The following is a 288,358-nucleotide window of genomic DNA, read 5'->3' as shown; positions in this document are numbered from 1 at the left end:
TTTTAGATTTGTGATGTTTTCCCGATGAGCGACGTTCAAGAACTATCAAGGGAGTTGAACCGGCATAAATTGCCATCTATTGGTCCGAAACGCAATCCGCACTGGCATAGAGCGATTGGACAAATCAACACCGCTGGACCTCATTCTGGTGGCGGATTTTGTTATGGATATTGGTCGGCCATTCTTTTTTGAACGTAACTGTTGAATGCAAATACGTACCTCGGATTTTGCTCACAGACCAATTGGCCTCATTTTGCTTGGAAAAACGTAGACTTGGAAACCAGGGCGGAAGGATGTTCTTCCAAACAGGGATGGTGCACCACGCAAAACTTTGCACGTAAGTAGTCAGGAGGTTTTTAGATGAAAGGTCCGAACCGATGGATTGGTCGAGAGGGTCCGAATTGCATGGCCTCCCTCGTTCTCCTGATTTGACGTCACTCGAAATTTTTATCTCTGGGCTATTTGAAAAGAAGTTGTTTTAAAGAAGTAACCAACAACAAGAGAAGATATGGACAATCGCATAAGACGGCTTGTGAAGCGATTCCACGACAATGTCTTGCTCAGCACAGTGGCCCCATTTCCAAAGAAGGCTCAATTATTGCATAAATGCGAACGGTGCAACTTTCGAAAACCTTTTGAATAGCTAAGATTAACAATAGCAAAGTATGCATAGTGGAGAGGCAAGTGGGACTCACTCGTAAACAAGCACCCCGAAGAGGCAGAATTCTACAAAGTCCACGTCGTTGTCTCTGAGTAATGCTAAGTGTAGAAAGATCAATTATGAAATCCCCGTATACAGATACGATTTTCGCAATGAATACAACGTACAGATTTACTTTGGTTCTTTGAACTTTGAAATGACCTCAAAACATGAACATTTGATCTTACTCGTCATACAATAATCCTATTCTCAATCTTCCGTCTTTCCAAATCCGGGGTCGAAAATAGGTTCAATTCCATTAAATAAATGTTATTTGACCTTCAAATAACCCCTAAGTCAAAAGTTCAGTCAAATTCAGAATATCGGGTCATACGTCCCCCTCCTTGTCCAACAACTTTTGATATGAAATTTTTTCATTATTTGCCTCACCGTCGAGTTTATTCTCCATTAAAGGTTAAAATGGCCACCCTGTATATATATATATATATAATTAAATTATAAAAAAGTTGATAAATTCATGATTTCTTTAATAAAAATTTATGTGTATACTTTTACAAGCAAAGTAATGAATATATTTATATATACAAAAACAATTTAAATCATAACAAAATACAAAGACAATTTAGAGAAAAATAATTTAAAGATCATAAAGTAACTGTAGTACGATATAACACGATTCTACTTAGTACTATTAGGTATCTAGTACAAAAATACATTTCCCTTTTATGTATCTAGTTTGTGTATTTAAGTATATTTATTGAACAATGTAAATTTCATTATGTGGTACAAAGAAATGCCCTAAGAAAGTTTTGTCGGTGGTAACGTGTTAGCATTGATTTTGTTTTTAAATACTTGTTGCTAAGCATAAATGTTTTTCAATTTAAATTTTGTTTGACGAATTATATAAAATTAGTTATTTTTGTTTGAATTTTTAAAATACATTTTAACAAGCAAAAACACAACCTTAAATAATATACAGGCACTTTTTGGCTACAAATTTGGTGTTACCAATACTGATACAATAAAAAGTGTCTCAATCGAATATTCGACCTTTTCACCATACACTCTTCTGAAAATGTAAGTTTTATATAAATATGTTATATATTAGTACGTAATTGGTGGCAACTCCGAGTTATTATGACAGTATAAATTCTATTATTACAGTAAAATGAATATATGTTTCAGGAAAACAGTTGCTTTTAATAAAGCAGTCTTAAAGAAACGTAATAAAAGAAAATAAAGAAAAATTCGACATCAAGGAAAGGTGAATTAAGGTTACGTGTTATAATGTAATGACTTTAATCATCATGTACTGCTAAGAAATTATTGTTAATACGTAAACCAATTTATTTTCAGTTGTATCTGATGGAAGAAGAGATTATTTTTGGATTTTATATGCACATCAGAATACTCAACTGAGAAAGTCAATGATCAGAAGCGTATCCAAAGTTAACATGTGACCTCCTGAGTTTTGTTTACGAACAAACAGAGTTAAGGAAACTCTAGTTGACTGGAACCGTAAGTCTAATGTCAAAAGTCTTTAAATCTAATCAAAGATCGACCGAGAAATTAGATCCTGTTCGACTGAAAGTCCTGTTGAAGTAAAGTCAATTATTATAATTATTTGTTTATTATAATATAATTTGTGAATATTGAAATACATTATATTGTATTGGGCTGAGTGCAAAAGTTCGTGGGAGTTTGTGAGTAAAAGGTCACACAGTGATTAGGCAACAAAATCTTTATTCCATCAATGATAGTATTCTCCATCCGTTTCTATAATTTTTCCCAACGTTCTGGCAGCAATACAGGATGCCTCGATCATAAAATACTGCGCGGTTAAATTCCGAAGAATCGAAGAGACGCTCTGTTTTTAAGGCCTCCAAAGAGGTCAAAGTTTTTTCACAATTTAAATAATTTTGCAATGACGGAACAAGTGATAAATCAGATGGTGTGAATATCAAGAGAATACGGTGTGATTGCGTTTAAACATCCCATTTCAGGCTCTTCAGTTTGCGCAGCGTCCTTTTTTCGAAACGTGTGGTCCTGGCGTTGTCGTGATCGAAAGACGATCCTTGCGAATTTGACAAAAAATTCGGACGTTTCTCTTTTATTCTTCGATTCGATTTGGTTAACTTTGGCGACAGTCCTTTCCGAAATCAATTCGTTTCGCCAGCGGGAGAAGCTCGAAATAGATTATGCCTTGCAATCCCACCAAACAGAGAGCCATCAACTTCAATCGGGTGCAAACTGACCTTTGGCCATTGCGTCACCATGCTCACCTGATTGTTTCCATGTCGCGTTTGCTGCTGAACATTGTTGTAGAGGACCCATTATCTCATCGCCCGTCCTAGTCCGATTCCAAAAACGACTCGTTATTGAGCCGCCCGATAAAAGAAACGGCTGCAGAAAATCGCTTTGAATTTTGTTCTTCTCGTCAGCAATGGGGGCACCCATATATGAGCTTCAAATCGAAATCCCATCTTTTTTAAACGCGAAAAGCGGTTGATCGGTCACGTTTTTCGTGCTGTTATGCAAACTTCTGTTGAAATTCGCGGATTATTGAGCACTTAAAGTATCGGCAAAACATCGTCATCAATCGTCAAAAGGTCGACCATAAAGGAGCGTGGCTGTGTCTTCAGTTAAATCTCCCGCGCGAATTTAGCAAACTATTTTCCACAGTCGTTTAGCTGTGCTATCTCCTGATTAAACATCCTGATTGTTTTTACGGCTGCGGCCAACGTTTATTCCCTTCCGAAACTCGTAAAGCATAACATGCCGTAAAATGCACCTTATCGATTACTCAGTTTTTAAAAGTGATATTTCTCGAAGCAGTTTGTAATGAAAAATCAAATGATTTTTTTTTTAATAACAGCTGAAGACGTCCCTTTCCAACTTATATTAATATGTAGATTGGAAGTTATTAATGAACACAACCATTTATCGACGGTTATAACTCAATCTTATTGAAACTCCGCCACGAACTTTTTGGCCTCACCCAATTTTAAATCAAGCATTAACATTGAATTATAAATGCTATTTAAAATATATGTAAATATTGAGATCTTCTAGGTACAAATTGTTTATAGAAAGAGAATTTTTTAGGACACTCAATATGTGAATGAAAATTTTGGAGAACAATTTTTTGTTTTTGTTTTTTCTTTTTCTTGTCAGATCATCAATGAGGACTATAAAATAACCGCAAAGAAATGAAGAGACATGCAGTTATCGTCGCAATATGCGCGAAAACACACCGCATTTAGAAATCTCCAACTTTTCTCCATTGCCCCGATCATTTCCGTAATAGGTTCGTCCGTGAGAATTGGAAGCTCAGGTTGGCGATGTAGAACTATTTGCAAAAACGCAAAAACATGAGAGGAACGTTCCGGACACTACTAAAGCAATACACATTTGTCAGCAAAGTGCAAGAGATCGTTTGGACCGAAAGCCCTTCAAAGTCCATGAAAGCCATTGCCGAGGGAATTGATGTCTTCTGAGAGCCTAATCCGTCGAGGTTGCCCACTAGACTTCCGCTATACATCCCTACGTTATGCGCCAGAGGACAGTTTAGTCGCACAAAACTCGTTTTGGAACAGAGACTTATCCGAGGATAAAACGTCTTTTGAACAATGCTTAACACTCCTGAAAATTCCTAACATGTTATAGTTTTTTTCTTGCTGACGAAAAAAATTTCAACCCAAGACCAAAGAATTCAATCGGAGAAATAACGAGGTTGGGTTTATGCTCACATTCCTACAGAGTTTCCCCGGTTATTATCGCGCCACACGAAATTCAAACTGTCATGGTTTTAGGAAGTTGTGAGCACGAAAGGACCATGTTATGCCACCCATTTCTTTCATCAGGGGCTTCGGGTGAATACTGCGCCTACATCGAGGTTTTTAGAAACAGTTTGTGAAACCCTGGATTTGATAGTGTAAATGTGGCGACAGACCATACATATTCCGCAAGTCTGCTCCTTCACACAAAGCTATGACGACACCAAGATTGAATGACCGAAAATTTTTATGACCACATTACCCCAAACTATGGCCACCTAGTTCCCCAGACCTTAATTCCGCCTTGGATTATTACGTATGGGGCGTAGTTGGCGGGAACCAATAAACATCTCACTAATAATATTCATCAGACCACCATGGAACAGAAGGAGGGCGTACTAGGTGGCGACGGGACGCCGTGCGTTCGGGATCTGCAAATCTCATTTTTGTTCCGAGGAGAGAAAAATATCGAGAGTGCGGTAGTCACTAGAGGAGAATCGAACCCGGGTCTTTCGCTTGCGGAACGACTGGTTTTCTAGGACCACTGAGCTATTGAGCTCCACGCCTCAAACGACGACTCCTCCCTCCCCAGAATAACGTTGAGAGATGTCGTTCGGAAGCGACATCTCTAGTGCTATCCCGAGCGCACGGCAACTAACAGAGAGAGGCATTGTTACTTGTACCTGGTGGTACAAGCTGACAGTCCCTCTCAAAGTCAAAGGTTGCTATCCTTTTAAGACGCTGCTCCATGTAATGCCGGCCTCCACCGTTGCCCCTCCTTATCCGGTGCAAATATAGAAATAAGCCCCGGGGTCGACGCATATTTTGGCTGCCCCGGGCGCTTGGACACTCTTTTTTTTGCAACGCGCCTGAATGGGGAATCCACCATGAAAGAAGGAGGGCGGTTACTAGGTGGCGACGGGGATGAAGGATGCTATAACAACAACAATGATCAGAATGACAAAGAGATTTTGATCGGGCATGTGTAACAGTGACGATCAGAAATTTGACCACGAGGGCACGTACTGGGCAAATGACACGTCAACGTCGTCATCACGAATATGACGAGAATGACGTTCGAGTGCTGACTATTTTGGCATCGGTCTATCTCGATCCTCATATTTCGAGCCGTAGACTGGAGGTATCCACAGGAATACCGAAGTCCACATTCTTGCGGATTTTGAAGGCTCGGAAGTACCATGCTTATCATATCACTTTGACCCAAACATTATTACCTGCCGATTTTGATCGACGCCTCGAGTTCTGCCGGTGGGCCTTACAGCAGATCGATCGGGACCCTAATTTTTTTAGATTTGTGATGTTTTTCCGATGAAGCGACGTTCAAGAACACAAGGGAGTTGAACCGGCATAATTGCCATTATTGGTCCGATACCAATCCGCACTGGCATAGAGCGATTGACAATCAACACCGCTGGAGCCTCAATGTCTGGTGCGGGATTGTTAATGGATACTTGGTCGGTCCATTCTTTTTCGAACGTACTGTGAATGCAAATACGTACCTCGATTTGCTCACAGACCAATTGCCTCATTTGTTGGAAAACGTAGACTTGGAAACCAGGCGAAGGATGTTCTTCCAACAGGATGGTGCACCACCGCACTTTGCACGTATAGTCAGGAGGTTTTTAGATGAAAGGTACCCGAACCGATGGATTGGTCGAGAGGGTCCGATTGCATGGCCTCCTCGTTCTCCTGATTTGACGTCACTCGATTTTTATCTCTGGGGCTATTTGAAAGAAGTTGTTTTCAAAGAAGAACCAACAACAAGAGAAGATATGGAAAATCGCATAAGACGAGCTTGTGAAGCGATTCCACGAAATGTCTTGCTCAGCACAGTGGCCCATTTCCAAAGAAGGCTCAATTATTGCATAAATGCGAACGGTGCAAGTTTCGAAAACCTTTTGAATAGCTAGATTAACAATAGCAAAGTATGCATAGTGAGAGGCAAGGGGACTCACTCTAAACAAGCACCCCGAAAGAGGCAGAATTCTACCACGTCCACGTCGTTGTCTCTGAGTAATGCTAAGTGTAGAAGATAATTTAGAAATCCCCGTATACAGATACGATTTTCGCATGAATACACGTACAAGTTCCTTTTGACTTTGAAATGACCTCAAAACATGACATTTGATCTTATCGATCATACCATATCCTATTCTAAAATTTCCCGCTCTTTCCAAATCCGGGGTCGAAAATAAGCAATTCCATTTAAAAAATGTTATTTGACCTTCAAATAACCCCTAAGGTCAAAGTCAAGGTCAAATTCAAGGATATGGTCATACGTCCCCCTCCTTGTCCAACAACTTTTGTATGAAACTTTTTTCATTATTTCGCTCACCGGTCGAGTTATTCTCCATTAAAGGTTAAAATGGTCCACCCTGTATATATATATTAAAATTATAAAAAAGTTGATAAAATTCATATTTCTTATGAGATAAAAATTTATGTGTAATACTTTTAACAAGCAAAGTAATGAATATATTTATATATACAAAAACAATTTAAATATAAACAAAATACAAAGACAATTTAGAGAAAAATAAATTTAAAAGATCTAAAGTAACTTGTAGTACGATATAACGATCTAATTAGTACTAATTAGTATCTAGTACAAAAATACATTTCCCTTTTATGTATCTAAGTTTGTGTATTTAAGTATATTATTGACAAGTGTAATATTTCATTATGTGTACAAAGAAATGATAAGAAAGTTGTCGTGTAACGTGTTAGCATTGATTTTGTTTTTAATACTTGTTCTGGCATAAATGTTTCAATTTAAATTTTTGTTTGAGATTATAAAAATTAGTTATTTTTGTTTGAATTTTTTAAAATAACATTTTACAAGCAAAACAAACCTGTAAATAATATACAGGAACTTTTGGCTACAAATTCTGGTGTTACCAATACTGATACAATAAAAAGTGTCTCAATCGAATATCGACCTTCACATACATCTTCTGAAAATGTAAGTTTTATATAAATATGTTAATATTAGTACGTAATTGTGCAACTCGAGTATTATGACAGTATAAAATTCTATTATTACATAAAATGAATAATATTTTTCAGGAAAACATTGCTTTTAATAAAAGCAGTCTTAAAGAAAGTAATAAAGAAAATAAAGAAAATTCGACATCAGGAAAGGTGAATTAATTAAACGTGATTATAATGTAATGACTTTATATCTATGTACTGCTAAGAAATTATTGTTATACGTAAACATTTATTTTCAGGTTGTATCTGATGGAGAGAGATATTTTGGATTTAAGCACATCACGAATACTCAACTGAGCAAAGTCAATGACAGAAGCGTATCCAAAGTAACATGTGACCTCCTGAGTTTGGTTTACGAACAAACAGAGTTAAGGAACTCTAGTTTGACTGGAACCGTAGCTAATGTCAACAAGTCTTTAAATCTAAATCAAAGATCGACCGAGAAATTAGATCCTGTTCGACTGAAAGCTGTTGAAAGTAAAGTCAATTATTATAATTATTTGTTTATTATATATAATTTAGTATATGAATATTATATATGTATTGGTGTGCAAAGTTCGTGCGGAGTTTGAGTAAAAGTCACACAGTGATTAGCAACAAATCTTTTTCAATATATATTCTCCATCGTTTTCTATATTTTCCCAATTCTGCAGATACATGCTCGATCATAAAACTGGCGTTAGATTCGAAGAACAAGAACCTGTTTTTTAAGCTCCAAAGAGTCAAAGTTTTTCCATTTAAATAATTTGCAATGACCGAACAGTGATAATCAGATGTTGATATCAAGAGAATACGGTGATGCGTTAAGACATCCATTTCGGCTTTCAGTTGCGCAGCGTCTTTTTCGAAACGTGTGGTCTGGCGTTGTCGTGATGAAGACGACTCCCTTGCGATTTGACAAATCGGACTTTCTCTTTTATTTTCGATTCAGATTGGTTAATTGGCGACAGTACTTGTCCGAATCAATCGTTTCGCCAGCGGGGAGAAGCTCGAAATAGATTATGCCCTTGCAATCCCACCAAACAGAGAGCATCACCTTCATCGGGTGCAAACTGACCTTTGGCATTGCGTCACCATGCTCACCTGATTGTTTCCATGTCCGTTTGCGCTGAACATTGTTGTAGAGGACCCATTTCTCATCGCCCGTCACTAGTCGATCCAAAAACGACTCGTTATTGAGCCGCCCGAGTAAAGAAACGGCTGCAGAAATTCGCTTGATTTTGTTCTTCTCGGTCAGCAAATGGGGCACCCATATATCGAGCTTCAAATCGAATCCCATCTTTTTTAAACGCCGAAAAGCGGTTGATCGGTCAACGTTTAGTGCTGTAGCAACTTCTGTTGAAATTCGCGGATTATTGAGCACTAAAGTACGCAAAACATCGTCATCAATGTCAGAAGGTCGACCAGAGCGTGGCTTGTCTTCAAGGTTAAATTCTCCGCGCCGAAATTTAGCAAACTATTTTTCCACAGTTCGTTTAGCTGGTGCTTCATCCTGATAAACATCCTGATTGTTTTTACGGCTGCGCAACGTTATTCCCTTCCGAAACTCGTAAAGCATAACATGCCGTAAATGCACTTATCGATACTCATTTTTAAAGTGATATTTCTCGAAGCATTTGTATGAAACAAATGATTTTTTTTTAATAACAGCTGAAGACGTCACCTTTCCAAGTTATATAATATGTAGATGGAAGTATTAATGACAACACTTTACGACGGTTATAACTCCATCTATTGAAACTCCGCACGAACTTTTGCACTCACCCAATATTTAAAATCAAGCATAACATTGAATTATAAATGCTATTTAAAATATATGTAAATAATTGAATTTCTGGTAAATTGTTATAGAAAGAGAATTTTTTAGGACACTCATATATGTGAATGAAATTTCTGGAGAACAATTTTTTTTGTTTTTTTTCTTGTCAGATCATCAATGGAGGACTATAAAATAACGCAAGAAATGAAGAGACATGCAGTTATCGTCGCAATATGCGCGAAACACACCGATTTAGAAATCTCCAACTTTCTCAATTGCGCCCGATCATTCGTACATAAGGTTCGTCGTGAATTGGAAGCATCAGGTGGCGATGTAGAAACTATTGCAAAACGCAAAAAACATGAGGAACGTTCGGACACTACTAGAAATACACAATTTGTCCAGCAAGTGCAAGAGATCGTTGACGAAAGCCCTTCAAAGTCCATGAAAGCCATTGCGAGGGACCTGAATGTCTCTGAGAGCCTAATCCGTCGAGTTGCCCACTAAGACTTCCGCTATACATCCTACGTTATGCGCAGAGGACAGTTTATGTCGGCACAAACTCGGGAACAGAGACTTATCCGAGGAAAACGTCTTTTGAACAAGCTTAAACACCCTGAAATTCCTAACATGTTATAGTTTTTTTCTGACGAAAAAAATTTCAACCAAGACCAAAAATTCAATCGGAGAAATAACAGGTGGTTATGCTCACATCCTACAGAGGTTCCCCGTATTATGCACACGAAATTTTCAACTGTCATGGTTTTAGGAGTTGTGAGCAACGAAGGACATGTTATGCCACCCCATTTCTTTCATCAGGGGCTTCGGGTGAATACTGCCGCCTACATCGAGGTTTTAGAAACAGTTGTGAAACCCTGGATTGATAGTGTATGTGGGGACAGACCATACATATTCCAGCAAGACTCTGCTCCTTCACACAAAGCTATGACGACACAAGATTGAATGACCGAAAATTTTATGACCACATTACCCCAAACTTATGGCCACCTAGCTCCCCAGACCTTAATCCCCTGGATTATTACGTATGGGGCGTAGTTGAGCGGGAGACCAATAAACATCCTCATAATAATATTTCATCAAACCACCATGAAAGAAGGAGGGCGTACTAGGTGGCGACGGGACGCCGTGCGTTCGGGATCTGCATCTCATTTTTCGTTCCGAGGAGAGAAAAATATCGAGAGTGCGGTAGTCACTAGACCGGGAATCGAACCCGGGTCTTTCGCTTGCCGGACGACTGTTCTAGACCACTGAGCTATCTGACGCTCCACGCTCACGACACTCTCCCCTCCCCAGATAACGTTGAGAGATGTCGTTCGGAAGCGACATCTCTAGTGCTATCCCGAGCGCACGGCAACTACAGAGAGAGGCATTGTTACTTGTACCTGGTGGTACAAGCTGACAGTCTCTCAAAGTCAAAGGTTGCTATCCTTTTAAGACCTGCTGTCCATGTATGCCGGCCTCCACCGTTGCCCCTCCTTATCCGGTGCAAATAATAGAAATAAGCCCCGGGGTCGACGCCATATTTTGGCTGCCCCCGGGCGCTTGGACACGTTTTTTTTGCAACGCGCTGAAGGGGGATCCACCATGAAAGAAGGAGGGCGTACTAGGTGGCGACGGGATGAAGGATGCTATAACAACAACAATGATCAAAATGAACAAAGAGCATTTGATTCGGGCATGCAATCATTTTCGACCCCGGATTGAGTCCGTTATTGCTGCTAATGGGGATTTTATTGAATAATTGTATAGTCTGAGTCAATTAACGTCGTGTAAAAATTTCATGAAATTATAATAAATTTTGCAAAAAATATGAACAAATTAGTTTTAATGTCAATTTGTCCTCAAATACTGTACGCACCCTGTATTATAAATTTTTGACGACCGGATTGCAGAATCCGCCTTTGTACCTGGAGAATAGTACGAAGAAAATGCTGCAACAATTTGGTAATAATATGTATCATCAAAGAGACGAAATATTGCATCACGTAAAATAATATTTCGAGTGACTCGCAGCGACGCTTGGTACAGCGGACGCTTTATTAATGTATGATAAATTTTTGACGGGCGGATTGCAAAATCTGGCTCTGTAGGGTTCTCGAGAATAGTTCAAGGAAGATACCATAATAATTTGGCGGTTATATATATTGTCAACGAGGCAATATATTTGTTCTTGTAAAATTGTATTCCGCCTAACTCGCTGCGACATTTGGTACAGCTAACGCTTTATTTGTATATAATAAATTGTTGACGACCTGTTTGTAAAATCTAATCTATAGAGATCTCGGCAATAGTTGTAGGAAGATGCTATAACAAGTTCATGGTCATATATTACGTCAATAAGGTAAAATATTGCTTCTTGTAAAATGGTAATCCACCTGACTCGCTGCAACTCCTGGTACGGCTGATACTTTATATATATATATATATATATTATAAATTTTTGACGGCCGGATTGTAAAATCTGGCTGTGTAAGCGCTTCAGGGATAGTCCAAGGAAGATGCTGTAACAGTTTAGCAATTATACGTATCGTCAATGAGGCGAAATTTTGCATCTATTATAATTTTTGGAGTGATTCGCTGCGATGCTTGATATGGCGGACGCTTCATTTATTTTTCATAAATTTTGCATGGCCAGATTGCTGGCCAGATATCTGGCTTTATGAGGATCTCGGGAATAATATAAGGAACATGCTATAATAATTTGGCGGTGATGTATAACATCAGCTAGACAAACTAGATCAATTTGTAAAATGGTATTGCACGTAAGTCGCTGCGACACTTGGCTCACTCGCCCAAAAGCCTGGAAAGCATTTTCTCGCCATGTATCGGCCGGCGAAATGCCTCAGTGAGTAAGATAAGAATTTCATTATGTGTACAAAGAAATGATAAGAAAGTTGTCGTGTAACGTGTTAGCATTGATTTTGTTTTTAATACTTGTTCTGGCATAAATGTTTCAATTTAAATTTTTGTTTGAGATTATAAAAATTAGTTATTTTTGTTTGAAATTTTTAAAATAACATTTTACAAGCAAAACAAACCTGTAAATAATATACAGGAACTTTTGGCTACAAATTCTGGTGTTACCAATACTGATACAATAAAAAGTGTCACAATCGAATATCGACCTTCACATACATCTTCTGAAAATGTAAGTTTTATATAAATATGTTAAGCGCGATCGATTGTTCGTTCTTGTCAAACTGACTTGATCCAACTTTCCTGCTCTAAATCCCAAAACACAATGCTAGGCGATAGCGATAGCGTCAAAGCCCATCTACCAGTAGTATAAAGGTCATTCTACAATACGTGTCGTAAGTTGTAAGAATTGACCAATTATAGCCGATTATTTTTGTAATAATCGACTGTGATTCACCAATTCTTACGGCTTACAACTTACGACACGTATTGTAGAATGACCTTAATGGCTGCAAGAATAAGGTTCTAAGCATAAACAGTAAGAAATAGACCAATCACAATCGATTATTATAAAAATAATCGATTATGGTTGGTCCATTTCTTACTGCTTACGCTTACAATCTTATTCTTGCAGCCATTGTAGATGGGCCCTTAGGCAACAACGACAGCGGTAGCATATCAATAGAAACAAAAATTCCGACACCAGGGAATGCATATGCCAATGCAGAATGGAACACGGAACATTTTTTTTCTTTTTTTTTTGACGAGGCGGAAATCCATCATGGATACCCTGACCCTCGGGGAAGGGTCAGGGTTATGCCGGACTCCTACCGGCTAAAACCTCCCCGGGTGGCGCTGCGAAGGGACTTGGATCGGGGCCCCGGTGCCTACGTAACTGCAATCGGGGCCCCGAGTCCAGATGTTCGCATCACCTGTCCCCGAGGGGTGAAGTGGGGAGGGGGGAGGCGAGCCTGAGCTCTCCTCAACCGCCGCTCCCCAGGGAGGAAGGGGGAGGCGAGCCGAAGCTCATCTCGACCAGCGTTCCTCCCCTCCTCCACCCCTCACACCCCGCCTGTACGACCGGGAGGGGGGAGAAGCCGGCAAACCCCTGCGCTTCACCCCCGTTCCCAGCCAGGCGGGGCGCCGCCAATAAACCGTTGTGTGGCTGACCGACCCACCGAATCGGCCAGCCACCCTACTTTGGGAGGGCTGGTTGGGGCACCGGGTCCCCGCCCGGCGGTTGCGGGGGGAAAAAGTCCCCTAGCCGCCGGGCACTCCCACCTCCGCAGAGGAATAGGGAAGGGTCCTAATGACCTCTTCCTGCATGTCCGTCAGTTGGTTGGCGGACCTTGCGGACGGGGGAGAGGGGTGTTTGACCCAATAATGACCTCACCACTGACACCCTCTCCCCCCTTAATGTCATCCGACTCCCGTTGGGGGAGTCGGGTAACCGCGGTTAGGAGGTTGGGGCTGAAGTCCCGGCCTTCTAACGGTCCTTCCAACCGCTTGTATCACCGCAGGAGTGGCGGGTAGCGGTGGCGTAATAGTCGCCGTAACATTCCCGCCTCCCGCAATTCTTCTCCTTCTTATGTTCGCCCTAGAAGGGGCATCGTGCCTCCTCGGGGCCCTTCCCGCAACCTGTATCGGAGGGGGGGCAGGAGGGGGAGGGGGGAGGTGGTGGTGGACCCACCATCCTCCGAAGCTCCTCTTCCTCTTAAGAATCGATGTCCCCCTCCCTGCTCCTGCTCCTCCCCGTTCTCCATTGGCGGTGGCGCTCTCTCCGCCTCCGCCTTCTTCCCAGTCCCTCCGCCTCTCTGCGGATTTCCTCCGCAGCCTCCTTCTGCGAGAGGACCGCCTCGCAGAAGGAGGCAAATACCTCCCACTTCTTCTCACTCCCCACAATCGCCCCGACTATCATGGGGAGTGAGAGATCGCGTCCCAATTCCCGGATCACGACTCCGCGCTCCAGGCGGGGCAGTCCTGGAGCGTATGCTGCGCGGAGTCGTGATCATGGTCGCAGTGGTGGCACTGCGTCGTACGCTCCTTTCCTATTCGGCACAGGTACTCACCGAAACATCAATGCCCGGTGAGCACCTGCGCCATCCTAAAAGTCAGGGTCCCATGCGCACTGCCCACCCAGTCGGGCAGGCAGGGCTGAACGGCCTCGACGATCCTCCTCCCGTACCTGGCATTAGCCAGTATCCTCTGCCATCTCTGGAGGAGGACCTGTCGAGCCTGGTGCTTCATCTCCCGCACTGCTCTGGCGAGCGCTATGTCTGCCCCCCCCCCTGTTCGATGAGCTCCCGCTTCCTGACGTACATTCCTCTGTACCTCAGGGCCAGGAGCTCAATGGGGGGCATGCTCGCCAGAGCTGTCGCCGCCACGTGGGATACAGTCCTGTAACATCGAGCCACCCTGACCGCCAACGCCCTATGCACCCTGCGCAAGGTTGCTTGCATTGGGCGACTGACGGCCAGGGCTTCCGCCCAAATCGGTGCCCCGTACAGGGCCACCGAATTCAATATCCCCGCGTGGAGGCGACGTGCCTTCCCGTCTGCTCCCCCTATTCTGGGCATAAGCTTGCCTACATTGGCTGAGACCGCTCTCAGCCGGGGGACCAAACGGTTAAAGCGCTCTCTGAAGCACCAGATGCCATCCAAAGTGAGGCCCAAATATCGCATCTGGGCCTCTAATGGGACCCTGACTTTTCCTACCCGGATCTGGGCCTGGGGTGGCTTCATTCCCCTTCTGTAGAGGAACGTAGCCTCTGTCTTTCTTTCCGCCACCACCAGACCCAGACTGCGAATGGAGCGCACGACGCATGCCACCACGAAATTGGCCATTCTCACGGCCTCACCCCAGTCTGTCCTCCCGGCTAGGATGAGTGTGTCATCCGCGTAGCATATAATGCTACAGCCGGGGGGAGAGCAGTTTGGAGGACTGAGTTATAGCCGAGGTTCCACAGGAGGAGGCTCAGGACGGACCCCTGTGGAACCCCGCAACTCATTCCCCTCTCCATACCTTGCCGTCGGCGTCCCTCCAGGTTAGACGTCAACCCCGGAAGTAATCCTCGATGACGGCCGTGAGGTAGCGTGGGAAGCCAAGATAGCCACGCATGGCCTCCACCACCCTACCCCAGGGCAGGGTGTTAAATGCGTTCGCGATGTCAAGAGACACCGCCACCTGCCCTCCTGCACGATGGCCTCCGAGAGGTACCGCAGATGCTGTATCGCATCCACGGTTGAACGTCCCTCTCGGAAGCAGTATTGGCCGTCATCGAGGTCAGGACCTTCCCGGGACATACCAGGTGTGTCGGTAATTCCTTTCCGGTTTTTTCGCTAAAGAAAACACGTTATTTATAATGGATAGTTAAAATATATTTATTCAAAGTATTGGCCATTTGATTCTATACATTTTGCCCATCTCTCAGGCAATTTATGGATGCCATTCCAAAAGAACTCCTTTGAGCTAAACCATTCATCGAGCCATTTTTTAACTTCTTCGAAATCGGCGAAGTACTGCTCTGCAAGCGCGTGCTCCATCGATGCGAAAAGGTGGTAGTCGGATGGAGCCAGGTCTGGAGAGTACGGCGGGTGCGATAAAACTTCCCATCCAAGTGATTTCAATACTTCTTTGACTGGTTTCGCTGTATGAAACGGCGCGTTGTCATGCTGCAAAATCACCTTATCATGTCTTTGAGCATATTGTGGACGTTTTTCGATCAATGCACAGTTCAAATTGATCATTTGTTGTTGGTAGCGATCAGTATTAACTGTTTCTCCAGGTTTGAACAGTTCATAATATATGACACCAACCTGGTCCCACCAGACACAGAGCATGGTCTTGCGACCAAAGCGATTTGGCCTTGCAGTCGATAGGCCGCCTTCGCCAGGTGATAACCATGATTTTTTTCGCTTGGGATTTTCGAAATAAATCCATTTTTCATCACCCGTTACTATTCGATGCAGAAATGACTTCCTTTCATACCTTTGAAGCAGCATTTCACTGACGATTTTTCGATTTTCCAATTGCCTGTCATTCAATTCATGTGGCACCCATCTTCCCATCTTTTGGATTTTTCCCATCGCTTGTAATCGTTCACAAATTGCTACTCGGCTCACATTCAACTTTTCTGCCAATTGTTTTTGAGTTTGTGTTGGGTCTTCATCCAATAACTCCTGCAATTCCGCATCTTCAAACGTTTTCGGCCTACCAGGACGTTTTTGTCTTGAACGTTGAAATCATCACATTTGAATTGTCGAAACCACGTTTCACATGTTCTTATGGTTGGAGCATGCTCACCGTAAGTCTCTACCAGCAAACGATGACTTTCAGCGGCTTTTTTCTTTTGATTAAACAAGAAAAGTAACGCGTGCCGCAAACGCACGTTTTCAGGCACAAAACTCGACATTTTCACAAAATTATTAATCTATAACGCTGTTACTTTGGCGGAACGTAACTTGTGTAGTTTTGAGGTTAATGTCAGTAGAACAAAATGACATATGTATCAAATCATAACATTGCATACTTATGGCTAGTGACATCTGTTACAAAAACCGGAAAGTAATTACCGACATACCTGGTATGCTCCACGAGGCGGGCAGCTATAACGCGCTTAAAGAGCTTGCCCGCCTCGTCCAGGAGGCATATGGGCCGGTATACGGAGGAGGTGTCCTTCGGTTTGCCCTCTTTGCGGAGGAGGACCACGTTGGCCCTTCCCCAGACTGGGGGGAACCTGCCTTCTTTTAGGGCTCGCGAGAAGGTTCTCGCGAGCCTGCCGTTCATGTATCCCGAGGCCAGGGTAAGGACGCGGCCGGGGATTCCATCGGGTCCGGGCGCCTTGCGGCTTTTGACCCGTTTAATGGCCCCGGCCACCTTCTCCTCTGTGACCCCCGGTACCACCCCTTGTTGTTCTAGGGTGGGAGTGATGTACGGGCCTATGGGGTCCTCCTCCCTGACTGGGAAGAGAGTCCCCATGACCCGCTCGAGAAACCGGGGGTCAAGCGTCTCCGTTAGTGGGAGCGTCCATGGCTTCAGCTTCTGCATCACCATCTTGTATGGACGCCCCCGCGGATCCGCATCCAACGAGAGGAGGAGGGTGTCCCACCCTTTTCCTCTGGCCGCCCCAATCGCGTCCCTGAGGGATGTTGCCGCGAGGCAGAATTCCCTGCGGGCGGCCAGAACGGCCTCGGAGTCCGAGTCGGAGTCGTTTCTGACCCTTCTAAAAGCCCACCTGAGGTGGACCGACTTTCGCCTAAGATCGGCTACGATGTCGGTCCACCACCAGGCGGACCTTTTTGGGTAGGACCTGACTCTGGGCATGGCTTCATCGCACGCATGTGCGATCATTTCCATTATTTCCATAATCTCAGAGTCGAAGTCTTGCCCTTCCATCTGCCGTGGCCAGGTGGCAGCCTCCAGGGAGAGTTCAAGGGCCTCCTTATCCAGCTGGTTCAGAGCCCATCTCCCTGGTCGGGGTTCTATTTTAGGACGTTGGGGCCGCAGGCCTTCAGGGGTGGCGGACAGTACCATCTCAATGATGAAATGGTCCGAAAGAGCTTCGAGCTCGTCCGCCACCCTCCAACTCCGCACCCGCTTCAGGGTCGCGGGGGAAGCCCACGTGAGATCAATAATCGATTCCCCCCGCGACCCCATGAACGTTGATTTGCGTCCGTCGTTCAGCAGGTGCAGATCAAGGCCCGCAGCCCAGTCCTCCACCTCCTCCCCCTGCCTGTCACCTCGCCGGGATCCCCACAATTCCGACTTCGCATTGAAGTCCCCGGCGATAATGACAGACTTAGGGAGATACCGTTTGACGGCCCTCCCTATTTCTCGGAGTCTGGACTTGAAGCTCGGCAAGTCCAGGCTCTTGGTTGGGGGGAGGTATACCCCGACTACAATTAGGACCCCCCACCTGGCCACGACAAAACCTGTCCCGCTATTCAGATGGGTAGCGGGAGGTGAGCTACCGCTCGCCTTCCATATTATTGCAACGGAGCCCTGATTGTCTCCGAACCATCTTGGATGGTTTCTGGGGATTTTATAGGGCTCCGCCGCGATTCCTAACCCTGCACCACGCTCGGTCATGGTGTGCTCAAAGAGCGGCAACGCCTGCCGAGCGCGGTACAGGTTTGACTGGAGGAGCCTTGTGTCCATTATACTTGGATCAGGAATTTCTCCGCGAGCTCCTTATCTTCGCTCCCATTTCTTTCCGTGGGACGATGACGCTTCTCCCCCCTCCTCTTCACATCCATCTCCTGCGTCCCCTCCTGCTCCACAATTACAGGAGGGATTGGGTTCGCTAGGTCTGCTAGTGGGGGAATATAGATTCCTCAACTCCATTTCCGTCCTTCGTTTCTTCCGGGAGAGGGAGGGTGCGGTTGGCGTCGGTGCGGATGCCTTCGCTTCCTGCCCTTTATCCCTTCTCCTCCTTCTCTTTTTGGTGGGGGGATGACATGCATGTCCCCCCATTCGGTGGCCCGCTGGTTTGTCCGCTTCTGCACAAATTACGCATCTTGCCGATGCAGCACAGTTGCGGGCCAAATGGCCCGTTTCACCACATCTATAGCAGCTTCGTCTTCTATCGGCCTCGTTGTTGCAGTTTTGCTGTACATGCCCTCTTTCGAGACATCTGAAACATTGTAATGGTCTCGCTTCTAGCCATTCCACCCTTACCTGCGTCCATCCTATGGACATTGCCCCCTTTTCGGTGACTTTCCTTGCTGCCATTAGGGGACACCTGATCCATAAGGACCTGGATCCTGATGGCATAGTCCTTATCAATCCTGTTTGGACCTCATTTATCCCGCATCCACCAGCTTGTGCCACCTGTTCCGCGGCCTCCTTTTCCGAGGTGGAGATTTCCAAACCTCGGAGTCAGATCTCCCCCATCTTCTGCGGACCGGTGACTCTGGCTTTGTCCGCCAGTACTTCCCTCAGCTTATTCGCAAGGGTGTCAGCTTGCGTGTTCCTGTTCTCCCCCGGGATCTCCAAGATCAGGGCTCCTATGACTCCCTGTCTCGTCCTGATCTTGAAGATTCCTAGCCCATCTATGTCTATCTTGCATTTTGCTTCCGTAAGGATCTCCTTGTACTTGTCTTTTTCCGCAGAGATCGAAACTGCCGCAGTATTGGGGACTTTTCTTTTTATCTTTTTTCCCGAATTCCTTTCTTTAACAACTATCTTCGGAAATTGTTGTTTCTCCCTTTCCTCCTTTTTTGTCTTTTTCCTTTTCTCTCTCCGCCCCACCACCTTCGCCCAATTCTCCTCAGGTTTCGAGTTTAACCTTGGAGGCCTCTGCGGCAATGGTGGGTCTTCTTCTCTTGGGGGGGGGGCGGAGCTTTAGGCTGATGTTGTGACCCCTATTTTTCCTGAACTGGTTGGCTGTCAGATATCTTCTTCCCCTCATTCTTCTTTCCCTTATTTCCCTTTCCTACTGATCCTTGTGCTTGGATCTTGTCCGTTCCCTGTTCCCTCCAGCGACCCTGGTCTTTTCCTTTTTTCCGTTTTTCCCATAGCTCCATAGCATTGAAAACAATGGAGGTTATTTTTTCCTCCATCGTTCTTCCTTCTTCTGCTGGCAGATCACCTTTCTCGATCCTTACCCTTGTGTTTAAGGGTATGTCTTCCCTTACCTTGGGTCCTATATCTTTCCCATCAGACCCTTCGGTCTTTTTCTCCCTGTCAATGGGGTGTACCTTACCAAGTTTTATAAGCCCCGTTTGGATTTCAATAGCCCCCACCACAAAGGGCTCTTCCTCGTCTGTATCGGCAGATGGAGGTAAAATTTTCCTCTCTTTTGTTCCTTTCCTCCTTTCCTCCTCCCTTACGTACTCCGTGGGCGAGAGGCGGCCACTGGCGGCAGTGTCCCCTTCAAACCACGGGGCACGTTTCCTTCGCGTGATTAAGGCGAGGGGTACACCGCCATCGACGACGGTGTCTCCTCTATACTCTGTCGTGTGTCCCTTTTGCTCTCCAAGGGCGAGGGGGATACCACCCTTGACGGTGGTGCCCCCTTATACCTTGTAGCGCTTCACTCATTTCCTCTAATTCCTTTTTCATTTGTTCTTGCGAAGCTTGGAGTTGCTGGTTTTCCTCCCTCAGTTCTTCCAGGAGCTCCATAGCTTCCCCATTTTCTCCCATGGCCATTCTATTGGTTAGCGTTGTCGTTCCAGCCGCTATGGCTGCCGACGCATCTCGCAGGACTTTCACGTAAGACCCTTTTAAATTTTTGGATCGGGCGGAGAATCTTAGGATTTTCATGGATGCCTCTAGAATTCAGGCAGCCACATCTCTGCCCCTACATCTCTGTAGGGGGCGTCCTCAAGGTGCTCAGTTAACCTGCGTACCTCCGCTTTGTATTTTCTGTTCGATGAACAGTCTCTAAATACTTTTGTAGGGTTCTCTAATCCTTTCATTAGGTTTTCCTCCTTTTCCTTTGCCAGAAAGCTCGTTTTCCTGGCCATAAATTCTTTCTTTTTTCTGTAATCGCCCGTGGTTTCGGGCCTTCCTCTCTGTTGGGTTGCTTTTTCTGCAAACCTTTTCTCGTCCGTCTCCCCATTGGGTTCCTTGGGGATGTCCCACTTTCCTTCGTCGGGGTTCCCTCCATCCGAGGATACATTTTCAGACGAGGATTCATCCACGTTGATGGGCGATCTCGACCTGGATCGGGGGTTCGCAGTTTGACTGGTGGTGGTTGCACTGCGAAGTCCCTCTCTCCTTGGCGGCCGACTAGTGCTCGGCTGGTCTTCCGGAGCTCTATCCCCCTCCTTCCTACTGGAGCTGCGGGTTTGCTCCAGATCATTCATATCCGTGTATCTAGCCAGGGTCGTCTTATTTGGTTCCAGATCCGAGATATCAGAAATATTAGAGTCAGTCATTTTGGTACAAAACCCATAACTCCGTACGGCTCCGCTGCCTGGGCGTGCCCGCATCCCCCCCGGATAGGGGAAGCCTCCGAGTTCCCCCAGAGGAGCAGGTTCGGACCGACGGTTCGGGCCGGCGGAATAATCATCACCGGCACTGGCCTCCCGCCCGCTACACGCGCCCTGACCACCATTTCTGATGGCCAGACCGCTTTCGGGGGTCCCGTGCCTCCGACAACACGGGCACCGTACGGAGCGCCGCCACGCGGGGCCCCATTGAAGGAGGTAGCTCACCGGTGTCGCACCCCACCGGGAGCGCCTCTCCCATGACAACCAGCGTACTCGCGCCGCCCAAGGCTCCGCTTTAGGGTGATGCGATCGCATTCCCTCTGGCACAGCACATAGGGGCTCCGGCCATGCCTCGGAATACGTCCGAGATGCCCGGAGCACCCCTCCACCCCCCGGGTACCGTAAGGGGTTCCAAACCCTCACGGTGTGCAGACCCGGATGTGAGTACCTCCCTCCGCCCGGCCGTGACCGGGACGGATGAGGGAGAGGATCATCCCCTTTGGCTGCCGGAGCACCGGCGTGCAATGCCTCCGGGGATGAGTCCTCTAGATGGCGCTTGAGAAATTGAGGGTGCCTCAACCCCGACCTCGGAATACGTCCGAGCGGCCCGAGACACCCCTCCACCCCCCGGGTACCATGGGGTAGCCCCCATGGTATGCAGACCCGGATGTGGGTTCCTGTATCCGTCTGGCCGAAGCCGAACGGGTGAGGGAAGTCGGGAAGATCCACCTTCTACGAAGGTGGAGCCTTCTCCCCTCATCACCCTAGGGTGCCCCGACCCCGACCTCGGAATAAGTCCGAACGGCCCGGGACACCCCTCCACCCTTGGGTACCATGGGAATAATCCCATGGTGTGCAGACCCGGGTATGGGATTCTCCCTCCGCACGGCCGTGACTGTGGCGGATGAGGGAAGGAGGTCTTCTCTCTCCTCGGCTGCCGGAGCACCGGCGTGCAATGCCTCGGAGAGGTCCTCCTAGGACGTATAGAGGGCACCCTGACCCCGACCTCGGAAACATCCGAGCGGCCCGGAGTGTCCCTCCGCTACTCAGGCCCATGGGGGGAGGATCCCCATGGGGTGGAATCCTGGGTGCGGGTACGTCCCTTCACCCCGATCTAACCGTAACGGTCCGATCGAGGCAGGAGGAAAGGGTTCTCTCTCTTCGGCTGCCGGAGCATCGGCGTGCAATGCCTTGGAGAGAGAGGTCCCCTTCCTAGAGCAAGTGCTGAGGAGGTCATCCCTGTCAGCTGCCGGAACACCGGCGTGCAATGCCTTCAAGGATAGTGATCTCCTCCCACCTGCTCTGTGACCATACTGGTCAAGGACCAGGCTGGTCACTCAGCCCGGTCGGGTGCTCTTGGTCCAGTCCCTCTGTAAAGACCACTCCGGCATGGTAAAACCTGCCAGGGGTCGAAACACCCGCCGGCACAGCTCTGTACGTCATTGGGACCTTCAAGCCTCACCACCACGTCAAGGTGGCACCCACGGGGAAGAAAGGTATAGTGGGGGCCCAAAGGGCCCCCCTTTACCCCCCCCCGTCGGTGAGGAACCGACGGGGAGTACCTGCTTTGTCGACCCCTTAAGGGGATCAACCATCACGCCCCAAGGGGGAATCTCACGACGATATCACGGTCGCCGCAGTCATCCCTCTGATTTGGGGCTATCCCTAACTAATGCGGTGGGAGGTGTTCCCCTCAATTGGGGTCGGCCCACCTCCCATCGCTCCATTTGGGGCCGCGTACGTTTCACTGCGGTGAGTGTCCCAGCAGGAGGCCAACACCTAGCCTCGACTGCCAGGCACATCCCACCGCGACAAGCCGCTGTGCCCATATATCTCTGGGTGTCCCGGAAGGGAGCCATTTTGGCTCCGACTGCCAAGCACATCCAAAGGGCAGAGGGTGGGAAGGATGTGGGGTGAGCTTGATTACTGCTCTTCCCCCCATTCGTCCCACCCCGCCTCCTGCATGAAGGAGCATGTCGCTTCGACCTCACTCTCCACGTCCTCTTGGACCTCCATTGATTGTGTCAATGGAGGTTCTGGTTCGGGGGGAGTAGCCGGTGCTACCACCCTCTCCAGTACTACCTTTGGCACCTTTTTAATGCCATTGAAGGTAGTGGAGGAGGGGGCATTTTCCCTCCTCCGCCTCCTGCTACCTCGATTATACCTTTTCCGGTCCTCTCGTCAGAGGGAGGAGGCCGCTCGCTTTCGACGCGGGCAGCCTCCTCTCTCCTGCGGGAGGCTCAAGAACCCGGCTTTCGTCGCTGTCGCCGTCGTGGCCGTGGTTTACTGCCTTTGGCAGCCCGTGGGACTGCCGTGCAAGCCCTGCCCCCCATACGGTAGTTAGGGCTTTTACCTAATGAGTCGCACAGGGGGTACTGCGGTTCTGCGGTGCACCCCTGTGCAACATGATTGACCCCCCCAACAACTGAAACATCGGCTACCCAGACTGCGTTCTGCATTACAGTCCACAGCCAGGTGACCGAAGTCCAGGCATCGGTAACATTGGGGGGCTTCTCTCCTAATAGACGGACAGCGGCCCTCGTCCAGCCGATTTGCAGCATATGGGCTGCCACTAAACTATGCGCTGCCTCAAGAAGGCAGCGTACCCAAATTGCCCCGAGTCCTTCGAAGGACTGCCTAACCTCACCGGTCTGGATGTCCTCCGGAGGACACTTGGCTACCGCGCATATCGCCTGACGCACCGCTCCCTTAGTCACGCTGTCGTCCAGACCGACAATTCGGACCTCAGCCTTCCTCGTCGGCCTGGCAACGACAACGTCTCCAGCTAGAGTGTCCTCGAGTTCACGGGCGAAACGATCGGCTTTCGCCTTTCTGTTTGCACCCGTGACCTCGAGGATAATCCCGCCATTGCGGGCTCTCTTATATTTAAAGTCCCCGGAGGCTAGGCCGAACTCCCCGAGGTCTACCTTAGCCTTGGCCATGGTCAAAACTTGTGCCGATGTCTTCCCCGGCAACGCAGTGATCATGACCACTGGGTTGCGCAGGGGAGGCCTCAGCTTACCCGTCGGGGCAGGAGGTGGCCCCACAATTGGGGTCACCTTTTGCCCCTTTTTCTGCGTTGGGGGTGCTTTGGCCGCACCCGCATATGTAGTCTCGGCCGTTTTCTTCCCCGTTGGTCCCCGGATCTTTGTGGGTTTCACGGTTGCGGTACCCGTTCAAGCGGTCGCGGCCGCCTCCCACCCTTCTTCTGCGGTAGCGGCTTATTGGGCCCCGCGGTGGGCCCTTCCCCCTTCTTCCTACCTTTTTTCTTCTTGCGACTGGACACGGTAGTCCAGTCGCCCCCTACGCCTCCCTGCTGAGCCCGCTGGAGGTTCAGAGGGTTGAGCCCTAAGCCCACTGTAGCCGATCCTGGGGGGAAACGTCCCTCCAGTATCCGCTCCAGGCGGGCGATCTCTGCCTTGAGGCCGCGGATTTGAATTTCCACGGCCGCAAGGCGGGCATCCGCTCCCCCCTCTGAGGCCATCTCGATCAGCTCGTCGACGGTCTCCTCGATGTCGTCGAGGGCACGACCAGCTTCGCCGAGCTGGTCGATAGCCACACCATTATAATATGCGTCAGCGCCCCTCCCTACGCGCTTACCCGGGAGTACTCGGAGAACCCTGAGATTCTCGAGACCCCGGTAAGCATATTCCGCAGCGTGCTTAGCAATGCGGGGTATTTCCACCAGCGGAATCCCCCACTGCCGCCAGCCGTCCTTACCTCGCGGATCACGTCTCGGACCTTCGTCGTTACCGCGAACAGAGTCATCCCCCTCCCCCAAGAGGGCTTGTCCACCCTCTGGGAGAGGAGGGTAACTCTCTTCCCCCCTCGCGAATGAGTGGAGACCAGCATCTCCACTTTTCTTTTTTTTCTCGCGTCCGCCGAGGGGATGCGCAACGAGTTATTACGACTCACACCCGGCCCCACACCGGACACGACCCTACGGGCGGTAGCCATGTTGGACGACGTGCCCGCCTGGCACACGTCGCCCAGCCCGTCGCATGCTGACAACGAGGATGTGCCAGGACTATACGCCCTCACTCGCCGTTTTCCGGGTCCGAAGTCCGAAAAGGTTTTATCTCCTTTTGACATTCTACCATATTTTGCAGGGGTTTTACGTGCCCCTGCAACACGGGTGTGATTTCAAGGTCTTCCTTCCCCTAGACCGGTTGCCTTGACCAGGCTAACGGGCCCGCTCTTCCCGCGCTGTAGGGTCCTTCGAGTGAGACCCACGAATGAGACTCTCCAGACCCTGGTTAAAACCTGGAGGCAGCTGCCCATCCAGGAGTATTATGGACGCTCTTAGTCTGGCCCCTCAGTATAGACCACTCCGGCATGGTAGAACCTGCCAGGGGTCGAAACCTCCGCCGGCACAGCTCTGTACATCATCGGGACACGCAAGCTCCCCCACCATGGCAAGGTGGCGTCTACGGGGGAGATGGAACACGGAACAGGCAACAGCGACAAAATTTCCGACGAGTTGGAATTCCGTATTTATTGTCTTGTAGCATACCAATCATAGCGTTCAGATTTTTGCCGCGTTTCCAATCAACATGTTTCGAGTCTACCATATTTTTAGGTTATTTGACAGACTGTGATCAACCGAAGACACCGAAAACGGCTCGAAAATGCCTGAAACAAATATTTGCTAAAATGTAACATACAAATCAATGGTCCGTATTTCGAACCCTCTTTTATCGATAAAAATGCTTTAAATGTGGCTTCTCAGTCAATTAGGTGGTTCGTGATTTTCTTTTAGAGGCACTTTTATCGATAAAAGATGATTCAGAATATGAGCCAATATAGATATTCTTGAATACGTTTCAGAAATACTTACCAAATAATATTTAACTTAAAACAAAGTATATGTTCCTAAATCTGACTAAAAATCGCACAGTCGAAGATGAATTAATAGGGCAAGAACACAGGCTTTCGCATAACACATAATACATAACACATAAGAGAATGAACCAATTAGTTTTTTTCATTTCCCTCCTCAGGATAGAAATGAGGAACTTTGATTGGTTGATTCTCTTATGCGTTGTGTATTATGCGTTATGCAGAAATCTGTGCTCTGGCCTATACGCTTTGACAATTACAGGTTATGCGCTATGTATCATAAACATGGAAGAGTAGACTACAAGATTTCTGATTGGTTGGCTTTTATTCCTGTCGCCCCATTGTGCAATGGGTAGCGATAATTTTTATCACTATTTCTATTCTATCACTATTCCTTTGTTCCTATCGCTATCGCCTAGCATTATGTTTAGGGCTTTACGCTCGCGCGCACAGTGTTGGTTCGCGATCTCGCCGCACGAGGCCTCCAAAATCAACGCTGGATTTATCTCTGGTTCCTGCAGACCCTTAAGGGGATCCTGGAGTGGCAACCGAACTCCAACGTGATTGCACCCTCATCTGAGCGGAACTAATAATGTCGATAATACCGACACTTACAGTTCCGTTATCGACATTTATCGATATGTACATAAAGACACGTTCCGATGTATATTGCGAAAATATACATTAGGTGCGTTCACAACACTCAACAGTTGCGCAAATGTTGAGTAATTCGTCAACGTTATTGGTCTGAGTGTAAGGAACAGTAAGGACCAATAGTCACTAACCGCTCACTGAGCAGTTTTCTCCACTGAATGCACCCATTATGAAAACATATAGTATACATAATATATATTATAGATCTTCAATATTCGCAATGCATATCGAAATATAGTCTATATATAAAGTAATCATTTAGAACATACATAAAAATCGCAGTGAAAAGTAGAAAGCCTTTTACATTGTATTCTATGTGTTGAGACATGATATCTTGAAGTTTTAGTGTTTTATCGTCCTGTACAAGTATACAAACGATTTAACAGCACATAGATATCTATTTTTGTCGCATACATATTTAGAATACAATTCCATAATATGGTTCATACTGTTTTCGCTGTGTTTCTTTCGGTGAATGTATTCTCAGAGGAATTTGTATGTATTCAACATGCAAATAATATATTTACAAAAGTTGTTTTATGTAAACTATACGTATAATTTATACGTATTCGTTCTTCGGTACGATTCGTTTTTCGAATCGATATAAGTAAAAGGCTAATAAAAAGTATATCATGCAAACTCTTAGCCATATTACATAATCATTTATATATTTGTATAATATAATATAATACATATAAATTTACAAATATTAATAAAATATATCACGACAATATTATATAAAAGAGAATATAGAATGGGCTTCTCCATCGCCCATTCCCGTGAGAACGCAACCAATATATTTTTTTTCGTCTCCCCGACTTTTGTAAACATTGCATCAAGGCATCTTTTCTCTCGAAGATATTTATTCGAGGTTTTTTTTAAGAATAATTTTTTCTCGCCTTGGAAAAGGCAACAGTCTATTGCCTTCTATAATTTTGTAAAAGTGTTGTCTCATGCATAATACATCCTTGGAGTATTTTTCATCGCAAGGATTTCCGTCTAATGTTATAGTTGTAGCGAAAGCTGCAACATAAATTCCACAAGACGTGGAATCCGGTGTGTATCAACATTTTCAAAAATGATGTTACTTTCGCTTATTTGCGGATAACGGCGATGAATATAATTTTTCTCTTTAGCTACCAACTTATCGTACATACAGTTAGGTAAACTGTCGTACACGCAAAGTTTGGTGCTATTGAGGAAAATGTATCGCCAATGATCACTGCAATTACCTTCAATGATCTGTAAGCTCTTATTGCTCTGACTAGCTACGATTATATGAGGTAATTCTAAATATAACACACTTTATGTTTCAAATGCAGAAATTTCTCTTACGACGCGTAAAAATCGATCCAACGATTCGTCGTTTATCTTGCTGCATCTAAGCAAGACATTTTCTTTCACGAAAGAAATAGGAGCAATCATGTCACCCAGAATTTTTTTATGTCTCACTACATCATCTGTTGTTAAATCTCATTTGTCATTTGAGTAACTAACAATGACACAATCGTCATCTTGCTCCAAATCTAGAGAAGCAGTAGTTTGTAAAACATTTGATTTTAATCGTTTGCTCTTTTGGATGCTTTCTCTTTCTATATGTCGTCGGTTAGTTTTTCGACTAATAAATTTTTTGCATGCTTGTTCTTTAGCTTCCATTATATATCTTGGATCTCTAATTGGCATATGCCTATTATGGCGGTTGTCCAAGATTTTCGGAAGCATGCATTCATTATAGAAGCGTGTCAAATAGGGCAGCATTTTATTCTTCCAACAAACAACGTCTTTGTTAATACGTAACGTTTTAAAATCTTTTGGCGTCCATATAACAAAAATGCAGTAATCCCGCTGCGTTATATTTAATGCCCTTGAACCTGATAAAAATATCGGTGATTCCGATTCATTTCATCAGGATTTTTTCTATCAAAAATGCCTCTCAATTGAGGCAATGTCTTTATAGCCTCGTCTGCTGTTAAATGCTCAGCTGACAAAGGACATTTGATTTTGACGAGACCATCTTTTTCAATGAGTCCGTCAGGAAAAGCACCTAAGCATGGATTTTCATCATCAATGAATAATCCGCAAATTTTTATTTCTTTATTCAGCTTTGCGCTCAATTATTTCCTTGCGTTCTCTTCGTTTTCACGACCATATTTCATGGCTACGGTGTCGATAAACGGAGGAAACAAAATATTTTTTACAGTCCCTGCGCAAGACGTTGTTGCTCTCATGCGGCACACGGTTCCAAAATTGGATACCGTCAACATTTCGCGTCTCAATGAATGCCATAATTCGGATTCATTTTGACCTCTCATATTGCATTCAACTTTCTCTCTGCCTCTACTATTTTCGAATAACTTTTCCAAATGATTTTTTCGAAATTGCTCATATACTTCAAATGGAAGATCTGGTTTTTGCGATTACGGGCCGTAATAACGATCTGCTCCCGACACGCGTTTTAATTTTTTATCTTCCATCTACTAGTCGAGATTCTCTGTTTTTCACAACTTTTATCTGTCATCCTTTTTCCAATTTCTCGACAACGGGAGGAACATTTGCACATGTCTTTATGCATTTGCGTTAGAACTTGTTGCGTATATACTGCTCTTGCAATTATGACATTGTAAGAGCCTCGTTCATCAAAATGAATGCGCTTCCCACCGATGTCTTCGCAGATTATCGAATTGAACGATTCTGCACGATTATTTGTTACATTGCATAACAAGCTATCGGAATGAGCGCTTACAAATCTGAAAGCATCTTCTATTTTCGCTTACAGACCATGCAATTTTAAAAATGGTACATCATTTTTCTCCATTTCGTCGCGGTCATCTGTGCATGTACGACCGCGTTCTTTACATCGTTTATGTACCATAAATATGGCTCATTTTATTATTCATTATTTATGGTACTCACCATAAATATGGCTAGGAATATTTAAAATATCTTTTTGTAATTCCATAACCTTGTAATAATGAGGTCGCCCTTCTTCATCTCGTATAGTGACTGCTTTTCTCAATTCTCTTCGCATATTTACAATGTTGTTTTCTACAACATTTCGTATTTGCGCAAAGCCACGTTTTCTTTGCATTTTCGGCTGAGTTGTTTGTGATACGATTTTCAGCTTCCTGCACAGATTACGAAGCAAAGATTACGAAGGTGATTTATCCACTTCCTTTACCACCACCTTTTGCTCGCGATATAGATTATTATTTATATTTGTTAGCTGATTATTCACGTTATCATGCGTAACGTCGTAACGCTTTCGTCGGACGTTTTTTTCGAGCTGCTTATATGTTGCGGCACGCACGAAGTCAACGCGCAATACCGATTTTTCACTGTTTCCCAAATGCATATACGTATATATCATTGTGTCAGTGACATTACGCGACACATTGTACTACTGGAGCAGTAGTATATATCACCGAATATACCAACTCGCACAATATGCATTTGTGTATAGACAGTGGAGAATCGCTGTCATGAGTTCGTTTCGTAAGTGTCACTAACACTTTTATCTAACAGTTGTAGCAGTAATAAACATTTACTTCACACCTTATCGGTGGGAAAGTTGTAGCTATGGCTAAGAGAGATGCTTTACCATTAAAATGACACTAAACATGACACAAATCGCATATTTTTTAACTGACTATATATTCAATATTAGTATTATATATTTATTCAATAATTGCCCGATTTCTGTTTCGTGTTTGATGTTATTTTAATGATAAAACATCTCATTAAGCCATTGCAATTATTTTAAAACAGGTAAACTGCGAAACGTAAAAGTTGTAATTTTCATGTTAGAAAATATTTAAATGCCTGAGTTCCTTACTACGGACAGATTCCCGACGTTGCAGAAGCGAGAGCGAGAACGAGTAAAGAGGAAGCGAGATGACACTTCCTCGAAAAGTGCCGAAGCTCGCGGCGATCTGTTTACGTATCGCTTTCCATAGTGACATCTCGCTTGCTCTTTACTCGTTCTCGCTCTCGCTTTCGCGATATCGGGAACTTAGTGCGGAAGCAAAAGCTTTTGCATGGATAAACTGCAGAACTTTTATAATTAATAAGTAAAGTTACGAGCTGATGCAGAATATGATAACGAAAACTGTAATTTTTTAATTTTTCATTAAATTTTATATAAAACTCTGCTTTCCGCACTTCGTTATTATAAGTATTTTCGCTGTACAAAAGGATTTTTCAATCTGTATAGCTAATAAAAAGAATAGTGTTTAAGAAAATTGAGTCAATTTGTCGGTAAAACAGACGACTCCAGGATCCCCTTAAGGGGATCCTGGAGTCGTCTGTTTTACTGACACAATGATTCAATCTTCTCAAACACTATTCTTTTTATTAGCTGGATAGATTGGGAAATCCTTTTGTACAACGAAAGTACTTATAATAACGAAGTCCGGAAGACAAAGTTATGTAAAATTCAATGAAAAATTATAAAATTACAGTTTCGTTATCATGTTTTGTGTCAGCTCGTAATTTTACTTATTAATTATAAAATTTCTGCAGTTTATCCATGCAAAAGCTTTTGCTTCTGGACTAGCTATAATATGAAAGAATAATACTGAAGTAACAGAAATGAGCTTAGAAGTCAGTGTAAAAAGAATAGTGTTTGAGAAAAATATAATGCATATGGAATTGTGTTTGCTACATTTTTGGAGAAAACAGAACAGTAGATTAGTTCCGCATAATCATGATCGATGGTGTTGCAGGCAGACACAATCGTACTATCCTTGTCTGTTTCATGAGTGGAGTAATGTTATGACAAGGAAACTATAATTGTTAAATTTTTCATTGAATTTTACATAAAACTTTGTCTTCCGATCTTCGTTATTATAAGTATTTTCGTTGTGCAAAAGCCCACACGGAACAAAACATCTAATGGATGTCCATTGAACATCCATCATGGAGATTCATAACCTCCAATGGACGTCCATGTATCATCCAATGGATCTCCATTGAACACCCAAATGTCCGTGTTGAGAAATGAAAGAAAACATTTTAATTTTAAGTTGGCCTGCATGTCAGTGTAGTTGACTCTAGGAATCTTTGTTTTTTGAGATTGGACACACTGCCTCCTCCAGGGCTCTGCGCTGCGCTGCGAGATATACAGCGGCTGCTGCGCGAGTAACTAAAAAGCACATTTTTGTTTTATTCCTTTTTAGAAAGATATTTAAAGACGACACCTATAGAACTTTCGGAATGTAATTCTCTGTATTCCCAGACAGCACATATGTCCAAAACTGGGACATAAGACGTCCTTAAGACATCTTTAAGTCGTCTTTAAGATGCCTGAAAATAAGACTTCTTTAAGTCGTCTTGAAGACGTCTTAAAGACATCTTATGTCCCAGTTTTGGACATTGTGCTGTCTGTTATAACGATGTACCAGGAATAAAAACCGTTACTGTGTACCAAAGTTTAACATGGTAGCAGAGCGTGGTTCGCTGTGAAAGTGATTATTAAGAATGTCGTCATTTTGAGGTTAGCTACTGAAAAAGTAATGTAAGAGGATGCTTTCGTGAAATCGTGTATGGGTCGTATACACGGACGAGAAAAAACACCAAGGAGTGTATATGTATTCGACGCTGTTTTTTATCCGTTGAGAAAACTATAGGAACATGGAATACCTGGGAATTGAGAAGTTGCGAGGTGCGAAATATTGGAATGTCTGGAAGTTTGCCGTGCGTAACATATTGCGTGGAACAGAAAACGTGTATGAGGTGTACATCGGTGAAATTTAGAAACCAAATCCACTGTCGGCAGAAGCAACGATTCAACAACAAGCTCAATATCAAGAGGATCTCAAAGTGTGGGACAAAGCCGATCGTGCGGCAAGTCAAATCATAATTAAGACGCTGGATACCAAAGTAATGGCATTTTTTGTTTCATGTGAGACGGCACGGAATATGTGACTGAAGTTACATACGGTTTTTGAACAGACGAAGCAAGCCTCACATATCTTCCAATCGGAATTTTTTAGTTTCAGCATGGATCCGATGAGCGACATGGTGACTTACATTGCAAAATTCGAGGAACTGGTTCTACGGTGAAACCCGATGAGTTGTCATTGACGGTTAAATTGCTGGATACATTGCCGGAGGAATATGAAAGTCTTCGCCAAGCATGGTGGGCAAGGGAGGAGAATAAGCAAACTTTGAAATCTAATTGAAGTACTGATATCTAATGATGTTCGTTGAAAGATTCGAGAAACAGGTACGAATGAATGCGTTAATGGCGAGTAAATTTAAAAGACATGATCGTGGGAAATTTAAAAAAGCACTGTCACAACATGCAAACGAGTCAAGGCTTAGTGAAAAAGGAAAGGACAAGACGAACTATAAGTGTTACAATTGCGGAGAAAAGGGACATTTTCGTCAGAACTGTCCCAGGAAACAGAAGAATACACGAGAAAGTAGTTTGAAAGAAGAAGCCTTTGTTTGCGAAGTAACAATTGCTGAGCTCGGCAATGAATCGTGGATAGTGGATTCCGGTGTAACGGATCACGTGACAAACCGAAGTGACTGGTTTACGATACTTGAGTATTTCAAAACGCCGGCGAAAATTTATATCGGAAATAAAACAACAATGGACGCTCTAGGAAAAGGAACAATCAAGATAGAAACTCTGGTTGATGGAAAGTGGTCGCCGGGACGGATGGAAAATGTGTTATTTGTACCAACTGCTCGTCGAAACTTGTTTTCAGTAATTTCAGTTCTAGATAAGGGCATGAAATTCAACTCCTCGAAGGCCGGCTGCGAGTTTGTAAAAGATAATGTTGTCAAAGCTCGCGGAATACGTGTTGATCAGCTGTTTAAGATGATGATTCGTGTGTCGTCTGAAGGAGCATGCTTGCGAGAAGCTAATTTGTCGTCGAAAGATTCTTTACACTTATGGCACGAATGCCTCGGCCATCAGAACAAAAATCATGTAAAAAGGTTTCTTAAGTCAAACCAGATTGATTTCGTTGATGATGAACTGTTTTGTGGTTCCTGTATTGAGGGAAAGCAGCATCGCAATAGCTTTCAACTACGTCAACAACGCGCTGAGTCACCTGGGGAAGTTATTCATGCTGACTTGTGTGGTGCAATGGAAATAGAGTCACTTGGCGACTCGAAGTACTTTGTGTGCTTCACGTGCAATTATTCAAAGCTGCGCATCGTTTATTTCTTAAAAAAGAAGTCTGAAACCGTTGAAAAAACTGATGAAATGCTGAAATTTGTGAGAAACCAATGCAGAAGATCTGTGAAAGTCCTGCAGTACGACGGAGGATTAGAATTCGACAATGAATCAACTCGGAAACTACTACACTCAAATGGTATCACACTGGCAATCACAAATCCCTATACTCCTGAGCAAAATGGGTGTGCTGAGCGTACTAATCGAACAGTAGTCGAACTCGCTCGTACGATGCTATTATCCAAGGATTTGCCTAAGCTCTTGTGGGCGGAAGCTGTCAATGCTGCTGTGCATGTTCTCAATCGAACTGGACCGAGTAGTGTTCAGGACAAAATTCTTTACGAACTGTTCATAGGAAAGAGGATACATGTGAAAAATCTTCGCGTTTTTGGTGTGCCACGTTATGTTGATGTACCAAAGGAATGGCGAAAAAATGGGATTCTAAAGCTATGGTTGGCATTTTTGTTGGATACTCGGAAAATATTGAAGGATACAGAATTTGGTTAAATTCCATCAATTAAATTATTCGTAGTAGAGATGTATTCGAACCGGAACGCCCAAGAAAAACACTCGCTTGGATCCCTCAACGAGATTCTACAGTTGAAGAAGAGATGAAAGAAAATGGAAGCACGTTGCCGGATTCTTCAGTTAAAAATTCGTCATCTGAGGATCTCCATGAAGAGAATCAATCAATGGAGACTCCAAAATTATCTAAACGTAAACTGCGTGATAGAGCTATGTTAAATTTACCTCGTTGACTGATTGAGTTAATGCTTGCAGAAGTTGACGAACCAAAAAGCTTTGTGCAGGCAGTTAATTCCCCGGATAAATTACACTTGAAAAAGGCTATGGAAGAGGAATTAACCTCGCTGAAAGAAAACTCAACTTGGTCGTTAGTAGAATTGCCGGCAGATCGTAAAGCCATCTCCAATATTTGGATTTACCGTGTTAAGCGGAATGCTGAAGGTAAGATTAGTCGATACAAAACTAGACTCGTTATTAGGGAATTCAGTCAACGGGAGGGAATTGATTATAACGAAACGTTTAGTTCTGTTGCCCGTTTCGACACGATTCGCACAGTGCTAAGTATAGCTGCTAATGAAGAATTGGAAATAGTACAATTCGATGTGAAGACTGCTTTCTTGAACGGGGTAATTTGTGAAGACATTTACCAGATGTGTCGGTAATTCCTTTCCGGTTTTTTCTCTAAAGAAAACACGTTATTTACAATGGACAGTTAAAACATATTTATTCAAAGTATTGGCCATTTGATTCTATACATTTTGCCCATCTCTCAGGCAATTTATGGATGCCATTCCAAAAGAACTGTTTCTCCTTTGAGCTAAACCATTCATCGAGCCATTTTTTAACTTCTTCGAAATCGGCGAAGTACTGCTCTGCAAGCGCGTGCCCCATCGATGCGAAAAGGTGGTAGTCGGATGGAGCCGGGTCTGGAGAGTACAGCGGGTGCGATAAAACTTCCCATCCAAGTGATTTCAATACTTCTTTGACTGGTTTTGCTGTATGAGACGGCGCGTTGTCATGCTGCAAAATCACCTTACCATGTCTTTCAGCGTATTGTGGACGTTTTTCGATCAATGCACAGTTCAAATTGTCATTTGTTGTTGGTAGCGATCAGTATTAATTGTTTCTCCAGGTTTCAACAGTTCATAATATACGACACCAACCTGGTCCCACCAGACACAGAGCATGGTCTTGCGACCAAAGCGATTTGGCCTTGCAATCGATGAGCCGCCTTCGCCAGGTGATAACCATGATCTTTTCGCTTGGGATTTTCGAAATAAATCCATTTTTCATCACCCGTTACTATTCGATGCAGAAATGACTTCCTTTCATACCTTTGAAGCAGCATTTCACTGACGATTTTTCGATTTTCCAATTGCCTGTCATTCAATTCATGTAGCACCCATCTTCCCATCTTTTGGATCTTTCCTATCGCTTATAATCGCTCACAAATTGCTACTCGGCTCACATTCAACTTTTCTGCCAATTGTTTTTGAGTTTGTGTTGGGTCTTCATCCAATAACTCCTGCAATTCCGCATCTTCAAACGTTTTCGGCCTACCAGGACGTTTTTTGTCTTGAACGTTGAAATCACCACATTTGAATTGTCGAAACCACATTTCACATGTTCTTATGGTTGGAGCATGCTCACCGTAAGTCTCTACCAGCAAACGATGACTTTCAGCGGCTTTTTTCTTTTGATTAAACAAGAAAAGTAATGCGTGCCGCAAACGCACGTTTTCAGGCACAAAACTCGACATTTTCACAAAATTATTAATCTATAACGCTGTTATTTTGGCGGAACGTAACTTGTGTAGTTTTGAGGTTAATGTCAGTAGAATAAAATGACATATGTATCAAATCATAACATTGCATACTTATGGCTAGTGACATCTGTTACAAAAACCGGAAAGTAATTACCGACATACCTGGTATATGGATCAACCGGAAGGTTACAGAGACGGTACTAATCGTGTGTGCAAGCTTCATAAAAGCTTGTATGGACTAAAGCAATCGCCTAAATGTTGGAACGATCAATTTAAGGAAATCATGAATAGCTTTGAATTTAAACAAAGTGTAGCAGACCGTGCATGTTTTATAAACGACATAGTAATGAGAAGATAATTGTTGTCTTGTATGTAGACGGACTGGTGGCTACAACTGATAAAACTCTCATCAGCGAGCTCTTAAGCAACCTAGAAAATATATTTAGGATAACTGTAGAACCTCTTGGTTCATTTTTAAACGTGATGATAAATCATCAGGAAAATGGCTCGATTTTTATCAGTCAAAAGAGGTATGCTGAATCAATAGTTAGAAGATTTAATATGGAAGACGCAAACCCCGTTTCCATACCGATGGAAAAGTGTCATCTGGCAGAGGACACTAGTGATGAACTGACAGATATTCCTTATGGAAAAGCTGTGGGATGCCTCATGTACCTGGCTGTTGCAACCCGACCTGATATTGTCTACACTGTGAATTATGTATCGCAGTTTGTGGAAAAACCAAAACAGAAACATTAGGAAATGGTAAAACGCATCCTTAAGTACATCAAACTGTAGATCAGTACTGTAGATCTTGGAATCAGTTACATTGCTACCTGGAAGACTGGTGAGCTTGAAGCTTACAGTGACGCCGACTTTGCCAGTGATATAACAACTCGAAGATCTGTCAGCGGAGTTGTTCTCAAATATGGTGGAGGAGCTATAGTTTGGTCAAGCAGACGATAAAACTGTGTATCTCTGTCAACAACTGAAGCGGAATATATTGCCTCAAGTGAGGCAGCTAAAGACATTGTATGGTTAACTCGGTTGTTTAATGAAATTCCACCATTGAAACGTGAACCAGTATTTTTCGTTGATAACGCCAGTGCTATAAAACTTGTTAAAAATCCCGTGTTTTATAGGCGGTCTAAACAAATAGAAGTACGATTTCATTTTGTACGCGAGTATTATGAAAACAAAAAATTAAGTATTGAACATGTAGCTGGTTGTGATCAAATAGCTGATATTTTGACCAAGCCAATTCCGCGTGTGCATTATGAACGGTTACGTGAAATGTTAGGCGTTGTAAAGATTATATGTTAAATACAAGGAATGAATTTAAGTTTAGGATTGTATAATGGTCAATGTACTGTTATTGCATTACTTGAAAATTTAATGTTTTAGGGGAAGTGTTGAGAAATGAAAGAAAACATTTTAATTTTAAGTTGGCCTGCATGTCAGTGTAATTGACTCTAGGAGTCTTTGTTTTTTGAGGTTGGACACACTGCCTCTTCCAGGGCTCTGCGCTGCACGAACAGATATACAGCGGCTGCTGCGCGAGTAACTAAAAAGCACATTTTTGTTTTGTTCTTTTTTAGAAAGACACTTAAAGACGATACCTGTAGAACTTTCGGAATGTAATTCTCTGTATTGTAATGATGTACCAGGAATAAAAACCGTTACTATGTACCAAAGTTTAACAGTCCGCTCATAGCACCTCCACTGGATGTATTTTAGACGTAATGAGCGAGATTTTATAGAGGTTCTGTGGAGATTATATGGAGCTACTGGAGCTCTTATGGATACGTAATGGAGATCTAGTGGATTTTTGGACGTTTTGTGGACTTCCATGGACGTTATAAAGCTCTCGCAGATGTATGATATAAACTAATTAAGGTTGGAAGCACACAGAATTTTGTGAAATGATTTTATTTAATATGTAAAAGGAGTTAGTACATAGATGTGCACAAACATAATTATAAATATAAATACAAAAAAGTGCATACAAATTAAAGTGTGAATGTAAATATAAATATTGGCTGGCGTCTTCGAAGAACACTCTTTTTGGAGCTCACAGCTTGCTGCTGTTAGACAAACCTATGCATCACCTGGATCTGAACACTGTGATATGATTGGACAATTACCTGCAAAAGTTGGAAAAAACATTTAAAAAGTATGACGGTTTACAAGTATGCTATTTGATTAATCGTAAAGATCTAAAAAGCGAGGAGAATCTAGGTGGTTAGTGCGAACATAAAATATATTGAAATAATTTGAACAGATATTTCTAAACGTTTCATTAAAACAGAGGAAAGAGCGAGAGAGAAAGTACAATTCAAAGTCAATATAATAAGCAGTGATCATATTGAACACTTGGAAATATCTGTTCGAATTATTTCAATATATTTTATGTTCGTACTAACCATCTGCGTCTTAGGTTCTTTTCGCTTTTTTTCAAAGTCAGTATAATAAATAGTAGTTATAAATAGTGGTGAATTGTACTTTCTCTCTCTCTCTCTCTCTCTAGTTTTTTTATATTATTTTAATGTTTTCTTTGTAGCCTCAGAATTACATACAAATGTACGCGATACATGTAAGTTATTAAAAACTTCCTACTATCATTCATCATTGGCTACTTGCGCAGATCCTGAAAATAATATTAATTAATCTATTCATATATTATTATATAAATTAAATTATATATGTGCATAATAATAATAAAAGTAGTAAATGTCTCCCATACCTGGATGATGGATATCTCTATCTCAACATTTCATACCTGAAGAATTTTCTCAAATGGAGTAATTTACAGCCACGGAAATATACTTATATTAAGATCTGTCTACTTATTCTCCATGGATTCTTGAATTGCGCTTTTCCTCGTTTTCAGATCTTGTCTTGGAGTGCCGGAACCATTCCATAACCCTTCGTTGAATCTTTCCTTGATCAGAATCTGACATATTGCGGAGAACGGATCCTAGAAAAATAATTTTTATGGTATGTAATAAAATTCGATTCATTTATTTCGTTATTTTAATATATTTCATATATTTGTGATGATTGCATTAATACTCACTGAAAATAACTTTCATTAATTCCAGATTGTGTAATGCTGCTTTCCCACGTCGACCTTCCCAGTTGTACTGTTCCGCCAATCCGTTTGACATTAATTTATAGAGGCTTCTTTTCACCGCATCATCCACGTTAGTTCCTCCAATAGATTTCACATACGCACGCTGCAAAGTTGAAATATCTATTATATCATACGAGTGAAGCACAATAAAGTACATTTCAGGTAGTTTACTATTGTCAACTTACTATTGCATCGCCGCGTTGGGATTTAGGGTCTTTTAGAATATCCTCAATCTCCGTTAATTGGAATTTTGTTTTTAGTGGAAATAAATCTTCAATATTCTCGAAAGGATATGTCGGGATATGTTCCGTGATTCTTTTTCTTCGTCTGATTTCTTCACTAAAATATGCAAATTTTTGCACCGGATAAGGAGGGGCAACGGTGGAGGCCGGCATACATGGACAGCAGGTCTTAAAGGATAGCAACCTTTGACTTTGAGAGACCATCAGCTTATACCATTAGGTACAAGTAACAATGCTTCTCTCTGTAGTCGCCGTGCGCTCGAGATAGCACTAGAGATGTCGCTTCCGAACGACATCTCTTAACACGTTGACCGCCGCGTCACCCGTATTCGGGTGACAGCAAAAGTTCTCATCGGGCCGCGTCACCCGAATACGGGTGACAGCAAAAGTTCTCATCGGGCCGCGTCTCCCGTATTCGGGTGACGCTTATTTGACTACTTATTGGGTGAGTGCAAAAGTTCGTGCGGAGTTTGTGAGTAAAAGTCACACAGTGATTAGGCAAACAAAAATCTTTATTCAATGATATATTCTCCATCGTTTTCTATAATCTTTTCCCAACGTTCTGGCAGCATACGGATGCCTCGATCATAAAAACTGCGCGGTTTAGATTCGAAGAACGAAGAGACGCCGTTTTTTAAGGCCTCCAAAGAGTCAAAGTTTTTTCCATTTAAATAATTTTGCAATGACCGGAACAAGTGATAATCAGATGGTGCGATATCAGGAAAATACGGTGGATGCGTAAGACATCCCATTTCAGGCTCTTCAGTTTGCGCAGCGTCTTTTTCGAAACGTGTGGTCTGGCGATGTCGTGATGAAAGATGACTCCCTTGCGATTTGACAAAATCGGACGTTTCTCTTTTATTTCTCGATTCAGATTGGTTAATTGGCGACAGTACTTGTCCGAATCAATCGTTTCGCCAGCGGGGAGAAACTCGAAATAGATTATGCCCTTGCAATCCCACCAAACAGAGAGCATCACCTTCATCGGGTGCAAACTGGCCTTTGGCATTGCGTCACCATGCTCACCTGATTGTTTCCATGTCCGTTTGCGCTGAACATTGTTGTAGAGGACCCATTTCTCATCGCCCGTCACTAGTCGATCCAAAAACGACTCGTTACTGAGCCGCCCGAGTAAAGAAACGGCTGCAGAAATTCGCTTGATTTTGTTCTTCTCGGTCAGCAAATGGGGCACCCATATATCGAGCTTCAAATCGAATCCCATCTTTTTTAAACGCCGAAAAGCGGTTGATCGGTCAACGTTTAGTGCTGTAGCAACTTCTTCTGTTGAAATTCGCGGATTATTGAGCACTAAAGTACGCAAAACATCGTCATCAATGTCAGAAGGTCGACCAGAGCGTGGCTCGTCTTCAAGGTTAAATTCTCCGCGCCGAAATTTAGCAAACCATTTTTCCACAGTTCGTTTAGCTGGTGCTTCATCCTGATAAACATCCTGAATGTTTTTTACGGCTGCGGCAACGTTTATTCCCTTCCGAAACTCGTAAAGCATAACATGCCGTAAATGCACCTTATCGATACTCATTTTTAAAGTGATATTTCTCGAAGCAGTTTGTATGAAAACAAATGATTTTTTTTTTAATAACAGCTGAAGACGTCACCTTTCCAACGTTATATAATATGTAGATGGAAGTATTAATGACAACACTTTACGACGCTTATAACTCCATCTATTGAAACTCCGCACGAACTTTTGCACTCACCCAATATAAAGGATCTTTGTTCGGAACAAGACCGAACATACGATAGCTCCGGAGAGCTGGCTGGTAAGAATGGATCGCAGAGCGACGTCCGCCTGCGTCCAGGCTGTTCGAGTCCGCTCGACGACAGACCGGTCATCCTGATTGAAGTCTGGGGCCCCGTAAGGCGGCCACAGACCCTGCGGAACGCGCAACACCGCGCGCCGACGTACCGCTCTCAGGGACGGCGGCGAAGCGAGAGAGAGAGAGAGAGAGAGAGAGAGGAAACGCACGCAACGATTCAGAGACGCCGCGATATAAAACGCAACGAACGCAGTAGACGCAATAGAGTGTCGCGGAAGTAACGCAGTATAAACGCAAGTGGAATAACCCAGGAGAACGACGCAACTATGTACAAGGCGAACAACGTTCGCTAACGCAAAGTCCCGCAGGACACACGTCCGTGACGTCAACGGTGCGCGGCACCCGGAGCACGTCAAGGACGTGTAACGAAACGACCTCCGTCGTTTCGGATGGCCTGCCCTTCCAGACATGGCTGGCCAATAAGCCAGCCACGGTCCCGAGGACGCGTGGGAAATGAATTCTGAGAGCTCTGGCTCGCAGGACGACCGAGTTGCTCCTGCGAGAAAGCCAAGTTCCCAACGGACACTTGGAAGAAAGAGCGCGAAAGCTCTAGAACGACGACCGAGCCGTTCCTAAATCGCCAAGGCCCCCTACGGACACGCTTAAGGGAACAAGGGAGCTTGAAGCTCCGAGGAGATGGTCGAGTCACTCCTAAAGATCACGGCAACGCCGTGAGCCCGAGATCACAAGACGAGATTCGAACCATTAGCCTCAACCCAGCAGGGTGTATTGGCGCCACCTTCAACTCAACAGAGTGTCTAAGAGCAGCGGTTCGAATCTGAGACGGAAGGACCGATCGCCCTAGGAGGAAAAAAGCGCGTCGGTGATCACCAGTACAACGATGCACGAACACGTAGCACAACATGTTACCCAAAATTGGCCAGGCAGAAGACAAGGCAATGCAAGGCACGGCGAGCCCGGTTATATAGCTGGGCGGCCGAATCTTGCCTGCGGGCAGCGAAATCGCGGGCCGTGCCGCGTCGCGACCACGGTCGGAACTGTCCGTCAGGCGCGGGGCACCGGCGAGAGCTCCACGCGCTCGTCCGCGAGAGACCGGCTTCCTCGCCGCTCGCGAGAATACCCCGGGGGGGCTAGGCCGCCCGCCCTGCAGCGTCGATCCGTACCAACTTTCCGTACGGCATCACGTGCCGTATGGAGCAATCTTCGAAAATATTTGGACAGATATTCCACAGGATGTAATAAAACTATTGAATTATAAAAATGGTTTATTAAAAAAATTATTTGGAATGTAAAACATTAAAACATTCTATGCAAAGCTGAGGTTGGTCAGGACATTTTGGACAAAAAGTTATTGTTTTCTTTCATTGAGTTGAATTGTACTTTCCTCGGTATCATTAATATTTCTTTCTTCTTCCAAGACTACGGAGGTTTTCGAACACCACGATGTAATTCGCGTTAAGAGAAATATCTCGTTGCCCTCGTCCTTGATGAAATAGATTTTGCGAAATGAGTATAACACTGAGGTTTTTGTGATGACTTCCCTTGGTGAATAGATTGATAATTACTTCGCACGATAACGGTTCCCTCATGAGATCGTCTATTATCACCAATTTCGCGACAAGTGGGTCGTTTGAATAATCACCCGTGTGCGGCAAGCCTTCTCGAAATTCTATCATGCATCGGCCTGATTTCGCCACTTCATGCTGTAGTTGCCGGTAAGCCTCTTGCCACTCGGCATAATAAAATAGGATCCTGTCGAAACGTGTATCCGCCATTGCAGGTAAATAACGAAGAAAAGTCTTTACGAAAACCGTTTTCCCATAACCCGTAGGACCGTAAACGATAGATGTCCAAGGATGTTTCCAGCGCACGTCCAATCTGCTAAATGACTGATTCTGTTACCTAATGAAGCTACATAAATACTGGAGAAAAGAAGAAACGGCGATGAGCTTATAACCCGCGCCGGGGGTGCCTTCCGCGGCGGGCCCGCTAGCTCATATCCGCGGAAGCGTCACGTTGAATAAGCTTCTTCACGTGGCGCTCACGGCGGGAATAGCTTATTTTAGCGCAGCTAGCGATATTAGTTTATCAGCGCAAAGCTGTGAGCTAATAATCGTTCAATGAGTTCGTACGAGCGAACGCTTGAAAGAGACAGCTTCTAGCGATATAATTCGCTAAGATTTTATTGTGATTCGTGGGAGTGTATTCAAGGATAGAAATACATATATATTTACTAGGTAAATATGAAACCGGAATTTGTCCATAGATGGCCCTAGCTGTCAATGTATTGTTACCTTCAATAGTTACTGTCAAATCGTGTCATTGGCGCCATTTCCATTTGTTGACATCTGACAAAGATTTTCAACTCACAGCAATACAAGTTTCATACAACAGCATAGTTTGTAATAGCGTTGAACATGTCGAATTTTGTGCCTGGAAGCTACGATTTGCGGACAGCATTGATTTTCTGTTACCATTTGAAGAAAACTGCTGCAGAATCGCATCGAATGCTTGTCGAAGCTTACGGTGAGCATGCTTTTGGTAAATCACAGTGCTTTGAGTGGTTTAAAAAATTCATACGTGGCGATTTTTACGTGAGAAACGAAGAACGTGGAAGACCATCGAAAAAGTTTGAAGACAGCGAATTGCAAGCATTGTTGGATGAGGATGACGCTCAAACGCAACAACTCGCGGATCAATTAAATGTGACACGAGAAGCCGTCTCCATACGTTTGAAAGCCATGGGAAAGATCCAGAAGATGGGAAAATGACTTCCACATGAACTGAATGAAAGACAGCAGGAAAACCGAAAAACCACTTGCGAAATGCTGCTCGCCAGGTACAAAAGAAAGTCATTTCTCCATCGAATTGTGACTGGCGATGAAAAGTGGATATATTTTGAGAATCCTAAGCGTAAAAGATCATGGGTAACTCCAGGCGAACCATCGACATCGACTGCAAGGCCAAATCGCTATGGACGGAAGACAATGCTCTGTGTTTAGTGGGATCAGAAGGGTGTAATCTATTATGAGCTGCTAAAACCTGGCGAAACCGTTAATACTGACAACAAATGATCGATTTGAATCAAGCTTTGCGAAAAATGACCATAATATCAAAAAAGGTAACATAAAGTGATTTTGCTTCATGATAATGCACCATTACTCACAGCAAAACTGATCAAGGAAACGATTGAGGCGTTTAGTTGGGAAATACTTTCGTATGCGGCTTACTCACCAGACTTGGTTCCGATTACTACTTATTTGCATTGATGGGACACGCACTTGCTGAGTAGCGCTTCACTTCTTACGAAAATGGCTTGATGACTAATTTACCTCAAAAGAGCAACAGTTTTTTTGGCGTGGCGTCCACAAATTGTCAGCCAGATAGGAAAAATGTATAGCTAGCGATGGGCCGTACTTCGAATAAAATATTTTTTATCATTTTTATACAATAAACGTGTACTTTCTATACAAAAATTCTGGTTTCATATTTATTAGGTTGTTGCAGATGAAATGACCATTTTTTAATTTTTAATTTAAATTTTTATTCGACACACTTTATGGTATATACATCTCGTCAATCGAAATAGTCTCCCTCCACCTCGATATACTTCCCCCAACGTGATACAAGCGCATCAATGCCTTTCACGTAGAAATTAGAAGAGCGAAATGCAAGAAATTCGTTGAACGCATTTTTCACGTCGCTTTCTGTTTGGAATACCTTTTCACTTAAAAAGTTATCCAGATGCTTAAACAAATGGTAATCAGTCGGAGAAAGATCAGAAGAATAAGGAGGGTGAGGGAGAACTTAGCATTTGTATTCTGTTAATGTTTTACAGTTTTTTTCGCATTATGCGGTCCAGCATTATCATAGAGCAATAAGGTACTGCGTCTATTTAATAACGCCGGCTGTTGAATACGCAGTTTTTCCATCACAATGTCAATTTCTTGGTAATATTTGTCAGCATTTATAGTTTCACCCTTTTTCAAAAACGAAAAATGCATAATACCCTTGGCAGACCATACAGATACAGATACGATAACTTTACGTAGATGAAGGCTCGGTTTCGGCATGTGTTTCGGAGCTTGATCAGCATCTAACCACTGGGCAGGACGTCGACGATTGTCATAAAGAACCCACTTTTCATCACACGTTACTATTCAATTCAATATTCCTTCATTATTCTGTCGGGAAAACAAAAATGAGCTGATTTCCATACGGCAAAGCTTATCTCTCTCAGTCAGTTCATGTGGTACCCATTTGTCAAGCTTTTTCGCTTTCCCCATGACCTTTAGATGTCGGGAAATAGTGGAATAGTGAACATTGATGCTGTGTGCAATATCTCGAACTGATAAACGCAAGTCTGCTTCAACCATGCCTTTCAAAACATTGTCATCAATCACTGATGGTGCATGGCCGCGAGATTTGTATCACCAGACCGAAACTTTTCAAACCAACGTCTAATGGTTCGATCACTTACAGAACCTTCCCCAAAAGCAGTGTTTCGCGTTGCCTCGGCCGCACTATGACCAAGTTTGTATTCGTACAAGAATATTATCCGCATTTCCTTATTTTCCATGTCGAAGAGACAGCGATTTTCAATGATATAAACAATGTGATAAAAATAAGATTATGTGTGCGAATTTACGTGTGGGGCATATACTTTTCAAATATCACGCATGCAACGACAGCTACATGAAAAGAGCTGAACTACTCGGCCGGGAAATTTGAATTTTGAAAAACGGCCATTTCATCTGCAACAACCTAATACATACCTAGCATAAGTGAATTTGTTTCTTTATTTTTGCAAAAGAATTATTTTAATATTATATACATACGGTTTGTACAAAAGTTTTCTTGCTAAACTACTGTGTACGCAAGATACAGATAAGTCATTATTGAGAGAAAACAGTCGTATATTTTTACACAGAATACTTAACTCTATATTTACATTTATACATTTTTCTTATTCTCTAGAAATAAATGTTCAGATTCGAAACAGGAGAAGGATCAACTGACTACTCTCTTACGACGTCACGTAGCCATATGGCAGAGAGTATCCCGTGTCGTTGTCGAATCTACGTTTTAGTAGCACAGACTTACATGACATGCTCTCGTCTCTCGTTACGACGTCGTGAAATGCGGTCCGCCGAATCGCTCTAAAACGTAAATTTATCGACGTTTCCCGTGTATCCTCCTCCTTCTCATCGTCTTTCTCGTTTTCGGTTATTTTTCCTGCTATTAATAAATTTTTTGCTAAAGTTAATATATCTCAAATTTTCAAAGTTTAGGGTTATCCCCTTTACTTTACAAATTTCGTGAGTTCTACCTTGCGAGGTACGCACAACGTAGGAGTAAAATTTTGGGCCTCCGGATATAAATTCTCTATGTAACTGCCTTGACCGTAGTTTTCAAGCTCATATCCCCCAAAAAATTACCTGTACGCGGTTCGTACTCATTGGGGTCACCGGTGCTCACATATATACAGGAATTGATGTCATAATATAATACACGGCGGTCTAATTTTTCTAAATATTCGTACAATTTTAATCGTGCCTGCGCCGTCGTGTAAGCCGTTATTACTACATTTGTCATCGAAGAAGGTACGAGCGTCTCTTGTCGCAACCGCCACGTGACGTAGACACGTCATCGTTTACAGGCAAAATATTTATTATTTCATGCTCAGGACTCGTGAGCAAAAATAATAAATGTTCTCGCGTTCTAACAATCTCTGTATTCGGCAGATTAGAACGTTGACCGAATTCTCCCCAGAAGGAATTCAGACACAACTTTGCAACCGAACGTAGACCGGGATTCCGCGCGATATTACGCCTATCGAGAACAACCCCCTCAATTTCTTTGTACTCCCTTAAATAACTTTCTTTTGCGTTCTCGTCGTTATCCTCGCATTCGTTCAGCCAGCCTCCTCCGCTGGCCTCCTGCTTAAGCTGTAGGAAATAATTAATATATTCGGCAAACAATCCTCCCTGCCGAGTATTAGGATCGTATCGTGAGATTTTATAATTTCATATCTCGCTCACAGATGTCACACGATAGCCTTTCTCAATGGCTTTTCGTAGCTCACAAGAGACCCATGTGCCTTCGAATTCACGATCAGCTGGATTCTCATGTGTACACGCCATTTGGGAGAATGTTTCGCAGCAGCTGCGACAGAGTGCGAACAATAATTTACCTTGCGTACGAAACGGTAGTACGGAGTGAAAGAGTTCGCGTGGTGCGAGTACTTTGCATTGTACGAGTCCTTCCACCGTAGTAAAGTTAAAATCAGGAGCCACACCGATTAAGTTGGAGCACTCTTCGCCCACGTAAACTTCCGGATGCTCGATCGGAAAAGCACCCATCTTCAGTACGTAGGGGTATAGAGAGCATACGTCAACGTAACGTATCTTCTCCTTCCCCGAAACTTCGTACCGCATGACGATATTCCCCGTGCGGCCACCGAAGAATGCGTCGCGAGGATCGAGGGGCATGGTTCGCAGCATTGAGTGATTTTCTACAAAATCGCGCATTTCCTGATTCTCACTCAGCTCTCGATTGAAGACACATTCCTATTTTTCCGTAAGGAAATATCTCTGTTCTTGAAGATGACTTGACGTTGCGAGTGTGCGTTCGTAGCGTGTGTCGATCGTATCCACGTGTACACAGGTCGAGAGTGGTCTATCGTGGTTCATTCGAAAACATGCAGGACATCCGTGCCAAAAACATCCATGAAATTGTAGAACATGTCTTTGCGATGGATTTTCCGACTCGTAATAACCGTCAACTAATCTGCCATCTGATAAACGTTGTTCCTGTCCTCTACCGACATGAATTATAACGCGTCCGAGTTCGCGTTCCTTCCACAACAACCATTGAAGAGCTTTGTGCGATTGATTATTGGCGTGTCTGTAACCTCCCGTCCGAATGATACCTATCTCCTTCTCACACAAAAAGTTTTTCCGGAAAACTCGCATACAAGTGGAAGAGATGGTTGTACATTTTTCGAAGGGGCATACTGTTCCCCGCTCTAAAAAAATTTTACGAAAGGCGAGATATGCTCGACGAAGAATATCCACGTCATTGCGACAATAGTCCACTATCTCTCGTTGGAAATTGAACTCGACGTTTTTACTAACCATCTCCGCGTGCCAGGCTAAAAACTCTTCACGTTCATCCGATTTCATCGTATCAGGTGAGAAATGCCGAATATCAGGTAATGGACCGGTGTAATATTGGTTTTCGACGGTATTAAACAAATGAGGGAATAACCTTTTGCCTGAAATATCCTTCAATCCGAAAGCTTTTGGCAACATTGACAATCGCATCGGCATATAATTAATGCTATCTATGAATTTAGTTTGCCCAACGGTTAATAGTACAATTTTCGTACCGTTTAAAATAAGTTTTTGGTTCAACGTGGCTGCTACTTTCGACCATGTAACGGAGAATAAGTTGCGAGTCGAACACACTTGCGTTATGCGCGATGCAAATGATCTGTTTGAAGTTCTTTGTCGGTCTCGTGGCAAAATTGAGAAATTGTTTCATCGGGTCGTTGTGAAATATTAATTCACGCACACCACACCAATGACAATGCACCGTCATGTCGTCTATCTCCATACACGAATCACATATTTGCTGCGCGACACAAAGTGTAACCACGAGTGTTTTAACATTCTCGCTGCCTTCGATCGCATTATCCTGTCGTGTCTCAAAATCATAAAACACAAATGCGACGCGATCTTTCTTCCGTTTGCATGTTTCTACGTTCTTATTATTTTCATCCTCCATTTCAGTTTCACTAGTGTTTTTCGCTTGCGTTGGATTTTTCGATAATCTATCAGTGTGATGAAGCGAGCGCATGAAACAGAGATGGTTCAGTGGTTTTGACGACGCACAAATACGACAATAAACCATACCGCATTTGTGTTTTTTTCTTGAGTTTTGTAAACGACCGCATTTGTTGCAAATCCTGAGAATGCTACAGACGCTCGATATTGTCTCGACATTGTATGACTTTGGGGCGCGATGACGCTCGAAGCAGGCGGTACCGTAAAACGCACGCTGGCACATGTTACAATGGATTAGTTGAACTGTTTCTTCACACGCTGGAACGGCGAAACACCGGAGGCACTTAAACACCGATGCCCCCTTTCAGGCTTATATCTGCGGTTGCAACGAACACAATAACCCCCGCTTCCATTAGCAGCTCTTAAATTCAATATTGGATTAAAGTAGCGACTGCGCTCGTAATACATAATACTTAGTTTATGTCTAACCGCGCGACCTAGAGAGACGAGCACCCCGCTGCCATCGTATAACGGAAGCGCACCACGAACAAAAGAGCTAAAATTATAAACAGTGATCACCTCATCGTACTTGGCGACATGGAGTTGGAAACGCTCGAACTCTGGAATGTTACACCCTTCATCGGGTATAGAAACACTAGCTTTCCGCGTGAGTTCGAGTGCTACCTCTCTCTGCATCACAGAATTCTGTTTTCTCACAGCATTCCATTTTGCGCGAAGCTCCCCAGTGCGTACATTCTCGTGTTCACTACAAATCATTGCAACTACAAGCGAGCGCGGGAAACATAGATTATCTGTATTGTTTATAATAAGGATCGAACGTTTCACAACCCCTTCATGCGTTAATTTGTTCGCTTTTGCGCTTTGTCCCGAAAGTAACGCGACATTGAAAACATTAACAGTAAAATGCTCCAGTATATCGTGACCTCCAGCACTTTGAACTAGCGAGCTCACGAGATTCCAAACATCTTCATGGCTCAAGTCACGTGCTGGGCGAAACGATAAACCTGCAGGTCCCTGAGTTAAGTCTGCTGAAGTAAACGATAACCCGACGTAGTCGTTTAGGCCGGCCGAGTTAACCGCGTAGACATAGATTTCGTGGAAAGAATTTTCGAGGTAATGCACGATATCGTTATCGTCGGGGGAGGCCTAATTTTGATACACACTTCCCTACAGAAAATATTAAATTTTTTAAATTTACGCATCTTTTCCCTATAAATTTGAATAAATTTATAGTTGGTCTCACTAATAAAAATAAATGTATCACTGAATTAGCTCTAATTACGGAAGTTTCCGGTACCTTCGATTGTTCCCCTCCTTCTCCTAAGACGTCCCCCTCTTCTTTTTCGGCGTGTTTGTCTACCCCATGGAAATCTGGCTGTTCGTACCCGCCACCCTGTTGCACTGTAAAAATTTAATTTTTAATTTTCTTAAATTTTATGCATGACGCGTAGAAATGAATTACGAGTTCAATATCACCCTACCTACGTGATAGCTTTCGAGCAAAAAACGAATGTTGGAGGGCTTGGCATGGAAACGGCTGTGTTGTACCTCTTCAGCCGATGCTTTCTCAATATCATGCATCTCCTCACAGGTTGTGTAATTAGAGGCTGCTTATGAATTGTGGGCTGCGTCATTCCTCAACGTTTCTTCTACTTCTTCGCTGTTGGAATGTTGTAATGCGGGCGGTGCGACTGTCTGCTCAGGGAAAAGCTCTTCCGACGCTCTTTGCTTTCGAGAGAAACATTGAGAAAGACTGAACGAGAGAAAAGGTAAAGGTTAATGAGGAAACCCACGGCATTATAAAATTATTTTTTATGTTACTTTAGGAATGAATAATAAAAGACTTACGTTGAAGTAAGGAACATGTCACAGGCGTGGTTACCGATGTCCGGTTCATTTTCTCCGAATAATCTTCGGGCTTCCACAATATCTACAGCAATTTCACAAAGTCACTGATCACTTATAAAATGCCCACATGCAAATAGCATTCCCAACAGAGTACTACTGCATGAGGCCGCGAAACTATAAAACGTTAAATAATTACACTCATCGTTATTAGCCACGGGTTCGCGCAAATACCTCTCGCGTTCGATAAGAGAATTTATAGTCGACGCCACGATAATACAGGCGTGCATAGTTTCAATTAGCGACATCTTCTCAACACTTTCTTCGATATTACTTAAACACCGACCATAATACGCGACTGCTGTTGCGGAGGAAGTGAACGAAAAGGCGAAAGACTGTGCCCTCGTCAGCTTTTCCTCTACTCTATTTTCTACGCTTTTAAAATTTTCTCCAAACTGTATCCTCGAAAAGTAAAGTGGAAAAATTCGGTAATAATCTCCTTTTAGTAAAGCCCTAACGTTTCTTTTAGTATAAATTTAACGGAAAATTTTCCCACGCGTATATCTAATCTAACATAATAATAAGCTAATATAACAAGGTATATCTAATCGCCTCAGAGAAGCGTTTTCAGAAACTGTGTGCTATCGTTAGAGGTTTATCTCTCTATCCTAAGAAAATATAAAAACGACACAATTTTTGTATATATATATAATATATATATATATTTTTTTTTTAAACAAGATAAACAGCTATAGGTCTTTTTCGAAAAATAATCCTCACATACGTAAAAGGAACCAAGCACATTCAATTCCCAGAAAAATGCTTTCAGAAACAGGATGATATTGATGTAGTAACCTATCTCTCCATTCTAAGTAAATATAAAAGCTATATCTTTTGTACATACCATGGTATTATTTGAACGTGATAAGTATCTATAGACCTTTTTCGAAAAATTGTTCTCACGCTCATAAAAGTAAACGAAGTAAATATAATCCCTAGAGAAACGCTTTCAGAAACTCTATGTTATTGATGCAGAAACTTATTTCCCATCCTATGTAAACATGAATAATACATCTTTTGTATATATCATTTTGAAAAAGATAAGTAGTTGTAGACCTTTTATGCCTGCGCATCGCCATCCTCACTAGTTTTTCTATTCTCTACGGGGGAAAGACATACAGAGCTGAGACTGGTGAAGCATTCGAGCTTCGTTGCTTCTACTCGCTGCATAGCTAGTTCTCGTGTAAGTTATTTACAAGTTCTTGCAAGAAATATGTCTGTCGCTAACGTGAACGCTGATTTTAAGAAGATGTCTAACAGCCTCTCTACAGAAGTGAGAAACGAGCGCAATATGCTTCTATGCACGACTTACGCTCTTAACAATTCGGACACTAAGAGGATGCAAGTTGGGTTACGCACCATGTACGACGTGGGAACATTCGAGCCAGCGATCAGATTAATGGGAAACACGTCTTCAGGAATTCTCCTTGATTTAAATATGTGGAAGAAATTTAAAGATATTATACCCTCTGCAAATTCTTACTTGTGCGGAGAAAATAAGAATAAGCCAACCCCTATCATCATTAACAACATCGCCATCAGCTTTACTTCTGCGTACGGTGCACGGGCTATAATGGTGAGCCAGCGAGGGAAGATGGAGGACAAAAGCGGGTCTGTGAAGAAGGCATCGGAGGACTCTACATATTTGAAGCAACCGCCATTGAAGAAGCGTAAACTGTACACGGAAAATATTGTAATGCAGAAGACTTCTTTCAATGGTCTGGAAACTATCGCGAAATGTATCGACGTTAGATATGAACACTTGCAATCGGTTGCAGCTCTTGTAAATAATTGTAAGTGTATTTTAATATCCGAGATAGAGCTTAATCTCACAAAGAAAGATATAAACGAAGATTTCGTGAAACAGACGCTCACTGCTAAATATCGAGAAATCGAGGAAAATGTACGACGCCAAATAAAAAATTTACCATTTTTAGACTCGTACTTTAATATTGTATTCTATGAATTAATCTCGATTCATTTAAATGAAATTATACGCGAAATTGTAACGAATGTAGAATGCTACGAATGTTTGCAAAACTACGAATGTAACTTCAAAAATAAAATGTGAATTTATTCTATAAAAATTTTGTATATTCCTTTCTGTCCACCTCTTTTCTCTTCCCTGCGATCTCCAATTCGTTGCAACAAAACCCATTGTAAACTTTTCAAGTTCGAAAGCGAGGGGACATACAGGTAAAAATATTCAGGTAGATATAGACTGGAGGCATCGTCTTCCAGTAATACTTTTTATCTTCAAAATTATCTATATTTGCTCGAACATGTGCACACACGCTCGCGCGACTCAAGAGCAGGGGCCTCAGAGATTCGAGTCCATAGGGTCTAGAATTTTCGAAATTTTCCACGCGTGACGTCAATACTCTCCGTATGTGTACAATATAGCTAGTTTTCATCAGAGTATAGCAATAGCATAGCGTATAAGATGCTTGACTCAAGAGCAACGGACCCTGGTTCGAATCCGAGGCGGCCTTACAGGATTTTTCTAGAGAACACGCATGTGGGAATGATCACCACACACACGCACACACCTCACCTTGTTGTACGACTACTATGTCGTAAAGCCTAATTTCTACCAGAGAGCAGCAGTAGTACGGTGGTAAGACGGGGGTGTTTAACTCAAGAGCCAGAGGACTCCAGTTCGAATCCGAGCAGGACCACCAGAGTTTTTCCAAAACTTGTGACGTTGATACTTTCCGTATGTAGGTAATATAACTAGTTTCCATCAGGGTATAGCAGTAACGCAGTGGTAAGTCAGTTTGACTTAAGAGTCAGAGGTCCCAGGTTTGAATCCAACAGAGGGCCTACAGAGTTTTTTCAAAACTTGTGACGTCGATACTTTCCATATGTAGACGATATAGCTAGTTTCCATCAGGGTATAGCGGTAGCGCGGTGGTAAGAAGGTTTGACTCGAGAGCCAGAGGTCCCCGGTTCGAATCCAGCAGAACCCACTACAGGGTTTTTCCAAAACTTGTGACGTCGATACTTTCCATATGTAGGCTATATATAACTAGTTTCCATCAGGGTATAGTAGTAGCATAGTGGTAAGACGCGTGACTCTAGAGCCAGAGGTCCCAGGTTCGAATCCAGCAGGGGCCTTTTTACACAGAGTTTTTCCAAAACCTGTGACGTCGATACTTTCCGTATGTAGACTATATAACTAGTTTCCATCAGGGTTATTAGCAGTAGCACGTAGTGGTAAGACGGGCGTGACTCTCAAGAGCCCAAAGATTCCAGGTTCGAATCCAGCAGAGTTTTTCCGCAAATGCAATATGTAAATTAAATAAGCCGGTCAAAGAGCCAGAATCGCCAATTCCCTAATAATGTCGGCCATAATTTGCTTATTTCAAAAGTCGATTTTTTTCTGTTTGTGTCTGTGGGGAGGTATGGCCCGTCAAAACATTCCCCCTCCACTCGACCCGCCGGCGCCAGTGGGCGTGGTTTAGTGGCGTCGACGGGTCGAGTGGAGGAGGAATGTTTTGACGGGCCATACCTTCCCACATACTACTTTTGACACATTTTTGAAGGACTTTCATCGCCACAAGTTGTCTGTACAAATACTCATTTCAGTATAGCGATTGCTAATTTGCTCTAATGGTTTCTCAGACTTCCTTAACGTAGATTTCAATTCTTTCAGGAAATTTTCAAAGGGAAAGCCACTAAATGTATCTAACGGTCCAAGTTCTTTTACGTTGTCACTTATATGCAGAAGACCGTGAATGTTATGGGATGTAAATTCTGGCCCGTAAATTTTAATGAAACATGTAACAAAATGCTTCAATAAATTTCCAGCATATTTAATATACCGAGTATCTTTTTCATTTAATATGCGTACAGCAACGTGTAGACACAGATAATGGGAATAAATGTCGCAAGGTAATTATTTATATTATATTACAGGCCCAGTATACAAGAGCAGTTGACGGAACTCGGTTGCTTTTCCGTTTCCACTGAGCAAAATCTTCTAATGCTCGTGGTCTTCTTGCAAAATCTTTCGGAATAAAATGTCTGATGTCTAGAAGGCTTTTGGAGAGATATTTTTTTTTAGACGTTAAACACCTTGTTTCTAAAGGACCACTTATCCATAATTTTACTAGCTTCTTTACAACACCTATACATATCATATGCATGTAATCTAATGGTATCCCGGATATAATATTGAAATTCTTTATATCTAATAGCACAGACCAACCGAGATGGTGCTCTTCTTGTTCTTGGTTACGAAAACTATTATCAGTTCTTTTTTGGTAATTAACATGCAGGAAACAAATTCTATTTGCAATAAATTCGCCTTCCATTGTGCATTTTGGACAACTGAAATATCCGTTATGACTTTTCGTAAAAGTGATGAAAGATTTTGCAGGTGCGTCACATACGATTGAATGTATTGAGACTGAAAATGTTTTTCCATTATATGTTACGCCGTTATCTATCAAAATATTGATATCATTTACGAATTGCTGTAAAAATTCATTTGTATCCGCTGGTTTACTTTTGCCGAAATAACAACCGATAAGAAATACTTTTTCGTGAAACATAATTCGACCTAGAATTGGCCATAATTGATTAGAATTAGAATATGATATTGACAAGCCATCAATATCTATTTGAATTTGAATAGAAGTCGAAACAGTATTTTTATTCGTAGATAAAAATTGAATACCCCATTCAATACCAAGATGATAATATTGACCAGGAAACATATTACTGATAACTGATGATCGTGGTGTACATAACAATGTTTTCGCACATTTGGGTAAAGTAGAAAAAATGTCATATGTTTCTCTCAGACCTGATAATAAAAATGATAATGCTACATGAGAAATACGATGTGTAACAGCCCACTGTACTAAAAAATTATCTTAAAAGATTCAAGATTATTTTCTTTTTGCTCTGCGCTATTATTTTCATTTGTACAAGCTGCTAATGAATATGCATTATCTAATGAAATATCTGACCTCGAGATATTCGCCTCATTTAAAGATGCTAAATTTACCTCGTTTTCTATAACATTACAAGATGCATTATTGAAATCTATAGATAAAATTCCGTTATAATCGCTATATGAAGAGGAATTGTTTAAAGCTGATTCTGCAGACATCAGTCTGAAAGTTCTCATCATATACTGATGGAAATATTTCACTTTCTTCTCGGATTAATTTACAACGATGCCTTGTTGATATATACATATAAAGGTAATTTACGTTTTTGAGAAAGAGACATAGCGCTACATATATATACTCACATGTGTATTTATATCTCGATAATTAATACTCTTGTATATCACTGTCTTATCCGTCACCATCTCTATCGAGCTTCGTCTCTATGCAACTAATAGAAGATATGCACACAATCCGCTCTAGCGTTTTGCACATAATGATGTGCACGCAACCTTGTATCGCGGGACAAACAAATGAAATGAGAATCAGTTACATGCAGCCTTCGTTTTTATCGAAATGAGAATCTATACAGGCAGCCTTCATTTTTATCTTGTATATGATAAGACAAATAAAATGCTGTAGCAACTGATTCTCACTATATTTGTTTCGTTGCTCGCCCGCGCTATAAACAAGGCTGCATGCTCATAATTATGTGCTGGAGCGGAACGTGTGCATATCTTTTATTAGTTGCATAGAGACGAAACTTGATAGAGACGGTGACTGATAAGACAGTGATATACAAGAGTATTAATTATCGAGATATAAATATACACATATGCAAGTATATGTAGTGGTATGTCTTTTTCTCAAAAATGTTAGTTTATATATGTCTGCAAGACATCTCTTAGATTAATCTTAGAAGAAAGTGAAATATTTACACCAAAATATGATAAAGACTATCAGACTATAATATTATATAAAGAATTACCTTGCAACATTTATTCCCATTATCTGTATCTACATGTTGGCCAGAATTTACATCCCATAACATTCACGGTCTTCTGCATATAAGTGACAGCGTAAAAGAACTTGGACCGTTAGATACATTTAGTGCCTTTCCCTTTGAAAATTTCCTGAAAGAATTGAAATCTACGTTAAGGAAGTCTGAGAAACCATTAGAGCAAATTAGAAATTGCTATGCTGAAATGAATATTTGTAAGACAACTTGTGGCGATGAAAGTCCTTCAAAAATATGTGTCAAAGATCCACATGATAATAGTCCATTGGTATCAGATTGCTGTAGTCCCCAATATTCAAAAATAGAATTTTCAGATTTTTACCCTTTCGATTAAATCTCCAAACAATTGTTGCTTTATAGGAAACGATGTAGTGTGCTTAGAAAATATCGCTATTACAACTGAAGGTACTAATGTTGCAATAGGTCGCAAATTCTTGGTTGTCGAGGAATTATATAGTACTCCATGTAATTCTGTTTGTTCGGGTATTTTCAAAGTAAGAGAACTATCTGCTCTTCAAGTTTGGTCCCAGCGCAAAATCAATCATAAATTCTTAAAACTGCCATATAAAGATACCGATTACTTTGCAGTGATACCGCTAATAAATACTACAAATTGATAATGGAGATTCTTATGACACACACACACACACACACACACACACACACACACACATATATATATATGTACTGTCCAGATTTAATAAAATTATTTGTCTTTTATACATACCTTAATTCTTTATATTTTAAAAACTGTCTCTGTAAATATATGTACATGCAGATGTATGACGGACAAATTGCTCGTAGAATGATTTTTCTTTTGGCAGGGAAAGACTGCTCAGTCGAAGTGTTACGTCCTAGAGGAGGAACGCAACCCTTTCGTTCGCGAGTAAGGCGAACCTCGTTCGTACACGCGTATCAGTGAACGGGTCAGGGACCCGACGGGTCCCTTTACTCGGGCACCGACGTACGACGAGCGGTCCGTTTTTCGGTCAGGGACGCGAATCCCTTTACCGGGGATAGGACCATGAGTTGACTGTTGGAAGGGTATATGTGATTTTGAAATTAATTGGAAAAAGAATGAAATATAAACAGATTTATTAAAATGACTATAATAACAAAATGAATTACGGCGCGGTTTAATACAGTTGAGGAATGACTGTGTATGTGTATGTGTGTATGTATGAGAAGTGAAAGAAGGAGGAAATAATAAAAAAAAGGTAGGAATATGAGTAAAGAGTTAGTCGGGTGAGGGGGAGCGTGAGTGGTCGGGTGAATTTAAGGGAGTGGATAGTTCGGAGAAGGAAACTGGTGAATAAGATATCGAAGGGGTTGAAGGCGGGGACGCGTGTGTAGGAGAAGAAGGCGGAGTACCAAGGGAAAAACGAGGAAGAAGGTAAGGGGATAGGAGTGTAGGATCCGGGTGATAATCAGTTCCTAACGCTATATTAACTATGGCTCGGAGGTAGTGGATCTGAGACGTAAGTTGGTCTGGATCGCTAATATCAAAAACTGCCTCGAACGTTCGGAAAACGTAGTGGAGGGTTATTCCTATGTTGTAATAATGACCCACTAAAAACGGATTTCAATAATATGGGGAATTAATAAGATGGTGGTAGAAAAGGTAGAAGCAAAAAAAACAGAACTTACTGCTGACTCCTGTTATCCCGAAGGTGAGCAAAAAATAAAATTGTCGTTTGGTAGCTCCTGCTCGGTAGGTTAAGTTGTGCTCGTCCACTCCCTTCCGGTTGTTCAATTATAACACAAACACTAATGCCTTTTGCTGATTTCTTTGAATGTTTGCACAAACTCGGATATATGAATCGTAGATATATTATCTGAATGTCTGACTTGAAATCTAAATTCTGAATGCTCAAAACAGAATATCCGAGTGAGAGTATGACTGCCTTTTTCAGAGTAGAATTAGAAGTAGAAGTAGAAGTAGTGTGTCGCGGAGGCGGATTACCGCGGTTTTTATAGTGATAATCGGAGGCAGAAACTATCAGGGTGGATAGAGAGATGGCCTTTGAGGAAGGGGTGAATTGGTCTTAGTGGGAAAAAGTCTCAGCCATTAGCAAAGTTAAAAGACATCGTGGGAGGAGACAGTTAGTTTTTGGAGATATGAATATGGAAGGGCTAAAGGGTGGAGCGTGGGTGTCTCATAGTTTTAGGTGGATATATGATTGGCTGAATGAATTAGGCGCGACAAGCGTGGAGGTGGTGGATTCTTGAGATAGAGAAATGTATACAAGTGGCCGGCTGGAAAAATCAAAATGCCGTAAATCAAAGGCTGAGATCAGATTTTACGACTATCAGTGAAGTAAGCTTTGTTGGTTGACTGATAGGGCACATATGGTTTTGGATTGGGAAGATATAAGTTTCAAGTTTTAGAGCAGGAATGCTCTGTGTTGCTTTGTTTTACTGAAGGTTTGTTAGCGCGGAGTTTCAAATTTTTATAGCTAGGACGACGGACATACTTGGCGAACACTACCCAGATATAAACTTTAAACGAAGACGTAGATTTTTACAACAGGGCACTGTTTCCTGTTATAGAATTTTCCCGAATCGCCTTTCATTTGGCGCGACGGCTGTTCGCCAGATGGGTCTGTTTCCTAATTTATATTTATATATGTATATATTCCTATTATAGTTATATTAGGAGAATATAAATCTGCGAGAGGAAAGAATTTTTACTAATTAAATCTACAGGACGTAACAGAAGATTTGTGGTCGCAGAGTTTAAAGATGGTATTCAGGTTATACCAAAACTGTGGCTACAAAGTGGAGACCTGTGCAAATATCCTTCACATTACAAAACAGATCAAAGAATTAGAAAAACGATAGAAAAAAAAGAAGTTCCGAGCACCAATTGGACATTCCACACAGTTATTCGGACATTTGGCGAATATTGTAAGTAATATTTTAATCAAACAAGATTAGAATTTAACATAATACATTTAATAACATGAATATTATTAATGATATGTCGATAATATTTTCAGCATCTTTGGAAACAGCTAATGAGAAGGCAAATAGGGCTATTTACACATCAGATATGGATACCGAAAAAGAGGGAAAGAAATATAGGAAACATAGAGCAAAAAAGAGAGTGTTTACTTCATCGGAAAGTGAGGAAGAGCCATATACAACTATTTACTTACCATCTCCTCCTCTGAAAGGTAATTAGAAATATATGTAAAACACTGGGTGTTTAGAAGTCATCTATTTGTATACATAAGACACAGTAAAAACATTTGTTTTGAATCAAGATTATTTGTCCTTATATGTAAGCAAAATGATTGTGTTTATTTGAATATATTCGTCTTCAACCAAGGAAATCAATCATCCAATTAAAGATCAATTTTTTGTTTGAAGACACGAATATATTCAAATTAATCACACAATCATTTTGCTCACATATAAGAACAAATAATCTTGATTCAAAAGTAATATTCTTATCGTATATTTCTGTCAAAAAAACAGAGATAAGACACACACGCGCGCGCGCGCGCACACACACACATACGCACACGCACACGCACACGCACACGCACGCACACACACACACACACACACACACACACACACACACACACACACACACACACACACACACACACACACACACACGTACGTACACACACGCACTCAAAATATTAAAGCTTTTTAGCAAAAAGCAATAATGTAACAATTATCGAATACGTCTTAAATGTTGGAGAAAATTTATTGTTAATTGGTATTACATTAATATTGTATTAATATTTTAATGTCTTTCAATATTTATAGTTCAACGACGCAGAAACGACGCTGATGGAAATATTTGTAGTAAACGTTCGGAGAATGTCACTTTCCAGAGTTTCACCAGCATAACGATTATGAATCACCGACGATGTCATATAAAGGCACACGCTCATTTTGTAAAGGTAAGTAAACACTGTGATATAAAGTACTTATGCACGGTAAAATTAACGTTTTAACATTTGCAACTCTGCACATTCTTATTATTTTGGCCTTTAAGTACGAATATTTGAAGTATATAGAACAGTAGTTCGGAATTACTCGTGCACTTTAGATGATTTTTGAGAACTATGCCTATTTCTCTTCTCTTGCTTATACGCTCCGACGACAATTTCTACAAGTGTCACGCCGGACACGTGGATCACGTCAGATTTATGGTCTGCTCTTTGCAACTGCACTGCTACACTGGCACAATAAGTTAAAGTAAGACGAATATAGGTTTTCTCACTGTAGCTTATTGCACTAGTTCAGCGGTGCAGTTAATAAGAACAGACCATACTATTGGTCTGTCCTTTGTAGCTGCACTGTTGAACTGGTGCAAGAAGTTAAAGTGAGACAAATATAGGTTTTCTCATTCTAACTTATTGCACCAGTTCAGCAGTGCAGCTACAAAGAACAGATCATACACCAGAGTGTAGGATCTCCATTTCCCCTCTCGCGGAACAATTTATTGCAACTCACTGTACACATGGAAAAAATGCATTGTGCAGACAAGAAAAGCTAATTATTTGGTTTTTTAAAAATTTCTTTTAAGTAACAGTTCTTTTTAACGAAAAATATTTTCTTTAATTTGAGTTTTATAACAGCTTAATATATAATAGTAATTATTTTAAGTACATGTGATTCTTACGATGACTATATAATATACTTGCGGGTTTTTTTGCAAGTATTACTTAAAAGAAATAAAAAGATCCGAGTAATTTGCTTTTCTTGGTTGTGCAATGAATATTTTTCTGCGTGTAGAACTATCATATATTATTTATAGGGATTACCGTGAGAGCGGAAAGATAAGGAAAGAGAAATAGTCGTAACTCTCGAAACACGCCTGAAAGTAATTCCGACCACTGGTGTAGAATATATAAACATATATTACATATCAGGTGTAGTAAAAAGAAATCCATTATTTTTGCATGAAATTAAAGGCTTTAATTACCATAGTTAGAATGATCCGATTTAGGTCAAATATGCGCCGTTTTGTTCGATAACTTGTTGCCATTTTGAAGGTAATTTCATTATGCCTCTCTCATAGAAGCCCTCGTCCCTATTGGCAAAAAATTGAGACAGTCGATTTTCACAAGCCTCTCTTGAAGCGAATTTTTCACCAGCAAAATTGTTCGCCATGGACAGGAACAGATGGTAATCACTTGGTGCCAGGTCCGGACTATAAGGTGGATGCATAAGAACCTCCCAACCAAGCTCCCGGAGCTTCTGGCGAGTCACTATCGATGTGTGTGGCCTGGCATTGTCCTGATGGAACACAATTCCTCTCCTATTGGCCAAAGCTGGCCGCTTCTGGGCGATTGCTTCCTTCAGACGGTCCAGTTGTTGACAGTACAGTTCCGAGTTAAGAGTTTTGCCGTAGGGGAGCAGCTCATAGTAGATAATTCCCTGCCAATCCCACCAAACACACAGCAAAACCTTTCTGGCCGTCAATCCTGGCTTGGCCACCGTTTCTGCCGGCTCACCGCGATTCGACCACGACCGTTTTCGCTTGACGTTGTCGTAAGTGATCCACTTTTCATCACCAGTGACCAACCGCTTCAGAAATGGGTTGATTTTGTTGCGATTCAGCAGCAATTCGCAGATGGAAATTCGGTCCATAAAGTTTTTTTTCGTTAACTCGTGTGGCACCCATACATCGAGCTTCTTTTTATATCCAGCCTTATTCAAATGGTTCCAAACGGTTTTTTGTGCAATCTTTAGCTCTTGGGCAATCGAAACAGTACTTACATGATGGTCGGACTCGATAATGTCCATGATTTTATCGATATTTTCGAAAATTGGCCTTCCAGTGCGTGGTACATCTTTGACATCGAAATTACCGGAACGGAATCGACGAAACCAAAATTGCGCGTGATTGGCTGTTACAGTATCAGGACCATAAACATTATTCACATTTTCAGCCGCCTGGCTTGCGTTTTCGCCTTTATCGAAGAAAAACTGTAAAATATAGCGTATTTTTTCTTTGCTAGTGTCCATCTTTGACGCGCGCTCAAACAAAACTGAGTCAACTAATCACAAAACTGTCAGAAAAGTTTTTTTAGTACGAAATCTCATCCTTCTAACGCCATCTAGTGGAACCCGATCGGACTTATACAACGCGAGATATAGATAACTAAAACCATCTATTGGAAAAATAATGGATTTCTTTTTACTACACCTGATATATACAGGGTCATCGAAAAGTATCGGACCCCCCTAATATCTTCAGTTAGAATGCATGTTGGAGAAAATGTCCAGTAGAAAGTTGTATGGTTTCAAGCGGGGAGTAAGATGATGACCTTGACTTTGACCTTGACCATGTCCTTCAAGGTCATTTCAAGATCAACCATATTTTTTTAAATGGAACCCCCAACATTTTATTGCATATTCTTATAGCTTATCTCGAAAGCTTTCCAAAACACTATAATGAAACATTTTTTCATTAAGTACTTTTTGAATTATAAAGGTTTGAAGTTAACAACTTTTGACACAAAATGTAAAATATCTTGTAAAATATTATTTAGTTTTCAGTAATCATAACCTTAATACTTTTGTGCGCGAAATAATGAGACCAATTAATTGGTTTAAAGAAAATACATTAATCGAAAAGTATCGGCTCCCCCTAAGATTTTCAGTAAGAACACATTTTGGAAAAATGTCCAATAGCAAAGTTGTACGGCTTCAAGCGGTTATGTTAGTAGGCTATGGCGGCAAACTGCCCGAAGGTGATCGCGAGAAATTGCTCAAATGCGTGATGTCCGAAGGCGTTAGTGGGAATCTGCCCGAAAGCGTTGGCGGGGCCGATCTTTATTGTCTCACTCTCGCAGGCACCAATAGTAATACAAGCTCTTGAGCAAACAATGCGGATCACTGATTTGAATCTTTGATGCAGTGCTGTTTTTTTCTTAGCGAGCAGCAGTTACCTCGTGGACGAAAACGAACAGCCCCAAAAATTGTTTCTGTAACAAAAGAAGCCATTGCGCTTCAATTGATTGCCCCAAACATCTTCATTTTGTTTCCAATAGCCCAGAATTTTTTCATAAATATTATTAATTGATCTATTAGATTTTGAGTTGCTCAACGAGCTTTTTGCTAGTGCTGGTTGAAATAAACAAATCGATAGTTGGACCAACACTTAATAATTAGTATTTTTCTCTACTTAATTATTTAGATCAATTTCCTATCACTTACCTGATTAATTCTTCTTTGCTCTAATTAAGAATGGCGGAGCTTTCTGAAAGAGATCTAATAACACTGTTAATGATGCGAGGATGGGGAGATCGACAAAGAGGGTATAAAACAGTAACGCGATTATTTAATGAAAATTTTCGGAATGAAAATAATAGGATCTCCAAAAGTACTGTAATCCGTACTATTCAACGTTTCGAGAACATTGGTAGCGTTAAAAGCCGCCCAAGATCTGGTAGACGTAAAACAGCAACAAATACTGATAAGGCATTAGATATTTTACAGTCTTTCGTTGAAAGTCCCCCCCACATTTCGATCAATCGCGTTGCACAAGAACACGAAATCGGTCATGCATCTGTCAGTAAAATTCTGAAATTGAATAAATGGCATCCACACAAACTCCATTTGGTCCAAGAGTTGTTCGAAGACGATTTTGATAGACGCATCGAATTTTGTAATCTTATGATGGAGATGATTGTCGACGATCCTCTATTATTTAATAATATTGTTTTCTCTGATGAGGCAACATTTTAACTGACTGAAAATGTAAATAGACACAATTGTAGACACTGGAGTGACGTTAATCCTCACTGGAGAAGAGGCAATCATACCTAATATCCACAAAAAGTTAACGTATGGGCTGGTAATCTTAATGGTAGACCAGTTGGCCCTTTCTTCATTGAAGGCAATTTGACAGCACAAGTATACACAGTCATGCTTCGCGAACAAATTGTTCCAGCTATTCGAGACATAGCTGGTGGAAATATGGATGAAATTTATTTCCAACAGGATGGAGCTCCACCTCATTATGGTGTCATTGTCCGTCAATATTTGGATGAGGTCTTTCAGGACAGGTGGATAGGGCGAAGGGGTCACATTGAGTGGCCACCTCGGTCTCCGGACTTGACCCCACTTGACTTTTTTTTGTGAGGTTATTTGAAAAGTAAAGTTTATGCCACCAAGCTTCAAGATTTAGATGATTTAAGAGGGAGAATAACTCGAGAGATAGAAATAATACCGCCGGAAATGTTCCGGAATGCGGTTTCAGCTGTTTATAACAGATTGGCACATTGCCAGGCTGTTGAAGGGCAACAATTTGAACATTTGTTGTGAATTGTTTGGTACAATTGAATATTTTGCCTAAGCTGACTAATTGGAATGAAATTCGCCTTAACTGGTCGGAATCACACACCACTCTTGCCTTAACTGGCCGGAATCACACACCACTCTTGCCTTAACTGGTCGAAATCACACACCACTCTTGCCTTAACTGGTCGGAATCATACACCACTTAAATTGTTAACTTCAAACCTTTATAACTCAAAAAGTACTTAATGAAAAAATGTTTCATTATAGTGTTTTGGAAAGTTCTCGGGATAAGCTATAAGAATACGCAATAAAATATTGGGGATTCTATTTAGAAAAATAAGATTGACCTTGAAATGACCTTGAAGGACATGGTCAAGGTCAAAGTCAAGGTCATCGTCTTACTCCCGCTTGAAACCATACAACTTTGTTATTGGACATTTTCTCTAAAATGCATTCTAACTGAAGATATTGGGTGAAGTAGAAAGTTCTGAGCGTTTTTTCTCTTTATTTCGACGATGAAATTAACAAAGTTAGGATTATCGGATTTAGATCAAGTATGTGCCGTTTTGTTCGATAACTTTTGTCCATTTTGAAGACAATTTCATAATTCCGCGATTGAAGAAGTCCTCGTCCCTATTGGTAAAAAACTTGATCAGCTCATTTTCACAAGCCTCTCTTGAGGCCAGTTTTGTACCATCAAGAAAATTTTGCAAATGCTTGAAAAGGTGATAATCGCTTGGAGCCAGGTCTGGGCTATACGGTGGGTGCGATATAACCTCCCATCGCACGATTAAGCTCTCGGAGCTTCTGGTGCGTCGTCAAAGATGTGTGCGGCCTGGCATTGTCTTGATGGAACACAACACCCTTCCTATTAGCCAATTCTGGCCGCTTCTTGTCGATCACCTGCTTCAATATGGTCAGTTGTTGACAGTGTAAGTCCGAATTGAGTGATTGGCCCGATGGGAGCAGCTTATAGTGGATGATTCCCTTCCAATCTCACCAAACACACAGTAAAATCTTCTTGGCCATTAATCCGGGCTTGGCGATCGTTTGGACCGGCTCACCGCGCTTGGACCACGATCTTTTTCGCCTGTTGTTCTCGTATGTGACCCATTTTTCATCGCCAGTCACCATCCACTTCAAAAATGGGTCGATTTCGTTACGCTTCAGCAAAGAATGAATTCGGTCCAAAAGGTTCTTTTGCGTCAATTCGTGTGGCACCCATACATCGAGCTTCTTCTTGAGACCAGCTTTATGCAAATGGTTTCAAACGGTTTTCTGGCTAATCTTCAGTTCCTGGGCAATGAAATAAGTGCTCGCATGCCGGTCCGACTCGACGATTTCCATGATTTTATCGACATTTTCGACGATCGGCCTACCAGAGCGTGTCTCATCTTCGACGTCCATATTACCAGAACGGAATCATTGGAATCACCGCTTTGCTGTTGCATTCGATACTGTATTGGGTCCATAAACAGTATAAATTTTTTTGGTCGCCTGCTCCTCTTTTTCCCTTTGGTCGTAGTGGTACTGAAAAATGTATCGAATTTTCTCCTTTTTTACCCCCATTTTGGAACGCTCTAACACACAACTAGCTTCACCAAACACAAAACTGTCAAAGAACTTTTTTTAAAGCGTTATGTCACCTTTAAGTCGCAGTATAGAATGACCAGATGCGACATATACATCGTGAGATATGACCTCACTAATGCCATCTAGCGGAAAACACTCAAAACTTTTTACTTAATCCAATATTAGGGGGGTCCGATACTTTTCGATGACCCTGTATATATATATATATATATATATATGTATACTGTAGTAAAAATAAAATAATCGTACACTGAGAGAAAAGATATCTTAAAAATAACTAATAATTCTTAGAGAGGTATTGATAGCATAATTATTTAAATTTAAATTCTTTTTATTTGAATCAAATGTTATTAACTTAAACAGTTGAGTATTTGCTTTTAGTAAAAAAAATTTTAATTGAAGTAAATATGCTATTAGCGTTTCTGAAAGAAATATTTATTATTTTTAAGATATTTTTTTCTTAGTGTATTTAAAGACAAAAAACGATAAAAGTTAGGTACATGTGCAGACATACGTACCTTTACCTTATATATATTTTCCTTTTCTTGTGTTTAGACGTGGGTAACGAAAGTAGCTCATCATATGGGAGGATGAAAGAAGTTAACGAGATCGCTAAAGGACGCATAAAGAATTGACACACTGAGACATCGCAGGACCCAGTTTCTGCACACAAAATTCAGGAGAAAGAGTTCGAGCTCGATACTGATAATTTAAATTATCAATCATCGCAAGGAGCGATTGGTAAGTTGAAATTTTTAACAAGCCTAAAAAGAAACGAACTGCCCAATAAACAGCAATAAAGATTAATATCGCAGCAATGTTATATTTTTGCATTCAACAATGTATGTAACAACTTACATAGTTGGATGCAAAAGTATAACATTGATGCGATATTAATCTTTATTGCTGTTTTTGGCTAGATAAACAAGTCTACTTCCTTTGCAAATCTCTTACCTTAAGTAGCATAGTATTAATCGTGTATAATAATAAATAATACACTTTATATTTGCAGTGGACTATTTAAAAAGACTGACCCGAGAAATAGCCGTCGTAAAATATGATGTAAGACAGTCATTGGACGTGTTGCCATGAAAGAAGGAGGGCGTACTAGGTAGCGACGGGACGCCGTGCGTTCGGGACCTGCATCTTATTTTCGTTCCGAAGAGAGAAAATTATCGAGAGCGCGGTAGTCGCTAGACCGGGAATCAAACCCCGGTCTTTCGCTTGCCGGGCGACTGCTCTAAACCAATGAGCTACCTGACGCTCCATGCTCACGACACTTTCCCCTCCCTAGATAACGTTAACACGTTGACTGCCGCGCGTGTTTGCAACGAAATCTCTGTCAGGCCACGCGCGCCGCTGTACGAAGCGTGCGCTGCTGTCTCATGTTTGTTCATTTGTTTCTATCGATACATTCCTAAAGTCCTCTTGTCACCTCGCTACTCTGCATGAACAGTTTGAATCTTTATTAAGTACCAAGTGGTATAACTTAAAATCTCTGCCCTAATTCGTTTTAATATTGTGAAGAAAAATAGAAAAGTTTGTTCTTAGTGAGTCATATAGCAGTCATATAGCAAGAAGAAACCTGTTACGATATTCACACAAATTCGGATAGCAGCGATAAGGAAGAGATCAGATTGCCCAGAAAGAGAAATATAAATAAAATTACATCGTCAGATTCTGATTCGGATATTGATAAATGCAATCTTTGTAATAATGAATGTAATGAAGATACTATTGACGAGATTTTACGAGAATTGGTTCCAAGACCCCCGCGATCGTGCTCAGATTCGCCACTTGGCCAGGCAGGTATGTCCGGAAGATTCAAAGTTTTTAAAAGAAGCTTACTATGACGCTACATCGTTTCCACATGGATATCTGTTGCTCGATCTGAAACAATCTACCCCGGATGAGTATCGGTTTCGTACATGTATCCTCCCCACCGATACTATACACTATGTTTACGTTCGACGGGGATCCACCAGAAGTTGCGTATAAAACCTGTGCATATGCTTATCCCGCGACAGTCTTGAGGTCGTAATGGCAATGGGTGGTGGAAGCAGAACGGATGCGAAAAAGAACGATAAAACAGTAAGCGTGACAAAACGATCTATCGGTGAGAAAAACATCTCTCTTCTGAAGGCGTTGTGCTACTTAACGGAGAAACAACGCGCTGCCTTTCTGCGAGAAGCTAACCGTGATTTCATCAAATATATTTGCGAATGCGCCTTCAACACGCTCAAAGGTACCACTCAGCAGAAGGGGAAAAAATCGTCTATCACGTTACAAATAAACGCTACGTCATATCGCTAATAATCGTGCCGATTGGAGAGGCAAACGGAGAGTGATAGTGCAGCGTGAAGGATTTCTACCTCATCTGATTGGCCCTATATTCGGGGTTATATTATCTAAAATTATCGATAATTAAGACTGTTCGCACTTGAACCATGGAAAGAGCCAAGAAGATGGTACTGATTTCTACGGATAATCTTGAGAGTTTGCAGTAGCAGGCTCATACATCACCGACCTCGGTGTCGTCGTCGTTGGCGTCTTCCTCGACTGCGATTCCCTCTGTTTTGACAAATAATTCCGCAACTGGGTTGAACATAGCATCAGTAGAGAATGAAAATACAGTGCGTACTCCGGGTTCCGTCCTATCGCGTCTCGACGCAGAGATGCATAGAATTCTCAACTCTCCGGTCCTCGGAGGAGCACGGAAAAAATGGAGATTGTATAGAGTGGTGCTTCAGCGATATCTATACTTTTTTCGAGAGCGGGAAAAACGCCGATTACGCGGAAAAAGAGAAGAGAAATCCGTTGTTGGTGGTGAAGTCGACGATGATGAAAACGCTGGGGAAGGGGAAATACCTCTCGCGAAGATGACAAATACTCTGACGGAAACGCGGTAGAAGAAAACGCAGGTATAGATGCAAATAAAGATATTCCCAATATAGAGACAGGCGTACATCGAACGTTGAACGTCTCTCAGCACGCACGAGCCGCTACACGTAGTCGTCACCACCGCACCAATGAACAGAAAAATATCGGAAGAATATTGAATAAAGTGCCAAAGAATTACCTAGCTCAAGCGCGCAAGCTGCTGGCACATTTGTATGATGCGGCGGTACCCGGACAATTAAGCTGGGACAGACAAGGATTCGTGACAATAGATGATAGAATTCTGAGAGGATCGAATATCATCGACCTTTTGAACCACGGCTCGTGAACGAAAAACCATCAGAGCAGTAGCGAGAGTACAGTTTGTACGCCTTTTGCGTGAAGTGGGTGGGTACTCCTCCGGAATTTGTAGGAAATCGAGAATTATTGGAAGAAGTCACGGAAGAAAATGATCTTTTCGCGAGATTGAGAGAAACTCTTCCGAGAGTTAGCAGCACTCCACTCCCATCACCTAACGAGCAGCTTTGGTCTATACATAAGATTGCCCAGACGTCGCTTGAGGAAAAAGATCACGAGGATGGACGGGCTCTGTTTGTAACAACCAATGAGAATAGAAATAAAACGCGAATGAGCGGTGACACTTCTAAACCAACGAGTAAAAGACGCGTGATAGATTGAAGCCCGTTAGAATTGAGTATAGCTTCTTCGCCGGCTAACAGCCATGCACATCGACTTTCACCAGCGAAAGGACGAACATGCAAACGTACTATCGGAGGCACGTCTCTCGCTGAAGAACGCGACGCAGAGCATGTACACGCGACATTTATAACTTCCGATCAATATAGGCGTAAAACGCGAGTGAACAACAACACTTCTAAATCAGCGAGTAAAAGACGTTTGATCAATTGGAACACACTGGAATGACCGTCTTCGCAAAATTCTACTACGATCCTGCACACTATGCGGGATACTCTGCGATAAAAAATCTTTCGCGAGCAGCAGGACCTGGCTCCACGCATGAAGAGATTATTCGTTGGCTTCAGGCGCAGGATGCATACACACTTCATCGACTGACACGGCATAAATTTCCACGTTTGCATTTGTTACGTCCTGCAGATTTAACTAACAAAATTGTCTTTTCCTCTCGCGGATTTATATTCTCCTAATATAACTGTAATAGGAATATATACATATATAAATATAAATTAGGAAACAGACCCATCTGGCGAACAGCCGTCGCGCCAAATGAAAGGCGATTCGGGAAAATTCCATAACAGGAAACAGTGCCCTGTTGTAAAAATCTACGTCTTCGTTTAAAGTTTATATCTGGGTAGTGTTCGCCAAGTATGTCCGTCGTCCTAGCTATAAAAATTTGAAACTCCGCGCTAACAAACCTTCAGTAAAACAAAGCAACACAGAGCATTCCTGCTCTAAAACTTGAAACTTATATCTTCCCAATCCAAAACCATATGTGCCCTATCAGTCAACCAACAAAGCCTACTTCACTGATAGTCGTAAAATCTGATCTCAGCCTTTGATTTACGGCATTTTGATTTTTCCAGCCGGCCACTTGTATACATTTCTCTATCTCAAGAATCCACCACCTTCACGCTTGTCGCGCCTAATTCATTCAGCCAATCATATCATATCCACCTAAAACTATGAGACACCCACGCTTCACCCTTTAGCTCTTCCATATTCATATCTCCAAAAACTAACTGTCTCCTCCCACGATGTCTTTTAACTTCGCTAATGGCTGAGACCTTTTCCCACTAAGACCAATTCACCCCTTCCTCAAAGGCCATCTCTCTATCCACCCTGATAGCTTCTGCCTCCGATTATCAATATAAAAACCGCGGTAATCCGCCTCCGCGACATTACTACTCTGAGAGACAGAAGAACACGAAAACGAAAAAGCTCAGACTCGCACTCTCACGCAGATATTCAAAACTCAGATATTCAGAACTCGGATATTCAGATCTTGAGCATTAGGACTCAGATTCAAATCTTCATAATTCCAGTTCATTCAAATATTTAGTATTCAAATATTCAAGCATTCGGATTTTGGAAAAAGTGCCGGCTTCCTCTTTATATAAGTGAACGACTATTTGGTGCCTCAATCGGAATACGAATATTGGAAACGAGAACACCTACGCAGATCTGCGCTATTCTCACTTCTGCTTGTGTCAACTCATCCTGAATCAGTAGTAAGTTTCATTTTCTTTACTTTATCTTCCTACTTCTATTTTATTTATTCCACCCTTGAACTTCCTATTCATATTCGTTCCCTTTCCCTTTCCCCTTTCTTTTTCCATTTCATACACTCATACACACACACATACACTCATTCATCTAACAAGGGACATTCGGCAACGCGGAAATTCAAAAAAATCTGAAACTCTGCATAATTGTAGAGCAGATATACCTAATAACAAAACAATTTTTCGTTGGTGCCCAAAAACGGTTTTAAGGGTGGAAACAACCCCTTGAACAAAGTTGATTTTTGTCTTTCTAAGCGAATATTATCGAAACTAAAGATATGAAAGATACTTAAAGATATGAAAAAATGTTTTAGACAAAAGTTTTATGGTTTTAAAAGTACTTTATTATGCTATATTTAGATTTTTTAAAAATGTAAAATTGTGTATAAAATACCCCCCCTCCTTCTCTTTTTTCAAATTGTTAAAATCAATTGTCCAACCAAAATAAAGCTTATTTTATGACAAATTCAACCATATATAATAACATTATGTTTGGAAAAGGCAATATTGAAAAAAAAATTAAACATGCTCTTATATGTATGCTACGCGTACCAAACTTAAGGATTCGCTACTTGACGATGGCATTTCTTTCTTCCTCAAATCTTCCTCATAATTGCAAACTGTAAAAGATAAGGAAGGAAGAAAATAGAAAATCGCTATTGTTACTTGTTAACAGTCATCGATGTGTTTAGCAAATTTGTCTGGGTAGAACCAATACGAAGTAAGACTTCAGCCAGCGTGACGGAAGCTTTTTGTCACATGCTCTCAAGAAGCAGAGGGCGAGTACCGGTGTGTGCAGAGTGACAAGGGTAAAGAATTCACCGGTCAAGCATTTCAAAATTTTCTGAAGGAAAAGAACATAAGCTTTCACACGGTGCGAAATCCTGATGTCAAAGCAGCGGTGATCGAGCGTTTCAACAGAACGCTCAAAGAACGTTTATGACGCTATTTTGCGCACAAAAATACGCATCGCTACATACAGGGTGAAGAATAAACCTTGGGACCCCTGAAAATTTCGAAAAATATTCACTTTATAAAAAAATGTTTCAGACAAAAGTTATAGCGTTGAAAAAAATCTATTTACTGATCTTAATAACTTGACCTTGAGTGGCGTCACCAAGGTCAAGACAAGGTCACCTCGGATTTTTTAAACAGAACTCCCACTTTTTTATTGCATATTCTTATAGCCCTTCTTCAGACCTTTTCAAAGCACTATAGTTTTATCAAATTTGAATAAGCTGTTCTGAAGTTATCGAGTTTTTTAAAGTAAGACATCTAGCCGACTAAGACAAGATCGGAGGATGATCCAGCCAACTAAGGCAAGATCGGAGGATGATCCAGCCAACTAAGGCAAGATCGTAGGATGATCCGGCCAACTAAGGCAAGATCGTAGGATGATCCGGCCAACTAAAACAAGATCGTAGGATGATCCGGCCAACTAAGGTAAGGTCGGGAGTTGTCCGGCCAACTAAGGCAATACTGGAAAGCTTTAAAGTAATTGTTCAAAATGTCCGCCATCAACAGTTTGATAATAAGCTAATCTATCGTAAAGAGATGAAACGGCTTTTTGAATGTAATCAGCAGGGATGAGAGCAGCTTCATCAAGAATTCGATTTCGTAAGTCATCCAAATTTTGTGGTTTCGTTTTGTAACCTTTTAAATATCTCTATCTTTTAAATGGCCCCACAGGAAGTAATCGTTAGGTGATAAATCGGGTGATCGAGGAGGCCATTCTATAGGTCCTCTTCTACCTATCCATCGATGAGGAAACACTGTGTCCAGATAATTACGGACGTCAATGTAGTCGTCCCTTCCGTAATGTGGGGGGGGGCACCATCTTGTTGGAACCATGCATGCTCGAAGTTGTCATCCATGATTGCTTGTATCGCTGGAACTATTTCGTTTCTTAACATATTCTCATATTTTATCGCTGTTAGATTTTCGTCAATAAAGAGTGGACCTATGAGAACATTATTCAAAATGCCTATCCAAACATTCAGTTTTTGTGGATACTGCGTATGTGTTCCTTCAATCCAGTGAGGATTTGTATCTGACCAAAATCTACAATTGTGTCGATTAACGTAGCCATTTAACTGAAATGTTGCCTCATTTGAAAACACTACATTTGATAGATAGTTAGGATCTTCGGCTATTTTTTCCATCATCAAATCACAAAATTCAATGCGCCTATCAAAATCATCTTCATTTAGCTCTTGTACAAGATAGACCTTATAAGGATGAATTTTATTCATTTTCAATATTTTAAGCACAGACATTTGATCTATTTCATGTTACTGTCCTACTTTGCGGGTCGAATCATGCGGATTTTCGATAAAGGATTGTAGAACATCTAATGATTTTCCTGTTGCTAATACTGGCCTACCTGGTATTGCACGATTTTTCACACTTCCAGTTTCCTCAAACGCCTTATCGTTTTTTCAACAGTAGATTTTGAAATGGCATTACCCTGATTACGAAAAGTTTCATTAAAAAGCCGCCTCACATCATTGTACGACCTCAGTCGATCATCCCATCCTCTCATCATCAAAAGAGATATGCGTTCTCGTTCTGAAAGACTTGCCATATTGACAAGCAGAAGTGGTAAGATTTAGTCTAATCGACTAAATTAATATTTGGATCAATTCAAAGTTATTCTAAAGACAGTGCTGAAGAATAATAATGAGCACGGAATGAAGTGCAATTAAGTCAGCTTACAACTAGCTTCAAACTGTTTCTTAATAATTTTCAAAAAAATAGAAGAATTTCAGTCGAGTTTGCGATTCACTAAACTGTAATGACTATTAAACGAGTAAATGGAAGAAATAAACATCGACCAGTAGAATAGTTCAAATAAATAAATAACTGAAATAAATCAATCAACGACATTAAGACAAGCCAATAGGAGCCAACGCCTGGAAGTTAGTCGCGCAATTATTTTTATGAGTTGGCTGGATCATCCTCCGATTTTGCGTTAGTTGGCTGGATCATCCTCCGATCTTGCCTTTAAAAAACTCGATAACTTTAAAAAACTCGATAACTTCGGAACAGCTTATTCAAATTGGATAAAATCATAGTGCTTTGAAAAAGTCTGAAGAAGCGCTATAAGAATATGCAATAAGAAATTGGGGGTTCCATTTAAAAAACCCGAGGTGACCTTATCCTGACCTTGATGACGCCACCCAAGATCAAATTGTTAAGATCGGTAAATAGATCTTTTTCAACGCCACAACTTTTGTCTGAAACATTTTTTTATAAAGTGTATATTTTTCTAAATTTTCAGGGGTCCCGGGGTTTTTTCTTCACCCTGTAGATGTTTTGCAAGGCATCGTGCACACTTACAATCACACTCGACATTCCATCATTAAAATGGAACCGGCAAGCGTCACGTTGGAAAACGCACGCATCGCTCTTGAACATATGCAACAGCGATACCATCATCTCGATAAGCTCGATCGAAGAAATCGTAGTCGAGGAGCTAAATACAAAGTGGGTACACTAGTACGTGTAGAGCGAAAGAAGTCTTTGAGAAAGGATATGAGGTGAACTGGACGGAAGAAATATTTCATATTCACCGTATTCTCGAATGGCGAAATCCCCGTGTGTACAAATTGAGAGATCTGTCAAGTGAAGTGATCGATGGGATATTTTACGAGCAAGAACTAGCCGGGGTAAACAAAAACTTACAAGAAGAAGAATTTATCGTGGATAAGGTGATACAACGCCGAGGACGAGGAGGGAATACAGAATTTTTCGTCAGCTGGCGGGGCACCCTTCTAAATTCAATTCCTGGATAGCTGCTTCCAATATAAAGCTGTTTCCAAACCATGATGGGGGAAAACCAGTTTCTCATGACACTACCGAGCAATAGTAGCATGCGACACTATCCAGAAAATACAACTACTTCACTTATTACGGAATTGCCTCAAGAAGTGAAGCTGACTGGCTTATGGGAAGTTGCGCTTACCGAAATTTAATTCCCCTTTAGTTTTTTACACGTGCGTCCCGAGGAAGAGACAGTACTCGTATTCATTTCATTGCCGCATAGAAATATTAATACCAAAAACGCCAAATCAGTCATCATAAAAGGTGACGACCATCTACTCAAATTCGGGGTTAACTTCCGGTGTTTACACCACGGTGAGCGAACTGTTACAGGCTTTAAACAACGCTAGCTCATTACTCAAAAGACGCATTGCCTGGCACTAGAATCCTCATCACGGTGGTAAAGTAACGGTGTACTACACATGTGATATTAAAGAATGCAATAGTCTTCATCTCGAGAAGTTTTTCGACAAAATGGCTCGTATGCTCGGCTTCGATATGTATAGACCGAACGAGGAATTCTTTCATCTCAACTTGCCGAAAATTATGCAGGGACGTATAGCGTACCATCCCAATACTGATCGTAATGAGTCCTCAGAAAGTTGGAGAAGGAAGGTTTTACTCTTTCATCACATCGAAACGTGAACTTATGTCCGACGAACCAACTAGTGCGGTGCGGGGTGTACCCGATAAACTCTTTGTTTATTGCGACATTTGTGAATCCTATATAACGGGAGACGTGTATTTTCCTCTTCTCCCTGTAGTCCCTGTCGAATACAACGATAGTAAATATGCCTACAGCCGTAACATGATGAAGCATTTTTCACCTCCGAATTATATTCCATTGCGGTTAACATGTTTCCGTACGATCGAAATAGATATAAGAGATCAGGTTTGCGAAAGAATACCATTTAAATTTGGGACGTTTACAGTTACATTACAATTTAGACGTCGTGATTAGCACGATATGGCACATTATTTAGAGTATTACGAAGCATAATCTGGGGAAAGTTGCGGCAGTGGAATTTCGCGAATTTTTGTAGGATCGCAGTATCAGCGTGGTCATGGTATCGGCAGTTTTCTCGGTGGTCTGTTCAGGCGTGTGTTACCTTATCTGGCCAGTGGTGCACGTGTCGTTGGAAAAGAAGCTCTATGCGCAAGGATTAATATACTCGATGATATGGAGAATAACACGCCGTTGAAAGCAGCTGTTAAAACGCGCCTCAAGGAATCAGGCTCATATCTCAAAAGAAGAACGGAAAAACACATTAACAAACTGATGAAGGGATCTGGATATAAAACTCCTGCGAATATCGGAAAAGCTCAATTTCCTTTCGTCACGCTAAGTGGATACAGCGGCAAATCATCTGCACCCAGACGTCGAGTCAACGCTTCTAAATCAAGTAAGAGGAAAGTGACTCGAAGAAACGTACAGGGGAAAAAACGGGGTAAGAAGCTATCGAAGAAGCCGGAGAAGAAGCGTTCAGTGAAGAAAAGAGGGAGAGGACTTGCTAAACGTCGGGGGTTATCAAGAAGCGTACAGTGTCAGACATTTTTTCCTAAACAACAACAAACGCGTGTTTTCGAAGCATGTCCTTTCTTCATACGCATTCCAGTGAATGTTTAAAGAGTGAACTCGATCTCTTCATCCTGCCGCCTACACAAACCAGCATTGAGAGTTCACAATGGATTCATTACAAACCCGTGTCTTCTCTCACGGACGACGCGCCCATCGAATTCGTCGCACCCGGGCATGGAGAAGAATACATAGATCTTGCTCACACCATGCTGTCGTTACGCATACGAGTAGAAACGGAAACTGCAGCAGGAGCCGCCGCCGCAAAAGTAGGCTCAGTAAACCATATACTGCATTCGATGTTCAATCAAATCGACATATATTTCAATCAAAAGCTCGTGTCTCCTCCAAACAATGCTTACGCTTACCGCGCTTACATAGAGGCGTTATTAAATTATGCTTCACCAGTAAAAACCTCCCACCTGGCTTCGTGCCTGTGGTACAACGATACGGCAGGGAACATGGACGTTCTACCTGGAGCGACACCATGCAATCACGGACTCGACAAGCGAGCCGCTTTTATACAAGGAGGGCGAATGCTGGGTCTCGTAGGTCATCTTCACTGCGACGCCTTCAATCAAGATAAATTTTTTATCAATGGTGTCGAAGTGACGCATGAGGCTTGTTTGTTCAAAAGATTCCTTCTGTCTTATGGAGGGAAATAGTATGTCACGGATACACGTTTTAGATGCTACACTACTCATTAGAAGAGCTAGAATAAACTCAGGCATATTACTCGCTCATACGAAAATGTTGACCAGGACTACTGCTAAATGCCCCCTCACGAAAGTCGAGGTTAAATCATTCACGATTCATAGCGGCGTCGTAGGAGAGACACTGGACAACGTCATTCTTGGACAAATATCAAAGCGCATAATTGACGGCTTTGTTGATAACAAAGCACCGATAACGGTGCCCGACATTTAAATCCGTTCAATTTCCAGCATTATGGAACAAATTTCTTTTCAATGTATGTCGATGAAACTCAAATCCCTGGCAGGCCGTTACAGCCAAAATTCTTTGGTAACGAGATGCTCTACGCCGAGGCGTATCACATCCTTTTCTCGGGAACGGGTATTCATTTTTTGAAACTATTTCTATATTCAGAGGAGATTATCCTGCTAGTTATACTCTTTTCGTCTTCAATCTCACTCCTGATCTGTCAGCTAATTGCGCGGGCCAATGGAACCTTGTGAAACACGGTAGTTTGCGAATGGAAGTACGATTCGAAAGAGCCCTCACGACAACGGTCAATTGCTTAGTTTACGCTGAATTTGAAAGTGTGCTGGAAATAGATTCTTCTCGTCAAGTCATTGTAGATTATAGCGGTTAAAAAGTGACCTCCACTTTTCTTTTCGACGTCATTCCCCTTCCAATGTAAAGATTTTCAACATCATAACCCTCCTGAGTAAAAGCTTTGAGAAAAGTGTCCAGTCGATTTCGAGGTGTGAAAAGTATAGTTTCGGGGGAAACAGAATTGCGTATACAGAGGGAACATGGATGTCATTATCGAAGTACAACGTTTCCGCGATAGCAGCGATGTCTACGTGCTCAAGGAGGTGGCTATTATCGGTATTAATAAAGCATTCGTCGGTCATTGGATCTTAGTTCCAGAGTATTCATTTGCGGAATTGAATGAAAAATCAAGGCGTATAAATAACTGGCTTTCACAGAATTATCATGGTATCGAGTGGTACGAAGGGGAGAGCAGTCCGAAATATTTCTATCCGCGGTTGCGTGAAATTATGAGTCATATTCGTGACTTCATGACAAAGGGTGAAGAAAAAGCGAGCTACTTGCAAAATTTACTAGCCCGAAACGTATATAATCTGGAGAATATCTCGCCGATGTCCAGTGATCTTTCATCCAGCGAGCGTGTAGAAGCTTGCTCATTCCACGCATTTAGAAAACACGGTCGTTATCACTGTGCATTACAAATGCAACGCATACAAATTGAAACACTGGTACATCGAACAAAGCCAAATCAACATCGGGAAACGTGATAACGTCTGTGCGACTCAGTGCTTGTCCTCCAAAATTGACGAGGAAGAGAGCAAAAATAGCTATTCCTACAAATCGGGAAGTGAAGAGTCATCGACTGAAGAAGAGGAAAACGAAACAAATACCGAGTTGGAACATTCAGTCGAACCGTCGAGGACTATAACAATCACGTTACCAGAGGTAAAACGAAATTATATAAAATGAATTCGCTCGAAATTCAACATGCTCTGCAACATCTCAACGCCAGATACACAGGCGTCTATCCAGCCGACAGACTACCGAGGGTGTGGACGAGATCGACGGCAATAGTCGCTAATACGGACAATCACAACCGTCCAGGACAGCACTGGGTCGCATTCTACATCGATCAGAATGGAGCAGCCACGTACTTTGACAGCTACGGAATGCCGCCCTGGGACTCACAATTTCTCCTGCGTCTTAGAAGAAATTCCGCCACTTACCGATGGAATACCTCTCAGTTACAGGGTCTCTTATCGACGATTTGTGGCCATTATTGTTGTGTTTTTCTTTATTTTATGTGCAGGGGTTATAACCTCAATGCCTTTAAAAATTTTTTACCAATGATTGCGAACGAAACGATCAACTAATTGTACGAATGTATAAGAAAATCTTTTGTCAATGTAACCGTAAATCACTAGATCATCATCATATCCCTATATACCAGGTTCAATCCTGTATTAGAAAAATGTATAAGAATAAAATGTGAATTTATTGTATAAAAATTTTGTATATTCTTTTCTTTCCGCCTTTTCTCTTTTCCCTGTGATCTCCAATTCGCGGTAACAAGACCCGTTGTAAACTTTTCGAATTCGAAAGCGAGGGGACATACAAGTAAAAATATTGAGGTAGACATAAACCGGAGGTATCATCTTCTAACAATCGCTGAGTAGTTTTTATCTTCGAAATTATCCATATCGAACATGTGCACACACGCTCGCGCGACTCAAGAGCAGGGGCCTCAGAGATTCGAGTCCATAGGGCCTAGAATTTTCGAAATTTTCCACGCGTGACGTCAATATTTTCCGTATGTATACAATAGCTAGTTTTATAGCTAGTGTTACGTCCTAGAAGAGGAGCGCAACCTTTTCGTTCGCGAGTAAGGCGAACCTCGTTCGTAACCGCGTGCCAGTGAACGGGTCAGGGACCAGACAGGTCCCTTTACTCGGGCACTGACGTACGATGAGCGGTCCGTTTTTCGGTCAGGGACGCGAATCCCTTTACTGGGGATAGGACCATGAGTTGACTGTTGGAAGGTGAGGTGATTTTGAAATTAATTGGTGATAATAACTATTAACAGATTTATTAAAATAAGAGTGACAACAGAAAGTTATGCGGCGCGGTTTATTACAATTTACTTGAATGATGTTGTGTGTATGTGTGTGTGTGTGTGTGGGATAGAAGAAGAAGGAAAGGAAAAGGGGAAGAATATGAATAGAAAGTTAGTCGGGTGAGGGGGAACGAGAGCGGTCAGGAGAATTTAAGGGGATGGATAATTCGGAAAAAGAGACGGGAGAATACGATATTGAAGGGGTAGAAGGAGTAGAAGCGCGTGTAGGAGAAGAGGGAAGACTAAGGGGTAAGCGTCGGAGTAAGAAAGGGGGTAGGAGTGTCGGGTCTGGGTGATAATCAATTTCAAATGAGATATTTATAGTAGATCGGAGATATTGTAGTTGATGTTCAAATTCATAAGAATCTCTAATCCCGTACACTGTCTCGAAAAAATCAAGGACTCGTTGAATGGATACCACCGAATGATAATAATGGCCCACTAAAAATGTATTTCAATAAACGGGTGGAACCAATAAATAAGGGTATAAAGAAAAACAGAACTTACTGCTAACTCCTGTTATCCGGGAGGTGAACAAAAAATAAAATTGTCGTTTGGTAGCTCCTGCTCGGTAGGTTAGGTTGTGCTCGTCCACTCCCTTCCGGTTGTCCAATTATGACACAAACACTAATGCCTTTTGCTGATTTCTTTGAATGTTTGCACAAACTCGGATATATGAATCGTAGAAATATTATCTGAATATCTGAATGCACGGATCTTATTTGAAATCTGACTTCTAAATTCTGAATGCTCAAAACAGAATATCCGAGTGAGAGTGTGACTGCCCTTTTTCCTGTATCTCAGAGTAGAAGTAGTGTCGCGGAGGCGGATTACCGCGGTTTTTATATCAATGATCGGAGGCGGAAGCTATCAGGGTGGGTAGAGAGATGGCCTTTGAGGAAGGGGTGAATTGGTCTTAGTGGGAAAAAAGTCTCAGCCATTAGCGAAGTTAAAAGACATCGTGGGAGGAGACAGTTAGTTTTTGGAGATATGAACATGGAAGGGCTAAAGGGTGGAGCGTGGGTGTCTCATAGTTTTAGGTGGATATGATATGATTGGCTGAATGAATTAGGCGCGACAAGCGTGGAGGTGGTGGATTCTTGAGATAGAGAAATATATACAAGTGGCCGACTGGAAAAATCAAAATGCCGTAAATCAAAGGCTGAGATCAGATTTTACGACTATCAGTGAAGTAGGCTTTGTTGGTTAACTGATAGGGCACATATGGTTTTGGATTGGGAAGATGTAAGTTTCAAGTTTTAGAGCAGGAATGCTCTGAGTTGCTTTGTTTCACTGGAGGTTTGTTAGCGCGGAGTTTCAAATTTTTATAGCTAGGACTACGGACACACTTGGCGAACACTATCCAGATATAAACTTTAAACGAAGACGTAGATTTTTACAACAGGGCACTGTTTCCTGTTATGGAATTTTCCCGAATCGCCTTTCATTTGGCACGACGGCTGTTCGCCAGATGGGTCTGTTCCCTAATTTATATTTATATATGTATATATTCCTATTATAGTTATATTAGGAGAATATAAATCCGCGAGAGGAAAAGACAATTTTGTTAGTTAAATCTGCAGGACGTAACACTAGTTTTCATCAGAGTATAGCAATAGCGTAGCGTATAAGACGCTTGACTCAAGAGCCAACGGACTCTGGTTCGAATCCGAGGAGGACCTACAGGATTTTTCCAGAAAACACGCATGTGGAGGTGACCACACACACACACACGCGCGTGCGCGCACACCTCACCCCGTTATACGACTACGTCGTAAAGCCAGTTTCTTCCAGAGAGCAGCAGTAGTACGGTGGTAAGACGGTTTAAATCAAGAGCCAGAGGACCCCGGTTCGAATCCGAGCAGAAGACCACAGAGTTTTTCCAAAACCTGTGACGTCGATACTTTCCGTATGTAAGCTATATAAACTAGTTTCCATCAGGGTATAGCAGTAGCATAGTAGTGGTAAGACGCGTGACTCAAGAACCAGAGGTTCGAATCCAGCAGAGCTTACAGAGTTTTTCCGCAAATGCAATATGCAAATTAAGTAGCTGATCAAGAGCCAGAATCGCCAACTCCCTAATAATGTCGGCCATAATTTGCTTATTTCAAAAGTCGATTAGTTTTTGTCTGTGGGGAGGTATGGCCCGTCAAAACATTCCTCCCCCACTCGACCCGCCGGCGCCGGTGGACGTGGTTTTGTGGCGCCGGCGGGTCGAGTAGAGGGGGAATGTTTTGACGGGCCATACCTTCCCACATACTATTTGCTCTGTATTTGGTGGGATCAGCTGGGTATGGTATATTATGAGCTCCTCAAAGCCAACGAAACCATCACGGGAGATCGCTATCGACTACAATTGATGCGTTTGAGCCAAGCATTGAAGGATAAACGGCCGCAATACGAGGAGAGACACGACAAAGTAATTTCACAGCATAACAACGCTACGCTACATGTTGCAAAACCGGTCAAAACCTACTTGGAAACGTCCAAATGGGAAGTCTTACCCCATCCGCCGTATTCACCGGACATTGCGCCTCCCGATTACCACTTGTTCCGATCGATGACTCATGGTCTGGCTGAGTAGCACTTCCATTCTTATGAAGATGCCAAAAAATGGGTCGATTCGTGGATAACCTCAAAAGATTAGTCGTTCTTTCGACATGATATCCGTATGCTGCCAGAAAGATGGGGAAAAGTAGTAGCTAGCAATGTACAATACTTTCAATGACATGTTCTTTACTAATTTTTTAAAATAAAGCATTCATTTTCACGAAAAAACAGCGAGAACTTATTCAAGTCCCGATTAATAATTGATATCTTACTTTATTTTTTTTTGTTTCAGACAAAATTATGCTCGCTATTAGCGGCGCAAACAGACCGTGATTTCTGCAGCGATAGAAATACTTGCAATCTAACGTCTAAAAAATGCTTCTTTTTACTATTAAAAATTTTTTTTCATCTTTCAAATGTTAATAAAAATGCTGTAAAAGGTTCATGAATAGATATCAACTTTAATTTTAAGTTAAAAAAGTTCATGAAAAACGTTTTTCTGGCCTTCTAAACCAGGCTCCCTCTTTAAAGCTCGGTTCAAACGCATTAACAATCAGTAACGATCCCCAGTGATGGTTTCGGTCGATTTTAGAAACTCATAATAAATAACGCCCTTCTGATCCCATCAGATGCATAACATAACTTTCGAACCGTGGATATGCCGTTTTGGAGTTGATGGACCTAATTTATTTGGCATCACCCATGACTTCAGTCGTTTGGGGTTGTCGTAGTAGATCCATTTTCCATCGCCAGTGACAATTTGATGTAGAAAACCCTTTCTTTTTTGTCTTTGAAGCAGCATCTCGCACGTCACCAGACGTCTTCCAATGTCTCTCTCCTTCAATTGATGTGGCACCCAATTCCCTGATTTTTGGACCATTCCCAACGTATGTTAACGTTTCCCGACGGTAGATCTATCAACATTTAACTCGTTTGGAAAATTTTCGAGCGTTCGACTTGGATCTTTTTCGAGTAAATCTTGCAGTGGATAAAGTTCCGAAAAACACTCACCCCCAATTTTTTTTAAATTCAGTATTCTTATATATTTTGATGCGCTGATTGCGAATAATGAAAATTGGAATAATGAAATTGATAATGATAATTGGCGACAAGATCATATTCAATGTAAAAATGAAGAAAACTTTTCCGCATATTTTTTTCATTATCTTAATAAATATTGATTTAGCAGAAAAAGTTATAAATAAAAGTTGTGCTTCTCTTAAAAACGCAACTTTTATGTTGTATATATTATTACTGTAAAAGCAGTATTTTACGAGAAAAACGCAATTTAACATTTTGGGTGTTCTTCCGAATAGGGCACTCATGTTTTTATAATTCAACATGGGTTTGCAACTTTTCACGCAAAGCAAGGTTTACTTCACATCTCACCTGTAAGTTGAAAGTGCGTTTACCACTGCGCGCTACGCGTGCCCCACCCCATCTCACCTGCCCGTGAGTAGTATAGGGGTAGGTATGGCCAGTCAAACATTTCCCCTCCACTCGACCCTCCGGCGCCACTAGACCACGCCCATCTGCGCCGGAGGGTCGAGTTGAGGGGGAATGTTTTAAGTGGCCATATCTACCCTTAAGGCTGAAAATGGCGGAAATTTGAATCACCGGAATAAAAGTTAGCTCAATCTAAATATTAAATTCTTATTATTCATATTAACGCTGTTGTGATTCTAGCTCTTGGTCAGCTGGTTAATTTGCATATTACTTTTAGAAAAATCTCCTAGGCACTCTGCTGCAGCAAGGCTCGAACCCGGGACCTCAGGCTCTTGAGTCAAACGTTTTACCACTACTCTACTGTGCTACTCTTTGGTAGAAACTGGTTTCGCGGCATACACGTAAAACGGAGAGGTGTGTGTGTGTGTGTGTGTGTATGATTAGTGCGAAGTCTCTGGAAAAATCCTGTATAGGCCCTGGCCGGATTCGAACCTGGGTCAGTTGGCTTTCGAGTCAAGCGTCTTATGCACTACGCTACTGCTATACCCTGATGGAAACTATTGTACATACGAACAGTATACATACGAAGAGTATTGACGTCACGCGTGAAAAATTTGGCAAATTCTAGAACCTACGGGACTCGGGCCCCCACCATGAGACCCCGGCTCTCGACTCTCGTGAGCGTGTGCGAGCATATTCGAGCAGGTAGTGTTCCCGACGGGTTCCGCCGACGGCGATCGCGCGGTATCACACAGCGCTGTGCGCGGGAGGCGCAAGTATCGCGACTTTGTATCGCTATAAGAATAGGAGTACAGAGAAGCCGAGCGAGTACGATTATACATAAAATAAGTTTATTTTAATGTACAATGAAATAGCCATACACGGCAGCGAACAATCGGACGATCGAGCGGAAATCTTGAAGCGCCTTGTTCGGCTTGTAAGACGCGGACTTACAAAGATATTTTGCGAAGCGTCTGACTTGACGCCCGAGCGTGGTCTTCGCTTTAGACCGGCGGACGTACGGTATCTCGCGACAAGCGGCGCTCGCGGACGCGACGTTCGGAAAATGGATATAATTGCAAATCTTAAAATACAAGACACAAAAGTAATGCACGTTAAAAGCGGGGAGTGCTCGATGTACCAGTGGGTATGCGATCGAGCGTCGGAGAGTGGCGTGCGACTCAGGCGCGAAGAACAGAGAGCAACTTCCCGCAATCGCAACCGAGTGCAACGATGCGGCCACGACGAAGTAATAGCACCGATCGTGCGAACAGAAAACTTATTGAAGATCGCGCTCGCTCGTTGAAATCGAAAGTAAAAGACCGCTCGGTAGAAAGAACAAATAAGCAGAGAGAGAAGAGAATCTTCGGTCTCAATTATACCCTTTTTCAGCTCTAACTGGCAGATAATGATTGGCTGTAACTCGTTGGCTGTAACACGCCGTGATCGCATATTTGGGGTCTGCCCGGTATACACGGCTAACTAGGGAATAAACATTGTTTTGATGAGCGGTCCTCGCCGGGGATCTCGCGGTCCAATGTTCGGCGACGAGATCTCCGCTAGCGCTGAGCACACATCGATCACGCACGAGCTTCGTGATATCGAAGCTAGAAGAATCTTTGGATTCTTCCAGAAACTATCATGTACGCTATGACCCCGAACTGGTAGAGATCATTTCGAAGACAAAACCTAGCGATTGTTGGAAGACGATACCTCTGGTCTATGTCTATCCAAATATTTTTATCTGTGCGGGTCCTCTCGCTTTCGAACTCGAAAAGTTTACAACAGGATTTGTTACTTCGAACTGGAAATCACAGAGAAGAGAGAAGAGGTGAAGAGAAAGGAATGGACAATATTTTTCATAGAATTAATTAACATTTTACTTTTCATGATTAAGATGAGACATTTATTAAAATTGCTCGTACAATTTTATTTAAATAAATCGAAGTAATTTCTTGAAATATGATGTGGAAATAAGTATCTAGAAATGTTGAATCTTTTAATTGCTGACGTACATTTTGTTCGATTTCCTGATAGTTTGCGAAGAGCGTCTGTTTCATGATGTCCTCACCTAAATTTTTCTTGGGAAGCCTGAGTTCTATCTCCGTTACGAGAAACCGAGCGCAATCGTTTACAAGTTTTGCAAACGTTTGCAGTTGTTCACATCGAGCGTCAATACATTTTGTTATAAATTCTAGCCCGTCAAAAAATGTTGCCTGCATCACGATGTTTACCGTGTAGACTTTTCGTTTCTTCGTCGGCGGCTGCTGTCCCTGGAATGAATCGGTAGGCATCCTCTTCGATGCGGTGTCCACCTCGGTCGTTTTCGTATTTTCAGTTACCATGATTGCCCTTGCCCCATACGCCGTGGTAAAGGTGATGGTCACATCGTTGATATGGACGGGCTCCGGCACGGTCATGGTTATCGAGTGCAAGTAATCGCCTATGTGTTTCATATACTCTTTAAACTTTTCCCATGTGGCGAAGTCGAACTGGATCCCTGTAGAGGTATTGCCGGATAGTTTTATTGTAGGCTCGAACGTTGTCCCGTCATTTGATGCCCGCAATCCGATTTGCATCCTCTTGATATCCGAAGTGTTGAGGGGATAAGTAATGGAGAGAAGTATATAGCTCTCATAGCGAGCCTTCCCGGAGTCACCATACGCGATCTTCTTAAATTCTGCGTTTGCGTTAATATTCGCCATTATGTTTCTCACAAGAACTTATTATCCCACAGGTGAAAACACGAGAACTAATACGAGGGCGGTCCGATAAGTACTTAGCCTCACCGCCCGATGGCGCCACTATCGCAAGAGAAATTTACTATCGTGTAGTACATTCTCGTAGACGGCTACTGTCGAAATTTCAGCCGAATCGGACTCGTAGTTTTGTTTTGACCACGTGTGGAAGCGGGCGTGTCCGCGGATTTTAGAAAAATGGAAAAAGAGCAATATCGGTCGGATTCGATTCTTGTTTTTGGAAGGGAAATCGCGCAGCGAAATCAAAGAGCGCTTGGATGCTGTGTACGGTGACTCTTCTCCTTCGATGGCGACCGTCAAAAATTGGTTTAACGAGTTTCAACGTGGTCGCACGTCGGTTTTTGATGAGCCACGCCCAGGTGCCCCGAAAACGGCTACCACGGAGGATAACATGACAAAAATCTACGATCTCGTATTGGCAGACCGCCGATTGAAGGTGCGCGAGATAGCTGAGACAGTAGGCATCTCAAAAGACCGCGTGAGTCATATCCTGCATGAAATTTTGGGCATGAGAAAGCTGTCGGCGCGATGATTGCCGCGTTTGCTCACTCCGGATAACAAGCGCAACCGTGAGACCACTTCAGAGCAATGTTTGACGCTGTTTAAGCGCAATCCGAAGGAGTTTCTGCGTCGTTTCGTGACCGTCGACGAAACATGGATCCACTGGTACACACCAGAGACCAAGGAACAGTCGAAACAGTGGACTTCACCCGGCGAACGTGCTCCGAAGAAGGCGAAGACTGTCCTATCGGCCGGAAAGGTGATGGCCACCGTTTTCTGGGATTCACAAGGTGTGATCTACATCGACTACCTGGAGAAGGGCAAAACGGTCACAGGGCTGTACTATGCCGAATTATTGGGCCGATTCGACGCCGAATTGCAGAAAAAACGGCCCCATTTGGCGAAGAAAAAAGTGCTCTTCCACCATGACAACGCACCGGCTCACACCTCCGCCCTCGCCACGGTCAAATTGGTCGAATTGGGCTACGAACTGCTGCCCCATCCACCGCATTCTCCAGATTTGGCCCCGTGCGACTTCTTTTTGTTTCCAAACTTGAAAAAGTCACTCGCCGGGCAGAAATTTGAGTCGAATGAGGAGGTCATCGCCGCCACGGAGGCCTACTTTGCAGACCTCGAGAAAACGTATTTTTCAGACGGGTTAAAGAAGTTGGAGCATCGCTGGGTCAAGTGTATCGAGCTAAAAGGAGACTATGTTGAGAAATAAATCGCCACTTTTCCAAAATTTTCCTTTTTCTTTTGTAGGCTAAGTACTTATCGGACCACCCTCGTATACTTCGTCGCACGAAACGAGTATTAAGACTGAAGAAGCTCAAATGGTTTGGGCCCAGCCCAATGGGCTTCTTATAGAAAAAAGAAAAGTGGAGGGGTAGTTATGTGTGCATACAACAAATAAATTTATTTCTTAATATTTGTTAAATGATTCATCCTAGAACGTTCTAAAATTTCTCAGAACGAAGTATACGTGTTCCTACAGATTTCATGATGTCGTGAAAGCAGGCGTTATTTGTCGAAGCAGCGAATAGGAAAATACGTTTTATAGTCTTTTGCGAAAGTTTCCAATCGGACTCTATTGTAGTCAAAACCGATTATATTGTTGCGCTCACTGTCACACTCGCGCTTTCACACAGGTAAATAAGAACACTCGCGTAAGAACAACAAGCTTTAATATTTACAGCACAACTCGCTCACGCTTTAAACAAGAATAACTCTCTATTTTATAATTCTCAATATTCGCGTCTGTCAATGAAGACAGCTGGTCAGAGACCCTCTGTTAGCTGTTGTTATTATTCTCTTATCGATTTTCCCGTTGTCCAGACAATCTTCGCTCAGTTGTCAAAATCAGATGCCTAAGGCTCACGGACAACGGACGTCGCCACAAATCTTGTGGCTTGGACACAACACTGCTCCCCCTCTTCGAAAAATTGTCGTCCCGACAATTCTCTTTGGCAAGGTCATCCTCTTCCTTGACTCCAGAGATCTTCATGACTCTGGTCCTACCCTGAGCTGCTGCTACAGGTTACCGGACTCCATGAATTCCTGATCTCAATCAAGGATTCTGAGGATCTTGATTTTTCGCCTTCAGAACATCATCTCTATCCCCATCCTCTAGGAGATAATAAGTCTCCAAGGCCTTTGTAAAACAATCCGCTTGTTATTCCACTTCTTCGTCCGTTTCCTCTTTGGCTTCTCTTCGGACAAGGGGGGGGGGGGAACTATCGTGGACCCAACGTTCTTTTATAGAACACCGAGTCCCTGCCTCGGCATTCGCTCAATTCGCCCCACGGAAAAACCACGGTCAAAAACCGTGGGGGAGGCAGTCTTCATTTATTATTCACGTCCCTCTTAGACTTGAACGTCATGTTGCTTCCTATAACATATTATTTTCCTTAGCTCTTATTTTCATTGTTTGAAAATCTAAATCTGTCTTTTATAAAATGGGGCTAGTCTATCTGCGTGAACTATTTTACTCCTATGTCTACTTGATTTTTGTATCCTAAAAACAACGTCACTAAGTTTTTTTACTATTTTATAAGGACCTTCACAATTATTTTGCAATTTGGGAGCTTTTCCTTTTATTCTTCGAGGATTGTAAAACCAAATATCTTGTCCTTCATCTAATTTAATCTGTCGGGTTTTACGATCATACCGTGTTTTTGATCGTATTGATTGAAGATACAAATGCAATCGAGCATTTTTATGAATTTCTTCTAACTTCTTCCCTAAGCACTGCACATAATTGTCAATCGAACTTTCCTTTGTTACCTATGGAGGACGTCCTCGCAATAAATCTAAAGGTAATCGTAAATCTCGAGCAAAGTATAACTCCGCTGGCAAAAAACCGGTTGCCTCATGTTTTGATGAATGATACGCTAATAAATACATCGGAATCCAATTTTCCCAATCCCTTTGATTTTCTGAAATGAATTTGCTTAAGTAATGTAGAATTGTCTGATGATGATGTTCTACCTGACCGTCTGATTGAGGATGCAGAGCTGTAGTTCTAGTTTTTTTTATTCCTAATAATTCTATTACTTCCTGGAAAACTTTTGATTCGAAATTTTTTCCTTGATCAGTATGGACCTCCAACGGAATATCATGACGGGAAACAATTTGATTCACAAATGCTTTTGCCGCAGTTCCGGCCTTTATATTTTTTAATGGAAGAACTTCAACCCATTTTGAAAAACAGTCTAATACTATTAATAAATAGCGATTTCCTTTTGAGGTAACAGGAAGAGGACCAAGGATATCCATTTGAACTCTATCGAATGGAGCTCCTACATTATAAATTTGTAAAGATGATTTTCCTTTTTCAGAAAGACCTTTTTTTGCTACACAAACATTACACGACCGACACCAATCTTCTGCATCATGTTTACATGTTGCCCAATAAAACCGTTTTCGGATTTTTTCTAGTGTTTTGTTAATTCCAAAATGTCCACCCGATGCAGAATCATGAACTATTTCTAGCATTTCTTTGATATTTCTCCTAGGAACAATTATTTGAAATACTATGGATTTTAAATTTGGAGCCTCCCATTTTTTATAAAGAATTCCTTTTTTTAAGACTAGAGTATCCCAATAGGATAAATAAATTTTGGCTGAAATATCTTGTTTTGCAATCTCCTCCCGAAATGGACGTTTATCTAACTCTTTTCCTTGTATTAAAATTGCAATTACAGGATCCTGTAATTGTCTCCTTCGCCACTCTTTTAAATTTTCTTCTCCAAAAGTCATTCGAGCAACCGAAATCTCTTTTACTTCCACCTTATTACGATAAGCACATTCCGTTTCTTTACAAAAACGTCTTGATAAACCATCAGCATTTTGATGGAGTCGCCCTTTACGATGAATAATCTCAAATTCGTACTGTTGGAGTCTTTCTAACCACCGAGCCAATTGACCTTCTAATTCTTTAAAAGACAATAACCAACGAAGAGAACTATGGTCTGTTCGAATTACAAATTTTCTTCCATATAAGTAATGATGGAAAGATTTCGTCGACTCTACTATAGCTAATAATTCCCGTCGGGTTACACAATAATTTCGCTCTGGTTTGCTCAAAACTCGACTGAAATATGCAATTACCTTCTCTGTTCCATTCTGAATTTGAGACAATACCGCTCCTATCCCATGATTTGAAGCATCTGTATCAAGGATGAATTCTCCTTTTTCTTTAGGAAAAGAGAGGATCGAAGAAGTTACTAGCTTTTCTTTAAGTCTATCAAAAGCCTCCTGACAAACCTGAGACCACTTGAATTTAACTTGACTCTCAGTCAGTGCAAACAGAGGTTTTGCTATTAAATAAAATCCTCTTACAAATTTTCTATAGTATGAACAAAATCCTAAAAAACTTCGAACCTGTTTCTTAGTACAAGGAACGGGCCAGTTTTTTACCGCAAAAATTTTTTCGGGATCCGTAGTAATTCCTAATTCTGAAATCACATGACCGAGATACTTTATTTTTTTTCCTAAGAGAACATTTTTTTGGATTAATCTTCAGACCCTGTGAGCGAAATCGAAGAAAAACTGCCCTTAAGTTAGCCATCATGTCTTCAAATGTTTTACTAAAAACAATGACGTCGTCTAAATATACCAAACAAATTTTTGATAAAACATCTTGAAGAACCTGCTCCATTAATCGTTCAAAAGTAGCTGGTGCATTGCACAATCCAAATGGCATAACTATGAATTGCCACAAGCCATTTCCTATCGAAAATGCCGTCTTTTCCCTATCCTCAGAACGAACCTTTATTTGCCAATATCCACTCTTTAAATCTAAAGTGGAGAACCATGAGTTTCCTGACAAACAATCTAAAATATCCTCAATACGTGGCAGAGGATAAGAATCTTTAACTGTAATAGCATTTAGTTTTCTATAATCTACACAGAATCTTAATGAACCATCTTTTTTTTTAATTAATACAACAGGAGAAACCCACGGACTATGAGATTCCTCGATTACACAAGCACATTCTGCCGATTACCTTGCCGATTACCTTGCCGTTTCATTTCTTGTATAATTTGAGTCACCTTTTTTCTAAGGTGCAAAGGAACTCTCCGCGGGGCTTGTTTAATTGGTTCTAAATCTTTTGTCTTTATACAATGTTCCACGACCTCACAGTTTCCTGTAACTATATTTTCCGAAAAAACATCCTGAAATTCATTCAAGAATGTAGCGAAAATACTCTTTTGCGCTGAATTTAAATTCTCCGAATTTTCCTTAAAAAATTCTTTTAAAGATTCAGGAACTTCATCTATAGTATTTGTTCGTGAACAAGAAAATTCCTTACGTTTCCGTTCGACATTCTCGAAAATTGGCTCAAAAATTTTTCCAAATTGACCTTTTCAAGAAAATCTGTTCCCAAAATACATTCGTCCGCAATTCTAGCTACTAACATAGGGATATTCAATGAATACTTTCCCAATTCTACTTTTGCATTAACTTTATAATGAATATCTACTATCTCCCCCGTCGGATATCTCACCGAGCAATTCTCCTGTTTAATACACTGACTAGCCCCTTTTACCAGTTTTTCATTCAGAATTGATACATCAGAACCTGTATCAATTCTGAACAGACAAGATCTTCCATCCAATGTTCCTTTATAACTAAATAAACTTTTCTTAATTTTACTTAACTGTAAACAATTAAAAAATTTCCTCGGGGCATTGACCGCATTAGCCAAACTTGCCCCGCGTAGCTCGACTAATCCTTGTTTCCCTCTTTAGCAAGGGCCGGGCATTCCGATCGATAATGCCCCTGTGCACCGCACTGCCAGCACTCTCTATTTCTAAATCTATTTTGTTGTGGCTTATCAACGAATCTATTTCTCCTAAAATTTTTTTCTGTATTACCCTCCTCTTTTTCCGTTCCTTTTCCTTCCTTTATAAATTCAGATTTATTCCCTTTATTTCCAAATTTAAAACTACCACGTTCATCTTTTCTTCCCGAAAAACTATTTTCCTGTATTACCTTTATAGTCATGGCCTTTTCTATTGCTGACCTCAAAGAAGTAACCCCCTTCAATTGCAACATTCGTTTAACGAACCTACCCGAAATCGCAGCAATAAACTGTGCACTTTATCTCGCAATTTTATCTCTTACCCCGTGCAAACACTCGGGATAAGCTAATCGCGACAGACGCTCCAAATCCGCACCAAGAGTTACAAAATCCTTCGAAAATTTCTGTCTCCTATTGGTAAACTGTGTATAATACGTTTGGGCCAAATGCCCTTCTCCGAATCGCAATTCTAATCTTGACTTTAACTCCTCAAACTTTAAATTCTCTAACTCAAACGATCCATCTAAAATAGTACGCGCTTGACCTCTCAAACACGCCGCCAATGCTACCGTTTTAACCGAATCAGGCCACGCATTTGCCTGAGCTATTAAATTGAATTGGGCGAAGAATTCGCGCAGAGGAACGCTCCCATCAAAATTGTCGGGTTTTAATTTATAACCTATTTCATTATTAAACAATCCGTGTACCCTTTGCTCAACTAAATTTCCATTATTAGAAGGACTTAGCTCGTTAGAAATCCGCCGCAGACTCTCTTGCTGCCGTTGAAGATCTTCCCCCAAACGGCGAATCTCTTCGTCCTGCTGACGAATGAGCATGTCAAAAGTAGCCTGTTGCTGCTGTTTTTCCTCTTGTAACTGCCGAATTTCCCTCAGCGCAACTTGTATCGTAGACTCTGCCGTCGGCTCAGAGATCGACTCTTACACAGAAGCCGCCAAAGTTTGAGAACGTGTCCTTGGAAAGTGCACCAACGTCATCGTTCTTTTGAGTTAAATAGCACTTTTCACGTCCCTATTTAATCACGATCTTCGCCCGATCCCAGAACTTCCGAGATTCTGGACGAGCCCCCAAAATGTTGCGCTCACTCTCACACTCGCGCTTCACACAGGTAAATAAGAACACTCGCGTAAGAACAACAAGCTTTAATATTTACAGCGCAACTCGCTCACGCTTTAAACAAGAATAACTCTCTATTTTATAATTCTCAATATTCGCGTCTGTCAATGAAGACAGCTGGTCAGAGACCCTCTGTCAGCTGTTGTTATTATTCTCTTATCGATTTTCCCGTTGTCCAGACAATCTTTACTCAGTTGTCAAAATCAGATGCCTAAGGCTCACGGACAACGGACGTCGCCACAAATCTTGTGGCTCGGACACAACAATATCATCCATCCTTACATCTAAATTTATGTTTAGATAAACACATTTCTACAAATCGTTTGTGTAGACCGCAAAAGAATGGCGCACATTTTTTCACATCTGATAATTTATAAAAACGAGAGGAAAGAAGGTTTATTCGTTGCGGTCGCGATAAAGTTTATTCTTTTGTGACTGAACGGAATGCGCAAACCCTGCAGATTCCGACGGGTTTTATGTTATCGCGAGAATAGGCATTATATTTGCCGAATCAATGGATGAGAAAATGCCCTTTACATCTCTTTTGTGAACCGGAGTCCTATCCTAGTCAAAACTTATATCATTTCCTTCCACGCATCTAAATTTAGATAAACAGACAATTCTACAAAACGTTTTTCGTGTAGGACCTAAGGGAACCGCACGGAACTCGCATTTTTCACGTCTGAGAATGCGAGATATAGATATGAGAAGAAAAAGGTTTATTCTTTTATAGCAGGAATAATGTGATCCTTTAACAGATACCAAATTCTGCGATAAAACTAGACGAGTATATTGCCGAAAAACGTTGGTATAGTTAGTCCCGCCTATTTACACAGGCATTTGTGGAGGTTTCCCAAAATTTTGGAAGATCCATGTTATATAAAAGTGTTCGAAGCTGCTGCGACGTATTTTACTTCCATCGCTTCGAGTAACATTCCTATTCCGTGATATTCGTGAAAGTATAAGAAGATGTCGCAGCTTTTCAAAATTGTACGTGACTGTATAATCGCAGTGTCGGTAGCAAATCCAATAATCAAACGTGGGAAATATCTGTGCGAATTCGTAAGTGATAATGATGAGAAGACATATGAAGTGTTTTATAAATTCGCGGCCATGTGCAGTAGTGGCCTACTGGCGATGTTATTCGTTTGCGGGCAATTTAAAAATAATTTTCGCTTGCATGGGATCGCAGCCGAGATTGTAGAAGCGAGAAGATTACTCGGAGAGAATGAAGAAAATATCGGTGACCGTGTTCAGGACATGCTCCTTTCCGCATTGTAAGTAATTTCCTTTCGCTGTGATGTGACATAAAAGAATAAATCTAATAAATGCTGGTCTAATAAATGTTTACGAATACGTTCTTGTGTTCTTCATTTTCTCAGTTCTCACCAATACTGTACGAAGCGGAAACCCAAAGAGCACTCCCGCTCGAGTATAAAGCTTCCTCGTCAACGAAATCTGCCCGTGAGTATAAGGAAAAATAAGAATAAGATTATTCTCTTGTAGAGCCTCGTGTTTAATATCGAGTTAAATTTTAGCAAGTCGTAATAAATAGCGAGAATTGACAAAGATATCGCCTACAATATAAATGAAAACGACATTGATATTAGTCATGACGACGCTGTTCACGTCACGGGTAACATCATCGAGTATGATGACAATGGAGTCGATGAAACGACGCAAGACGCAAGTGAAGCTGATGAAACCTAGGGCTTCCGAATCTCGCAGGCTACACTAGTCGAAGGTAAGACAAGGTAAGAGAAAATATCTTATACTCTTAGTTGTATTTTTATTCTAATTGTGTGTAAAATTTATACCTGTATAACATTTTCAATTCATATTTACAGTACAACAGGGTAGTGGATACGAACAGTCGAAAAACAACGAAGGGACAAAAGCGAAGACCAAAGAGTGTGCGAAGCGACAGCAAAAGCCGACACGGTCAACAATCGTGAGTCCTTATATAAATGTATTGAAATACTCAGGGAAAAGTCGCGTAATTATAGAAAATTTAATATTTTCGGGAGGGAGTCGAATATTCGAGTTCTCCCACCTCCAGAAGGAGCCAACATTACTAAATATTTAAAAAATGCTTTTCAGGAAATCTACGATTACGCGGTAAATTCGGATGGCGCGAACAACTACGTGGAATTGACACTTGCTTCTTCGGACTTAACTGCGGGTTTATCGCTTCGTCCCGCTCGGTACTTGACTTACAACCAGATTTGGCATCTCGTGAATTCGTTAGCGCAAAGTGCCGGAGGTCATGATATTTTAGAACATTTCAAAAATAATATTTTCAATGTCGCGGCACCTTCTGGTCGTGGCAAGAAATCATGTAAACTAACTCACGAAGATATAGCGAAACGCTCGATCCTTACTATAAACAACTTTGACAATTTGTGCTTTCCCCGTTCGCTCGTCGCTGCGATAGTGTACAACGAACGCGGCAATGTGCGCACAGGAGAAATACATGATAAATGGAATTCCGTGAGGAAGCAATATTCTATATTACAACGAGACCTAGCGGTCGAACTGACACGGAAAATCGGTGTCTGTATACCTGAAGAAGGGTGCGATATTGCCGAGATCGAGCGTTTCCAGTATTATCTTGCCAGCAACGATATCGTAATCGTTGTTTATTACTTTAGTTCCTTCGTACGTCGTGTGCCTCCCATGTACGATGGTAGCAGCGTACTCACCTCCCACGGGCGCGAAGCTAAAATGACTCTGAATATTATGTACTACGAAAAATCCCGGCATTACAATCCAATATTAAATTTAAGAGCTGCATCAGGCAGCCAAGGTTATTGTGTACCTTGTAATAGCGGATATAAGCCGGAAAGAGGGCATTGGTGCTCAAACGCATGTCCACGGTGTCACGGCGTTCTAGCGTGCGAGGTATCAGGCGTAGAACTAATATGATATGCCGCGTATCAACATGAATTTTACGGGTCAGTGTGTTTCGAACGTCATCGTGCGCAAAAATTGCTCCAAGACACTTCATCTTTGAGCATCTGTAATATCCTGAGAGTTTGCAGCGACTGTGGCCGTTTGCGAAACTTGAGGAACAAACACAATTACAGTGAGACCTTTTGTCATGTTTGCAACGAGTTGCAACCAATGAATCATCTATGTTATATGAAACCATTTCGATGCGACACTGGTTCATCCGATACGATGAATCCGCAGCGAGTAGAAAACGAAAACGTAGTTGATGACATTGACGAAGCAACAGAAATAAGTGAGCGCGTAATAGGTCGCATCGCGTTTGTATTCTATGATTTTGAGACGCGTTAAGACGATACGATCGAAAGCATAGAAAACGTTAAAACTCACGTTATGACGCTCTATGTTGCGAAGCAGATATGTGAAAGCTGCATGAATATAGATATGGCGTTGCGATGTCATTGGTGCGGAATACGTGAATTTATATTTCGAGACAATCCGGTGAAATAATTCGTCGATTTTGTCACGAGACCGAGAAAGAGTTTCAAACAGATCATATGCATCGTACACAACGCAAGCGCATTCGATGCGCAATTTATCCTACGGTCGAGAGCGGTAATCGGGTGGAACCTAAGCTTATTTTAAACGGTACGAAGATTATATTGTTAACCGTTGTGCAAACAAAATTTATCGACCGTGTTAATTATATGCCTATGCGTTTGTCAGCATTACTAAAAGCCTTCGGGTTAACGGATATTGCAGGCAAAGGCCTGTTTCCGCATTTATTTAACACTGTTGAAAATCAACATTACATCGGACCGATACCAGATGCAAGATACTATTTTCCTGAAACAATGAGACTGCCCGAGCGTGAGCGGTTTTTAGAATGACACGAGCACATGGTGCGCAAAAACATATTAGGTGCGCAACTAAGTTCTCGCTGTTTTTTTAATGAAAATGCAACTTTATTGTGAAAAAATGGTTACAAATGAATCATTCAAAATATTGCCCATCACTAGCGACAACTTTTTCCCATCTTTCTGGCAGAGCTCGAATACCGTCACGGTAGAAGTGTTCGTCTTTTGAGGCTATCCACGAATCAAGCCATTTTGAGATGTCTTCATATGAGCGGAACTGCTGATTAGCCAGACCATGTGCCATCGAACGGAACAAGTAATAATCGGACGGCGCAATATCTGGGGAATATGGCGGGTGGGGTAGGACTTCCCATTTGAGCTTTTCTAAGTAGGTTTTAACGGGTTTGGCAACGTGAGGCCGAGCGTTGTCATGCTGTAGAATCACTTTTTCGTGCCTCTGCTCGTATTGTGGCCGCTTTTCGCGCAGTGCTCGGCTAAATCGCATCAATTGAGTTTGATACCGTTCCCCAGTGATGATTTCGTTCGGTTTCAACAGCTCATAATAAATAACACCGCCCTGGTCCCACCAAATACACAGCAAAACCTTCGCAGCGTGAATATTCGGCCGAGCCGACGACGTAGAAGCATAACCGGGCAGTCCCCATGATTTTGTTCTCTTTGGGTTGCTGTAATGAATCCATTTTTCATCACCCGTAACGATGCGATGAAGAAAACCCTTCCTTTTTTGCCGTTGGAGCAGTTGTTCACAGGCGAAAAAACGACGCTCAACGTCTCTTGGCTTCAAATCATAAGGAACCCAAGTTCCTTGTTTTTGAATCATTCCCAACGCATGCAATCGCTTGGAAATGGCTTGGCGGGTAACTCCTAATGCTGAAGCAAGCTCTTTTTGCGTTTGGCACGGATCCTCATCGAGCAATGCCTCCAATTCAGCGTCTTCGAAGGTTTTTGGCCTTCCTTCACGCGAACGGTCGTCAACATCGAAATCACCGTCTTTGAAGCGACGGAACCAATCACGGCACGTTGTTTCACTTAGAGCAGCATCTCCGTAAACTTTTTGGAGTTCTCGATGCGCTTCAGTCGCCGTTTTCTTCGAATGAAAGAAGAAAAGCAACACTTCCCGCAAATGACGATTATTTGGCACAAAACCAAACATTTTCACACAACCAAAAGTATATGACGCAAAAACAAAATCACTAATGTGTCAAAGCGATTTGTTTACCATATGTCTAAGCTTGGTTCATGACGTTTTGGTTATATCACAATCGACCAGTACTTACTACTGGAGCCATCTCTTGAAAAACAGCGGGAACTTAGTTGCGCACCTAATAGAATTTGATTTCCAACGAGAAATTGTGACCTATTGCCGAAACGATGTCGATATTCTTCAACGGGCTTGTCTTGCGTTCCGCAAGATTTTCCTGAATCGTGGAAAAATATGTCCGTGAAGAATGCACAACCATCGCCTCTACGTGCATGAAAGTTTTTCGTAAAAACTTTCTGCGTGAAAAGGAGATAGGTATTATTCCTTCGGGTGGGTATCGGCATGTCAACAATCAATCCCGCAAAGCGTTAAAATGGTTGTTGTGGATAGAACGCGAGCTCGGTCATACTATGACACATGCAGGTAGATCTCGCAAACATCGCATACCGGAAAGGCTGCTCGTTGATGGGTATTACGATACAACGAATCCTGCGCAAAGACACGTGTTGCAATTTCACGGGTGTTTTTGGCATGTATGTCCCGCGTGTTTCAGGGTGAATCGTGATAGCGCGCTCTCGACCACCGTGAAGGGGGATACTATTGATTCGCGATACACGCGTGACAACATCTCGTCTACAGAAGCTAGGTTACATCGTAACGGAGAAGCGGGAGTGCGTCTTCGATCGGGAGTTGCAGAACAATCAACCGATGCGTGATTTCCTTGCGAATCACTCGATGTTAGAAACTGAGCCTCTCGATCTTCGCGAAGCGTTTTTCGGTCGTCGCACAGGGAACATCGTCACTCGATGCGATGTTACGGGTACGGAGAAGATACGTTACGTAGACGTATGCTCCTTACCCGTTTGTGCTAAAGACGGGTTCTTTTCTGCTCGGTCACCCGGACGTGTACGTGGGCGAAAAATGTTTCGCCTTGATTGGTATAGCTCCCGATTTTTACTTTAGCAGAGTGGAGGGGATCGTGCGGTGCAAGGTGTTCGCTCCGCGTGATCTCTTTCACCCTGTACTCCCATTTCGCGTTCGCGGAAAGTTATTGTTCGCCCTATGCCGTAGTTGCTGCGAGATATTTTCTCAATCTCCGTGCACACATGATAATCCGGCCGATCGAGAATTCGAGGGTACCTGGGTATCCGGTGAATTACGGAAGGCTATAGAGAAGGGCTATAGTGTCAGGTCCGTGAGCGAGATATGGAAATATAAGATTTCGCAATACGACTCAAGTACTCGATTGAGAGGTATGTTCGCGGGATATATCAAGTGCTTTCTGCAACTTAAGCAGGAGGCTAGCGGATGGCCTGCTGAATGCACTGACGATGAAGAGGCCAAAGAGCGATACCTACGGGAATACGAAAAAACAGAGGGTATTGTTCTCGATAGAAACAACATCGCGGTAAATTCGGGGTTGCGTTCGGTTGCAAAGCTTTGCCTCAATTCGTTCTGGGGTAAATTCGGTCAGCGATCTAATCTGCCGAATACCAAGGTCGTTAAGACACACGAACATTTCATGTCGCTGCTCACGAGTCCCGAGCATGAAATCATGAACATATTGCCCGTGAACGATGAGGTTCTCTACGTCTCATGGCGATTACGACAAGAGGCGCTTGTTCCCTCTGCAACTACAAACCATCGCCAAAATATGGCGTCGATCCCGGGGCTTATTTCTATTATTTGCACCGGATAAGGAGGGGCAACGGTGGAGGCCGGCATACATGGACAGCAGGTCTTAAAAGGATAGCAACCTTTGACTTTGAGAGACTGTCAGCTTGTACCACCAGGTACAAGTAACAATGCCTCTCTCTGTAGTCGCCGTGCGCTCGGGATAGCACTAGAGATGTCGCTTCCGAACGACATCTCTCAACGTTATCTGGGGAGGGGAGAGTGTCGTGAGCGTGGAGCGTCAGATAGCTCAGACGGGCAGGCGCCCGTCGCACACGCACGGCGTTCGGGACCTGCATCTCATCGCCCGTCGCCACCTAGTACGCCCTCCTTCTTTCACCATGAAAGAAGGAGGGCGTACTAGGTGGCGACGGGACACCGTGCGTTCGGGACCTGCATCTCATTTTTCGTTCCGAGGAGAGAAAAATATCGAGAGCGCGGTAGTCGTAATAGCAGCCTACACGACGGCACAGGCACGCTTGAAATTGTACGTTTATTTAGAAATATTAGATCGTAGGGTGTTATATTATGATACTGATTTATGTATATATTTGAGCATCGGTGACTCCAATGAGTATGAGCCGTGTACGGGTAATTTTTTGGGCGATATGACGGATGAACTCGAAAGTTATGGTCAAGGTAGCTACATAGAATTCTTAGTATCCGGAGGCCCAAAATTTTATGCCTATGTCGTTCGCACTCCACAAGGTAAAATCCATGAAGTTTGCAAAGTAAAGGGGATAATTTTGAACTTTGAGACTTCGAAATATATTAATTTTAGTAATATAAAAAACTTATTAGTCACCAATACCTACCGATGAGAACGAGGAAGAGAAGAAGGAGGATGCGAGGAAAACTTCGATAAATCTACGTTTTAGAGCGATTCGTCGTACAGCGTTTCACGACATTGTAACGAGAGATAAGAGCAAGTCATGCGTGCTGGTGCTCCTAAAACGTAGATTCGACGACACCTCTGTGCCATACGGTTACGTGGTGGCGTAAGAATAATAGTAGAGCGTGATCTTTCTCCTCCAAATCTAAACCCTTATTTGTAGAGTAAGAAAAATATAAATATAGACGTTTCCCCAAAAGCGACCAACCTGTATATCGTGTATACACTAGCTCTATAAGAAACTTTTGTGCAAACTATATGTATATATGTATATTGTATATACATATATACTACCGGTCAAAAGTATTTTACCACCTATATATTACGTAATCTTATGTTAAAATCTACATAAACATTAGTTACCTTTATTTGTATTTTATTTTATATAACAGAGACATTGTAGTAATGTTCGATTTTACTGATAAACTTAAATATTGAATATATAGAAGCTGATCGCAGAAACGTGAAATATTTAAATCGTTCATTATTTGTTGACAGCGCGCACTGTGTGTTAGTGACCTTCAGTTTTGTACACGAAGTACATATGTATGTAAACAGCAACATTATATACCAACTATTTTAGACTTCTGCATCATTGTTTGATACTTGATATTCGTTAGTAAGCCACGGTTTTCGAGACATACCACATATCAAGCTAATTCTGTTTAGTGCGTATTATAGTTAAAAATATGACGAAGAAGCGTGAAATTACTAATGAAGAACGTGCTGTGATAGTGGCATTACGTCAGGAAGGATATTCGATACGAGCAATAGCAAAAAAGACTGGTGTAACACATCCCACTGTCCTGTACACTTTGCGGAGAAAAATGGAAACGGCTCCAACTCTTCACGACCACGATCGGGAAGACCTCGAACGACGACAAAAAGTGAAGATAAGTTTATCTGCGTCGCAAGTAAACGCGAGAGGACTAAAACAGCACCGGACCTTCGTGAAGAATTGAATGGAATACGTGATATTCCAGTGTCAACTTCAACTGCGCAACGTCGTTTACGAGAGTATGGCCTAATGGGCCGCATAGCAGTTAAAAAACCTTTGTTGAGAAAGCAAAATAAGATTAAAAGACTCGATTGGGCTCGCAAACATTCAAAATGGACTGTTGAGCAATGGTCAAAGGTGCTTTTTACGGATGAGTCAAAATTTGAAATGTTTGGAGGAAAAAGAAGAGTGTATGTCCGTCGAATGCGTGGCGAACGTTGCATAAATCAATATATTACATCTATGGTGAAGCACGGTGGTGGATCTGTGATAGTATGGGGTTGTTTTGGCAACAATAAAGTTGGTGATCTCATTCACATAAAAGATACTTTGACGAAAGAACGTTACCATCGCATTTTGCAGTATCCGCTCTCCCATCGGGGAAGAAATTAATCGGACGAGGATTCGTTTTGCAGCAGGATAACGATTCGAAGTACGCTTCTAAATTATGCAAAAGGTACGTGAAGTCTAAAGAGAAACAAGGAGAGTTGGTGAATATGGTATGGTCTGCTCAATCGCCCGATCTCAATCTCATTGAGCTTTTGTGGGATGAACTTGACAGAAAAGTCAGGGCAATGAGACCAACCAATCTTAATCAGCTTTGGGAGTATTTGCAGACATGTTGGAGTGAAATTGCACCAACTTTTTAAATAAACTTATAATAAGAATGTCAGAAGTGTGTGAAGCTGTTCGTAAAGCAAAAGGCGGATATTTCGATGAGTCTAAAATATAATCTTTATTAATGTTTGTTACGTCCTGCGGACTCCGCGTACTTTGAATTTGTTGTCAAGTAGGGCGGATTGCATTTTATATTATACTACCAAATATTCACATTCCGCGACCCTCCGAGAACTCCGAGAAGTGACGTCACACACACAGATTTCTCTTTCTTTTCTCTCTGCGTTAATCACCAGAGTTTCCTCTATTTCCATTGGAAAAGATCCGTTGAGTCATTTTGGCTATATACCTCCTCTCCAAATAACCTTAAATAACTTCCCGTTCGGAGCAATAATTTTCTTTGAAGACGGACCGACCAGACAATCTTTCATGCTGTTATATGATGTTGCCAGCCTTTGATCTTCGGAAACTCACGCGTTTCCCACGTTATTCATAAATTCCTATCGCGCACAACCTCTGACTAACCCTATCGAAACCTTGAAATCTTTTACTGCCATAGATACCCGATCCTTTATCATATTTATCTAAGAACCCTACTTCTAAAACTACTACTAAAACCCCACTTCCGAAAAGTATGCAACAAAATCCTATACCCATATTTGGACATAAACTTTGGAGCCTGACGCAACTTCTCAAACCCCACCTCTCGACCGAGGTGACGTTTTTGGTAAAGTAAAAAAGCTACGCCACTTCTATTTTTTCTCCCGACCGACCCGCAGCCAGGACAGAGCCTTCTCTCCAACACCCCTTCAGGATTTCTTGATAACCAACCCTACTAGTGAGTCAGATCAGTGTTCTTCAGTCATCTATTCTTCTGTGCAACGATCTTATGCACCCTTGAGACATTGCGAGAGATCCTGCTGAGACCAGTTTCTAGTCCTTGGCGCAACTTGGGTCCATCTTCACAGAGACGCAGCAACCACACCTTTCATTGTCTACTAAGATCAGAGAAGTCCAGCAGTAAGTTACTTATATTTTCTTTTACCTGAGTGACCTCTTTCGTTTCATTTTTTTTTATCTTTTCTTCTCTCTCTTTTCTTTTCCTTTCGTTTTACTTCCGTTTTCTATCCTCCTTGGCATTCCTCCTTAATTATTAAATCAGACGTCAGTGGCCCAATCCTTTCGATCACAGTCGGACATAACGAACACGGAATATTGTTCTGAGTAATCGAGAATCATTGTTCTGAGCGCGATTGTTAACCACATATGTATACAGACACATTATAAAATCTTACAAATTTTATTTCATTGTGAACTTCCGTCTAATCACTAATAAAACAATAAATATATAGATATATAGATAGATAAATAGATAGATAGATAGATAGATATAGAGATAGATATAGATGGATAAATAGATAGACAGATAGATAGATAGATAAATAGATAAATGGATAGATAGATATAGAGAAATAGATAGATGGATAGTTAGATAGTATAGAAAAAAAGATAAATAGAAATATAATTATCATTATTATTATTATTAATGTTTTCAGTTTCAAGAAAACATTCGCTTAAACGTAAGTCTTACTTAGGTCCAGTGTTACCACTTGTTAATTGAACAATTCCTTTCACAAGTCAAAGATTAACATGCTGATTTGAAACATAATGCAGAAAGCTCGAAAATAAATGCGAAGCAGAGAAGAGATTAACAATGAATGATTATTATTTAATATGCAACTTACATTAACATGGAATATCTAATTGACTTAATGTCTCGAAGCTACTGAATATGAATTTCTGCTCAAATTTCTTCCTTTCTGTAGGAGGAACGAGTGTTAACACTTGTAAAGTCAGCCGAATTTTAAACATCTCGTAGAAACAAGTGCCTCAACTCATCAATATAAATGTAGAGGAAAGTAACCGAAACAGCCAAAAACCTCCTACAGAAAGGAAGAGATTTGAGCAGAAATTCATATTCAGTAGCTTCGAGACATTAAGTCAATTAGACATTCCATGTTAATGTAAGTTGCATATTAAATAATAATCATTCATTGTTAATCTCTTCTCTGCTTCGCATTTATTTTCGAGCTTTCTACATTATGTTTCAAATCAGCATGTTAATCTTTGACTTGTGAAAGGAATTGTTCAATTAACAATTGAAACTTAGAGAATGTAATGAAAGGCCATATATCATTGATAATTGATATGAGCAATTTCAATCGGTTCAATCGAAGAGCGTTCCATTGTGTAGGTTACAATTGGTTATATAGATGATATTTATAATCGTAACATCATGAAAGATGCCGATGATTGAAAAACGCTAAGATTTAGTTTCATAATTTATTTTAACCGGAGTTTAAGACTTATTGAGACAAACTTGCATAGTCATATTGTTCATATAAATAACTGAAGTAGAACAAATAATTATATAAAAGTGAAGATGATGTCAAAATTAAGTTAAAATAATTTTGACGTTATCTTGACCTTTGATGATTATTTGTTCTAGAGAAGGAAACAGATTAATTAAATGTAAAATATGTCTAATATAAAAGGCACGCTTGTACGGATTATGATTGGTTGATTTCCTTGTGCATATCAATGATGCAATTATGTAATTTTGTTGAGATAGGCTTTTAAAGAGTTGTCTTATTGAACCCGACAAAAAATACGTATATTTCGTTAATTTTTTTTGCGGAAGCGAAAAAGATCACATGATTAAAAGATTACGGGTTTTGAGAGTTTGCTTAATGATGTTTGAAGAATATATATACATTTTTCTACAAGTATGTAAGGTTAAAAATATATAAAATATTGCAGTAAAAGCAAAGAGGTTGCAAATAGACGATTCCAAGGAATTTCTAAATATGTGTGATTTAATTTTACACAATTATTTAAAGTAGCTTTTTATTTTCTATAAGTATAGCTATCGTCTGAACTACAATCGGAACACAAATAATAAAATGGTAGCATTTAGAACAAAAAACGTCTATTTCTGGCCTCTCGGTAAAGTTTAATAAAAAATATTAATTATTAATGAATTTGGTTAATTATAGTTAAAACGGTAAAGAGAGGTAAAGAGAAGTCTATTTTATAATGTTGCCAAGTTGCAAGTCGATTGGTCAAATAGTTATTGAGATATCGTGCGCACCGTGGAATCTCCTTGCTTTCACTGCAATATTTTTCATATTTTTAATCTTATATGTAAAAATTTATATACATTCTTTACAAACATCACATTAAACAAACCCTCAAAACAAAAATCCTGTAATCTTAAAGAAACAGGATATTAATCTAAAAAATAGAAACGATCAGAAATAACCGCTCGGAACTTCTAATATTAACGAATTATATTCCGGTTAAAATAATATAAATCGTATAATATATTCCGGTTAATATAATATAAGTCGTATAATATATTCCGGTTAATATAATATAAGTCGTGAAACTGGACCTAAGTAAGACTTACGTTTAGGCAAATGTTCTCTTGAAACTGAAAACATTAATAATAATAATAATGATAATTATATTTCTATTTATCTTTTTTTCTATACTATCTAACTATCTATCTATCTATTTCTCTATATCTATCTATCCATCTATCTATTTATCTATCTATCTATCTATCTGTCTATCTATTTATCCATCTATATCTATCTCTATATCTATCTATCTATCTATCTATCTATTTATCCATCTATCTTTTTTCTTCCTATGTATCATTGCAACTTATCCTGTTCTATCCATATTTCTTGCAAATGCAAACAATTAATATTACATTAATTTTTATATTAAAACATATTTTTTATACTATAACATGCTGAATTAATAATTAATAAAATTCAACAGGTTATACTATAAAAACAAACACTTACGTAAAAAAATTATTATATTATTAAAAAGTTTGCATTTATTTTTTGACGAAGAACACCATTTTCTCGCGGTTTCCGTTGAGCAACAACATGCACGTTATCTATTCGTAAAATTGAATAATAAAGTCGTAATTGAAATATGATAATAAAACTAATTTCTTCTTTTACTAGACTAAATTTATTTTTGCTACGAAAAGAAAAATGTAACAATGAAATATCTTTTACAAAACAAATAACATTTCATTTAATTTTTAATTTAAATTTATTAGCATAAATAAATTATTCTGTCATATACTTTAATAACAAATCATTTTTAAAAGATGTATATATTGGCTAAGAGTGGATTTCTATTAACTTTTCGTCTCTCATTATAATTCTCTCTTCTTTATTTGTGCATTAATACTAAATATTCTTTATATACATATACACTATATATGTGTCATTTATTTATATATATATATTGTCATGTAATTATTAGGTGCGCAACTAAGTTCCCGCTGTTTTTCAAGAGATGGCTCCAGTAGTAAGTGCTGGTCGATTGTGACATAACCAAAACGTCATGAACCAAGCTTAGACATATGGTAAACAAACCGCTTTGACACATTAGTTAGTGATTTTGTTTTTGCGTCATATACTTTTGGTTGTGTGAAAATGTTTGGTTTTGTGCCAAATAATCGTCATTTGCGGGAAGTATTGCTTTTCTTCTTTCATTCGAAGAAAACGGCGACTGAAGTGCATCGAGAACTCCAAAAAGTTTACGGAGATGCTGCTCTAAGTGAAACAACGTGCCGTGATTGGTTCCGTCGCTTCAAAGACGGTGATTTCGATGTTGACGACCGTTCGCGTGAAGGAAGGCCAAAAACCTTCGAAGACGCTGAATTGGAGGCATTGCTCGATGAGGATCCGTGCCAAACGCAAAAAGAGCTTGCTTCAGCATTAGGAGTTACCCGCCAAGCCATTTCCAAGCGATTGCATGCGTTGGGAATGATTCAAAAACAAGGAACTTGGGTTCCTTATGATTTGAAGCCAAGAGACGTTGAGCGTCGTTTTTTCGCCTGTGAACAACTGCTCCAGCGGCAAAAAAGGAAGGGTTTTCTTCATCGCATCGTTACGGGTGATGAAAAATGGATTCATTACAGCAACCCAAAGAGAACAAAATCATGGGGACTGCTCGGTCATGCTTCTACGTCGTCGGCTCGGCCGAATATTCACGCTGCGAAGGTTTTGCTGTGTATTTGGTGGGATCAGGGCGGTGTTATTTATTATGAGCTGTTGAAACCGAACGAAATCATCACTGGGGAACAGTATCGAACTCAATTGATGCGATTTAGCCGAGCACTGCGCGAAAAGCGGCCACAATACGAGCAGAGGCACGAAAAAGTGATTCTACAGCATGACAACGCTCGGCCTCACGTTGCCAAACCCGTTAAAACCTACTTAGAAAAGCTCAAATGGGAAGTCCTACCCCACCCGCCATATTCCCCAGATATTGCGCCTTCCGATTATTACTTGTTCCGTTCGATGGCACATGGTCTGGCTAATCAGCAGTTCCGCTCATATGAAGACATCTCAAAATGGCTTGATTCGTGGATAGCCTCAAAAGACGAACACTTCTACCGTGACGGTATTCGAGCTCTGCCAGAAAGATGGGAAAAAGTTGTCGCTAGCGATGGGCAATATTTTGAATGATTCATTTGTAACCATTTTTTCACAATAAAGTTGCATTTTCATTAAAAAAACAGCGAGAACTTAGTTGCGCACCTAATAATATATTTAATCAAGCCGTAAGAACACGAGAAGAGAGGAAGAGCGAGCAAGTGCGCGAGAGAGAGAAAGAACGAGCGAGAGAGAAAGAGAAAGAGCGAGGTATAGGAGTAGCGAGAAAAATCTCGCGGCTCACGCAGTTAATAAGCTAGACGAACGGTAAAGAAACAGATAATATGTCGACGCTCGTCTAGTCTCCCATGTGCTACCTCGCGTGCGTGAAAAATAATTCCTCGCTTCGCACGTTCCCTTGACACGAGACGCTACCTTGATGTCTCTGGAGCGTGAAAGATGAAAGAAAAGCGGAGAGATGTTCGCTTAGCGATAAGATCGCCGCTACTTCGCCTCGTATTTACTGCCGCACGCCGCTCAGTAGTGAGACAAAGACGGAACGATTGTCTGTCGTCTGTCTTTTTCTAATCTACTATCCATTGCATGGAAATAGTACGGACACGAACCTAGGCACATTTTACTTTTATCACCGCGAAAGTGCGCCTAGCGGACGTAGTTGAGGCGCATTTTGGTCAGATGGCGTATCTAAAATGCGCCTAGCCGTATCCCCCGAAATACGGCCGGTGGCCGCTCTCATTCTTCTCTCTGATTGCGATACTTTATATATCTAGTGACTTTAGGCACGGCTAAAAGCGGCCCGTGATACCTCTCCTTCTTCTCTCTGGTACTGGCAATGAATATCAAAATGTACACTCGTGAACTAAAAGGTATGTGCACTGATTTTTTGTTGACTTCGGAACGCGCTCCAACTTGAGGAGAAAGACAACTGCTTCATACGTCAGCGCTGTCACTTATTACGAGAGCAGAAGGATGGCATATACGAGTGTCAAATAAGTAGTGATTGTGGCGTAGACACAAATGTCTTGGAGACTTTGAGTTATAATTGAAGAAATGAAGAAAACAAATAGTGATTGTGAAGAAAAGTGGCAAAAGGCTTCATAAAATTTGTAAATCAGCATATTAAAGGAGAGTATTAATTGTCTAATAATATTTTAAGTGAAAAATATTTTTAAATTTGAGTGTAAGTTAAAAAAGTATTAAACCCTAATTTCTTTAATGTTAATAATTTTATAGCTATAAATTTGCCATCGACGTTAAATGAAATATGTATGTAATGCTATCACGCAATAAGCACAAGTATGTCTTATGTACGTACGACGAACGTACATGCTGGACATAGTGTACGTCCATCGGATGTCCATATCGAATACAGTAGATGTCTATAGGACGTCCATTGTATGTCCATTTACAACTCCAAAGGACATTCATAAGACGTCTTTTACTAGACGTTATTAGACGTTTACTAGACGTAATGGACAAACTATGGACCTGAAATGGACGAACTATGGATCTAATGAACAAATGTTGGATCTTAAATGGACGAATTATGGACCAAATGGATGAATTTTGGATCATTTATGGACGAAATTCGAATCTTTATTGGACATACTTCGGGCAATTATTACGCGTATATAATTCATAAATAATTAAATAATTGGTAATAATTAATAACAATTGTATAGAAAACTGAAAGAATATTTATTTTTGATTTATATTGTTATTCTGTATGTACACTGACAAACACTGATCTGTTTCCTGAGATAAAAAGGTGAAAATTATTATTACATTATTATATGCAATAATTTATTCCCCCTTTTACCTCAAAAAACGAATCAGTATCCGCCAGTAAACATTATTACACTTTATATGTTTTACACTATCACATGTATTAATTCATATATGTTTTGCATATCAACATTTTATCACAATAGTACTTATATATACTTTCAACTTTACAAGTATTATATCACATTGTTTTACATATTACATATCACAATATTTTATTACGAAAACATCTATAAACTAAAAATCATAAACTAAACAAATTTATAAATTGAATGCATAAACTAATATATATACGTGTGTGTGTATGTAAACTATAAAGTGTATAAACTAAAAAAAAGAAATATTAAATTGGAAAGAATAGCAATATATAATAATTGAAAAAAATAACAATATATTAAATTAAAAAATTAATTGTTATTGTTATTTTCTCCTTAGTTTTTATTGTTATTATTGCTGCGTTCCTTTGCTCTTTGTAACCACTTTTTAATTGCTTCTTCGCAATCTTTATTGGTGGAGTTTGGAATACTCTTTTTAATAGAACCTGTAATATGTTAAAAACAAATTAACAATTAGAAAATTTTATATAGATAATATATTTATTTAAATTATTTATGTTTTATTTGTTATATATTTTTATTTATATTTATTTATTATATATTTTTTAATATTTATTTTTTTATTTTAATTGATATATAATTATCTTGACGTTTTGATCAGTCTAGTTCCTCATCAGTATGATTTTTATTCCTTGATATTATTATAATTAATGCAAATTTAGTTTTTAAATAAGTTATTAGTAAGGAACGTGATATTTCTAACAGTGGAATTTAAAGATTAAACAAAATCTTTTTCTTTTAATGATACATAGAAACTCTTTAATTTCTTACCAACTGATGAAATTTCGTTTTGGTCATTTGACATTGATGAGCAGCAGGTCAAAAAAAGAAGTAACTGATGAAATTATTCAGTAACGAATCATCGAAATCACACGATTCACTACGGACTTATATAATAATTTAAATTGAAATATAATATTAGGTGCGCAACTAAGTTCTCGCTGTTTTTTTAATGAAAATGCAACTTTATTGTGAAAAAATGGTTACAAATGAATCATTCAAAATAATGCCCATCGCTAGCGACAACTTTTTCCCATCTTTCTGGCAGAGCTCGAATACCGTCACGGTAGAACTTCGTCTTTTGAGGCTATCCACGAATCAAGCCATTTTGAAATGTCTTCATATGAGCGGAACTGCTGATTAGCCAGACCATGTGCCATCGAACGGAACAAGTAATAATCGGACGGCGCAATATCTGGGGAATATGGCGGGTGGGGTAGGACTTCCCATTTGAACTTTTCTAAGTAGGTTTTAACGGGTTTGGCAACGTGAGGCCGAGCGTTGTCATGCTGTAGAATCACTTTTTCGTGCCTCTGCTCGTATTGTGGCCGCTTTTCGCGCAGTGCTCGGCTAAATCGCATCAATTGAGTTCGATACCGTTCCCCAGTGATGATTTCGTTCGGTTTCAACAGCTCATAATAAATAACACCGCCCTGGTCCCACCAAATACACAGCAAAACCTTCGCAGCGTGAATATTCGGCCGAGCCGACGACGTAGAAGCATGACCGGGCAGTCCCCATGATTTTGTTCTCTTTGGGTTGCTGTAATGAATCCATTTTTCATCACCCGTAACGATGCGATGAAGAAAACCTTTCCTTTTTTGCCGCTGGAGCAGTTGTTCACAGGCGAAAAAACGATGCTCAACGTCTCTTGGCTTCAAATCATAAGGAACCCAAGTTCCTTATTTTTGAATCATTTCCAACGCATGCAATCGCTTGGAAATGGCTTGGCGGGTAACTCCTAATGCTGAAGCAAGCTCTTTTTGCGTTTGGCACGGATCCTCATCGAGCAATGCCTCCAATTCAGCGTCTTCGAAGGTTTTTGGCCTTCCTTCACGCGAACGGTCGTCAACATCGAAATCACCGTCTTTGAAGCGACGGAACCAATCACGGCACGTTGTTTCACTTAGAGCAGCATCTCCGTAAACTTTCTGGAGTTCTCGATGCGCTTCAGCCGCCGTTTTCTTCGAATGAAAGAAGGAAAGCAACACTTCCCGCAAATGACGATTATTTGGCACAAAATCAGACATTTTCACACAACCAAAAGTATATGACGCAAAAACAAAATCACTAATGTGTCAAAGCGGTTTGTTTATCATATGTCTAAGCTTGGTTCATGACATTTTGGTTATGTCACAATCGACCAGCACTTACTACTGGAGCCATCTCTTGAAAAACAGCGGGAACTTAGTTGCGCACCTAATAATTTTAATTGAAAATATTTAATAATTATAAAGCGCAGGAAATTTTGCATTAAGTTCAAAATATATCTAAATATACAAAGTATAATTTGATATATACACTATAGCATATATATCAAATAATACATAATATATTTAGTTATAATACCAAAAATCAAAATAACTAACAAAAAAGTCAGTTACAATTGATTCAACAATAATATTCAATAAAACAGTGATTTTAAATAAGTTAAGTTAAAGATAATCTAATAAACTACTTACCAATTATTAAATCAGCTACTTTTAGTTTATTGAATGTTTTCTTTGCCCGCCTCCCTAACCAACTATAAGTTGCTGCAAGGTCGTTTGTTAGCAACTGTAAGGTTCTTTGTATAAAATTATATATGGAATTTCCACCAATCTTTGAAAGTTCATTCATCTGCAAAATTCAAAATAAGAATATATTAATTAAAATTTTTAACTAATAATATTGTAATATAATGTAAAAAAATGTAGCATGTATTTGAAAATAATATTGTTAATTGTTTATAATATCTATTGTTAATTGTTAAGTAATTGTTTATAATATCTATTGATAATATTAATAGATATTATAAAAAATTACCGCAACGTTAAAATTTGTTTCTAAATTTAGGTATTCCTCAACACGAGCTAAATCTTCTTCAGTTTGTGCAGGAAAATCAAACTTTTGCAAAAATAAGATTTCTTCTTGTACTTGATTCGCATTATTATTTGCAACGAGATTATTAATAGAAGTAGTTAATTCCTGGAGTGCATCTGTGTATTGCCACATATTTGCTTTCAGTATATTTTGTTGACGAATAATCTCTTTGAAATATTTCTCTAGAAAAATGGAATTTATTAATAAATTGTCGAACATATGCGCGCGCGTAGTACGTAAGTTCGATAAGTTTAACAAAAAATATATATAAACTGTAGATTAAATATACAGGCGGGTGTTATTTAATTTGCGCCCACTATTTACACAATGATATTCCTCATGGAAAACCTTGTCAAAAAGTTCTGAACCATTTTTTTCTATAACATATAATAAAGGAATAATTATTGAGTAAAATATAGCCAAACAGCGCCGAGCTTTAGCCTGGTGTTAGTGAGCTGGGCGCCTAGTAATGTATGCTCACGCAAACACTATTAGACCCGCGGTTCATTGACGCGCGCCAAGCTAAAGCTTGGCGCTGTTTGGCTATATTTTACTCAATAATTATTCCTTTATTATATGTTATAGAAAAAAATTATTCAGAACTTTTTGACAAGGTTTTCCATGAGGAATATCATTGTGCAAATAGTGGGTACAAATTAAGTGCCATCCTCTATACATACCGCAATTGTATTGTAAATGTAGTGGACAACATTTGCATTCATTCATAAATGGCCGGTCATTGCTATTCAAATCTTCGTTATTATCAAAATCTACAAAAAAAACATTATAATTTTACATTTGAGACACAGTTAATTATTATAAAACTATATTATAAAAAATAATTTGAAAACCATTAGATTTTGAAGTTTCGCCCTTTCGAAATTTCTCTGCATTTGATAATGTACTAATATTATTAGTAGCTTCATCATTGTTCTTTTTTTTCGGCTTGATTTTTATAAATGTATTGACTTCTGAAGAAAAAACAATTGAGGATCAAATTTTAAATGTAAATTTTTGAATTCATAAATAAATTGCTACTGTTTTATTTTATTTATAAAATTTTTATAAAATTTCTGTAATGTATCAGATAGATAAATGTATACAAACCGTTTGTTGGTTTCATACGTGGGGGAGTCGGTAATTTAGTGGCGAACTGGTTATCATTGTTATTATCGTCTGACGACGATAAATTACTCTCCTCAAATGAGGAGCCATACGTTTTTTTCGTGATTTTCCTTTTAGACACGGCTGATCTACCGCTGACATCAGAATTTATATCAGAAGAATATTCTGCTTTACAACATTTCTGTTTTGCTATTGAATAATTGTCTGAAACAAAATAATAAGTTGCATATAACGTAACAAGGTACAATAAATAATTTTTTAATTAAAACATAATATAAGTAGTATATATACTACTACTATATATATATTTACTGAAAGTTCCATGTCTTAGAATCCGAACAGGATACGAGGGCCAACAAGTATTTGGTTCTTCGTGATTTCTAATTGCTGCAGTTAATTTATCTAATGGAAGCGATGGCCAATAACACTTATTGTTAATTAACCAACTAGATGGAACCGCTTCCACAGTATCTTCATCCGTGAAAGTGACGATTGTCCACGTTTTTGCCATATTTTTCTACATATTCTCAACAATTAGTACATAATTGGATGCATCCAGAAGCACAACCTTGAAGTGAGCGGTCATGTTTCTGGATGCACCCAATAATTCTAGATCACAATAATTCCGAATATTATAATTGTAGAGTCATACCGTTAATAAAATTTAGTTCACAAAAGAATAATTAATATATTTTTATTATTTTATATTCATAATTTTTAATATTAACATTTTTATTAATAATTTGTTAATTTTTATTATAAAATATAATAAATAGAATTGACATCACTTAAATATAAAATATAAAATTCAATCGACATTACTTAAATAATATTGAATTAAAATTTTTTAATATGTAAAAATAAAATCATAATCCGATCATAGAGAGTGAAGTAAAGGAAAAACAACAAATTTATCTTTAAATTGTAATCTGACACATTTATGCAATATTTCATTAATATTCCACCTTTGAAGATTGTTACTAATATTTTCCATTAAATGTATACCTAAATTAGAAGATTTACATGGTTCATTATAAAAATCTGTTATTAATTCATATTTATTTCCTATTATTACTGCATTTTCACTGTCTATACTGGCAATATTTTTAATTAAAATGATGTCACCATTGTTTAACCTACAACAATTATCTGGTTCTTTTATTTTCAAAGTAAAATTAGGAAACACTATTTCTTCCCACTGACTTCTATATAAATTTCGATGTAAAGGGCCGTTATTATGTTTATTTAATAATTCGGGTTCGGTGTTCAATTTATTTTCTTTGTTTAATTCCGCGAAGTTTTCTTCATGTATACGATTTATTATTTGTTGTAACGGTTTATCTTTTTTACGAATATATCTTTTTATTTTTTGTATATGATTTTCGAAGGGATAGGCACTGTAATTTTGTAAAAGACCAAATTTTTTTACATCATCACATACATGTAACAAATTATGTATATTAATTGTGCAATTGTCTTTACCATACAAAATGATAAAAGATTTTACAAAATAATTAAAAAGAGAATTAGCATAATCTAAATGTTGAATATGAGGAGATGATAAAATAGTTACAGCAACATTCAAACACATGAAATTTAGATAATTGTCATGACTGAGAACAGATTTTAAAACAACAGGCCCTGTGTATAGTAAAAATTGCCTAAATTCTGTTGCCTTCCACCTTCTACTTTCTTGTAATGATCTCGGTTTACGATTGAATTCTAATGGAATATTTTTAATTTGATTTATTAATAAATCAGAAATTTGTGAAATATGTGTATGAGAAAATTTTGTTGGTGGTTTACCAAAACACCACAAATGTACTAAAGTTCTTGTAACGCCCAGATCAATGAAATGCATTGGCTCTACAGGAAAATCACTATAATCATATTTAAATCTTTAATTAATTCAAGATCTGAAATTTTTGAATTTACATGATGTTCTTCTTCAATTTTTGATCTAAATTCAAAATCGGTTCTATCACGAAATTTTCTTAAACTCGAAAAACAAACTCTACCATTAATATAATCCCCCTCAATATGACATTTTCTACACGAATAATAACGTCAGTATGACCTTTAGTAAACTTAATAAATGCCTTAGCAGGCGTATCACATATAAAACCTTTAATTTTAAAGGGATAGTTAGATTCATTTATTGTAATACCATGCGTTGATAAATCGATAGCTTCATTGATAAAATCTTTTAGAAATATATTTGCATCATTTAGTTTTGTTTCTCCGTGATATATGCCTACAATACCTACTTTACTACGATTTTCAACTAAACTGCATAATATTGGCCACAACTGTTGATTTGAACTTTCAAAAAGAGATAAACCATCAATATTTATATAAACTTCTACTTGTTGTAAATTTCTTAAAGTTATAAATGAAAAAAGTTTCTGAACGCAACTATTTAAACCGAAGTGAAAATAATGTCCTGGTTCAACAATTTTTAAAGCTTTTTTTCTAGGAGTTTTCATTAATACGCGAGCATCCGAAGGCAAATCATTATGTTTTGACTTTAAAATACCTAATAATTCATTCAGAGCAATATGAGTAATCATATTTTTCAGAGCCCAAGTAGCAAGTTGAGATGCTAACGAAGATTCATTAGCTGTATTATTGAAATTTTCATAATTACTAATTAATTCATCGTTATTCAAAGTATTTTCATTACTCGAATCATTGCTGTTATCAGACTCATCATTATCTAAGTGAAAATTTACTATATCATCTATATTATCTATATTGTTATCTATATTACCTATATTGTTATCTATATTATTATCTATGTTATCAATCTCAATATTGAAATCATTATCCAATTCAATGTGGCCATCAATGCATGGTGTTGTAATAAATTCTTTATTCATATCATTATTTTTATTTAAATATTGAGCAAAATCATCAGATTTTATTAAATTTATTGAAATATCTGTACAGGCTTTTGCGCGCCTATAATATTTAGTAGAAATTTTAGGCATACTTATTTTTTATTTTCTGTATAACAGCCTCTAGTGCAATCTCCCAAAATCTGGTGGTCTTGCGCTCCAGAATTAAAACTCTACAAAATAAAAAATGTCTTAATTTATATTTAAAGGTAAACTTATTCTAAAGAATATAGAAAATAAGAATGTGTTCATGATGCATTTGTATTTCAGACTTTCATACTTTGAGTCTATGTACTAACAATAAACTAAATTAATATTTTATTTATATGACAATACATATTTTTTATCAAGCAAGAATAGAATTTAAGGAGCCTATTCTGTAACTTTTAACAATGTTGTTATGCATTACTGCACAGATTTTATGTATCATGTAATAGCTGCGCAATGATACACAACAACATATCATTAAAGGGTACAGAATAGATTCCTAAGTGTACAGTATTTATTTATTTGCTTATCGTGATTATAATTTCTTTTAAAAATATTAAAAATATGTTCTGAAATAGTTCTGCTTTGATATTGAATCTATTCAAAAATCACCGTTGGCTGAGATGTATTCACATAAGCTAAACACTACCATATTTTTTAAATTAATTTATATTTTTAAATATTTTTTGTTAATAGTAATAATTATAAGTTAACAAAATCAATAATATCCTAGATATACAGGGTGCACGATTTATCTGAAGACATTGAAATATCTCGAGAACTATGCATTGGATAAAAAAAAGTGGTTGATGAAAGTTGTTAGTCTCGAAGGGGGACATCCAATGATACCAAACTCGACCTCCCACCCTACCCCCTGGGGTGGGGGTTGGGGGCAACTTTGAAATCTTAAATGGAAACCCCCATTTTTTATTACAGATACGGATTCTACGCAACAAAGTACGTAAATTTTGTCCGAAACTTTTTTTTTTATTCGTGATAGATGGTGCTGTAATCGCAAAAAATTATATTTTCCGCAATTCTCCAGAATCATTGGATTGAGAAATAAAAATACCTGTTCAATATTTTTAAAGAACATAATAAAAGTTATTCCCCCCCCATCCTCTCGGGTAGGTGGGTGATAACGTTCAAATCTCAAATGGGACCCACATTTTCATCGCAGAATTAGATTGTACGTGAAATTTTTATTGAAATAATTTTTTTCATTCGTGATAGATAGCATTGCACTGCCTTTTATAATAAGCCGTAGTTCGCCATATACCCACAGTGGCGCGTCGAGCAGTTCCCTCTTCGATTCGGGTTTACCGCGCCATCTATCACGAATAAAAAAAAAAGTTTCGGACAAAATTTACGTATTTTGTGGCGTAGAATCCGTATCTGCAGTAAAAAATGGGGGTTTCCATTTAAGATTTCAAAGTTGCCCTCAACCCCCACCCCTAGAGGGTGAGGTGGGAGGTCGAGTTTGGTATCATTGGATGTCCCCCTTCGAGACTAACAACTTTCATTAACCAATTCATTTTTTTATCCAATGCATAGTTCTCGAGATATTTCAATGTCTTCAGATAAATCGTGCACCCTGTATATCAAGCATATTTCAGACTTTTACATATATTGTATCAAAATCACATAAATCGTGCACCCTGTATATCAAGCATATTTCAGACTTTTACATATATTGTATAAAAATCACATATTCCCAGTAAAAATACAATCTAACAGCAACATATAATATTAATGTTATAATTTCGTACTCAATAATGTAACTGCAATGTAATGTATCTTGTTTATTACAATTACATTTGTTGAGTAGAAAATTATAACATTAATATATTATGTTGTTAGATTGTGATTTTATTAATGAGAATATATACATGATTTTAATACGGCACAGAAATCTGAAATATGCATTATGCATGCATATATTATTCATTTTGTTAGCTTATCATAATTACAATTTCAAACAGAATAAATATTATCGAAGCAGAATTACATATTTGTTTTAAAATAAATTATAATCACGATAAGCAAATGAATAAATAGTACTGTACACTTAATTATATTCTATTCTTGTTTGATAACAAAAAATATATGTATCAATAAAATACCAAATTTTTAAGTTATAAAATTGCCCAAATAATTTATACAAATGCGTGTAAAACATATGTACTACACAATTATACATATACACAACTTACAGTTTTAATTCTCGTATCCGTATAGTCGTATTATCTCTATTTTGTAGCCGTTAAAACGGCTGATTGATTGATTATTTCACTGAAATCTTACGATTGGAATCCAAACGTTCACTTTCAGGGTACCTATTATGGAACTCGTCGATTCGATCGATTCCGATCGGAATAATTCCGTTTCCCTTAAGTGTCGTCTACAATGAAACTTTAAGACTTAAGCTTTAAGAAATTGACCAATCACAATCGACTATTACAAGAATGATCCAATAGAATTAGTCAATTTCTTAAAGCTTAAGTCTTAAATCTTCATTGTAGACGATGCTTTAGAAAAGACAATAGAAATGTAGGAAATAATTGAACGTTTCCGATCGGAATCGATTCCGACGAGTTCCATAATAGGTACCCAGGAAATGGCGGTAATCGAGCATCGATCATGTGTCGCGCGCTGACGATCGATATTATTGGCTCTGCCATTTGTAATATTCTTTTCTTTTTTACCATTGGTTATGCAAACTCGCGAACTAAATATGAATCGTGCATTTATTATACACAAATTGTTAGGCCGGTATTCATAGTCAGATACTTGAGATAGTCTTATATTTAAGACTATCTCAAGTTCATCTTCAGATATTCAGTAGCCAATGAAATGATCCATACATATTCTCAAGATAAACTTAAGACGTTCTTAAATATAAGATCCGACTATGAATACCGGCCTTAGTTAACTTAGTTAACTTTTGATCACAAATGCAAACAGTGAATTTTATGTAATACTCATTACCATGTAATATTTATTATTTATTATAATATTACAGATGAATTACGATAAAGAATTTGTAAATTTCCATCCTTTTTGGAACAAAAAATGAATAGTCCAAAACATGTCCATGTACGATCATCCATTGGACGTACAGTATATATCCATACATTAATTATATAAAGTGGATTTCAAATGGTGTCCACTGGATGTACGTTTATTATTAGTCAATGTACGTACTTATATGGACGTATAATGGACAACTATTTTATGTCCATGGATATATGAACGTAAAATGGACGTAAAATGAACGTCCATAAGACGTACTGCGCTATTTGGGCATTTACATAGGTGGAAAATTATGTTATTACGCTCATAAAAAATAAGCAGCAGACCAAGTCGAGTGATATTTTTTTAACAAGATACTCATATCATTCAACTTGGTCTGCTGCTTACTTCTACTGAACACAATAATATAATTCCTCACCTATGGAAATAATAGCATTATATATATATTCATTCAACGTTGATGACAAATTTATTAACATTAAAGAAATTATGGTTTATAACTTTTTTAACTTACACTCAAATTTAAAAATATTTTTCGCTTAAAATATTATTAGACAATTAATACTCTCCTTTAATATGCTGTTTTTAAAATTTTATGAAGCCTTTTGCCACTTTTCTTCACAATCACTATTTGTTTTCTTCATTTCTTCAATTATAACTCAAAGTCTCCAAGACATTTGTGTCTACGCCACAATCACTACTTATTTGACACTCGAATATGCCATCCTGCTCTCGTAATAAGTGACAGCTGAGGAGTTCGGTTCTGGACACGGAACGAGAACGATCTGTTGCTCCTTGTCAGTATAACCTATTCCTTTCATTTTATATCTTAGACCTGGCATTCTCACAAAGTTTTATCGCTAATCTCACTGTTGATTACATGCATTCGAGTCGGAAGATTTTTCGTCACGTACTGCAAGGCTCACTTCGGAATTTTATACCATGGACATAGACAAAGGAAACCTCGATTCGGATAAGGACACGTCATCTCCTCTAAATACCCTTGATGACAGATCGCAGTATTCTTTGTATGCGGAATCGGTGAAAGATCAACGCAATAATTCTTCTATACATTCTCTACATTTTCATATTCGAATGGGACCTCTGATCCCTCGCCGGGGGCGAGGGAAAAGTCTAGTAATGCATTGACCGAAACACATAGGAGACTCATGCAAAATAGATCTTCGTCCAAAGGTCCTTTCGAAATATATATATCCAAAGTTGTAGATAACCGCATCGATAAAAACATTATCATGAGTGAAATAAAAATTGGCAAAATAATGGCTAGACTTTTTCCGACATTGTGGAGATCCGCGATCAATCTGAAATCTGTCGGAACATATAAATTCTCAGTCTCCTTCCCAGACGGGGTAGCGGCCAATAAAATGGTGGAAAACGTCTCAGTCATGGGGGAAAAGGTAATTAGGGGTACCATTTGGATAGCTTACGTACCGGATTATCGTATCACTTCCAGGGTTGTTACCAGAGATATTGATTATTCTGAAACAACGGAGAAAATCCAACAATTTTTACAGGCACCTCCTCATTATATAACCCAGCTACCGGAAATACTAGAAGTCAAGCATATTCAAAGAAGGATAGTGGATCTTGCCGATAAATCTAAGTTCGTGTATATTCCATCCAATATGATAATGATAACATTTGCAGGTCTATCCGCTCCCAAAGCAGCTATCTATTTAGGGAAAAAGATCAGATTTGCACCATATATACAGAAAGTAAAGAGATGCAACAATTGCCAACGTTTCGGTCATATTGAGGCTCAATGCAGAGGTGGCTCGAAAGCTATGGTATGTGCAACCTGTGCGAGCAAGGGACGTCATTCGAAGAGTTGCTCATCATCTAATCTGGCTTGTATTAACTGCCTACGGAGGAAACTTCCTTTCCCTAATCATAGGGCCAGGTCGGGCATATGCCCGACTTTTATTGAAAACCGAAGAGCGAAGATTGTCATGGCGAAGTTGGGTCTGAATCCAGCGGATGCCATGGCGTTCTATAAACCCACCGGGCATCGTCTACCAGATAAATGGTTCGAAATTAATAGTGCTGAAGAATCTGCTACGTTTGCGGACTTTATCCCCTGGTTTAAGGAGAGCGACTACTTTTCGGACTTGGACCCCGGACTGCCGACTAGCGGAGAGAACAACCTGAAAAACCATCCGGAAGACAAATTATCTAAGAACAAGATAAGTCCACATAAATCTAATATATCTCGCAGAACCTCACTACCACGCAAGAGAAAAAGATCAATAAGCTTCAACCTTCCTTCGGATCAGATGACACCTTCCCCATCTGAGGATATTCCCGTAATTGATAATCCAATCCCTCCGGATCTGGGAGCCCCTCCTACAACTTTACCCCTGGCCGGGCGGGGGGATTGTAAAACTCTTTTCCTTACAACAAGTTTGCCTTGCCTTCCCTCACCTCAGGGTGGATTGGGAGAGGTGGTGGAGGTAGAGGGAGATTATCCCTCCTCCTCGCCAAATATGGAGGTGGTTCCTTCTATTATTCAAGATCCTAATACAGAACAGATTTTGCTGACGGAATTTAACAACTTCATCACAGATTATGGTGAAAAAATAGACCCTACCTCTGAAGATACGGCGCCGCAATTAATTATTTCTGGTCCCCATAACGTGATATCGGGTTTATGCTCTTTATTGTCGTCTTTAATAGTCAAACATCAGGAAGAATATCTCAGAACAAATCAAGAAGCGAATTAATCTGTATTGCAACTCCAAAATAACAAATAAAAAAACAAATATTATCATAACACGGTCTACTTTTGTTGGAATAGTTATAAAAAGGGAAGATGGCTCAGAATAATCGGGACAGTTTTCTTTCCATAGTGCAATGGAATTGTAGATCTTTGAAAGCTAGATTTAACGATCTTATTGCTCTTCTTGATAAATACCCAGGGTTACCAGCTTTTATTTGTCTTTCGGAGACCTGGCTGAAAGACACTGATAGGATGAATCTTAACAATTACATTCTTATTACCAGCAACAAAGAAGATCCGGAAGGGGGTGCAGCCATAGCAGTTAGATCGGACTTCAATTTTGTGGTCACACACGCTGCGCTTGGTGAGGAGCTTCTTTCCACTTACAACATAAATTTCTGCTGCGTTGAATTTAATATTAACCAAATTCCGCACCAGTTGATCTCTGTATACAATCCACCTAACAATACATTAGTTGATGACGATCCGACCTTCTGGGATAACTTTTTTGCTAAGTTTAAGAGTACTAATAACTTGATCATTACCAGAGATTTTAATTATAGACACCCTCTCTGGTGTGATAACATTTTTAATCCGGCTAATGCTAGCAAAAAATTTGCTGATGCTATCTCCAATTCTAATTTAGTAATTTTAAATAATGGTAACCCTACATGGTCTTCCAAAGACTTACTCCATTACAGTGCCATTGATATCACGATTACCTCAAATTCCATATCAGCCTGTGCAAAATGGCAAACGCTCACTTATCTTTACGGAAGCGATCATTACCCAATTATCATTGAGTTTCTTGACCTCACTCCTGACAAATTTGGTTGCAGACCCCACTATAATGTTTCCAAAATTGATTGGGATCATTTTTCCAATAGTTTTGGGTCACAACTGTCACTTCTTTATGACAAAAAGGATAGTACATCTAAACTTTCGGCAAACCCTGTTTTTACTTACAACAACATTTTAGATAAGATACACTTCTCGCTGATTAATGCAGGAGCTTCCATCATGAGGGACAGACCATCTTTGCGTAGACCTCCTTCTCCTTGGTGGGATGAAGAATGTAGGAGCATCTTAAAAGCTAAAAAAAAGGCTTTTCTTTTATTCAAAGATGCTCCTACTTTGGAGAACTTGGAGCATTATAACAGGGCCTGTAAGGAGACTAATAAGAAACTTAAGAACATTAAAAAGTTTAAATATAGATCATTTTGCGAATCACTGAATAGAAACTCGGATATTAGTGACACTTGGAGAACTTTGGCCGCTTTTAAAAATAAAAAAAATCTTAGCATTATTAATGAATTTTCACAAGGCAGGCTTGAAGATGCTAAAGAATCCTTTCGTGACGCAGTTAAGCAACCTTATAATGAAAACCTTCGGATTGCCTCCTCTTCTGTAGTGAATAAAACTGAAGTTCCACCTTCAAACATGCCTAAGGCATACATTTCCGCTTGCAACTCTCCCCTTGAGGAGGAGTTCACGGTAGAGGAGTTTGACCTTGCAGTTGATAAAGCAAAGAAAAAGAAAACCGCGCCGAGCCCTGATTTGATTACTCGGAATATCCTTGTTCATCTTCCAGATAAGTTCTTTCAGAGCCTTAGAGCTTTATTTAATCAATTCATTGAACAAAGTACGTTTCCTAACTCCTGGAGAGATTATTTCATGTGTTTGATTCCTAAGCCTAACTCTAATAAATTCAGACCAATCTCTCTTGCCAATATCTTGGCAAAAATATTCGAAAAGATAATTAAAATTAGGTTGGAATGGTGGGCAGAATCCTTAGGCATAATACCTCACTACCAAAATGGTTTCAGAAAGGGCAGGTCATGCGCTAATAGTGTCATTGCGCTCAAAACTTTCATTAAAGACTCGTTCTTTAATAAAGAATACGTTGGTGCTATTTTTATTGACATTGAAGGTGCTTTTGATAATGTCAACGTTGACAAATTATTGAATATTCTGAATGAACTAGGTATCCCTGGGTACTTTGCTAAATTTCTCGTTTTTATGCTTAAGGACAGGAGGGTGAAGGGATATTTTGGTGGTGATCACTTGGGCACTAGGATGGGTAATCGAGGTGTTCCTCAGGGTTCGGTACTGAGCCCCCTCCTCTTCAATATCTATATATCTAGAATTCACCTAAACCTGAATAAGAAGACACATATTCTTTCATATGCGAACGATGTCGTGATTTTCTCTGCGGACTCCTGCGTGGGGGAGATATATAATACATTACAGAAAGACCTCTTAATTCTGAATAAAAACTTTGAGGCTTTAGACCTTAAAATCTCTCTCAACAAAACTAAATGGTGCATATTTCACGAATCACATAGATTCAGCACAATCCAAAATCATATTAATAGAACAGACTCACTCCTAAAGTTACATGACGAAATAATCCTGATCTCTCCAGGAGCCACGTTTTTGGGGTTTTCGTTTGATACAAACCTAAGCTGGAGGACTCACATAACCAAAATTGGAATTTCTTGCCTGAAACGTGTTAATCTTCTCAAGTCATTTGCTGGCATTAAATGGAGGTGTCATCCCGCCACCCTTCTCATAGTTTACAGAGGTCTCATCAGATCAGTGTTAGACTGGGGGGGCTTGGTCCTCACGGAGACTACTCCACATCGGCTATTATCTTTGAGCAGAATTCAATTCAGATGCACTCGCATTATTCTAGGACTTATGTCTACGACTCCGTCGAACATATTGCTTGACCAAATCGCGGAATGGCCTCTATGGCATAGATGGAGATTCCTGGAAAAGAAAATTTACATCAAAAGCCTCAACTTGGGCAATAACCCTTTAGTTTATTTTATAAAAAATAGTCACATGTGGTCTGGGGAGCAGACTCTGAAACCAAATCAATACATTCCGTCAAATTCCTTATACAGCTTTATTAATGACAAACAAGTAGCTTTGACAGATTTTGGCAAGCTTAACAAACTCCCTTCTTTCTATCACAGATTCTCGCTGAGACTTTTCAAAATCAATATTTATCTTAATACTTTTGATAATATTAAAAATTTTAAAAGGAGGATAGGTAAATTTTGGTACAACAACAAAAGAATATCCTCGGAAGGGATTTTGAGGCTTGCCGCCGCGGACATTCGCAATCTTAACCTGGACAGAGAAATATACACGGATGGTTCTGTGCTCCCTGATGGTGGGGCTGGGTACGGGGTGTATTCTCCTTTCCCTGAAGCCAGAGAGGCAATCCGTGTACACGACTCCCATATCATTTTCCTGGTTGAAAGCATGGCCATTCTGCGCGCTATTGACATCTCACTACAGGAGAATATAAGAAGAGTTGGAATTTTTACGGACTCGATGAGCGTATTAACCCAGCTAAATAATCTCGACTTGGAAGGAACTGGATCGGACCTGTCATTTAACATCAGATACAAACTACAGATGGCGGTATACAAAGGCATGGAAATACTGTTAGTCTGGATCCCGGGTCATAGGGATATCCCTGGCAACGAAATGGCTGACCTGCTTGCTAAACTTGGGTCTCTGAGTTCTGAAAGCCCGGATGGGAAATATTGTTCTGTCTTACCGGAGGATGTAATTTATGATCAACTTTTAAAGGATAAAGCTCATGCTGTACATGAATTTACGCAAGAATTCGGATTCAAGGGGAAAAGATATTTCGAACACTCATCTGCCTTATTATCCTCTCCTTGGTTCAGAGATTTGGGCAACTATAGGAGGAGTACGATCACCTTGATGGCTAGAATAAGATCGCATCATATTGCGACAGGGATTCATCTGAAAGATAAAGATATATGCATTGATGAGAGTTGTGTATGCGGATGGAGGCAGCGCAATATAGAGCACATTCTCTTTAAGTGCCCTTTACATTCAGCGGAATCGGATTGCCTCCTTTTGAGATTGTTTTACAAAGACGCTAATTTCTCAATAGAGGACTTACACAAAGCTGCATTCGACTTGGGGAACATACACGTCTTTGAGAAAATAGACAAATTCCTTCTGAACACCCATCAAACCCTATAAAACCTCACCTTTCAGTACTATCTGGAAAATGGCGTGTGGACACTGTTGCAATACATTCCGGAGCCAGATATAGAACCAACCAACCAACCAACCAATAAGTGACAGCGCTGACGTATGAAGCAGTGGTTGTCTTTCTCCTCAAGTTGGAGCGCGTTCCGAAGTCAACAAAAAATCGGTGCACATACCTTTTAGTTCACGAGTGTAGCCTTTATGTGGTAGACCTGATAACGGCTTGTTGTAGAAAGCCCTTGAAGGCCTTCACACACAAACGAACGGAAGCAGTAAAGAAACTGACTAATCACAATCAATTATTCTCGTAAGTTTTAAAATGGCGTCCTTAAATTTTGATTGTGATTGGAGGATTTCTTTACGATTTACGTATTACGTGTAAAGGCTCGTCTACATTAGCTGTAAGAGTAAGGCTGTAAGGTTGCAAGACACGAAATGAAATATTTTCATTCGCTGGCAGCTTACGTTGCAGCCTTACAGCCTTAAGCTAAGACTCCATGCATGCGGTGAGCTCCGACAAACGGCTGCGGTGACCAATCAGAAGACAGACGCATGCCGGAGCTTGCCGCAACCGGACTTGCGCCTCCCTCCTGATTGGTCATCGCAGCATTTGCCGCAGCTCACCGCATGCATGGAGTCTTAGCTTTACTCTTACAGCTATTGTAGACGAGCCTTAAGTAGATTCGTGTGTGAAGGCCTTTAATACCAACGATATATTAACCAATAATAATCTGAATATGTATAAATAAAATATAGTGATTGAATATACTATCTATATACATTGTCGATATTAAAATAATTTAATGAAAGATTACAAATTGATACTCATACTAAAAGATGAATATAAACTAGGTCATAGGTTGTAACGAAAAAGATGTAATCAGAATAAATGAAGCTTCGCGTGGCTGCATACGTTTGTGAATAATTTGTTCTTAGGTGAGAGGAACACTAGTCAGAAGAATCGTGTGTATTACGCGTTTCGTTTGTGGTTATAAGAATTGGCTGATCGTGTATCGAATTGAATAGCGAATAAACACAACAGGCCCGACACGTTAATTTCAAGCACGTGTAGACTTTGCAGACGTGAAATTGAACAATATATGCGTAAGTCAGCTTTTATTCAGAATATAAGTATGCATCAGAATATGTTATATAAAATATATGGATGAACTTCTGAAAATGTGTGTGTGTGTGTCGTAAGTTCAACTATATTATATATGCTGTGTTTAAACTATAAAATATTTTAGAAATGACAGGATTTCTAACCTTAAAAATGACATGTAATTATCAGTATTATACTTAAAGTTTGTGTCAATACGTTTGTATACATAAATAAATTTAGAGTCATTAAATTATTTTTATCAAATTTCATAAAAATTTGAGATGGAATCTTCACGAATTCAGTTCTTGTTTTTAACAAATTTAGTTAAAATTGATGAATGTATCAAACAAGACCAAAAACTTGTTTTTTTTATAATTTTGGATATTTCAATATTTGATTACTTATAATTGTATGTATAAGGATGCAGTCAGTATGATAAAAGAAATAGCGAACAAACATAAATATGCATTATACACAGAGAACAACCAATTGAATAATTGCAATGGACATAAATGATTGTTACATAAATAGTGAATATTTTATCAATTAAGGATAAATGATATTTTAACATTTCCAGAACTTGTATTTTTGAACAAATATAAGGACAAAATATAATATAAAAAATTTAAATAACATTGCTATTAATATTATATAATGTCTTAAAAAAATCTATATTCTAATTGAATATTTTTTAATTTAAAAATCTAAATAATGCTATGTATGCTACTGTAGATTGACAATTACACAAATATTACAATTATTATTAAAGTATATGAAAATATATAACATTGTTTTTGCTATCCTCACAAAAATACCTAATACTGGATGTAAAAATATCCTTAAACAAACTCTCAACAGTTAGGTATAAATTCGGATCTTCATTGGTGATCAACATGCAAATATGGATTAACCACAGAAAGAACTATGAATGAGGATACGCTCAAATGAGTGTACTTCCAAATCAGAGTATCCTCAAATAGTGATATATCCTGAAATAGGGTTACTTCCAAATAAAGGAAATCTGTAAATAAGGACTGATCCTGAAATATTTCTATGAAGTTAATAACTGTTTATAAAACTATTACCTTTGAATTTAGAAAAGTTACTATTGTGTTTGTAGTTTGATGGATTTAAAAAATAAAAGAAATGTGAAATAATGGTTCACAGTGAAATAATGGTTTGAGTTTGAGTAAAAAAATTAACTGATATTTCTCAATATAGAGTCGTTAGTAGTTATTTGTAGTGATGTTTGTTTTATTTACAATTTTCACTGTCAAATCATCCAAGAAGTTAAACAATTGGGAAAATAGTCACAAAGTAACTTTGCTATTTATTGAGATGTATGTTCATAAATCTCAACATGTGGCAAAATTAGCTTTCGGCTATTTCTTGAAATTATAACTTTTGAATGGTTTGACTATAACCGAACAGAAAGCGGTACAAATTAGGAATGATTATGCATAGAGATACATCAGTGAATTCTGAATGTAAATCATTAATTTTCTAAATATAAATCATTATCAATATATATGAATAATTGTTGACAGCTTTTACATATATACTTTCGTATTTGTGTATGTGTGTGTATGTGTGTGTGTGTATGTAGGAATCTATATACATAAAGACTGTTAAAAATTTGTCTGTAATGATGATTATTATTTTAAACTTTATATAAAAATTATTATATAAAGTACATATTTATTTTATGAATAACATTAGGATAAAAACAAAAATAACACTCAGATTAGCAATTATACGTTTACACTTTTCTAATACTCTATTATTTGACAGCAACATCGAAAATAACACCCAAAATCAAAATCACACTTACTTGACAATAACACAAAAACTCATACCATAAGTTGACAGTCATACTCAATAGATACTGAACTACTTGACAATAACACCAAACATTACATGTAAAATAAAGGTCACACCCAGTTATTTGAAGGTAACACCAAAAGTTACACTCATCTTTAAAGTCACACTCAATCGATGCTTATATACTTGATGGTAACACCGAAAATGATATCTTAAATGAAGGTAATATCAAGCTATTTCAGGATAATACTCAAAATAACATCAATCTTGATAGTAAACTTTCAACTGACACTCAAGTTGACGGTAAACACAAAAAATTTCGATGTTTTTCCCGTGAAGATAGATTCTAAGTTACAGATTCTAAGTAAGTTAAAAGACTATATTGCATTATGTGAGAGGACATAAAATAATTTTGAATTCATGATTTTATAAAATTTGGACACCTAATGATTTTGAATGAATTATGTAGCATATGAGAAAGCTTGATGTCTTAAATGTAAAAAATATGACCATATTATGATTGTAGATAATATACGTTTTGAAAGTTGCTTATTTTAATAGGAAAATATTGAAAAATAACATTGTTGTGCTGCAAGTGAACTTTTCTTTTAAACATGCTATTTGTGAAAATAAATTATTTAGCAATAAGATGTCTTCTAAAATATTAGATAGACATACTACTGTGATAAAAAATAAGGTGAATTTTTCATTTAAACTTCGCGGGTACTATAAAATCATGAAATTATTTTTTGGTAGGTTGGTAGCACTGTCTTTGACATTTATGCAGAGTTTCATGTCAATATATTCAATTGCTGCAGAGCTATACGTGTTTTTGTAAACATATAAAAATGAGTTTTTCGATTTTTACTATGTCTGATTTTGTTGAGCACAGAATTTGCATTAAATTTTGTTTGCGGAATGAATATTTTCTGCGGAAACATTGAGGATGTTGCAGAAGGCCTTTGGTGATAAGGCTATGTCGCAAAAAAATGTTTACAAGTGGTACAAAGATTTCAAAGAAGGCCGAGAACGAGTTCAAGTCAAACAGCGCCCCGGACGACCATCAACATCTACCGATGAAAGCCACGTCAAGGAAATCAAAGATTTGCTGTTCGAAAATCGTCGATTGACAATTAGAGACCTTGCTGATGCTACGGGCATTTCATTTGGATCAACCCAAACCATTTTAAAAGATGTTTTGTGCCTCAAACGCGTCAAATCTCGATTGGTTCCAAAAACACTCAATTTTTTGGAAAAAAGCGTCGCGTTGACATCTGTGAAACAATGATTTCTGACTACCAGGACGTCATGAAACGCATCATTACGGGAGATGAGATTTGGAGATGGATCTATGCATACGACCCGGAAACAACCGACCAATCGAGTAAATATCGTGCAAAAGGTGAACCAAGACCGAAAAAACCGCGCCAAAGTCGCTCAAAAATCAAGGTCATGTTGACAGTTTTCTTTGATTATCGGTATTGTGCATTATGAATTTCTTCCGCCAGGCCAAACTGTTAACAAGGAATATTATTTGAGTGTTATGCGTCGTTTGCGTGAAGCTATTCGCCTCAAGAGGCCAGAATTATGGGCAGACAATTCTTGGGTTTTACACCACGATGCAGCGTCCCACACTGCATTGGTTCTTCGAGAACATTTCGCTAAAAATTTGACCCATATCGTTCCACAACCACCGTATTCGCCTGATTTAGCACCGTGCGACTTCTGGCTGTTCAATAAACTCAAAAGACCACTCCGGGGACACTGTTTCGACTTGATTGAGGAGATAAAAGCCGAATCGAAGAAAGTATTGAAAGCCATCCCGGAAAAAGACTTCTCTGACTGTTTCGAAGATTGGACAAAACGTTAGCATAAGTGTATTGTGTCGGACGGGGAGTACTTTGAAGGCGATGAAATTTATTTGGAAGAATAAATAAAGATTTTTCATTTTATAAACAAATTCACCTTATTTTTTGATCGCAGTAGTATGTTTTGTTATGAAGTTTGTGCGATATTTTTAGACAAATAATATAATGATCTTAAAATGGTGTTGAAGGGAATAATTTTATTGTGAAAATTGACGACTTATATAACTAGACAGAATGCTTGAAAGTTATTGTAAAACTGATTGGTAGGAAAAGTTTGACAAAAGTAGTTTTTCAGTATACAGGTTGCGTGAAAAGTTCGCGGAGCGAAACTGAAATAAAGAATACCAAATTCTAAAAATGATTTTATTCTTCAATATAGTCTCCATTAACTTCAATACACTTGGCCCAATGGCTTTCCAATCATTTTATTCCATTGCGGAAGTGTTTCTAGAAGGTCTGCGAAATATGCCTCTACAGCTGCTATAGCTTCTTCATTCGACAAAAAATGCTTTCCACGGGGAAGCTGTTTCAGGTTTCGGAACAGATAGAAGTCGCTGGGTGCCAAATCTGGCAAATACGATGGATGATCAAGCAATTTGTACTTCAATTCATTGAATGTAGACATTGACAAAACACTTTTGAGCAGGTGCTTTTGCTTGGTGAAAAATGATTTGTTTATGCTGCAAACCAGGTTTTTTCTAACGAATTTTTGCGTCCAATTGATCCAAAAGGTTACAATAATATTCAGAGTTAATTGTTTTACCTTTTTCCAGATAGTCAATTAACAAAATCCCTTTAGCATCCCAAAAAAACTGATGTCAAACGGTTTTTTGCCGATTTTTCATGCTTTGATTGCTTTGGAGCTAAACATCCAACTTCAGTCCATCCAAGTCCATAGTTATAAAACAACGCACAAAATCGGTTTTATTCTTAAAACGATCCAAATGACGCTGAGAATTTGTTTTTTTGAGCGAGTTTTTGTTGAATTGTTAATGTATGTGACACCACTTTTCCAAACACCTTTTTCATTTGTAATTCTTTATGCAAAATATGCCGTACCTGTTCATCTGAAATACCTATGGTATGAGCAATTTCACGTGTAGTCACACTTGAATCTTCAGAAACAATAACATGTATTTGCTCAATGATTTCTGATGTTGATGCGCTTTTTGGACGTCCACTGCGTGGATCATCTTCAATGCTTGTATGACCACGTTGAAACTCAAGTGCCCATTTACAAACCATTGTTATTGAAGGAACAGATTCCCCTAACACATTTACCATCTCGGAATGAATTTCCATTGCTTTTAAACCTTTTTTAACAAAGAACTCAATCACTGCATGCTGTTTCAAATTTTCCATTGCAAACAAATATACTGACACGTCAACTTCAATTGGCTTGTAAACACAGAAAGAATTGACAGATGAAAATGAAACCTAACCTAGGTTCATGTGAAGAGTGATTCTATATAACCGACTATAATTTATAATTCTACCGTTTACTTATAGATGCTACTCTGCGAACTTTTCACGCAACCTATATTTGTTTTTTTTTACCTAACACTACAGTATTCAACTGGTTTTTAATATATATGATATTTGAAAACAGTGATTGTCAAACTTATACATATATAACATGACGTTAAAAAAATTAATTGTAATATGTAGTTTATTATATTTTATAAAAAGAAATGTTTGTTTTATCTTAAATAAATATGAAAATAATATAAAATAAATTATATATGTTAAGAACATTAATTTAGTATCAATTTTTAAAGAAATAGAGTTAAAAATAAGTTAACATGGGAAAAAAGATAATTATTTAGATTAGGTAATATCTTATCCATGATTTTGATTTTCATATATTGTTAACCCAGGTAGCAGACTGACGTCAAATGACGTATTAATGACGTCTTAATGACATTAGCTAACGTCATTAAGACGTCATTAGTACGTCATTTGACGTCAGTCTGCTACCAGGGAAGGATCTCTCATCCTGAATAACATTCAGAAAGTTTCAACCAATAGTTTATCAAAATTATCTATAAAAATGTCACTAATAATCAAAAATTATAAATTTCTAAAAAGAAACAGGATTTTAAATAATATATAATATAAATAAAAATCTGAAACTCACGAGATTTTTATCTTTCTAATATATTGCGCAGCTAAAATGTTTTAAAATAATCTCCTAATACTTTTTTAACATAATAATATATATTTAGTCAAATAATTAAAGATTAAAGAAAAATTGTCGAGAAAATGAGCAAATTTCAAACAACTGTAATTTTATTTAAAAAATTGGAAATTCAAATCTGAAAAATGGATTTTGGAGCTGGAAATTTCTACTTTGGAAAGTTTACAAATGTTTCTTGCTTTTTTTAATTATGGTAATTTTAACATATAGTAAATAGTTAGATCGATGAAATGAGAAATTTTGTTGTTGTTTTGTGAGCATGTTTTATGTATAAGAACAATTTAAAAAAATTTTCTGCCTATTAGTTTGGCAACTAAGTAATTGCGAACTTTTTTAAGAAAATAAAAGACAATTTTTTCATGGAAGGAAGTAACTTTATGTAATAATGTATTGTTCATTTTTATCAATGACCTTTTGTCATTTTTCAGGCAGCATCATAATTCCACGTTCATAAAAGTTTTGGTTCTTATTGGCAAAACACTGAACAAAGTGCGATTTGACATCATCATCATTATTGAAATTTTTACCATTCAAGAAATTTTACAAAGAACGTAATAAATAATAATGATGGTATAAGGGACTATATGGTGGATATGGCAACACATCCAAACCAAGCTCTAATATTTTTTATCGACTAACCAAAAATGTGTGTGGCCTTGCATTGTCATGATGGATATTTTTTCAATTTGCCAATTCTGGTCGCTTTTCTTGAATTGCATTGTTCAGTTTGGTTAGTTATTGAATGTATACATCTAAATTGATCGTTTGGTTGTGTGGTAAAATTTTAAAGTAGACAATTCCTTTGTAATTCTACCAAACTGATAATACAACTTTCTTTTGATAAATATCAGCTTTGAATGTTGTTTACGCTGGTTCATCTTGCTTGCTCCACAATCTTTTTGGATTGACATTGTTGTAAATAACCCATTTTTCATCTCCAGTTATCAATCGTTTAAAAAATGGATCATTTTCGTTACGTTTCATAAGCAAATCGCAGATGGCAATGTGTTGCATTAAGTGAATTTCTTTAAGTTCATGTGGAACCCATAAATCGAGTTTTTTACGTTGCCAAGTTGTTTTAAACTCTTTTTAATGCATACATGTAATACATCGAGCTTCTCTGCAATCTCACGTGTTGTGCTATGACGATCCGCATCGATTATTACTTTGATTTGGTCGTCATCAATTTCACCTGGACGACCAGAGTGTTGTTCATCTTTGAGTGAAAAATCACCAGAACGAAATTTAGTAAACCAATGTTGACACTGCCGTTCTTTTAAGGCTTCGTTACTATACACAGCACATAACTTCTTGTGAGCTTGCGATGCGTTTTTTCCTTTGCGGAAGTAAAAAAGCAAAATATGACGAAAATGCTCGTTTTGCTTTTCCATTTTTCAACCGACGTCAAATAAAAATTACACAATTGATATTGTTTTTACTGAATGCTAATTGAAGTATTACTATACTTATTATTATACTATAGTATTACAATACTAACTATCAAACAACAATATGAATTTAACATTTCAAATACGAAATATATCTAAAAATTCAACTAACGCCATCTGTCAGTGAAATCCGCAATTACTGACAAGGAGATGGCAAGACATGTAAAATCGATAATTGAAAGAATCATATATCATTCGAATGGAGGGGGGGGGGGGTACATAAAAATCCTAAAAGGGTTTGCGTGCATGGGCCTTTGTTTGCGAGAAATTTTCAATTAAAAAAACAGCTACATATTAAGTGTAGTAATTTGAAATCAATAAGCATGAAGTGCGATAGTTGCGGAGGCTAAGGCGCGTGCTAGTATCTTGTCGTCTACGTCCTCGCAGTGCTAACTTTTTTTTTTATAATATATATTATATTTTATAATATTTCTATTGGGTGAGTGCAAAAGTTCGTGCGGAGTTTGTGAGTAAAAGTCACACAGTGATTAGGCAAACAAAAATCTTTATTCAATGATATATTCTCCATCGTTTTCTATAATCTTTTCCCAACGTTCTGGCAGCATACGGATGCCTCGATCATAAAAACTGCGCGGTTTAGATTCGAAGAACGAAGAGACGCCGTTTTTTAAGGCCTCCAAAGAGTCAAAGTTTTTTCCATTTAAATAATTTTGCAATGACCGGAACAAGTGATAATCAGATGGTGCGATATCAGGAAAATACGGCGGATGCGTTAAGACATCCCATTTCAGGCTCTTCAGTTTGCGCAGCGTCTTTTTCGAAACGTGTGGTCTGGCGTTGTCGTGATGAAAGACGACTCCCTTGCGATTTGACAAAATCGGACGTTTCTCTTTTATTTCTCAATTCAGATTGGTTAATTGGCGACAGTACTTGTCCGAATCAATCGTTTCGCCAGCGGGGAGAAGCTCGAAATAGATTATGCCCTTGCAATCCCACCAAACAGAGAGCATCACTTTCATCGGGTGCAAACTGGCCTTTGGCATTGCGTCACCATGCTCACCTGATTGTTTCCATGTCCGTTTGCGCTGAACATTGTTGTAGAGGACCCATTTCTCATCGCCCGTCACTAGTCGATCCAAAAACGACTCGTTATTGAGCCGCCCGAGTAAAGAAACGGCTGCAGAAATTCGCTTGATTTTGTTCTTTTCGGTCAGCAAATGGGGCACTCATATATCGAGCTTCAAATCGAATCCCATGTTTTTTAAACGCCGAAAAGCGGTTGATCGGTCAACGTTTAGTGCTGTAGCAACTTCTTCTGTTGAAATTCGCGGATTATTGAGCACTAAAGTACGCAAAACATCGTCATCAATGTCAGAAGGTCGACCAGAGCGTGGCTCGTCTTCAAGGTTAAATTCTCCGCGCCGAAATTTAGCAAACCATTTTTCCACAGTTCGTTTAGCTGGTGCTTCATCCTGATAAACATCCTGAATGTTTTTTACGGCTGCGGCAACGTTTATTCCCTTCCGAAACTCGTAAAGCATAACATGCCGTAAATGCACCTTATCGATACTCATTTTTAAAATGATATTTCTCGAAGCAGTTTGTATGAAAACAAATGATTTTTTTTTTAATAACAGCTGAAGACGTCACCTTTCCAACGTTATATAATATGTAGATGGAAGTATTAATGACAACACTTTACGACGCTTATAACTCCATCTATTGAAACTCCGCACGAACTTTTGCACTCACCCAATATAATATTTTTAATATTTTTTATATTTTTTATAGGACAAAATTATAATGCACACATATACAATAATATCTGTCTTATTATATAAAAAATAATAAGATATAATAAGAATAATAAGAAGATAAAAAAAATAATAAATGTTTTAATTACTTATTATAAAATGAATTTTATTCATTCATTTTAAGCATCAGACGAAGGCCCATGTATGCAAACCCTTTTAGGGTTTTTATATTTAGGGTTTTTATATTTAGGATACTAAATCCCCCCATTCGAATGAAATATGACTCATTCAATTATCGATTTTACATGTCTTGCTATCTCCTTGTGAATGGTAGGGACATCAGTTTGACTTGAGTATAGAATTTGAATCTCATAACTTCCATTAGCTGAGACTGTTGCATCAACATTTAAGATGTTCATTGTACCCGCTAGTGATCTGATATGTGATATTAAAAATTTGTTTACACGTACGTTTCTTCTATCGCCAAAAATCAAGTTCTTTACTTAATTGAAATATTATTTATTTCTGGCTGAAGATGCAGCTTTCATTTCATTAGGATCCATTAGGATCCAGTTGTCCGTAATGAAAACTTTTTACAAATTCTAAGTAAATTCGCACCAAAAGCATGAGAATAATACGGATTTAGTCTATCTCCATCATTTGTTAATTTTTTGCTATTCTTCTCAATGTTGTGGAGAATATTATTAACATTAAATCGACTTAAAATTATTGGGTTGGCAAATAAATTTGTTCGTATTTTGTTTCAGTGTAAGTTTCATGCAGATTCGCTTTTCTTTTCTCAGCGCTATCGTGCAAATCGAATACACATTTGAAAGATTATGTTTCACTGTTTATATTGTGCTGTGTTTGGTTTGGCTAACATCAGTATTGTGTGTGCTGCGTAGCTGTGAACATAGAAATAAATAACGTGCATTATCATCACATTTTGCTCTATTATTAAAAAAAAAGCAAACGAGCTGCGGATGCTCATAAAAAGATATGCTGTGTATATGGAGATGCTGCCTTAACAGAACGCGTATGCCAAAAGTGGTATACCAATTGCCGTTCTGGAGATTTCGACGTCAATGATGCGCCCCGCTCCGATCGCCCGACCGAGATTAATTCAAGTGACATTAAGGCTATAATCGAAGTAAATTCATCCCAGTCTGGTACGAGAGATTGCTACGACATTGAATATATCCCACACAAGCGTAAAAAAGCATTTACGCCAGCTGGGATATGTTTCTCGGCTTAATGTTTGGGTGCCACATCAATTAACCGAGGCTAACTTGACCACACGCATGTCCATCTGCGATTCGCTACGGAAACGCCAAGAAAACAACCCATTTTTGAAACGAATAGTAATGGGTGACGAAAAATGAGTCGTCTACGATAATGTAACGCTTAAAAGATCATGGAGGCATAGCAGCGAGCCACCGCAAACAACCTCGAAGGCGGGATTGCATCCGGAGAAAATAATGCTCTCCGTATGGTGGGATTTCAAGGGTGTCATCTATTACGAACTGTTACCGTCAGGCAAAACGATTGATTCAACTGTATACTGTTCGCAATTGACAAAATTGAACCAAGCAATCCGCACAAAACGTCCAGAATTGGCAAATCGCAAGGGTGTCGTCATCCACCACGACAACGCCAGACCTCATACGTCATTGACCACTCGGAACAAATTGCTTCAGCTTGGCTGGGATGTTTTGCCTCATCCTCCGTATTCACCGGATCTTGTCCCTTCCGATAATCATTTATTCCGGTCGCTGTAGAACTCTATGAACGGGAAAACCTTCAAGGATGAAGAGGCCGTTAAAAACCACCTGGATTGATTTTTCGCCGATAAGTCCCAGACGTTTTACGAACGCGGCATAATGAAGTTGGTGGAAATATGGATAGAGGTCATCGATAAAGATGGCCAATATATTAGGTGTACGAATGAATAATCCAAATTATTTTAAGCAGTTATGAAATCAATTTCAAATTGAATAGATTTTCCCGCTCTTTTGTGATTATGCAATGTTGACATATAGCTATTAAAAAGAACATATAGTTTGGCGAAAGGCCCAACATAACCTTCAAAAGTATTCAGTTCAGTATAGTCGAAAATGGCAACAGATAAGGTGTATATCCGACACTGCATTCTTTACGAATTCCAAGGAAAAAATGCTGCAAGAGCGTGCGAATCGATTTGTTCCTTTCTCGGCGAAGGTGTTGTATCGTACGATGTGCGCGCATTTTGGTTTAAGCGGTTTAAAAGCGGTAATTTCAGTCTAATCGACAAACAACGCCCTGGAGGCCCTCCGAAGTGCGATAATGATGATTTGGAACAACTGCTCGCTGAGAATTCGGCACAAACACAAAAAGAGCTTGCAGAACAGTTGGGAGTAACGCAGCAAACGATTTCCAAACGCCTACATGAGATGGGAAAGATTCAGAAAGAAGGAAAATGGGTTCCGCATGAATTCACTGAAACCAACAAAAATCAACGAGTGGCAGCGTGTCTTTCTCTTCTCAATAAGCAGCGTCGAAAGTCTTTCTTGTGGAAAATCGTTACGGGCGATGAGAAATGGATACTCTATGACAATCCGAAACGCAGAAAGTCATGGGTAAATCCCGGCGAATCATCAAAATCGGTTGTAAAACCTAATCGCTTCGGAAAGAAGGTTCTTCTCTGCATTTAGTGAGATATCAAGGGTGTGCTTTATTATGAGTTGTTGGAACCGGGTGAAACAGTTACTGGGGACTGCTATCAACGTCAATTAATCTGCTTGAGTCAAGAACTGGAACGAAAACACCCATATACTGGCAAAGGAGAACGTCCAGTGAAATTGTTGCATGACAACGCCAGACCACACATTGCTTCCAATACAAAAGACACCATAATGAGTTTTGGCTGGGACGTCTTGCAGCACCTGGCGTATTCACCAGACATTGCTCCATCCGATTATCACTTGTTCCGGTCGATGTAACACGCCTTGTCCGATATGCACTTCCAATCAGTGGATGAGATCCGAAAATGACTTGACGACTTTATCGTGTCCAAAGACGTAACATTTTTCCGAGATGGAATTCATCAGCTGCCTGAAAAATGGCTTAAAGTTATAGAAAGCAACGGCAAATACTTTGATTGAACAATTTAATTTACTTTCTTTTAAAATAAACCTTGAATGTAGCTGAAAAAATTGGATTATTAATTTGTACACCTAATATAATTGATTAAAATTTATCTTGTATATCAAGATATTGTATTTTATTCTACTCTAAAAAACCGAACGAACTTATTTGCCAATCCAATAAATTAAAAATTTTAAATCAAATCGACTACCAGATTCGTTATCGGGAAATTCATTCTGATACTCATCTGCAATTTCTTCATAATATTGAATATTTTGAGTTTTGATCATGTATAATATTATTGCTGAGCATTAAAACATGTAAACGCGCATTATCCGTGCAAAAGTTTTCGAAAAGGGAATTGTTAAAATATATACGCAAATCTAGTTAAAACTGTCAAGAGTCGTGATTGTGCTTAGAGCGCCAATGCATCACAAAATATCCTTAATTCGCAGGTTTGTTTTTAAAACATTTTCAATAATAAATTATTTTGATTAAATGAACAATGTCGATTCTAATAAGACATTTTGTCTTATTAACATACTCGTACGATCGTTATCTTCTAGTATCATGCAGTTCTCAACATATGTGCTGAAATTGCAATCGTTGAATTCAAAAGGTGCCTCATTTAAAAGTGCAAAAGAATAGTCGATTGCAATCTCTTTTAGACAAGGCGCTCCAGATTTCAGCCATTCTCACAACTAATAAGTTAAAATATTCATATTGTATTTCTCAGAATATTTGCAACACAGGTGAAAGGAGGAGTGTCAATAAGGCCGTTTTTTAGCTCACGTCAGAATCGCTTCAAATTGTGATATTTTCTTCCTACCGATGTAGCTCATAATCTCCTAGAACCGTTTGCTATCCGAATAATTAGAGGCTGAGAACGGGCAACATGAAAACTCAAAAATCAATCAGGTTTTTCACATGGTGATAGTGCCAATCACATGTCAGCATATCATTGTTGAGCTTTCATCACCATATTTTCTCAAAAATTACTAGAGTATATACTGCTTTGAATACGAAAAGGAACTCATCTGACTTTCATGCATTCAAGATAGAATCAAGCTTGGTATTTTGAACATATTGCCACATTACTGAACTATCATGCAATAGCATCTCTTGCGATAAATCGGACGATATTACTATAAGCCCAAATTTGATTTTGAGAGATAAGATCATTTTATCAGTGCAATATACACTTAAGAAATCTGCTATTTACTGCTCAGTGGGCACAAACCCTGTTTTGTCTTTTGGACATTCTCAAGATGTCTGATATGTGTCTCGAAGATGTTTCAAGGATGTTGTATGTTGCAGACCTTTTTATGACGTTTTTTTGGTATAACAGACGTCTGTAAGTCATCTCGAAGATGAAAATAAGATATCTTGGGAACATTTCTAGGATTTCTCGTAGATGAATCTATCTCAATATCCATGAAATATCTTGGGAACGTCTACAAGATGTTTATATGCTTTTCTACCCGTCAGGTAATATAGCATGGACTGTAACGCATATAGCGATGGACTGTAACTCCATTATCATGAACATAGATATTCTCGCATTTCAATTGCAATATTGGAAATAGAATTCAGATTACAACATCCAGGAAGTGACGGAAAAGTCGACTCAGTGTGTGACAAATTTGCTAAGACCGATGTCGAATATCAGGAGTCAGAAAAGAGATTGTGGCTGAGCATTTTTGCATTTTTTTTTAGTTAACTTCTATGTCATAAAGAAGTTTTTGCAATATAGAATGTCCTTGAAACGTCTTTGAGACACATATCAAACATCTTGAGAATGTCCAAAAGACAAAACAGGGTTTGTGCCCACTGAGCAGTAAATAATAAGCAGTAAATAGCAGATTTTTTCAGTGTATATTGCACTGGTAAAATGATCTCATCCTTCAAAATTAAGTTCAGGCTTATAGTAGTATCGTCCGATTCATCGCAAAGAATGCTATTGCATGATAGTTCAGTAATATGGTAATCCGTTCAAAATACCAAGCTTGATTCTAAAATGCATGAAGATGAAGGTCAGATAAGCTCCTTTTCGTATTTAACCCTTTGAGGCATAGTAGCAAGTATACTTACCACCTATTTATTCTCACATTTTCATGAAATATTTCATATTTGAGGGATTCTTGTCGGGTTTATGCGTTATTTAGCTTATATGATATGGGAACATACATGTTGGAACATACATGAAAGGTTGAAAAGTATTTTGCATAAGTTGTCTATTTATTATAAATAAAAAAAAGTGTAGTAAATACACATTTTTACAGAAAAAAATCATTTTCCACGAACTATGAGTGAATCTTTTGCTCAAAATCAAGATTTGGGAGTTTTTTGGGTCGCTGATTACGAATCTGATGTCCAAATTCCAAAATTAATTTTCCAAAATGGCGGATTCAAGATGGCGGATCGTAGAATTTTTAGTAAATTAGCTAAAATTATACTCTAGTTAGTTTTTGAGACCGCTGATTACGAATCTGAAGTCCACATTTTAAAATTTATTTTCCAAGATGGCGGATCCCAGATGGCGGATCATAGAATATATTAGGTTGTTGCAGATGAAATGGCCGTTTTTAAAATTCAAATTTCCTAGCCGAGTAGTTCAGCTCTTTTCATGCAGCTGTCGTTGCATGCGTGATATTTGAAAAGTATATGCCCCACACGTAAATTCGCACGCATAACCTTATTTTTATCACATTGTTTATATCATTGAAAATCGCTGTCTCTTCGACATGGAAAGTAAGGAAATGCGGATAATATTCTTGTACGAATACAAACTTGGTCATAGTGCGGCCGAGGCAACGCGAAACACTGCTTTTGGGGAAGGTTCTGTAAGTGATCGAACCATTAGACGTTGGTTTGAAAAGTTTCGGTCTGGTGATACAAATCTCGCGGCCATGCACCATCAGTGATTGATGACAATGTTTTGAAAGGCATGGTTGAAGCAGACTTGCGTTTATCAGTTCGAGATATTGCACACAGCATCAACGTTTCAACAGCATCACTATTCCACTGTTTCCCGACACCTAAAGGCCATAGGGAAAGTGAAAAAGCTTGACAAATGGGTACCACATGAACTGACTGAGAGAGACAAGCTTCGCCGTATGGACATCAGCTCATCTTTGCTTTCCCGACACAATAATAAAGGAATATTGAATCGAATAGTAACGTGTGATGAAAAGTAGGTTCTTTATGACAATCGTCGACTAGTAGTTAGATGCTGATCAAGCTCCGAAACACATGCTGAAACCGAGCCTTCATCCACATAAAGTTATCATATCTGTATCTATATGGTCTGCCAAGGGTATTGTGCATTTTTCGTTTTTGAAAAAGGGTGAAACTATAAATGCTGACAAATATTGCCAAGAAATTGACATTGTGATGGAAAAACTGCGTATTGAACAGCCGGCGTTATTAAATAGACGCGGTATGTTATTGTTCCATGATAATGCTAGACCGCATATTGCAAAAAAAACTGTAAAAACATTAACAGAATACAAATGCGAAGTTCTCCCTTACCCTCCTTATTCTCCTGACTTTTCTCTAACTGATTACCATTTGTTTAAGCATCTGGATAACTTTTTAAGTGAAAAGGTACTCCAACCAGAAAGCGACGTGAAAAATATGTTCAACGAATTTCTTGCATCTCGCTCTTCTAATTTCCACGTGAAAGGTATTGGTGCGCTTGTATCACGTTGAGGGAAGTGTATTGAGGTGGAGGGAGACTATTTCGATTGACGAGATGTATATAAAGTGTGTCGAATAAAAATTTAAATTAAAAATTAAAAAAATGGCCATTTCATCTGCAACAACCTAATACATAAAATTAGCTAAAATTGTACTCTGGTTAGTTTTTGAGCTCGCTGATTACAAATCTGAGGTCCAAAACTCATTGTCACCGAAATTATTGCTCTTTTTCATATTTGTGGCCGCCATCTTGAATTTTGAAAATCTTATAACGGATTCGTAATTAGTGACTCCAAAAACCTCACAAAACCCATTATCACCGAAATTATCGCGATTTGTCATTTTTGCGTCCGCTATCTTGAATTTCGAAAATCTGATAACAGATTTGTCATCAGCAATCCCAGAAACCTCTGTATATAAATTTTCATGTGATTCAGATTTTCTGAAAAATACGTGCCTCAAATGGTTAAAGTAGCATATACTCTAGTACTTTTTGAGAAAATATGGTGAAAGAAACCCAACAATGACATGCTGAAATAAGACTGGTACTATCGCCATGTGAAAAATTTCATTGATTTTTGAATTTTCATGTTGCCCGTTGTCAGCCTCTAATTACTCGGATAGCAAACGGTTCTAGAAGATTATAAGCTACATCGGTAGGAAGAAAATACCACAATTTGAAGTGATTCTGACGTGAGCCAAAAATGACCTTATTGATACCCCTCCTTTTCGTTTTAACTGAAATGACTGCTTGATATAAAAATAAATAATGTGCAAATTTATCAAGTTTTTAATATTTTTTTTATCAGAGATCCTGTTGCATCTATGCTCAACATACCCGTTATTTCTGTTTCTTTATTATACATATACTTTCTATATTTATTAGGTGTACAATTTAATTCTCGGCCTTTTTTGCTCAACTTCAATGCGCAGTTTTAAAAACAAGAATATTTACTTAATTCCGAAAGTAATCTCCCTCATTTTCTACACATTTCTGCTATCTTTCAGGCAATTTTCGAATTCCGCTTCAAAAAAACGATGGTGGTTTGGACTCAATGAAGTCATCGATGCTTTTTCTGATTTCAGAAGTTCGGAAGTGCGAATCAGCTAGGTGATGCTGTAGCGATCGGAATAGGTGATAATTTGATAGGGCGAGGTCTGGAGAATACGCCGCGTGAGGAAAGATTTCCCAGCCTAAGTTGGAGATGATTTTCAGGGTCGCTTTTGCCGTGTGTGACCGTGCGTTATCATGCAGCAGTAGTACCTGCCTCGTTCTACTACCAGTAAATGGTATTTTTTACTCGAATGCGTCATTCACTTTGATCAGTTGTTGCTTGTAGCGTTCAGCATTGACCGTTTGACCGAGTTCAAGCAATTCGTAGTACACAACAACCTTTCTTGGCTGACCCGGTCGTTGTTCGTCTTCAAGATCGAAATTTCCTTTCCGAAACCTCTGAAACCACTTCTCGCAAGTGCTGTAGGAAACAGCATTTTCGCCCAAAGCCGAACAAACCATTTCCTGCGCTTCAGCTGCATTTTTTTTTAAGTTGGAAAGCGAAAAGGAGGTAGTGCCTCAAATGCTGCTTTTCGAACGACATTGCATTCACTACTGTTTTTTTGAGATTATATCAGCAGGGCTGCCATCTGTTATACTGCATTCTAAAGCTGAGACTTAGTACTTTCAGATCACCATAGGACGGAAATAAATTTCAATTTGAATAGAAGCTGTCATTTATTGAATTTTGGGGCCGAAAATTAAGTTGTATACCTAATATATATAGGGTATCCAAAAGATCTTAGACCAATAAAACATCTCGAAAACAAGATATTTCAGAAAAAAATATTTCATAATATTTCATAATATTTCAAATATTTCATACAAGAGTTGTATGTTTTTAAAGGGAATGTAAAACAACTATATCAGTTTGTTTACAGATGGCGACGCTTTCGAGATATTCACTGATCATTACTTTTCTTAAATAGAAATCCTAATTTTTTATATCATTTTCTACAAATTAATTTGAATAACTTTTGCCTCAAATATGTTTTATCTCCCTAATATTTTGTGAGATTTTGAGAAAAACTTGGTAATATTTTCAACATTTACATTTAACTTACAATATCTTTCTATTTGTCGGAAGAAAAAGGTATTAAACTTTTTTACTCTATTTAGTCTGAAGAATATATTGTTACAATAGCACCCTGACTTTTGTTAACTTATCGATTTTTAGAAATTTCCAAGTCATTAGATTAACTAAAGTCAGGGCATTATTGTAGCAATTTATTTTTGAGTTTGAATAGAGTAAAAAGTCTAGTACCACTTTTTCTTTCGACAAGTAGTTCGTGAGATATCGTAAGTTAAATATTGAAAAAGTTATCAAATTTTCTTTAAATGTCTTAAAAAATATTAGGCAAATAAAAAAAAATGTTTCAGACGAAAGTTGTTCAAATTAGTCAGTAGAAAAAAATGATATAATAAAAAATTGGGGTTTCCATTAAAAAAAATAATGATCAGAGAGCGAGCGTGGCATAGTGGACAGCGCACTAATCTACAAAGTCGATGATAACGGGTTCAATTCCCGGCAGAACTGAAAAATTGTATACGATCACTTTCCTCTCGGAAGGCAATGGCAAACCACCGAGAATATTCTGTCTAGTAAAATCTTTCTAATACTGTCGTTCGGAATCGGCGTTAGACTGTAGGTTCTGTATACATATGGATAATTTAGGTGCGCAACGCATGTGTATGAAAGGGAGATCGCCAGTGTTCGAGGTCGAATATGGCGCATCAAGAAGAGAGTGATCAGTGAGTATCTCGAAAGTGTTGCCATCTGTAAATAAAACGATGTAATTGTGTAATGTCCTCTTTGAAACCATACAACTTTTGTCCGAAACATTTTTTCCTAAAATGCTTGGTTTTCGATATATTTTGCCAGTCCGAGACTTTTTGGATACCCTGTATACTTTTAGTATAAACATAACTGTTCGGAACTGAAGTAAATAATAAAAAATTGATTTATATAATAAAAATATAATTCCAAAAAACTCTGGTTTATATTTTAATTGTAAAACTGATGTAATTAGATTGGATATACATCTTCTATCCCAAAAGTAACCGGAATGGCTCTATTTTAACGAAATTAGTGGCACCTTCTGTTAGTGGGAGATTGAGTTAGGAAATATCAACCTTCCTTAATAATCTGTAAAAATTTTATGACATTTCGTTCACTAGAAGCTAAGGTACGACACATTTAAGTGACAGTAGTTTGATATCTTGGTCGAAAAATGAATAAAGAACAAAGAATCAACACTAAGTTCTGTGTTAAAAAGTGCTACGGTAAAAGTGTTACGGAAACATTCCAAATGTTTAAAATCACTTATGGAGATAATTGTTTATCACAAACACAAGTTTTTAAATAGCATCGACGATTCAGAGAAGGCAGAGAGGATATAGATGATGATAAACGTTCAGGCCGATCAATTGAAGAATGATGACCGAAGAAAATTTTGAAAAAGTGCATGATTTCGTATATTGAAGCGTTTGATAGGCTGTATTTGTCATGTTCGCCCTATAATATCGGTCTATTACCAAGAACTAACTTTTTATCAGTCTAATATTTTCTAATTGTTTCGCTTCGCGCAACATAGATTCACTACGGCTGCGTTCCGTTTCACGCATCGAGCGGATCGATCGCAACCAATGCGTTGCGCGCATTGATATCGTTCCGTTTTCGTTAATGCGTCTATGCGCTTTTGGAAACGGAACGACTTTTGATGCGTTTGATGTGAAAGGAAAAATGGATGCTACTATGGTTACAATGGACATCGAAACATTTACAATAGCCTTATTTTCATTAGTGAATGATGACAGAATTAGCAGCAGTAGTAGCAGTAGTAGTAGTGAGTCTATATTTTATCAAGAAATCTTGATCTGTAGAAAAATATTCACATACATGCATTAATTTAAAAATACAATTGAATTGCTTTTAAAACTTTAAAATTTCAATTCTACCTTTCGATGCTCTTAACGCGATCTCTTTTTCGAGAAACATAATGATCATTTCGTTATCCACTAAGGCCCAGTTCCACAACTTGCTTTAAACGGAGTTTAAAGCAAATTGTGGAGCTTGCTTTAAACGGAATTTAAAGCAAATTGTGGAACTGGACCTAATACAGGGAATTCAACTTTGTCCATTGTACGTATCTGTGATTATCTGTATGTTTAAAATCAAAAAATATCGGTACGTTAAATATATCAGTCATCACGTCACGTTGTCAGTATTTAAATAGAGTTATATAAAAGATTATAAATACTAATCTGCGCATGCCCGCATCAACTGCTTCTAGTCCGAGCTGTAGTAGCTGATGCGCGCTTAATGCGATAGAGGTGGGGGGATTCTAGGGAATTCTATACGCCACCAATGCACGCATTAGCTGAAACGGAACGGTTCTGGATGCAGTTAATGCGCTCGATGCGTGAAACGGAATGGACCCTACAAGTGCGTTGGCTGTACATCACTAAACGTCATTATTTTGTTGGCCCTCTCTCTCTCCTCCAGCCATATGCTGACAACGTATGTAAATCTTTTACTACACGATTTTTTTCAACATCACGTAATTGTTGCTTTTTATGATGAGCAATTTTTGCATCATATATAGAGATATGAATCTACGTATGTATATTTATCTTCTGTACCATGCATAATATATGTATTAAAATGTGCCGCACATTTTGCTCCTAGGAGGTTGCATTGAAAGTCGCATGTAGATGACTCTAGCTGCATATGCTATGGGCAGTGATAAATGTCTCTTATGTCATTTTGAAGTGCGAACATTTCCCACTACAATTTAGTCATCAGACGCAATCCTTTGCTTACATAAATGCTTTTCTATGATTGAATTAAAATGGAACGCGATAAATTGTTTTTCTGATGTGTACATCTACTACTACTATTTTGATTTGAAAAAAAGTGCAGCTGAAGTTCATCGATTGCTTGCGAAAACTTATGGTGAATCTGCTCCATCGGAAACAATATGTAGAGATTGGTTTCGACTATTCAAAAGTGATGATTGTGACGTTTACGACAAATAACGGCCAAGTCAATCGAAAAAGTTCGAAGATGAACAATTGCAAGCTTTGAATTCGAAGAAAATCCTACTCAAACACTCAAAGAATTGGCTCAAAGTTGATAAATCAACCATTTCACGACGTTTACAAACTATGGGAAAGATCCAAAAAGAAGGGAGATGGCTGCTACATGAATTGACCGAAAATGCCATTGCTAGTCGTTTAAGCATCATGATTTCTTTGCTTGCAAGGCATAAAAAGAAGAATCTTGTGGCATATCATGACCGGCGATGAAAAATGGATCTATTTCGATAACCCGAAACGCAAGAAATCATGGGTTGATCTCGGTCAACCATCAACATCGACATCAAAGCGAAACATCTACGATCACCACAAATCAATGCTCTCTATTTGGTGGTATATGAAAGGCGTCGTGTATTATGAGCTGTTGAAACCGAACAAAATAGTCATCACCGTATGTTATCGACAATTGGAACGTTTGAATGATAATTTGATGCAAAAGCGACCACCAAATGCATCAAATCGCCGAAAAGTGATTTTTCTCCATGTTAACGCTTGGCCCATGTTGCTGTAACCATGAAACAAACACTGATGGAGTTCGAATAGGAGATAATCCCGCATTCAGTGTATTCTTCGAACCTGGTCCCAAGCAATTACCATTTGTTCCATTCGATGCAACACGTTTTGGAAGGTACACATTTCCATAATTACGGAAAAGTCGAAAATTGGGTTGCTGAATTGATTGGCTCAAAAGATACTGTTTCTTCGTTGCAGAATTCAACTTCTTCCAGAAAAGTAGAAAAAACTCATAGCTTCCGAGAACAAATACTTTGATTGATGTATTTATATACTTTGTTATTGAAATAAATGCTCAAAAAACATAAAAAAACAGCGGCTTTTAATGCAACCTCTTAATACATGTATACATATAATTATACAACATTTTTAAGAAAAATTTCTTTATGCATTTATTTCCTATATTTATTTTTATTTACTATTATTCGTTATATACAGGGTGAGGAAAAGAGATGGAAACTCTTAAAAATCTCTAACGATATAATATCAGGTGTAGTAAAAAGAAATCCATTATTTTTGCATGAAATTGAAGGCTTTAATTACCATAGTTAGAATGATCCGATTTAGGTCAAATATGCGCCGTTTTGTTCGATAACTTGTTGCCATTTTGAAGGTAATTTCATTATGCCTCTCTCATAGAAGCCCTCGTCCCTATTGGCAAAAAATTGAGACAGTCGATTTTTACAAGCCTCTCTTGAAGCGAATTTTTCACCAATAAAATTGTTCGCCATGGACAGGAACAGATGGTAATCACTTGGTGCCAGGTCCGGACTATAAGGTGGATGCATAAGAACCTCCCAACCAAGCTCCTGGAGCTTCTGGCGAGTTATTATTGATGTGTGTGGCCTGGCGTTGTCCTGATGGAACACAATTCCTTTCCTACTGGCCAAAGCTGGCCGCTTCTGGGCGATTGCTTCCTTCAGACGGTCCAATTGTTGACAGTACAGTTCCGAGTTAAGAGTTTTGCCGTAGGGGAGCAGCTCATAGTAGATAATTCCCTGCCAATCCCACCAAACACACAGCAAAACCTTCCTGGCCGTCAATCCTGGCTTGGCCACCGTTTCCGCCGGCTCACCGCGATTCGACCGTTTTCGCTTAACGTTGTCGTAAGTGATCCACTTTTCATCACCAGTGACCAACCGCTTCAGAAATGGGTCGATTTTGTTGCGATTCAGCAGCGATTCGCAGATGGAAATTCGGTCCATGAGGTTTTTTTGCGTTAACTCGTGTGGCACCCATACATCGAGCTTCTTTTTGTATCCAGCCTTATTCAAATGGTTCCAAACGGTGTTTTGTGCAATCTTTAGCTCTTGGGCAATCGAAACAGTGCTTACATGACGGTCGGACTCGACAATGTCCATGATTTTATCGATTTTTTCGACAATTGGCCTTCCAGTGCGTGGTGCATCTTTGACATCGAAATTACCGGAACGGAATCGACGAAACCAAAATTGCGCGTGATTGGCTGTTACAGTATCAGGACCATAAACACTATTCACATTTTCAGCCGCCTGGCTTGCGTTTTCGCCTTTATCGAAGAAAAACTGTAAAATATAGCGTATTTTCTCTTTGCTAGTGTCCATCTTTGACGCGCGCTCAAACAAAACTGAGTCAACTAATCACAAAACTGTCAGAAAAGTTTTTTTAGTACGAAATTCATCTTTCTAACGCCATCTAGTGAAACCCGATCGGACTTATACGCGAGATACAGATAACTAAAGCCATCTATTGGAAAAATAATGGATTTCTTTTTACTACATCTGATATTTATGGAAAAGTATTTCGGACGAAAGTTTGTCACTCACCGATTCCAATGAAATTTGGTATGCACGTAGAAAAATATTGAACACGTGTTTTTTTATATCGGCTGACAACGCATTTTAAGGATGAAAATCACCCCTTGATCCCTGAACATGAAAGCATTATTTCAACGCTTTGTACATATTACATGTTATTTCCGTCAAACTTGTCTTCCATTGAATTAGTCAGTAAGGGGTTTTTAGAATCGCTGATTACGAATCTGGAGATAAAATTACAAAATTCAAGATGGCAGACCCAATATGGTGGACCGAAATTATAAAAAGATGGCTGATTCAAACCAATTTTGGTATCTGGAGATTTTTGGAGCCTCTAATTACGAATCTGAAGTTGGAAGTCAAAATATTCGTTTGTCGCACTTTATTATTATTATTATTAGGAGCGCAAAAAAGTTCTGAGCCTTTTTTTGCAAAATTCAAAATTTATTTAAAAACAAACAAAACTATATTAATCAACGAAATATTTCCCGTTTGCATCGATGACCTTTTGCCATCTTTCGGGCAGCTGAATTCCCTGATGGTAGAAGCTCACCGGCTTCGAGGCGATAAAGTCATCAATTCATTTTCGTATCTCTTCAAGTGTCACAAAATGTGTATCAGCCAAGAAATGCTGCAGAGACCGGAGTAGGTAGTAATCGGAAGGCGCCATGTCTGGGCTATACGCCGCGTGCGGGAGAAGTTCCCAGCCTAACGCAAAGATATGGTCCTGAGTCACTTTCGCAACATGTGGTCGGGCATTGTCATGAAGCAGTATCACTTTACGACGTCCTTTGCCAGTAAATGGCCTCTTTTCTTCAAACGCATCGCTCAAATTGCTCAATTGTTGCTGATAGCGAACTGCCGTTACTGTTTCACCCGGCTATAACAACTCGTAATACAATACACCTTTCCAATCCCACCATATGCAAAGCAAAACCTTCTTGGCGTAGATATTGGTCTTTGGCGTCGATGTCGAAGGTTGACCAGGGTCAACCCATGATTTTTTACGCTTCGGATTATCATAAAATATCCACTTTTCATCACCTGTAATGATTTGGTGCAGAAAATCCTTTTTCCGGAACCTTGAAAGCAAAGTGAGTGCCGTGTCACGCCGTCGATTTTTGTTGTCTTCGGACAGTGCATGCGGAACCCATCTGCCTTCCTTTTGAACTTTTCCCAATGCACGTGTAAACGTTTGGAAATGGCTTGTCGCGTAACGCCAAGTTGCTCTGCAAGCTCCTTTTCAGTTTGTGCAGAGTTTATATCCAACAATGCTTGCAGTTCGTCCGTTTCAATCTTTTGAGGGCGTCCAGCACGCGGTTCATCTTCAAGACTGAAATCTCCTTGGCGAAATTTTTGATACCACCTTTTACACGTAGCATAACTTACAGCGTTCTCTCCATATGCAACACAGATCATTTCAGTGGCTTCAGCAGCATTTTTCTTCAGATGAAATGCGAAGTGAATGGAAAATCGAATATGCTCTTTTGTTATTGCCATCGTGAACATTGCTGATTTTAAGGTTATGTGCATCTAACGCCAAATCGCACGATGTTTTGAAAGACCATATGTCACTGCTTTAAAACCGCAAGAGGGCGGGAAAATTAATGCAATTTAAATTGTGGTTTCAGTATGAAATTTAGGGCTCAGAACTTTTTTGCATTCCTAATATTATTATTGTAATGTGTTTTAGTTGTAAGATTTTTAAGAAGGTTTATTGTAAACTTTCAAGGATATTAATTATATAAATTTTCTGGACGTTAAAATTAACGTTTTGAACATTAATATATTTTTTGCTGTTCAAGTCCAGAATTTAAATAAATAATATGAATGAATATGAATAAACATATAAATAAATAGAATATAAATAAATGAATAAATATAAGACATAAGAGATCGATATCTATATCTATATCTTACCAAGATATGTCAGAATATCATTACATATTCCGCTCGGATACTGACGGATAATAATCTTTTGGAAGACCAACTTCCTAATCTGAAAAAACTGACACGACAGGTCAATTTTGAATACCGATTCATTGTTATATTCAGTAAATGTAATTGCCTGAGGCAATATCCTTCTTCACTGATACAATTTCGATCTGTCATATTGCGTCATATTCCGCCATCTGTCATATTCCGCCATCTTGAATTTTATAATTTTATCTGCAGATTTGTAATCAGCGATTCTAAGAACCCCTTACTGACTAGTTCAATGGAAGACAAGTTTGATGGAAATCACACGTAATATACTGGGTGATCCGAAATTCCCGAATTCGGAGTACAGGACATGATACTTTATGCTAAAACAAACAACTTTTTCCTTTAGCAAAATTTCGTCCGACAAGTAGTTTTTGCAGGAGAGCATGTTAAATTTAACGAATAAGCGCTCTTGTTTATGTAGCGCTCAGGGCCGGCGCGCGCGTCTCACTCGCGTGTACCTAATCCGTGATTAGTAATCATAAGTGGTGTCTTTTAAAACGCTCATACGGTTCTGTTGTGATTAGTTTACATTTTAAGACCGTGCTTAAAATAATTTTAAATAATAAGAATCAATTATGAACAATACCGGAATTTGACCTGCTTTCGTATTTGTATTGCTTAAATAATGAAAAGTTAATAAAATAAGTACTGCCTTTATTTCTTAAGTAATAAATGAATAAAATATTGTCTGGTTGTACAATATTATCTGAAAATAAAGACAAATGTAAATAGTAATATGTTTTGCGAGCTGTGAGCGTTCTATTATTTCAAATATTGCACAATTACGTGATAATTAAACCTAACCTCGGTCGGTGTCATTGCATTCGCTAGATTACATCCTTCTATAAAATGTTCTACCGGAATATTTTGTCCGTCGAAGAAAGGAACGGCACCAACGGCGTAATGCAACGTATTATTACTCATTTTAATTAATTTCGATTTAATTTTTTCTGAAGCTTCAAAGTTTTTTATAAGAGAAGTCTCGCTTCCTGCCGCCGGTTCTTTATCGGTTAACGCCTCTGTTGTGCTTATCGATTCTATTTCTTTGCTCTTTGAAATTTCCAGTCTTTCCGTCGGTGGTTTATCGCTTGACTCTACTGCGGATTCAGTAACAGCTAAGTGGAAAGAGTACAGAGATTCTCCAAGAGAACGATGTAAGGTAGGTTGTGCTTTGTTACAGTGCTCTATCAGTGATCAGTAGTCTGTTCTAAACTTTCATTTGGAATAGGACTAAGAGGGTTATCAAAAGCTCGCGGTTTTAACCCAAATGCAGTCTCCGAAAGCGGACTGTCACCAAAATTCTCCGAATTTCAGGAGTAGTGGGCTCAATTATAGGTAAGAGAGTAGATGTAGGGGGAGCACTTGAAGACTCAGAGGGTGCAGAAGGAGCGTAAGGTGTCGATGCGTATTGCGACTCAATCGTTTTAGAAGGTTTAGGCGTTGCCCGTATGGGCCTGTTGGTATGCCTTTTCAACCTCGAATTTATCTGAATTCGATCGCGTATTCATACTCTTTTTCAACTATCGCTCATATCATCCCGGACGAGCCCCCAATTTTATATTTTACGTTTTGGAGGAGGAACGCAACTTGACGCTTGCTTTCACAAGTTCCGACGTACTTGCAAGTACGATCTGCGGTGCAGATCAAGAATCGGAATGACCCCTTTATCTGGTGCGGACGTACGTTGGTGGTCCTTTATTTAAGTCAAAGAACTGAGTCCTTTTACCTAGGATAGGACCGTGAGCGACAGTTGAGGGAAGGGAGAATTTTTTGTTGAAAATAATTAGTTGGAAAACGTGATTGGCTTACAATTACAAATAACTTGTTTTATTGATGATTAGACGGAAGTTCACAATGAAATAAAATTTCTAAGATTTTATAATGTATACGTATATATGTATAACAATCGCGGTCTGAGCAAAATTCCGTGTTCGTTATGTCCGATTGAGATCGACAAGATTGGGCCACTGACATCGAATTTCACAATTAAGGAGGAATGCCAAGGGGGATAGAGAAAAGGAAGAAAAAGGAAAGGAAAAGAAAAGAGAGAGAAGAAAAGAAGAAAAATGAAAAGAAGGGGTCACTCAGGCAAAAGAAAGTATAAATAACTTACTGCTGGTTCTATGCTATTTGTCGAAAATGAAGAGTGAAATTGCTGCGTGTCGGTGAGGGCGGATAACCCGTTCTGCGCCAAGAATAGGAAGCTGGTTTCAGCTAGATTGCTCACAATGGTCCAAAAATGTGCACGAGATCGTTGCACAGAATAATTAACAACTGGAGAAACACTGATTTGTCTAAGCCACTAGTAGGCTAGATTGTTAGGAGACCCTGAAGGGGTGCTGAAGAGAAGCTTCTGTTCTGGCTGCGGGTCGATCGAGAAGTCTCTTGGCCTTTTGGCTTTTCTCAAAACGACAACTCGGTTGAGAGAGTGGGGTTTTAGGGAAATGTTTCGGAAATCTAATTTTGTGCCCAAATATGATCATAGGACTGTGCTTCGAATGTTTTTTTAAAGGTGGGGGTCAAGAGTTGCGTTGCAGTATCTCTAACAAGGGGAGGACGCATCGACCGAGAAACGGTTTGGAACGAAACTTACGAAGTTAATAGTACTTGACTACTAATAACTCATGGTAATAGCATACGACGCAATACCTCTTCGTTTTCGAGAAAAAACGGTCTAAAGAAAAGAGTCAACAAAATATACCAGTTAGTAAGAAGGATATTCAACGAAGCAGCGTAGCGCAGCAGCGAAGGTAACGGATTGTCGAGGTGACGGCTGAGGTTCGATCCCTGCTGTATGGTTTTTTTCTATTCTGTAAGCATAAAAATGAAACAGAAAACATTAATAAGTAATAAAACTGCGTTTCTTAAATATATTAGTGTTTGTTAAATATACTATTAATGATTTAAATTGCAAAAAAACCCTAAATCTTATCAATAAAATATATAGTGTATGAGAAAATTTTTATATAATAATTGCAATGGAAATAGGAGTAAAAATATATATTTTCGCTGGAGGATTTTTCGATAATAATTCATTATTCTCGTAAATAGAATTCGCATATACGAGAGCATTAGTGAATTCACCTTTAAAATCTTCATTTTCAAAAGATCTTTCTTCTAACAATTCTACACCAACTATTTTGCTTGTTGAAGGATTCTCTGACATTGTTATGATATATGTAATTTAAATATGATCACCGAATTGCTCTGTATCACTAGTAAACGCACACTGCTGCTTGCTTTACTGACGACTGTTCCGATGCTCGAATCATTTCATCATTCTTAACGATCGTTTAGAATGACACAAAGGAAGTTTTTGGAAGGGGATTGCCAGAACAGATAAAGACACAATATAACTTCAACACTACACGACTTCAGTACAACATAGAGAATTGTAACAGAAATAAATATTTTATATATACGATATAAGATTACGAAAAATTATCTCATACTAGTTTTACTCTTTGCGATCGGCTGATTTCGAAGAGATCGATAAACATGGATATCTGTAAGTTGATATAAACATTTGAATCTAGCATCGGGAGGATAGTTTTCTTTCATTATCGCTAGCCTCATTTGCCGTGCCGCACGCCAGGCGATCATGAATGCCAGCTTGGCGGCATCGACTTCTACAACGACTTACGAATGCTGCCACTGTGGCGGCATCGACCGCAAAGGGTTAGTAGCATTCCTATATATTTCATAACAATATTTTTATTCCTATTTCCATTGCAATTATATAAAAATTTTCTCATACACTATATATTTTATAGATAAGATTTACGGTCTTTTTGCAATTTAAATCATTAATAATATATTTAACAAACACTAATATATTTAAGAAACGCAGTTTTATTATTTATTAATGTTTTCTGTTTCATTTTTTTGCTTACAGAATAAAAAAACCATACAGAAGGGACCGCGAACCTCAGCCGTCACCTCGACAGTCCGTTATCTTCGCTGCTGCGCTATGCTACTTCGTTGAATATCCTTCTTACTAACTCGTACACTTTGTTGACTCTTTTCTTTAGACCGTTTTTTCTCGAAAACGAAGAGGTATTGCGTCGTATGCTATTACCATGAGTTATTAGTAGTCAAGTACTATTAACTCCGTAAGTTTCGTTCCAAATCGTTTCCCGGTCGATGCGTCCTCCCCTTGTAAGATAATTATTGTAAAGGATGAGGTATCTATGGCGATAAGGGATTTCATCATTTCGTTAAGTTTAGTGAGAATTATTGGGTAACATACCTTATGAAGGGACGTAGAAAAGCTGTGAGTTCTTGAGGATTAACAAAATCAGATATCGACTGGTCAGTTCGGGAAGTGACTCAGCGGATCTTTCTGACAAACAACTAGAGGACCTTGGTCTAGGGGGAGATAGAAAAAAGAGAAATCGGTATGTGGCGTCATCGTGCTCGAAGGGTCACGGAACATGTTCGTTGAGTATAACATTTGAACTATAGCGAGCAACATAAAATTAATTCGCTCTATTTGTAAAAGAATCTAGAAAACGCGGAGTCCGCAGGACGTAACAAAATATATAAATAGAAATAAATAAATAGAATATAAATAAGTGAATAAATATAAGGCATAAGAGAAAGTATAAATCTGAGTTAACAAAATTAAAACCGCATATAAATGTTTCTACGAAACAAATGAGAGACGACGTCCGATTTTCTTTTTTCTTACGATAGAGACATTTACTTGAGACATTATCAACTTGTTCTCATTTTTTGTATTCATTGTTCGTTGGCGATTGGCTATAATAAACATTCCTTGTGAATTTCGTTCCGCTATTATATTAACAATTCATTATATGATTATTATTGATTTGGAAGGAGTGATTTCGCATTGTCGATGAATCCAAAAAATATTGTTACAGCATTGAAATATTGATTGGACAGAAGACGAATAGCGAGCGGCGGCACGGTCAGCTGTTGTTAGGAAGTTGTTTATTCTGAGAGAATTGAGAGTCGGGAGAGGACCTCCGTGTTGTAAAGACGTAGCGAGTTCAATTAAACCATTCTTTTCTAAATTGCCTTCTTGTTATTTCCCCGAGCGTGCACGAAGCATAACAATATATTAAATTTATTACGCCTCTATTTCGAAGATCCTGTGTACGATATACAATCAAATATGACTGAAGAGGAAAAATCGTTCGTGTCTCATCTCGCGGATTTAATGAAAAATTTCATGTAATCAATAGTCAAGTGTTTATTGAGAGTTATGATTGTTTAAGCTTTCATGATCTCAGAATAACTGATGCCGTTTTAGTTGAAAAAGAGTCAGAATATGATTCGCAAGGGAATGTGCAAGACGTTACGAAGTTTGACGAAATGATAGACTTGAATTACAAGAGGAAGGTAGTTGAATATTGGCGATCAGGGAAAAAGAAAAGATTGAGCTTTGAAATAGTAAAAGACCGATTCAAGAAAGTCTTAAATCAACGACAATTATGTAAATGGGAAACACATGTTGCTGAAGGTGGATCGAGAAGTGATAAATTATTATTTATTTCACAATATGTTATGGAACAATTTAACTCTTCTTCTGACAAAGGTGTTCCCATCCACGATTTAGATTTGAAAAGATGGGCCATCACGGCGAGAGAAGATGTTAATTTATCTCGTCAATCATTTTCGGCTTCAACGAAATGAATGTATAATTTCAAAATTCAGCATGGAATTGTTTCAAGGAAAATATCTTATCTTATCAAGATATGTCAGAATATCATTACATATTCGGCTCGGATACTGACGGATAATAATTTTTTGGAAGATCAACTTCCTAATCTGAAAAAACTGATACGACAGGTCAATTTTGAATATCGATTCCTTGTTAAATTCAGTAAATGTAATTGCCTGAAGCAATATCCTTCTTCACTGGTACAATTTCGATCTGTCATATTGCGTCATATTCCGCCATCTGTCATATTTCGCCATCTTGAATTTTGTAATTTTATCTCCAGATTCATAATTAGAGGCCCCAAAAACCTGCAGATATCAAAGTTGGTTTAAATCAATTGTTTTATAATTTCGGCGCCATATTGGGTCCGCCATCTTGAATTTTGTAATTTTATTTCCAGATTCGTAATCAGCGACTCTAAAAACTCCTTACTGACTAGTTCAATGGAAGACAAGTTTGGCGGAAATCACATGTAATATGTACAAAAGGTTGAAATAGTGCTTTTATATTCAGGGATCAAGGGGTGATTTAATCACTCTTAAAATGCGTTATCAGTCAATATAAAAAAAAACACGTGTTTAATATTTTGCAATGTTCTACGTGCATGCCAAATTTCATTGGAATCAGTGAGTGACAGGTGAGTGGTGTTACTTGTAAGTAACACCGGTACATAAGTAACACCGAAAACTTTAAACTCATTTTTCTCATGAATGTTTAAGCGTTGTGTCCAGTGGCTTTACCTTTCATTATTGTGGAGATAGTACTATAACATATGGCAAGTTCGTCGAAATGGGAGGAAATCACTTCTGATCTTCCTTTTATAAGTTCTCAAAATATTGTATGCTTTGGTGGATGCATTCATGTAACATAATTTTACGAAACAGCAGTGAATATGACGGCTGTCGATAAGACATTTGAGGCACTGCATTCTTTCCATATTTCAGTTTAAGAAGGATGCTGCTCAAGCTACGAAGATGATTTGTGTCGCTCTGGGTGAAGACATTAACATACAGAGTGCTAAAGTTCAAACGTAACAGGTAACAAATCTTGAAAACTAAATGATATTGAGGTCCGCCTTTTTTTTATACTGTATTGTTTCGAAGGGGACACATTTTGATTAAAACAAAATTTAATTTTGGGTAGAGGCGTCAAGGTAAAAAGAAGGTCAAACTTTTTTTTAAATGGAACTCTAATTTTTTGAATGCCTACGTTTGTAGCCCTTGTCATGACAAATTCAACAACCACATACTCAAGGTGATTAAAAGTCAAATAATGGAAAAATAGATTCATTAACTTTATTAATACACCATAATAAAATCAAAGTTTATCTTGTTTATATTGGCAAAATTCTATCATGATATTCCTGCGTTAAAGCTTAGTAGAAGTGGATATGGAATGGATGTTGGCGTTGACGATGCAAAAAACATTTTTCAGAAAATAAACATATAACAGATAGATTAGGCGTACGTACGTTTGGGAATGGGTACTATTTCAACCAAGTCAGTTATTGATATTGAACACGAGTGTGAGTAGTGTAATCATTAGAATAAGTTGTATCTTCACTTTGTTTTCTTTCATCATTTGCGTTATGGTGCATTATACTAATGAAGAATATCGTGGTTTTAATTTATGGTGAATGCCAATAAAATGCTAGAGAAGCTGCTAGAATTTATCGTCATAGATATCCTAATAGACTCCATTATCCATCTCCTATGGTCTTCATTCGTTTATATCATCATTTGGGAGAACATGGAACTTTTGCAGTTCATCGCAATATAAATCGGTCTCGTCCAGTTTGTAATCAGGACACAACTATAAAGGTTTTAGTAGCAATTATTGTAAATCCTCATTACAGTACACGACAATTGTCACGGGAACTTGGAATATTCCATGTAAATATTTGGAATATCTTGCATCGTGAGCGCTAACATCCGTTTCATATTAATTTACACCAAGCTTTAACGCAGGAGGTTCATGATAGGAGAATGGAATTTTGTCGATGGGCTTTACAACTTTGAAGATGAAATGTTATTTTTTAGAGTATTATGGAGCGATGAAGCTACGTTTCGTAGTAATGGACATGTAAATTGTCATAATTTTCATTATTGGAGCGACCAAAATCCTAGATAGTTAAGACAAATTGAGATAGTTAAGACAAATCAGCATGTATGGTCGTTGAATGTGTGGTGTGCCATTATTGATGTCACAATTATCGGTCCATTTTTCTTCGATGTTGTAAGTAGACGAGTTTTTTTGAATTTCTTACTTTAGAAATTACTTATTCTTCTAGAAGATTTGCCTCTAAACCTTCGCCAAAACATGTGGATGCAACTTGACGGAGCACCTCCTCACTTTAGTTTGGCACAACACATGAATGTTATTTTTCCTAATCGATAGATAGGTCGAGGAGGTACAGTGTCTTGGCACCCAGATCACCTGATTTGATCTCCCTAGATTATTATTTTTTGAGTAGAATCCAGGAAATTGTTTATGTTAATCCTCCAACTACAAGAGAAAATATGCGACGAATATGCGAAGCGAGTCAAATAATTTCGAGGAGCGAATTACAAAGAGTGCTTAATGATTTTCAACGAAGGTTGCAGGCTTACATAGATGCAAGGGGACATTTCGAACACTTATTAATGAAATTTTCCATTTCGAAGAAAAAAATTTCTTTTTTTAAGATATTTTGTTCTCATTGAAAATTTATTAATAAAGTTTATTTCTTTGCTTTATTCAAGCATATTATTTTTTTTTTCCTGAATCTTTTTTCCATTATTTGACTTCTAATCACCTTGAGTGGTTGTTGAATTCGTCATGACAAGAGCTACAAACGTCATGACAGGAGCTACAAACATGTTCAAAAAGTTAGAGTTTCATTTAAAAAAAAACCTTTGACCTTCTTTTTACCTTGGCGCCTCCCATCAAAATTAAATTTTGTTTTAATCAAAATGTGTCCCTTCCAAACAATACAATATAAAAAAAAGGCGGACCTCAATATCATTTAGTTTTAGAGATTTTTTACCTGTTACGTTTGAAATTTAGCACCCTGTATAAAAGTGGTTTCGGAATGGAAATTTTGATCGACATTCGGATCGACAAAATTAATTCGGGTAAAATACAAAAATTCGATAACGAGGAACTTGAGTAACTGTTGACTAAACATTTCATTCAAACTCGGCAGGAATTTGCATTACAATTTGGAGTTATTCAACAATGCATATTTCATCGTCTACATCAATTCAATAAAATTCAGGAGAATAGATGGGTTCCTCACAACCTGCTTAGAAGACAAGGATCGGTGATTTAACACGGCAATATATTTGCTGACTCGATTTAAGAGATAAGATTTTCTCTTAAATCGATTTCAAATCATTATGGGTGATGAAAAATAGGTATGATAACCCTAAATATAGAAAATCGTGGGTAGATTTCGGTTAACTATCGACTCCGAAGTTCAATATTCATGCAAAAAAGTTTTGGTGAGTATCTAGTGGGATATGAAGAGTGTATATCACGAGTTGCTGAATTCTGGCAACTGTTTTTGTGGAGTATTATCAACAACAACTTATCCGTTTGAGCGATGCATTGAAACGAAAGAGGTCTTATACTGACAACAGAAGTAGACAAATTATTTTGCAGTACAACGCTAGATCACATACCGCAGAAGAAACTAAGGACGTTATCTATATAATATAAACTCAAATTATTTTTTTTTAAGATATATATGTAACATATAAGTTTTTACAAGTAAAATTTATCTAACTACAAAAAAGATGTGAGATATAAAAAACATAAAACTTACCTTTTAAAATAAAAAGGTAAAAAAAGGCGCCAAGTATACGCGCAACACGTATTGTATTTTAGAAATCTCAAACACAAATTATTTTTTTCAAGATATATATGTATGTAATATAAATTTTTACAAGTAAAATTTATAACTAAGGTTGGGTAAGTTAACTTTTTTTTTAACTAAGTTAAATTAAAGTTAATGCCTTGAAAATTTAACTTAGTTAAGTTATTAGTTAATTTATAATGAAATTAATTGAATTAAAAGTCAAATTAATAAAAAAAAGTAATTGAAAAGTTAAAAGTTAAATTTGTTTCACTTCATAATCTTAAGGTTTCAGTTTTACGAATAACGGGAAAAAATAAATTATTTAGAACCTTTTTTTATATATTTATAGATACTTATTAAATTTAAGTAATAAAGCCATTTCAAAATTTTTATCAGATATTTTTCCTCGAAGATTGTCGAAAACGAGCCCTCCTGTACTGAACAGCTGTTCGACATGAGCTGAAGATGGTATTGACGTGTTATATTTTATAAAAGTTGAGCACATTAGGAAAATCTTTTTTTGTCGCAAATATATCAGTCGATAAGTAGGTTTGAATAGTACGATCAGTTATAATTGCGTTTTCGTTTCGATTTTTGTCTAGCGTCTTGTTAAATATAAAAAAATCGTCGGTTTTACGTAAGATCTGTTCTATGGATATATTTATATACACTGCATAGTTTTCGGTGTTAAACCTCTGAACATAAATTTTAAAAGTTCGATAACCTCTTTTTTTTCATTTTCATCTTGTATCCAGCATAATTTAAAATCCAGTATCAAACAGGCAGCAATTCTCAATTCGTTGTGTTTATAGAGATGGTGAAATCTAAAGAAATACATGATATATTATTCTTCTATATTATAATACATGATATATGATTCTTCTATATTATGTAATGTAAAGAGGAAAGTAACAATAAAACTATTCAATGACAATTTTATAATTTTTTATCTCTTGTATATGAATATCATATTATAATCGTTACAACAAACCTTTTGCGAATACCTTTCAGGAGGGCATTTATTAATGGTTTTACATATAGCGTCTGAGTTAGTTTTTGATTTAAATGTTCTTCGATTGATAATAACGTAGGCAATAAATATTCCATAAAAACATATTTGTCTCCTTGTAAAATATCTAGACCTTTGGCAACAGGTTTCATTACCTAGAATGTGAAACAAAATTAGCATATTGTTTGTATAATATAAAAAAATAAATATTAGGATATAATCACGTAATCAATAAATCATTTATATATTATTACTATAATTTTACAAAAGCAAGAGCAAAACCATTACCATGTAATATTCTTTAAGGAAATCAATTTCGGTAGGAGTTAAAGTGGGAACTTTTGAGGAAGAAGTTAGAGTGTTCACTTGCTTAATATTGTCTCCATTATAGCATCGTAGAACGAATTCCATCTAAATGACGTGCAAGTAAAAAGTAAAAACCGAAACCATTCACAACAAATTAAAAAACTTTCATAAATAGTTTATACATATGTTAGGATAACTGAAAAAAACTTGAGAAAAAAACGAAAAATGCTCCTATAAAAACAATATTAAATTCCAAGGCATGTGTTAATATTAATCGATTGGGCTTATCTTTTGAATACTTCATTAAAAGATAATTGGAATGTGGGAGCATAAATATATTTAAAAAGTATTAACTTCCTTAATGTACACATAAAATATCGATATAATTATTTCCCATTAATATTAATTCTTAATTGTTATCTTGTAGCGTTTGGAACTTTTAAGTATTTCCCAAGACTTTTTTTAACCATGTCTGGTGCGATTGATTTTACTTGTTGAAGATAGCTTGACATTTTGCGAATGTTCTACTAATTCCTTTGTACTTAGCGCGTGTAAGGTCCGGTGATCGAGATGGAAAATCGATTGGACCATAGTTGCCTATCCACTTATTGGGAAACATATTTATTATATTATTATATTATTATATTACATATTATTACCTTGATCACCAGACCTCATTGTCCTGGATTATTATTTATGGGGAAGGGTAAAAGACATAGCATACCGTAATCGCCCAACTACAAGGAATGACATTACCAGAATACAAGAATAACAGAAGCCATTCAATCTTTAAGTAGCGATGAAATTCTTCGAGCAACCAATTCTTTTCAAAACAGAGTAGACGTTTGCATTGAAAAGAATGGTGCTCACTTTGAACACTATCTTACTTGAATAGACACACACGCACACACACGCACACACACACACGCACGCACGCACGCACACACGCACGCGCGCGAGAGAGGCAAGGGGATTACTCACATTAAACTTACACCCCAAAGGGAACAGATTTCTACTACGTCCACGTCGTTGTTCCCGGATAGCGCTAAAAGTAGGATGATCCGAATTTTTTGAAACATGCATAACTATAGATTTGAGTAGAAAGGTAATTTGATCTTAAAATAATACTTAAGGATTGACATGACCCCATAACAATACAATAACATATAACATATTTGTACTTTATGTCAAAGTACTGCAAAGTATTACTTTGGAGCCTCACAACTCGTAAAGTATTCAATGAAAAAATATTTTGTTATAGTGTTTTGGAAAGCTCTCGAGATAAGCTACAAGAATATGTAATAAGAAATAGTAGGTTCTATTTAAAAAATTGAAGATGACCTTCATGTGACCATCAAGTAACTCTTCAAGGTCAAACCAATGATACCATCTTATGTCACTCTTGAAGTCATACAACTTTTGTCTAAAACATTTTTCTTTAAAATATTCTATTTCCGAAATAAAAAGGCCGTACAGGTTGTCTGAATCATCCTGTATATACAGGGTGTCCCATTTTAATGTCCCATCCCAAATAACTCTTCAGTATTGAAGTTTCAAGAAAAATGACCTGAATAAAAGTTGTAGGGAGTTAAATGAGCTACCTTATGATAACCTTGACTTTGATCTTGACTATGTCTATTTTCAAGATCATTTGAATGTCAACTTGCGTTTTTTAAATGGGAACCCTTATTTTTTATTACACTGTGCTTTTCTACTAGTTAATTTGAATAACTTTTGTCTAAAATATTTTTTTATTTGTCTAATATTTTTTTAGATATTTGAGGAAAACTTGAGAACTTTTTCAATATTTAACTTACGATATCTCGCTATTTGTCAGAAGAAAAAGTGGTACTAGACTTTTTGCTCTGTGTAGTCTCAAGAATATATTGTTCCAATAGCGCCTTGACTTTTGTTAACTTTTTGATTTGTGGAAATTTCAAAATCATCAAATTAACAAAAATCAGGGCGCTATTGTAACAATATATTCTTGAGACTAAATAAAGCAAGAAAGTCTAGTACCACTTTTTCTTCCGACAAATAATTAGCGAGATATCGTAAGTTAAATATTGAAAAAGTTCTCAAGTTTTCCTCAAATATCTCAAAAAATATTAGATAAATAAAAAAATATTTTAGACAAAAGTTGTTCAAATTAACTAGTAGAAAAAGACAGTGTAATAAAAAATAAAGTTCCTATTTAAAAAACGCAAGTTGACCTTCAAATGACCTTGAAAATAGAGGTCAAAGTCAAAGTCGAGGTCATCATAAGGTAGCTCACTTAAATCCCTACAACTTTTATTCAGATCATTTTCCTTGAAACTGCAATACTGAAGTGAACACTGAAATTATTTGAGTTGGGACATTAAAATGGGATACCCTCTATATAGGTAAATTCTAGGATATAAAACTGAAATGCGAAGAATTCGTGGAGATATAGTATTTTATTATTTGCAAATAAGGTGATAGTTTGTAATACTTATACATGGTTTTTATATAACAGATTCCTCTGTATTGAACAACTTTCAGGATGATATTTATCATAAATACAGGAAAAACATACATTCGCAAAGCACCAAGCGCATAGAATAAAAGTATTTTCCTTACAGGCACACGGTTGTTTTAAAAATAAGACGGGAAAACATAAATCATTAATATTCGAAAATATATTTCTTTCTGCATTGTGGTAAATAATAACATATTCGTAATTAATAAGAACAGTGATATTACTCATAATTCACTTATAAATCCCATTTTATAATATCGCAGCCCATTTTTAATGTTATTTGTTTTGTATCCAATGTGTTTAGCATTGCTTTACACTCCAATATTTTGGTGGAAATAGTATAGCAAAAGTTTTAACGTGTTTGAATTTTGCCGTTGGTTTCTCGTTCGCATTCGAGCCGAAGTCTAACAAAGAATCCTTTGTTAAAAGACCGTGGTACCGGATTTAAAAAAGAGTGGGGACGTCGGCTCCTCCATTAGTAAGAAACAGCTGCCTCGTTTACTTTCACTTGTGCAGTGTTCCCGAGAGAGTACAATCGAAGCGATATTGTGTACAACGACAAAATAGAATTAGACGATAAATTAAAAGGAGAAATGGCAAACGCGTTTAAATATTGTGAAACCTTAATGCAAAACATTTCTGAAAACTGTTGTGCTGCCGTACGTAAAAAAAAAATAACTTTATTTTAATTATTGAATTGTGGGGAGGGCAAACCGATGCAACTCTTCACGATATTTAGTTTGAAGCTGACAACGGAGCAACCACGTGCACCCTGAAAATAATTCCACCAAAGTACTATGCCAACCATGCAATGTGTATTTTTATCGGCAGGTGAAAATTTTTATTAAAAAGCTCCAAACTGCTCCCGCCTTGCTAAAGAACAAACGTAAAATAGCTTCAAGGGAAGATACGATCAAAATATACTCGCTCATTTTGCATCAATTAAGCCCTCTTGCATTTGTACCTATGATACAATATGCGTGGCTTGCCTCCAAATTGACAGAGGAAAGAAATATATTTTCAAATGTTAATGATTTATGTTTTCCCGTCTCATTTTTAAAACAACCGTGTTCCTGTAAGAAAAATATTTTTATTCGACGCGTTTGGTGCTCTGCGAATATATGTTTTTCCTGTTTTTATGATAAATATCATCCTGAAAGTTGTTTAAGTAATACAGAGAAATCTGTTATGTAAAAACCATGTATAAATATTACGAACTATCACCTTATTTGCATATAATAAAATACCATGTCTCTATGAATTCTTCGTATTTCAGTTTTATATCCTAAAATTTGTCTATATATTAAATCAAAACACTATTTTTATTTATTACGAATATCACGACATATGCTGTTAACATTTATTACTAATTGAAAAAAGAAAGATAGCAAGACCCGAACCTGGGTTCGGAAGCGTACTAACCCCAATCACTGCGCCACGATCGCTAACTCCAAAGTTGCTGCTACGTACCGAGTATTCTACGGTACATTAAACTTTAAAATCTTTTTCATGAAAACTAAGGTCCATTGAGACAAATCCTTTTATCCTCGTGCACAGGAAATGTCTTTCTACAATATATTTCAGAGCCATCCAAATCCATTATTAACAGGTCTTAGCTTCCCCTTGTTAGCACGAGACAGATCGCATTAAAAATGCAAAATGTTTCTTCCTTTTTTTTTTTGGTGACGCAGGGGAAATCCATCATGGATACCCCCGACCCTTTGGAGGGGTCGGGGGTTATGTCGGACTCTTATCGACTAAAACCCCTGCGGGATGCCTACCTGTCGGACCGGAAATGTGGGGTCAGGGGAACTACTCCTATATTCCCTCCCCGACACTCCGGCCCCAGGGCTCGTTTATCGAGCCCCCCGCCATCTATTACCGCACCCTGTTCCGCAAAGGGAATCCAGGGCGCGGTCCCGGTCGGTCTAAAACCGACCGGTTGGCCTTCTAGTATCACCTATGGGGTGAGGGGACATCCGCCCTCACCCCTTACCCTCCCTTCCCGTTAAGCAGGGAAGGAAGGTTTCTGGGGGAGTGGGCCTGTCCCCAAAACGGGCACCACTTCCCCCTATCCTACTATGTCCATGGCCAGGAGGGGATCCATCTTCCTCCTTTAAGAGGAGGAAGAGCCGGGTCCTCCCTGCCTACGGAGGCGGGCCCGAGGCGGCCGAGGAGGGCTTGGACCCCCGCTACTCAGGGGTCCTTCCACCTCCTCGACCGGTGTCACCTCAGGCCCGCTGCCTAATTCGGCCCCCCCTCCCCATGGGCCGCCGACCACCCCGTCGTCGCCGGCGACGACGGGTTGAGCGTGGTCGGCGCTCCCTCTCGGCGGCCTCCTTCTTGGACATTACGTCCTTACTGAAGGAGGCCGCCGCTTGCCAACCCTCCTCGCTCCCGCACATGGATTGAATCATGCGCGGGGGATTTCCCCAATGTGACACCCCATTGCCCCGGCCAGGACACGGCGTTCCTCTTCCCAGGCTGGACAGTCAGCCAGGGTGTGGTGCGCCGTGTCCATAAGCACGGGGCAGTAATGGCACCTGGTGGTGAGCTCCTTCCCGATCTGGTGCAGATACTTGCCAAAACACCCATGGCCTGTCAGTATCTACACCAGATGGAAGGACAATTCGCATCCCCTCCTGCCTGCCCACTCGGGCAGGCAAGGGCGGACAGCCTCCGCCATCTCGCGCCCGTACCCCGTGGGTCGGACAGTTTGTCCGCCCACATCTCGTGGGTACCGGCCACGGCTTGGGATTGTAGGGCCCGCATGTCCCTGGCCCTTAGGCCTCCCTCCTCGCGGAGCTCCTTGATCCTCCAGTAGAGGACTCTTCGCTCTTCGGCGAGGAGCTCCACGGGAGGGAAGCCGGCCAGGGTGGTTGCCGCCATATACGAGACCGTGCTGTACCCTCTGATCGTCCTAAAGTACATTGGTCTCAGCGCCTGCCTCATGCGGCTTAGGCCATCGCAGCAGGCACTGAGCTGGGGCGCCCATATCGGCGCCCCGTACAGGGCGATTGACAGCACGGCCATCGCGTATAGGCGGCGAGCCCTCCATCCTGGACCCCCAAGGTTGCACAGGAGACTGGCTACAGCCAGTCCAGCCCCGCACACCCTGGGGGCCAGATCCCTAAAATGCGGGCCGAAATCCCATCGGCTGTCCAACGTCAGGCCGAGATATTTTATCGTCGGCCCGACGCAGATGCGAACGTTATCGACCAGGACCCGGGTCTCAGGCGGCGTCCCTCGACTGCCGTCGTGAAAGAACACGGCTTCAGTCTTACGGGGCGCCACCTTCAGACCCAGGTCCTCGATGGTTCTCACCACCGATGCCACAGCAGCCTCCGCGCAGAGGCGAGCTTCCCCCCAGCTCTTCCCCCCGGCCGCCACTAAATTGTCGTCTGCATAGCAGACGACGTGGCAGCTCTGGGGGAGGGGGGTTACGCAACACCTGGTCGAACGCGATGTTCCATAGCAGGGGGCCGAGAACCGACCCCTGTGGAACACCATGTGGAACGCGCATTCCATAGCGCGCCGGCCTTGAACCCCGCCTTCTTTAGGGAAGGCGAGGTCTCTGTCCTCGAAGTAGGTCGCCAAAATGCGCCGGAGATAGGCGGGCACCCCGTGGTATTCGAGGGCCCGTCGTATCTCCGGCCAGGGCAGGGTGTTGAAGGCATTTTTGATGTCCAAAGACACCGCCAACAACACCCCGCCCTCCCTCTCCGCGACCGTCGCGGTCAGGTCCCGGAGGTGCTGGACTGCATCCAGCGTCGACCTCCCGGACCTGAACCCATACTGACGGTCGTGGAGATCCGGCCCCTCCGAGGACATATGCTGGACGAGGCGGTCAGCAATAATGCGTTCTAGCACCTTGCCCGCCTCGTCCAGCAGGCAAATCGGCCTGTAGGCCGACGCACTCCCGGGTGTCTTGCCCTCCTTGGGGAGGAGGACCAATTTGGCCTTCCTCCAAGCTGGGGGGAACACTCCCTCCTTGAGGCACCCGCTCAAAATCCCGCGTAAGGCCGCGGACAGGTTTTCGTCGCCGAGGGCGAGAGCCCAGGCTCGGCCAGGGATCCCATCGGGACCGGGGGCTTTTCCTTTGGCCCCGAGTTTTCCCCTGGCCTTGACGAGCTTCTCTAGTCCCACAGCCAGGTCCTCCTCCCAGTCCCCCTCCCCAATTTCGGGGGCGGGGATCCTGAGGCGCCCCCCTCCACCCTCGGAAAGAGGGTGTCAAGAAGCCCCTCGAGGGCCTGGCTGTCCAACGACTCCCGTCGGCGGGGGCGCCCAAGGGCGGGTCTTACCCATCACCCTTTTGTACGGGCGCCCCCACGGGTCGTCGTCCAGGGAGCTCGTCATCTGCTCCCAGGCTGCTCGCTTAGCCTCGGTGATAAAACGTTTCTTCCTCAACTATATAGAGGATAATAAACTAAGCTTTTTTGTCCTATCACAACGAGTACAAACTCTCTTACCAGCAGATTATCCATCACCAATAATTTTTGCTCAGTGGTACTTGCAACAATGCATTTTTCCAAATTTTGAAGCGTCGATACTTTTCATAGACGAAACAAATTTTTCGTAAGATGCTATAATAAATTATATTAATAATTATTTATTGTCATACAAAAATCCGCATGGTATTGTCGAATCTCAGCATCAGCACAAATTTTCATGCAATGTATGGGCTGGTATTATTGGAGATTTTCTTCTTGGACCGATTTTTCTCCTACCTATCCGTGTAGAAATCTCCCTATCTTTTTCCTATTTATTGTCGGATTCCGTTGAGATTTCCTCAAAAAAGGAAAGCTAAAATTCTGACCTGTTTTCTTAACGTAGAATCTGGTTTTAGTTAATGTCTAGAAAAATGTAAGATTCCCAATTCCCAGTTAGAAATCCGTACGTTTACGCACGATAGTAAATGTCTGCGCATACAGCTCGGATTCTAATTAGTAATTCCGAAGTAATCCCTTGGTCCGTGCTGCCACTACTATGGTTTAAGAAATGTAGAAAAATTAAGAGATACTTATTGGATTCTGATCGGTAATTCCTAGGTCCGTGCTGCTGTCGTTTATAAAAGCTGAAAAAAAGTGTGTTAGGTTAGTTTCACAGCATTGCTTGAAAGCTACGAGCCGAAAGTCAGAAATGTTAAAAATAGATAATGAAGAAAGAAAGAGAAAAGTTCGAGAACAATAAAAAATATACAGAGAAGTGCAAAAAGAAATATATCAAGAAATTCAAGAAGCATATGCGAACTCTAAGTAAATTTATATATACTAGGTGCGCAACTAAGTTTCCGGGTTTCACACATGAATGACGCTAACGACACATGTAGTCGACATACATGTCTGAAGTTGTGTCCTTTTAGCATGCACATAGCTTGGACATCTGTTAACAATAACCAATCGTAATATCAACACATATCGCAACGCAAAAATCTTTTTTCTAATAACGAAGATGTCGAGTTTTGTGGCAAATAAACAGCATTTGCGGGAAGCTTTGCTTTTCTGCTTTAACTTGAAAGAAAGTGCAGCTGAAGCACGTCGTTTGCTTGAAGAGGCCTACGGCGAACATGCACCATTGAAAACTACCTGTGAAGATTGGTTTAAACGCTTCAGAAGTGGCGATTTTGACACTGAGGACAAGAAACGCTCCGGAAGACCAAAAACAATTGAAGACGCCGATCTGCAAGCGTTATCGGATGAAGATGATACGCAAACACAAGATCAACTTGCGGAGGCATTAAACATGACTCGCCAAGGTATTTCCAAACGTTTACATCCCATGGGAAAAATGCAAAAGGAAGGAAAATGGATGCCGCATGAGTTGACTGAGAGACAGATGGAAAATCGAAGAACCACTTCCGAAATTTTGTTTTTGCGGCATGAGAGAAAGAGTTTCCTGCATTGAATTGTTACTGGCGATGAGAAGTGGATATATTTCGAGAATTTTAAACGCAAAGAATTGTGGCTTTTACCTGGCGAAGCATCAACATCGACGGCACGGCCAAATCGCTTCGGAAAGAAGACAATGCTCTGCGTTTGGTGGGACCAGAAAGGAATCGTGTACTATGAGCTGCTGAATGAGCGGGCGAAACTGTTAATGGGCATTGCTACCGACAACAATTGATCAATTTGAATCATGCATTGCTCGAAAAACGGCCAGAATCGGACATGGGACACAAACGAATGATATTGCAGCACGACAACGCTCCGTGCCATCGCACTTTCATCGTCCAGGACACCATCAAAACGCTGAAATGGGATCTGCTACCGCACCCGCCGTATTCGCCAGACCTGGCCCCTTCCGATTATCACCTGTTCCGGTTGATGGCGCATGGCTTGGCTGGGCAACACTTGACCAATTTCGAAGAAGTGCCAAATTGGTTGGATGAATGGTTTCGGTCCAAAGACGCATCGTTTTATCATCGCGGTATTCATGTATTGCCATAGAGATAGCAAAAATGTGTAGCTAGCGAGGGACAATACTTTAAATAAACCATTTTTTGTATTTCTCTTGAAATTTTCCATTTTTCTATGATCAAAAAACCCGGAAACTTAGTTACGCACCTAGTAAATATATCCCAATGAGCACTAACAAGAGAACCTTCAGTTTTGTAGAAGGAAAATTATGTACAATATATAATAATATGTAGACAAATTTATGTAATCATATTTTTTATCTTAAGTATAAAAAAAATAATCAATGCTAATATAATTGTAAACACATTTGCGAAGAATTTTTATTAATTGCAATTGTGCGCAAAGACAAATAAGAAGCACAAGGTGAAGAACAAGGAAGAAGAACAAGGTTAGTTGTTTATCAGCTGATAAAAAGAGCACTAATAAGAACAATGTTTTTAAGGATCAAAAAGCATATTCCTTCATTAAAAGTAACAATTTATTATTAAATGAATTTTTTCGTTCCTAAAATTTATATTCTTTTTGTAATTTTATAGAAGTTATTATAAATTGCCATTGTAATTCTAATGGGAAAAACATCACTGAGCATGTCTTCCATCTTTCGTTATCTGCTGCCTTTAGGAACGTGAAAGACTGGGATGGACGTTTAAAATATTAAGTATTTACTTCAATGATTATAAGACATTGAATATCAAATATTCTAGAATATTTTTTGGTAAAGAAAGATTTTCTAAAGTTTACGTTTCAAAAATGATTTCATTTAATGATATTACAGTTTATTTCAATTTAATTTATTTACTTCAGTTTATTTCAGTTCAATTCATTTTTACTATAATGTTTATTGTAATGTTATAATATTTCCTAAAGAAAAAATATGCGCTCAATACTAGGTGCGCAACTAAGTTTCCGGGTTTTTTTGATCAATGAAAAATGGAAAATTTCAAGAGAAATACAAAAAATGGTTTATTTAAAGTATTGTCCCTCGCTAGCTACACATTTTTGCCATCTCTGTGGCAATACATGAATACCGCGATGATAAAACGATGCGTCTTTGGATTGAAACCATTCATCCAACCAATTTTGCACTTCGAAATTGGCCAAATGTTGCCTAGCCAAGCCATGCGCCATCAACCGGAACAGGTGATAATCGGAAGGGGCCAGGTCTGGCGAATACGGCGGGTGCGGTAGCAGATCCCATTTCAGCGTTTTGATGGTGTCCTGGACGATGAAAGTGCGATGGCACGGAGCGTTGTCGTGCTGCAATATCATTCGTTTGTGTCTCGTGTCCGATTCTGGCCGTTTTTCGAGCAATGCATGATTCAAATTGATCAATTGTTGTCGGTAGCAATGCCCATTAACAGTTTCGCCCGCTCATTCAGTAGCTCATAGTACACGATTCCTTTCTGGTCCCACCAAACGCAGAGCATTGTCTTCTTTCCGAAGCGATTTGGCCGTGCCGTCGATGTTGATGCTTCGCCAGGTAAAAGCCACAATTCTTTGCGTTTAAAATTCTCGAAATATATCCACTTCTCATCGCCAGTAACAATTCAATGCAGGAAACTCTTTCTCTCATGCCGCAAAAACAAAATTTCGGAAGTGGTTCTTCGATTTTCCATCTGTCTCTCAGTCAACTCATGCGGCATCCATTTTCCTTCCTTTTGCATTTTTCCCATGGGATGTAAACGTTTGGAAATACCTTGGCGAGTCATGTTTAATGCCTCCGCAAGTTGATCTTGTGTTTGCGTATCATCTTCATCCGATAACGCTTGCAGATCGGCGTCTTCAATTGTTTTTGGTCTTCCGGAGCGTTTCTTGTCCTCAGTGTCAAAATCGCCACTTCTGAAGCGTTTAAACCAATCTTCACAGGTAGTTTTCAATGGTGCATGTTCGCCGTAGGCCTCTTCAAGCAAACGACGTGCTTCAGCTGCACTTTCTTTCAAGTTAAAGCAGAAAAGCAAAGCTTCCCGCAAATGCTGTTTATTTGCCACAAAACTCGACATCTTCGTTATTAGAAAAAAGATTTTTGCGTTGCGATATGTGTTGATATTACGATTGGTTATTGTTAACAGATGTCCAAGCTATGTGCATGCTAAAAGGACACAACTTCAGACATGTATGTCGACTACATGTGTTGTTAGCGCCATCCATGTGTGAAACCCGGAATCTTAGTTGCGCACTTAGTTATATTATATTGTGAAAACATTTTTTGTTAATTATTTCAAATAAATGAATATAAACAACATCTGTGTTCATAATTTTACAAGATTGGAATTCTAAATTGAAATGTTTTGCATCTAATTATTCATTCTGTTTTTTAATGCTGTATTGCTAGTGCAGTAAATTAAAGTGAGAAATATTACACATGTTTTACTCTAACTTATTGCACTAGTTTAGCAGTGCAGCAATAGAAAACAGACCCCAAATATCTACGAGGAATCTAGTTCGTAAGTCCGATTGGATCCTTGTCAGTTTTTCTGGTTGGAATCTTTATTAAAAATCGGACATTTCCCAACCGGATTCAGACGGGGTTTTCCGATCTGATTCCAGCGATAACTGGGGAAAACCGACCGGATCCCTGCCAAAATTTCTACGCGGGTACACTTAATGGTAACAACTACAGACAATTTTTGGAAACGCAACTCCGTATATTATTAGAAGATGTTCCATTACAGATACACATTACGCAATCAAATGTGGTTCATGTATGATGGAACTCGAGCACATTTCAGCCGTACTGCTCGAGAGTTCCCGAATAATAATTACATCAATAGATGGATTGTAAGAGGAGGACGCATCGCTTGGCCGGCACGTTTTTCCGATTTGAACCCTTTTTTATTTATGGGGACATCTTAAGACTCGCTTATAATACTCCTGTTGCTACTGTGGTACTCCGAAATCGTATTATCGCTTTATGTGACAAAATACGATATACTCCGGGAATTTTTGAACGTTTTTGACAATCCATGCGACGTCAATGCGGAAGGAAATCATTTCCAGCAATTTATATAATGAAATATTTTTCCAGTTCAAATGTTATTAAAGTCTGTAAGTAAAATAAATAAGAAATTTAAAACTTGGAAAGGAAACGTTTCCGAACCCATATTTATATGACTTTTTTCATCCCTAATGAATGGAATATGCTCTAAAGTTTGGCCAATTATTTCTGAAGTACCTTGTATACAAAATAAATTATTTTTATTATGTTTCTAATAATAAAAATATATAATATTACGTTTTACTATAGATTGAAAAAATTGAATAAAGCAAAATTCGAACCTGCAATGCAGAGTTCCCGCATATCTACCAATCGCCTTATAATCTCGATTATTGCCAATCATTGAAGATCTGTCTTTACAACTTAGTACAACTTAGTACAGAATACTTTAAACTCATTTGTCTTGTGAATGTTTGAGAATTACGCCGTGTTACTTTACTGTGTAGTAAATTAGTGGGAGAGTATGTAAGTAAGTATATTATGTAAGTATGTATATATGCATGTACTATGTATGTATATATATATGTGTGTACTATGGAATAAATTAGTGGGTAGTATTAAAATATATATCAAATTCGGCAAAATCAGAGAAGAGGCAATTTCTGGTATACTCCCTTTATAAGTGCGTTCGTTTTTAGATATTATAGTAATTCTAATGATTAATCGTTGATTAATTTAATTGGAATTTAATAAAAGTTACTACTAATGTTTAGTAGCATGTAGTCTCATATTTTTAATTTTTGCATTTATACTGATACTATATAGCTTTTTTGTATTTAATATAATTAAACTGATGTATGTATGTTGCTCATTATATTTGATTAGATATTAAATAAATATATGAAAAATATAATATATTATTTGATTATTCTTAATATATGTAAGAAAATATTGTTTATAAAGAATAAATATTTTTAATAGTTAATTATTTAGAAGCTATTATATTTTTTTTCTCAATGTTGTTTATCTTTAGATTAAATCATCCGAGCTCGATTCGCAAATATGTTTGCATGTGGGAGTTCGTCGGCGATCATCGGTGATCATCGGCTGGTTTCGGTAACATTCGGAATCGCTTGTCGACTGTAGTGGCTGTTATGTTCGTTCAGTACTGTTTAGTACACTGGTTGATGTTCGTTTGTGTTTGCTATCTGTTATAACCCTCTTTAGCGTGTGCGTTACTATGTATAGACGTAAAACGACGATGCAATAGTTCTGGAGAAAAGGTACGTTTTTAAATACATGATAGAGAGAGGGAGGGAGAGAGAGGTTTGTGCAGTGCGCCAATTTCGATCATGACTCGGAAACGTTTACCATCAGACCGCGTAATCTAAAAATTGTATAATTTTTCAATATTTATTAATTTGACGTGATGTTACAATACGTGTGTGATTATTTTTTATTTCTAATTTATTAATTTTGTTATCGATATCACGAATTCATATTGTATAACGTTTTTCATGCTATTGACGATTGTGACATGACCGGCAAAGAGCTACTATCCTCGTCATAGCTCGGCGATAAGAATAATCGCAGTCCGCCTTAAGCTATATGGATGATGATCTATATGTTAGTATCGTTAGTCTCGTTCATTATCGACTATAATTGAACATGATTTAATTTCGTACATAAGTCACAATGGGAAATGGTATGTGATTTTCCAATATATTTTTATTAATATTGACACGGTATTAATATTATCAATATCAATATTATCAATATTAATACCGGGAATCATATTTTTAATGAACCAATATTTAAATTATTTATATAAGAAAATATTTGTTCATATCAGTCTTTGCACTAGCCATAAATTTATTGAGATTCATCTTGTTTCTATGTTTGATATCTGCAACCAATTTATCGCTAAGATAGTTATAACATGAAATATATTTTATGAGGATTTAATGAAACTTGCTCTACATATATATTCAGATCTAACTGCTTATCTAACCTTCTGCAAGGAAAAATTGATCATTGGAGAGTTTAATGTATTGGCAAGTTGATTTTTCATACATTTTCCTTGAGGTTATCATATTCTTTTTAACTCTTTGAGTACTGATAACAAAGATTTATATCATTTTGGACTTTATTATCGCAAAAATGCTGTTTTACATTATAAAATATTATATTATATTAGAACTGTTCAGTGATTTTATTACTAAAGCAAAGTGTAACTAGTGATTTTTAATTGCATTGGAAACAACTTGTTAGTTTATAAATTTATAAATTTTACAAAATATTGCCTCAGAAAAAATATGACTATCAGAAGAATGAAAATTTTTCAAATTTTTGATTATTTATGTCATGATATATCTTAATTATATTATTTATATTATATTATATTACTTATATTATATTATTTATTTATATTATATCTTAATTATAGTTATATTAAAGTTTTACAATTAATTAATGATTAAAATAAGATATATTTAGAGTTGGGTTTTTTGAATATGAAGTCAGTTCTGAAACTTGCGTCGAAAAAATATGCTAGTAAGAAATATTAAAAATTTCTGTATTTCTGTGAACATGAAATATTTCAACTTATTAAACTTTCAAATTATATTTATGGATTATAAAATATTACAAATTTTTAACTTTTTTTGAGTGGATATAGTTTTGAAATTTATAGCAGCAAGTGGCAAATATAGAAGTAAAAATTATCAAAATTTGCAATAATTTATTGAATAATCTTTAATTTGTGTTTTATCCAAAGCACTAAAATATTTTTATTCTTGACAGTAGATGGTACATTTTTATAATAAAATATAAAATTCAAAAATATACACATTAGAGAACAGATTACCATCAATAGGATTTCATATCTAATATTTTACATTTTTACTTTTTTGTTTTATGTTTTTTTTTGTTTAATATTATATATCTGTCCTCATCTTTTCTTTTTATTGTATCTTATTTTTTTAGTTTTATGTATTTATTTAATATAATTTTCTTTATTTCTCTAATTTTTCGTCTTTATTGTTTTCAAATTTGATGTAAGGTAAATAAAAATGATTAGAGAAACAATGAATAAGAAATTAAATACAAAATTATTTTTAAAGTTATTTATACTTTTTCTATTTAAAACTTAATTATATAGGGTGTCCTATTTTAAGTGTCCACCCCAAATATCTCTCTTATTTTTGATTTTAGAGAAAAATGGTTCAGACATGTTTGTATGGTTTCGAGGGAGCCATAAGATGGTACCATTGATTTGACCTTGAAGAGTCATTTGAAGGTCACATGAAGGTTACCTCTATTTTTTTAGATGGCACCCCCTATTTTTATTACATATTCTTGTAGCTGACCTCGAGAGCTTCCCAAAACATTATGATCAAATGTTTTTTGGTGAAGTACTTTTCGAGTTATAAAGCTCCAAGTTTACAAACTTTTGATAAAAATACAAAATATTTCGTAAAACATTCACTTTCCGATAGTCTTATCTTACATGATCCAACCAATCAAGGCAAGATCCGAGCATGATCCAACCAGTCAAGGCAAGATCCGAGCATAATCCAGCTAGTCAAGGCAAGATCCAAGTATGGTCCAGCCAGTCAAGGCAAGATCCGAGCATGATCCAGCCAGTCAAGGCAAGATCCGAGCATGATCCAGCCAGTCAAGGCAAGATCCGAACATGATCCAGCCAGTCAAGGCAAGATCCGAACATGATCCAGCCAGTCAAGGCAATCCGAGCATCCAGTCAAGGCAAGATCCGAGCTTGATCCAACCAGTCAAGGCAAGATCTTCTTTTGTGTACAATTACTTAAAGTGTTCAAAAACTTGGCCATTTACTTGTATGCATAGCTCTAGTCTATGTTGAAAGTCGTCCCTAACTTTTTCAAGAACACCTACATTAATATTTCTGCAAGCCTGTCTGATCCGGTTTTTCATATTTTCAACGGTTGTAGGCTTTTGTGAATAAACTATATCTCTAATGTAGCCCCAGAAATAAAAATCTAGGGGTGTCAGGTCGGGTGATCTTGGGGGCCATTCTTGAACTCGGCTGCCCATACCAATCCACCTGTTCAGCAATCTATTGTTTAAATATTGTGTAGCAGCTCGAGATCTATAAGCCGGTGTTCCATCTTGTTGGAACCACATTCGTCTGAGTAAATCATTGTCGACATGTCTCAAGAGGTTGGGCAGGTCATCTTGAAGAAATCTTAGATAGATTGCCGCATTGAGATTTTCTTCAAAAAAATATGGACCAACAATAACATCTCCCAGGATGCCTGCCCAAACGTTAATGGACCACTGCCATTGGAACTCTTGGCTTCTCTGCCAATGTGGATTAGCATCTGAATAATAATGGCAGTTATGTCTATTAACGCCTCCTCTATTATAAAACATGGCTTCATCAGAAAAAAGCGTATCAGCAATGAACCGGGGATTTTGTTGGATTTGATCTCGAGCCTAGTTACAAATACGTACATGGCGTTGGTAGTCCCTCTCTTCCAATTGCTGAGTTAGATGAATGTGATATGGGTGAAACTTGTTGAGCTTGAGCACACGATTGGCTGTTGATTTAGATATACCGTATTGCCTCTCAATTTGTCTCGTAGAGATTTGAGGATTCAAAGCAACGGTACCTATAACAGTCAATGATGTAACTTCATCAGGGCCCGATTTTCGCCGGTTTCTTCTAAGAATACCCTGTTCAGCTCTGTCGCAGAGTCTTTTTATTACTTTCCTATCAGGATGGCGTCTGTCTGGAAATCTTTCAGCATAAAGCCTTTCTGCTGCTGAGTAATTATTCCTGGCCTCACCCAAAATGCGAATCATGTCCACAATTTCATTTGGTGGATAAGCAGCCATAATTATAAAGAAAAAAAGCGCCAAAAAAACAAAAAATTCCTGTCTTATCAAAAAAAAGTCAATGGATAATAATATGCGTCTGTCTGAGACTTCGCCAAAATACCGACAGTTGCCCAAATAAGAAATTTGAAACAAGCCTCTTGATATTTGTTTCATTAAAAGAATTGATAATTGCACTTTCACAATTGTTACAGTTCATTGATTATCAGGCAATACAGGATTTCGTCTTGACTGGTTGGATCATGCTCGGATCTTGCCTTGACTGGTTGGATCATGTAAGATAAGACTATTGGAAAGTGAATGTTTTACGAAATATTTTGTATTTTTATCAAAAGTTTGTAAACTTGGAGCTTTATAACTCGAAAAGTACTTCATCAAAAAACATTTGATTATAATGTTTTGGGAAGCTCTCGAGGTCAGCTACAAGAATATGTAATAAAAATAGGGGGTGCCATCTAAAAAAATTGAGGTAACCTTCACGTGACCTTCAAATGACTCTTCAAGGTCAAATCAATGGTACCATCTTATGGCCCCCTCGAAACCATACAAAACGTGTCTGAACCATTTTTCTCTAAAATCAAAAATAAGAGAGATATTTGGGGTGGACACTTAAAATGGGACACCCTGTGTATATACGAGGGCGGTCCGATAAGTACTTAGCCTCACCGCCCGATGGCGCCACTATCGCAAGAGAAATTTACTATCGTGTAGTACATTCTCGTAGACGGCTACTGTCGAAATTTCAGCCGAATCGGACTCGTAGTTTTGTTTTGACCGCGTGTGGAAGCGGGCGTGTCCGCGGATTTTAAAAAAATGGAAAAAGAGCAATATCGGTCGGTGATTCGATTCTTGTTTTTGGAAGGGAAATCGCGCAGCGAAATCAAAGAGCGCTTGGATGCTGTGTACGGTGACTCTTCTCCTTCGATGGCGACCGTCAAAAATTGGTTTAATGAGTTTCAACGTGGTCGCACGTCGGTTTTTGATGAGCCACACCTAGGTGCCCCGAAAACGGCTACCACGGAGGATAACATGACAAAAATCCACGATCTCGTATTGGCAGACCGCCGATTGAAGGTGCGCGAGATAGCTGAGACAGTAGGCATCTCAAAAGACCGCGTGGGTCATATCCTGCATGAAATTTTGGGTATGAGAAAGCTGTCGGCGCGATGGGTGCCGCGTTTGCTCACTCCGGACAACAGGCGCAACCGTGAGACCACTTCAGAGCAGTGTTTGACGCTGTTTAAGCGCAATCCGAAGGAGTTTCTGCGTCGTTTCGTGACCGTCGACGAAACATGGATCCACTGGTACACACCAGAGACCAAGGAACAGTCGAAACAGTGGACTTCACCCGGCGAACGTGCTCCGAAGAAGGCGAAGACTGTCCTATCGGCCGGAAAGGTGATGGCCACCGTTTTCTGGGATTCACAAGGTGTGATCTACATCGACTACCTGGAGAAGGGCAAAACGGTCACAAGGTTGTACTATGCCGAATTATTGGGCCGATTCGACGCCGAATTGCAGAAAAAACGGCCCCATTTGGCGAAGAAAAAAGTGCTCTTCCACCATGACAACGCACCGGCTCACACCTCGCCCTCGCCACGGTCAAATTGGTCGAATTGGGCTACGAACTGCTGCCCCATCCACCGTATTCTCCAGATTTGGCCCCGTGCGACTTCTTTTTGTTTCCAAACTTGAAAAAGTCACTCGCCGGGCAGAAATTTGAATCGAATGAGGAGGTCATCGCCGCCACGGAGGCCTACTTTGCAGACCTCGAGAAAACGTATTTTTCAGACGGGTTAAAGAAGTTGGAGCATCGCTGAGTCAAGTGTATCGAGCTAAAAGGAGACTATGTTGAGAAATAAATCGCCACTTTTCCAAAATTTTCGTTTTTCTTTTGTAGGCTAAGTACTTATTATCGGACCACCCTCGTATATATATATATTCCTGTTTTTCTACTTTGTTCTTTATTTTTCTACTTTGTTCTTTATATTTTTATTGCGTTTTATATTTTATTTTTTTATAATTTTCATTTTTATGTTTTTATTTTTTGCTTTTATATATTTTTTATTTTACATAAAATTTTTTATTTCTGATTGTATGTTTCCTGATTTTAAATTATTTTTTATTTTAAATTCTGATTTTATTGTTGTGAAATTTAATGTAAAATAAATTAAATTATTAGAATCATACACTCACACATAATCATCACACATACACACATATACATACACAATGAATAAGAAAAAATGACATACACAATGAATAAGAAAAAATGAATAAGAACGAACAAAATATGAAATTATATTTAAAATTACGTAAAAAAATATGCACTATATTTTATGATAATCATTCAAAGAATCTTTTACATAATGAATTACTCAATTTACTCAATGAGTCTTTTACATAATGAAATTTTGTAATTTTTACATAAATGTTATGCTTGTACATTTTTTATAACATTCTATATATTGCTTTATAAAATACTTTTTATTAGTAATACAAGAATTAATAGTTATGTATTTGAAGTGAAGGAGTGTTTTGAATGATTGTCTTTTTTATTTTTCTTGTTGAGTATTATATTTTTTAATTAATATTCTTTAATTAATATTATTCTAATATTATCCAAAAAACTTCATTGTTTATTTATAATCAGGATGGGGCATGTGATAAATAATAAGAATATTGCTAATAGCATCAAATGTATATTAGTGTATTTTGCAAGTAGGAGCTGCGTTTGGTTATTTGTAAATTTTATAAGAAGTTGAATAGATTACCATTCTGAAGTTAACAGGACTAAATCGGCAGATCAAACCTATTGGATTATTTAGTACTAATTCGTACCATTAATAAAAATTTTGTACCTTGTACGGTTTGAAAAAAAAACCGTAGTGCTTTATATGAAGTTAGCAAGACCACAATACAAAAGGAATGAAAGAATAAAAACAAATAAATTTAAACAGTAGACTTATACTAATTTGTATCATTAAAAAAAAATAATATTTGCATTCAATTATGTGGAAACGAGCTCCTACTGCATTTAACTATATTAAGCTCAAGAGTAAAGTACCATTTCTTACATTCAACAGAATGCGGCTTTTGCAGCAAATGTGAAATAATCTGTACTACTAAAATCTATCATTACAGATTTTGTACCCACTGCGTTCCCCTTGTCCATCATTATGCTGAAAAGCAAAGTACTATTCTTTATCAGCAGAATTAAATGCTGTTTTTGCAATAAATGTAATTTATCACTAAGATCTGTAATTATAGGTGATCGAGTACAGTTTTCTTGGGATATAGTGGGAACAAAATCTATAATTATAGATTTTATTAGTATAAATTAGCTCGCATCTATTGTAAAAGCTATCTTTATCTGCTGATAAAAAATGGTACTTTGATATTGAGCATGATGAACGAAAGTAGTTTCCCGAGGAACGTAGTAGATACAAAATCTGTAACTACGGATTTTAGTAATACAAATTATTTCGTATTTGCTGCAAAAGCCGTGTTCTGTTGATAAAAAATGGTATTTTCCTTTTGAGTTTTATATAGCTGAATACAATAGTTCATTTCCACATAATCGAATGAGTATTATTTTTTTTCAATAATACAATGTTATGTCCTAGAGGAGGAACGCAACCTTTTCGTTCGCGAGTAAGGCGAACCTTGTTCGTACACGCGTGTCAGTGAACGGGTCAGGGACCCGACGGGTCCCTTTACTCGGACACCGACGTACGACGAGCGGTCCGTTTTTCGGTCAAGGACGCGAGTCCCTTTACCGGGGATAGGACCATGAGTTGACTGTTGGAAGGTGGGGTGATTTTGAAATTAATTGGTGATAATAACTATTAACAGATTTATTAAAATAAAGATGTCAAAATTATATAACGGCACGGTTTGAATTAACAAATTTATTAATAATAGGATATAACGGTGCGGATTGAATTTTTACAGGTTTATTAAGATGAATAGCGACCCAAAATGATGTAATTGAATGGTTTAAACATGACAATTATACTTAGATGAATGAGTGTATGTGTGTGTGTATGAGTGTGTGTATGAAATGGAAAAAGAAAGGGATAGGAAAGGGAACGAATATGAATAGGAAGTTCAAGGGTGGAATAAATAAAATAGAAGTAGGAAGATAAAGTAAAGAAAATGAAACTTACTACTGATTCAGGATGAGTTGACACAAGCAGAAGTGAGAATGGCGCAGATCTGCGTAGGTATTCTTGTTTCCAATATTCGTATTCCGATTGAGGCACCAAATAGTCGTTCACTTATATAAAGAAGAAGCCCGCACTTTTTCCAAAATCCGAATGCTTGAATATTTGAATACTAAATATTTGAATGAACTGGAATTATGAAGATTTGAATCTGAGTCCTAATGCTCAAGATCTGAATATCCGAGTTCTGAATATCTGAGTTTTGAATATCTGCGTGAGAGTGCGAGTCTGAGCTTTTTCGTTTCCGTGTTATTCTGTCTCTCAGAGTAGTGGTGTCGCGGAGGCGGATTACCGCGGTTTTTATATCAATGATCGGAGGCAGAAGCTATCAGGGTGAGTAGAGAGATGGCCCTTGAGGAAGGGGTGAATTGGTCTTAGTGGGAAAAAGTCTCAGCCATTAGCGAAGTTAAAAGATATGGGAGGAGACGGTTAGTTTTTGGAGATATGAATATGGAAGGGCTAAAGGGTGGAGCGTGGGTGTCTCATAGTTTTAGGTGGATATGATATGATTGGCTGAATGAATTAGGCGCGACAAGCGTGGAGGTGGTGGATTCTTGAGATAGAGAAATGTATACAAGTGGCCGGCTGGAAAAATCAAAATGCCGTAAATCAAAGGCTGAGATTAGATTTTACGACTATCAGTGAAGTAAGCTTTGTTGGTTGACTGATAGGGCACATATGGTTTTGGATTGGGAAGATGTAAGTTTCAAGTTTTAGAGCAGGAATGCTCTGTGTTGCTTTGTTTTACTGAAGATTTGTTAGCGCGGAATTTCAAATTTTTATAGCTAGGACGACGGACACACTTGGCGAACACTACCCAGATATAAACTTTAAACGAAGACGTAGATTTTTACAACAGGGCACTATTTCCTGTTATGGAATTTTCCCGAATCGCCTTTCATTTGGCGTGACGGCTGTTCGCCAGATGGGTCTGTTTCCTAATTTATATTTATATATGTATATATTCCTATTATAGTTATATTAAGAGAATATAAATCCGCGAGAAGAAAGAATTTTTGCTAATTAAATCTACAGGATGTAACAACAAATTCTACTTTATAATTCCTGTTTTCTTTTATTTTTATTCTTTTATTTTTTTATTATGTTTCTATTAACTTCATATGAAGTTAACTGCGCTATGATTTTTTTCAAATAGCACAGGGTACAAAATTTTTATTAAAATTTAATGATACAAATTAGTAGATTATCATCAAAAAACAAAGTAGGTACCAAATAATCTACCAAGGTGCGGTTTAATTCTACTGACTTGGTCCTACTAGTTTTAGACAAGTAAATAGGTTTGAGTCATTTGTTCTGACAGATCAATGTCACATCTACCGGGTGTTTCAGACCACCCGGGTCATCCGATTTTTTCGTTAACGCGACATTTTAGAGAAAAATATTTCAGACAAAAGTTGTAGGGCTTCAAAGGATCTATTTACTGACGCTATGAATTTGACCCTGGGATAACCTTGAAAAGTCCAGTCAAGATCAACATAAAAATCTTAAATGGATATCCTAATTTTTTATTACATTATCTTTTTCTAGCAATTAATTTGAACTTTTGTCTGAAACATTTTTTTATTTAATATTTAATATTTTTATTTAATATTTAATATTATTTACTATTTTTTGAGATATTTAAGGAAAACTTGATAACTTGATAACTTTTTCAATATTTAACTCACGATATCTCGCTAACTATTTGTCAGAAGAAAAAGTGATACTAGACTTTTTTGTTCTATTCAGTCTCAAGAATATATTTTTACAATAGCGCCCTAACTTTTGTTAACTTGCTGATTTTTGGAAATTTCAAAATCAAATTAACCAAATTCAGGGCACTATTGGAACAATATATTCTTGAGACTAAACAGAGCAAAAAAGTCTAGTACCACTTTTTCTTCTGACAAATAGTGAAATATCGTGAGTTTGAATATATTTAAAATATATAAATATTGAAAATAAATATTGAAAATATTGAAAAAATTATTAAGTTTTCCTTAAATATCTAAAAAAATATTAGATAAATAAAAAAATGTTCAGACAAAAGTTGTTCAAATTAATTGCTGGAAAAAAGATGATGTAATAAAAAATTGGGGTATCCACTTAAGATTTTTATGTTGACCTTGACTGGGTCTTTTCATGGTTATCCCAAAGTCAAATTCATAGCGTCAGTAAATAGATTCTTTGAAGCCCTATTACTTTTGTCTGAAATATTTTTCTTTAAAATGTCGCGTTAACGAAAAAATCGGGTGATCCGGGTGGTCTAAAACACCAGGTATATACTTATTGTTGTCTTTCACGATATTAAGTACTTTCTGAAATTTATTTGTAATATTGTATATTTTTTCAGTTAAAAAAACTCTGTGCATTGTTAATAACTGATAACTTTTTTTTATTTCCCAGACTATAAAATATCATTTTAAAGTATAGCAAAATTCTATATCACCTTTTCTCATTTTTCAAATTTTGAAGTCAGATAGGGGAGAGTTACCTAAGATGGGACGGTCGCCAAGATGGGACACACTTATTTTTACGAATTACATGAGGGGTGGCGCCATCTGCTTCTAACACGTAAAAGCTCTCATAGCTGTAATTGCTTGTAGGGAGTCGCTAATGTTTAGTATAATCATTGCAGCGTCCAGAGCACGTGGTATTTGTTTACTTGATTTTCTTAAAATATTTGGTGGTTAGAAAATAGTGAATGTCCTGTTTACGGTAAGTGACTGTATAAGTTTATTGCAGTAGAGTGAAATACTAGTTCAAGTCAATGAATATTTACTCAAAGTTTTTGCCATTAAAATTTCCTGTGAATATAGGTTAGGTTTTTTACAAAAATTGTGCATGTTACCCAAGATGGGACACAATAAAGACTCTTAAGTTGGGACGTCCTATCTTGGGATACTGTTCATACAAAATATAAAGCCTAATTTTTTCTTTTTGTTTCGTTGCAGATGTCTCAAACAGATCGCAATTACAAAAGGAAAACAGATCGTGGAAAATGGTCCGTACAAGACATGCTAGAAGCAATACAAAAAGTCCGAGATGAGTTATCTGTAAGACAGGCGGCAGAACAGTATAATGTACCAAAAAGTACACTGCAAAGAAGAGTGAAGAACCGCAATAAAATTGTGACAGAAAATGAAAAATATCTTGGACGATTCCGGAAAGTATTCTCTGATGAACAGGAAAACGAGATTATAGAATATATTTTTGGAATGGAAAAGCGTTTTTTTGGGATCACTTATAAAGAGCTTCGACATCTGGCATTTGATTTTGCCCATGCTAATAATATTCCTACTACTACTTTTAATAAAAATACTAGAATGGCATCTAAGAAATGGATGTATGGATTTTTGAGTAGACATAGGAATGTTTCCTTAAGAAAACCAGAAGCAACATCCTATGCTAGAGCTACAGGCTTCAACCAACATGCAGTTCAAGTCTTTTTTAAAAACCTCGAAGCTGTTTATGAAAACTATAAACTCACTGCCGATCGAGTTTGAAATGTCGATGAAACCGGTGTAACAACTGTTCAAAAATTACCGAAAATTCTTGCTGAAAGAGGCAAAAAGCAAGTCGGTGGATTGACAAGTGTCGAAAGAGGAGTTAATGTGACGGTTGTTGCATCAATGAGTGCTAGCGGTAATTTTTTGGCACCAGCTTTTATATTCCCCAGAAAGCGAATAAAACCTGAATTAATGAACAATGCACCTAGTGATAGTCCCGCTTTTCCACAAGACAAGGGTTGGATGGGTCGTGATGTGTTTTTACAGTTTATTAAATATTTTGTCAACCAAACCAGACCGTCTAAGGAGCAGTCAGTTTTAATTGTTTTAGATGGCCATAGTTCGCATATCAAAAGTTTAAACGTTATTGACTATTGTCGCGAAAGTGGTGTCATTTTATTATCTTTACCGCCTCACTGTACGCATAAAATGCAGCCGTTTCGTATTTTAAATCGTTTATGCCCTGTTACGATATGTATCTTACTCGTTGGTTAAAAAATCATTGCGGTCGTACGTTTGGACTGTATTAAATCGCAGGTGCCGTTGCAGAAGCGTTCTCAAAACCATCAAGTGTACAGATTGCAGTAAACGGATTTCGTAAAACCGGGATATGGCCCTTTAACAACAATATATTCGAAGAGTGGGAGTTTGCTGCTTCAAAAACCACAGAAGATCCAGAGTTTGAGAACCGGAATTTAGAAAGTAAAACGAAAGGTCTCCTAACTTAAAAGTGAACCCATATGAGAATCCAACCTCTTCAGCGTCAGGACAACAAAATTTACAGATGCACAGAAATGATCATGATTTACCGTTATCAACTTTGGTAGCTAATCAAAGCCCCTCTAAGCCAAAAAAGGTAAAAATAGTTGATATCAGTCCCCTTCCGATATCAAGAAAACAAGAAAAAAAGGTTTTTTCTAAAAGATCATTAAAATCCACCATTTTAACAGAATCGCCTTATAAAAATAAATTGGAGGCCTCACACACTACGAAATCCCTGCAAAACGCCAAGAAAGCTAAGAGAGCAATTGTTGTTGAAAACGATAAATAATACGTCCGAAAGTCAGGAAGCAATCAGATTAAGACCATTAACATTAGTGGAGATAGCGCGAATGTTGATGATACAAGATGTATTGTTTGTAATGAAAAATACAGTGAGAGTGGTGAAGATTGGTACAGCTGTCACGAGTGTTCAATGTGGGCACACGAGTTTTGTGGTGTGATGGATGAACTCTATTTTACCTGTGCAACATATGAAGGGTAGTGTACCTTCTTAGGTTACGCCTTGTCCCATCTTAAGAGACTGGTTTCTTAAGATGGGACATATGCAATTGTTTTCTAAAATGGAAAAATTAACCTTTTTTGTTTATTTGTGATCCAGTATCTAACTTAAATTTGGTGTTACCATTAATAAAGTTTAAATGCCTTATAATTTTTTTTTATTATTATTACTTTTCAAAATATATATCAAAATAAAAAACCGTCCTATCTTAGGTAACTCTCCCCTATATGTTTATAATTAATTCTGTACCATAAGCGTTGGTCTGCAATTTAGATACAAGTTTTATAAAAAGATTAGAAGCAATGTATCAATTACATTGTTTGCAATGAAATATCAGACTAATCATTTTCTCTAGTTTTTTTGGACGCTGAATACAAAGAATGACGCCAAAAATCACCTGTTTCGCCTTGAAATCCGACTTGAATTAAGTGTTAAACGATAATTATATACAGTACCCGTCAAAAGTTTCGGGTCACCTAAATATATTAAAAAAAAATATCTTTTTAAAAGTTATTATTATTCAAGAAAAACCTAACGACAAAAAATGTACGTAACATAAGTTTTTATATGTAAAATTTATTATAAAACTTACCTTTTTAAATAAAAAGGTAAAAAAAGGTGTCAAGTATAAGCGCAACATGTATTGTGTTATTTTTAGAAATTTCAAATTCAAACTTTTTTTTAAAGGTATATATGTGTACATAACAAGTTTTTACAAGTAAAACTTATAACTATAATAAAACTCTGCAACACTTTTCTACTGTACAAAAGAAGTGATATATTAAAACAGTAGCGCCAACTGAGAAACCTAACATATACAATATATAATATATGATTATTGTATACTTAATATTTTTAGAAATCTCAAATTCAAATTATTTTCTTTTTTAAGATATATATTATGGATATAACATAAGTTTTTATAATATGTACATAAACTTTTAAAAATAAAAATTATATCGTGTTATAAAAATTTAATGTTTGTTAATAGTGTCTAATATTAAAAAAAATATATCTTTTTAAATATTATGTACATAACATAAGTTTTTATAAGTAAAACTTATCAAATTTTTTTTTTTTGTAAGATATATATGTACGTCAACTTTTAAAAGCAAAAAACGGTTTTTTGATTGCCCCCCATTTTTTGAAAAGTCCAAATTTTTTTGTTCTTAATTGTTCTTGTTATTCTAAACATTGTTTCTAAGTATTAATTCTCCAAAACAACCAGGAACAATCGTCAATTTCGCTGTCATGTTCTCGATCTAGGTTCTATTGTTCTGCAGTTTGGTGCGGCTGGCTCAACGTTATCGGTCGAAAAAACGAAAAAGTTTCTCTCTCTCCAAGAGTAAAGTGCCATTTATACGTTTGTTCCGGCGAAATTGACGGTTGTTCCTGATTGTTCTCTCTGCTTTTACCTTGAATATGTAATCTCATGGTCAGTAAGTAATATTGATAGCTATAAACATAGAAATATTGAATTTGATGTTACTTTTTATGTTACTTTTGCTATATCTTTGTAAATACAGCTTTTGGAGAATTAATACTTAGGAACAATGTTTAGAACAACAAGAACAATCGAGAACAACAAAATTTTCAAAAAATGGGGGGCAACCGAAAAAAACCGTTTTTTGCTTTTCCCGTCATGTTTTTCGGTTTTCGTTCTTGTAACTCAAGAACAATATAGAACAAACAGAGAACAACTGGGAACAACTAAAAAAATATTTAAAATAAAAAAAAGGGGAGCTAACTTCATCTTGGTTCATCAGCTCTACAATATTTTACGACTCCAGACCTTCCTTACCGCGAAAAATGCAGCCGCACCCATAAAGTTCCTAACATTGATATATGTATGAAAGAAAAAACACTAATTATTTTATTAAATTTTCGAATAGGTGTTATTCGATAACTTGGTAGTGGCCTAAATGAACGTAAAACGTATCCATAACGTTAATTATAAGATCTGGTATGATTGAATTCGAAACATTCACTATTTTTTCTCGCAGCTCTTTTAAGTTTGCGGACCTAGTTTCATAGACTTGGGTTAGTAGACTTAGGTTATAGCTATTTGGTTGTGCTATAGAATATGGAATCAAGAGGCACAGTAGTGCCTCGCGCCAAGTTCAAGCGCAACGAAGTTGCGCCCGAACGGCGCAAGGCACACCGTGCCTATTATACGCGAAACTCCGAGTTGAAACGAAGTGAGATTTTCATATCTCAGCAATGGCCGAACCGATCGAGGTTTTTTTATACCCAATCGATTCGGCCTTCAAAAATAGGAAGAAAAGTGTTCTTGTGCTTTTTGTGTACGTTGTCTCTAAGTGGAGATATTTTAAGATAAAGTCTGAATCACGGAAAATTTCGATTCAGTAAGAAATGTCGGACGCAAAGGAGTGGGGTAAAACGTGCACATTGCTGTCTCGACACCAGGGGCGCTACGAGAGCGCTGAAGAAGCAAAGAACAGCGAGTGCAAGTGAGCAAGTGATAGAGAGTAAGAGAGAGAAGAATATTGCTAGAATACAGGAGGTGAAAATGTGTGACAGAGAGAAAGAGAGCAAGAGCGAGAGCGAGAAAGAGAGAGAGAGGGGGGATAAGGGGGAGAGAGAGGGAGAACGGGAGAGGGAGAGAGAACGGGAGAGGGAGAGAGAACGGGAGAGAGAGAGAGAACGGGAGAGAGAGAGAGAACGGGAGAGAGAGCGAGAGCGAGAGAGCGAGAGAGAAAGAAAGAGAGAGAGAGAGAGAGAGGGAGGGAGGGAGGGTGGGAACAGGCGAGAAAGAGAACGGGCGAGAGGGATGAAAGAGATAGGCATAAAAAGGTGAGAATGTTGGTATGCGTTGGTATGTTATGACGCACGTCATTTGATTGCCGATCAGCTGATGCTGAGCAGACGATGTGATGAGCTATGCCATCGAAAAATCAATACCGGTGTTTATTGACTCGTCATCCAGAGTGATCGCCTTTCAATTACTGTGAATTATGGTGAAGATAATAAAAAAAGGCGCCAAGTACAAGCGCAACACGTATTGTGTTATTTAAAAAAATTTCAAATTCAAATTATTTTTTAAGGTATATATGTGTACATAACATAAGTTTCTACAAGTAAAACTTATACTATGTACATACGTATCTACATAGATATATACGTATGTACATACGTATCTACATAGATATATACGTATGTACATACGTATCTACATAGATATATACGTATGTACATACGTACATACATACGTACATATTATATACATACATAGGTATATACGTACATACATACATACATACGTACATACATACATACATACATACATACATACATACATACATACGTACATACAAATGTTCATACTGACGTAAATACTTATTCAGATGTACGTAAATACTTACGTATATACATACAAACATATGTATATATATTTACGTACAAACGTACATAAACATATTTTAGGTATTGAAGGTCCGTGTCCACGTCTACATGTACGACAATATTTTCGAATTGCTTAGCTTTTCCCAGCATTTGTGCCTCTTGGTATATATGTTTATATATTCGTAATAACATATATATACACGTATATTATTATTACGAGTAAAACTTATAACTATAATAAAACTCTGCAACACTTTTTTATTGTACAAAAAAAGTGATATATTAGAACAGTAGCGCCAACTGAGAAACCTAACATATATATATATATATATATGATTATTGTATACTTAACTTAATATTTTTAGAAATCTCAAATTCAAATTATTTTCTTTTTTAAGATATATATTATGTACATAACATAAGTTTTTATAATATATGTATATAAACTTTAAAAGTAAAAATTATATCGTTATAAAAATTATAATGCAAGTAGTGCAGGTAATACGCGAATTAGGTGAAGACAATTTACAAGTATAAATTAATGACATTTACATATTAATGGTGTATATACGTGACGTATATACAATTTTTACAAGTAAAATTTATATAAAACTTACCTTTTTAAACAAAAAGATAAAAGAAAGGCGCCAAGTACAAGCGCAACACATATTGTGTTATTTTTAGAAATTTTAAACTCAAATTATTTTTTTAAGGCATATATGTGTACATAACATAAGTTTTTACAAGTGAAACTTATAACGATAATAAAACTCTACAACACTATTCTACTGTACAACAGAAGTGATATATTAGAACAGTAGCGCCAATTGAGAAACCTAACATATATATGATTATTGTATACTTAATATTTTTAGAAATCTCAAATTCTAATTATTTCCTTTTTTAAGATATATATTATATACATAACATAAGTTTTTACAAATAAAACTTATCAAATTATTTTTCTTTCAAGATATATATGTACATAAGCATTTGAAAGTAAAAATTATATAATATTATAAAAATTTAACACCTTTATTAATAGTGTCCAATATTTAAAAAAGAATATCTTTTTAAAGGTTATTGTTATTCAAGAAAAACCTAGCTACAAAAAATGTCTATGGCATAAATTTTTACAAGTAAAATTTATCATTATTTATTAGAACACTGAGTTATATGGTTATTTTACTTGTTATTATAACAAATTAATTATTATAACAATGCAATAAAAATATTTAATACAAATAATCTTGGGGCGGCTGCACCAAAAACTATATCGAAGATGTATGTACATAAAAGTCAAAATAGATATTGACATTTCGTCGATTATAATAAGAATAACATCTTTGAATAAAAAAATATCAAAATTTGTAGAATATATTCACATTCGATATCTATATTCTATAGTGAAGGTTTATAATTTAATATAATACTATATAAACTTAAATAGAACATTACACCGTATATGCATAGAGAGAATTTATAAGTATATTTTATTATAATAAAAATGCCATCATGTATGTATTAAACAAGTTTTAGTTCGATATAGTTTTTGGTGCAGCCGCGCCAAGATTATTTGTATTAAATATTTTTTATTGCATTGTTATAATAATTAATTTGTTACAATAACAAGTAAAATAACCATATAACTCAGTGTTCTAATAAATAATGATAAATTTTACTTGTAAAAATTTATGCCATAGACATTTTTTGTAACTAGGTTTTTCTTGAATAACCTTTAAAAAGATATTCTTTTTTAAATATTGGACACTATTAATAAACGTGTTAAATTTTTATAATACTATATAATTTTTACTTTTAAATGCTTATGTACATATATATCTTGAAAGAAAAATAATTTGATAAGTTTTATTTGTAAAAACTTATGTTATGTACATAATATATATCTTAAAAAAGGAAATAATTAAAATTTGAGATTTCTAAAAATATTAAGTATACAATAATCATATACAGGGTGCACGATTTATCTGAAGACATTGAAATATCTCGAGAACTATGCATTGGATAAAAAAAAGTGGTTAATGAAAGTTGTTAGTCTCGAAGGGGGACATCCAATGATACCAAACTCGACCTCCCACCCCACCCCCTGGGGGTGGGGGTTGGGGGCAACTTTGAAATCTTAAATGGAAACTCCCATTTCTTATTGCAGATACCGATTCTACGCCACAAAATACGTAAATTTTGTCCGAAACTTTTTTTTTGATTCGTGATAGATGGCACTGTAATCGCAAAAAATTACATTTTCCGCAATTCTCCAGAAATGATCATTGGATTGAGAAATAAAAAATACCTGTTCAATATTTTTAAAGAACATAATAAAAGTTATTCCCCCCCCCATCCTTTCGGGGTAGGGTGGGTGGTAACGTTCAAATCTCAAATGGGAACCCGAATCGAAGAGGGAACTGCTCGACGCGCCACTGTGGGTCCCCATTTGAGATTTGAACGTTATCACCCACCCTACCCCGAGAGGATGGGGGGGAATAACTTTTATTATGTTCTTTAAAAATATTGAACAGGTATTTTTTATTTCTCAATCCAATGATCATTTCTGGAGAATTGCGGAAAATATAATTTTTTGCGATTACAGCGCCATCTATCACGAATAAAAAAAAAGTTTCGGACAAAATTTACGTATTTTGTGGCATAGAATCCGTATCTGCAATAAAAAATGGGGGTTTCCATTTAAGATTTCAAAGTTGCCCCCAACCCCCACCCCCAGGGGGTGGGGTGGGAGGTCGAGTTTGGTATCATTGGATGTCCCCCTTCGAGACTAACAACTTTCATTAACCACTTTTTTTTATCCAATGCATAGTTCTCGAGATATTTCAATGTCTTCAGATAAATCGTGCACCCTGTATACAGGGTGTTTGATAGCTGATGATGCAGACGAAAGTTGGAGATAGATTGGGTGTAGCCGAGAAGAAAAGTCATGTACCATAATGTCAAATTGCCAATAGTTATCGAGTTATTAATTAAAACATGTGAGCCAACGAGCGCGTAGAGAGCGGAGGGCGACCGCAGTAAGCACGTAGACATTTGATATAGGCGGAGTCAGCGAGTGACGGTAGGCGCGCGCGGCGAGAGGCAACGTAAACAACAAGAGGCGAACGCGCGCGACGAGGAGTGAGCGAGTGCGAATGACGAAGAGCGAGCGAGAGCAAGCGACAAGAGGCGAGCGAGCGCGACGAAGAGCGAGCGAGTGAGCTATAAGGAAAAAGCTCTCGCTCGCTCCTCGTCGCGTGCGATCGCCTCTTGTCGCTTATGTTGCCCCTCGCCGCGCGCGCTTGCCTACCGTCACTCGCTGACTCCGCCTATATCAAATGTCTACGTGCTTACTGCGGCCACCCTCCGCTCTCTACGCGCTCGTTGGCTCACATGTTTTAATTAATAACTCGGTAACTATTGTCAATTTGACATTATGGTACATGACTTTTCTTCTCGGCTACACCCAATCTATCTCCATCTTTCGTCTGCATGATCAGCTGTCAAACACCCTGTATATGTTAGGTTTCTCAATTGGCGCTACTGTTCTAATATATCACTTCTTTTGTACAGTAGAATAGTGTTGTAGAGTTTTATTATTGTTATAAGTTTTACTTGTAAAAACTTATGTTATGTACACATATATACCTTAAAAAAATAATTTGAGTTTAAAATTTCTAAAAATAACACAATATGTGTTGCGCTTGTACTTGGCGCCTTTTTTTTACCTTTTTGTTTAAAAAGGTAAGTTTTATATATAATACACGCGTTCAGCCATATGTGTTCACGTGATTTGTGAGCTACAACCAAATGAACTATAAGCTCCAACTATTAGCTAATATATTACAAATTCATATACAGTTACTTTAGAATTTTGGAGAGCGATGGTCCAATTCCTTATTTGCTTTAATAATTTTCATTTTAGTATATTTCTTTTGTCAGAAAATACATTTAACTGATACGAAAAGGATTACTATATTGATGATGAGAGGGTATGGCGACAGAATAAGATTTTATCGAGAAGTAGCGGATTTATTCAATGCCATTTATCCTGACCGTGACCCAATTTTAAAAACAATCTTACTTAGAAACACGCATGAAGCCTTATCTTACTCGCCATGGCTTATTTATCGCAAAATCTCAATAGAAATGTTTAAATTATCATAACTCTGCGAAAAAAAATCGTAGATACCTCAATGACCCCGCGTTGTTCTCGTTATGGAAAATCCTTTCAAATGAGCCCTCACTCAACACTACACATGTTATTTAAGATTTTCCGACTTCTCTTTCCCCCTGCCCCTTTGTAATGTGGTGGTGGGTATTTTTATAGTTAAATAATAGACTTTGTAATCCCATTGTATCCCTATAAATCCAATATCTTAAACTTTACAATATTTAGAAGTTATTTAGGTTAGGTTTTAGAAGTTATTTAGTTATTGGCCTGGAACTTTTGACAGGCACTGTATGAGACATTGATCCTTTGAAAGTTTCAAATTGAGCCCTTCTTTATCTTCAAGATATGAGGGGTCAAAGTTCGCATTGTGCATTAACCTCCTTATCAATTGTTCTAACTCATTGCAGATGGTGCTTGATTAGCGTGAGTCCCCATGCTTCTCACGATTTGGGGTGCTTAATTAGCGTGAGTCCCCGTGCCTCTCACGATTTAGGGTGCTTGATTAGTGTGAGTCTCCGTACCTCACGTTGCATGAGCCATGTATACGTTTTGATATATTCCTTTAATTTCGCTGTTTAGGAATGGTTATTGACACATTACATATATCAGGGTTAGTTATATCTATCCCATTGTACTGTCCATAGCCGAGATACCATATAATTGTCATTATATGACTGCAATATCCAACAGTATGTGAACCGCTCTCGCAAATACAATAATATTCGACAATTGCGTTTCTATCAGATTTATCTTTGTCTGCTAACATAAAGATGTGTGATTTTTCCCGTTGCAATACCGAGATTTCATATAAGTTTTCACAAGCAGCGTATCTGTAATGGTAATGCCCGATAGCTCTACAAGGAATCGTTCACAGTAGGCACTGAAAAAGACTGGCACGCGATCAATCTTACAAGAATTAAGACGCTATCATATTCGACTAAAAATCAATTTTACAATAAATTGTTTAAGCAATTATATTAGAAGAAATTTTCACAATTTTTTTTTTACCAATAATCATTACTTTTGGTCAGATCCTACATCCAGTAGTCAGTTTTGAGCCATTGTAGTTTGCTTAGGCATAGACAGAGCCGGGATAAAACTTTGAGCTGTTCATTGATTATTTTTTATTGCATTTTTATAACGCGTGCAATCTTCGGCCTGTATGAAACATTATTAACATGTGATTTCTTCTTTGAATGAGATGGTGTCATTATTTCCTGCCGTAAATCATGTTTGCAATAAATTGTTTGGACAATTCAGTTATGGACAAATTATTTTGACAATATTTTGTAGCCAATAATTATCATTCTCGGTTACATCGTACATCTTGTAGTCATTTTCATGCAATCCACTATGGACTACTTATGAGAATTAACGATTAGAGAGAGCATGACCCACACGCGCATGCGCGCGCACACACACACGCACATGCACACGTATATACGTATGTATGTAAGATCTTATTTTTTATGACATATATTATGACCTTATTTTCTGCATGTAAATCTTATTGAAGCAGTGGATAAGGCACTTGATGCACAATGCGAACTTTGACCCATCATATTTTATAAGATAAAGAGTAAGCTCAAGTAGTATGTGGGTAGGTATGGGCCATCAAAACATTCCCCCTCCACTCGACCCTCTGGCGCCACTAGACCACGCCCGCCGGCGCCGGAGGGTCGAGTGAAGGGGGAATGTTTTGACGGGCCATACCTATCCACGGGGGAGAAAAATTGACTGATTTTTGACATACGCAAATTATGGACGGAACTATTGGGTGTGTGAATATGACTCCGCCCTTTCCCAACAGATGTTGCTTTTAGTATTGTTAACGTGTACTAATAACTGGCAACACTTGTATTCGATAGTACTTCATGTCAACTTTCAAACGCACTACGTGAAATTTGGTTTAAGTGTAAGCAACAAGTGTTTTACCCTACTTGAAAATGTCGGTTTTCGTTTCAAACAAACATCATTTGCGGGAAGTATTATTACACTATTTTATTGCAAAGAAAAGTGCAGCGGAAACTTATCGTTTGCTTGTGGAGATTTACGGTGATCATGCTCCATCTAATACAACTTGTAAGGAATGGTTTCGACGATTTCAAAATAATGATTTTGGAACTGAGGACAAAGAACATGGGAAACCATCAAAAAAATTTGAAGATGCTGAATTGGAAGCATTATTAACAGAGGATTGTTGCCAAACTATTAAAGGAAAAGTTTACCGACGACAACTAATGCGTTTGAAGCGAGCCATAGAAGAAAAACGGCCAGAATGGGTGAATAGGCACAGCAAATTAATTCTTCAGCATGATAATGCCAAACCGTATACCGCAGAAGTCGTGAAAAGATATTTAGATGGACAGGACTGGGAAGTGCTACTCCACCCGCCATATTCGCCAGACATAGCTCCTTCAGATTACTACTTATTCCGGACGATGCAATCAGATCTTACGGGAGAACGGTTTACTTCATACGAAAGTATCAAAATTTGGCTTGATAATTGGATCAGCTCAAAAGACCAGGACTTCTTCAGGCAAGGAATACATAAATTATCTGAAAGATGGGCGAAGGTTGTAGCTGCAGATGGAGCATACTTTCAATAAACTTTTCTTTAATTTTCTAAACAAGCAAATATGTTTTATTTTAACAAAAAAGGGCGGAGTCATGTTCACACACCCAATAGTACAATAGCGGAAATTTGAATCAGCTGACTAAAATTAGCATAATCTAAATTAGCATAATCTAAGTATCAAATTTTTATTATTCACATTGGGCGTTGGCGATTCTGACTCTTGGTCAGGTGGTTAATTTGCATATAACATTTTTGGAAAAATCTAGATACTAGACACTGGTGAGACTCGAACTTGGGTCTTCAGGCTCTTGAGTTAAGCGTCTTACCTACTACGCCACTGCTACTCTTTGGTAGAAACTGGTTTTACAGTACACATACACGAAGACAGAGAGAGAGAGGGGGAGAGGGAGATTAATTCCTTTATTAGCTTTCTCAGCTATTTTGATTACATATGTTTACATTATTCCTTATTTATGCTACACTACTCATAATGAACTCTCTTAACATACGCTTAAATATATCCAATCTTTCGCATCGTTTAACTTAGTCCGGCAGGGCATTGTACATTATTACTCCCTCAAAGAATAAACTTTTTTGCGCTCTTTTTGTTCTACGAAAGCCCACCGCAATGTCTCTGGCTTGCCTTGTTTGCCTCCTGGTTCTATGACCTACCATACCAAGTCTTTCACTTAGCTGCTGTGGCATCATATTATTTAAGATCTTGTAAATAAATATACTCATATTATAGTATAATATCTGCCTTATGGACATAAACTGCAATGCCTGCAGCATACGCTCGATTTTTACATATCTGTCACACTGCAATATGACTCTCATAGCCCGGTTTTGCGCTTTTTGCAACCTGCTTTGCTGTGACTCACCCAGATCAACTAACAATGTCGCACAATACTCGAAGTGCAGTGCTATAATTGTCTTATATATCAGGTGTAGTAAAAAGAAATCCATTATTTTTGCATGAAATAGAAGGCTTTAATTACCATAGTTAGAATGATCCGATTTAGGTCAAATATGCGCCGTTTTGTTCGATAACTTGTTGCCATTTTGAAGGTAATTTCATTATGCCTCTCTCATAGAAGCCCTCGTCTCTATTGGCAAAAAATTGAGACAGTCGATTTTCACAAGCCTCTCTTGAAGCGAATTTTTCACCAGCAAAATTGTTCGCCATGGACAGGAACAGATGGTAATCACTTGGTGCCAGGTCCAGACTATAAGGTGGATGCATAAGAACTTCCCAACCAAGCTCCCGGAGCTTCTGGCGAGTCACTATCGATGTGTGTGGCCTGGCGTTGTCCTGATGGAATACAATTCCTCTCCTATTGGCCAAAGCTGGCCGCTTCTGGGCGATTGCTTCCTTCAGACGGTCCAATTGTTGACAGTACAGTTCCGAGTTAAGAGTTTTGCCGTAGGGGAGCAGCTCATAGTAGATAATTCCCTGCCAATCCCACTAAACACACAGCAAAACCTTCTTGGCCGTCAATCCTGGCATGACCACCGTTTCTGCCGGCTCACCGCGATTCGACCATGAACGTTTTCGCTTGACGTTGTCGTAAGTGATCCACTTTTCATCACCAGTGACCAATCGCTTCAGAAATGGGTCGATTTTGTTGCGATTCAGCAGCGATTCGCAGATGGAAATTCGGTCCATGAGATTTTTTTGCGCTAACTCGTGTGGCACCCATACATCGAGCTTCTTTTTGTATCCAACCTTATTCAAATGGTTCCAAACGGTGTTTTGTGCAATCTTTAGCTCTTGGGCAATCGAAACAGTGCTTACATGACGGTCGGACTCGACAATGTCCATGATTTTATCGATTTTTTCGACAATTGGCCTTCCAGTGCGTGGTGCATCTTTGACATCGAAATTACCGGAACGGAATCGACGAAACCAAAATTGCGCGTGATTGGCTGTTATAGTATCAGGACCATAAACACTATTCACATTTTCAGCCGCCTGGCTTGCGTTTTCGCCTTTATCGAAGAAAAACTGTAAAATATAGCGTATTTTCTCTTTGCTAGTGTCCATCTTTGACGCGCACTCAAACAAAACTGAGTCAACTAATCACAAAACTGTCAGAAAAGTTTTTTTAGTACGAAATCTCATCTTTCTAACGCCATCTAGTGGAACCCGATCGGACTTATACAACGCGAGATACAGATAACTAAAGCCATCTATTGGAAAAATAATGGATTTCTTTTTACTACACCTGATATAATACATCTAGTATATATAATATTCTATAAATAATATTCGATATATAATTTTCTATTCTATTTAAGAAACTTATTTTTTTCCCTATTTTCTTTAACACGTAATCACAGTGATCGTTAAACCTGAGTCTGTCATCAATCATTACGCCTAAGTACTTTATTACTTCTACCCTCTCTATCACAGTATCATCCAAACATTTCACAGTAATATTACCTTTCAATTCTTTTCGTATATTTCTATCATATACTTTGTCTTCTCTGCATTCATCTTTAATTTATTGTTATTCATCCATTTTTCTATTACATTTAACGCTGCATTCATCTTTCTTTCTATCTCCATACTACTCTCGTCTATTACATATATTAAAGTATCATCTGCAAACATTTTTATTCTACACTCCCCCAGGCAAGCTTTAACAATATCATTTATATATATTATAAATAACAATGGACTTAATACCGATCCCTGAGGCACCCCATATTCCGTGTTCAATAATTTGGACCATACATCCTTATACCGTACTTGCTGCTTTCTATTTTGTAAGTATGATCTGAACCATTCTAGAACCGCACCTCTAATATCATACTGATACATTTTTCTTAATAACCTTTTTCTATCAATTGTCTCGAATGCACGCTTAAGATCCATAAATATAACTCCTACCATTTTTCTTTCACTAATTATTAATTTCCATTCATCTATGACTACTTGAATTGCTGTTTCACATGAGTAATTTTTCCTAAAGCCCGATTGATGCTCCGTTATGATATTATTATTCTCTAGGTACCCTTCAATTTGTTTTTTAACTACTAGCTCTAGTACCTTCTCATATATTGGTAGCATATTAATAGGCCTATATTCGCTTGCTTTCCTTGCCTTTCATATTTTTGGAATCGGAATTATCGTGGATGTTTTCCACTCTTCCAGAAAGCACCCTTCACTTAACGACTTATTTATTATATCACTAAATTCTTCCTTTATTACATAAAACACCGCTTTTAATATATCGCTATTTATTCCTTCCTCTGTGCCTTTCTTTTTTGGTAATTCCTTAACAATTCCTTCTAACTGTTTTATCGTAATCATTTCAAATTTTTCCATCTCTCCCTTTATTTCAATAACATGAATAGTTTTCCCACTTGTATTTGGTGTGTTACTTCCATCTATAGATTTCACTATATCATTAATACTCTGTATGTAATACAAGTTAAATCTATCAGCTATATTACACTCTGTAATCTTATCTAATACTTCAAAGTCTATATTTTCTATTGCTTTTGCACCTACCGTCTTGCCTCTAATAATTTCTTTTAAGGTTTTCTACATACTCGTCGGATTATCTCTATTCTGATCTATTTTGCTTTCATAGTACTCCTTTTTCCTTTTTTTAATTAATTTAACTGTTGCATTTCTTTTATTTTTAAATTGCTGCCAATTCTGTTCTGTATCTTCATGCAATGCTTTTCTATACGCCTTATCTCTTTCTGTCGCCAACTTTCCTATTTCATTCGTATACCATTTTTTCCCCTCCCATATTTTTAGAATTCTAAAAATTTTCTTGGGTGCCAGGGTATCCAGTGCATTCACTATATTATTGATAAGTGTTCTTGCTCTTACATTAATATCTATATTTTGTTTCTTTCCTAAATTTCTTTCCACTATCTTAGCAAATTCATCTCTATTGAATCTACTATAATCCCTGCCCCTAAATTCCTTATATTTATTTTCACTCTTGCTTACATTTAGCACCACTTTTAGCCATGCATGGTCCGTTATTTTAGGTTCATAATCTACTTGTTTTCTACATTTATTTCTTTATTAGCAAAAATGAGATCTATAATTGTTCTACTATTATTTGTAATTCTCGTTGGTTTATCAACATACTGCTTCATACCTAAATTCTGCATAGTCGTTACCAACTTCTTTGTATAAAAAGAATCCATCATAAAATCTATGTTAAAGTCTCCTACTATCATACATTCTTCTTTTATCGTTACTCCTTCTATTATCTCCTCTAAAAATCTTATAAACTCACCATGTGGCGCACTCGGTGAATGGTATACTACCATTAATACTCCTTTATACAGTTTCAGTTTTATTTCTAACGCAACACACCAGCAGTTTGCTTCAATCTTTTTTGATAAGATTACTTCGTATCTGATATCATCTCTCACATACAACGCGACCCCCCCCCTGTATTCCTATTTTCAGCATCACACCTAATCATGCTGTAACCCGCTATATTCGCTTCCCAATCTTCGATTTCATCGATCAGCCTAGTTTCCGATAGTGCTATGATTGCAGGATTTATTTTCTTCATAATTTGATGCTGTATCTCATCCTTATGTGCTATTAAGCTTTGCGCGTTTGTATACATTATTTGTTCCTCTTCCTTCTGTGATTGCTATTTCTTACTGACATCCCATCCAGTTCTTCTTTTCTCCTCCTCAATAGCCCTCTTATATGTAGGACACTCCGGACTAAGAGCATCGTGTTCATCATTTATTTTCAGATTGTACGTTTTTATTTTAAACACACAATTTACGCATTTGTTTTTCGTCGCTGTGCATTCCTTCGCCTTATGTTTCCCTGCGCATTTATGGCACGTTTCGTCTCGCGTACAGTTTTTCGCAATGTGATAGAATCCCCAGCACTTGCAACATCTTCTAACGCTGTAGTAATTGAACATAGGACATTTTTTCCAGCCTATATTTAATTTTTCTTTCTTTAACATCAAGTTATGTGTTCCTTCGTCTACTTCAATTATTACAAATCCACCTTCTTTTCCTTTACTTCCAGATTGGCTATTCTCTTTATTCCTCTTTCTCAATATTCTTTTTACTATTCTTATATGCGACCCATCCATACTATTTTGCTTCTTGCCTGTATATATTAGTTCGTCATCATCTAATTCCATTTCTTCTTCATTGATATTGCTAATTTTTATCTTTGGTTTCATTTGCATTGACTCTGTAACACTATAGTTTTCACCTAGTTTGGTCTGCACTGTATCTTTTAATTTCATTATTTCTTCTCCAGTTTCACAGCCTAGAATCACCGATCCTCCTCTTCCTTTTCTTAGCATTGTTATCCCCATTGACATCTTCTTAATATCCACCTTTTCTTTTATCACTTTTTAGTGGTCTCACTTTCCTGCTGAGTCTCTGGCTTGATGATTATGATATTTTCCTTCTTTTTCTTCGCAGCTTCACTATAGCTGCTGTAGGCACTTTCTACTGATCCATTCATGTCTCCCTGCATCATTCTCCGCAAATCTAGTTCCCGTTTAATAGTTTTCACTTCCTCTTGCACTGCCTCCTTAATCATCATTTTTATTTCTCTTTTACATGCCACTTTATCTCTCATCTCTCTCACGGTTCTCACGAGCCAGTCCATCTTTGCATCCATGGACCCGCTCGCATCCGCTACTCTGCTTTCTATCCCTCCCATGTGTCCTATGGATTCTATGGATCCTATGGATCCTGTAGATCCCAGTCTATCTCTGCTATTTCCCGTTTTCAAATCCATTCTTTTTTCATTCTCCATTGCGAACTTCTCAAATGGACCAGGACATAACACATATTCTCGGTTTCGATCATAGCTCTTGTGTTTACTTGCACATCCCGGGTGAAAAAACAATGCAACGCACGATTTGCACGTCACGACTTGACTCTTTATTTCCTTCTTACACGCCGAGCATCGATACTCGGCATATTCTTCGTTCATGCCGGCAATTTTCGGCTGACGCCGATACTATCAACAAGAGTGTCAGTTTACACGTTACTATTATTAAGAGATACGTCACCTCTAATGTCTACCTATCGCGTGGTATATATGTCTCACATGAGAAACACATCTATATCGTTCACAGATTTACGCATTCTCTACAGAAAGCCTTTCCATATATTCCCTGCATGTATTTTCATAACCACATCTACTTTTTATAATTTACACTCATACTTTAACCATTTAAAATGCGCCGCATTCACGGAGCGATCCTTATTATAACACGTCCCTTAACACCAGAGAGAGTGAGAGAGAGTGAGAGAGAGAGGGGGGGAGCGGGAGAGGGAGGGAGAAAGAGAGAAGATTTGTATGTGTGTGTTTTTGTGTGTGGTTAGTGTCGTATGCGAGAAGTTTTGGAAAAACCCTGCCGGATTCGAACCTGGGACCGCTGGCTCTTGAGTCATGCGTCTTTATACACTATGATACTGCTATACCCTGATGGAAACTAGTTATATTGCTTACATACGGAAAGTATCGACGTCACAAGTTCTGGAAAAAACTCTGTAAGGCCCTGCCGGATTCGAACCTGGGATTGCTGGCTTTTGAGTCATGCATCTTACATACTACGCTACTGCTATACCCTGATGGAAACTAGTTATATTGCTTGCATACGGAAAGTATCACGTCACACGTGAAAAATTTTGGAAAATTTTAGGTCCTATGGGACTCGAACCTCCGAGACCCCTGCTCTTAAGTCGCGTGAGCGTGTGTGTGCATGTTCGAGCAGACGGCGATAATTTCAAAGACAAAAGAACCCAGCGATTGTTGGAAGACGATACCTCCGGTTTATGTCTACCTAAATATTTTTACCTATGAGAGTCTCCCGCTTTCGAATTCGAAAAGTTTACGAATGGGTTTGTTACCTCGAACTGGAAAATTACAGGGAAAAGAGAAAAGGTGAAAAGAAAGGAGGGCACACAATTTTTTTATAGAATAAATTCACATTTTATTTTTGAAGTCACGATGCAGTATTCGCTAGAATTTCTCGTATAATTTCATTTAAATGAATCGAGGTTAATTCATAGAATACAATATTAAAGTGAGTCTAAAAATTGCAAATTTTTAATTTGTCTCCGCACGTTTAGCTCGATTTCTCGATACTTAGCAGCGAACGTCTGTTGTACTATTAGGTGTACAACTTTGCTTCCGCCGTTTTTTTTTTCCGAAATTCGAGGCTTTATTGTAAAAAACTGGTTATACATTCATGATTCAAAGTATTGTCCATCGCTGGCCACTACTTTTTCCCATCTTTCGGGTAGGGTACGAATCCCGCGTTGAAAAAACTGGTCATCTTTTGAAGCGATCCACGAATCGATCCAATTTCTTACTTCTTCATAAGACCGGAAGTGCTGGTCAACCAGGCCATGTGCCATTGATCGAAACAAGTGATAGTCAGAGGGAGCAACGTCTGGAGAATACGGTGGGTGGGGTAGGACTTCCCATATCAACGTTTCCAAGTATGTCTTGACCACTTTCGCAACACCGGGTCGAGCATTGTCATGCTGCAAAATCACTTTATCGTGTCTCTCGTATTGCGGCCGTTTGTCTTTCAATGCTCGGCTCAAACGCATTAATTGCGTTCGATACCGATCGCCTGTGATTCTTTCAGTCGGTTTTAACAGCTCATAATACACTACACCGAGCTGGTCCCACCAAATACAGAGCATGACCTTGGAGCCGTGAATATTCGGTTTGGCCGTCGACGTGGAAACATGGCCGGGATATGCCCATGATTTTCTGCGCTTGGGGTTATCGTAATGAACCCATTTTTCGTCTCCAGTCACAATGCGATGCAGAAATCCCTTCCGTCTTTACCTTTCAAGCAACTGTTCACAAACAAACAAACGCCGTTCAACATCTCTCGGTTTCATCTCGTACGGCACTCAATTTCCTTGATTCTGAATCATTCCCATGTCTTTGAGGCGTTTTGAAATTGCTTGTTGAGTCACTCCCAATGATCGTGCCAATTCTTCTTGACTTTGACACGAGTTTTCATTAAGTAATGCCTCCAATTCTGCATCTTCGAAAACCTTCTCTCTTCAACCGCTATGCCGGTCTTCGACGTGAAAATCACCGTTCTTGAAGCGTTAAAACCGCTCACGACACGTTCTTTCACTAATAGCGGCCTCACCATAAGTATTTGAGAGCATTCGATGAGCCTCAGCCGCAGATTTCTTCATATTGAAGCAGAAAATTAAAACCTCCCGCAAATCACGAGAATTTGGCTCGTAAACTGACATTTTCAATCGAGAATAACTTTATGATGCAGACACAAATCGACTAATGTTTCTATGGGGTTATGTTGACAGATGCCCAAGTTTATTGCATGACGTCTATGATCTTTTTATTTCGACCACTACTTACCGCTAAAGCCATCTATAGGAAAACGGCAAACGGAAGCAAAGTTGTATACCTAATAGATACCACTTTTGTATACTTCTGCTAGTATGCTTATGTCTGAAAAGATCTAGTCGTGGAAAACGGTTAACGTGAGTGAAATAATTAGTTTCATGTACTGAGGAAATTTTAGGAGGGTAAAGGGAGGTAGTATAATAAATGTACAATATTTTCAGTTAATAAAAGCACATTTTATTTTTGAAGTTACGGCGTAGCTTTTGTTACAATTTCATGTATAATTTCATTTAAATGAATCGAGGTTAATTCATAGAATACAATATTAAAGTATAAGTTTAAAAATGGTAAATTTTAACCGGCAACTACAACATGAAGTGGTGAGATCAGGATGTATGATAGAATTTCGAGTAGGCGTACGGATTATTCAAAGATCGTAAGGGACCATATTCAAGGATAGAAACGCATATATATTTCTAAGTGGATTTATTTCTTCTTTATTTTGCAAGTTTTATTTTAACATTATATACATACAGTTTGTACAAAAGTTTTCCTATAAAACTAGTGTGTACGCAATATACAGATAAGACATTTCTTGGGGAAACGTGCGTATATTTTTACACCGAATACTTAACTTTATATTTACATTTATACATTTTCTAACTCTCTAGAAATAAATGTTTAGATTCGAAGAAGGAGAAGGATCAACCGACTACTCTCTCTCCCTCTCCCCCCTCCCCCTCCTCTCTTTCTGTGTATGCGCGTGCATGTGCGTGCGCGCGTGCGTATATGTGTGTGTGTGCGTCTCTCTCTTTCTCTCTCTCTCTCTCTCTCTCTCTCCCCCCCCTCCCTCTCCCTCTCCCTCTCCCTCTCCCCCTCTCTCTCTCCATACTACGGAGCCACATGGTAGAGAATACCCTGTATCGTTGTCGAATCTACGTTTTAGTAGCACAGACTTACACGACTTGCTCTCGTCTCTCGTTACGACGTCACGAAATGCGGTAGACCGAATCGCTCTAAAATGTAAATTTATTTACGTTTTCCGTGTATCCACTTCCTTCTCATCGTCTTTATTTTCGGCTATTTTTTCGGCGATTAATAAATTTTTTATGCTGCTAAAGTTAATATGCCTCGAATTTTCAAAGTTTAGTGTTTTCCTCTTTACTTTATAAACTCCGTCAATTCTACCTTGCGAGGTACGTACGACGTAGGAGTACAATTTTGGGCCTCCTGATATAAAGGATTCTATGTAACTACTTTGCCCGTAGTTATCGAGCTCATTCGTCATATCCCACAAAAACATTTCCAATGCGCGACTCGTACTCATTAGGTTCACCGGTGCTCACATATACAGGGTGTCACATTTTATTGTCCCATCCCAAATAACTCTTCAGTATTGAAGTTTCAAGGAAAATGATTTAAATAAAAGTTTAGGGATTTTAAGTGCCTTATGTTAACCTTGACTTTGACCTTGACCTCTATTTTCAAGGTCATTTGAAGGTCAACTCGCGTTTTTAAAAATGGGAACCCTTATTTTTTATTACACTGTTTTTATCTACTAGTTAATTTGAACAACTTTTGTATAAAACATTTTTTTATGTCTTTGTCTAATATTTTTTGAAATATTTGAGGAAAACTTGATAACTTTTTCAATATTTAACTTACGATATCTCGCTAATTATTTGTCGGAAGAACAAGTTGTACTAGACTTTCGTGCTTTATTTAGTCTCAAGAATATATTGTTACAATAACGCCCTGATTTTTGTTAATTTGATGATTATGAAATTTCTAATAATGAATAAGTTAAAAGTCAAGGCGCTATTGTAACAATATATTTTTGAGACTAAATAAAGCAAGAAAGTCTAGTACCACTTTTTCTTCCGACAAATAGTTAGCGAGATATCGTAAATTAAATACACAGTCTGTCCCAGATACGATGAGACTGGTTCCATCAAAGTTCTTAGCGCAGCGACATCTATGAGTGAATGATGGTAGATGAATGTTCTACCCTTCATTTACTTAACCTCAAAATTTGAGCGAATTCGGTTGATATTTCACTGTGGTTTGACATTTTATGTAAAGTCACTTTGTGTACGTCGGTCGAAAAACCAACATGGAACAAAAAGCGAATATTAAATTCTGTTTTAAATTGGGTAAAAGTGGTGCAGAAACGTACGAAACGCTAAAAAATGTGTACGGGGATGAATGCATGTCCCGTGCACAGGTTTTCCGTTGGTTTGGCCGATTCCGTGACGGTCGTGAGGACCTTGCAGATGATGACCGAGCACCGCCGCCAAAAACCACTCGCAATGAAGAAAACATCGAGAAAGTCAAAGAAATTCTTCGAAGCGACCGCTGTGTGTCTGCGAGACTCATCGAAGAGGAAACTGGGATACCGAAAAGCACAGTCTATCGAATTTTGACTTAAGATTTGGGCAAACGGAAGGTCTGTGCGCGCTTCGTGCCACACACTCTGACAGACGACCAAAAAGATTGGAGAGCTTAGCATTGCAAAGACATGTTAAAAATGTCCCGAAGGAATCCGGCAAGCATGTCAGCCATTGTAACTGGTGATGTAACGTGGTGTTTTCAATACGAGCCAAAAACAAAACGTCAGAGTGCGGCATGGAAGTCACCAGAAGAGCCAAAAGAGAAAAAATTACGCTTTTAGAAGAGCAAAATCAAGACAATGCTGACCGTTTTCTTCGATTCAAAGGGAATTGTTCACAGTGAATTCGTCCCAAAAAGTCAGACGGTGACGCAGAATATTATCTGGGAGTTCTACAACGATTGTGGGCCAGAATTCGACGAGTTCGACCGGAATATCGAGAGCCAGTTGGTTTTTGTTGCACGATAATGCACCATCGCACAAAGTCATCATGGTACATGAATTCTTGACCAAAAAAAGCATCATTGTTATCGATCATCCACCGTATTCACCTGATTTGGCTCCGTGCGACTTCTGGCTATTTCCCAAACTGAAATTGGCGATGAAAGGAAATCGTTTCGATACCATCCGGGTCATCCAAAAGACTTCGACCGCCATACTAAAGGTCATTCCAGCCGATGAGTATAAAAAATGTTTCGAAAAATTTGTTGAACGTTTCCAGCACTGTATTGACTCAGAAGGAGACTATTTTGAATAAACAAGAATAAAAAATCAAAATAATAAACGCTTTGTATTTTTTTTAGACCAGTCTCATTGGATCTGGGACAGATTGTATTGAAGAAGGTATCAAGTTTTCCTTAAATATATAAAAAAATATTAGACAAATAAAAAATTGTTTTAGACAAAAGTTGTTCAAATTAACTTGTAGAAAAAAATAGTGTAATAAAAAGTAAGAGTTCCTATTTAAAAAACGCAAGTTGACCTTCGAATGACCTTGAAAATAGAGGTCAAGGTCAAAGTCAAGGTCATGATAAGGTAGCTCACTTAAATCCCTACAACTTTTATTCAGATCATTTTTCTTGAAACTTCAATACTGAAGAGTTATTTGGGATGGGACTTCAAAATGGGACACCTTGTATACATGAATCGGTGTCATAAATATTAGGTGTGTGAATTAATTCGGTCCATTTTTTTTCCAAAAAAGACTAATATAAGAATACATGAAATTGTACATTAATCAAAGTATTTGCCATCACTTGCTATTATTTTTTCCCATCTGTCTGGCAGTTGTTACATTCCATGACGGAAAAACGACTCGTTCTTCGAAGCGATCCATTCATTGAGCCATTTCTCTATTTCTTCATAATTGTTGAAGTGCTGCTCCGAAAGCCCGTGTGCCATCGATCTGAACAAGTGATAATCGGATGGAGCAATGTGTAGTGAATAGGGCAGGTGAGGTAAAACGTCCCTTGAAAGTGCTTCCAAGGTGGCCTTCACAATCTTTCCAACATGTGGCCAAGCGTTATCGTGTTGGGAGATCACTTTGTCGTATCTCTTTGCATATTCCGGCCGCTTATTCTTCAATGCGTTGTTTAAACGGATCAATTGTTGTTGGTAGTGTTCGGCGGTGATGGTTTGGCTCTGTTTCAATAGTTCATGATACATTACACCCTTGTAGTCCCACCATATACAGAGCATTACTTTCTTGCCGTGAATATTCCGCTTTGGTATCGATGCGGATGGTTTTCCTGGGTCGCTAATGGATTTCCTTCGTTTGGGATTATCGAAATATATCCACTTTTCGTCTCCAGTCACAATATGGTGCAAAAACATTTTCTTTTTTGCCTGGCAAGCAATATTTCAGACATGGCTTTTCGCCTTTCGATGTTTCTTTCTTTCAGTTCGTATGGCACTCATCTTCTTTTTATGTAAATCTTTCCCATGGCTGCCAAACGCACAGAAATTGTTGATCGATCAACATTCAACAATTGCGTGAGCTCATGTTGCGATTGACATGGATCTTCATCGATTAGCGCCTGCAATTCCTCGTCTTCGAACTTCTTCGGCTGACCTGGACGAGATTTGTCATCGACACTGAAATCATCACTTTTGAAACGTCGAAACCATTCTCTGCATGATTTATCGGTGGGAACACTTTTACCATAAACTTCTACGAGCATTCGATGAACTTTAGCGGCTGTTCTCTTCAAATGAAAACAGAAAATGAGAATTTCCCGGAAATTATGCTTTTTTGGCTCGAATTTCGACATTTTCGAATCAGATAAACACGATGTTATTGTTACAAACCCAAACGTTTATCAACTGAATATTATTGCCAGATATCAAAACTAAAAAATAAAGCCTTTTGCAGATATTAGAGGTTAGAAAATTACATAGTGCACCAACTGTTCGCCAGTTGGCGATGGACCGAATTAATTCACACACCTAATATATGCGCACTTATTATACAGGGTGTTATAAAAGTCCGGGAAGAGCAGAATAACTCGAAAAATATGAGTCCTAGAAAAAATGCGAAGTACTGGGTTTTTATGATTTTTTCCTGGCTATCTGACGGTGACCTTATATTTGACCTTGACGATGACCTTGAAGATAATTTCAAGGTCAGGTCAATTTTTTAAATGGGACCCCACACTTTTGACTCCAGAAATGAAAAGAGCGGAAAATTTTACATTCGGATATGACCTTGAACACTGCCAAATTTGACCTCTGAAGGTCACATAAAGGTTTAAGCTTGTTTTAGGCTGAAAACGTGAATATCTTCGAAAATGCACCTGCTAGGGAGCAATGTTACGCATAAGAATAAGAATGTAGAGGTCAACGAGGTACATTCAGCCGTGACCTTGCCCTTATTCTCAAGGTCATGAGTTAAGATTATTATTAAGGTCAGACCGGACTTTTTTAGGACTGAAAATCCATACTTTTGACCTAAAAGTGTCAAGATTGAAAAATTTTACGTTCGGATATGACGTTTTCAACCTTGACCTTGTTCTAAAAATTATGCGTTTTACGTTACTTCACTGATTGTGAAATCTACTGAAAGTAAAGCGTCTCGGAACCCGACCACTGAAAGCAAGGTGTCTCAAACCCGACCACTGAGGGCAAGGTGTCTCAAATCCGACCACTGAAGGCAAGGTGTCTCAAACCCGACCACTGAAGGCAAGGTGTCTCAAACTCGGCCACTTAAGGCAAGGTGTCTCAAACCCGACCACTGAAGGCAAGGTGTCTCAAACCCGGCCACTTAAGGCAAGGTGTCTCAAACTCGACCACTGAAGACAAGGTTCAGTTAGTCTCGGCTACCGAAGGCAAAGCATCTTGTAACTCGGCCTGAGATTATAAGAGATGTTCAAAATGTTCCCCATTGACTGTTTGACAGTGTGCTAAGACGTACAAATTGTCAGTCGCACTCCTTATCATTTCTGGAGGTATTGCAGCACATTCGTCTATGATCCGTTGTTGAAGCTCATCCAGGTTACGAGGTTTAGTGAAATAAACTTTATTTTTTATGTAACCCCAAAGAAAGAAATCAAGTGGTGCAATGTCGGGCAATCTCGGTGGCCATTCGATTGTTCCTCTTCTACCCTATCCATCGATTAGGGAAAGTATTGTTTAAATAGTTCCGAACAATGCGTTCATAATGTGGCGGTGCCCCATCTTGCTGGAACCAAACATTATCAAAATTATCACCAACAATCTCCTGTATTGGTGGAACAATTTAGTCTGTTAGAAGCTGCAGATAGGTTTCTGAGTTCAAATTACTATTTATAAAAAAAGGCCCAACCACTTGATTATCATAAAGATCTGCCTAAACATTCAATTTTTGAGGTCGCTGCGTATGTGCTTCAAGCATGCAATGAGGATTTTCGTTGTCCCAATATCTAAAATTATGACGGTTTACCTTACCAGTAATTTCAAAAGACGCTTCGTCTGAAAAAACGATATTATGCAAAAAGTTCGGTTGCTGATCAATTCTTTGCATCATAACTTCTGAAAATCGCACCCTGCGGTCAAATCATCATTCAACTCATGGTGGAGATGAATTTTATAGGGGTGGAACTTAATGGTCTTTAGACAGACTGTTTAATTCGAGAGAAACTTTTATAATATAATGCTCTGTAGAGAAATACGTAGTTGCATCAGAACAACGTCGGGTGAGTATAGTCAATTTCATTCATAATATTTTAATGGCAACATGAATGAGCCTTTATTTTCCAACATTAATCCATACTATAATTTTGATTCTGACATGAAATTTATACTACTTTGGATTTATCCTAGTCACATTCAACGGAACAGCTACAACCTCCCTTTTGATTTATTAAAATTGGACTAGGTAACACTAGCACCAGAAGCCCATAGGAAAAGTGGTAGAATCAGCTGCTCAGTTGATAACACGATCTAAAAGCTTGAATATTTTTTGCGGGGCTATCTGAACTGTACAGTCTATGAGACAAGTCCGAATAATTCTGATGAATTTAGAAATTATATTAAAAACGATTTTTTTCGACGATGTTCTAATTTCGGAAGCTACTTAGACCTTGGATCATTACGATATTGCCTTCAGTGGTTGAATCACATGGGGTCTGAAAATCCAGCCTGCTACACATGGTTACCTAATATTTTATTCAATCAAGTGAATATTCGCAACGTATTCTGTTACTGCACGGTGCTCTCAAGGTCAAATCATTATTTGTCCTTTGAATGACCCTCAACGTATGCCTTGACTCCTACAACAACCTGATGCTCAACAACCTGAACGCGCTTTTCAATGACCTATTTAAAAAACACGAGTTGACCTTTCAATGACCTTGAAAATGGAGGTCAAGGACAAAGTCAAGGTCACCAGCTTATGGCCCTCTTTGATCTCAACAACTTTTATTCGGGTTATATTTCATAAAAACCACGATCTACCAGGTATTTCGTACCAATAACATATTTGACCTTCAAATGACAGTTCAAATGATAGAAATCTACAGTTCATTTCGACCCCTCATAAAGATACATATCTGAATGTAGAGTTTTGTGCTGTTTCAGAATCCGAGGTCAAAAATAGGGTTTCCATTTAAAAAACACAAGTTGACCTTCAAATGACCTTGAAATTAGAGGTCAAGGTCAAAGTCAAGCTCATCATGAGATAGCTTACTTAAATCCCTACAACTTTTATTGAGATAATTTTCCTTGAAACTTCTCTTCAATACGAAGAGTTATTACGGTGGTCCGTTACTTCTGGGACATTCTCTATATGAACATACTACGGTGCTACTCCTCCTCTTCCGCCCCCTGACATATATAAGTAGATAAGTGTAGTAAAATCGACGAAACTAGTGAAAATGCATCATTTAGGGAGTCTTTAGTAAGAATGACGATTTGTTTAGGGTTTTTGGGGAAGATATATGTACTTTCTCTGACAAAACGGTTATATTTGGAATCACAATGGCGTATATATATAAAGATGATATTTAGAAATGTTTCTTAAGGAGCTCCGTGATTGAAATCATATTATTTGTTCTTGTTGATTCTCCACATGTGAACAGTAAGATCATAAACGTAATCTTCCCTTAGGAATCCACATAGAATGGAGGGCTGGATTTACGTGAATCCCCTTGCCTCCTACTTTTTGAGATTCTTGATTAGAGTGAGTCTCTTTGCCTCCCACTTTTTGGGGGTTCTGGATTTATTGCTCTTCTTCTTTGTCTTCTTCTTCTTCTCCTTCTGATTCGTTGGTCTCCGACCAAGTGGCTACGTCTGATGAATAACCCGGGTACGTATCACTATGATATCGGCATTTATTTGATGCCTGTCATATCCTAGGTACTACAATATAGATGCAATATATGCACAACATCCTACCATCCGTGCACGATTTTTTTACATTGGCAGTACCAGACTCTTATAGGGTCAAAACTGTCTTTCGCACCGAATCCAAAGTTGGTATTGCTTTGAGGATGTATGCCGTGATTATATATAAAGTTTTATATTTAAAATGTATGTACAAAGTATATAAAAAATACCTGGACAAACTTTGGGGGCGGGTTCCTCATCAAAACAAGGTTTTGGTGAGGAACACCAAAAATGTCATGTAAACATATGTCCGGAAATACTTCGTTTTTGAGATATTATTAATACCAGATATATGATTTTTATATATGATCACGCGAATAGTAATGAACACGAGGCTGCACGGCTATATCAAATGGCGTTTCCAGATCGAAGACAGCCAAGTCATTAAACCTTTGCTGTTGTTTATCGTCGAGTTGCTGAGACAGGATCCGTATCACAAACTGTGGATCGAGGAAGACTGAGAGTTGCTCGTATACCTGATCAGCAAGAGCACAATATCTAACATCAATAATAACTAAAAAATGAAGCATTTCCGGACATATGTTTACATGACATTTTTTCTTGTTTTGGTGTGAGGAACCCCAAAGTATGTCCAAATATTTTTTATACACCCTGTATATACGCCATTGGGATTTAAAATACATTCGCTTTATCATGGAAAATACGAGATGTGTCCCAAAAGTATCCGACCTCTGCGTATATCTTTGTCCTTGGGCATCCTATTGTGGAAAACAGGTATTAAATATTTAGGGTGGACCTTTAGGAGTATCTCCACCAAGCGGCACGACCCAACAGCTGTTCAGTCGGCAACGGTACGCAGTTGTGTGAGCGTCGAAAACTCCGAACGTCGCATTGCACAATGGTCAACACGATAACGCACTTGCTCATTCATCTCACCTGATTCAGGAGTTTTTGACTAAACACGGCATTGTCCAACTTATCTGGACTGCACGGAAGTTGACGAAGTACCTGGATTATTCATTATACGCAGCCATTTGGAGACCGACGAATGAGAAGAAGAAGAGCAATAAGTCCAGAACACCTAAAAAGTGAGAGACAAGGAGACTCACTCTAATCAAGAATCCGATAAAATAGGAGGCGAGGAGATTCATGTAAATCCAGTACCCCATTCTATGCAGGTTCCTGAGGGAAGATTACGTTTATGATTTTACTGTTCTCATGTGAAGAATCAACAAGAATAAATAATATGATTTTAATCACGGATCTCTTTAAGAAACATTTCTAAATATCATCTTTATATATATATAAATATCATCTTTATATATATATATATATACACTCAAACGCAAAAAACCCGGTACACTAAAAATTTGAGGAAAAATTACAAAATTTCAAATGATCATAACTTGGTAAATAATGAAGATACAAATATGCGCAGAAATGCAGAATGAAGCTTGGAACGTCCTCTTTAAGAATATCTGAATGGCAATTATGCTCGGCCATTTTTTTCAAAATGGCGGATGATAAAGTGAGAGGATGCAAAATTGATAATCATAGGTCCGTGTTTGCGATGATGCATGGTGTGCATCAGGTATCGCAGCGTAATGGGACCAAATGCACATGAAAGTATAGAGTGTTATCTTTAAAATGCTACTTTACCGAGCTCGATGTGATCATTTTTCATTGAGTTCCAAATTTGGCTAAAAATGCGGTTTTCTTGTTAAATTTGCATAATTCAGTGAATAAGTATTGCATCAAGCTCTATAACGAAGTATTTTAAAGAAAACATTCTATACTTTTAGGTACTTTTCGTCCCATTGAGCTGCGACACTTACTTTGCTCCATGCGCCGTCGCACGTTCGAACCTTTTTTTAGCAACTTTTCATGTTCTCCTTTTTATCACCCGCCATTTTAAAAAAATATCGTTGCCCACAATTTCGAAAGATCTTTCGAAAAGTACGGTTTCAAAGCTTTCAAACCGTTTTTGAAATTTGCTGCTAGGATATTTAGGTGTCGAGATATTCAACTTCGAATTTGCAATAAATGTCGATTCAGCGAGGCTTAAGGGGCTAAGAGGCTCTGCGGTTCATTTGGCTCTTTCATAATTTCAATAGCTGTGTTCATGTTTCTCTATATAATAATTTACATAACCTGCACAATATATTCAATGCAATAATTCAATTTGCATTTATTATTTTGAAAGCTAGGGAAATGAAAGTAAAATTCAATTTAGGTTCTTCATTTTGCGTAATCGATATTACGTAATAAAGATGAATTGCGTTTTAAGATACCGTTGTCATTGGCTCAAATTATGGTTGTAAGTTTTCCCAATATAAACCGCATGGAGTTTTACTGGTAGGAAAAGTCCCATTGTATGTAGTGTGTGTGTGTGTGCGTATGTGCGTGTTTGTGTGTTTGTGTTTGTGTTTGTGTTTGTATACCACAAGGATAAGGACCCCGTGGTTCGTCAGCTCCACAGTATTTCAAGATTTCACACCCTCCTTGTGGTGTGTGTGTGTGTGTGGTGTTACAGCAGAGATAAGGACCCCGCAGTTCGTCACTCCTGCAGTAATTAATGACTCCAAACCCTCTCTGTTGTGTGTGTGGTGTGTGTGTACTAATAGTGGGTCTGACTGCCTCGTGCGCGTATTACCTCATTCATACGATCAGGCATACTCCTTATTAGTCTTTTAATTTCATCCTGCGTAATTGTATTCCATTCGTTTTCGAGAATTATTCGCAGTTCTCGCAGTGACTGAGAAGCAGGTACGTGATTTCGTACTTTCCTGCCGAGGTTGTCCCATAAGTGTTCGATTGGATTTAAATCTGGACTATTTGGTGGCCAATCGAGTCGATTTATGCCAACTTCATCGAAGAAATCAAACACTCTTCTCGCAGTGTGTGGTCGAGCATTGTCTTGCATAAACAAGAAGTTCTCTCCGATGAAGGGTGCGTACGGAACAACATACGGAATGAGTATGTCTTCCACATATACATCTGCGTTCATATTCTTGTCAAAAAAGTGCAGATCTGTATGAGCATTAGCTGAAATTCCTGCCCAAATCATTACAGAGCCTCCATTGTAGCTATGCCTCTCACTTACCGTACAGTCTGCAAATCGTTCTCCACCGCGACGATAAACTCGTTCTCGTCCATCTGGAGAATAGACACAAAAACGAGATTCATCGCTAAAGAGTACTTTGCTCCAGTCTGCGTAAGTCCAGTCTCTATGCTCAACTGCAAAATTGAGTCGAGCTACGCGATGGTGACATTTAAGCAAAAGTATAGCTGCTGGCCTGCGCGAAAGCAGATTTTGTTCCTTTATTCTTCTCCGAACGGTGTTAACGGATACATTAATGTTGCGGACATCCCTTAAATTGTTTCTAATTTGAACAGATGTTCGATGTCTGTCTCTTAACGAATTTGAAACAATAAATCGGTCATCATTGTGATTGGTACATCGAGGACGTCCCGAACCAGGCCTTCTATAGAAAGAATTGGTTTGTAAGTACCTGGCATAAGCACGTTGCACAGTTGACACTGACAAATCAAGTGCCTGAGCAACGTACCTTCGACTTCTGCCATCTTCAATTAAAGCAATAACTTGAGGAGCCTTTTCAGGATTTATCGTCGCCATAATCGACGCAATAATCTCGATGCGAAACAATCAATTATGGTTTAAATTGATGAAGTTGCACGAAGCAACGCACCTCGAAAGGAAAAGATCACGGAAAAAGAAAAGTCGCACGAGGCAGCGCTTATCGGAGTGAACATGTTCGGAAAAGGAAAATTGTTTGTCTTTGTTTATTGTCTTGGCACATACATTTAAGAAAAATCCAGTCAAGCCAGGCGTTAAAGCCCGGCGCACCGACAGCATCTCAGTCAAGCCAGAACGTAAGCCCGGCGTACTGACAAACTCGCGAAGTCCAGCGTACAAGAGAGTGCCACTATCGGCGGTGGACCATACGAAGGCCAAAAGCTGTACGAAGGCAATCTCTGATCGTCTCCGCGGGCACTCTTATATGCCCTGGGCAGCTCGAACTCGCGTGCGAGCCGAGGGGCTCGCGCGCGCGACAACCCAGATCGCCGCGTCGCGGCGGCTCCGTGGACTAGGAGCGCCAGGGAATTTCGACGTTCAGGTGGCGTCCAGCGACTCGGCATCCCGCGCGCCGGGTCACCGCGAACTCAGGCGCGATCCTGAACAGCATATTCAAGCTGTGTACCATAATGGCTAATCGTACGGAGAAAGAGAGCTAGGGACAGCTTCGCGAACTAAAGTGTATACCACAGTGATCATGCGTAACTGAAGGGTAAAGAATGATAATTTTTGATAAAAATTAAATTTCCAATTCGCAAAATTGTGTAAATTATTGTATAGAGAATAATGAACGCGGCTATTGAAATTATGAAAGAGCCAAACGAACCGCAGAGCCTCTTAGCCCCTTAAGCCTCGCTGAATCGACATTTGTTGCAAATTCGAAATTGAATATCTCGACACCTAAATATCCTAGCAGCAAATTTCAAAAACGGTTTGAAAGCTTTGAAACCGTACTTTTCGAAAGATCTTTCGAAATTGTGCGCAACGATATTTTTTTAAAATGGCGGGTGATAAAAAGGAGAACATGAAAAGTTGCTAAAAAAAGGTTCGAGCGTGCGACGGCGCATGGAGCAAAGTAAGTGTCGCAGCTCAATGGGACGAAAAGTACCTAAAAGTATAAAATGTTTTCTTTAAAATACTTCGTTATAGAGCTTGATGCAATACTTATTCACTGAATTATGCAAATTTAACAAGAAAACCGCATTTTTAGCAAAATTTGGAACAACTCAATGAAAAATGATCACATCGAGCTCGGTAAAGTAGCATTTTAAAGATAACACTCTATACTTTCATGTGCATTTGGTCCCATTACGCTGCGATACCTGATGCACACCATGCACCATCGCAAACACGGACCTTTGATTATCAATTTTGCATCCTCTCACTTTATCATCCGCCATTTTGAAAAAAATGGCCGAGCATAATTGCCATTCAGATATTCTTAAAGAGGACGTTCCAAGCTTCATTCTGCATTTCTGCGCATATTTGTATCTTCATTATTTACCAAGTTATGAACATTTAAAATTTTGTAATTTTTTCCCAAATTTTTAGTGTACCGGATTTTTTGCGTTTGAGTGTATATATATATATACAGGGTGTTATAAAAATCCGGGAAGAACAGAATAATTCGAAAAATATGAGTCCTAGAAAAAATGCGAAGTACTGGGTTTTTATGATTTTTTCCTGGCTATCTGACGGTGACCTTGGATTTGACTTTGACGATGACCTTGAAGATCATTTCAAGGTCAGGTCAATTTTTTTAAATGGGACCCCACACTTTCGACCCCAGAAATGAAAAGAGCGGAAAATTTTACATTCGGATATGACCTTGAACACTGCCAAATTTGACCTCTGAAGGTCACATAAAGGTCTAAGCTTGTTTTAGGCTGAAAACGCGAAAATGCACCTGCTAGGGAGCAATATTACGCATAAAAATAAGAATGAAGAGGTCAACGAGGGACACTCAGCCGTGACCTTGCCCTTATTCTCAAGGTTATGAGTTAAGATTATTATTAAGGACAAACCGGACTTTTTTTTAGGACTGAAAATCCATACTTTTGACCTAAAAGTGTCAAGATCGAAAAATTTTACGTTCAGATATGACGTTTTCAACCTTGACCTTGATACTACCACTTGATCTACCACAACGCGCTATCTGTGAAGAGGTATTTGGCGAAAAACAACATTCCAATGATGGAACATCCGCCGTACTTGCCGGACCTAGCACCGTGCGACTTTTTTCTCTTCCCGAAAGTCAAGTCTGCGCTCAAAGGAACCAGGTTCGAGTCCGTGGATGCAGTGAAAGCAAAAACGACGCAACTCTTGAACAGCATAACACAAGATGACCTGCAGCACTGCTTCCAACAGTGGAAAATTCGCATGGAGTGGTGTAGGGGTCGGGGAGAGGACTACATTGAAGGGGATAACTTTTCGATTGTCTGATTTGTTTTCAATAAAGGGTTAGAGCATGCATCTGGTTTCTTGATTGCCACATCTCATATTCAGTTATACACGTGTCCCCTTTTTAATGTCCCATCCCAAATAGCTCTTCAGTATTGAAGTTTCAAGGAAAATGATCTAAATAAAAGTTATAGGGATTTAAGTGAGCTACCTTATGTTAACCTTGACTTTGACCTTGACCTCTATTTTCAAGGTCGTTTGAAGGTCAACTCGCATTTTTAAAAATGGGAACCCTTATTTTTTATTACATTGTTTTTTTCTACTAGTTAATTTGAACAACTTTTGTATAAAACATTTTTTTATTTGTCTAATATTTTTTGAGATATTTGAGAAAAACTTGATAACCTTTTCAATATTTAACTTACGATATCTCGCTAATTATTTGCCGGAAGAAAAAGTGGTACTAGACTTTCTTGCATTATTAGTGTCAAGAATACATTGTTACAATAGCGCCGATTTTTGTTAATTTGATGATTTTGAAATTTCCAAAAATCAGTAAATTAACAAAACTCACATACAAGGTTTTGTTTTAAGTGATATAATCGATTATCTCGCGGACCGATGATTTTATTGAAAAATTTTTCGAACGAAAGTTACATGGCTTAAAGAGAGACACATGATTGAAATATGGACTTAACCTTGAGTGACCTTGTCAAAGTCACGTCAAGGTCATTAATGTTTTTGTAAATAAAGAAACATCTTATTTTTCAGTTTTTGTAAATAAAGAAACATCTTATATTTCATTACATTCTTGTGGTTTACCTCGAGAGCTTTTCAAAACACTATAATAAAGTTATTTTTTGTTGAGTACTTTTCGAGTTATGGAGTTTGAAAGTTATAGTACCGCCGGCAATAGCGTTATTCAAGATGTATGTATGAATGTATGTGCGGGAGTCTCACACGCGCGCGTTTGCGCGATTTAGTTGCACTGCTTAACATACGCTCACGCGCATTGAGTTCAATCTTGTCCAAATGAACGAGCTTTTCTCTTTTTTTATATATATAGCTTTTTCTATTAATTTTTCATACATAAAAAAGTTATTTCAAAGCTTTTTTTCAAAATGGTCGATTACAGTTCAAATGAAATCGTTATTTTTGTGATAGTTTGATAAAACTGGACGAAATTATTGTAGAGAAAAAAGATTGTATCGTAATAGATATCCGTTTAGACGACATCCAAATGCAATGCAGATAAGAAGAATTTTATTACGAGAGCTTAGAAGAATCCGCAAAAGAAACCGCAAGTAAATAAATGAAGATGACGTTAGTGAAACGCGTATATTAGCAGTGCTAGCAATGGTAAACTTGAATCCTTATATTTCGACTAGAGAACTGCAACGTAATTTAGGAATTCTTTATATCACCGTGTGGAGGATTTTACAAAAACATAAATTCCATTCCTACCATATTACTTTAACTCAAGATGTAAATGAAAATCATATGAGGTTAAGAAGATAATTTTATCGTTGGACATTACGAATGGTAAGAGAAGATCTAACTTTTTTCCAATACGTTCTCTTCAGTGACGAAGCTTCATTTCATAAGAACGGACTACTCAGCAGGCATAACTGTCATTATTGGTCCACATACAATTCTTACAGGACTCAACATGTTGTTAATCAACACCGTTGGAGTTTAAATACTTAGTGCGGAATTGTAAATGGATATTTGATTGGTCCATACTTTTTTGATAACCGCTTAAATGGGGAAACTTACCTTTATTTCTTGCATAATAAGTTATCTGAGCTTTTAAAAGAGGTTGATCTTGCTACGACAAAAATGTGGTGGCAGCAAGATGGTACGCCACCCCATTCTCATCATATTGTGATGGAATATATTAGTGGTCCGACAACGTTTCCGCCTCCTCCTCCACCACCCACTCCCGAAACAATCGAGCGGCCGAGGGGATCGCCCACGTCAGATCGATTATCGACTCCCCTTCGGCCGCACGCAGATGCTGGCCAGCCTTCTGTTTACCAACAAGAGGCCGAGTCCTGCTGCCCAATCGACCAGGGCCTTACCGCGGGGATCCGTCTACCGGGGATTACACTCCCATTCAGGGGCGTGGGTGTTGAAATCCCCGGGTCAACTATGATGGGTCGGGGGTGGCAATTACGTATCACTCCCATAACCTTGTTCAGGACCCCCTGTATGCGGGCAGGGCCTTCTAGGTTTCGATTCTTGCCCCATACCTCCTCCCCAAAAAATCCTAACCCAACTTATTGTATATTTACATATTGTTGGGCGTTGTTGAAAAGATCTTAAAACCTACAACACCTAATTATATGCAAATATAATAAATTAAGTTGGGCTAGGTGATAGATCTTAAGAGAACTTTTTCAACAATGTCCAAAAATATATAAAAATGCAATAAGTTAAGTTAGGTTAGGATTTGTTTGGAGTGGGGGTGCGGGGGAGGGGCGAAGCCTCTCTCCCGCTTATATGTACTATTTAACATTGTTTAAAGTACATTGTGTCTGAAGAAAATGGGCTTTATCTATAAAATTTCATTTATTTATAACTTTTTAATAAACAATGAACGACGGCTGAAACCTTTTGATTGTTATTCAGAAAGGTTAGTCCTATAATATATGTCAATATGTTCTATAATATATGTCAATATATGTCAATGACGATCATGGAAGGGTAGTCCGTTATTGTAAATATGTACTAAATTTTTTTCCTGTAGACAATTTTTTTCTATGAACAAATATTTTAAATTATTTGTCCATTTAAAGAAACATATAGATAACCGTTATTGCCATTTTTTTGGTATTGTAGCTCTGAAGAAAGCCGTGTAAGAATCAAGCCTGATGTCTATATGGTCAACCAGTACTGGGCGCAATTCAGTGTTGGGCGGGGAAAACAGCGGCAGAGCAGTGCTTCCCTTCCTCCCTTCTCACTTGCCAATCAACATACACGTGGCGCACGCGCATCTACGCAACTCTGACGATCATTGTTTTCATAAACGATATCACATTTATCAGGTTAGTAGACTATATACAGAGTATCCTGGATATTTTGGAAAAGAAAAATTGTAAAGATTAATCAAATTAAACTGAGAAGAAAAGTCATGTACCATTTTGCCGAAATCGCAGTTATTAAGTTATTAATTGAAACGTCTGGGCCAATGAGTGTACGGGAAACGGTAGGCGGGACAGAAGTATGATGACTAGAGGCATGCAATTTGCTGTTCTACTCACGCTGGCGACTCCCGTCGCTGTTGCTGCCCCACGATAAGTGGAGGGGATAGAAGCGACGGGAGCTTATCGGGAATGAGCTCGATCTGTCTCGGTCGAGACTGCCGAATCTCGAAACTCCCGACTACTCCTGACTCCCGACTATTCCCGAAACCAACGAAACGTAGAGGTATGAAAACCGCGCTTCTGGCCGATTCCGATACTTTTATAAACCAGTATAAACCAGTATCCTCTTACAGATTTTGGATTGCATAAAACCAACGGATACATTAGTTTGACTGCTAACTAATATCAACGTGTCAACGTACACAGGGTGTCCCATAATTGTAACACACCAACTCCATAGCGGCGTAGAGCTAAACGAGAGGAACGAAAATGCCCTCTTCCATTTAGCGATATCTCGTATAGGTTTTTAATAACTGCGTAAAGTTTGGCGTTTGTCACGCCCATCACGACCTATAGACACTCCGCGGCGAGCTGTATGCGTCGAAACTGAGCGATAACGCGTCTCGAGCTGACCGTCGCGATGGCGTCTCGGCGTTTTAACGCCGTGTGACCAGCGCGGCCAGCGCAAGCCACGTTACCGCTCAGCCTAGACGCACACAGCTCGCCGCGGAGCGTCTATAGGCTGCGATGACAAACGCCAAACTTTACGCGGTTATTACTAAAAAACTATACGATATATTGCTAAATGGAACAGGATTTTTCCGTTCCTTTCGTCTAGCTTTACGCCCCTATGGAGTTGGTGTGCTTATGGGACACTCTGTATACAACGTATATCTGTAGTAATATACGCGTACAGGGAAAACAGGAGAGCAGAAAAGAATGTTTTAAAGTGAATTTGTCGTATTTCTATACACTCTATGATATTTTTCGAAGGGTGAATTTCTTTAGAGTACGTACCATAAAGTTATTCCAATAATCACTACGTTTATCTGTGCCAGGCTTTTCTATTAATCAAATATGTCCATTTTGTGTCTTTTTCGCTCGTTTATCTTTTGTAAAAGAAGACTTTTTTTTATATGTTATGTTATATACAGAGTGAGGAAAAAGTATCGGGACCTCGAAATATATCGAAAAATATAATTTTTATAAAAAAATGTTTTAAACAAAAGTTATAAGGTTTCAAGTAATGCATTACATAGCAATACAATTATATAGCAATCAGTATGACCTTGAATAGCGTTGTCAAGGTCACGTGAAGGTGATCTTACATTTCTTAAATGGAACCCTCTATTTTTCATTACATATTCTTGTACAGGGTATTTACTGCCTGGAAAAACCTGGAAAATCAAGGAAAACTCAGGGAATTTTTTTGAATTTGCTCTTTTTAAAATTTTTTTATATTATAATAACAGAACAATAAAGGTTTCTGAAAAGAAAAAAGAATTTAGAAGCAATGGAGTTAGAAATGAAATATATATAAATTTTGAAAGTGCGCAAAAAGAAGCAGAAGCGCTTCAAGAACAAATTGCAACTTTAAAAAAATAATCGAAAATTTCTTTAATATTAAAGTGCAATAAAATTTTTATTATATTTTCGCTGGGTAATGTAATTTACGTTGTTATGAATCAACAAATTTTTATTTTATTATAACAAATTTTATGTTTTATTTGAACTTTTATAAATCGAAAATACCAGGTATGTAAATATAAAACCGGAATTTTTGTATAGAAAATACACGTTTATTGTATGAAAATGATAAAAAATATTTTATTCGAAGTATTGCCCATCGCTAGCTATACATTTTTCCCACCTGTCTGACAATTTGTGGATGCCACGGCAAAAAAACTGTTGCTTTTTGAGGCAAACCAATCATCGAGCCATTTTCATACATTTTCGTAAGAAGTGAAGCGCTGCTCAGCAAGTGCGTGTCCCATTGATGCAAATAAATAGTAATAGGACGGAGCCAAGTCTGTTGAGTAAGCCGCATGCGAAAGTATTTCCCAACTAAACGCCTCAATCGTTTCCTTCACCAGTTTTGCTGTGTGTGATGGTACATTAACATGAAGCAAAATCACTTTGTGTTGCCTTTTTTGATATTCTGATCGTTTTTCACGCAAAGCTTGATTCAAATCGATCATTTGTTGTCGGTAGCGTTCAGTATGAACGGTTTCGTCAGGTTTTAGCAGCTCATAATATATCACACCAAACCTTCTGATCCCACCAAACACAGAGCATTGTCTTCCGTCCATAGCGATTTGGCCTTGCAGTCGATGTCGATGGTTCGCCTGGAGTTACCCATGATCTTTTACGCTTAGGATTCTCAAAATATATCCACTTTTCATCGCCAGTCACAATTCGATGGAGAAATTACTTTCTTTTGTATCTGGCGAGCAGCATTTCGCAAGTGGTTTTTCGGTTTTCCTGCTGTCTTTCATTCAGTCCATGTGAAATTCATTTTCCCATCTTCTGAATCTTTCCCATGGCTTTCAAACGTATGGAGACGGCTTCTCGTGTCACATTTAATTGATCCGCGAGTTGTTGTTGCGTTTGAACGTCATCCTCATTCAACAATGGTTGCAATTCGCTGTCTTCAAACTTTTTCGGTGGTTTTCCACGTTCTTCGTTTCTCACGTAAAAATCGCCACGTTTGAATTTTTTAAACCACTCAAAGCACTGTGATTTACTAAGAGCATGCTCACCATAAGCTTCGACAAGCATTCGATGCGATTCTGTAACAGTTTTCTTCAAATGGTAACAGAAAATCAATGCTGTCCGCAAATCGTAGCTTCCATGCACAAAATTCGACATGTTCAACGCTATTACAAACTATGCTGTTGTATGAAACTTGTATTGTTGTGAGTTGAAAATCTTTGTCAGATGTCAACAAATGGAAATGGTGTCAATGACGCGATTTGACGGTAACTACCTTGACAGTTAGGGCCATCTATGGGCAAATTCCGGTTTCATATTTACTGACCTGGTATAAGAACAAGTTGCACAATAAATATATATATTCATTTATAAGACACTTAACCCTCTGCTTGATTCGTAGATTTTTGGGAAACAGTAATAATTAGAATTTACTGTAAACTTTGATTGATTTAGAGAGGTGAGGACTATAAATTTCATTTAAGGAAATCCTAAAAACATTTCCTCAAATGAAAGTTACAGGCATCACCTCTGATTTAATCAAATTTTACTGTTCCCTGAAAGATCTACGAATCATGCGGAGGGTTAAAAAAACACTTTTATTTGACCTGGAATTTTTAACAAATTGCCTGGAAAATCAGGGAAAGTCAGGGAATTTTTTTTCCAGATTTGAGTAAACATCCTGTTGTAGGTTATCTCGAGGGCTTTCCAAAACACTATAACTGAATGCTTTTTCGTTAAGTATTTTGCGAGATACAAGATTTAAAAGTTACAATACTGCCGGTATTAGCATTATCCAAGATGTACCGTATGGAGATTGCATGCTTGTGCGATTTCGACTTTCCCTTAAAACACAAAGTGAAAGGAACATTAAATATTTCAATTTTCGAATTCGAGCAACGAATTCTTAAGCAACTTAAGAAACAGCATTAGCTGTCGTCACTTGCATTTCATTCAGTTATTATTCTTCAGCATTATCTTTAGAAAAACTTTGAATTGATCCAAGTATTATGAGGGTAGTCCCAGAAGTACCTGACCTAACAAAGAAAACACAAAAAATTTAGGAAAAAATATCTTTATTTCTCTACATAGTCTCCTTTTAGTTTAATACACTTTTCCCAGCGATGTTCAATAGCTTCGATACCCAGTTTATAGTGGGAATCGTCGAGTTCCTCAAAATAGCCATCAAGCCACCTTGGTCCATTGTTTTCACAGTTCCTTCGTCTCAGATGTGAAGTGATGGACCTATGTTTCATCCATAGTTATGAATCGACGCAAAAACTCGGCTTTATTACTGCGACACTTCGCCAAACACTTGATTGAAATATCCTCACGACGCTGTTTTTGTTCCAATCGCGGCATCCATCTTGCGCACAGCTTTCTCATGTCCAAATTTTCAGTCAATATGCGATGTACAGCACTTTTTAAAATACTTACCATGTCTACTAACTCGCGCACTTTCAGTCGACGGTCATCCAATACCATTTTGTGGATTTTCTTCACCATTTCTGGCGTGGTCACTTCATTTGGTCGACCACTGCGATGTTCGTCTTGGCAGCTCGTACGGCTTCGTTTAAACTCTGCCACCCAATAATTTACTGTTGTAAACGAAGGAGTAGACTCCCCCAGAGTAGAATCTAGCTCCGCTTTGATTGGTTGGACTGAAACCTTTCAAATGAAAATATTGTATCACATAACGATGACCAATTTTTTCCATGTTTACAAATTCACTGAGAACGTTCACTATTGATGGCTGCCAAACAAATACTAAACAACGTAGCGTTGTCAAACTTCAAACTTAAGCTTTATGAGGTTGGTACTTTCTACCATAGTCATTCTTTTCAAACAACAACCGCTATCTATATATCAGGTCAGGAACTTCTGGGACTACCCTCGTAATTTATTCGGTTTGATTAATTCTTTCGCTTGTCAATATGCTACGTCTTTAAGAGCAAGAACGCATATCTCTTCTGATGATGAGAGGATGGGGTGATCGATTAAGGTCGTATACTAGGTCTGTAAATATGAAACCGGAATTTGCTCATAGATGGCCCTAGCTGTCAATGTAGTTACCGTCAAATCGCGTCATTGGCGCCATTTCCATTTGTTGACACCTGACAAAGATTTTCAACTCACAACAATACAAGTTTCATACAACAGCATAGTTTGTAATAGCGTTGAACATGTTGAATTTTATGCCTGGAAGCTACGATTTGCGGACAGCATTGATTTTCTGTTACCATTTGGAGAAAACTGCTGCAGAATCGCATCGAATGCTTGTCGAAGCTTACGGTGAGCATGCTCTTGGTAAATCACAGTGCTTTGAGTGATTTAAAAAATTCACACGTGACGATTTTTACGTGAGAAACGAAGAACGTGAAAGACCACCGAAAAAGTTTGAAGACAGCGAATTGCAAGCATTGTTGGATGGAGATGACGCTCAAACGCAACAACATCGCGGTTGGCGAGTTGGCAACAACTCGCGGATTAATTAAATGTGACACGAGAAGCCGTCTCCATACGTTTGAAAGCCATGGGAAAGATTCAGAAGATGGGAAAATGAATTTCACATGGACTGAATGAAAGACAGCAGGAAAACCGAAAAACCACTTGCGAAATGCTGCTCACCAGATACAAAAGAAAGTAATTTCTCCATCGAATTGTGACTGGCGATGAAAAGTGGATATATTTTGAGAATCCTAAGCGTAAAAGATCATGGGTAACTCCAGGCGAACCATCGACATCGACTGCAAGGCCAAATCGCTATGGACGGAAGACAATGCTCTGTGTTTGGTGGGATCAGAAGATTTGGTGTGATATATTATGAGCTGCTAAAACCTGACGAAACCGTTCATACTGAACGCTATCGATAACAAATGATCGATTTGTATCAAGCTTTGCGTGAAAAACGACCAGAATATCAAAAGAAGCAACACAAAGTGATTTTGCTTCATGATAATGCACCATCTCACACAGTAAAACTGGTCAAGGAAACGATTGAGGCGTTTAGTTGGGAAATACTTTCGCATGCGGCTTACTCACCAGACTTGGCTTCGTCCGATTACTACTTATTTGTATCGATGGGACACGCACTTGCTGAGCAGCGTTTCACTTCTTACGAAAATGTACGAAATTGGCTCGATGACTGGTTTGCCTCAAATGAGCAACAGTTTTTTTGGCGTGGCATCCACAAATTGTCAAACAAGTGGGAAAAATGTATAGCTAGCGATGGGCAATACTTCGAATAAAATATTTTTTATCATTTTCATATAATAAACGTGTATTTTCTATACAAAAATTCCGGTTTCATATTTACATACCTGGTAATAATGTAAAACAGCTTTTTAATGAAACATTTCGTGATCAAGATACTGCCATTTCAAAATCCACTGTTGAGAGAACAATAAAGCGTTTTGAGGAAACTGGTAGTGTGAAATATCGGGCAATATCAGGTAGACCTGTATCAGCAACAGATCCAGAAAAATCATTACATGTTTTACGATCCTTCATCGAGAATCCGCATGATTCTACCTGCAAAGTAGGACAGCAAAATGATCTAGTTAAAAAATCTGCTTAAAATATTAAAATTTAATAAATTTCATCCTTATAAAATCTATCTCGTACAAGAGCTATGTAATGATGATTTTGATGGACGCATTGAATTTTGTGAGTTGATGGAAAGAATAGATGAAGATCCTAATTATTTGTCAAATGTACAGTCTGTAAAGTAAGAGCGTGCACGGGTTAATGTGTAGAAAAATTTATTTTTAATGATTTTTAAGTACATGCATTTGTTGTACTCCATGAGAACAAAACCATTAATAATGAGTCCAGTCACAACCGGCATTGATAATTGCCTTGCATCTCCGAGACATACTTTCTACTAAGTTGACTGCGTTCGGTAAAAACCTCCAAATGAGAGGAATTTGTCGTGTCAGCTGCTTCAAAGTGCACACTCTTTTTCTTCGAAGCTTGTGCTTGAAATATTCCCACACAGTTTCAATGGGATTTGCATCTGGCGACTGCGATGGCCAATCAAGTGTGACGAAGCCAGACTGCTCTTTCCACTCGGTACAAAGCTTGCTCCAATGTTTTGGGTCGTTGTCTTCCTGTAAGATCCAGTCCTCGTTCTTTTTATGAAGCATCGTTCAGAGCAGTCGGCAACAAACACTTCTCATAAATTTTAAGCATTAAAGTCGGGTTCCGCTTGAACAAATTCACAATTTTTTTTTCCATATTCGGCGTCACTTTGCCTATCGAGCCACGTTCTGGCAAGTCATCGACATTTTTTATCTTCTTATATTGCTGAACCCACTTAGCGACGAACGATTTTGACTTTCCCGTGTATTTAGCAGCCACTGTATATGACATTTTTGGTCCTTTGGGGTGGGAACAAAGGAACACAGCCTCGTAGCGCGATGCGTATGCGGCACTCATAGCGGTTAACGTGTTTCTCAGGTTAGAGTTCGACGCCAACTGAATCTTTTGTGACAAAGCATTCACGACAAAGATTTCATCTATCGGCTCACGAAAAAACTAGGATGATATTTGAAGCCAACTGCCATTTATGCCGTGCACGCTCTTACTTTACAGACTGTATATATTATAGGATGTCCCATTTTTATGTCCTACCCTAAATAATTTTATTATTTTTGATTGTAGAAAACAATGTTTTAGACAAAAGTTGTATGGTTTTGAGGAGGGCATAAGATGATGCCATTAGTTTGACATTGAATAGTTTCTTGAAGATCACATGAAGGTCATCTTTAATTTCTTAAATAGAACTACCTACTTTTCATTAGATATTCTTCTAGCTTACATCGAGAGCTTTCCAAAACTCTATTATTAAATATCTTTTCGTTAAATACTTTTTAAATTATAAGGCAAGATCGAAAGCATGATCCGGCCGGTCAAGGCAAGATCGAAAACACGTGTCATTTTCAGTCTAAAATTCAAAAAATCAATTTCTTGGGTTTTTGAACTTTCGGCCCAATTTTGACTATGAAAACCACATTTCGACCCGAAGTATACGCTATTATCCAAGTATACCCATTACTCAAGTATACCCCATACACACGTTAAAGAGCATCGATATTTTCTTGCCGAATGTAATATTTTGAGCATTGTTACGAAACTTTTTAGTAGTCCTGTGATTATGGCTAATTATCTTCCAAACGAAATAGTCGACATGATTCGTATTTTGGGTGAAGCTGGAAATAATTACAGTGCAGCGGAAAGGTTGTATGCTGAAAGGTATCCTAACAGACGTCATCCGTGTAGAAAGACAATTAGAAAACTCACTGAGAGGGCACAGCAGGGCAGTTTAAAAAGGATACGACAAAAATCTGAGTCAAGTAAGGCTTGACTCATTGGTTGTCTTGAGTGCCGCTCTATTGAATCCCCAAATTTCAACCAGATAAATCGAAAGACAACACGGCATATCGAAATCGACAGTAAATCGTATACTTAAAATAAATAGATTCCACTCCTACCATATCCATCTAACTCAGAAATTAGAACAGAGGGATTTCGAGCGACGCTTGCAACTGGGCCTTAAATTAAATTCAAAGAAACCCACATTTTATCGCAGAGATGCTCTTTTCTGAAGAAGCCACGTTCGGTAACAAAGGGGGCGTTAATAGACATAATTATCATTATTACTCTGATCAAAATCCTCATTAGCAAAGGAGCCAAGAATATCAAAGACAATGGTCTATTAACGTTTGAGCAGGTATTTTTGGAAATAACATCATAGGCCTACTTTTTTGAGCAGAATCTAAATGCGCAATACTATTTAGCATTTCTTCAGAATGATCTGCCCGAACTTTTGCGACATGTCAATAATGACTTGCTTAACCGAAGGTGGTTTCAGCAGAATGAAGTACCAGCTCACAGGTCCCGAAATGTTAAAAATTATTTAAATAATAGATTTAATAATAGATGGATTAGAATGGGTAGTCGGACTCACGAATGGCCTCCAAGATCACGTGACTTAACCCCTCTCGATTTTTACTTTTGGGGATACATAAAAGAAAAAGTTTATGCGGAAGAGCCTACAACAGCGGAAAACATGAAGGAAACGTATTCGAGAGACATGTACGAACATAAACGCAAATGTCCTTCAAAAAGTGCGGGATTATTTTTGCCGTAAGTAGGATATTTGTATCCAAGTAAATGGCGGTATTTTCGAATACCTACAATAATTGTACCCCGATCTTGCCTTGACCGGCCGGATCGTGCTTTCGATCTTGCTTTATAATTTAAAAAGTATTTAACGAAAAGGTACTTAATTATAGAGTTTTGGAAAGCTCTCGATGTAAGCTAGAAGAATATCTTATGAAAAGTAGGTAGTTCCATTTAAGAAATTAAAGATGACCTTCATGTGACCTTCAAGAAGCTATTCAAACTAATGGCATCATCTTATGCCCTCCTCAAAACCATACAATTTTATCTGAAACATTGTTTTCTACAATAAAAAATAAAAATGTTATTTGGAGTGGGACATAAAAATGGGACATCCTGTATAATATCAGGTGTAGTAAAAAGAAATCCATTATTTTTCCAATAGATGGCTTTAGTTATCTGTATCTCACGTTGTATAAATCGGATCGGGTTCCATTAGATGGCGTTAGAAAGATGAGATTTCGTACTAAAAAAACTTTTCTGACAGTTTTGTGATTAGTTGACTCAGTTTTGTTTGAGCGCGCGTCAAAGATGGACACTAGCAAAGAGAAAATACGCTATATTTTACAGTTTTTCTTCGATAAAGGCGAAAACGCAAGCCAGGCGGCTGAAAATGTGAATAGTGTTTATGGTCCTGATATTGTAACAGCCAATCACGCGCAATTTTGGTTTCGTCGATTCCGTTCCGGTAATTTCGATGTCAAAGATGCACCACGCACTGGAAGGCCAATTGTCGAAAAAATCGATAAAATCATGGACATTGTCGAGTCCGACCGTCATGTAAGCACTGTTTCGATTGCCCAAGAGCTAAAGATTGTACAAAACACCGTTTGGAACCATTTGAATAAGGCTGGATACAAAAAGAAGCTCGATGTATAGGTGCCACACGAGTTAACGTAAAAAAACCTCATGGACCGAATTTCCATCTGCGAATCGCTGCTGAATCGCAACAAAATCGACCCATTTCTGAAGCGGTTGGTCACTGGTGATGAAAAGTGGATCACTTACGACAACATTAAGCGAAAACAGTCGTGGTCGAATCGCGATGAGCCGGCGGAAACGGTGGCCAAGCCAGGATTGACGGCCAGGAAGGTTTTGCTGTGTGTTTGGTGGGATTGGCAGGGAATTATCTACTATGAGCTGCTCCCCTACGGCAAAACTCTTAACTCGGAACTGTACTGTCAACAATTGGACCGTCTGAAGGAAGCAATCGCCCAGAAGCGGCCAGCTTTGGCCAGTAGGAAAGGAATTGTGTTCCATCAGGACAACGCCAGGCCACACACATCAATAATGACTCGCCAGAAGCTCCGGGAGCTTGGTTGGGAGGTTCTTATGCATCCACCTTATAGTCCGGACCTGGCACCAAGTGATTACCATTTGTTCCTGTCCATGGCGAACAATTTTACTGATAAAAAATTCGCTTCAAGAGAGGCTTGTAAAAATCGACTGTCTCAATTTTTTGCCAATAGGGACGAGGGCTTCTATGAGAGAGACATAATGAAATTATCTTCAAAATGGCAACAAATTATCGAACAAAACGGCGCATATTTGACCTAAATCGGATCATTCTAACTATGGTAATTAAAGCCTTCAATTTCATGCAAAAATAATGGATTTCTTTTTACACCTGATATATAACATATACTATATGCGCAACTAAGTTTCCGGGTTTCACGCATGGATGGCGCGAACGACACATGTAGTTGACATATATGTCTGAAGTTGTTTTTTATAGCTTGGACATCTGTTAACAATAACCAGTCATAATACCAACACATATCGCAATGCAAAAATATTTTTTCTAACGAAGATGTCGAGTTTTGTGCCAAATAAACAGCATTTGCGGGAAGCTTTGCTTTTTTGTTTTAACTTGAAAAAAAGCGCAGCTGAAGCAAGTCGTTTGCTTGAGGAGGCCTACGGCGAACATGCACCATCGAAAATTACCTGTGAAGATTGGTTTAAACGCTTCAGAAGTGGCGATTTCAGCAGTGAGGACAAGGAGTGCTCCGGAAGACCAAAAACAATTGAGGACGCCGATCTGCAAGCGTTATTGGATGAAGATAATACGCAAACACAACTTGCGGTGGCATTAAACATGACTCGCTAAGGTATTTCCAAACGTTTACATGCCATGGGAAAAATGCAAAAGGAAGGAAAATGGATGCCGCATAAGTTGACTGAGAGACAGATGGAAAATCGAAGAGCCACTTCCGAAATTTTGTTTTTGCAGCATGAAAGAAAGAGTTCTGCATAGAATTGTTACTGGCGATGAGAAGTGGATATATTTCGAGAATCCCAAATGCAAAAAATCGTGGTTTTCACCTGGCGAAGCATCAACATCGGCGGCACGACCAAATCACTTCAAAAAGAAGACAATGCTCTGCGTTTGGTAGGACCAAAAAGGAATCATGTACTATGAGTTGCTGAAACCGGGCGAAACTGTCAATGGGCATCGCTACCGACAACAACTGATCAATTTGAACCATGCATTGCTCAAAAAACGACCAGAATCGCACACGAGACACGAACGAATGATATTGCAGCAAGACAACGCTCCGTGCCATCGCACTTCCATCGTCCAGCACACCATCAAAACGTTGAAATGGGATCTGCTACCGCACCCGCTGTATTCGCCAGACCTGGTCCCTTCCAATTATCACTTGCTCCAGTCGATGGCGCATGGCTTGGCTGGGCAACACTTGGCCAGTTTCGAAGAAAACTGTAAAATTGATTGGATGAATGGTTTCGGTCCAAAGACGCGTCGTTGTATCGTCGCGGTATTCATGTATTGCCAGAGAGATGGCAAAAATGTGTAGCTAGCGAGGGACGATACTTTGAATAAACCATTTTTTGTATTTCTCTTGAAATTTTCCATTTTTCATTGATCAAAAGTACCCGGAAACTTAGTTGCGCACCTAGTATAAAAATGTAAAATACAAGAACTATCATTATTTGTCAATTTTACAACAGTTTCGGGACAAATAAGTGCGAAATTCATAACTAGACTTCGTGATTTATGATTCTAGTTATGAGTTCAATTCATAGAAAAATGCATTTTGAAAGAAGGAGGGCGTACTAGGTAGCGATGGGACGCGTGCGTTCGGGACCTGCATTTTATTTTCGTTCCGAAGAGAGAAAAATATCGAGAGCGCGGTATTCGCAAGACCGGGAATCGAACCCGGGTCTTTTCGTTTGCCGGGCGACTGCTCTAAACCACTGAGCTACCTGACGCTCCACGCTCACGTCACTCTCCTCTCCCTAGATAACGTTAAGAAATGTCGTTCGGAAGCGACATCTCTAGTGCTATCCCAAGCGCACGGCGACTACAGAGAGAGACATTGTTACTTGTACCTAGTGGTACAAGCTGGTGATCTCTCAAAGTCAAAGGTTGCTATCCTTTAAGGACTGCTGTCCATGTATGCTGGCCTCCACCGTTATCATGGATGGTTACACGTGAATGATAGTAGTGGCCCACTAAAACCGAATTCCGTAATAGCGGATGGAATTAACAAAATGGTAGTAGGGAAGGTGGAAGTAAAGAAAATGAAACTTACTGTTGATTATTGGAATGTGAGAAATGCACAAAATAACCGGTTGATTGGTGGCTCCTGCTCGGTTGGTTGGGATGGGTTGTGCGACTCCCTTCTGATTGTCCCTTCTGATTATGGCACAATAGCACTGATTCTAAATTTTAATTTTTCTTTTTCAAAAATAGGAAAGAGGACGCGTTTTTGCAAATCTGACTTATAGAATCTGAATAGCTGAATGAGAGTGTGTCTGACTTTTTTCTGTCTCTCAGAGTAGTGTCGCGGAGGCGGATTACCGCGGTTTTATACCGATAATCGGAGGCAGAAGCTATCAGGGTGGGTAGAGAGATGGCCTTTGAGGAAGGGGTGAATTGGTCTTAGTGGGAAAAAGTCTCAGCCATTAGAAATTAAGGATGAAGTTAAAAGACATCATGGGAGGAAACGGTTAGTTTTTGGAGATATGAATATGGAAGGGCTAAAGGGTGGAGCGTGGGTGTCTCATAGTTTTAGATGGATATGATATGATTGGCTGAATGGATTAGGCGCGACAAGCGTGGAGGTGGTGGATTCTTGAGATAGAGAAATATGTACAAGTGGCCGGCTGGAAAAATCAAAATGCCGTAAATCAAAGGCTGAGATCAGATTTTACGACTATCAGTGAAGTAAACTTTGTTGGTTAACTGATAGGGCGTATATGGTTTTGGATTGGGAAGATGTAAGTTTCAAGTTTTAGAACAAGAATGCTCTGAATTGCTTTGTTTTACTGAAGGTTTGTTAGCGCGGAGTTTCAAATTTTTATAGCTAGGACGACGGACACACTTGGCGAACACTACCCAGATATAAACTTTAAACGAAGACGTGTAGATTTTTACAACAGGGCACTGTTTCCTGTTGTGAAATTTTTCCGAATCGCCTTTCATTTGGCGCGACGGCTGTTCGCCAGATGAGTCTGTTTCTTAATTTATATTATTTATGTATATATTCCTATTATAATTATATTAGAAGAATATAAATCCACGAGAGGAAAAGACAATTTTGTTAGTTAAATCTGCAGGACGTAACACTAGATTTCCTGTAAGATGCACTGTTATTAGTCGATTTTTTTTTGCGAGCAGATTATACCTTTTATTTATTTTTACGTTTTCATTAACTTATGTTTCATTTACGTTTTTATTAATTCTCCTTATTTATTTCGTTCAGCATCCATTGGTTTTTGTCATACGCGGGACTTTTGACAAGTTCTCCCATTGGCACCAACATTGCTATCAATCTCCGGTATGTGCCTCTCTTTCTTACGTGCTTGTCTTAGGGAGTGATTATTACCCGGTCATAATTAATGTTGCCTTCCCTTTTAGCTTCTTTTAGCTCGCAAATAGTTGAGAATATTACTCTTGTCGACCCTTTTTCCTATTAATACAATTATCTTCTGCTTTAGACCAAATTAACTTATCTGTATGCATTTGCGTTTATTCTGTTCATCAGTCAACGATGTCGCAATCGGGAGATGGCCTTCACACACCAGGTTATTTGTCTTGGAGAAAACTGCAATTAAGCCGTGCGAAACTCAAGGCATCGAGTAAAACGTCAGCTCTACTTTCCGGTTTCGCTATGGTAAGAGACGATAGTCGGTAACATGGTTTACACGAGATTAATCCTTATCAACTATGATAAATTCAATTATACGATTTCCTCAAAATTATTTACAAATTAATGCGCACATATGTAAACAGATATCTTCAATGATTATTAATCAACATAAAATGACACAAATTGTAGTTACATGCAGTTTTATTAATAAAGTTGGAAATAAAATTTGGTCATTTCTTTATACGTAATTATATACAGGGTGCATAAAAAGTATCGGGACGGTGAAATATCACAAAACTAAGCATTTTAGAAAAAAAATGTTTCAAATAAAAATTATAAGGTTTTAAAAGATTTATTTACTGAAATTATGAGTTTAACCTTGAGTGATGTCTCCAAGGTCAGGACAAGGTCACCTTGAATTTTGTAAATGGGACTCCCTATTTTTTATTGTATATTCTTGTAGCCCTTCTTCGGACCTTTTCAAAGCACTATAATTTTTTCCACTTTGAGTAAGCCGTTTCGAAGTTATCGAGCTTTTTATGATAAGATGTCCAGCTAACGGCTAGAGCAATTTCGTGACTTGTATTTCAGACATATATAATATTAAAATAATACTAACGTACTAAATTTATAACAGCACTAAAATTCATCTTTGAATCATTTCAAATCAATTACAATGAATTTGACTTGAAGTAGAACACATTATTTGTACATGATACGCGTTGTTTCATATGAAAAGGAAATGATTTTTCTTGCTGATTTTTTTTTCTTTAATTGAATTATCGATTTTGTTATCTAATTAATACAAATTTTTGTTTATTGGATAAATTTTTTTGTTTCCTAGTTTATTCGTTAGACTTTATGTTTTCTTTTAGAGATTAGCATTCTCAAACGTTTTTGTAAGTATCTTGCCTTGGTTGGCTGGATACTTCTTTGATCTTGCCTTGGTTGACTGGATATTTTATCATAAAAAGCTCGATAACTTCGTGTTACGTCCTGGAGAAGGAACGTAACTGGATGCTTGCTTTCATAAACTCCGACATACTCGCAAGTCTGCGGTGCAGATTAAGAATCGGAATGACCCCTTTATCTGGCGCGGACGTACGTCGGTAGTCCTTTATTTAGGTCAAGGAACTGAATCCCTTTACCTGGGACCGTGAGCGACAATTGAGAGAAGGGAAAATTTTTGTTTTGAATAATTAGTAGGAATATGTGATTGCCTTATAATTACAAATAGCTCGTTTTATTGATAGCTAAGCGGAAGTTCACAATGAAGTATGTCCGTTGAAATTCGTAAGGTTTTATAATATGTACATATATATATAAACAATCGCGGTCTGAGCAAAATTCCGTGTTCGTTATGTCCGACTGTGATCGAAAAGATTGGGCTACTGAAACCGTATTTCATAATTAAGGAGGAATGTCAAGGGGATTAGAAAAAAGAAAGGAAAAGAAAAGAGAGAGAAGAAAAGAAAAAAATAAGAGAAAGCGGTCAATCAGGCAAAAGAAAGTATAAATAACTTACTGCTGGTTCTATAATATTTGTCGAAAATGAAGAGAGTAATTGTTGCGGGTCTGTGAGGGTGGATGACCCAAGTTCTGCGCCAAGAATCGGAAGCTGGTTTTAGCTGGATTGCTCACAATGGACCAAAAATACACGAGATTGTTGCACAAAATAATTAAAGACTGGAGGAACACTAATCTGTCTAAGCCACTAGTAGGCTAGATTGTTAGAAAACCCTGAAAGGGTGTTGAAGAGGAGCTTCTGTCCTGGCTACTGGTCTGACGAAAAGTGTATGGCCTTTTGGTTTTTCTCAAAACATCAGCTCGGTTGAGAGAATGGAGTTTTGAGGAATTGCTTCGGAAATCTAATTTTTATGCCCAAATATGGTCATAAGAATGTGCTTCGAATGTTTTTTAGAAGTGGGGGTCAAGAGTGCGTGGCAGTGTCTTTAAGATAATGTTGTAGGAGATAGGATGCGTACGGCAATAAGAAGATTTCGAGAGTCTCTTTGTTCTTACAAAAAAAAAACGCGGCAGCAATTTTAAGAAGGAAATATCGATATTTTTAAGAAAGATGTCGCGATATTGTTAACGTTGACTAAGCGCGTGGGAAACAAGATCGAAGTTGATTCAAAGATTGTTAATATTTCCGGAGCATCGAAACTTTCAAAGATTCCAGGACCATCGCGTCGTGTGATAACATGCCTGAGCGCATCCGGCCATATAATAAGTAATAATAAATACAACTTTCCTTATTTATAAAAGAAGTCTAGAGTGCGCGGAGTCCGCAGGACGTAACATTCGAAACGACTTACTCAAAGTGGAAAAAATTATAGTGCTTTGAAAAGGTCTGAAGAAGGGTTACAAGAATATGCAATAAAAAATAGAGGGTTCCATTTAAAAAATTCAAAGTGACCTTGTCCTGACCTTGGTGACGTCACTTAAGGTCAAACTCATAATGTCAGTAAATAGATCTTTTGAAACCTTACAATTTTTATTTGAAACTTTTTTTTTAAATGCTTAGTTTTTGTGATATTTCACCGTCCCGATATTTTTTATACATCCTATATAAGTTAACAATTCGATTTTAATCTTTCTTAATATTACATGATGAATGACACAAATTAACGAATAAGACGATATATGTGTATGAATAATAGACGAAAAATATGGAGTCTGAAGACATTAATTATATTTGTCGACAGGTCGCCATGGTGGAGGTTCAATTGAACTCTGATACGAAGGTTCCCGGGGAGATGTTAATTGCCTTTGCCGTATGCACGACCTTGCTGGTAGCTGTTCACATGTTGGCACTAATGATATCCACATGCATTCTACCTAACATAGAAGCTGTCTGTAATTTACACAGCATAAGCCTCGTGCATGAGTCGCCGCACGAGCGTCTACATTGGTACATTGAAGTAGCATGGGCCTCCTCCACGTTGTTGGGACTATTGCTGTTTCTGCTGGAGATTGCAATTCTCTGTTGGGTGAAGTTTTACGACTTCTCGCAAGCGGCTGCCTGGTCGGCTTGTATATTACTAATACCAGTGTTGATAATCTTCCTCGCGTTCGCAATACACTTCTATCGAAGTCTCGTAGCGCATAAGTACGAAGTTACGGTGTCCGGCATACGAGAACTCGAATTACTCAAAGAACAAATTGAATCCACAGATGTGGAAGGCAGGAACGGTGTAAACACGCAGGCTGCTGGAGTGACGCATATAGTTTAAATTGGTATTTTCTCCCAGAAAGAACTCTGAGATAAGGACGCTATTGCGACAAGGTCGGCAAACAAGATGTTTTTTATGGCGATATTGATATTGAAGTTATTCGCTAGGAAACTTTTTAGCTAGGAACCGTTTTATGTAGTAGAACAATTTACTTGAAAAAAAAAACATGACAACCTGGTTACGTTTTGTATTCATCGCTTGATGTCACTGTCACGTGTTGCAGTTGTTAGAACATGGTTGTACTGACAAAAGATATTATAGATCTTCCTTACTTTTTTATATCAAACTAGGAATGTCCAGTAGACATGTGTTTTCTGTGATGTAAATTAACATTAAGTGCAATGAGATTTCGCTCGTTAACGACATACGTGAATATGTTAGAAGTGTTATACCACTTTATGCCAGTTTTATCGATCCAGTTCTTTTCCTTTGGAGCAGAGCTCGACAAAATGTGCACTCTTCGCTCGATTTCCATCTCACCTACCGCTATTCTTCTTCCATCTTCTCTCGCGCACGGCCCAGAAACCGGTAACGTACGACGCGTGAAAAAAAAATAACATGAACAATAATATCTCACACATGACATGTAAAGCTATTGGAAATAAGTTTACACTGACCGCGGGCGAAAATGTCAAAAGAATAGTGGTGGGCGGAACAAGTTGAAAATCGAACGAAGAGTATAGATTTTGCCGAACTTCTTTAGAGAAAAAATGGAGAAGAAGGAAGAGGGGGGAGAGAGAGAGAGAGAGAGAGAGAGAGAGAGAGAGAGAGAGAGAGAGAGAGTGTGTGTGTGTGTGTGTGTGTGTGTGTGTGTGTGTGTGTGTGTGTGTGTGTGTGTGTGTGAGCAAATAAACGAGTGAGTTAGATATCGATTATTGTATATATACACAAAACATTCCTTCACCTATGTTGCAAGTTAAACTTAACACTTTGACGGCCGCATGTTTCACGAAAAATTTTGCCCTTGCAGCCGACGTATAATGTCGAAAACTACCGGCTGCCGCCGGCCCCTTTTTTAAGCTTTGTTACAAATTGAATGCTATCGACATGTTGTAAATTCAGACATAATTAGCATTTAGTAAGTAAAAAGACATAATTATTTCAGTAGTAGATTTGTCATCTTTCTGATTATAATTTCACTTCCACTGTCTCATTCTTCATCACTGTTATCTAATAACCGCTCGCTAACATTTGATAGGTTATCAGCATACATCTTGTCGTTCCTTACGGAATTATCAAATATTGAAAAATATTCAAATATTGAGTATTTACACTCAATTATTCGAATTTACTCTCAAATATGGGTATATACAGTCAAATTTGAGTACGTATACTCACATTTGAGAGTAAATTCGAACAATTGAGTATAGATACTCAATATTTGAGTGTTTTTCTGTAAAGGAACACTTTCACACATTTTTAAGAATATTTTCTTTAAGTTTATAAATAAAATTTTTGAATTTTTAATCTATATCAACTCACGTATATGTAAAGTTGGTCGATAACTGTTGGCTCAATGAACTCACGTATGCGTGAGTACGGCCGATAACCGCTGATTTAGTGAACCCACATATACGTGAGTCCGGCTGTCAAAGTGTTAAGAAGAATATTACTTAAGGTAAGTTAAGTATATATAAGAATATTACTTAAGGTAACGTAAGTTAAGAAGAATATTACTTAAGAATATTACTTAAGATTTTATTTAAGAATATACATCGGTATTCGTCACCATATATCGCCATATAGTTCAAAGAACAATAATAACAGTCTGAAATATCTTCTGGTCAAAAGCGACACGATTGGTTACTTTGTTGAATAAATTTAACTTTTAAAAAACCGTATTTATATTCTACTTAAGCCGGCGTCTACTATTTATGGATTCTTCGAATATTTTACGTGATATCTGTTGCTATCGAATAATCCAATAATTACGCCCAATACAAATACGCAACAAAACATAAAACATATCTTTCTCAAAACAAATATACATATTTCGCTTACCACGATATTCTTTACAGTCGTTATTTCGACGTATATGTATATACTTGTTAGAGTATATGCATATTACGATTACTTTAAAAAGGTGACGAAATATCGAGATATACATAATTACTTAATAAAGAGGAATTATAATTTCAATGGCATATGCACGAATGAAAGTTATTATTGGGAATATATTGTGCGCTACGGCGTGATAGTGATAGCCATTACAATTGCCAAAATAAATATATATGAATTCAGACCATATTGTATCCGTTTTTTACATTTTCGTTAGTAACGAGCCAAATTAATGTAAAACATCTATCCAAATTAATTTAAAAATATATAATATAACATACATATTATTATTAATATATTATAAATATAATATCTCGCCATAGCTTCTTTATCACAAAATCTCAATGGAAATGTTTAAATGATCATAACTCCGTGAAAAAAATCGTAGAGACCTCGAGGACCCCGCGTTGTTCTCGTCTTGAAAAGCTCTTTCAAACGAGCTCTCACTCAACTTCACATGTCATGTTTAAGATTTTCCGATCTCCCTATCCCTCCACCCCTCCTGTAATGTGGTGGTGAGTATTTTTATGTTTAAATGATAGACTTTGTAATCCTATTGTATCCCTATAAATTTCAATCCAATATCTTAAATCATTCGGAAGTTATTTAGGTGGCCCGGAATTTTTGGCGGGCACTATATAAAGTGGTATTAAAAAAATTGATTAGTAGTAGCTCATATTTTGATTGTAGCTATATTTACGCAGGCGTTGTTTTTCCAATGACCATTTTTTTTCTTTTTCTTTTTACGTGGAGAAATCTTCATGAACTACAGCTTCCTAGAAGGAGGGATGTTCATAAAGACTTAGGGGATAAAACTCAGTAGTTATCCTCATATAGGAAGCTTATAGGAGGAAAACAGAAGTGTTCTTCTCCGATTTTGATGAGCTTTAACTATGTAGTAATTTAGACCAAAATAAGGCATATGATTTCTTTTTATAAATAAACTTTTTATAATTAGCCTTTTAAGATGTGAAACACTCTGTTGAAAAAATTCGGTATTTTTTTTTTCGGATCACGTGTCATTGAAAGTATAAGAGATAGGAAAAAACTTTGTGAACAAAAATTTAACGGTTTCAAGAGACTGCGGCAGTGTACTACGATGATATTATTTGGCACTATAATTCCCATAGTCGACATATTAGGCCTGTAACAGCAAGATCTCTTATAAATAAAGTAATCTCCATGTATCTGACACAATTTGAAACACATTCAGAAATGTTTTTGTTTTAGTTCTAACATTGTAATAAACGTAAAATAAGAGATTTCTAAAGTTTCGGAATATTAAATGTCGATAAAATCGATACATGATACAATGATATTTTATACATGATGAATACAATGATGATACATGATATTTTATTACAACGATAAAGTAATATTAAATTTATTTATTGTCTAGGAGCCAGCTCATTCTGTTAATAATATTATAAATATTAATCTTTTTTACTCGGAAACATTAGCTGCGCGGCTAACATTAGTTTTAGTTGGGATCGCGGTCAGCCAATCAGTAAACGAACCTCCGGTTACATTTCTCTGATTATTTAGGACTTTAGACTGTGTTATAGCCTAAGGCAGTGCTGGGAATTAAGTGAGTAGCACGAGCCGATTTCAAAGGCAACGCCCGCGCTTCCCCCACTACCTCTCGAAGCACGGCGGCCGAGCCGCCGATCGCGCGTGAGACGCTCTGCCTCAAGAACGGTCTCATATAAGATATAACATGAGATCGCACCCTCCGTTAAACTAAAATTAAAATATTTATCCTTAAAAAATAATTCTTATTCTCATTAATGATGAAATATTATACTTTTATTTCTAATATAATAAATTCTCTTTAATAATAATATAGTGATGACAATAATTAAGAATATAATTATTAAAGTTTTGCTAATAGATTTCCATATCACCCATGAGGTATTATTGTTGATGCGTTTTTTTAAGTGGTTTCCCCAGTAGGCCTACTCCACTAAAAATTAATGAAAATGAAATATATGGCTCAATAGGAAAGCGAAATGCTACATCGTGAGAAATATAAAAACGAAAGAGGAAGAATAAGTACAGAGCGCAAAATGGCCAACTTTTATAAAAATATTAATTGGATTTTCTTAAAAAAAAAAACACATCAACAATAGTACCTCATGGGTGATGTGGAAATCTATTAACAAAACTTTAATGATTATATTCTTAATTATTGTCATCACTATATTATTATTAAAGAGAATTTATTATATTAGAAATAAAAGCGTAATATTTCATCATTAATGAGAGTAAGAATTATTTTTTAAGGATAAATATTTTAATTTTGGTTTGACGGAGGGTGCGATCTCATCTCATATCGTATATGAGACCGTTCCTGAGGCAGAACATCAACGCGCGATCGGCGGCTCGGCCGCCGCGCTTCGAAAGGTAGTGGGGGAAGCGCGGACGTTGCCTCTGAAATCGCTGCTCACTTAATTCCCAGCACTGGTCTAAGGGATTGTAATGCTCCTCCATTATCATCTCGACGTGCATTCATTTATCAAATTTCTATAATTAATAACTCGATAATTATCGCGAATGTCATAAAATTTGACTATTTTGTTTATCTTAGTTAGTTTGACGCCTCTAGCTATGGTCATATGAGTTACCAAACACTTTATATATTTATATATAAAGTGTACTTTTCAGTCAACAGTTGCTCAAGTTCCTCGTCATTAAATTTTTGTAATTAACCCAGATTGATTTTGTTGATCAGAAAAACTAAAATCTCTATTCCAAAACTTTTGGTACCACTGGCACTTTTTATACATTTTATGTGTTAGAGCGTCTTTACGCAGAACGGCACAAATCAACTCCGTAGCTTTAATAGCATTTTTCTTTAACTGAAATACGAAAAGAATGCAGTGCCTCAAGTATTGCTTTCGACCACCATCATGTCCACTGTTGTTTTATGAAGTTATGTCCGCTCTGCCAAATTATATATTTTGAGAATAAAGTGGTATTAAAGCCAGCGACATACAATGCTTGTTTTTATGCTGCTAGTATGATTTGGTAACATATTAGAAATGCACCAATTAGAACTTAGTTCGAATAGTTAGTAATGTTAATAGTTAGTTAGCATTTCTATATGTAACTGGATTTCATTCAAATCCAGTACGAAAACGAGCACCATGTGCCGTAGACTACAAATCACAAAATAGTGGGAAACTATTTAGTTTTAAAACGGAGTTATAAGGCACAAATTGTAAAAGCACCGAATTAATTGGTACATCTAATGCTTTAAATTTAATATTAATATAAATATATATCGAAAAACGATATATTGGGTGATCCGAAATTCCCGCATTCGGAATACAGGACATGATACTTTATGCTAAAACAAACAATTTTTTCCTTTAGCAAAATTGCGTCTGACAAGTAGTTTTTGCAGGAGAGCGTGTTAAATTTAACGAATAAGCGCTCTTGTCTATGTAACGTTCAGGGCCAGCGCGCGCGCCTCACTCGCGTATACCTAGTCCGTGATTAGTAATCATAAGTAGTGTCTTTTAAGATGCTCATACGGTTCTTTTGTGATTAGTTTACGACATTTTATGACTGTGCTTAAGACAATTTTAAATAATAATAATCAATTATGAAACAATACCAGGATTTGACTTGCTTTCATATTTGTATTGCTTAAATAATGAAAAGTTAATAAAATAAGTACTGCCTTTATTTTTTACGTAATAAATGAATAAAATATTGTCTGATTGCACAATATTATCTGAAAATAAAGACAAATGTAAATAGTAATATGTTTTGCGAGCTGTGAGCGTTCTATTATTCAAAATATGATATTCCACAATTAAGTGATAATTAAATAGTATCATTAAATTTAAAGAATAATTTACTGATCAAGCGTATACATAGGAGTATACATATTTGTAATAGTGATTACAAGTAAAATATTTGAATTAACGTCTTTTAAGGACTCTCTTTTTATTTCTTTATAATAGAAAATACAAAGAACTTATTTAAAATTCAAATTGTGTGATATACTCACGTCACGGTCTACATTTACTTATTATTGCTTATGCATATTAGCCTTTCATTACGTACTTTCCTTACATGTTTTGATTATTGCGAGGAATATTGCTATAGCCTCAATGGTTAAGTTAGTTAAGAAAATAAATCATTGAGGCTATAGGAATATTCCTCGTGATAATCGAAACATGTAAGGAAAGTACGTAATGAAGGCTAACGTGCATAAGCAATAATAAATAAATGTAGACTGTGACGTGAGTATATCACACAATTTGAATTTTAAATAAGTTCTTTGTATTTTCTATTATAAAGAAATAAAAAGAGAGTTCTTAAAAGACGTTAATTCAAATATTTTACTTATAATCACTGTTACAAATATGTATACTCCTATGCATACGCTTGATTAGTAAATTATTCTTTAAATTTAATGATACTATTTAATTATCACGTAATTGTGCAATATTTGGAATAATAGAACGCTCACATCTCGCAAAACATATTACTATTTACATTTATCTTTATTTTCAGATAATATTGTGCAATCAGACAATATTTTATTCATTTATTACGTAAAAAATAAAGGCAGTACTTATTTTATTAACTTTTCATTATTTAAGCAATACAAATATGAAAGCAAGTCAAATCCTGGTATTGTTCATAATTGATTATTATTATTTAAAATTGTCTTAAGCACAGTCTTAAAATGTCGTAAACTAATCATAAGAGAACCGTATGAGTGTCTTAAAAGACACTACTTCTGATTACTAATCACGGACTAGGTACACGCGAGTGAGGCGCGCGCGCCGGCCCTGAGCGTTACATAGACAAGAGCGCTTATTCGTTAAATTTAACACACTTTCCTGCAAAAACTACTTGTCGGACGCAATTTTGGTAAAGGAAAAAGTTGTTTGTTTTAGCATAAAGTATCATGTCCTGTATTCCGAATGCGGGAATTTTGGATCACCCAGTATATAAAATATATTACATATGTACATGTTATCGAATCGTATATGTACATACAAGTTAGTTTTTATAGTTTCTTTAAATATCTGAAGTATAATAATAATGTTAATGTGGAAAAAGTGTATATAAAAATATAGTATTAATTTAAAATATATTTATTAAAGATATATGAGACATAAGTATGTATACATTTAATAAAGATTTAAAGACATATTTTTAATAAAGGGAGGACTTTCTCTTTCTCTCTCTTTTTCCTTTTCTCTCTCTCTCTCTCTTCTGGTGTAGAAGAAAACAATAATGTTTTATACTTACAAATAAAATTTATTTTCACAATTTATACAACTTCAACTGCTAGTATAATTAATTACTGCACTAGCAGCTATGGATATTTGCAATATCCCTCAATTGTAATAATTTCAAAACAACAATTGTAGTAATCTAAGCATTGCAACTTTCTGCGGAAAAATATATACAAACTATTTATTAAATGTGTGTACACTTTAAAGCGAAACTTCAAAGTGATGCTTCTGAAAAATTCTTTCTCGGTTTGGCTCCAAAAGCAAATTACAAGGAGAGGGCATAATTTATGGTAACAATTCAAGAATAATTTAAGAATCATTGCAGTAATCATGAAATAATAATGATATAACAAATGTTACTATTTCCTACTGAACAATATAACTTATATTACATTATGTACCGTGTATATTATATAACAGTTAAATTGTTGAACGAGAAATTATAATATTGATGTTCTGTTATTATGACTTGGTGTTTACTGAGAAATTCTATTTTTGGAAATCGCGGACGCGTTTACGTTTGTAACTGCAATTTGTATATATTTTGTACACATGATATTTGTATATATGATAGTATGTGAATATAAACATATTATTAAATGCATTAATATATTTATTTATAGGTGATAAAATAAGTTAGAGATAAGTAAGAAGATGTCATTATTTCAATAAAAGAAATAATAACTAAGAATCAAATAACGTATTGTATAATAAAAGTATTAATGATGAAAGTACGATAAATAATACAGAATATCATACAATTGCAAACATAAATAACAGCACAATGCAGGTAGATAAAGATGAGCGAGCTTTTCAATATATTGTTATTTGTAATGAATTAACTGCAATGGATGTACGAGGGCGGTCCGATAAGTACTTAGCCTCACCGCCCGATGGCGCCACTATCGCAAGAGAAATTTACTATCGTGTAGTACATTCTCGTAGACGGCTACTGTCGAAATTTCAGCCGAATCGGACTCGTAGTTTTGTTATAACCGCGTGTGGAAGCGGGCGTGTCCGCGGATTTTAGAAAAATGGAAAAAGAGCAATATCGGTCGGATTCGATTCTTGTTTTTGGAAGGGAAATCGCGCAGCGAAATCAAAGAGCGCTTGGATGTTGTGTACGGTGACTCTTCTCCTTCGATGGCGACCGTCAAAAATTGGTTTAACGAGTTTCAACGTGGTCGCACGTCGGTTTTTGATGAGCCACGTCCAGGTGCCCCGAAAACGGCTACCATGGTGGATAACATGACAAAAATCCACGATCTCGTATTGGCAGACCGCTGATTGAAGGTGCGCAAGATAGCTGAGACAGTAGGCATCTCAAAAGACCGCGTGGGTCATATCCTGCATGAAATTTTGGGCATGAGAAAGCTGTCGGCGCGATGAGTGCCGCGTTTGCTCACTCCGGATAACAAGCGCAACCGTGAGACCACTTCAGAGCAGTGTTTGACGCTGTTTAAGCTCAATCCGAAGGAGTTTCTGCGTCGTTTCGTGACCGTCGACAAAACATGGATCCACTGGTACACACCAGAGACCAAGGAACAGTCGAAACAGTGGATTTCACCCGGCGAACGTGCTCCGAAGAAAGCGAAGACTGTCCTATCGGCCGGAAAGGTGATGGCTACCGTTTTCTGGGATTCACAAGGTGTGATCTACATCGACTACCTGGAGAAAGGCAAAACGGTCACAGGGCTGTACTATGCCGAATTATTGGGCCGATTCGACGCCGAATTGCAGAAAAAACGGCCCCATTTGGCGAAGAAAAAAGTGCTCTTCCACCATGACAACGCACCGGCTCACACCTCCGCCCTCGCCACGGGCAAATTGGTCGAATTGAGCTACGAACTGCTGCCCCATCCACCGTATTCTCCAGATTTGGCCCCGTGCGACTTCTTTTTGTTTCCAAACTTGAAAAAGTCACTCGCCGGGCAGAAATTTGAGTCGAATGAGGAGGTCATCGCCGCCACGGAGGCCTACTTTGCAGACCTCGAGAAAACGTATTTTTCAGACGGGTTAAAGAAGTTGGAGCATCGCTGGGTCAAGTGTATCGAGCTAAAAGGAGACTATGTTGAGAAATAAATCGCCACTTTTCCAAAATTTTCGTTTTTCTTTTGTAGGCTAAGTACTTATCGGACCACCCTCGTATGTATACGCAAAATAAAAGACTAATAATTTAAATAATTATTACTAATGACTTAAATAATTCAAATAAATATTAAATGTATGTATGAAGAGGGAAAAAACTGAAATTGTAGATAACGGACAATTGTAGACAAACGGATATTTTATGAGAAGCAATTTTTTCTACATTGAGGCCCGTTTGCTCCAACTTATAGATAAGGTAACTGACATTCAAATCATATGTCTGTCTTGGTTTTTCTTCAAGATAAAGAGAAACAGATGTTTCAACTTTAATTACTTTTATTATAGTTAACTCAGCATTCGGTTGATGCAATCAGGCTAAAGTGCCGGTGGTTCCAACTTCTTGATAAGTTAATATTTAGGTCACTTTAAAATAAACAAAGACACACACATATTTTCACTGTTAGTTATAAATAGCAAATAGTATGTGAATAATACATACCATAGATTGCCATAACAATTCGTTTATTATCAGGTGTAGTAAAAAGAAATCCATTATTTTTCCAATAGATGGCTTTAGTTATCTGTATCTCGGGTTGTATAAGTCCGATCGGGTTCCACTAGATGGCGTTAGAAAGATGAGATTTCGTACTAAAAAAACTTTTGTGACAGTTTTGTGATTAGTTGACTCAGTTTTGTTTGAGCGCGCGTCAAAGATGGACACTAGCAAAGAGAAAATACGCTATATTTTACAGTTTTTCTTCGATAAAGGCGAAAATGCAAGCCAGGCGGCTGAAAATGTGAATAGTGTTTATGGTCCTGATACTGTAACAGCCAATCACGCGCAATTTTGGTTTCGTCGATTCCGTTCCGGTTTTTTTTCGATGTCAAATATGCACCACGCACTGGAAGGCCAATTTTCGAAAATATCGATAAAAACATGGACATTGTCGAGTCCGACCGTCATGTAAGCACTGTTTCGATTGCCCAAGAGCTAAAGATTGCACAAAAAACCGTTTGGAACCATTTGAATAAGGCTGGATACAAAAAGAAGCTCGATGTATGGGTGCCACACGAGTTAACGCAAAAAAACCTCATGGACCGAATTTCCATCTGCGAATCACTGCTGAATCGCAACAAAATCGACGATTTCTGAAGCGGTTGGTCACTGGTGATGAAAAGTGGATCACTTATGACAACGTCAAGCGAAAACGGTCGTAGTCGAATCGCGGTGAGCCGGCGGAAACGGTCGCCAAGCCAGGATTGACGGCCAGGAAGGTTTTGCTGTGTGTTTGGTGGGATTGGCAGGGAATTATCTACTATGAGCTGTTCCCCTACGGCAAAACTCTTAACTCGGAACTGTACTGTCAACAATTGGACCGTCTGAAGGAAGCAATCGCCCAGAAGCGGCCAGCTTTGGCCAATAGGAGAGGAATTGTGTTCCATCAAGACAACGCCAGGCCACACACATCGATAGTGACTCGCCAGAAGCTTCGGGAGCTTGGTTGGGAGGTTCTTATACATCCACCTTATAGTCCGGACCTGGCAGCAAGTGATTGCCATCTGTTCCTGTCCATGGCGAACAATTTTGCTGGTGAAAAATTCGCTTCAAGAGAGGCTTGTGAAAATCGACTGTCTCAATTTTTTGCCAATAGGGACGAGGGTAGGACTTCTATGAGAGAGGCATAATGAAATTACCTTCAAAATGGCAACAAGTTATCGAACAAAACGGCGCATATTTGACCTAAATCGGATCATTCTAACTATGGTAATTAAAGCCTTCAATTTCGTGCAAAAATAATGGATTTGTTTTTACTACACCTGATATATAACGGTTGCGATTCTCCTTCACAGCCAAACCATGTAAACTTCATTGTCAAGTTGTCCTTTATTACTTCCTTGAAAGCCAAGTTGATTGCTTCTTTCACTGTAAAACCTCCCACGTATTGAAGATAATCTACCTGTATTAAAAATTGCAAATATGTTTATATTGTATGATTTTACTCTAAAGACAGATAAGGCTTAATAGTAGGATCTTATATTTAAGTTCGTCCTAAGTTCATCTTTAGATGCAGTGCAAATCGTTTCATTGTTTACGGAGTATCTGAATATTAATTTGAGACAATCTTAAATATATCCAGCAAACACAATATAACATGTAACATACTTGTTGTAATTTCTTACTCAATAATGTAACTGTTATATAACGCGTGTTATATAACAATTACATTATTGAGTAGGAAATTACACCTAACAAGTATGTCACATTGTGTTTGTTGAATAAGATCCGACGATAAATACATTTTTATACTTGTAAAAAAATGTAACAATTTTTCGAGTTTTCACATGTGAACTTACCACTTGTTCATAAATATCATCGTCCACTGTTTCAAATGTTTGTATTTCCATCTCGGTAGAAATAGGCAGACAGTCCGGTTTTCGAGCAGCTCGGCCTTTATCTTGGCGTGTACGCACACATTTCAACACAGTCTCCAGGGTATGTTGAAATTGTCTACAAACAAAATTTAAATATAGTCATATTACGCCCAATTATTAAATAATATTATACAATCAAGACGTAAGATATAACAAGCTCACTTGAATTGTACTTCCATGCGGTCCAAACGCTCCTCTATTTTTCTACAGTAAATATTACGATATATATTCTCTAAATCCGAATCAGTGAGATATATTGAAAATCAGTGACTATTCACTGATTTTTAGTAAATCTCACTGATTCAGATTTAGAGAGTAAGTAGAGAAATATTGTAAATAATTAAATATTTTTGTCAATACAAAATTAATTTTGCAAATACTTGATTATTATTGATTGTAATTGAATTACTTATAAGTATGTATATATACATTAAATATACACTCAATATACAGGGTGTTTGATAGCTGATCATGCAGACGAAAGTTGGAGATAGATTGGGTGTAGCCGAGAAGAAAAGTCATGTACCATAATGTCAAATTGCCAATAGTCATCGAGTTATTAATTAATGGTAGGCAAGCGCGCGCGGCGAGGGGCAACGTAAACAACAAGAGGCGAACGCGCGCGACGAGAAGCGAGCGAGCGCGAACGACGAGGATCGAGCGAGCGCAAGCGACAAGAGGCGAACAAGCGCGACGAAGAGCGAGCGAGCGAGCGCGAACGACGAAGAGCGAGCGAGCTATAAGGAAAGCTATAAAGAAAAAGCTCTCGCTCACTCCTCGTCGCGCGCGATCGCCTCTTGTCGCTTACGTTGCCCCTCGCCGCGCGCGCTTGCCTACCGTCACTCGCTGACTCCGCCTGTATCAAATGTCTACGTGCTTACTGCGGCCGCCCTCCGCTCTCTACGCGCTTGTTGGCTCACATGTTTTAATTAATAACTCGGTAACTATTGCCAATTTGACATTATGGTACATGACTTTTCTTCTCGGCTACACCCAATCTATCTCCATCTTTCGTCTGCATGATCAGCTATCAAACACCCTGTATATATTAGGAGCGCAAAAAAGTTCTGAGCCTTTTTTTGCAAAATTCAAAATTTATTTAAAAACAAACAAAACTATATTAATCAACGAAATATTCCCCGTTTGCATCGATGACCTTTTGCCATCTTTCGGGTAGCTGAATTCCCTGATGGTAGAAGCTCACCGGCTTCGAGGCGATAAAGTCATCAATGCATTTTCGTATCTCTTCAAGTGTCACAAATGTGTATCAGCCAAGAAATGCTGCAGAGACCGGAATAGGTAGTAATCGGAAGGCGCCATGTCTGGGCTATACGCCGCGTGCGGGAGAAGTTCCCAGCCTAACGCAAAGATATGGTCCTGAGTCACTTTCGCAACATGTGGTCGGGCATTGTCATGAAGCAGTATCACTTTACGACGTCCTTTGCCAGTAAATGGCCTCTTTTCTTCAAACGCATCGCTCAAATTGCTCAATTGTTGCTGATAGCGATCTGCCGTTACTGTTTCACCCGGCTATAACAACTCGTAATACAATACACCTTTCCATTCCCACCATATGCAAAGCAAAACCTTCTTGGCGTGGATATTGGTCTTTGGCGTCGATGTCGAAGGTTGACCAGGGTCAACCCATGATTTTTTACGCTTCGGATTATCATAAAGTATCCACTTTTCATCACCTGTAATGATTTGGTGCAGAAAATCCTTTTTCCGGAACCTTGAAAGCAAAGTGAGTGCCGTGTCACGCCGTCGATTTTTGTTGTCTTCGGACAGTGCATGCGGAACCCATCTGCCTTCCTTTTGAACTTTTCCCATTGCACGTGTAAACGTGTGGAAATGGCTTGTCGCGTAACGCCAAGTTGCTCTGCAAGCTCCTTTTCAGTTTGTGCAGAGTTTATATCCAACAATGCTTGCAGTTCATCCGTTTCAATCTTTTGAGGGCGTCCAGCACGCGGTTCATCTTCAAGACTGAAATCTCCTTGGCGAAATTTTTGATATCACCTTTTACACGTAGCATAACTTACAGCGTTCTCCCCATATGCAACACAGATCATTTCAGTGGCTTCAGCAGCATTTTTCTTCAGATGAAACGCGAAATGGATGGAAAATCAAATATGCTCTTTTGTTATTGCCATCGTGAACACTGCTGATTTTAAGGTTATGTGCATCAAACGCCAAATCGCACGATGTTTCGAAAGACCAAATGTCACTGCTTTAAAACCGCAAGAGGGCGGGAAAATTAATGCAATTTAAATTGTGGTTTCAGTAGTATGAAATCTAGGGCTCAGAACTTTTTTGCGCTCCTAATACATGAATAAATAATTCAATATATTTGCAAAATTAATTTTGTACACACCGGTATTGTCCATTATCAGCATTGATCTGTTGAAATGCTGCAGTATAGCGCTTGTCTATATTTGAAGGAAGAACCTGAAACTTATTTAATATATAGGGTGAAGAAAAAAGCCCAGGACCTTTAAAAATTTCGAAAAATATACACTTTATAAAAATGTTTCAGACAAAAGTTGTAGCGTTGGAAAAGATCTATTTACTGATCTTAACAATTTGACCTTGGGTGGCGTCATTAAGGTTAGGACAAAGTCACCTCGGATTTTTTAAATAGAACTACCAACTTTTTATTGCATATTCTTATAGCCCTTCTTCAGACCTTTTCAAAACACTACGGTTTTATTCAATTTGAATAAGCTATTCCGAAATTATCGAGTTTTTTAAAGTAAAATATCTAGCCAACTAAGGCAAGATCGGAGGATGATCCGGCCAACTAAGGCAAGATCGGAGGATGATCCAGCCAACTAAAGCAAGATCGGAGGATGATCCGGCCAACTAAGACAAAATCGGAGGATAATCCAGCCAACTAAGGCAAGATCGGAGGATGATCCAGCCAACTAAGGCAAGATCGGAGGATGATCCGGCCAACTAAGGCAAGATCGGAGAATGATCCAGCCAACTAAGGCAAGATCGGAGGATGATCCGACCAACTAAGGCAAGGTCGGGAGTTGTCCGGCCAACTAAAGCAATACTGGAAAGCTTTAAAGTAATTGTTCAAAATGTCCGCCATCAACAGTTTGATAATAAGCTAATCTATCGTAAAGAGATGAAACGGCTTTTTGAATGTAATCAGCAGGGATGAGAGCAGCTTCATCAAGAATTCGATTTCGTAAGTCATCCAAATTTTGTGGTTTCGTTTTGTAACCTTTTAAATATCTCTATCTTTTAAATGGCCCCACAGGAAGTAATCGTTAGGTGATAAATCGGGTAATCGAGGCCATTCTATAGGTCCTCTTCTACCTATCCATCGATGAGGAAACACTGTGTCCAGATAATTATGGACGTCCCTTCCGTAATGTGGGGGGGGGCACCATCTTGTTGGAACCATGTGTGTGAAGTTGTCATCCATGATTGCTTGTATCGCTGGAACTATTTCGTTTCTTAGCATATTCTCATATTTTATCGGTGTTAGATTTCCGTCAATAAAGAGTGGACCCATGAGAACATTATTCAAAATGCCTACCCAAACATTCACTTTTTGTGGATATTGCGTGTGATACTGTGTGTGTTTCTTCAATCCAGTGAGGATTTGTATCTGACCAAAATCTACAATTGTGTCGATTAACGTGGCCATTTAACTGAAATGTTGCCTCATCTGAAAATACTACATTTGATAGATAGTTAGGATCTTCGGCTATATTTTCCATCATCAAATCACAAAATTCAATGCGCCTATTAAAATCATCTTCATTTAGCTCTTGTACAAGATGGATCTTGTAAGAATGAAATTTATTTATTTTCAATATTACTTTCCTACTTGCGAGTCGAATCATGCGGATTTTCGATAAAGGATTGTAGAACTTCTAATGATTTTTCTACACTTGTTGCTGATACTGGCTTACTTGGTATTGCACGATTTTTCACACTTCCAGTTTCCTGAAAATGCCTTATCGTTCTTTCAACGGTAGATTTTGAAATGGCATTACCCTGATTATGAAAAGTTCCATTAAAAAGCCGCCTCACATCATTGTACGACCTTAGTCGATCATCCCATCCTCTCATCATCAAAAGAGATATGCGTTCTCGTTCTGAAAGACTTGTCATATTGACAAGCAGAAGTGGTAAGATTTAGTCTAATCGACTAAATTAATATTTGGATCAATTCAAAGTTATTCTAAAGACAGTGCTGAAAAATAATAATGAGCACGGAATGAAGTGCAATTAAGTTAGCTTACAACTAGCTTCAAACTGTTTCTTAATAATTTTCAAAGAGGTAGAGGAATTTCAGTCGAGTTTGCGATTCACTAAACTGTAATGAGTATTAAATGAATAAATGGAGGAAATAAACATCGAACAGCAGAATAGTTCAAATAAATAAATAACTGAAATAAATCAATCAACGAAATTAAGACAAGCCAATAGAAGCCAACGCCTGGAAGTTAGTCGCGCAATTATTTTTACGAGTTGGCTGGATCATCCTCCGATCTTGTCTTAGTTGGCTCGATCACTTCGACCTTGCCTTAGTTGGCCGGATCATCCTCCGATCTTGCCTTAGTTGGCCGGATCATCCTACGACTTTGCCTTAGTTGGCCGGATCATCCTCCGATCTTGCCTTAGTTGGCCGGATCATCCTCCGATCTTGCCTTAGTTGGCTAGATATTTTACTTTAAAAAAACTCGATAATTTCGGAATAGCTTATTCAAATTGAATAAAACCATAGTGTTTTGAAAAGGTCTGAAGAAGCGCTATAAGAATATGCAATAAAAAATTGAAGGTTCCATTTAAAAAATCCGAGATGACCTTGTTCTGACCTTGATGACGCCATCCAAGGTCAAATTGTTAAGATCGGTAAATAGATCTTTTTCAACGCTACAACTTTCGTCTGAAACATTTTTTTATAAAGTGTATATTTTTCGAAATTTTCAGGGGTCCCGTGGTTTTTTCTTCACCCTGTATTACTGCTGTTTTCAGACATGTCATATCGGTACGTTGTAGATGCATGTTCTGTGTGAATGGGTGTATATTGTGATTCTATATGTGTAGATGTTTGCAATGTTACATATTGTGTAGAGTTTTGTTGGGGTAGATATTGCGTTTGAATGGGTATGTGTGTTTGTATTCCGCATACATGAGGAGTGTACGTCTGATTATTACTATCATTATTAGTATTATGAATATTATATGAGGAATTCTCCTGAAGAATTCCTCTCAACTCCCTTATATCCTCTTCCAAGGTTTTGCCAATGTCCTTTTGTTTCCCTGCAGTATCCATTGACCTCTTCCGGGGTGACTCGTCAGAAGAAGTAGTCTGATATGTCGATGGTTTTATTATGGGTCGTTTTAGACGGTCCATTTACCTATATAAGAAAATGCATAAAAATATACTGAGTACGTTAAATATATATACATATGTGTGTGTGTGTGTGTTTATGTTTTACTTGTTTCATTTTTGTCTTTTAGTTTAGTTCTTATATAATTATATTATATAGAAATTAAACATGTCAAATTATATATTTATAATTATTATTAGCGGTATAAATATTAATTAATTGCAGTCATGTATGATTATAAATCATATATTTTAGTAAAGTAAACTATTCTTTTCCACATAGAGGAGAACTTATGCAACAATTATTGTATGAAAATAAAAACTTTGAAAATAAAAAATAATAAAATAGTCTTAGTTCAATTAAAAAGGTAAAAAAATATGCACTTGGTTAAAAAAAAAGTTTGCTTATTATTATTTAGCAGCAAATAAATTTGAAATAATGAGAGAACATTGAAAGAAAGAAATAAGAATTTGTTACATTTTATCATTATATATAACAACAGAAATTATATATTTATCATATTCTAAGTAATTGTCATCGTCACTACTATTCCCATTTTCTGACATGCAATTCCAAAAAGGCATCTTATAACACTTTGCATGGATTTCCTTTATATGTACAGAGAAAATATTATTATCTAATGTGGAACATTTAAAGATGTACAGTACAGAAGAAAAAATACCAACGTCATAAAAATTATTTACATCCAAAAATTTTCTTACTACTAAACAATGTGAATTGTCTACTACTAAAATATTGACAATAATGCAAATAGATCCATCATTCAAAATACAGCAATTATCATGTTTGTCTAAGCTGAGCAAGATTCCATTAAATATGATCTTACGATATTGGTAAGAGTTTGAAAGAAGAAAGCGTGGAAGAGGACCTACGTTATGCTCCCTGAACACGCGGATTGTTGAATCCGTGCTCAAATAATCAGTTGCTGTATTTGCTTCTATCTCTGCCATTCTATTTGAAATTTGCTGCAGAGGAAGATCAGGTTTTCTACAACACTTTCGGAAAATTGTCATATTATTTTCATATGGGAAGGCAAAAAATGAATCAAGAGGACCTAGTTGCCGCACATCATTTGCAATATGAAGGAGACCGTGAATATTGTAGGAATTGAATGTTGAACCGTACATATTTTCACATCTCTCAACAAACTTTTGCAACGCTACTTCTGCGAAATTCAGGTATATTTTTGACGATGACGTTGAAACTAAAATCCTTATTGCTGCATGGAGCAATAAAAAGTGTGTGTACACTTGCTGATTAAGAATACCGTATGTAACAATAGGACCTGTATAAAAAAGGAATTGTCGAAATTCTGTCGCTTTATATTTGGTGCATGCATCAAGTGATCTAGGTCGTTGTGCAAAATCAGATGGACAATATGCTCTAAGTATTTTCATTCGTGCAGATATAATAGAAATAGATTTTGCAGATAATTTCGAAAACTTTGAGTATTTCCCATGTACCCATGCATTCATTTCTTACCCATGCAACAATTTCTTCATTACTCCAAGGCACACCAGGTGCATATATTCAAATGGAACCTGTGTAACCAATCTTATCGGTAACATTGACAACAGACTTTTTCCTTCTTTATGATGACCTTCATCTAAATTACGGACATATTCCTCATCGGTACGAAGAAAATGATCAATACCATGAAAAGTATAACGTACCTCACATCGTTGGCCATTAACTTTATATTTGGAGCATGGCTGTTTGGATGTATGGCCTCGATGATTCAAAAAGCACGAGCTGGCGCATCAGCTGTAAAACATCTTAACTGTAATGGTATCTTACTATCATCATGACTTATACCTCCGTTGGCAAATATTCTCTTAACATCTACAATACATTTGTCAAAAAATATATTTGGATCATTTGGTTTTGCAGTGCCTCTGTATATCCCTATTATTATTGGCCTTATATGTTTTATATTTATAAGCCGACATTATATTAGCTACAGATGAACAGTTCCTGACCTATCTAAGCTACATCCATCGGTACTAAAGTCTAGTTCTAAATAACTTGGGAGAGATACAGTTGGATAATACGAAAGCACTTGAGAAATTTTTTCTTCCAAATTAAAATGTATGTATTCACCTGGTTCTACTTTATATAATTTTATTTCATGGAGTACTCAAAAGCGTTCTTGTATCTTTTTGTAAGCTGTGAAAACAAGGATGTGTTCTAAGAAGTAATAGAATACTGTTTACCTGCACATGACTTAAATTATTTTCTACAAAACAGGATGCAAGTCTTTCTCGAAATAATAGTTTATTTGAGAAAGTACTGACTGATGAGCAATTATCAGAAGAACGATTATCATTATCAGAAGAAAGATCAAAAGAAATATCATCTTGCACATTTATAGCACTTATATTATTATTGTGAATGTCATTTCCTTCATTGCATGTAAGAAGATTAGGTTGCACATATGAGAGATTTTTTGCATCTTGAATAATTGTAATTTTATTTGACTGTCTCGAGTAATCTCTTGAATATTTCTTAGATCGCAAGTTGGTCTTAATTTCAATAATAATTCTCCTTCTTTGTCTAACGGATAAAATATTCAAGCATTTTCGAGAAATTGAACGTTTTATTGGTTTCATAGTTACTTATCCTTTAGAACTTTCCGTTGCTGATGATAGCCAAACTTTCCTGAAAATCCTTAGTGAAAAGTATTTCTCTCTCCGACAGTACTCACAGCTGGGCTCGAAATAACACAATGCGTAATGTGGACGGTTAAACAAAAAACTATCTGTCGCGACAATGCGACACCGCGTCTCCGCAACATCTTATCCGGCAGCGCCGCGTATCTTCCGCGCTTGACACTACCGGAAACGCGCATTCTTCCACTATACTTCTGCGCAGAAGAAGACGATGGAGTACAGGGCCTCAATTCTGTACACGCTTACCGACAACTATCGATGTCGTTAACTGTATTGCGCAGCTTTTGTATATCGTAGAAAACCTGCGCAACTCTGTGCAAAATGCAAAATTGCAAAATGTAGCAAAGTAAATTGCCATTGGCGAGAAATATTTATTTCTACATTTTATTTTGCAAATAATCCATAAAGATAATTTGCTCAATCATTAGTTTTGCTAAAATGGTATGTAGAAAAACACTTGTGTAAGCAGTTAACAATTTTGTATATATACACAATATTTCTACAAGTCAATTTTGAAACAGCAACGTAATTCCATTGTTAGAACATATATTCAGATATAGTCATATTATTTTCTATATGTTGTACTATCAAGAACATTATAAGATACATGTAATTAAAGTCATGCTTAGTATATTGTGTTGTAATTTATATTCAAATGATACTTCTCAAAATATTCATAATTGCATTCTACATAGGTGACCATTTTTACGTCCAAAAGGAAGATAATCGTCATGTGATTGGAGGAATTGGAAGAAAGCAATCGGCACTTTTCAATGCCATTTCAAGTACTCGTTGCAACACTATCGGTTTTCATATTGATAAAATAGTATTTTTCAGTGTCATATCAACAAACAGCACTTTTCATTTATTTCATTATAATCTTGTATATTATTTCTATATATAATTACATTATTTTTAATGAAACAAGATATCTAACTTTCCTTTTTCTTTATACTTTTTTTCTTAATATCTCATTCTGTATGTGACTAATATCAGAATATGTTAAGCATTATTATTGCCAAAATTAGTTCGTGAACAATAGATTTAAAAATGTCAAAAATAAATATCATTTAAATGTTAATGGTTCTTTTCAGCAAGAAACATCTTTTATTTTCTAAGATAATATGTAGCCAATAAAATACGAAAACGCATACTTTGTGCAACATATACAGTTTCTACCAACTTTGATTAATTTAATCGGTTGGTTATTCCATCGGAATCGACCAATCGCGTTTGTCAATTCTAATCTACAATTAATGCGATAGCTTAATTCCGATGGAGTAAACAGCCGGCAAAATTGGGCAAAATTAATCAAAAAGAAACGGACAAGTGTTCCTTACTGAAAAATACCCAATAATTATCCTTGTTTTACCTGAAGTGGGAAATACGCGCTTCGACAGTGCAATTTAAGCGAGAAGCGCACAGTCGTGCATAATGGCATAATGCATAACATAAGGAAATCAACCGATCGGAGTTGTTTATTTCCATTGTGATAGTAAAAATGAGGATTTTGATTGCTTTATTTCTTTATGCGTCATGCATTATACCTTAATGCAAAAGTGTGTGCTTCTCGCTGAAGCATGCATTAGCACACATACATAATAACATCAAAAATAAATTATTAAAATAATTTCTGTAACTTAAATTAAATTGAACTTAATGCTTATAAAATGGGGGAGGAGGATTTAAATAAATCCGCATCTGCTCAAATTCTGCCGTAAATCTGTCGTAAAACGTGCTTGACACGATGTGCTGTGTTTCTGCCGCAAATTTGCTGTCGGACGTTACTTGGCACGGTATGCTCGGTTTCTGCTGCAAATATGTCGTTAAATTACTCTTGGTACAATCTGCTCGATTTCTGCTATCAGTATGCTGTTACATTACTAAGGATAATTTGTTCGATTTCTGTCGTCAATCTGCTATCAAGTCTATTAACAGATCTTATTGTATTATTGCTGACATTCTGCCAACATCATTTGATAAAACAAATTCCGCTTCAATTCTGACGCTATTCTGTCGACAAAACTTGCTGCATACATTTGCCAAAATCTGCTTTTGACAGACTTGGCTATTAAGGTACTAAATGGTGCACATACATAATGATGTTCATAACAAAATATAAACATATGTATATAAAACATAAATAAAGAGTGTTATCTACTTTGGTAGTAAAAAATAAACGAAAAACATCAAAGAACTATCAAAAATTATGAACACATATATATAAAAGGAACACATATAAATGAAAAATATTATATTAATACTATTAATAAAACTATTAATAAAAATACTATATTAAATGATAATATCATTGTTAATCATGAGCCACCGTTTCTCCAATTTTTTGCCTTGAAATCCGTACAGCTTATGCAAGCCATTTCGATACATATTCCGCACAGTCGTCTGTCATTGCGCTGTGGGATACGAATAGCTTCTGAAATATATATCATTACCATATTATTATTATTTTTATAAAATTTTAAATAATAATTAAATAGCAACTTGAATCTAAATAATACCGTTATTTGCAATATTGATCAAAATTATATTGCTTTACGGAGTAGAATAACACTTTTTTCTTTAAAATTCGTTCATTTTGTGTAAAAGCGAATCGAAATAGCTTATAGTCTAATCAATTTTCAAAGTGAAATCCGGGAAACCAAATAAATACCTAAGAGATATATAGTCTTATCTGTATGCATTGCTTACAACACCTGTTGCAGGGTGTAGTCTACGTATATACTTATATAGGTCGACAAAATACAATTTATGAGTACGGTGGTTCCAATGAGGTCTTTCAGAAAGGTTATAAGGCTCCGTTAGTTTCTCAACACACATATTTGTGTCATCTGCAACTTGACTAAATAAAATATAAAGGGACGAATTGTAATATTTTACGGAGTGAATTGCGTTGCAAAACGAAATTTACATTGCCATTATATGTCGATAAGCGTTTTTTCTCGTTTGAGGTGAAAATATGACTGCGATCTAGATCAGTTTGATCGAAAGACGTTACAATAACGTCTTTGTTACAATAACCAAATGTATTTACATACCTTACATACTTTTCTCCAGCTACGTAACAGACACTGTAAGGAGATTCCAGCTTCCAGCTAGAGATCCTCAAAGGGAGAGAGTGGTAAACTGATCACGTGACCAGGTCTCTGCTGATTTGGATGGAGGCACAAGGTCTTCTTCACCAGAATTAGAATATTGATATAGCATGACGACAAGCTGGTTTTACAATGAGTCATAGAGTCAAGACCGACTTTAACCCTAACTAGTCTAACATTTGGTAATTTAAGTCGTAAGCTTTAAAAATTGAACAATCGCAATCAAGTTTTTTTGTAACATCTATCAACGAATAGAGGTTAAAAGAGGAGGTAAAAAGAGGAGCTTAAAGCGTTTAGCGTCGCATAGGACATTCGTTCACGGATATTCAATTGTTACTGCAAATTAATATCTTTGCAATATAGCTGCAATATTGCAGAAATAATATTGCACAATATTGTTTTTGCAATTTTGCTGTAATATTGCACTGCAATATGCAATTTTGCAATGTTACAACAATGTTGCTGCAGCTTCTGTGCTGTATGGGTAAGAACAAAAACTAAGAAAACTTCGGACTTGTTTCTTAGTCTTGAGAACAGGCCATTTCGCTATTGCAGAGATCTTCTGAGGATCTGTCATTACTCCCTTTTCAGAAATAATATGACCTAAGAAGGTCACACTTCTACAAAACAAAACACACTTTTTGGGATTAATTTTCAAATTAATTAATCTCGTAATCTTGAAAATATCACACGGAGATTTTCCATCATTCCCTGAAATGTCGAACTGAAAACGATCACATCGTCCAAATAAACAAGACAAATTTTAAATAAGAACCCATGCAAAATTTCCTCTATCATTCACTCAAAGGTCGCCGGAGCATTACACAATCCAAATGGCATTACTGTAAATTGCCACAGTCCCTTTCCAAAAGAAAAAGCTCTCTTCTCCTTATCTTCTTCACGAAGCTTTACCTGCCAGTACCCATTCTTCAAATCAATTGTTGAAAATCACACATTTCCAGCTAACTGATCCAGTAAATCATCCATCCTGGGTAATGGATAGGAATGGACAGTCACTGCATTAAGACTCCGAAAATCCACACAGAACCTACAAGTTCCTTTTTTCTTTGTCAAAACTACGGGTGACAGCTACGGACTTTTCGACTTCTCGATCACTCCTTTCTCCCGCATTTCCTCAACAAGTTTCTCAGCTTCGGCCCGAATTTTCAACGGAACCCGTCGAGGATTTTGTTTAATCGGCCGGTTGTCTAATAACCTAATCCCGTGTCTTACCACATCACAATTCCCGGCTATGACCGTTTCCGAAAATACGTCCCTGTACTCTGAAATAAATTCAACTAAATCTTCCTTCTGAGAACCATCTAATTCTTCAGAATGCTGCGAAAAGAAGGATTTCATCTCTTCCGGCGTTTCTTCCGGTGTTTGTTCTTTATCCAACCTAATTCGTGCACAAGTAACAATTTCTTCCTTTGGTTGAGGAATTCCTAAAGCTGTCCGAATACCGAATTCTGCATCCGTTTTTGTCAGGAAATCGATTCCTAACAAACAATCATCCTCCATCTCCATAACATACACCGGCATTCTCAAAGAAAATTTCCCTAGTTCAATATTCGTAAATATCCGTGAATGTACCAGAACCTTTTCTCTTGATGGATAAACTAAATCCGAACAATTTTCTATCCCGTTATCCTCACGATCCCTAATAAATTTCTTATTGACAACTGAAACATCTGAGCCCATATTAATTCTAAATGAACAACATTCTCCGTTCAATTTTCCTAAATAAGTGAATAATGAAGAACTTATTCGTCTAACGCTAATCTTATTTCTAATTTCCGGCATTTTGCTTCGCTCTGCCGAATCAATCCCGGCTAACTCGGCAAATCCTAGTTTGACTGCCCATTTAATTATAATGCTGGACATTCCGCCCGAAAATGTCCTTTCTTTCCACAATTCCAACATTCCCTCTTGTCCTCATTGAAATTCGACCCCTTATTCCGTCGCAAATTATTGAAACTTCCCGAACGCGTTCCCTTATTAACAATTTCCGTCCCGTAATTTCTTTTTTCAATATTTTCTCTGTTTTCCGCTTTCCGGAAGAAATCTTTCTGCCCATTATTTAACTCGATTCTCCGCGATGACTCAAATTTTTCATTTCTCCGGGGAAAAACCGTTTCCTGAATTGCTCGAACTGTCATCGCTCGTTCTATTGCGGTTTTCAAAGATGTAACATTCTGTAATTGCAAAGTTTGTTTAACAAAACCATCGGATATTGCCGCGATAAATTGTGCACATGAAATTTTATCCCGAACTTCCACTGAACACTCCGGATAGGCGAGACGAGCTAATCTTTCTAACTCTTCCCCCAGTGTAGCGAAGTCTTCACCCAATTTCTGTTTTCGATTGGAAAATTGCGTGTAGGAATTTTAGAAATTTTCCCAATCCCCAAATCGTAATTTCAACCTATTCCTTAATTCTGCAAAGATCTTTCCTTCGTCCCACGAATCTAAAACCGAGCGTGCCTTTCCATGTAAATGTGCTGCCAGCTCCACCGATTTTCTCAAATCATCCCATCCGTTAGCTCGCGCGATTAATTCAAATTGCCCTATGTATTCGCGTAGCGGAACCGTCCCGTCATAAATATCGGGCTTTAATGTTTCTACGGAAGAAGCATAATTTTCAGGGCGACTTAGCTGTGTTGGTTCTCCGACCGCAGTTAGCTGACTCCGCAACTCCTACAGCTCTTGTCGCTCTCGCTCCCTTTCTGCTCGGAGTTGTCGCAGCTCTTTCATCATCTCTCGCATCACATTCTCCCCCGCGCCCGAAGAACACGCCGCTCCAGCCTCTGATTCCATCGTCTCGTCGAGATGCTGCCGCTTTCTTGTCACTCGCTGGGCCATTCACCACACTTTAATCGCGAATCTTAAAATAACGCGATTTATCCCGGATGAGCCCCCAAAATGTTGCGCTCACTCTCGCACTCACGCTTGCACTCGGGTAAATGAAAACACCTGCGTAACAACTAAGAAGCTTTACTATTTACAGCACCGTTCTTTCAAGCTTTTTTACAGGAATAACTCTCTGTTTTACAAAACTCGCGTCTATCAACGGTGACAGCTTGCCAGAAACTCTCAGTCAGCTGTTGTTGTTATTTTCTTCTTATCGATTTTCCGTCGTCAGGACAATCCTGACTCAGTTGTCAAAATCAGCATCAGATGCCTAAGGCTCGTGGATAACGGACGCTGCCACAAACCTTGTGGCTCGGACACAACAATATATTGATTATAATCCTCACAAAAATATTGTTTGCATAAATTAATAGCATAAAATGATAAGTTTCTGAGCGATGTTGTTAAGTTTAACTGTTATTTACTTTACTTAAGATTACAAGTGAAAACTATTTTAAATTTGTGAAACATTTTTTACGTAGTCTTAAGTAACGTAAATAACATTTAAACTTTACAATAGCGCTCAGAAACTTGTAAATTTAATTTTAATATCTATAAGTATGTACCACGTGCGCGCAATATGGTTTAAATATGGCGGCAATCTCCCCACCACTCGTTTCTTAGTTCGTTATTTCCGAGCTGGTGCTCCAGGCGGCGCTGAAAATAGCATTCCCCTAGTGTATCTTAAGGGAGAGTACGGACATTGATCCTGTGACGGCCATGTTGTGTCCGGGAAACCGGGAATTTAGTTATATGTGCGGAATGTTGAAATTCTACTAAAAGAGATATCAAGCAAGATATTTATATTTAATTTTGATGACTTATAAATAACATTAATGTTATTATAATTGTAAGATAGAGAACTTGTAAAATTGAAGTAGAAATATAATAGAGTTATTTTATATATAAAAAAATATTATTCATACATGATCATAATATAATTTCACAAATAGTAAAGTAATAACTTAATGACATCGTGTTGACATTGGAAACGTCAAGAAAACGTCATAAAGTATAATAAAAAAAAATTTGTTTTCTTCTTTTGCTGTTGTACCGTATCTTAAACCTTCTCCGACAATATTTGTAGCTGTCAGAAATTTTTTCCTGTAAGTTACTCCATTCTATTTCCTGTAATAAAGAAAGTGTTTCATAGTCTCTCCCCTTCAGATCTATTATGTTATTCACGTAGAATCCACAAAATCACATGGATTTCACGTGGACACAACGTTCCTGTTTTCATGGGGTATTGACTCTATAATAATGAAGCGGATTCATTGATAATACCTAAAATAAAAATTTCTTAATAATGAAAGTTAAATAATATTTAACGATAACGATATAAATACAAATAATGTTATATAATATATAATATAAACATGCCATATGAACATATAATATAAATATCTTTTCAGAGACACCAGGTAAAAACTTAAAATGTTCTAAATGACGAGTTAGAGTTCGAAGAGAAGGCAATGGGAAATTATTTCAGAGTAATTGTTCATACCCATGCGATTTGCAAGCAAATTTTAAGCGATAAGCCTTGATTAATGTGTTGTTACACCAACGCGGCATTTTTTTATAAGCATTAGTTAAAACCTTAATTTGATCTTCATTAAATAGCTTATTTAACATTTTTATATCTGTCATTGGTCTTACTTCCTGCTGTAGTCTCTTCAACTTAATTTTCATGTCCCGCAATTGTTTCATCATTTCTTTTTTGCTTTTTTCATATTGAAATAAACGTTTTTCTAATTTTTCTAATCTTTTGTCATATTCTGAAATTGTTTTGGAAATACTTAACGTCAACAGTTGAGTAGATTCAATTTCAGTTTGTATATTTTCATCTTCTTGTTCCATATTGTTATTTTGCTCTGATATCTTTGTTGTATCTATTGGTGATTCCAACATTTTGTTTGTATTTGTATTCCCTTGATTTACACTTGTTGATAAACTCTTTTCCTTGATAGATAGTTCTTAAAAAACAAACAGTATATTATTGCTCATCTGTTATAAATAAATATACTGCTTATATATAAATAATGTTATATATATTATATATAAATAATGGAAAGTATTCCACTACTTTTATATTAACGTCACATATTTTACATTTAACTGTATTATAGCTTCTAAGGTTCATCCACGATAACTGTAAAAATATGGCTGTAAGATTGTAACGTAGGCTGTCAGCAAATAAAAAGAATTTATTTCGCATCTTACAGCTTTACAGCCATATTCTTAAGTCATTGTAGATAAATCTTTAATTGTATACCTTGCTAACATTTTTTTTATTACATCTATTCGAATTTGAGTATCTTCCCCAAATAGTGTTGGTACAGTTTTCCATTTTAACTTTTTTTCCATCGACTCTCATTGTTTCCCACTGATCATCAGCAAAATGAAACTATGCAAAGAACAACATAAAGTAAATAGGTATTGAATATAGAAACAAAGAAATTGTGTATATATTAAAACAGACAACATAATTATATTGTGTATATATTAACAGACAACATAACATATCTCACACAAACGTGAATCCTTTTTCGGCTGCCAGTTACTTCGACCTATATTTCTTATCCACAACATTTGCATTTCCCTTTCTTCTGGAAAAGAACACATTTTAATTCCCTTGGTCGATGCACTCTTACAATTTTTTGCAATACATTTAGGCATTTTTATGCTATAATAAAGAACAGATTATATAACTTACACCTACACGTATATTTACACAATATATTGATTGCTACATATATTTTTATATTACCTATTTTATAAAAATATTAATCACAATATATAAAACACAAAAACTCACTTTTCTTTTAACACACTTCCACTATGTACACTCAGAGGCAGGTATGATGTCCCTCGGCGATGTCGTATACGCCTGTAAAACAATTGAAAGCCATGACAGGCATATACGCATATGCATATGGGCGTACTGTACAGCGTGAGAGAAGCGAAGAGGGAAAAGTGGTGGGAGACGTTCCGTTGTTGCATCCTTATCGCACGTCGCACGATCGAGAGAGAAAGCATTACCAGACGTGGTACGGTTAATGGTGTCCCCAACAGCTGTCTCACTCTTTCTACGCTTGAATGCAGGCAATATGAGTGAGACAGCTATAGAAACACCGCGCTGTCTCTATAGGTGTCTCGCTCGCTCTAATAGCCATATATCGCGCTTTCCTCTTTTCTCCTTAGTAGAAATGCCGATCAAGGAGGCAATCCTGTCTATAGACCAGAAAAATAAGCTATTTTCGCGAATTTTTTTTTTCGGAAACTAAGCAGATTGATTTCAAACTTAATAAAAATAATAATATATATTTTATTGATGAGAATGAATTTTTATAGCGTTATATGAATAATAATGTAGCAAATATAATATACAAAAAATAACGTGACGTGTATAGGCGCGCGCCGTTTCACGGTTCCTATAAAATCTCGAAATACGGTAGACTGGGACAAAAACGCAAGTAAAATAATTAATCTACGAACTTGCCGCTAACTCGTTTGAATTAAGGAAATAAAAACGAACTACTTTTTTAATATTTTAAGGCATTTAAAAATTATATTTGAAAAATCGTCATAAATATCGATAATTTTACGTTAAGAATATTTTATTTGCAAGAAAACGATATTTCATGAAATTTACGAAAAAACTTATTTTATGCCGTAAGATATGTCAAATTGTGCAATTCTTTTTAGACGCAACATATCTTTTGAAAAGACTACGAGAAGGAGGAAGAATAAATGCAACATCTTCCTTAAAATGCTACTTAAAATATAGGCTCCGCTCTTGAAAATATGAGAAAAAATTAGGAGACATTTAATAATAATAAAAATTACAATAATAATAACGAGACGCTATATAGCATCTCCTGAAATCAGAGAAAAAACTTTTTTTATATAAAAAAAGTCGATCGATCGACTTCAGCATCTAATTACATATTCGAAACATGTCTATCTATCGTGTGAACTAGCGAAATAAAAAAATATTAATTTTTTACATGCACCGCACTATCTCTATAGGTGTTTCATTCGCTGTAATAGCCAATGGCATTTATGCTCGCAATTTGACATATCTTACAGCATAAAAAATGTATCGCGCTTTTCTGTTTTATAACGCCATAAAAATTCATTCTCATCAATAAAATATATATTATTATTTTTATTAAGTTTGAAATCAATCGTCTGCTTAGTTTCCGAAAAAAAAAATTCGCGAAAATAGCTTATTTTTCTGGTCTATAGACAGGATTGCCTCCTTGATCAGCATTTCTGCTAAGGAGAAAAGAGGAAAGCGCGATATATGGCTATTAGAGCGAGCGAGACACCTATAGAGACAGCGCGGTGTTTCTATAGCTGTCTCACTCATATTGCCTGCATTCAAGCGTAGAAAGAGTGAGACAGCTGTTGGGGACACCATTAACCGTACCACGTCTGGTAATACTTTCTCTCTCGATCGTGCGACGTGCGATAAGGATGCAACATCGGAACGTCTCCCACCACTTCTCCTTCTTCGCTTCTCTCGCGCTGTACAGTACGCCCATATGCGTATGCGTATATGCTTGTCATCGCTTTCGATTGTTTTACAGGCGTATATGACATCGCCGAGGGACTCCATCATGGTAAGGCGACAGTTTCCCGAAAAGTGGAGGGGATAACGTTGGTACCAACGAAAATCTCTGCACGATATAATTTTAGTTTCTGTAGATTAGTACCACTGTTGAAGTAGTAAGTCTGTTAGTTTGTGTAAACCTTTTGACAGGTGTGCGCGCGTGTAAATAATACTGTACAACTATATATATAAAAACGTAAATATAAAATATATTGTAGTATTTCATTAAAATAAAATTAAGTAAAAATAACAAGTAAATGGAAACCTAAAATACGTAATAAGTGAGGTAAATAAGTGAGAATATAAATAATAAGATAATAAGTGAGCATACAAAGTGAACAAGAGAAAAAAATAATAAATATTGTATTTACATAAGTTGGGTGTGTGTGTGTGTGTGTGTAAGTAGATAAACAATAATTATATGTAATTAAATAATTTTAATTTTTCACTGTTTTGACATGTCACAGTAAATATTACTTGTTGTTGAAGCATAGTTCTTCGCACTGGAATCAATTTACCTTCATTGTCATCGACAAATATATGTCAGATAAGTAATTTATATTTACATAAGATAAAATATTAAATATTTAAATGCTGTTTATAATTGTAAATGTTGTTAAATTGATTCTTCCCTTGGATTTAATTTTTGTTCCAGTTTCCTAGCCATGTACGCATTTGCAGAATGTTAGTAGAAAATAATTATTGTGGAATAAGGTTGCCAAATTCCAAGCCTTGATGAACATCACTGATGGTTATAGCATCGTTCTTTGTACCTGGATCAATTTGCATCATTGTCATCTATGGAATGGAATTCATGCATAATGAGAGAAGTGTAAGCAAGGAAACTAGAGAGATATAAATCAAGGATAAATAATTATCAGATAAGTAGTTTATATTTACATAGGATAAAAGATAAAATATTTATGTTCATGCTGTTTGTAATTGTACATGTTGAATCGATTCTTTCTTTTGAATTTTTTTTTCAATTTTCTAGCAATCCATATGCTCGCTGAAAGTTGATATCCAGAGAATAATTTTCTGTGGAATAAGGTTTGCCAAATTTTGAAGGAACTGTGTTCTAGTTATAAACAGAAGCTGAAATTACATTCTGATGTCAAATATTCGTCACCAGCAAAGCCATGACAGATTGACGAGAGCAGGTTTGTAAAATTGATGTTTACAGTTATTTTTTATCGACGCTTTCTATAGATATATTCAATGTTTATTACCATCTTGTTGAGTGTACTAAATCATATATGTTTTTTATCTTTCAGCTTTTATCTTTCAAATAGGATTTGTTGCCAATACTTGCCTCTACAAATATGGTTATTAGGATTTGGGATCTGATACAGAAATATATAGTTTCTCCAAAAATTGAGGATCAATTTTTAAAAGAAATATCTGTAGCAAAATAAAAGTCATATATTATAAGTAGATGTATAAGCCATGAGAAGTCAGATAATCGCAAGTTTGTGCAACAAGAAGGAAAATTAAAAGAAGAATAAAAAAATTAAGAATGTGTTTATAAATTTATTTCTTTTCCTATTAATTCTGATCGTATAAAATTCGTTTATAAAGTTCGTATTCGAATAAAGTTCGTATAAAATTAATAACATATTTATGTTTGTATTATTATTTATTCTGCTTCAAATTTTTTGTAATTTTTCTTCTTTTTCCTTTAAAATATTATTCTTAGATCTTGACCAAAATGCAGGATGATTAATAATACTGTGTATATTTTTTTATGGTTTGCCAAGTTTGCTGTAAACAATACTTAATTATAAAAACATTAAAAATTTTCTGAAAATAAGTGTACAAATACAAACTGTGTACAAATACCTAAAAATGCGACGATTGTAGAATGTTTATTCAGTTTTTCTTTGAGTTCTCTGTTATGTTGCTCTGATATATTATTAGTTTTATGTAATTGTTTATATACACAGAATGACTCGGGTTTACAACCGTTATGTTCTTTTATAATAATTAAGAAATGGCTCAATATATTTGCAATTGGCAAAAATGATTGCTGAAATTGTATTGAAGCCTTCCTCTATTAAAAGTTTAGGCAACAAAGCTAAAGATATTAATAATTTAATTACACCATATCCTATTTCTTCATTATTATTTTTGTCCTTTAATATTCTATGCTTTATTGCATTATGTACTAACACCTGTAATAAGGAAGCAATATAAAGAAAAGTGATGTACATTTCATGTTTATTATTATGTGTTGTTATTTTTTATTACCTGGCTATAATGAAAAAAGCAGCCAATTACTTTAACACCAGAAAAAACAATTTTTAATGCGTTTCGTTCCGCTCTTTCAAAATCACACACACACACACACACACACACGCACACGTACACGCAAACGCACACGCACACACACGCGCACACAACTTATGTAAATACAATATTTATTATTTTTTTCTCTTGTTCACTTTGTATGCTCACTTATTATTTTATTACTTATATTTTCACTTATTTATCTCACTTATTACGTATTTTAGGTTTCCATTTACTTGTCATTTTTGCTTAATTTTATTTTAATGAAATACTACAATATATTTTATATTTACGTTTTTATATATAATAGTTGTACAGTATTATTTACACGTGCGCACACCTGTCAAAAGGTTTACGCAAACTAATAGACTTACTACTTCAACAGTAGTACTAATCTACAGAAACTAAAGTTATATCATGCAGAGATTTTCGTTGGTACCAACGTTATCCCCTCCACTTTTCGGGGAACTGTCGCCTTACCCACCATCATACCTGCCTCTGAGTGTACACTTCTTTTTCTTTTTCTATAGCAGCGAGCATAAATGCCATTGGCCGGTTATAGACGACATATAACTTTAATCGTAATTAGCTGATCCTTTAGCTCATATTTCTTGCTTCTTCGCTTGTTAAGCCCTAAACACAATGCCAGGCAACAGGCAATAAGAATAAAAATAGACCAATCACAATCGACTATTACAAGAATAATCTATTGTGATTGGTCTATTTTTATTCTTATTGCCTGTTGCCTGACATTGTGTTTAGGGCTTTACCTGGCAATGTGCTCGGAACTTTACCGGAAGCGGACCCAAACATGGCGGAACCAATCAAAACGCTGACATACGGTGTCCGTACTCTTCCTTGAGGTACACTACGTTCCCCTTCTCATAAGAGATGAGTTTGAATCCCCTGAGCAGGGCTGTTAAACTCCCATGTATATTTAGCGTCCAACGTTTGTGGCGCTCTCTGAAATGGGACATTTCTTCGGTGGTACTAAAATTCAATATGGCGTCATGTGTCAATATGTGTGTATGTATAGCTGTCTATGCCACATATTAACACGTATATGCGTGTAGTATATATAGGAAATACGAGGAATATTAGTGCGAAGTAAAAATGCAGAAAATAATGTGTATTCTGTGAAATGTATATATTTGACGAAAAAAATGTAAATATGTATACATAAAGAAAATATTAATACCTTAAACAAAAATATAAGGACAATAATTTGTTAATAATACTAAATTTTATAATAATATTAAAAGAAATTTGTAATAAAACTGTATATTATCTCTGTCCCTAAAATGGTTGTAGCATACTCATAACTTTTTCTCCTCAGGTCCCTCCACTGGCTCCATTTTCAAATTCTTGAACCATTGTAGCCTACGTTCAGCATTTCGTTGGAATTTATGCGATGGTGCTGTCTTCCCTGTCGAATATCTTGGTACAACATATTCGTACCATCTTGATCCCGCTATTATGAGACCTATAAAAAAAATAAACCTGTATTTAGTTAAATAGATATTTACATCATCAGTATATAATATTACAGTATCATACATACTCAAATAGAACAAGTTGTTTGTCGCTAACAGGGAAAAGATTTTGGTGGTTCTTGAGTAACTGTTTCTTCTTGTTTTTCTTCTTCTCTTGTTGAAGTCTTCTTGTAGTCCTTCTGCAAGAGAGAGAGAGAGAGAGAGAGGAGAGAGAGAGAGAGAGAGGGAGAGAGAGAGAGAGAGTACATAAATATCTTCATAAATTATATATATATATATATATATATATATATATAGAGTAGATTCCATGAATAAATTTTAGCTATCTGTGCCTGCATGCAGCTCATGTTCAAGAAGTAACCAGCTAATATAACATGATTTAACATTACGTTCAAGGATAGTCATAACATATTCTTCTTGTTTTTAGTCATCAATTTGCTGAAATAGCTTGTTCACAAGGTGTATTAAATTTTTTAGCAGCAGATTAACAGCAGAAACTAAGCACAAACTTGATGTAGGCATGCATCGCTAAGAATTTCTACAATCTTTATCAAACTTGCTCTTGTTATGTTAGCATATTGCAAAGCTTACTTTTATTTTTTACTTATTAGTCTCTGTTAGTAAAAAGTGGATAATTATACTAATGCATAATATTTATATATAAATACAATACAATATATAAAAACAAAACTTGCACTTTGGTTGTCGTTACTGGCAGTAATACTAAAAGTTTTTCCTTCTCGCACCTGCTTCTTCTCGTGCTTCTTCCTCGTAACACCTCTTCTTCGTAACACTTTTTTTTTCTTATTGAAGGCTTAGCTTAAAGGATTAAAGCATTAAAGCGAACGCAACGTAGCAATATGGCGGCCACAAATTAGTTCCGATTTCTCAGATGTCCCATCTCAGAGAGCGCTGCTAACGCTAATCATTTTCGCTCCATAAAGGCTCGTCTACATTAGCTGTAAGAGTAAAGCTAAGACTCCATGCATGCGGTGAGCTCCGGCAAACGGCTGCGATGACCAATCAGGAGGGAGGCGCAAGTCCAGTTGCGGCAAGCTCCGGCATGCGTCTGTCTCCTGATTGGTCATCGCAGCATTTGCCGCAGCTCACCGCATGCATGGAGTCTTAGCTTACCTCTACCCCTGTAACCCCTGACATCTGAAGGCATGTTTGGTATATTGAAAATTGCAGTTTGACGGAATATACGGACGTGGACAATTTTTTTTCGGGGACGCCGTTTGCATCGTCATAAAGTTCAAATCTTCCCCTTCAATTTGAACAAAAAAATGGAGTCGCTACAATTTTTTCGCAAAGTTACAGCCCTTCAAAAATATCGTTTTTGGCCTTCGGGCCAAGTGTGCATGCATGTGTGTCTGTGTTCGTGACAGAAGATATAAGGACCCCGTGGTTCGTCACTTCCACAGAAATTATTGACTGTGGAAATGACGAACATTACATCGGGCTCCTTATCTCTTCTGTCACGGACACACACACATGCGTGCACACTTGGCTCGAAGGCCAAAAACACCGATATTTTTGAAGGACTGTAACTTTGCGAAAAAAATTGTAGCGACTCCATTTTTTTGTTCAAATTGAAGGGGAATATTTGAACTTTATGACGATGCAAACGGCGTCCCTGAAAAAAAATTGTCCACGTCCGTGTATTCCGTCAAACTTTGCAATTTTCAGTATACCAAACATGCTCTCATATGTCAGGGATAAAGGTACATCGCATGAAAAAAATGGAGATACATTCTTAAAGTAGAGACTTCAAGCTTCATTTTGAAAAAAAAAATCAGTCTACAATAATTTTTCGTGAAATGATCGCCAGTCAAAGTTAGCCAATTTTCGGCAATAAATTATCTATGCCATCATTCTTTTGAGCAGTGTATAACAGTAATTTTGGATACTTTTATAGACCCACTCTTAGGCAGAAAGGTAGAAAAAAATATGAGTGGATGGAAAAAGAAACTAAAAGTCAATACTATTCTTACAATTTTTCACCATCCCAAAAATAAGGACATTCTAATAGCGTTTTTCATTGGGATGCACTGAGTGCGCATTAGGAACTCGTGGAGTTTAGACGACACTACCCGAGTTTACCGACAGTGCAAGTTTTTTTGCACGCCCAATGAAACACTTATGACTTGATGAGTGCGCATAAGAACCGATTCGCCTCGGATTGAAAGAAAATATATGCATTAACGTAAACTTCACTATGGAACAATCAGAAGAATTAAGCATTTCTTTCAAAGTCAATAATGACATGCTCTCGTTAAAACTTCTATCAAGTGAAACAGAGTTATACAATAAATTAATGAGTAAGTATAGAATTATATAGGACTTGCATGATTTTGGATTTTGAGGTTATTCCCGTAGTATAAATAAATTGTCGGCAAAGACATATGTACTTATGTACATAATAGTTTTTGGATATTGTCTACTCGAAAAACTTGAATGCATATATAACCCCTTGTAAAGCTTGTAAAACACAATTCATTTGATATTCAAAAATATATACATAAAAGAATATTAACTGAATATTATTGATTCTTGTGTCAATTAATTTCAGATGACGATACCTACAGCATACAATATATAAAACTTGTGATTAAAAATGGATTGTGTGTTCTATATGGAAGCGAAAATCAGAAAATTGAAGAAATATCTCGAGTGATTGAAGATGAGTAAGTAAAATTTTTTTGAGATGTATTAATTGCAAGCTATCGAAATCTTCCGAAAAAGCACATTAAGAAGTTAAGAGCAAAGTTTATTTTATAAAATATAATTACCATTTTATTTTACAAGTTTACTTTAAAAAAATAAGTAAGTTTACTTTAGGGTAAACAGGAACTCTTCAGTTTCTTACATACATATATTAATTCCAAGCAATCTTGTTTTTCATTATTTCTTCAAAGAATCAAAGTTCTACAGAATTCAAATGTACACAACAGAAAAAAAATTAAAAAAAAAATAAAGGGTAAGTCAGAGGACCTCTGCAACGAACTTTGACAAATTGTTTGGAAGATCATTCTGAGTAAAAAATGTTATATGGACACAGGTCCTATTCTTAATATTTACATAGTTACAGAAGTTGTAAAATTTAGGTGACATGTACAGTTATGAAATGAATTATGCATTTATTTCTTCAAGTATCCTTGCGGACAGTTTACAAGAGTTGTTCAATGTGTTTATTCTGAATCTGATTACTTTTATTACCATTTGTGTATTATTATACACCATCGTAGCAGTGATTGTCAAATTCTGTCGAACATTTGAGGTCTGTAAATATTAAGAATAGGATCTATGTTCATATGACATTTTTTAATCAGAATGACTTTCCAAACAATCTGCCTAAGTTTGTTGCAGAGGATCCTTACTCACCCTGTATATGGCAGTGTAAAATGTCAATATATTTTGTATTACAGAGAACAATTGATATTCCACGCGAATATTCAAGGTGATAATCGCAGCAATGAAGATCAGCTATCGGAGTATAATAAAGAAAATGAAGCACTCATGTTTGAATCCTTTGAATCACAGGAGTATGATCAGAATGAATCACAATCGCAGGAGTACGATAAAAAAGAAAAGAAGAGTAGCGGTAAATCTGTTTTAATAAAGCATTTACGACTATTCATAGCACTATGATAATGTACTATAAAATTTGTAAAATATGGTATTTGTTATATTCGAGCAGAAAATTAATACGATACGAAACGAAGAATGATACGTTAATAAATATAATCTAAATATATTATTAACAAATAAAATACATATAATATATATGTATAATAGAATATATATAAATATAATATAAATGAAATAAATATAATATGAAAAATGTAATATAAAATATAAAAGATTTTTTAAAATCTTTGACTTCACAAAATTTTTACATTATTGTAATACCTACTAATAGGTCTACTGGTGCTATAATGTAGACTATTGTATTAATCATTAAACAACGTGATTTTCAGATTACTGGAGCAATTCAGGAACATCGTTTCTTCTCGATAAATATGAAATATATATGTCAGTCCCATGAAAAAATTCAAAACTAAAAAATTGATGTGGGCGCAAATTTCAAAAGATATGCTGACGATGTTGGACGTATTAAAAACTCCTCTTCAAGTTGAAAATCGGTATAAAACCGTTCTCAAAAGGAAAAAAAAAGCAGTTGAGAACAACTCTAAATCAGGCAGCTCTAGAGAGGATGTACCATTCGAAGAAGAATTACGTAAAATTGTTCATTCGGACGATAGTATTGAGCCCGAGGTGTTGCGAAATGCAAGGAGCGTTAAATATCCTAAATTGAATACAAGAATGTCGGAAGAAATCTGCAATGATAGTGCCTCTACACATTCTACTGATAGCTCATCACCGAAGACAAAAAAATCGAAACCAAGTGATACTGATAAAAGGATGGAATACTGGAAAAATAAAGAAGCGGCAAAAGAAAGACGTCACCAAGAAAAGTTGAATTTAATACGGGAGTTGTTCGCCAAATAAAAGTAGCGGGAACTAAAGTAAGATGATACAGAAACAAGCAAGTATTAAAAAAAACCAAAGAAAGACTAATGTAAAATCAGCCTGAACCATATGTTAATATGAAAGTTCCTAACTAAAACGTTGGATGTGATATATAATTTTAATTATTTTTTTTTTTCTTATAATTTTGTACGTTTACTAATTGTATGTCTTTGTTTTTAATATTACTGATTTTTAATATTAGCGTATGCATATTTTTCTTTACAAAAGATATAGTACTGCTCAGACTATTAAGTATGAACCAGTATAAAGTAAACTTATTGTGTTATTTAATTTTAAAACAGTGTTATTTAATTTTACAATCAAACTTTTTGAAAAAGCGTGTATGTTAAAAAATTACATGTTTATGAAATAAATAAGAGATATAATATATGAATTTTGAAAAAATAATCAATATGTACGTGTTATAAAAAAAATATGCTTTGTTTTTATACGTTTTGTTTTTTATTGGAAAGTATGTACTTATTTGCCACAGGACAAATAAACGTTTGATAATTTCATATTGTATTGATTTTTATTTCATGGAAAAAGTACATTCATCAATTGGTTTCTTTTTACTTCCCCTAATCTTCGTAATAGAGCTTCTTGTTGACCTCTGCCTTCATTATTATAATCTTCATTGTTTTCTATAACAATATCGACATCAAAGTTATCGTTGTTGTCTATGCATAAGTTATGCAAAACGCAACATGATGTAATAAATTTTGATATTTTATCAACAGTATGTAGATCTACTTCGATTAATTGTCGAAAACGACCTTTCAACAGTCCAAACGCATTCTCGATCAATACTCGAGTCGCAGATAGCATTTTATTAAATTGTTTATCCTTTGCAGACAGATTTCCGTAGTCTTTAAATGGTATAATAAGCCATTCTCTTATTGGATACGCTCCATCGCCTAGGATGTGATATTTTCCGGCTTCACATATTCCTGGCAACTCGTCGCATATATCTGATAATTTGAGTACGCGCGCATCGTGAATTTTCGACGGGATTCCTGTAAATGTATCTATAAATCTCTTTCGAGCATCACATATGCCCTGCAATGTTATCGAAGGGATGTCATGTCTATTTACATATGTCGATTTTATTTTGTGGGCTGGCGTTCGGACTTTAATGAAAGTCCCATCAATGCAGCCAAGAACTTTCGGAAATCCTGCAATCTTCAATTTTATATACATATTCATTAAATAACTCATTAGAAAAACATACATAAAATACAATAAAGCTGAAACTAGTAGCAAATTCGCATAAGCACTGTTTAGAACTAAAGAATAATAGAAAAATGTTTAGCATTAAATAATTAATTAACAAGAAATTGACATTTATTAAATAATAATTAAAAACTACTGCTTTCATAATTCAGCTATGAATCGGCTGCTAGCTTTAGCTTCATTAAAATACATTAATTAAATATACATACTTGAAGGAATTCGTTTGCAGTATTTTCTTTGTCAGAAAATTTGATGACGTTTCCAGCTATATCGCATAGAAAATCCATCATTCTTTTATTTTGTCGAAAAATCGTTGTAGCGCATATTCCAAATCTTTGTGCAACATCTCTTAAGCACACTTTATTTCCTGCAAACCTATACAAAGTAATATTTTTTGAAATCTTTTTAATATTATATATATATATATATAATATGAGTGGTGGATGAATTAAAAACTATACATGTATATGTAAAACTTACCACAAAAAAGATAAAACGTGTGATTCAGCAGAGGACGGTTTAATACCTTCGTGGCTTGTATCATCAGAATAGAACGTCGAATTTTCAAAATTATTTATAATATCATATGCTGTTGCCCTCGAAACTCGAAAATGGGATTTGAACTACAACAAAAATAAAAATTACTTTCTACTTTTATTTTCACAAGCTAAATTATAACAATAAACTTACGTCGTGATCGGAATATTGATGTGCTATTTGCAAAAAGTTTTTCATTTTAGGAACAATTCGCCTCGGATTTCGAAGAAAATACTCATCTTCATCACTGCTGGATGAAAATGAAAGGAAATCCGAAATTATCACATACGTTTGTTCATTTAAAATATCTCTGTTCTGCGCCGCCATGTTTTGCACTCAACCGACACCATCTCTTCGAGCTCGTGCCGAATTTGTGCACGAAAATGCAAAACCTCGACACTACATTTTCCAATAAAACACGACGCATGATTTTAATGTGCACTGAAATTCCCAATGAAACACATCGTCCACGACTAGTGCGCATTGAGTGGGCACTCATTTTCCCAATGAAAAACGCTATAACTGTAGAAAGAAATGCACATATATGTATTGATTTTAACTGCAATTTTTAAGTGTTATTGTAAAGTGATTTTTAAGTTATAAATTTATAAATTCATGATGGAAATACCGCACAATTCACTAATGATGTTCTTATTGAGATTCCTCCAATATCTTCATCAAAACAACTTCTTACAGACAATACAAATGCAGTGGATGATGGTCGCAGAAAAGTATAATAGATGAAGTAGATATTTGAACAGATGACTTAATAATGCTTATAGGTGATTACAACACTATAAAAGAATTGAAGAGAAAAGTAGATGAAGCAAATAAAGAACTTGAGAAAATACCATCATCTGTAAGAATGAGAAGACAAACAAAATTCTTTTGTGGTATCTACAATTGAGAAATTTTATTAAATAGTACAATAAACAAAGTTTTTCTTTGGTAGCACATTTATTATATCAAGCATTTCATAAAGATCAAAATAGAGTATTCTTCAATTGCATTAGAAAAAAATAGATACAGGAGAAAAATCGTGAAAGATATTTCTGAGAATAGAGTTTTTAAAATCAGTAATTGATCTATTTTGTAATATTTAGATCAGACAAGAGGAAATGCTTAATTATAAATTATTTTGAATATATTATGTTATTATTGCAAGATATAGCTTGTATTAAATTAGATAGAAACAAATAAAATAAAGTGAATCAATGTTTGATGTTTTTGTCTAAATAATAAAAAAAGTATATCGTTTTAATATAAACGTAAATGTTCTTATATATATATATATATATTTAAAAAGTATAATAATAGCATATGTTGAAAATAATACAATAATCAACTTAGAACCGGTATCATCTACCTTATTGATATAATGAACAATAACAAATCAGTATAACCTCTAGCATTAAAATTTTTAGTCAGAGTTTATATTATAGCAAATATTAATACAAACAGTAAGTTAGATTGAAAAGAAACAATACAAAACAGTTCATAATAATGACGAAAAAATTTATGCTTTTTTTTATCAAAAATTTACATTGTTTTGCAAATATTTGAATTCAGAATATTACTTATAATATTCGATAAATAGATACAACATTGCTGACACAAGTTTCTACATTCTAAAACTGTATAAAAAACGATATACTACAAAATATATTGTAAGGAAATATAACAAATCGTTGTACTATCATTATTTCTACATACTAATTGTTTCTACATACTAATCATTAATGTGAAATATTATTAAATTACTCTGAAATATTAACTCTTATTTTAATAACCGTTAAGTACTTAGAAGCATTACTGATTAGTAATCAAGTTTGTGAATAACAGTAATATTTTTTTGTAATAGTCTTTATTATCACCTTAAACACTGAAATACCTGTGTTATTCACGAGTTTAGGAATTGAATCACCAAGGATTACTAACAACAGTACATTTAATATAAAAAATAAGTGATTAATCACCAACTTATCAATATTCAATTTCTATAATTTCTTTATAATATATTTTGTAATATATCGTTTTTATACAGTTTTAGAATGTAGAAACTTGTTTCAGCAATGTTGTATCTATTTATCGAATATTATAAAGGCAACCAACAATTACTCAAATTAAAGGAAGAATTAGCGAAAAAACATCCATTAATAGTATCAAAACGTTATCATGTTGCAAAACAATCAATTGTTTTGCAACATGATAACATTAGATCGCTACTCAATACCATATTAGATCTAAATTGGTCCTTCCTCATTCTGCTTACTTTCCAGATGCAATGCCTTGGAACTATCACTTGTTTCGTTCCATGCAACATAGCCTTAAAGGATAGTGCTTCCAGAATGCTGATAAAATGAACAATCATTGATAACTTCTTTTATTCTAGGAGATAACTTCTTTTATTCTTTTATTCTAAGAGTCATCATTCTATTGTCATTTAACTCTTGTTAGAAAAATGACAGAAGATCGTAAAAGTTAGCGGCAATTATTTGGATTAAAAATTTGTTGTAATTTTATTTGAATTAATATTTTTAAACATAAAATTCGCAGAACTTAAAGATTTAATATAATATTTTTTAATATTAATGTTAGGACTTTAAAATCTTAAAACAGAAAAAGAAAAATATTTAAATTTGTAACAGAGTTATAATTGATTAAATATAAAAGCACCGAATTAATTTGTACATCTAATTAATATATGTTCAAATGTTTTGAACATATTCGCGAAAAAATGTATTTTCTTAAAATAAATAAAATATTTCGAAGTTACTAATTCTTTTCTTAATGTAGAATAATTTGAAAAGAATTGACATTAATTTCTTTTCTTTCTGATATCCTCTCTCCCTGCCGTCTATTTTATTCTCTTTTTCTTACTTTTTTACTCTACTAATATTAGAAGTTAATTCCAATAATATGATTATTACACTACATGTTTATATTATACATGTAAACAATAAACTTTGTTATATAAATTAAGTTTTATTATTACTTTACTTTTCACACACGCGCGCGCGCGCACACATACACGTGCATGCATGAGTGTGCGTAAAGCAATATTAAACAGGAAAAATATCAATAAAACGAAGGAAGATAAAAGTAAAATGTTTTCATATGACTTAAAGGGGAAACATTAAGGTTATGTATCTATTTTATTGAAATTTCAACAAAGAAATAGTGACGATAAGTATGCGTTCTTTTTGTGAAAGGAAACGGAGCAGCTACTTACGGAGTGCCACTTATTGAGCTCTGATATTACAGTTCTATATTGTAGTCAAAGCAGGTATATTTGCGCTGTAGAATAAATTTCATGACAAACTGTACAAGTAGTAATATTCGCATAGTAATGTCGAAATATACTAGCGTCTGTACTCATACGAAAGTCAGAAACATTGGGTCTACAAGTAGAAATCGAGATGATGACGACAACTACATTGGACAGTGTTGGAAATAGCGATGGTGGAGTTTAGTGATTGGTAGAACTTGGCCCCTGCCAAGAGAACGATAGTACCACTCCTCTCATACCGCTTACCCCGCGACAATACGTCTATCTCACCTTCGTAGAGAACGCGCAGTTGTGATGGGCTCGGGTGAATGCGGCCACCTGTTGCACCAGTGTGTAGTCGACGCCGGATTGCGATCGTGAATCAATCTCAAATAGCTCCGTTCGGTATGGATCATTTGTCAAATGAATTATAAGATTGATGTGAAGCGATTTCAAGATTACGATATTCTAAGGTAATTCTTTATTTAGTACGTTCTTTTAATTATTTTAAGTTTCACGTTAACTGTTTTTTCTTATATCATGCTTCGAACACAGTAATCGCTAAGAATGCACATACAGTGAATGGCAATACGAATAATAAAACTATACGAAAGACATTCGAAAGAAATGGACATGTTCAAAGAATATTTGAGAAAAAGATATCTGAAATGTTAGAATAGAAATGATAAAATGTTTAATATTTTGCAACAATCAAAAATTGAAATTCTAACAATTAAAATACGAAATAACATTTTGTTTGATAAGAACGTTTAAAAATTTTGAATATTTTTAAAATGTCTTAT

The 288,358-nt window shown here is 38.0% G+C and overlaps 8 protein-coding genes and 2 long non-coding RNA genes across 25 annotated transcripts in view; 5 read left to right on the top strand and 5 right to left on the bottom strand.

The window, feature by feature from the left end:
- Window positions 1-117,897: 117,897 nt before the first annotated feature.
- On the bottom strand, window positions 117,898-121,173 carry LOC112589422 (uncharacterized). The gene is made up of 2 exons (XR_003113536.1): window positions 120,004-121,173; window positions 117,898-117,975 (listed from the first exon to the last, which is right to left on the bottom strand). It is a non-coding gene; the product is annotated as an uncharacterized LOC112589422 (long non-coding RNA).
- Window positions 121,174-121,945: 772 nt separating this feature from the next.
- LOC112589421 (uncharacterized) lies at window positions 121,946-124,099 on the top strand. The gene is made up of 2 exons (XM_025302602.1): window positions 121,946-122,241; window positions 122,359-124,099. The coding sequence occupies exons 1-2, from the start codon at window positions 121,993-121,995 to the stop codon at window positions 123,562-123,564; spliced, it is 1,455 nt and encodes a 484-aa protein (XP_025158387.1). The 5' UTR covers window positions 121,946-121,992; the 3' UTR covers window positions 123,565-124,099.
- A 4,263-nt stretch (window positions 124,100-128,362) lies between these two features.
- On the top strand, window positions 128,363-244,442 carry LOC105185086 (calcium release-activated calcium channel protein 1). Of its 7 annotated transcripts, none has more exons than XM_025302615.1 (6): window positions 128,363-128,705; window positions 155,087-155,180; window positions 226,138-226,343; window positions 240,062-240,136; window positions 240,344-240,472; window positions 243,157-244,442. In XM_025302615.1, the coding sequence occupies exons 3-6, from the start codon at window positions 226,170-226,172 to the stop codon at window positions 243,682-243,684; spliced, it is 906 nt and encodes a 301-aa protein (XP_025158400.1). In that variant the 5' UTR covers window positions 128,363-128,705; window positions 155,087-155,180; window positions 226,138-226,169; the 3' UTR covers window positions 243,685-244,442. The 7 variants fall into 7 exon arrangements, with proteins under 7 accessions (XP_025158400.1, XP_025158399.1, XP_025158398.1 ...); XM_025302614.1 differs by lacking the exon at window positions 155,087-155,180 and adding an exon at window positions 145,661-145,864; XM_025302613.1 differs by lacking the exon at window positions 155,087-155,180 and having other exon boundaries at window positions 128,364-128,705.
- Window positions 163,872-256,766, bottom strand: LOC109504251 (uncharacterized). 4 transcript variants are annotated; one of them, XM_025302622.1, is made up of 6 exons: window positions 256,729-256,766; window positions 255,687-255,728; window positions 255,447-255,600; window positions 254,910-255,049; window positions 164,537-164,709; window positions 163,872-164,369 (listed from the first exon to the last, which is right to left on the bottom strand). In XM_025302622.1, exons 1-5 carry the CDS (start codon window positions 256,749-256,751, stop codon window positions 164,706-164,708), a joined length of 363 nt encoding a protein of 120 aa, XP_025158407.1. In that variant the 5' UTR covers window positions 256,752-256,766; the 3' UTR covers window positions 163,872-164,369; window positions 164,537-164,705. The 4 variants fall into 4 exon arrangements, with proteins under 4 accessions (XP_025158407.1, XP_025158405.1, XP_025158406.1 ...); XM_025302620.1 differs by lacking the exons at window positions 163,872-164,369; window positions 164,537-164,709 and adding exons at window positions 253,272-253,514; window positions 253,591-253,748; XM_025302621.1 differs by lacking the exons at window positions 163,872-164,369; window positions 164,537-164,709 and adding an exon at window positions 254,604-254,657.
- LOC112589429 (uncharacterized) lies at window positions 190,040-190,633 on the top strand. Its single transcript, XM_025302623.1, has 2 exons — window positions 190,040-190,177; window positions 190,272-190,633. Exons 1-2 carry the CDS (start codon window positions 190,106-190,108, stop codon window positions 190,542-190,544), a joined length of 345 nt encoding a protein of 114 aa, XP_025158408.1. The 5' UTR covers window positions 190,040-190,105; the 3' UTR covers window positions 190,545-190,633.
- Window positions 256,767-260,461: 3,695 nt separating the features above from the next.
- On the bottom strand, window positions 260,462-263,905 carry LOC109504667 (uncharacterized). Of its 6 annotated transcripts, XR_003113539.1 has the most exons (6): window positions 263,515-263,905; window positions 263,000-263,065; window positions 262,573-262,741; window positions 262,382-262,505; window positions 261,772-262,184; window positions 260,462-260,905 (listed from the first exon to the last, which is right to left on the bottom strand). XR_003113539.1 is itself a non-coding variant. In XM_025302610.1 (3 exons), the coding sequence occupies exons 2-3, from the start codon at window positions 262,372-262,374 to the stop codon at window positions 260,843-260,845; spliced, it is 666 nt and encodes a 221-aa protein (XP_025158395.1). In that variant the 5' UTR covers window positions 262,375-262,505; window positions 262,573-262,641; the 3' UTR covers window positions 260,462-260,842. The 6 variants fall into 6 exon arrangements, 1 of the variants encoding a protein (XP_025158395.1); XR_003113538.1 differs by having other exon boundaries at window positions 263,000-263,905; XR_003113541.1 differs by having other exon boundaries at window positions 262,382-262,440; window positions 263,000-263,905.
- Window positions 263,906-265,878: 1,973 nt separating this feature from the next.
- Window positions 265,879-267,155, bottom strand: LOC112589424 (uncharacterized). Its single transcript, XR_003113537.1, has 3 exons — window positions 266,625-267,155; window positions 266,283-266,428; window positions 265,879-266,002 (listed from the first exon to the last, which is right to left on the bottom strand). It is a non-coding gene; the product is annotated as an uncharacterized LOC112589424 (long non-coding RNA).
- Window positions 267,156-279,645: 12,490 nt separating this feature from the next.
- Window positions 279,646-282,292, top strand: LOC112589425 (uncharacterized). The gene is made up of 5 exons (XM_025302608.1): window positions 279,646-279,708; window positions 279,903-280,305; window positions 280,557-280,671; window positions 281,413-281,588; window positions 281,965-282,292. The coding sequence occupies exons 2-5, from the start codon at window positions 280,203-280,205 to the stop codon at window positions 282,030-282,032; spliced, it is 462 nt and encodes a 153-aa protein (XP_025158393.1). The 5' UTR covers window positions 279,646-279,708; window positions 279,903-280,202; the 3' UTR covers window positions 282,033-282,292.
- A 745-nt stretch (window positions 282,293-283,037) lies between these two features.
- LOC112589423 (putative nuclease HARBI1) lies at window positions 283,038-284,697 on the bottom strand. 2 transcript variants are annotated; one of them, XM_025302607.1, is made up of 5 exons: window positions 284,441-284,697; window positions 284,231-284,373; window positions 283,960-284,125; window positions 283,294-283,699; window positions 283,038-283,161 (listed from the first exon to the last, which is right to left on the bottom strand). In XM_025302607.1, the coding sequence occupies exons 1-5, from the start codon at window positions 284,612-284,614 to the stop codon at window positions 283,055-283,057; spliced, it is 996 nt and encodes a 331-aa protein (XP_025158392.1). In that variant the 5' UTR covers window positions 284,615-284,697; the 3' UTR covers window positions 283,038-283,054. The 2 variants fall into 2 exon arrangements, with proteins under 2 accessions (XP_025158392.1, XP_025158391.1); XM_025302606.1 differs by having other exon boundaries at window positions 283,038-283,699.
- Window positions 284,698-287,524: 2,827 nt separating this feature from the next.
- LOC105182985 (SEC14-like protein 2) overlaps window positions 287,525-288,358 on the top strand; it is a 342,399-nt gene continuing 341,565 nt past the window's right edge. The window contains exon 1 of the mRNA XM_025302604.1: window positions 287,525-288,028. The gene's annotated coding sequence lies outside the window, so the exon portion shown is untranslated. The remainder of the gene's footprint in view (window positions 288,029-288,358) is intronic.

Source organism: Harpegnathos saltator, unplaced genomic scaffold (assembly GCF_003227715.2).
Source record: "Harpegnathos saltator strain DR-91 unplaced genomic scaffold, Hsal_v8.6 scaffold505, whole genome shotgun sequence".
Lineage (NCBI taxonomy): Eukaryota > Metazoa > Arthropoda > Insecta > Hymenoptera > Formicidae > Harpegnathos > Harpegnathos saltator.
This window is presented reverse-complemented; position numbering and strand designations above follow the sequence as displayed.

What these genes read in the sequence shown, in the direction of transcription:
- LOC112589421 (XM_025302602.1), top strand. Translation starts at nt 121,993, where the DNA reads ATGCAAAATAGATCTTCGTCCAAAGGTCCTTTCGAAATATATATATCC. An exon ending in TCTCAGTCATGGGGGAAAAG is followed by an intron (nt 122,242 to 122,358) that starts GTAATTAGGGGT and finishes CAATTTTTACAG; the next exon opens with GCACCTCCTCATTATATAAC.
- LOC112589429 (XM_025302623.1), top strand. Translation starts at nt 190,106, where the DNA reads ATGCACAGAAATGATCATGATTTACCGTTATCAACTTTGGTAGCTAAT. An exon ending in GCCCCTCTAAGCCAAAAAAG is followed by an intron (nt 190,178 to 190,271) that starts GTAAAAATAGTT and finishes CCATTTTAACAG; the next exon opens with AATCGCCTTATAAAAATAAA.
- LOC105185086 (XM_025302615.1), top strand. Translation starts at nt 226,170, where the DNA reads ATGTCTATATGGTCAACCAGTACTGGGCGCAATTCAGTGTTGGGCGGG. An exon ending in AACGATATCACATTTATCAG is followed by an intron (nt 226,344 to 240,061) that starts GTTAGTAGACTA and finishes TATTTCGTTCAG; the next exon opens with CATCCATTGGTTTTTGTCAT. An exon ending in TACTTTCCGGTTTCGCTATG is followed by an intron (nt 240,473 to 243,156) that starts GTAAGAGACGAT and finishes ATTTGTCGACAG; the next exon opens with GTCGCCATGGTGGAGGTTCA.
- LOC109504251 (XM_025302619.1), bottom strand. Translation starts at nt 256,751, where the DNA reads ATGACTTTATCGCCTCGAAGCCG. An exon ending in ACTTTATCGCCTCGAAGCCG is followed by an intron (nt 255,729 to 256,728) that starts GTGAGCTTCTAC and finishes TATTTACTGTAG; the next exon opens with AAAAATAGAGGAGCGTTTGG. An exon ending in TCGCAACCGTTATATATCAG is followed by an intron (nt 254,761 to 254,909) that starts GTGTAGTAAAAA and finishes CCTCTCTCATAG; the next exon opens with AAGTCCTACCCTCGTCCCTA.
- LOC109504667 (XM_025302610.1), bottom strand. Translation starts at nt 262,374, where the DNA reads ATGAATGCATGGGTACATGGGAAATACTCAAAGTTTTCGAAATTATCT. An exon ending in GCGTGTTCAGGGAGCATAAC is followed by an intron (nt 260,906 to 261,771) that starts GTAGGTCCTCTT and finishes TTTCTTATATAG; the next exon opens with GTAAATGGACCGTCTAAAAC.
- LOC112589425 (XM_025302608.1), top strand. Translation starts at nt 280,203, where the DNA reads ATGGAACAATCAGAAGAATTAAGCATTTCTTTCAAAGTCAATAATGAC. An exon ending in GTTATACAATAAATTAATGA is followed by an intron (nt 280,306 to 280,556) that starts GTAAGTATAGAA and finishes AATTAATTTCAG; the next exon opens with ATGACGATACCTACAGCATA. An exon ending in AAAAGAAAAGAAGAGTAGCG is followed by an intron (nt 281,589 to 281,964) that starts GTAAATCTGTTT and finishes CGTGATTTTCAG; the next exon opens with ATTACTGGAGCAATTCAGGA.
- LOC112589423 (XM_025302606.1), bottom strand. Translation starts at nt 284,614, where the DNA reads ATGGCGGCGCAGAACAGAGATATTTTAAATGAACAAACGTATGTGATA. An exon ending in ATCAATATTCCGATCACGAC is followed by an intron (nt 284,374 to 284,440) that starts GTAAGTTTATTG and finishes TTTTTGTTGTAG; the next exon opens with TTCAAATCCCATTTTCGAGT. An exon ending in CACGTTTTATCTTTTTTGTG is followed by an intron (nt 284,126 to 284,230) that starts GTAAGTTTTACA and finishes TACTTTGTATAG; the next exon opens with GTTTGCAGGAAATAAAGTGT.